Source organism: Nesoenas mayeri (assembly GCF_963082525.1).
Source record: "Nesoenas mayeri genome assembly, chromosome: 1".
NCBI lineage: Eukaryota > Metazoa > Chordata > Aves > Columbiformes > Columbidae > Nesoenas > Nesoenas mayeri.
The window spans coordinates 39,621,509-39,908,287 of record NC_137541.1 but is presented as its reverse complement, the minus strand read 5'-3'; the positions used below and the strand labels follow the sequence as shown (position 1 = coordinate 39,908,287).

The following is a 286,779-nucleotide window of genomic DNA, read 5'->3' as shown; positions in this document are numbered from 1 at the left end:
TCCATCCGTGTGACACTACAGGGAGACTAAGGGCGTTATCAGATACAGTACTTGAAAAAATTATCAACGACAGAAACAAGGAATGAAAGACAGAAAATAATACATAGGGGAGGGGAGGAGATCTTAGTGCTGAATTTTCAGGTTTATGAATCTATAAATCTAAGAGAGGAGGAAGCCCTTTCAGGCTTTCACTGTCTGCAACCTGTCTCTTGAGGCATTCTGTAGCATATTTTAATATCTCTGCTCAGCATGCCAAAACTAGGAAAAATCTGCCTTATCTTCCCTTTCCTATGGTTCCTGACAGCATCAAAAGAAGTAATATGACAAACAAGCATCAAGATAACAAAAACGTAAGTAGATGTTGTATCTCCTATATTATGTTGTCCCCTACGAGGGCTACTATCAAAGGCTGTTCACCAACATTGTATAATATTTCTCTCAGCTCCGACCAGAATTTCCCAGTTCAAACTTCAACCAATACAGCCCAAATTTAAATTTTAAGAACGCATGAACTAAAACTTTAGTTGTTTAAAAATGCAAATGTTTTCCATGCTAAGAAAGTGCTATCTATTAAAAATAAATGTTAAAAATCTGTATAATGCAAATAGTAAAAGCTATAGGTCAATGGTTATAGAAAAAGGGGAAAATGTAAGCATTTAGGAATAATGTAATTATTCTGTTATAGTACTCTCTTGTGCACTCACAAATAGGGGTGTACTGTGGGTGTTTAAATCTAGCAAACATTGCTCTGTGTCAGTCTGTCTAAGCCACTATTTGGTACAACTTGGTTTGACCAAAAGATTTCATGTGAAACTGGAATAGCAGGACCTATTGATGGTTGGTCTTAAAGCAGCTTAGCAGAAAGTGCATTGGGATCCCACAATCAGGAAAACAAAGGATTGCTCTACATCAGAACTGAGGTGCCTGTTGTGAACTTGAGAGAGAGCATCAGTAGGGGAATAACAAGTAATCAGTTTAATAGACTGTTGTTCAAACCGTGCGATACCATTGGGACTGAAATGTACAGACACCAATATTAGGAGAACAGGCACGCTGTAGAAACTGTAGATTAAATGCTCTGAAAAGCTGGTAGAGATCAATAGAGTGGTTACAGTAGATTTGTAACAGCTTGCTTTATGCTTCATCCCAGCTACAGATGTCTTGAGTAATTTAGAGACTGTTGGTGCTCGCACAAAACATAGAGGATATATAGGTAAAAGGAGAAATCAATTCTGTGGGGTTTAGGCATGATTCAAAGAAGTTCTCTATTTTCAGGTGGATCACCAGTTTTAGAAGAGGATGTCAGATGATATTCACTGTGAAATAATATGGGAATAAGGTGATTGCAGGCTAGTGTTAACTAAGTCAGTATGGCTCTGTGCCATGAAACGAGGAAAAATTACCCACTGGTAGCATATTTTTGGTTATTTTTGTGCAGCTTTTACATACATCAGATACTACAGAGGTCTAAAAACATCAAGGCTATTTATTCATGACTAAGTAATTCTACATCACATTTAAACTATAAAAAGAAAGCAGGGGAAACTTGTGAATAATTAATATTGCCAGGAGTTCATTTTGTTCAGATAATCTTCTAAAATGCTGTAAATTTCATTTGAGCTGAAGTAGCAGTAGGAAACTTCACTAAAGAAGCCAGTGTTTAATATCAGAAAATATCTACTCAGAATTTTTGGCTTGTTTTTCTAAAACGTAAGTGCCAGATATTGAATGCAAAGTTACAGGATGTGACTATTCAAGTTGACACACCATCCAAACCAACCAAAGTCACTGTGAACGGCATTTAGTCTGTCGCTGCGCCTTTCACCCTGACCCATCAGTCCTAAATATTTCTGCATTTTAGATGCAGTCAGTATAACATAAAGGATATCACATTGTCTAGTTTCACCAACAGAAAAACAGAAGTGCTGCAATTTTTGGACAGGGTGACAACCAATCTTGTGCGATGTGACAAACTCATTTCAAATAGACAGAAGATTACATCTGCTTTTATTGGTGAGGGTGTATGGTCTACTTGCTTCAGCTATTGCGGAGAGAAAGTATCTGAAGTCCCTGCTGGGGCTTCCTCTGCAATAACATCTGAGATTTATCTGCACAGCAAATGCAGGTGCAGGTCAGCAGGAGGCAACTCCATGGTTATGTCAGCTCTAGCGTATGGTCAACAGTTGGCAGGCGTGCTGTGTTTAGGCGTTACGAGGTCTTCAAACACAGCTTAATGTTTCCATACCATATGTACCGCAATGTCTAATCACCATGGGAGTGGAGTCTAGTGTTTCAGCACCATTTATTTGTTGGCTGATAAAAAAATCAGGTAACACTCGAAATGCTATATGTTGCTATTTTTTTTTTTCCTGCCAAGGCATAAAAACCCATTATAATCTGCAGCTTTTCTGCTTTTTATCTGCCAAGCTTGCTTTCTTCTTCTCACCAGACAGGGGCCGTAGCCTTCTCCCTCTTCTGGAAAACTTACACATTGTCAGACAAATAGTTTCAACTGATCTGTTTCTCAAATATTTGGAACACTGTGTAATTCCTAACAGAAGAAACTTCACAAGGGATTTTCTATGGGAGATTAAATCATTCTGATAGAAAAGAAATTCCTAACAGCTTGTGTTCTTTTCCTTTTTCATTTCAGTACTTCCATATTGCAATTTTAGCTTCAAACAGACTTGCATGGGAATCACCAGAATCTTTGGTATGATTATTTTTTTTCCACGCTAAATTCTGTTTACAGTTAACTGGGGAAAAATACTAATTATACCAAAACTAAGAAACTGAAGAATGAAGGCACCTCCAGTGTGTGATCCACAATGCCTTAAAGAGTGTCTCTCTCTCACTCATAGCCCCGTAACCTTTTCTTTTTAAAGCAAATTGATGCTGAAATGAAGATACACCAAAATAAGCTCTTCACAACACAGCAAAGGGAAGGGTTTTTTCCATTATGATTCCTATGACTGTGTGCAGTAATCTGAATATATCCAAATTTCCAAAGGGAATCATCCCTTCCTCTCAGCTCCAGCTACACACTTGGGCAGGAAGTTGTACTCATGCAACCCCAGTGGGGAACCTAATAACTTTTAGAAGGATTAATTTTGTTGTTGCTTTTGTTGTTCTGTGTGCGTTTGTGTTTTTGTGTGTTTCCAGTGTAACTCCCTTAATCTCATAGTTGAACCTCTCAGGAAAAGTGGGCAGGAATCTGTGCTGGGGAAGAGGAGAGAAGAGGGGAAACTGTGAGATCGCCTGCTTCAGCAACTGCCAACCATTGGATGCATTTAGGCACAGTACAAAATCACACCCTTTTACACAACTCTGGCAACGATGAGACACTTTAAAGTGTATGTAAATTTGAACTGCATTTACATCCCTTCCAAGATCATTTTACATTGCCAGGACTCTGTGAAAAACTATAGTGTAAATAAAAAGTAGACCAAATGCATGCGCTGTTGAATTCAGTTACCTGTAGCTTGCTTTGATCAACTATCTCTGTGGAAAATGTGCTGGATAAGGGCAATTTTATTTACTGAGGAGTCCCAGAAGACAGTGAATTTAAGCTTTTTTGATCAGTGGAGCCCTAAAGTTTGCATAGTTAAGTTGCAGTCTTCTGCACAGATAAAGTAAGCATAATAACAGTAGTCTTGCTTTTCTGAGCTCTCAGATCGTGCAGTTAGTATAAGAGATGTAGCTTGAAAATTTGGATGAAAGCCTGAGAACCATTTATCACAAATAAGTTAATATAGCTAATAAAAGTTGCATCAGCTTTCTTGAATGTTCTACAGCAGTTATAATATGGATGTGCAAGTCTTAGCATAAAAAAGCTCACTTAATGAGATTGAATGTGGTTACAAAGACATTCTCACTGGCAATAACATAAATAACGAAATATACTGAAATTATGCATGATAACTGGCTCCTTAGGAACTAGGCAAAAAATGTGGTTAGCTCACCCAGTAATCCCTGTGGGTGAAAGTTTTAACAGAGATAGAGCTTTTAGTTAAACAATCTTTGTAACGTATGGTTAAAAGCTGAAGTATAACACAAAGTGTGAAAACTTTGTTTGAATAACATGATTTTTCTTGTTCTTGGTTTTTAAATATTAGAAATTCCAGTTTAAACTCCCCTTGGAGCAATGAAGAGGACATTTTTTCCTTTTGTATGTTAGCTATATCTGTATTTTACCAATGTAAAAGGCTTTAACATCCTGTAATGTAGGTGTTATCATCTTCACTGGCATACAAGTCTTCTAACTTCCATGAAATAACCACATGTGGAGAAAACTCAAAGCACAGTCTCAGATTTTATTACAAATAAACAGTCTTGGCATTTTTAGACCGACCCACCAACAGTGATGCACAGCAAGGGTTAGCTGAAAATACTTCTATAAGATTCTATATGTCTTTAACCAAATCCCAAGAATAAAGGTAGATTTTCTCCACCATAAAAAGAATGATGTAGCCCTCTCCATCTGTTCTAGGGGGGGGTCTCAGTTTCTCTCTTTTGGACATGAAATATACCAATAGCCCTCCCTTATTTCCTCCTTTCCCTGAAAGAAGATTGGATGATTTTATGGTTGAGTCACTGCACTGGATACAGGCCTACATCATTATTTCTGTCACAGATTTCCTGTGTAGTCTTGGACAAATAATCTCCTTATTCCTCCGATGGTAAAAAGAGGCTAACACATCTCAAACTTGTAAGGATATTCTGAAGATCAGTTGATTAGTCTTTGTGAGATACTCTCATGTTAGAGAACAGATGCTTCAAAAAAGCCAGTAAATATATAGCAATCTTTGATTTCTGGTCTTCCACAGTTTTCTTTAAAAAAAGCTTTCCACTTAATAAATCCCAGCTGGATGACTGTTCTTTTTTACTCAGCAGCTCTCACGTTAGTTTTCTAAGGTGGAACCAATTTTCTTCCCTTCTCCTTTTTGGAGCTCTTTACCCTTTGCTGATTTAGTACAACATATCCTTTCCAAACATATTTATTTGCTGCTTTTTATCCTCACATTCCCAAGTGCCTTATAAATGCATGTATATAAAAAACTTCAAACAAAGAAATAAGACTGCTGCAGGGATAGTACAGAGCAGACAGATAAACAAGCTATTAAATAGTTAGCTATATGGTCCCTTCATGATCACATCAGAACACCTACCATGGGAGTTATGGGGGAAATACCATCTATTCTACAGAAACTGCAGGGAGGAGCTTTTAACTGTGTGTAACATAACAATCAGGACACTAAAATTAACCTCCTATTCTTTTAAGTGTCATTTGGGATAATTAACCTGTCCAAATAATAAGGTTATGGGGTTTATGACTCATCTGTAGTTGGTTACAAGGTCAGCATCTTCTATAGATGTTGGTGTAACAGAAACTCAGAGAAGTATCCTGCATAATAAATTGTCATGACCTGTTTCAACAAAGTTCTGCTTGAAGACTCCTGGCTGAGAACTAGCAAGGCATGGTCCTAATAGTCTAAGTGAAACATGGAGGTAAAAATATAAAAGTGGGTGCACATACAACCTATGTCAATGTAGGGAATGCTCTACACTGCTATACACCTCTCCGCCAAGACAGATTCTGCAATGAAGAAATCTATGAGGGTTGGCGAACCTTCTCTAGGAAAGACACTGTGATTCAGGACACTGTCTATATAGAAAGAAATATTAAAAGCTTTCACAGAGCATAACTTGAAGTAGCTAGCAAATTTTTCCTTCTATATTTTCCTCTATCATTTTCCTTCTATATTTTCTCACATTTGTTTTAGGAATAAATATTTCTCTCAGGAAATTGCAATCTTAAAATTTAGTTTTTCAAACCCTCCCTACTCTCCTGTTTTGCTCCATGTGTTATGGGGCACATGTCTGACAATAATGTTCCTTTTAAAGTAGTTACTAGAAGTGGAGGAGGCCACGCTGATCCTGGTTTGCTGGGTGTTCATTCATCTGTATAATTTTCACATAAATGAGCAAAACAACCCAGATCCTCATACTCACGTCTCCCCTGTTAGAAAAGGAAGCGTGTTTCAGACACTGGGGATATACACACAGAAGACAGCAGGTAAGAACAGGAAGGCTAAATTGAACTGTGAATCTGTCTGGCTTTGTCAGTTATCATAAAGAGTTATAAAATCTGTTAGTATTCAGCTCCAGCCACTGACAGTTGGCATTGCAGTTAATGGACTGAATGATGCCTCAGAGGCATTTTTCTACCCGATTAACTCCAGGAAATTTAACACCTGTGTAAAAAGTATCACCCCCTCCCCCCCCTGTAATTAAAAAAAAAAAAATCTCAGCAAAACATTTTTCCAAGGCAGCATCCATGTCACATAAAAATCAGCTTTCCCCAGCACCCAGGCAAAGAACAGCGGCCCAAGAAAGACAAGTTCTGGGGAGCGTTGCTGTGGAATCACCAGAGGCCTATTTTATAGATGACAGTGATGTATTTAGAGGGGAAGAGCTGATAGATACGTAACAGATTTATTTTTAATCATCATTCTATTCCACCAGCTTCAAAGTAACTAACAAATAGCAAACAGATGGTGTTAGCAGTCAAATACTCCAAATGAGGATGTTATCTCAGGAGCAGAGTTGTGGGACACAAACAACAGAAATGAAGGTCGTGATTTTATCTTTCATCTGTTCCCACTGGTTATAAATGCAGCAAGAACTTGGACTTAACCATGTCTTGCCAAGTCTCTACCATATTTCCAAATACAAGGGGCCATGGTAGTTTCTTGCCTGGTTTCCACTGACAGGAATCAAGCTTCTATTGCCACAAATGTACAAATTGCCACGATAGAGATGAAACTCCACAGTTGGAGCATTAAAGCTTTCTCTGGGTCTTCTCTTTCTGGGTTTCTCTGTTGGATCTTCAAAGAATGATGTGCAACTTAGAATACTTCAGGATAATTTGTACTGGAATATTGTGCAAAGAATGATGTGCAACTTAGAATACTTCAGGATAATTTGTACTGGAATATTGTGGTATCTTGGGGTAGAGTTCATTTAATTTTATATTGTAAAACTGCACTCTGAGATCCCAGTGAGACACCCGTTTTGGGTTGTGCCATGTACTCCCATTTAATACTGCCTTACATCTGTGGCATGTCCTCACACTTAGCACTGTCTGACATCATGGGTAATCCTGTTTAAATCAATCAAGTGCTACCTAATATGAATAAAAATATCACAATTTGACTCAGCATCACAGACAGGGGATTAAGCTAGTTGACTAAATTGGTCTCAGATATGGCTACCAATCAGCAGAAATGAAGCCCCCTAGAAAGTAAAATGCTGTGTAATTTGCAGGACTACATTTATTAATGGTGAATAAATGCATAATAATGCATATCTATAAAATTGTGTATATATTCCAGGGGAAAAACTCTTCAGCCCCTTAATGCTGCATTGGATGCCTGGCTGCTTATTTCTGCACAAAGATACTATTTTTAATCTAGTTAATTAGTATCTGGTTATCAATGTCTTACATCTATCAAGCATAAGAACTGTTTCCCCTAGGGAATTAAAATGCACAGTTTGGAAGCTGTTTTATACAAAAATATACCATCCACATTACTCAGGGTATGCGCATGATGACAGAGTGCTGAAAGATTTCAGAGCATTGAGGAAGCAATAGTCTTCAAGGTGAGGCAAACGTGCTTGCACTCTTTCCTTAATGTCAAAAATAAGGAAGGGCACTGGTATGACCTATATTGAAACTGGCAAACTGAAAAAAAAAAAAATCTATGAAATAATCAAGCAGCTACTCATTCCATAGAATTTACAGTAGAGAATACAAACCACGGCTTGGTCTGAATTCAGCCGCTGGGTAAATGAGATTTTCAGCAACTGAATTGCAGAGCAGCAGGAGGAAAGAGGAATAAAAAAAAAAATAAAAAAAAATTTAAAAAAAAGGAAGAAAATTCCAACTCGAAACATTTTATCTGTCCTTAGAGAAGCACTTTTAAAACAAATCGCAGTGAGTTATAGCTCTACACTGTATGACTCTGAGGACATATTCTCCAGCCAAAGCAACTAATTCTTTGTGCACTCAGGAGGGGAGGAATATGCTCCCAAATATTTTATGACATCTTATGAGGAAATGGAGGGCAGACTCATGCCTGTCTTATTCCCACCTGCCCACGATGATTTTTTCAGCGGGCTCTGTGAAGACCTGCTGTAATTTGTTTGCCACCTTCTTGAATACAAATAATTTCCTACAAATTGTGCGCTCTGCTTTCCAAAGAGGATTGGAAAGGATGTATTTTTTTTTTTTGTTTTAAAAACATTATTATATTACGGCAATATTCCACCATATTCTTGCCAAGTTTCTTATTAGCATCAGCAGCATCCACCACAATCCAACTCTCCCCTCTGCTCAGCAAGCTGCCTTCTCAGTGGATGATGAAACTTGGCATGGATAAAGAGTAAATCTTATTAGCGATGCCCACACGTGCTGTGCAAGGGCTTGTACGTGATCTATAGTCCTGGAGGAAGACATGCAAGCTGATTACAAAAAGAGATTTTGTAAAGGGTTCATCTCTATGGTTGCTCAGTCAGCACAGGCAAAGCTTGCACATCTCTTTTTTTAAACGGTTTGAGATAAAATCTGCTTTGGTCCATTCTGATTTCCATGCATAGCCCATAGGAATTTAGAAAAGCAGGGCTTTCCTTTTCCTGCTTTTTCATGCTTTGTAATACAATTATTTAGCATTCAGAAGGCACTTAACTGTTACAACTTGCTGTCTAATTAAATATCACTGTAAGATACTAACTCCCCTAAAAAGGTAACAGTTATTCAGGCATAGTACTGCACAATGATATCTGATATTTTGTACTTCTGTTCTAAAAATAGGGAACTGCTGTGATTTCTCACAATATAATAGCAGTGAGGAAACATTGACTTTTTAACAGTAATGCCATTAGGCAGTAATCTTCCTGATGTTAGGGGTCTAATTCATATTGATGGGAGCACTATTGTAAGGCAATGTAAAGAGGTTTCTAGGTGTCTGAACACTACTGGGTAGTTTCATTCCCAGTTTTGCCATCCTGTGCTGTGTTCCCCAGTTGCCTAATCTGCTTGCTTGTTAGAAGGCTCCTGAGCTCTGGCTGGAACAAAATCCAGAAGTTCTCCTTGTAAGAAAGTCTGAGGACACTTCAGATGTGATTGCAGAACATGCCAAGAGCAGCCTGTTCTAATGCATCCTGACAGTCCTTCCTGGAATGGCTCAGCATGCGTGAAACGCTGTCTACAATGAACTATAAAAACACAATGCTGGCAAACTAACTATCAGCCTTAACATTGTGTTGTTGTCTATCACAGAATCACAAAATGGCTGAGATTGGAAGCGGCCTCTGGAGACCATCTGGTCCAAACCTGTGCTCGAGAAAGGCCACCCAGAGCTGGTTACCCAGGACCATGTCCAGATGGCTTTTGAATATCTACAAGGTGGGAGACTCCACCACCTCTCTGGGCAACCTGGGCCAGTGCTTGCCCACCCTCACAGTAAAAAAGTGTTTTCTGATGTTCCGATGGATCCTCCTGTGTTTCAGTTTGTGTACGTCACCTCTGGTCCTGTCAGTTAAAGCAGATGGAATAGCCTGCAGTGAGTGTCATGTAGATGGAAGCTAATCCATGTATTTAGTCCCTGTTTCCAACTGAAGTGTGTAGCACAAGACTATCCATCACAAAATCTTTGGTTCATTTCAGGGAAAGATAAAAGTCTTGCAGCTTATGGTGAAATGTCCTCAGCACTGTCATCCACTCCTGGATGCAGGGTTTGGCATTGGACATGTCTTTAATTCCAAAGGTGTAAAGTCAACTTGACAAGTATTTTTCTTCCAAAATTTAGCTTTCAAGTCCACAAATCTCAGTGGCAAGTATTACACAAATCTTTAAAATTGGGCAGTAGCTACGATCTGCTGCTTTTAACTTTCTTTCAATCTTTGCTGAGCTGCTGTTCTTTAAATGGCTGCTACAGATCATTTATTGCTCTTCCCAACATTATCAATTATTGTTATTAATTTTTTTGTTTCTTCCAGCTTGAATGGTGAAAGAGAACAGCCATGTCATGATGATGCAGCACTAACTCTGGGAAACAGCCCTGGAAATGGGTATAAAGAAGGCCATGCCAGGCCAGTCTGGTAGGTGAGGAGGAAGAGGTGAGCATGGGCTGAGAGGGGAGGGCAGAGAAGGAAGGGCAGGGACAGCAGGAGTTCCCTGTGGTAGTGGTGCATGGGGCCGGGGGTGAATTAACTTTTCTTGCTTCTCCAGACACCATAAAGCATGTGACCAAACCACGGCACGCTGCTGTCCTCTTCCTCCTTGGCCATTAAGCTGGAGACCTGTCCACATGCTACAGGATAGATAAGATTGCTTCTATCTATAATCTGTCATGGCCTCATGGGAAGCTGAAAGGACCCACAGCCCTGCGCAAAGGCAGCTCCGCACGCTTTCTGCCTGGTTGGCCGAGGGCTGGGCCACACACAAGTTCCTGGCAGCATCCTGGGCACTACAGCCACCATGTCATAGCAGGCAGAGCGCTGGTGGTAGCCCAAATCACCGTGGAATTCATGACGTGGTGGGCCAGGGCAGGTATAAGGTATCTTCTGGCTGTCAGGGGATGGACAGCCTTGCTGTAAGGCTGGGAGAGCCCTTGGCAGGGAGGCAGGGGTTGCCCATGGTAACAATAGGCAGCTGTTCTGTTTGTTGATTCACCTGTCTGTTACAGCCTCAGCCTTGGTCAGGGACACAATGAGACTGTGGTACACTGCTGTCCTCTCCGTTCTTGGCCACTGAGCCAGAGAGCTGTCAACATTCTACAGGACAGATAAGATAGCCACTATCTACACTCTGTCATGGTCTCACAGGGAGCTGGAAGGTCCTCACAGCCCTGGGCAAAGGGACATCTGCACCCTTTCTACCTGGCTGGCTGAGTGCTGGGTCCCACATGAGCTCCCGGCCCAAATCACTGTGGGGTGGGTGACATGGTGGGCCCAGGACATGTGTATCCTTACTGTCAGGGAGAGACAGGATGGATGGTCGTGGTATGAAGCTGGGAGAGCCTTGGGCAGGGAGGCAGGGGCTGCCCATGGCAAGGGCAGCTGGATTTTCCAATTGTTGATTCACCTGTCTGTTACAACCTCAGTCTTGGTCAGGGACACAATGGGATCATGGTATGCTCCTGTCATCTCCCTCTTCTGCCCTCAAGCTGGAGGGTGACATGACTTCCTGCAAAGACATCTACCTAATGACTACAGAAACACATATAGTCCCTGTTTCTGCCCTTCATTGTCCCACAAGGAGCTGGATGGTGCCTACAGCCATTGAGAAAGAGCTCCACACCACCCACCTTCTCTATCTTAAACTTATCCCAAAATAAATTTTCTGATTCATGCACCCATTATCTGTTTTTTCCTCTCTTTTTTGGGAAATCTTCTGGGGCTTTTCCTTTTGCACAAGGATTGCATAAGGCTCAATTTCTTAGGAAGATGGCTAAAAAAAACTTCATAGCATATTAAGAGTCATATCTAAGATTAGTCTGCAAATGTGGATATGCAAACCAGTTTGCTGCTGTTTTTGAGTAATGTAGCAAATGCGTTTAATAAAGGAAAGACCAGGTCCTTCAGTAACATAAATGAACCCAACTGGCTCCCTGTGAGCTTGTGAGAATCCCTTTCACATCTAGACTTCAAGCCTCTGATGGGCTCTCTAGGATGCAAGAATTAACACATCTTAGGCTTAGCATCAGAAGAAACAGACCCTAAGTATTGCAGAAAAGATGAGGGACTCTGATTTATAGACACCGACAGTAACACTCTACAATAATTAATTTCATTGATAGGGCTGACATCAGTTTCTCTGCACCAGAGAAATGGAAGGAAAAGGTCCAAGTGAAACAGCAGAAGATGCTCTTATTATGAGCCTACAATACACAGACTGAAAACATTTTTGCCACCATCCTGATAGGACTGCTACTGTCACTAGAGCAGCTGAACCACTCCACTCTAGTAAAATAAGCTTTCTTACAACATGTGCAAGTGCAATGTACTGTGGAGTTGCATGTGGGAACCTGTGCTTCTAAGGATAAGGGACATACTGCATGGCAGCCAGCTGACCTACATTTACAGCTGAAAGTGTAAAACTGACCCACAGCTAACCTACAACACAGGAGTGCTGGTCAAATGGACCATGTCTTTTAAAATGATAAACTGAGCAGGAGAAGCAGCATGGGGACAGGTTTGTTTTACTTCCATATATAAGAAGCAAACCAGTTCAATACAGCACGATGAGCCACTGCTGGCAGGGAAACACGATTCAGAGCAACTCGTGTGTCCTCAATACGCTGTGCGGTAGGGACTAAAGCAAACTCTTTGTATGTGGAAGCAAACCCAGCTTGGGAGTGCTTCCAGCAGGGAGATGGAAATGTGGGCTGTGCTGGACAAACCAGGGGAGTACTGGGGCCTTGGTGCGGGCAGTAAAGCTGCGGCAAACCAGCGCTGCTGTGCCTTCGCTACCACCAAGCCCATGGTATCAGAGCTCACACAAGCAGCAACACACAGCCGAGCATGGATAATCATGAAAAAAAAGGGGATAAACAGTGCATTTGTAGGGTTGCTAGGCCATAAAGAGAGAAGAGGAAGATGAAGAGGCAGAAGCAAAACTTTCCCAGGCACAGTGGTGATAACTGTATCAGCATCAGGAGAGAATCTCACATGTGTGGGACCAGATTTTTAACCTCCACCAAATAAAGTAGCTCTGTTAAGATCAACACAATGCTGCTACATACTGTATGAGGATTTCCCTGTTGACACAAACTAGCTTTTAGAAAAACAGGCTTCTGTTTAGTTTGCTGAGTCCTGCACCAAATACACTGACTTTTTTTAAGCAGAGCCTTCCTTGGTACTCTGTGGATCTGTGTGGTCCTGTGACCACTGAAGAGCACACAAGCAATTACTGCTACAGTGGAAAAAGAAAGATGGAAAAGAGAAATTAAAAGTTACTACAACACAAAAATCCGTATCCTAAACCTGTCTATTAAAGACGAAGCACAACTGTTAATTGAACCACCTTGCCTATAGTTAAATGACATCACACTAAATTTTCATCCCCACAAGCAGGAGTGCCAGTTCTATATTTTGGAGTTTTATAAGATAAAACCAGAGGAAGGAAATAGCTTTGTGGTGCTCAATAAATGTATGCAAATAACCACAGCAGGAAACTATCATTAATGAAGTCCAGTTAGAAAGACAACTTCCCAGATTACTCAGTGTTACTTCTATTTTATTTTTGTTTTAGAAATCTAACTATCTTTTTTCAAAACTTCACACAGACAAGACTTTTCCTGCGACCAGCAGCTCCTTCCTCCCTTGCTTAAGACTATTATGTCTAATCTGGTGAGATGAAATACTGTCAAGGAATATGAAGTCCAAATCTCCATGAGGTAAGTCATTCAATATAGGAGTAGGTGTCTGAGGTTACTGTCAAAATGACATCATCCAGACCAAAAATTCCCCTGCTTCACCGTTCTCTGTTCAGCAATAGGAAAATGTACGTACTATCTTGGGAAAGACTACAAGAAGCAGGATAAGCTTTGGGTGATCTTTTCCTTCAGCAGCCTCTAGCTTCAAGTCCTGCAATAGCTTGAAGTAACTGACATAAAGGTTGTATGTAGAGCATCATGTTCATAGCCACAAAGGTATTTATCTGCTGAATTTGTTCACGTTTGAACTTCTTTTGGGTCTTGGCTCTCTCAAAACCCTGTGGTGCTGAGTATCACAATTACACGCTGTGGGGAAAGGTGTTGCTTTCGGTTTGTATTAAAGTTAATTTATTATAGCTTATAAATTCACTGGGTGCCCTTTAGCTCTTGCATTGCAAGAAATAACAAGTAGTCATTTCCTATTCAACTTTCTCTGCTCCACACATCTTTCATAATCTGCATATCCCCTGCTTTTTCTCCAAGCTAATAAAAGCATTTAGTACTTCCTCCTGTATAAAGCACTCTATACCTTAAATCACACTTGCTCTCTGTCTCTGAAATCTTTCTAGTTCTTTGCAACAGTTAAGGTTGAAAATGCATCAGGAATTTATACAGTTGTACAGTGATGCTTCCCATCTTATTCTATTATTTCTCAGTAACTCTTAACATTCCCTTTGCCTTTTTAATCTCTGTGCAACACTGAGCTGATGTTTTCATAGATCTGCACAAGACAATTGTAAGATGTCTTTCGGAAGCACTAATAACTAATTTAGAATCCATCACAGAATGGCAAAGAACACTGAGAAGATAAAGATACTTAGAGTCTTGAAAGGAGGAGGACTGTGACAATTCTTGCAGTTTCAGTTAGAAGCATTTCTTGTGAGTCACCTTCTTATATAGTCTTAGTTGCTGTAATGTGGACATTTCCTGCATTGAGTACCTTGAAAATGCCTTTGCTTTCTTGCTGGAACCTTCATAAGGAAGTGGCTTGGGAATCTCTCTATTGATCAGGGCCAGCCCTCAAGTTTTTCTCATATGAATCTAGCTTTCTCTTTCACCTTTGAGTTTTGTATAAATGCTGATATAGCACGCTGATAACTAACTGAAGATGTCCTCCAGGCCAAACTGGAATACTAGACCAGAAGAGATGGTTATTTTGCTGAAATAGCATTTACAGGCTCATAGTTATTTTAGTAGTAGTGGGCATCTTAGAACAGATGTGTGTGCTACCTAGATTTAGGGGGAACACAGACAGGTATGTGCAGAAACAGGAGCTTGGACTTTTTTGTTTTCACACCTGAAGAGGATGAAATAAGCCATAGTAGACAAATAGGAAGGCTTCAGTTAGGAGAATAGAAATAATACAAGGAAAGTTTTGAACAGGAGAGAAATGTAAACACTGACCAGGCAACTCCAAAGAGACTTTCGTCAGACACATACAAGTTTAAGCAAAACAAACTACAGTATTCAACTCAAACTGTTCATTGCTGCCAAAAGTATCAGTCTAAATGAAGGCAAAGGTACTTAATGGACTGCCGCGCACTCCACAGCTCTTGACAAATATTTTCCTCCTTGACAAGATCTTGGAAAGGGGAGCGGAACTGCAGGAAGATGTCCCTCTGAACATGGGAGACAGTGTTACTATTGATCTTCATTGTTTTCTTTCGTAGCTGGCTTTGCAGCTTTACTTTTGCATACTTAAAAAACTTTAAGAATCATTTTGCTGGCTACTATGAATTCATCAGTTCAGAAAGAAGCGTCAGAAGTTTTGAGTTTAAGATCTAGAGAGTTAAGCAACTACAAACATTCAGCAAAGGAAAAATTTAGACACTGAGCAAAGTATCAATTAAAAATGTATACTGTCCATCACTTTGTTACTACATCAGTTCTTTTGATTGGTATAGCTACAACTGCTCTGCACTAAAACAGATATTAAATACGATGTTATTTAGACCGCAAACATCATTAATTTACTTCCTTTAGCTGTTCATAAAAGTTGCAGTCTCCTTCAGCTTTTTTTCTTCCAGCTGATCTTGATAGAATCCAGGCATGGCTATTGGAATGGTATGTCTATCAAGTGGAGCCTGATTCTCATTTAGAAACAAAAAAGCAAGCCATTGTCTCAACTTGGAATTGAACCTAAACAAATAGATTGAGGCACTCAAGAATGGTCTGTCAGTTTTTCCAGTCATTTTTTATTTCGAAGTTCTCTATTTTCTTTTCAATGTGAAAAAAACCCACACAAATGCTGAAAGGATTTTCCGCCCCCCAGTAATTCATGGATGCTTACATGAATTAAACTACCAAGACTTTAAAGTTGTGCCAGCTCTTAGCAGTGTAAAAGGATTTGGAGTTCTGTGATATGTTTGTGCTTTGTTGTGAGAAAAAGGAACAAACATGTATGTGGGCTGTGTTTTTTTTCTGCCTGCTTTTCTTATTGTTGCTATAATTGTCTTAAAGAAAGATAAACAAAGACAAGAGAAGTATGAATGTCAGGGTCCTTCCTGAAGAGCTTTGTGTTCAAACTTTCATCCTGTGCATCATCAGGCAGCTGCCTTCAACTTCTCCATGTCTCTGTCTGTTAACCCACCCACATTGCAAACCTATAAGATCATGCACATTTATGTCACTCACAGTTACTGCTTCTAGTCATATGTCAATCACAGTTACTCGCTGTCTACCCCGGGTGGCTGTCAATCTGTTATCGGGGCAGAATCGCTTCAACCTGCTCTAAGAATGTCTGCCTTTCACCATGACTATAGTACAGAAATATCCTCTGCTAATAACAGGTGTTAGCAGTAGATGCAATTAAACTTGTCCTGACATACTCAAGTGTTACTCAGCATAGTTTTAACTGTATTTCTTCTCATCATCCCCCTTTAAGGAAGTTACTTTTAATCTAATAGAGAAAAAAACCTTAGTTCCCTGTTCTACAGCTTTCAACAGCACACTGATAAACCGAGCGTATTTAAACAACTGGTGTCTGCCGTATTTTGTGAGCCTTTTCTGTAAAGTGAGATAAGCATCTCAAATATTACATGCTTGGATACTAGTTTTGTGTGTTATCAGCCAGTATGCAAGCAGAGAAGCCTGTTATCAGTTTCTCATTTCTGCCTAAAAATAGTCAAACCAACCTCAAAGGGAAATCAACTTGAATTTTACCTTATGAAAATAGACATGAATTGACTGACTTCCCTGGGCAAAACCAACTAATTGCACATGAAGACCTGCTCTGCCATTTGGACATGGTGAAGAGATATAAGATCTCTCTCTACATGACCTTGGATATATTTCACTGACTCATGCCCAAGTTTCCATACCTAGGAAGGCATATCAGATATGCATTTCCTAATAAGGGCTATGTCTGAAGAGGCTAAATTCCCTTTCTTAAGTACTTGGGATGTTCTGAGTGTGGTTACACAGTGCCTTCTCTCTGTTCCAGATGTGTCTAGCCTTTTTATAGCCCATTACACAATAGTGCCGTGCAGCTCATTTAATTTAATCCTTAAGTGCTTCCTCACAAAGGATATGATAAAATACAAAGTATTAGAAGCACTATCAACAGAAGTAAAACTGTCAACTGGATAAAAGACAGCCCTTCTTAAAGCATATTTTTTCAATAACTGCTATGGAAATGCAGCACAAAGACTTTTTCTTTTTTAGAGCAAAGTTTGGTCTAAGCCTGAAAGTTGCCCTTTAGTAGACCGGGTCTACTAAATAGATTCTCTGCTTTGTTTTAAAGGTGATTAGATAAGCCTGTAAGCACTCATTGAAGGGTTCTGTGTTCTTGCTTTAACGACACAAACAAAGAGCAGCTCTAGCTGCAGTAGAAGCACTGATGATATTACTACCTGCAGCAGGGGAAATATTCTACTCTTCTCTAGCCCCTGGTGCAGAGGAGAGAAATAAACATTCAACTATTTTTGTTGCTAGATATCTGCCTCTAATCACCTGAATTTATCATGGTTACATATGCAATCATCAGCTGTCTTAAGCATTTAAAAAATATAATCACTTGGGCCAACAGGTTCATTACACACCAATAGTGGTCAAATAGGCTGTAATTTGTAACCACCTGGCCATTTTTCCTCCTCCTCCAGCTTAAAATGAATGAAAAAAAAATAATCATAATCGTGATCAGAGTGGCTCATATATGAACATTCACTCTAACATTTATCATTTCTGGTTTTCTTTTTTATCATGACTTGATAGCGCTCAGTGAAGATGAGCAGATCTCCTCCACTACCTCTTTATCATCATCTTGTTTTGCCAGGAGCTCTGCAGATGAATGGCCACCAGTGATTAAGAATGCTGTCAGTGATGCCTGGAGCAAAAGTATGATGTTTAAAGTGTGCACAGCTTGCACAAGGCATATATCTTGATTAATACAGGATTTTCAGCTTCCTGAAGTATATCAAAATAAGCCTGTTTTGAAAGTTATTGCTTAATGAAGTATTAGTACAGAAAGCAAAACTGGTCGTACTCCATATATTATGACATCTATTTAAAAGTACAGTCCAGTCTACCAGGAAGAAACAGTAGAAACAGATATTTCAGAAGAGGGTTAGTTTGATTCAGGCACCTATTCACAAGTCCAGATGTTAGCTCCTAGTTCTTGAAATTTTTACCCCGTGGTGTTAAAGTCCCACATTGGCCCTGTTGCATACAGATTATTAGCCTCTTTACTTGTTCATAGGCATCCTTTATCTCTACATCTTCCAGCTTCTCATGTTCAGAAGCATATCCTTACAAAACAGAGAACAATACAGTGGAGTGCTAAGCTGAGCCCCTAAAGACATTCAGTACAGCAAGAGAGGCATTTTCACGTGATACTGAAGAGTGGCTTAGGAAGCATGTATAGCAGGAGAACTTTTTTGGAAGCAGACAGGTGTAGGGAGAGACAAAGAAAGGGCAGAAAAATAGAGACAAGGATCAGAGCCCATTGACATGAAAAGGGATTTCAGGCCAGGAAGACTGAAAAGAAAATTCTTCGGTTTATTGAGAAAAAAGTTATTGTTAATATTTTTAAGATCCATTTTGCATATTTCTGGTGTAAGAGAAACAGTCTCTGAAACTGAATTTTCTGTATACGGATTTCTAACAGCTGACATGAGCTTAAAATATCTTTTTATGTAGGAGCAGTTCAGCTTCCCCCCAATATGTTCTGTGCTTTCCTTCTTTCTATTTCACTGAGACTAAAATCAGCTCATTTGAGGACAGTCCACCTCTTCCTCCTGCTGCCTCTTCTCCTGCCTCTCCAGTGAGAGTCCTCTATAACGTCACTGTTGATGTCATGAGCAGAGGTGTAAGACAGTAAATGTAAGGTTTAGGGTGAAAGAAGAATCTGCAGTGCGAACATGTCAACTATCAAGAAACCAAGAGACTATTTTAACAGCAATGCTTTTCTCCTTAGTGATGAAAACTGAGGAGGAGTCAGATGAAAGAAATCTCAGTAATAAGAAAGTGAATTTGGTTTCAAATTTTGTGTATTCAGTGAGATTTCAGTAACTCTCTGCATTCATAATGAAGACACGAAATTGGAGACATGAAATTGAAAACCTAGTCTATCTGTAAAGTTGGTTTTAGGTGGCATATAAGAAACGTATACAGAAGAAAGAATCCCGTTTAATTTTATTCCTTGCGTTTGACTATAAAAACAAAGGAGAATGTGTTACTATTAATTGTGCATATAAAGCAGGCCATAAATTTATTTCTAAAAAGCCTGTTAAAAAAAAACCTGGAGGTGGTGTTAATGTAACGACAATAAAGTTCACTTTTACTCCCGTTAATGCAATAGGTTACCACAAAAGCTGCTGCAATAAAAATCAATTAAAGAGCCAAAAGAATGGAAAAAGCTTAACTCTACATAGGACTGCATTCCCCTTGTATTTGTCCTGAAGAGAGAAATAGTCATTATATTGTACTAGAAAGCCTCAAATAAATTTGAGAGACTTATACTCCTATGAATATGGGGTCTGTCCCACAAACCTTGGAGTAATGGACACATAAATTTTAACACGGCCTTAGCAAACATCTGAAAGTGTAGTGAATTTAATGCAGGAAATTACCACTGTTTTCTGTATTGCTGCTTATCTCAGTAACTGTCAATTTGGCAGTATCATATACACATTCATTTTTTTTTAACTACATGTATGAAAAGCATAGAGTTTAGCCAGAGGAAGGAATTCAGCAGAAATAATCTAACAAAATAATAAAAAAGCAAAGCAGGAACAGCATCTACATTAATTATACTTCTCCTCATATCTCTCATACATCCCAAATTCTATTTGCTGCAATCACTTGGTATTAACTGAACAACCTATCATCAATCTCATATATTGCCAGTTATATTATCAGAATTTAGAGAGCAAACAGCTCTGTATCTAATTGCTAGATACATATTCACTCAGTAATAATCACAATTAAAGCTAGACGTTATCTTCTAAACTGTTTGTTACCACTTTTTGGAAGAGATTATGACCTGTACATTTGAACCTTGTAAAACACAACACATGAATACTTTTCATGCGCTTCAATGTGAAGCCAGCTCATTAGCTTAAGTAGATGATTGTGTTTAGAGGCAACTTAGCTGACTTATGAATATCCACACTTGGAATTGGAAAAGGTATTTCTGCCTTCCTGGCAGTAGGGAGAGATATATATATATGTATATACAAACACACAGACTTTTTTATTTTGTAATGTAAAGCTTACATTGCAGCAGGTTATTGTAAAGTAGGCTATTGATCTTGACTTCCTATCTGATTTTCAGCAAACCTTTTTTTCTATACATTTTGTTAATGTTTACCATTACATTAGGAGGGGGAGGACTGTAGGAAAAAGGCCAGTGATGAAGAAATGCATTTATTGAAATAATTGCTTGTACTGTGGTAGCACCTAGAGACTCCTATGAGGTCTTAATTTTGCTGTGAGCTGTGATTTAAAAAACAGTCTTTGAAGAGCTTAATTTTGTTTTGTGAGAAGGCATCAGGCAAATCATGAGTGGGGGAAGGGAGTTAATGATACAATTTTGATTAGCTTAATAAGCAGGAGAATTGTCTGTGGCTGCCTGAACTGTATTTGTCTAAGTTGCAGCTTACTGGCAAGTACTTAATTTCATTTCTAGGAAGAAGAGCACTATAAACTGCAAGACTACTTTTTCAGCCAGATTTTTCCTGCTGACAAAATGGTGCAAAACTAACAGTGGTCTCAGCTAGTCATTCTAGCCTTGCAAAAGCAGCCCCCAATGCTAGTCTAATTTGTGCTGTCTAGTAAATGCCATGCGTATTTCCTACTTACAAACTCAATTTCAGAGCTGCTCAGAACCTCAGCTATATCCCTTAAGAACAGAGGAAAGGTATAGTTCAATTTTTAATAAGAAGCAGCAACCTGAAATTGGTGCAAGCTTAGCTGTAGATAAAGCTACGGCAGTTAAACCACAGTTAAAACCCCAAAGAGAGAGTGACTGAGAATCAGGAGCACATCCAAAAACCTGCAGCATTTAATTGACTCTTGTGGTACACTGTAAGCAAGGTATGACTGCAGTCATATGAAACTTAAGAAATCTTCTTTTTGTTTTCTCAGTCTTCCTTTTCTTTGAAAACAAAACTGATTTTGTTGTTCATATTTCCCATGTTGAAGGCTTGGCTACCTGCGGTGCATTGCAGTAAAATTCAAAGCTAGACTCCTCAACAAAACAGAAGATGGGTTATAACCAACACTATCATATTTTCCCGTGGTAACTTTTGAAACAGATCTAGCAGCTTACTCTTGCTTTTCTCTGGTGCTTGGTACAGCTAAAAAGCACTCCAGAATGCAGGTTCCCTGGCCTTAATACTAGAAGAGCCGTAGCAGAGCGCTTGAATTTTACTTCCTTTTAAACTGCCCTGCAAAAAAATAGACCATGGCCACCAGAGTCAGCCCACAGGCACGGCACAGAGATGGTATTTTTGACTGATTATATCTAAAGAGAAGCCTTCTCTGTAATTTTTTGTTTTTAGAATCTTCAGTGATTGCTCTGTAAAAATAGCCCTGTTTGCCAGTAGGCATTTATTTGAAGGGAGGAGAGACTTAAAGCATGGGCCTTGGAACAGAGCTGCTGCGAGAAGCCATTCTCTCAGCTGCATTTATAGATGCAATTTTTTCCAGTACCATTACACTAAAGAAGCAATTCTATGTTTGAGTATCGGATTTCTACCCATGGCATGTGAGAGCAAGTCAGACCTGCAGCCTTTCCTGTAGTATTCTGCTCAGACTTAGCAGAGATGAATTGCGGTAGCCAGACCACTGGCCTGGTCTTCCACACTTTCTCCAAGAATAGACAAGTTTGATGCTTAAGTTTTGTTCTTTTCAAGGTAGGCAGTAAGATTTTTCTCATTTTTGAGATGTCTAGAGCAACTTGACTTCTCTCTGGCTTAAACCGCATTTGGCTATGGAAACTTGTAGTCTAAATAAACCTGCTGTCCTACCATTCTCCTTGGCCTGGTTATGCTCTGGTTTTCTATTATTTCAAAAGTTGTTAGAGATTTGTTAAAAGATTTGGTTTTATTGGGACAGTCTGTGAGACCTGAGCATGTAATTTTTACTTAATTCATTTTCCTAGTTCATGAGACATTAAGGATGCAGAAGTCTCTTAAAATGGTATCAAGTTCATTGTCCCTTGTCTAAGATGTACCAAAGCTTCTCACAGCTTTAGGAGCAAGAAAAAAGTTTGCGACACTCAGGCCCAGATAGCATGACATACTGCAGTAATGCAGCAATAACAGAACCGCATAAAGCAAAATTATATTACTTTTAGCTTCCCTATGTTCCCTCACTGGCATCCAGCCCATTTTTAAGCTATGTCAGAACAATTCCTATGGGTTACTTTTCCTTTATGTCAGAGGAGCAATTGAGCAATTAATTATTTTTTATTTCATTTTGGAAATGGAAAAAGGCAAGTAACAAATCCTTCAACTACATTGCAGACAGTTTTTGCAAGTAGAGTAGTAAAATCTATTTCTATTTGGATAAAACAGAATATATTTCTTCTGAGGTACAGCTATGAAAACAGAAAATAAGTGATATTTAAACATTAACTGCTCGACAGTGTAAGTGCAATGAGCTGCTCTGCAACGTGCATTATGAAGCATTCAGAATAATTTCCAGGTCCCTTTGAGAGACAGAACTGAGAATGACTTGTCTAAACAGCCAAACGCTTCTATCCTTAGTGTCGGGGCCAAAGGTGCATTTTCAGATCAGATCCACAGCGCTGTGCTTCTCTGAGAAAGACTCTCCTCAGATAACCCTTTTGGTAACCAGTTTGTCTTTTTTTTTTTTTAAAAAAAAAAAAAAAGAAAAAAGAAAAAAAAAAAGGCTAAAATGACTGTTGGGAAATATTTCACAGGCAAAGACTGAGCCAAGCCTTCAGTTTTGTATTAGCAGATCTGGTAAGTGTACGGATCTGGTCTGCAGAAAGCATTCATTTGGCTTGCTGACTTCCTGTGAGTGCTTGGGTGTCTGCATCAGAACACGATGCAGGGAGCCCTCAACTGCTGCCAGGTCAGGGCAAGTTCGCTGAGCCCAATATTGCGCCGTGCAGATGAGCTAGTTAGGAGGGCAATGTGGCACCATCACATCCACAGAAAGCTGTCTCAGGGCACCGAGGGAGCTCTGCCTCTTCTGGATCTGTGCTGGTTCACACAGCGTGGGGCGCGAGGAAGAAATTAGAACAGTAACTAAAACCCAAATGTAAGTACCACTGAGATTTATCTCTATAGTCTCTGTCCCTGCATTAATTAATTTTTGCTACATAAATGGCAGGCCATCAAAACAGGCCTGGCTCCTAAAATGTATTTGATGCTATAGATCATGCCAAGTCACCACTTCCTAAAGATCACAGAGGTTTTAGGTCATTGAACATGGGTAAAATCTGTTCTCCCCTCTTTCCCTGCCCCCCCAAGTAGCCGTGCATTAGAGTAGTGTGATCTATTTTCCCCAGTTGTTTCAGCATGCATGCAGAACAAAAGTACTTTCCTTTGTCTGATCCAAACCAAGTTTTTTCAGTTAAAAAAATATATATATTCAATCCAAACCCAAGTATTTTTAACTTGTTTAAAACATCTTTAACCAAAAATAAAGCAGAGGAAGTGAATGACTATGAACCTTACCAAACACATGTAAAGCATCAGTTTGCCAGAAAATGTGAGACAGTAATTTTTAATCTACTGTCAAATTGTGCCTATTTTTTTGAGAGAATGCTTTAACTATCTGCTTAAAGAAGATTGTGATGTAACTCTTTTATCACTATGAGCGTTGCTCACTTTGAATTAAATGCTTAAGTGTGCAAGACTGCAGCACAGCTGTCCCACTTCCTGGCAATTCGTCCCCTGTCTTTGGCTCAGTGAATATTTCAATTGTCCCATACAAAGCAGAAAAGCTACAACAGGAAGCTTCCAAAATGTGTTTGTGTGCTGATCTCATAGAGCCTCTCCCTTGCATCCAGGATTTCCTTGTGGGTAGGACAAGTAGGTTTAGATCTTGAGTGAAAAGGGATTTTTCATTTCTTGAATGACCCTGGGTGAAAATGGAAGAAACTAATTCCTTCAAATTCCCTCCCCAACAAATTCAAAGTTAATTCTCAAATTGTTTTGAAAAGACTAAATTACTGAACAAGAAGTCAGCAAACCTTTATCTCTGTACTAAGTAGACAAGAAATGTCACCAAAGAGGAAAAGTATCCAGGAACTAACATTTGCTGTATATACTGTTGGTAAGATTAATTTCATTACCTGTGGGAAAAACAGTAATTTATGCCAGCAGACATCCAGCTGTGTGTTCAAATAATATGAGCATCATAAAGAGTAAATTTTATTCCTAGTCACGGATAGGTAGGTTGTGACAGGCTTCTCTTGCCCATCACAATACCAGCCACACTTTGTGGTTGGTTTCAGCTAGGGCTCATCTCCCAGACAAAAAAAAATACGACCCTTTCTCACTCTTGTAGATCATGGTCAATTAGTTCTGTTTTATTTCAATATACAGGCATTCTGGGGGTTTTTTAGCACCTGTGGTATGTATACCACCCATCTCCAATGTTAACCACACTATTACAAAGACTATGTTTCTGTTTGGTTCAAAGAGGTGCAAACAAATTGATTTATCACTTATTACCTCAGGACTGGAGCCTCTTTATTATGTTTTCTTCTGCCCATTAGGCAGCCTTGCAAAGTCAAGTCACTGATTTGGGCCTGCAATTCAGGCAGAAGGCTTAGTTCAGCAGTCTAGAGAGCCTTGTCTTCCCTCCTTTTTATGAGTAAAGACAAATTGACAATAACTTCGACCTTTTAGTTAACACAAAACACGTTGCTAAAGACCTTAAGCTATATTACAGTGCAAGGAGTTTACATTTTTGTTTGTTGACATCAGGACAGGTGACTCTGGACTCTTGAGGAGTTTCCAGGAGTCTCTGCTGAAGCCTTGAAGTGTTGGTATCTGCCAGAACTACAAAGGCTGTTTGAGGGTGGCACCTGCCCTCAGGGCCCATGTGGGGAGCAATGCTGAAGCAGTAGGTGACGGCAATATAGCAGTTAGAGGGAAGGAGGCGACACTGGTGAAGTCCTTGCCCAGAGAAGGGAGGGCCCTGCGTGGGCGAGACGGCAGAGTGCTATTTACAAGCACTTTCACACTCCGCGCTTGCGACAAACCAACGAACCTATGTTTCTCACAAGCTGTGGATGTACTTGAAAATAGTATCTGAGGTTTCATGTGCAGCGGGAGGCCGACAGCGACTGCCCCGAAGCCCGCTGCAAGCACTCGCTGAGGCTCTGATAGCTCCCGTTCTGTTCACACTCCCGTTCGCTGCACAGCTCGCAGAGCAGCAGGTCTACCCAGCTCCTCCTGAAGCCTCCAGCTTCAGGGAAGACCTTTTCTAATGAGAGGAGCAAAAGATGCTTCTGTGGCAGGAGTTCTTGCATCGCTTTGAAACAACTTCATGTTATCCCTCAGCTATTTGCTTCTTGTTCCTGCAAGAGAATATTGCTTGCAGGACCATGCCTAAATATCTCCAGATCATTAGATTTTTTTTCCTGATACTACGAAATACGCCTTTCTCCAGCTTTGTTGTATACTTCACATTCTGTTAACAAGGGTATGCTCACTGCTATAAACACTTTTTTTTTTTCTTTCACTGCCTATGGTTGTTTTCAAATGCCTGTTTTTTCTGGCTTACATGCCTGCCTGTAACTGAAAACAAAGACACTTCAATCTGATAGCCCACTAATCTTCCACTGCAGTGCTGTCCACTGAGTCCCAGAGAGAAAACAGTACTTCTCACATCTTTTGTTTATGCTGAGTACAATTTGCCAAAATTAAACTCCTGCCAAACCATGGAATTTGTAAGAACCATCGTTGTTCTTCTAAAGGCAAGGGACAGTCCTGGCTTACTTTGGTTTTTTTTTTTTTTCCACAACATAAATAGCTTTGTATGTGGAATTTTTTGTGTGTGTGGACTGTGCTTTTTACATTCTCTCTGATACCTTTTCATACAGCATTTTGAATTTTCTAGAAAAGGAATGCCCAACATTTTCTTAACAATGAGACATTAGCTACATGATTACTTATTGCATATATAAAGAGTGTAACAGAACAGTTTCTGTTCCAGTGCTCCACAGATGTATGTTTAAACCTGTCTAGGTGTCTCTTTCAAACCACATAAAATCCACATCTCAAGTATATTGTCCATAAGCTGTCATATGGACTGCCAAACTTCTATTTGGCAAATTATTTTCCTTCTAACCATTAGTTTTGGTTCTCTAGTCACTGTCTTTTTCTTAGCCTTGAAACTTTGTTACTGCCTGATTTTTCATGAAGGACACCTGAAGACAGCAAGAAGTAGGTGAAAACATGGTTTGCCTTTTCAAACCATTTGCAACCTACCCTAAGATCTCCCAGACTATCCATCTTTGTACAAATGTAATACCTTTCTAATTTCTGTTACAGGGTTTCATAACCGAGTTTTACTGTTTGAGTTAACAGAAAACTATTCAATACACATAGTGCTTCAAACCCAGCTATTGTCAGAAAATAAAGTCTGTTCTGATTGCCTTCCTTTTTCTGGCATTCATTCCTTGCAGCAACAAAGCTCTGCTTAAATCCTTTCCAACTGTCTTCCATAATTCCAGAAGAAAAAAAAAAAATCATCTCAGATGAGCCTTTTAACTGTACTATTTTTCCATTTGAGATATTTTTAAATATCACTTAACTCCTAGTACTATTGTTGCTCAGCAATCATTTAACGTCTAATATAGGTCTGCTTCTTTGAGTCTCTGATTAGAATTGAACACCCTGAGCTGCTGCACAAGAAAAGCAACCTCATTGTTTCAGGTGGCTGGGCCAGAACTTCTTAACTCACTACAAAATCAGGGTCAGAGGACATCAGAAAGAATGGCAGAATGCCATGCCATTCCCCCAGCTGTCACCCAGGTTTTTAATTACCCAAGTCAAATGCACCACGTCCTAGTGCTTCCAGCTTTGTGTACTGATTAAAACACACCTTTTGCTCTTTTTGAGGAAATTTGCAGGAAAACAAAGCGAGCCGTAAATGCTTCAAAGTCCATCCCACCCAAATCCCATCCCTGGGTGCCTAAAACTAGGTGCCCATTTGTATAAAACCAGGAATAAACGGACACTGATTTTTGGAGAGGGGTCTACAGCCAGCTGCTCGCCCTGGCATGGTGTGCATGCCGCGCTCATCTCTGCAGTGCAGGTCTCAAGCTGCGTCCCAGTGGCGAGGCTACTACAGCTTCTACTGTCCTGCACAAAATCTGGTTCCTTGATGTCAAGATCAGAGCACACCCTGGCTCCCTCCCTGCTGGCCATACAAAGCAGCCGTTCACATTAGTTCCCACCCAAACACACAGCTGGCACAAGGGTCTGGGCACACGTAGCAGGGTTAAAAGCTATGTCATGGAGCCCACCTGCCCCAGCTTTGACAAAAGCGCTGAATTCAAGCACTGCCAGCACTCCTAAAAGCTCTCTATTGCCAATCCACAGAAGAATTTAGGACCCCACATTTAAAGCATTTCATTTAAAAAACCTTGATATTTTCACAGCAGGCCTGCTCCCCTGTGTGTATAAGGTGACAACCCCCACCTCCTTTGGGGGACAAAGTTCAGGAGGCTCCTGCAATGAAGCTGTAGTCAGCCCTTCACACACAATCTTCTTTTTCTTTGAGAAGGTTTACAGAGCTTCTGGAATGGCAGAACCTTGGCTGATGGCATATTTGCATGCTTAACTGTCTCTGGTGTTGTCCAATATCAAAGGAAATGTGTGTTTGTGGGGAAGGAAGAGGAGGAAGATGGAGGGGGAGAGAGGAAGGATATGAGTTCAGTGAAAGCAGGTGATAAACACAGCATTTCCTAGTATCAGATCAGTTGGAGAGTTTTGGGTGGGTAGGCCAGCACATACATTACGGTGATAAAGCACTAGCATGAGAACTAGAGCACAGTGAAGACTGAAAGCCACTCAGACCACAGGAGAGGAAAAGAATCTGCACCTACAACATTTCCCAGGTGGAGCTCTGCTTTACAGAGGTTATATTCATCAGCTTCACATCAGTTTCCAATGTGAGAAAGACTGAAGGCTTCAGCTAGGGTATACGCATCGTTATCTAGCTGGAAGACCTTTGGATGTGTGTTCTGCTGCAGCATGAGGGTTCCGAGTGAAAATGCCTACCCAAATATAAGATGCTTAAAGCTTTTTCAGAATGTATAGATTTGTACAGACATTTTGTGTATTTCCATTACTGGATGGATATTACTGCCTCATCTTTGTATAAGTGGCGCAAGAAAGGGGAAAAGAGAGAAGAATTAAAAACTCTCAAATGGGGCGTCTGGTAGGACACATGCAGGCATTGTCCAAGAACACAGAGTACCTACCTTTAAATCAGTTCATTAAGCAATTCAAATTTCCCACTGTATCAGCTGTTTAGTACCACAAGCAATTACTACACTGGCCCTTCTGTTACCTCTCAGCTCTATTTCTTTCAGCAACCTAATTATTGAAGGCAATATTTTGCACTTGCACATTCTCAAATCAAGAGGGTTTGTTTGTTTGTTTGTTTTAATTCTTTGTCATGCTTGCTGACCCTGATTTGTAATTTTTAATGCAATATGGCATTTTAGGCTACTGGAAAAATTGCTGATAGAGACAATCTCCAAAAAAACCCAAAAATCTAGCTTTCCCAAAAGCAGTGCATGAACAAGAGTGCAGTATATTGCCTACAATGAGAAGCTAAAGTACATAATCGGTCGAGAAGGAAACAGTAGTATAGAACTGTCTAAACTGCAGGTGCAGGGACTCACAAGCTTGTGCAGCCTAGAATTACATTGCAGCTATAAGAAGAAACTATGCTCTGGATCACTTGGAGGACTCTCCCACATAACAAATAAAACTCTTTCCTCATACCCCTCTTCTGTATACTACTAAGCGGGCCTTAATTTGAATGTAGCTATAAGTCACATAAATCTGTGGTTTGTACTTCAGTAGGCAGAGCATCCCATCAACACAACCAACCTGTACCACAGAAGTTGCAGTTTTGCTGTTGCAGTTGTGCATACAACAAAAGGGCATGCCCCCATGCTCAGAGTTGCCAATGTTAGGTCTGGAAAACTCCTTGTATTGGGATCTTCTACACATCAGTCATGATGAGCAGCATGTATCTGTTAGGGTAACTGTGTTGTCAGAAGTCTGCCGTGGAAAATCTGATCGATAAAAACTAGTAAGGGAGGGAGCAACGTTAACAGACTTCTCCTACCATTTAAAGAAAAGAAGGGAAAAATATTACCATATGCTATATGGCTCTTGGATTTTTGCAGATGGTACCTTCTGTTGCACAGTTGAAAGAAAAATGGATTTTACTCAGTTTTTACACAGGTTCTACAAAATCTGCGCACATCCCTTGTATGCCAAGCAGGTACATTTACTCGTCTTTTCAATTTACCACACTTCCTCTGCACACCTACCAGCTGTACGTTGTGTTTTATACTCTACCACAGTGAGACAGCATGATGCTGTGAGGCAGCTTCTGGATATGTGCACAGCTCTTTAGTCTTTTTATACAAGCAGATTTCAGTGACTTTTGCTTTGGGAGAGTTTTCCATACAGGCTGAAAATCTCTCTCTACCTTTCCTTCCCCACACTGATCTGAGTTTGCTAATGATCACATTTAAGACCATTTGGTGCCAGCAGCTAACTTTTAGGGCTGCTCAGTGAATATGCTGTATCAATGTGGGATGAGTGGGTGGAATGTTTTCTGCTGTTTTACTTTTTCTGGGAAAATAGAACTAATCTGGTGGTTTTAACAGTTGTGTTGTCACTGGTATGGCCACAGTGATAAAGAATAAATTGTTCAGTCTTGACAAGATTTTCATCAGCAACAGCAAGATTGCTCATTAGATTTCACAGCATACGCACTTCAACTACATTCCGTACATCTGTGGTACTGTCAACTGTTTAGGATATTTTATGTACATATATATACACACACACATTTTCTTTGACTTCAAGCTTTGATGCTTGTGCCTTAGTTTATAAACAAACAGGATCCTGAATTTTGGCATTTTACTTCATTGCTAACGCATAATCTTCAGTACTCTAACTGTGACCTAGCGCGTTGATGAGAGTCGCTCCATTAAGAACCACAATATCATTATCGGAATGACTTCTTTGCAAGAGTCTGCGTAAAATCAGTTTTGCTGGTTGATTTTAGCTCATTATTTGCAAAGTAAGATGGGCATTTGTTTTCATGCCAAATGTTTCTGTAAATCACCTGTATTAAAGCACTTATAATTTGAGTCAGCTTTAAGAGCAGCCAGATAACCAATGAAGTGGTTGTCTGTCACTCCACAGTGCATTATATTAATTAGCAAGAAAATGTATTTTTCATTTTTCAGTCGTAATGGTTCCGTTAAGCCTACAAGAAATATTTTGTATTAATTCTGGGTGTTTTGCCTCCAGACTTCTCTAAAGTCACATACATAATAGCAGGTAACATTCAGGGCTAATTGTGGATCGGCAAAGAAACATGCCATTTTACAAATGTTTTCAGTGAGGGCCTTGGAATTACCTTCTCAAAGGACAGAACAAACATGAGAGGCATAATATCTTCCTCTCATTTTCTAAGTCAGAACTTCGTATCGAAATATTGTCTCAAGAAGTTTGAAGGCTATTGTCTAGAGAAGCAGCAGAAAAGATTTTCTTCAGGAAATAATTAAAGCATATTCCTTGATCCCATGGGTGCAGACAAATCTTATAATGAATGTTTTCATGGGGTGGGGGGAATCTCAATGACTTTCACCTCCTGCGATTCAATTGACCTACTGTCTTTAAGGCAGTTACCAACACATAAGTGCCACTGAACTTTAAAATAGAGTTATTTTTCCTAAAGTTTCTGGACAGGTTCATTGCTTTCTCTCTCATATATATAAAACCAAACAAATATATATATATGTGTGTGTGTGTAGATATAATATATATATTGAATCAGCTGTCATCCCTGTTGTCTGACCAAGACTAATGGACTAACTCACTTTTTTTTTTTTTCTCCATAAGATCACAGGATGATGAATCATGAAGAGATGTGAGGTCTGTATTTAGAAGCTTGAGATTAATTTGCAGTAATTTGACCACTCCATCTCATTCCTAGAGCATCAATCATAAAGTCCCAAATAACTGGAATAATGCAAGTACTTATTCTGATTTTTCTCATACTGAGGTCTCTGCTGATTTAGATCCTTCGGAGATACATGAGGAAATCCTTTTTTTTTTCAGCAATTCAGGCACTACGTTAGAATACCAGAATGGTTCAACAGCTAATGAAATGTAAGGCAGTATGATTCATAAAGGACTTTTATCATATGGATACTAGATTTTCAGCCCTGTGGAAAGCATCTATTCTATTGCTGAATTGGGTCAAAAATTCATATTTTTTTGTCAGATGTCATTGGAAGTAAAGTTTTCCATAGTTTTGGTGGTCAGGAACTTTTAGCATCAAACCATCCGCTGATTCTTTCAAAAAGATTGTCTGAGACCATCTTAATCCCTTGTGAATGGATAAAGAGTTTTCCTTATTTTGGCAGTGCCATACTGACACTGGATTATAAAAATCAACTTCAACAGTTATAAAGTATTTTTTAAAAGGAAACAAGATACAAACCAAACATATTTTTCAGAAGTGATCTACCATTCATGTTTTATAGTTGTGTTTGATGTATTTATTACCATTCTTACTGAGCTACTGAGGGTTAAGACTGAATAGCTAAGAGATTCCTATCTACTAAACTATATTTACAATTTTCTCATGACAAAGAGACCCTCATTGTCCTCCTGGACATAAGCTTTGCACAGTGCTGTCCTGTCTCAAATATAATGAAGCCATCAGGGTCTTCCTGACTGTAACTCAGTTACAAGAAGAAAAGTCTCCATTCTCTGTAAACACAGACCATTTAGCAGTACAATAAGACACACTAATCAATGAGAATTTAGTTACCTTAAGTACAGCTGGTTTATAATTTTTTTTTAATCCAGTAATAAAAGAAAATCTCAGGGAGTGCTAAGTCATTCTCAGCTTCATCAGAATTCCCTGAAAATAGCCTTTCTGCTGTAGTGCCTTGTTTGAGAATGAACCAAGAGCGCTGGCATGATAAACTGCTCCTATTGCCTTCATGTCACCAGCACTTAATTTTGCCAAATTGATTTATCTTGAGAAACTGTAACAATTACCTGAACTCAATGTTTCCTGTATTGTTATGGATTGCCAGGGCAGGTTGGAAAGTGATGTGTCCCACTGTTGCATTATTTTTTCTTTTTTTTTAGTTTACTCTTTCATCAATATTACTACTTGCAGGCAACTTTTTGGAAACAGGGCTCTTCTTTAGATCATACAGCAATCTGAATACATTTCAAGCCTTCCTAGCTTTTCTGAATTGTACCGTAACTGACGAGACTTACATGATTTCCCTTTATTAAGCAAGGAGATGGCCTGCAAGTAATTTATCTAGCCAAGCTAGAAGATTCAGTGCCCTAAATTACTGAACATGTGGAGGTTTATTGCAATATCCTGTTCTGATGTCAGAGGGCAATACTCATTTATCTGCTTATTTTTAACAAAATTGCACAAAATTCTCTATTGATAGCACTGGAATTAGAACAAGCCCATAATATATGGCGGAATAATTATTAATTTTTGTCTCATTTAATATATTTCACTTTTTCCCCTTGGGGTCAGTGTCTCTGGCTAGCAGTCTGCCTTGTAGTTTTATTCCAGTCACACATTTCACATCACATAAACATCTAAGTGATCTTAACACACATCAGCAGAGCGTGGGTCCACTTAGTATAAGAAAAAGAAGTGCTCAACAGACACTGTGTGTGTAGGGGGAAGGGAGTGACATCAACATAACATAATACAATACCATATGGCTTATCAGCAGGTCAAGCTTTATCATCTGATCATCCCATTCATGATTCAAAAAGTTTTTTTTTTAATTACAGTGTGATCATATTAGTGAGGAAACGAGACTCCTCCAAGTTTAAGATCTTAGAATACAGAGCCCATTCTAAATATACAGAATAACAATAAAATTAAGATTATAGCCATGTAAACTCTCTATTCCTGATCAGTTAAAGTAGCTTAGCAGCTAACATTTCCAGATGACCCTCTCCCTATTTAAGTATATCAGAAGGACTATCCTATGAATTCAAGTGCCATATCTAATTTTCTTTGGCTAATCCAGCTCCGTACTACCAATATCGAAACTTTCATTTTGATTGTTGATATTCTAGCAATAGAAAATAAACTTAGATTTCGCAACATATTATGTGCAATTTGCTATAGTGATTGCAATTTGACATTCATCACATTTTCCCTTAAATTATTCTAGAGAACTACTGGATAGCAGTCTGTTCTTCCCTAGTTGTGCCATGGCACAGTTGGAGCAGTCACTCTCTGTAGGAATCTCAACCCTTCCTTCTTTATAAATACGAAGGTATTCAACAAGATCTTCAGCTAAGATTCTTGAAGAAATTAACCTTCTGTGGGATAAAGGTGCTCAAATAATCATGTAGCAGGTAAAAGATTTTGTAGTAGAAGGAGGTCACAAAAAAGTCCCTAAGGAATCTCCACTGGAACATGTCCTGTTCAACATATTCAGAAGTGATCTAGAAAAGGGACATGCCGTGTGATGACAAACCTTGCTGAGAAGCTTGAATTCATCAGATTATTAAAGACAAAGATTGACCACATGGAATTGCCAAAACACTGAACAGAAGTTTCATAAAAGGCAGAGGGGGTACGGTGTAGGTAAAGTACCACCCATGGGGAAAAACAGAAACTTTGCCTTCACTGTGATTAGTTTTGAGACAACAATCACCGCTTTGAAGCAAAGTCTGAGCATTGTAAGAGAACTGTGAAAATGCCAGTTCATTGCTCATCAGTGGCTAAAAAGCAAGGGGAGTGGCATGGCCAATTAGGAAAGGAATAGAGACCAAAGTGGATCATCGTTATGGAAACTGCATACATTTATGGTGTGCTCACATTTTGAACATTGCATCATGTTCTGGTTCCCCTCCCTGCCCCCATCCCCAGAATCATATAACAGAACTATGAAAGTTAGAGATGGGCATCGGACTCCTAAAACTCACAGGTAATATAGGGAGTGAGTAGGGAATTACTTGAATACAAAAGCAAAGAAACAAAGGTGAAACATAAGAAATAAGCAAAATAGTAGCCCTTTAAGTAAGGCATAGTTGAACCGTGGAACTCATTGCCAAAGGATGTTATGAACACCAGAAGTTTACCCAGATGCAACAAGTGACAGAACACATTAATGAGAAATAATCTATTCAGTATCACCATGTCTAAAAACACCACCTCTAGCTGAGAAAGTCCTTAAGCAGTCAGCAGGCTGGCTGGTCTCTCTGGTTTGTCAGTTCAGATGTTCTTGTGGCCCATATCCATTTGAAGAGCGTGTTGAAATGCATTTCGGTATTTCTACCGAGCCATTTACACTCCAACCAACAAGATTACAACATCCTCGCCTATCATCTCACATATATTCCTTTATTGTGACATTATTTTCATTTGCTGCCTTGCAGGTGTTGCTTCCTGCCTTTCAGAAGCATACTAAACTACTCACAAACAGGGGACTTAAACAGGAAAGGAGATAATGTTGCCTCAAACCCCACTTCCTGTGTCACCCTGAAACCTCCTTCCAAGAAACAGTTTGGTGTGAGGACTCCAAGAGACATCTAGCTTGATCTTTCATTGCCAGTCCCAAAAGATGTCACAAATTGCCATCAAAACTCAAATTCAGGTCTTCTTACACCCAGTAGCAATGCTTTTCTGAAGACCATCTACCTTCTACATTCAGTGCCTTTCAATCTTGAGGAAACACTGTAGTGAACAATACAACTCTGAAGCCAACACCTTCCTCTTGGGATAGCGTGCAGGCAGCAGTATCTCAATCCTTCTCCAAGGCCAGGTGAGTTTACACAGCCCATGCTATACGCATTCAGATTTCTTAATTCTCTCCACTCCCAGCCTGCTTCCTGATGCTTGCTGAATGAGAATTCCCCTATACATCAGCTAAGCACTTCAACTCTTCACAGTTTAGTGTGCATTATCAGCATCACCTTGTGTGCTGCAGGCAGTTCTAATCATCACCCCAGGTGAATACAGGACTGAATATACCAAGCTGCTTCAACAGAGTTCAGGTTGGCCAAGGTCTATGTAATCAGTGTAATTGAAATAATTATTCAACAGTAGGTCTTCTTAATAAAGGCTAAAATCTAATAACAAACTTGAATAACAATTGTCTTTAACAGAGCATTTAAAGATCAGCAACACATTTGTGTGAATTCACTGAAATGGTTTTAACTCTGGGCAGAGACTCTGGCTTACAAATCACAAAAATCAAAGCTCTCAGTTACTCATACAACATGAGCAGTCTCATCAGGGACACAGCAAGGTTTTCCTTGACCCAGTCCCCTCTGTCAGTCCCTTGGCCTTGAGGGAATTCAAGCATGACAGTTATTTCTAGACATTCAACAATAATTTTTAACATTTTCTAGGCAGGTCCATAGTCAGGTGTCCTTAGATCCACATGAAAACAAAGCTGCATTTTTTTGTTGTTGTTAGCTGAGCTGAAGAAGCGATTCTTGCTTTTTCCTTGCCACACCACAACATCATTTACTACTGGGGAATGGTGGTGGCATCCAGAGCGCCCGTGATGCTGGAGGAGATGTCACTCTGCCAGATAGATTTTTGTGTCCTGCACATAGCTGTTCTGTAGCACGCAGGGAATAATTTCAGAGCATCCTAGGGGGAGTGACCACTCTGAAGATGCTTGACAATGCACTTCATTCCAATAGAGACATTACTGACAACAAGAAAATACTAAGCATTTCCAGAACAAAAGAGAAGCCACTACTATGGAAGTACAGAGCAGAGAAGATTTTGTCTCAAATAGACTACTAAAAAAAAAGCATCCTGCGTGGCTACTGGTGCTTGGAAGTATACCATCAGAAAGCCCAATATTGCTTGTTGCAAAAAGCTGATACGCAACAGTTCAAATCCACACATCTCTAAACTATTTTTGGAATTAAGACATTGTTTTCTATTTAATTAAAATGTTAACATTATTCTCATAAGCATAATATAATTTAAAAACAATATAACATAAAAAAAGATCGCAGCTTATCTGAATTATCGTGTGAGTTGGACCTGTGCCGAGTTATGCAACGGTATCTCGCATCAGCATGTTTCCATGTGACGAGTAAATGGCAGATCGTTGCCCACAAGGACTCTTTGTCACGTCTCCTAGTGAAAAGAAGCCATAAAACTTTTCTAAAAGAGACATCAGTGCATTCCTACACAGATGGGGAATTATACCAGTTCCAGACACACTCCTGCATCCCAAAGATGGAATATACTGAATGGTAATAAATGGCTGCAGGGTTATTTCAAACCATCATAATTAATTAGCTCAGAGGCTGAACACATCCCCAGCTGGCCTTGGGAAGCAGAGGAGGAATATAAAGGTGGCATTCCCACTTGTGTAGTTAGTCCTCAGTGTAATCTTGTCATTGGGTTGCAAGGCAGAGCTCACAGGAACAGTGCAGGAAACAAAACTTGCAGGTGGAGAGGGAGGGAAAAGCAAACATAAATCTTGAAACTGGCAGCTGTTCTGCCTGTAAATTTGCACCTAGATATGCTACTATTTAGTGTGCTGTGGGCTAAGTGCTTTCTGGTACATAGATCAGGCCATCATCAAGCTTGGGACTGTGCCAAGGACAGTGTGGCACTCTGTGTGACATGTAGGACTGCATTGCACTCAGACTTTCTGAGGATGCTTTTGTCTGTAGGTGAATGGCTGTTCTGGGAAACAGAAACCAAATGCTTATTAAAATCCGTAGGCACTTTTGCTGACAGTATCTCCCATTTAACTCTCAGCCTCGTTCCCTACTCCAATGCCCTCAGGCTTCCCTTCTTAAGAGATGGATGTTTCATTGCTCTCCACTGACAGGCCCTCAATCCCACAGCTGTCACCAGTCAGTGGAGCAGCTCCACCTCTCTCAAATTGCATACTCCACCCTGCAGGTTACATAAATCTGTCTGAAGGAGCCTCTGAAGTACAGAACTAGTTCAAGCTTCATCCTTCCAGAAGAGGTGTTACATAGCTGGCTGCTATTTACTGCAGACTCTCATTTCCCCCCATTCCTTGGGATGGGGCCTGAAAGGTGCAACAGTGGCAACTGCTGTTACCAGTTTTTGCAATATAAAGTGATTGCTTTTGAAGAACAAGCCAACTCCATACATTTATTCTTCATGTCAAAACCTTGGCTTTAGTTTAGGCAAGTTTCTAGTCAATAATTTAAACACATTTCTTCCCTTGGATAGGGGAAAACAGAAGCAGAAGCAGCACATGAAGTAAATCAAAGAAATATCTTTTCATATTTGTAAAGCTTCAATTAAAACCTCGATTTTGTTTTTAAATATTCTTGTGAAGCAATGTTTCTCAGTATTTTCTTTTTGAGAACTAAATACTATTTTCCTGCTCTTCCTTTTGACTTCTTATTTGGTTAACTGGGTCTTGCCACAGTTTTCCTCTGTATGCTTTAAGCCAGTCAAATGAGGAAATGTGTGGCTTTTTTTTCCATCTTGGTCTGCAGAATTGAGTGATTCCATAACAATGTTATAGATACATGAACAGCACTTAGAGGGAAAGCTTATGGCTTTTAAAATATCATCTTAGTCTAAAATAAATACAGTTATGGTCAACCCCATACTGGCCATAGTACATGACAACAGCACTACCTGGAGATGTGAAGTTTTGGTACCCACCCCAAGATATAGTTGGATATGATTCCTTGCTCATTTTAAATTAAGCTTTTACAATTACCTTTGCTACAGTATACAAAGACCTCCCAGAAAAGCATCACGCAACCTCATTATTTCCTTATTTTTATTCCTACAACTCCTGCCCCCACTGTCTTCTATTTAAACCGGTCAAACATTTAAAATTCACTCATTTAAGCAGGAATCAGGTCAACAAGTATTTGCATCAGATACATGTTAGCATACCCATTAGCAAAAAACCGAGGCAAATAACTGCATTCTCATTTCAGAATTACTATTTCTAGCAGAGGTTTTGGTGGTTAAGACATTAACAGTTTTAGATGAAGAGTTGTTTACCTTTGTGCCATTTTCCACCACCTCTGTTTGTTGGTTCTTATATCAAGCCTGTACAGAAAGGGTTCAGCATACTTTTCCAGCTACCTGGTCTTCTTTCAAATACAGCTGCATTTAAAGTGGGGCCTTGAGGAGCTATTTTAATGTGTCTAATTTATTCTATCCTCATTGCTAATGAGGACTAGCAAATTAAACTTTCATTTTATGAAAATGTGGTATAATGTTGATTTCTGTTTCTCCCTTATGTGTGTTTTAGATTCAACCATCCCCATGGCATCAACTTCTTTCTACATCTTTGTCTCATCTCCTGATTCAGTTCTGCCACAAAAGGTTTTCATGCTTGCTTTCACCTCAGGGGTTCTCCTTTTCCATTTCAAAGAGCTCAAGGACAAGGTCCTAACCTCCAGTTCTTCTTGCTCCATGCCAGAAGAGGAAAACTAAGACTCCATCACTCCATCATCCTGAATCAACTTCCAAATAATTCAGGAGATACTGCTGAAAAAGCAAACAGTTTTGATAGCAGAAATCTCCACATTTCCAGTGGGAGTTGGAGGAAATTTCCTCTGCAGAACAGTACTTTAGTGCCCTGCTCAGCCTTCTGCTGGAGGCCCGTTCTTTATGGATACTACACTGAACACCATGGTCTTAGAGATGAAAAATGCAGTTCTGTGGCTCCAAGGTAATATAGGTATTGTGGTCCAGGAGCTACAAATTATTAAAATGCAGGTGGCAATCATGGTTAATGTCATTCAGCATCTGATCAGACTCTGGACAATGTCCTCCAAGCATTAAGGATACCTCTATTCACTTCTAATTCTCAGAATGACTATGCCAGTCTACTTTCCAACTTTGTGCCTTTGTTCTGTCATAATATGTCACACAGGTCACCAGATTTCAAGTAATTACAATCAGAAAAACAGAGCTGTTTAGTTCTCTTCCTGAAAATAAACTTCTCACATCTTGTCCTTCGCGCTTTGTTACTACTGAAGCTATTAGCATGTCCCCATTGTTCAAGAGTTTAAGAACTCACTGTGTGTACACGGCAAATATTTGTGCAGTCATATCTGCCTGGGTGTTACTTGGCTATCTGCACATTCATCTGTATTTTTATCTGTGAGTTGTCCCTGCATTTCCCAATAATCCGATCTTCTCATAAACAGAAAAATAAAGATGTCTTACCAGATAAGCATCAGGATAGCAGTAGGTAAATACATTAAGGGATAGTATGAAGGATGCCCATGGGCGGCTATAGGAAATAGCAGGCAAGAGGTGGAAGATTTAGGATCAAAAGCTAAAAAGGACCCAAGTGAAATATCTATGAATATGTTTATTGCATCGAGAGGGAAACCACTACCATAAACTTGGAAATATTCTGTGCAATACAAAACCTGATTTATAACAACTCTAAACAAGTCTCTGCTTCTGTAAGTGATAGACTTCTTAACGCATTATTTTACAATTTGTTTTTCATACCACAGACTAAATAGACTCTGAAGCACTGTGGTTTACAATCCACAGCCTCACCATCCTTTTACAGCAATCAGAAATTTTCCTCCTGGCAGCTTGCCAGCATATGTTCTGAATATCTTTATAAAATAACTGGCAGCTTCTTCCCTGACTACAAAACCAAAATGGAATAGATTAATTTTCCATTATCATCAGAGTGAACCTGTTGCAAGGGCAAAGGACTGATGCAGGAATGGTTGCTGACCTCTCCTAGGAATTGTACAGTATCCAGTGAACTGTGCAACCAATCCAAGCAGATTTTGCTACCCTACCACAGCACTGATAAACTAAATCAACTCGACAATAACTAAAATAGATGGTTTAACTTAATTCTGCCAGCACAGTTCAGATACAGACATGAAATTAACAATCCTGTGAACTATAGGAACAGCTCTGCCTTAAAGTTCTTGAGATGTTCTCACTCTTAGAATATCTCCCAAGGAGACACTGGTGACATGGTCTCTGTAGAATCTTAGCCAGAACTTAAGACATCTCCTCAGGCAGGTCCCTAAGCACACACAAATAACCTGACCTTCAGTGAAGCAGAATGTATACACTGGCACAATGATGTGCCGAACTGCCTAAAACCTTCTTTCCGTGACAGGGGGTTTGCAGCAGAGAAAGGAACTGAATCCTTCCAGCAAAGGGCATCACCAATATGATTCATTGAGGTTGGACAGAGCTGAATGGTTGACTCAGAGATCTCTAAAAATACCCATGCACTGAAGAAAACAGAGGTTGTAATTCATACATGACATCCTTCCTTTTAAGCTAATATTTAGCTGATCAACAATATATAGAGGAAACAAGGTCTTCTGTATACTGTCTAGCAGAGGCAGCACAGGACAGAAAGTCTGAACGCTTGATTTTTTTTGTGTGTGTTAACCTGGTCTGTGAAAAAATCTTCACAAATAAAAAGCTCTCCCTGCATTTTAACCACAACTCCAGTATACTTCACTTAACATAAAAGTCGTCCCTGCAATTCTACTGAAAGTACATTTCATTCCCTGTTGTGAGCTGTCATATAACATCGCTGAGAGACAACTGAATTTAACCCCAGAAATAGCGAAGTTTCAGCTATGGCTAAGGTACAATTTGTATCGTTATTTAAGCACTTTGGGATCTATTAGGAGAAGGGGTATTGATGTGTAACAAAGAACATTACAGAAACACGGGACCTTTCCAGAGAAGACCCTGCCTCCCACCCTCTCAAAATTTTGTACCAATTTCAATCCCAAAGTGTCCTTTCAGATAAACAACTTTTGTATTACATAAAGGTACCAGCTACACTCAGCACAAAACATAACTTGTCACAATGTTTTATATTATCAGTGGACCAATTAAACATTATTCCACACCAAATGAATGACTTTCCTTGCTAAAGGGTGTTCAGTATGCCAGGGCAGCTGCAGATTTTGCTCTGCCCCTTCCAAAAGAGCCAGGGATGTGGAACCGCAGTGCTTCCCTTGCACACGCAGTGCCATGGTGTCTGCAGCAGCTCTGGGGCCGAGCCGTGCCTCCAGGCTCTTCTGCTGGACATCTTCACCTCTGTGGCTGGAGGGATCTGCCCACACAGCACTGGCTGCTGCCTTGGAAGGCAAGACAGAGCCTTGAGGAGAAGGGGAGAGAGAGAGAGAACAACAAGGGGTTTGTAGATTTATATGCCAAATGAAGACAATCAGCTCATGGTGTCACGGGCACTGAAGAATACACATGATGATAGCAGAAGTTCATCAGCTGGAGAAGCTGAGAACAGGGAACAGGAGTGGATATGCCAATAATAGACTCAATGTGGCTGATTTCAAGTGGCAGATTAAACACTGTCTGATAAAGGACTAATGGGAGAATAAGTGACTGGTGAGATTTGTTTGGAAGGCAGCGCTCACAGAGAGAGGATGGATGGGCCCCAATCATCATGCTTCGGTGAAACAGACAACTGCTGTTAATCAGAAGCTGTCTGGCGCTGATGAATATGTTAAAATCTACTGTGGGCACATTGCCTTCCTCCTTCCTTCTACCCAGAGGAGCAGCTAGAAGGTTTCTGCTGTGGCTGTTGCTAGTGTCTAAAGCTTTTTGCATTTATAAGCTATGACCCCTGTGGAAGATTTGTCTGCCGAAAATTTGGCCTAGCCTCCCTCTAGCCATAAAGGTGCCAGAAATAAATCTAAGTAACCCCCATCGAAAGGGAAGGACATGGGGATGTGATGATGTATAAAAGATGAAGATGAAGAGCCAACAAGCATATTACTCTGGTGCTAACCTTTTCTCTTCTTTCTCTGTTAAAGTAATGAGCCAGTCATGGTTGTGGGCAAACAAACAAACAAGCAAAACACACAAAAACCCTGACCAACCAACAAACCCCCTGCCCCACACACACAAAAAAAACCAAAACCAAAAAACTCACCCCAGACAGCCTGTTCTTCTGCAGCACAGTTTTCCCTTTCTAATCTTAAACTATGGGCAAATATTTTTGTTCAATACTAATCTTTCTCCATGACCCAATTTCCACCTCCTCCACAATTTAGGGTATTTTGGCAGATGCCTGTAATTTTTATGAATTAAAGTAAATGTCAGAAGGAAATCTGCTCCTCCCATCGCTTTCAAAGAGCTAGAAATAAAACCCCATGTCTAAGGTTATAAAGCTCAATGCTCCATTTTGGAACATTGCTAGAACAAGTTCACTTAGCAGCTCCACATTAAAAAAGATTTACAGAAGAGCTTCTGAATTCCTTCAAACCAAATCAAAGGACAACACAAGCTATATCCCAATGTCATTTTTACAAATGCTTTTCCCATAACAGCTTCAGCCTGCACACTCATTGTAGCACCAGTTCCTTAATGTTTTATACTTTTTCAGATAGATTTGTAACTGTAGAAGTCTTGAAACAGAATTTTTAAAGTCAAGCTGGTTGCCAGCAGAACTAGCTGTATTGCATTGGTCCCAAACCTCAAGACTGGGTAAGGAAAAACACCTATTTGGTGGTTGGAGGTTCAAAGCTACAGAAACAGGTGCAACTTTGTACCTATTCTTAGGAGTCTGATGGGGTAGAGATGAACTCACTCTCACCAGCCTCACTTTTTTCTTTCTTTAGTTCCTCTTCCAAGCCAGTTCCAGCTCCATAAAATGCAAGGAAAATTACTTTCCCCAGCTGGACTAGAACCTTGTACTTTTTAGCCTCTTGTCCCTTTAAAGGCAGCAGTTTTGTCACTATGAATACTTTCTGGGATCCATAGCAGCCCTCTTCCAATGCCTGCAAATGATTCCTTGACCTTGGGTCCTTTTTGATATGAGGGAGGGGAAAAGACATGGCAATAGGGAAAAGAGGAAAAGCTAGAAGACAGAAATATTTCCCCAAACAGCATGATGGGATGAAATGGCACAGATGAACGCAAGGATTCCAGCCCTGCAACTGATTTGGAGGGTTCCCTTCCCTTCTGCCCCTTAGCATAGTAAACTTTATATGCAGCCCTTGATTTGAAGCTCCCAGAGGAGCTGACCACTTCGGGATCCCTCAAGACACTATAATGGGATAAATTGTTACAGCAATGAGATATTATCTTTGTTCTACATATCTGTAGCTTCTATATGCTTTCAAATAACAGAGACTATTTTTAAAAATAAAACATGTATTTTGAAATTCTCATTTAATAGTGTTGGACTACAACTTCTGAAAACAAAACAAAACAGTGAGCCCACAATACCGATTGAACATTTCTAGTCTCAAGATTAATTATGTTAATGGTCTAAGCAAAGTTAATCTCCTCTAACTCAGACAAATTAGTGTTTCCATGTGGCTCATTAATCCTTGCCTCTTCATCTGAAGAGGCCATGCTTCATAGGACCAGTGTATGCAAAAGAATAGCATGCCAGGAATAGCTCAGATTGGAAGTGCTGAGAACAGTAGAAATGTTGCCCGATTTTATCTAGACATCTAAGGTAGCATTTCATGCTCTGTTCACCTTTTGTTTGTTTTCCCCTGCTTTAAAGAAGCCCAGGTTATACCACCGAATACTGTGATTTGCTGCAATCCCACTGAGACTCGACTTCAAAATTTAAGAAACAGCCACATATCAAACACTTTGTCAGACGAAGTGTTCTTCTTCCACCTGGACAAAGGAGGAAGGAACCAAAGTGTCTGCAAATCTAATAACCTTGCCACTGACATTCATTCATTAATAAGACTTAAGAATCACCTTGCTGACAGACCTTTGCATATGGTTTGAGTAAAAGGGGACAACTGCAGAAACGTCTTCTGAACACTTTTAGTCTTCCTTCAGGAGCTGGGCTGTCCTGTCCCTGCCAGCTAACCCAGGTATAACTCCTTGAGAAAGGCGCAGCCCAGCACTGAGCTCAGATTCGCTTCCGAACAACCACTACCTGTGTTTTACTTGCTTACTCTGAGGATGTGCCTTGGTTATAATCCTCAGCTGCCTGTAACAATGCAAGCAATAAGCACAGACCAGTCAAGGTGCTGCTTTGCAGGGTGCCAAATTTACAGCATAATTAAGTTACACTTGTGATAATTTTCAGTACTTGTCTATGATCACACACAAAACCTGTGACAAATCAAGGAATTGACATGTTTGTTGTATTAGGCTTCAGGATCTAGGCTGGGTATCATCTCCCTTTCCTCATAATCCCTTCTGATTTAAAATGACTTTACTGCTCTCTCTCAAGGTGTTTGATCTCTGAGGCCTGAAACGCTCAGTGTAGGTGCCACCGTTCACAAATCAATTGCTACTGTCACATATGATATTGATTCCTGCAAAGCAGTCCCTAGGAACAACAGACACAAAAATGCCAATTTCAATTATTAAACAAAGCAGAAGATTTATTTGTGATTAGATGACAAGAGGAAGTTTACCACCAGCTACATTCTGGGGAAGGAAGAAAAAAAAAAGAAAGAAAGAAGAAATCAAATGTCTTCACTATGCAAAAGGTACAAAAAAACCTTAGAGATATCAGATATATCCAGCTGCATTATTTCTTCCACACTGTTGAAATAATTGCTATGTAACATATAAATATATATAAACACACACTGTTGTGCCACAGCGACATACCCCTATGAATGCAATTTAGGCTAATGAGAGAGAGAAATGTGACAGGGTGATTTTCCAGTGCATTCCCTTGAACTCCCTTGTGCTACACAAATTTTGATGAATTTTAACCGGATCCTTTTATGCCCTCAGTCATCACTGTGCCCAGGCACCTCATTGGCATCATTGAATTTAGCCTGACAAAATGCTCCCATGTGGGAAGTGTATCTTCATAGAAAACACAGGGAGATGAGTGGAGCTGAAATAATAGGACCAAGAACTGCAGGGAGGGGTGTTCGTCAGCAAAGGCAAAAACTATGTCTACATCTCCAAGCCCCTGACATCACCCCCTCTTGAAGGGCAACCCATACTAGGACAATCACATCATCTTCTATTCAGGGAAGGAAAGCTACTCAATTTCATGTCTTCTCTTCTGCTGGAAGGGCAGGTAGAAAAAGCAAGAGGAAAGCAGGTTAGATACACTTCAGCTCTTACTAAGAGATAGAGTACTCCAGGCAGCATCCACACAGGTTCTGATTCAGCTCAGAGCATGGCTGCAGGGGATGCTATGCAATCCAATGCTGTGTGAATGGCAACATCTGAGTCACAAGAGATGTAGAATGCAGTCTGCACATCCTCATAACTTCCATTCCTTGACACTCCCCCTAACTCCCTCACTCTCCAGTTTAACCAATATATTTCTGACTAGAAGATGATGCATACGAGCAAAAGAATATGGATTTCCTGCAATATGGCTTCCTTTCTGAAAATAACATTGCTTGTTTGGGCTAGCAACATCAACAAGGTATGCCTGTCAATAACACTTAGGAATAGACAATATTTTCATGCAATCACAGATCCTTGTGCTGACCCTTGAGCTGCATCATGAAGCTATTTCTGAGACTGTTAAAGCACAAGGAACATTTTCCTGAACCCATTTTACTGGAAAATTATGTGCAGAACATTACTTTGGAGATCTTGAGACCCCTGCATTTAGACTTCCATTTTTCCTTTTAAAACATCACTGATATTAATTCAGACTGAATCTTATGTGCAAAAGGGATGTGATTCGCAATTGGAATACGCCAGATGGTGTTCCCAGTGGCACCATAAAAAATATTCTCCCTACACAGCCATGGTGCAAAGGGCAGAACAAACCCTGGACTTCTTTTTAGAGTCACTACCCCAGGTCCAGGTAACTGCGTAACCAATCTTGGTTTTGGATGGGTAATTCCCACCTTTCTGTACCTCGAAGTGGCTTCAGTTAGAAAGGCTAAAGTGCATTTTGTTGCTATGTGTTTTGTTGGTGTTTATTCCACTGTATAAGAGTGTCATGTTCCCCGGTCAGCTGGTAACATTGCAAAGATGTACAGAGCAAGTTAAGAAGGGGAACACTCTTGCCAGAGGGGTCTCAGATCCACGGTTCCCAGAGTGTGGCAGACAAGCCCTCATGGACTTCAGATGGCTTTGATTCAGACCTTCTGCGTTAGGTGTGTCACAGGCCCAAGGTGTTTCCATCAAGCCCTGGGTCAGTTTTCAGCAATCTAACATCCCTGATGGGACACCATGTCATCTTTAACACTTACTCTGCATCACTTTCAAACTGAAGCTTGTAACTAGCTTTAATCATCAGAAAAGGCAAGTTGTATTTGCCTTTTTGGAACTACTCATACCTCAGACCACAAAGAACATTTAAAAACACCCTCATTGACTTCAGATCAGAACATCCAAGTCAAGCAAGTTAACAGAGAAGAGAGTAGGCTCCTTGATTTTGCAAGAGAAGCCCCAGCCTGAGCGAGTAGTTCTAGCCTCTGTGAGATGATAGGTGAATCCCATGAAGTGCATAAAATATGCATCAAAAGTTAAAGAAATTCCACAGCAGAAGATTCTTCAATAAGCACCTCATCTTGCCAGGATTGTTTTGGCATGCTGCAATCAGCAAGAGCACAGTCTGGGTCAGAAGGCCTTTTACATTTCTTGAATGTAAAATCAAACAGCTTGGCTAAGGGAATTTACAAACATCACTGGCTTCTTGGGCAGAACCCACCAGTCCCCTGTCAAAGGAGAAGGGCTCAGCCAGAACTCACCAAGTTCACAAGCAGTGCTAGGAGAGCACATAGCCAACTTGGACCCAAGTGGTTCAGCTGCTGCAATATAACATTAACAATCTGCAAGAGTGCAGTCCAACTGCCAGCTCTCTTTTAACTCAAGCAGCAAGGCTTCTGCAATTTGGGAACCTCAGTCCCTCTTCCATAGCCCAGAACCACCAGCCTATGGTGCACATTTTGGACAGGATCTTTAAGAGGGCTTTGTGGTGTTCAGGCTTTGGTCTGTAGAAATACAAGCAGGTGTGGATCACAGAAGTTAGGTAAGTGCTAGATGCTCTGCAAAACTCTACCTTTACAGTCTGCAGTGAGTGAGCACTGCAAAAGTTCAAAGAGGCCTTGCCAAATGCTTAAAAAACATTTCTTAATTTGATCTGAAGTTACACTTTATGTCAGCATAGCATCAAGGATTCCTGCAGAAACAGTTTCTAGGCCAAGCCACTTTTGAGATAGAGCCTGAGAAAGAAGGATTTGCAAAAAGCAAACAGTACAGCTGATACTAGAGTTTCACTCCAACAAAACAGCTTTAAACTGCCAGAAATGTGGTTTATTTGCCACACATCACACAAACAAACAATCAAGAAAATGGACTTTGTTATCAAGGGGATTTAGAAGGCTTCAAAATTGGATGCAAAGCTAGTTAAAATCATTATCACATAGACATTGCCAATTCTCCACGCTGTATGTACGTGTACACAAGTTGTGTGGTCACAGGCACTAACTCACTGAGGGGAAAGTATAAGAAAATATTCCACTTCTGCAGAAACGTTTACTTCAGAGGCACAATGTTCTCTCAACAAAGAGGGGTTATGCTACACATGATTAAGAGTCTCTCATTATACCAAAATTCAGATATCGCAGCTCTTATAAAAATTGGTCTCTGACAACACCCGAGTTATTTAATAGTACTTGGCATATTAGTAGCACACACAATATTAGCAAAAGTGTGAAAGTCATTGCTAAATAATCTGTGTAGCTTTATCAATGAGCAAACATTGCAGATGCATGGCAGCAAAAGCTTTTTACAACACGCTTCACATATGTGAGCGTGCATAATATTTCCAAATCTTCTTTCTCTGAGCTGTGTCATCTCCTTGTAAGATGGACCTGTCTAATATTGGTGGAAAAGCCTTTTGCTAAGGGAAAAGGCTCCCTTTCCGATAAGCTTTATTTTTAACAGGGTGAGCAATCCTCATTCGTAACACAGTCTGGGCTTGTCCCCATTTATACACGTTTTAACTGTTAGACAGAAAATAAACAGTATGTATTAAGGAGCTCCCACTTTCAAGGTCATATGGCTTCAAGCAAAGTCCATTAAGGAGCCACTTGCAAGGCTGAGTGAATCAGTATCCTTGCCTAAAGACCTGCACATTATCTGTTTGACATATATGCATTGGTAGGTTTAAGACATACATGATATAGAGGCAAAGTAGTCCACTCTTTGCTTTCTAATGTGACTGGGAAACGCTTCATTTAGCAAGACTTGAATCTATGTCCTTTAGCCTAAGGACAGTCTGAAGCCTGTGCCTGCCCTAGAAGATTAGGATTTATTTTCTGGAACAACATAGCAAATATCCTTAGTTTAGAGTCTTCCCATTGATGACCAGACTTGCTGTAGATCATAGCACTTCATATAGACTAAACTGATGTCTGCATTGGGAGCCTTGAAGAAGCACTAAGCAGCAAATCTACCCACCTGACCTAGAGCTAGCCACAAATTTTAAAAAGGTGAAGGGATGTGAAGAAGGATATCCTTCAGTGAAAGATGCAGCTTTTCAGCAAATAGGCTCATTTACTTAGTAATAACACTTCTTGGGTGAGTATTATGGGTTGGAGCTCAAACTGATACATTTGGATGTGGTGTTGTTGGGCCGAAGTTTTGAGTTGTTTCTTTTGCTTTTTTTTTTAAGACATTACAGGAAAGACTCAAAGCATTCTGCCATGGGTTAAGAGGTGCCCTAGATTGACTTTTGCAACCTGACAGTTGACTAAGCTACATCAAAAAATGAGTCATAATGTTTTCAAACGGAAGCTCTCAGTGGCTGTTTCATAGCACCAGCCATCTGACAGTGCGCTGCCCTTGCATCATCACAGGAGATATATTGGCCCATTATTGGCTTAGAGAGTGACCCACCAGAAGTTTATACCTGATCTGCCTGGGCAAGCCAGCCAATGCCCTTACACAGAAGATCAAAAGCCCTTGGAAATATTACTTTGCACACTGGAAAACACACTGATCCTATTGTGTGTGGTCAGCTGAGCTCACTCAGGGCTGGAATAAGGCAAGAAAGACACCACCATGATGACTGTGTGTGTGTCTGAGCCCACTCCTACCAAGCCAGACTGAGAGATCCACCACTGCGATCCCTTGTGCTACCAGTGAGGGGAAGCCTTTCCAGCTCAGGCCTCCAAACCATAAGAAAAGGCAGCACCTGCTCAAGTTCAGAGAATAAAACACTTCTGCACTCATGGGAAGCATCACCCACAGGGAGAATAATCTGCCCAGCAGGCAACAGAGCCTGTGCAGTGTCACCAGAGCAAGAGCAACAGTACATTCTCCTCTGTGTCCACCAGCCAAGCAGCACTGTGGCCCTTGCATTCAGGAGCTCCAGTCCCAGGTGGGTATTGATGCTAGACTGCAAGAAAGAGTCCTCTAAGTGAAATGAAAAATTCAGCTGCTTCTTTGCTTTGCCCTGCTGGTCTCCTCTCCCCCCTGCTCAGCAGTGTGGCAGGACACTCTGAAAGCCAGGTGCTTCTTGACAACCAGTGACATGATTTACATTTCCATGGCACATTTCACACTAATGGATGCCAAAGGACACTTCAAACTATCTTTTGTAGAGAAAGTCTTATACCCAAGTTATGATAAAACACTGCAGCACATTAATATCACACAATAGCCTCACGGCAAGTAGCAAAAATGACTATCAAAGGTAGCTATGAAGGGAATTTTGGTGGGGTGAATGCAGTTTCTCACATTGGTCCAGCCAGAACAGCAGAACCAATATCAGCCCTGTGCTTACAAAGGCACCTGTGGAGGTCTTAGTTTTGTATCTCAGAAGATAATGTGCACTGGAGCTAAAAATCATATAGAGAAACTGGAATTAGTAATAAATCAGAAAGAAATGAGTTCCACTTACTGGGTCAGCCCTTGCCATGACCTATCATAGCCTATGTCTTCTTGTCAGCACTCTCTCATCAGGCTCATAATGACTTATGATGAGATCCCAATGCAGCTCAAGGCAGCGTGACTGGATGCAGGGGGCTAATCCTCTGCCAGCGTACACTGACGAGATGCCACTGAAGCTGATGAAGCGGTATCAATTTACAGCAGCCGAGGATATGTCACATAAGGCAATCAGACTTTAAAAGAAATGTGATGGCAAGAGTCCTAAACATTTTCAAAACACTGCTGTCAGAACAAATCTCAGAGTACAAAGCCCTTCTTTGAGAAGTCAGAGACCCAGATGGGTTGCTGGTTTATTTTATCCTGCCTGGAACACTATGCTCCATCTCTCCTCCTTTCCAGTTATTATTATTCCTGTACCCTAAAACCCTACTGACAGAAGTCTCTGGTATCATGTCAGCCCCAAAGCTTGGCTTAAAACTGGCCAAATACTTTGCTAAGCTTTCTTTCCCCTCCTGCCTTGGTTTCTAAAACTGTAGCTTAAAACATTTATTTTTCATTCTGTCTATGAAACGGGCAGTTTCAAAAGAGACAGAAAAACAACCTGTAAAAGGCAATTAATAAAAATGCCAGCACTCCCAAAACTGTTCAGAACACTTCATTCAACAAGGCTTTGAGACAGAACAACAGCAAAGTTGCAAAATAGCATGTGACAAAGCAAAACCCAAGGAAATGCAAAACAATAACCTGCATTTCTTAGTATCTTTTATCCAAAGTGCTTTGCAGACATATATGCATATTACATAGGGATCATTCATCTAAATCTGAAATATAGCTGCTTTCCCATCAGAACTCTTATATAACAGCACCTAATAAAACTATATAGCAGAGTCAGAGAGAGGAAAATGAAGAGTAACCGTTCTAGCCGAATTACAGAACAAATGCCAAGTCAGCAGAATACTACTTTTCTCCAGGTGAAATTTAGTGGAACATTGAGAATTGCATTCAAACTGATGTGGAAGATGTTACAGCATCACTAATGACTAAGCTTTTGGGTTTACCTCTAAATGAAAACATAATACCCCCAGTAGCAAAATGCCTCTAACACAGTGTTAGAGAGGGCCCAGGTGCTATCCAGTGAGTCATCAACATCCATTTCTGAATCACCTGCATTTCCTCAAAGATCTCCCAGTTGACTATCAATCACTAAAGCCCACTGAAGATCAATATTTCTCATGAGCCAGTATGATCATAGCCCCAGCACAAAACCACTTCTAACACTTCTGTTAGGTCAGAAGCCCTTGGTGTGGTTTCTGAAAGAGGTCACTCAGGCCACAGGATGCACTTGGTTACTATAAAGACTGTGGTTAACAGCACAATGGAAATGAAACCCCTTATATACCACTGTGATTGCATGGAGCAGGGAGGGATTGTATTTCTGCTTGAGGATTGCACTATCTAGTTAAGATGCACAATCCCTCCAAGCCACTGGACCTTAGAGATTTGCACAGAAGTTGCTGGCAGGCCACCACACTCATCCAGGAACTACAATCTTAGTCATTACTATTAGCATAGAAACTCACTGTTGCACTCTGCAGCACAGAGCACATGTTACAGACAGGAGCTTTGCTGTTAGGTGGCTCTTCATTTTCCTCATTACCTGCGAGTGCCCAGCTCTCACTTGTTTGCATCATAACAAATCTCACATATTCAAATGACCAGCATTTTGTTTATAAAATGCTGGTGATGGATGCCTGGGGAAGTTAGCTCTGCTCAAAAGTCTTAATTCTTGTTGTTTGCTGTTTTGAGCCTCAAAGTGCGTGAAGTCATAATTGGTTCCTGCTCTAAAGCTTTCCTTTTCAACTAAAGGCTAGAGACATTAGTGTAACACCATCTTTTGCGATTGTGGAGCTTAAATCTATTCCACAGACCGAGGGTAATACCCTTTCAACAGGGATTTCCTTTATCTTACAATACACAGCGCTTCTCAATGGTCCACTGCAGCACTGGAACCAGTACTCCTCTTCTAGGCAGCACCACATGCCTCTTCATGCTTCCATCAGGCTTGGAAGGTGTAAGAAACACAGAACAGTAGAAATGTAAAGTGTAATTCACCCTTCCTCCCAACTAGAGGATGGCTAGTCAAACCAGTTTGTGTCCTTTTCCCAGAGAAAGTTGCACAAAAAATTTTTAGAGGTGAGAAGTGAATACTCATTGCTGATAAACTACTGCTGGCTCAGAGTGAGGTGCATCCCCTGCAGAATCAGTTTCGCTTTCTGCCACCTTTGTCTCTGTCCTCGCCTCCTCCAACCTCGCAGCACAATTACAAGAAGGCTGCAGGCATACTTGCCTCTTTTCTTTACACTGTCTGTTTCTCTTCCTCACTCACAGACATATCAATAGAGTGACTGTTTCCTATGGTTAAAATTATATCCCCAGACATTTTAGACCTGTAGCCAAAGCAGATTTGACTAGTCGGAATTCACCTTTGAAGAATAAATAAGAACATGGAGAGGTGTTCGAATCAAAGTTATCGCAATCAAAGGCTGGAAATCTCCAGCTATGTCTTGAGAGACTTGATCTGGAGATAAGAGAGCCTTTCCAATTTAAGGAAGAAAAAGAAGAGTATTGAGCAACTACTGTGTGACTCTTTCACTTCCAAGTCCTCCTATAACTTCTCATCTCCATGTAGCTTTTTTGTTTCTAAGAGCCATCTATTTCCAGGCCCTTTACTGTGGTATATCCTGAACACAGAACATACCTCCTCAAACCAGGGAGCTTACTGAGACAGACCCAAGTAAGTCAGTCAGTCAGCACCAGCTGATAAGGAATAATTCAATACAGTCTATTCTGCAGTCTCTGGCCCTGGGACACTAATCCAGAGGCTAATAAAGCAGTAATCCCTTGCTGATCTGCAGGCTCCATTTCCCCTGCTCAGCCCCACATCATTACTCCTGGTTATATCTGCTCCCACCACCCTCAATCTCCCTTCCCTCCCTGCTCCCCCGCCTTGTGCCATTCTCACCGGTTCAAGATTGTTATAGCCACCTTTCAGGACCCACCAAATGGAGGCATTCACACTCAGGTATTTCAGCTTTGCCTCCTGAATTATTGCTATCCCAAAGCATGGGGTATTTAATTTGCTTTTTGAGCTAGTGGGGTCAAGCTTGTCTCAGAAATGCTCCTGGTATCCCACATGGGAGCTGATTCTGATTCCCAGGGTGCTGCTGAGAGCTTCTATAGGGAAGACCATCACCTCTGAAAATGGTTTGCCCCTCACCTGCCCCAAGAGAGGAGACATACAAAGGAGCTGACAGAAGGTCTCAGTTATAACATGACCACCCCCATTTACCCTGCCAGCTGCTCATTCATCTAGGACGGGAAGCCGTAAGTCATGCCATGGATCAGACGACTCTCCAGTTCATTAAATCTCCCTGTAAGCATCACTGGCAGCCACAAGTAAGGAGGGAGCAGGGGAAGGAGACATGCAGCTCTCTGGCGAAGTGTGGGACTGCTGTCCCAGGCCAAGCCCTTCTCCGGTTTGGTCTCCTTGTGGCCGCTACCAGATGCTACAGAGAAGGTAAATGATGCAGAAGCATTGATCTTCTGTGTTAGTTTGATCATGCTCCTAATAAATAGAAATTAACTAAGGAACTGAAGAATAAGTTTTAGCATATTATCAGTACTCATTATTGTTTTTTTCTGAAACCTCTGGATTTTCTTACTCATCTCTCATTTTCTCACTCATGCCCAGCCTGAATGAATCTTACAGAGATTCTGGTTTTTATGCTGGGGCAGGGAGTTAGTTTTACAGGGTGCTTTCACCTAGCAATGATCTGGAGCTTAGTTCCAAGCTTTCCATCTTTCAATTTAATCAGATGTCCTTTAAATAAGGTGCTGTATTTTAGGCACCCCTGAGAGGCCGATACAGGGAGAGCTGAAGTAGTTTCTTTTCCACCTTTGAAAAAGCACCTTTGGCTCACCACTAGCGTTCACCCAAAGACACAAGAAAAAAAGAGCCTTAAGCAGATATAGGAAAAGAGAGATCAAATGCTCCCAAAACCTATCAACTTGTAAGCACATTTTTTTTTTTGCTTTCAGCAGGTGTCTCACAGTGTTAAATACTTCTACTAGCAGTGAGTGTAAGAGTTGCAGGGTATGTTACCAGGTAGGCTGTCAAACAGTTGTGAGCTCTCCCTTAATTTAGGGGATAAGAAAGGCTCCTCACCTTCCACATGGATTTAACTTTACTCCTATTCTTAAAAACAAATCAGCACTTAAAGAGGTCTGTGTGCTCTAAATCACAAATAGATTCAGGAAACACAATAGAGCCACACTGGTCCCTCTGTTTGGTAAAGTGCTATTTAAAGAGAACTAAAAACCTGACTACGGTCCTTACTTTCCACCTGTCCCTCCTGCATCCCTTTCATCCTCCCCACTCTCCAAATGCCAAAGAAAATGGATGCACTATGAAGATCAACAGGTTGGGGTGTTTATGCTACTTCTTCCCTGATGGCTAAGAAGGAATACAAACACGAAAGCACGCACACAAGCCATAAGCAACAGGACTCTCTTAAAGACGTGCAAGACATCTCTCATGCCACATCCGCAGTAGCTATGTATGAAAATGACTAACAATAAAACCCCGTGTCTACAAGGCCTCCAACCCTCAGCGAGGCTTTTCAGAACTGTCCATTAGAGGTCACTAGCATCCAATCACAGCAGGAGTCCAGCCCCTGCAGATGAAGTCCCAGGCACCAGAACCTCCAGCCGAAAAAAATTTTACCTCCAGTCAAAGACGCGAACCAAACAGAAAACACACACCCTTCTTCATCCTGTTATGCCTGAGAAGAAAACCTTAGTGGGAAAGATGGAGCTTAGGAAAGCAGGTGCATATACCTTTGCCACAGGTTTGAATGAGGGAACCTGGGGAGCCCACCAGCTGCATGGGCGAGCGAATGTTGCATTGTAGTGGTCCAGCACTCTTGGCAGCAAGCTTGGAGAAGTCATGATTTCTTAGACAAAGATTTAGGCAGGCAAGCTATGCCCTTGGTATTAAAACTGCCAGGCCATTCAGCATTTGATTTCAGCTGCCAAGAGAGAAGCTGCAGAAGAGAATGGAGCTGCCGGCCAGGGTGTGGGAGCTGGACACTGCTCCCTTCAGAGAGCCACGTCCCTGCTGGGCCCATCCACTCGCCCCCATCCCTCCCCTACAGGAGGGAGCATTCCCACCACAGCCTGTGTGTGACACCAGCAGAGAGTAACTGTGCTGTGACACTGCGACACAACCCAGCAGTGTCTGCCCATCCTCATTGAGGACCCACTGCAGCTCTCAACCAAAGCCTGTCCCCCTGCCACCCCAGGAGGGTAAGAACACAACACATCCCAGCTGGCCCAGAGCTGAGTCTAGGAGGAAACCTGGTGACCTGGCTCAACCTGGGAGCACAGGTATCTGATGGAAAGAAACATCACATCTCATGGCTTTTGAGAAAAACAAAAATGGGAATTTCCCCCCGTCCCCCTATTTGCTGTGTTCTATGTCTGGTAACCTGCCTACAAACACCACAGTTACATTGGATACCAAAGCAGGTGGGCAATTCATCAGCCAGCTGCATCCCTCCCACACACCACCATTTCCTTCTGTCCTGCAATGAGGAGAATTTACCACCTCTCTCATTTCCTTGCCAAACACACAGGATCCTTGCAAGTCCATCCACAGAGCTCTTGGCTGCCTGTTGTCTCTCAAGATGACATGCCTGTATTTTATGGCATTCTTGTGGACAGGACACAAGGTCTGCGATGGAGCTGCACTGCTCCATCAATGTATGAAGATGTAAAAGTCAGACTGTGGTGCCTTCTGACCCCATTGCCCACTCCTCCCTCTGAGAGACCAAAGCTGGGACGGCAGCCCCTCTACATGCCCACCTTGCATCCATCCAGCTACTCCTACTCCCGTACTAGTTCCTGTCCTTAAGAACCTGATTAACTCAGTTAAGATTATGGTCACAAGAACAGAATAGATTTGCTGCATCCTTGTCTATATGCTCTTTATGAAGCCTCAGCAGCGCACGGAGGCGGCAGCGAGCTGGAGAGCGGGGAAGGATATTTGAGTGCTGACTGGGCTGTCCTCTTGATGAAGGACAATGACAAGCCAGGATTCATCATCTGCAGCTGCTCCCTTTTAACTGCTTATGATTAATATTTGCAGAAGGGAAGGGTGGGGAAATAATGAAATTATCTGTTATTTTTTGCAGCAGGTTTTCTTCCAGAGAAGAGGTCAGTCTGGCCACCCAGGCTGCCTCCAGCCTTCTCTTTATACCCAGCTGGCAGAGGCACTGTGAGTTTGTATATACACACACATCTCACCTGCCTCAGTACTGACCTGCAGAAGGGTAAGGGAGGGGATCAGAGAAGTCAAAGGCTGATGAGTACACTGCTCAGTACTGTATTGATTTTTCTGACTTGGCACTAGCAGATCCAAACTGAAGCCCAAAGCTGTTAAACAGACCACTGCTGAATCTCAGCCTGGTGTTTATGGCTTGGTGTGCTGCTGACCTGGGCTGGACCCACAGCATACCTGAGCTTGAGATGTTTAATGCCTTCCCTCTAAGGATTGCTACCATCCCACACTTCACTACTACCAGGCAATCTGCTGCATTAACCAGACTCTGTGGGGGTCATGCAATAAATCTGCCTTTACTTTGCATTTAACTTAATCCCAGGCACTGGCTGCAAGAGGAACCACAGCTGGCAAACCTCAGATCATAGACGAGATACATCACAGCTGAAGCAGAACTCAGCTAGAAGAGATTCTCAGGAAAAAAAACCCATTTCTTTTTCCACCTTGCTTCTTTACCCAACTCAGGAAAGGGAGGCAAAAATGTGAGAGCGCTTTTTCTGCTCCTTCTCTTCTGTCTGAGCAGCACATCCCCTCGTACATATCTTTATTCTTTCTTGCTTTTTCAGGTTTTGCACACAGAAGCATGTTCTTGATCTCCAGGCTGCATTTTGCCAACATTTTGAAACAGTCCTCAAGGGGATAGCTGGGCAGCCTGCTCTGCTGAGCCCTGTGCTTTAACAGCTGAGTTTACTCTGTTGAGCAGTCCCATGTGGGCAGCGGGGAGCAGGCTGCAGCTTTGTTCTGCCCTCAGCACCTGCCAGGATATTTGGGGTTTGGAAGTAAGACAGACTCCTGCTGGAGGAGCAGGTGAAGAAGCTGCTCTGTTATTTCAGTGCTCCCCAGCTTCTGAGATAGAAAATCCTTAGCCCCAAGGATATCTTCTCTCCCATTAGAGGGTGGCAACAATTCTCCAACAGGCTGAAATAAAGCTCCTTCAAGATCCCACCCTTACTTTACAACTGACAAGCAACTACCCCTGCTCTCTAGTCACCACTGGGCATCACCCATGAGGTTTTTCCACCTTCTCCCCCAGCTGTGGAACCCTCTGTGAGCACAGGCATTTTGTGCAGCCACAGATGGATGCTGATGTTTTGTGGCGGATACACTCGACCAGCCCCCACGGTTGTGGGTAGGAGGGTGGTGGAGCATAAAGATGACCCTTTCTCAGAGGCTCAGTGGCTTGAAAGAGTTCTCCTCAAGGGGGCAGAGAGCAGTACAAGCACAGGCTTGTCCCTGTCAGCCAGCTCATTCATCTTACCCCTGTCCAAGTGGGTGGGAAAGCGCTGTCTGCTTGCATTAAAGCGGTTGCACTGTTGATAAGCTGCAAGCAGGCAACGACTTCACTGGGGAAAAACACAAAGCATGGCAGGGCAGGAGAGACTCTTTTAAAGCACTTTTGTCTTTTGATAATCGCAGTAATAAGACCTCTAGTGGAAAATCTATACCTAATGAAAAGTTTAACAAGTCCAAGGAGATATTCAAGGCTACTGAGACCAATTGGTAAGAGCCTGAAACTTACTCACCAGCCTTCAATATGTTAATTCACAGTGCACCTGAGAGAAGAACATGGCCCAAAGCTCCACAGAGTTACAAAAGCATTACTACCGACAAGATCAGGTGAAAATTTCTGAAGCTGGTGGTGGTAGCAGCCACTGTTCTTTCAGGAGGAAAAGGAGAAAGAAACAGCTCAGCTATTTTGGAATAGGCAACTGCAAAAAAAAAAAAAAAAAACAACCTGGCCAAATCAGCCTTGCAATCACCATGACTGGTTAGCCTGAGTTTCCATGGAAAGCATTTCTACCAGTGGCTTAAAGCAAATGGTGAGGGCAGTTTTGATGGAAGGGTGCAGAGAAAGGCAGAGACAGTGGGACAGAAGCCAGGGAAGCACCTCCTGCAAAACACAGAGAAAACTAAAGGAGAGCTTCAGTGCAGAACACAGGCTAGGAGAGACACTTGGACTTTTGGGCAGCTGTGTTCATGGGAACAGGACCTTGTGTATGTTCCTTTACAATAAAAAGTGCTGCACCAAGGATGGGCTTTGCTCCATTATCACTTATCAATTTGTGCACTCCAGAGCTAGCCACTAAGTTCCAGAGGTGGCACCAGCTGCTGGAAGGATTTTGGGAGATGCTGCCTCTCCTCCTGCAGCAAGCACCATGAAACAAACCTCAGCAAGGGAGAAGGTTGGCAACATAACTTGGGTACAAGGGAGATAGAGCTGCCCCTCATGCTCAGCATCTCCAGCTCCAACTCTATGTCTTGCTTGAGGCCATTGGCACAGGGGTGCACGCAGGTTCCTCTTCCATGCTACTAAAAAACATTCTTAGTGCAGCAACCCCTTGGTCTGGTCACACACACGTACTGCTGTGGAAAACACCTCACTACCACTGCTTGTACACCCATGCCTGACCTGCTCAGAAAATACCATAGCCAGTGCAAGAGTGGTTTTCAGTCCCAATAACAGCAGAAGCCAGATGTAGCACCAGGAAAGGAGTCTGCCAGACCCCTCCCGCCCCCCACCGCACAGGCATATGCATAAACTTACCTTTCGCTCCTTCACTAACTGTTTTATCACCATAGCAACTGTAATCCTAGGTCATGCAGCTAGAAAATAAAAAAAATACAGCGTAAATGAAGATACACACTATCGCCAAACACAGCCTCAGTGGCAGAATCTAATTTTCATTAGAGACATAACAGTGATTTTGCATAATTATACATATATTAATGCCCAACATGCCCATCTTCAGTTAAAATTCATGAATTCAGTCCTAAATAAAAAGCATTGCTCATTGCATGTTATTTTTTTTTTTAAATGAGAAAATGTTTCTAAAAGCTCGAGTCACACTTGCACAGCTTTTTCTTAATCCGAAGATTAACAGGAAAAGCAAAACATAAAGATTAAGTCAGCTCTCAAGTAGAAACATGGTATAAAACATAACAAGAAACTTTGCTACTTCTACAGTATGAGGAGTGAGAGTGAGCAATAAAAAAATTGGCCAGATCCTGGAGCATACCTGGAATTGAGACCTAAAGGGAAGCATCTCACAGCTTTTCCCCTTGGCATGTGTGGTGAAAGCGACTCAGCAGCATTATACTGAGAAGAAACGAACTGCTGCAAGTGACCGAGCACAGGTTTGGCTGGCATCAGAATTTACTACATAGCTTGAGGTCAGTACTTACAAGAAGAGGTTTCTTTACTCTGATGGCACAGATATGAGACTGCAGCACCAAAAGACAGCCCCAGCCAAAAAAGCCTTATGAGGCAAAGAAACCCTTCTTCTCTGTCCTTCCTTTTTTATTTGCTCCTACCACCTTCATGTGCCTTCTTTACCCACTAAATGCAAACGACCTGAACCTGGTACCCTATTCCCCTTTTCATTACCAAGTTTCCAGGTGAGCCTTGTCTGAGTGATGAGGAGCCCTTCCTGCTGGTTACACCTTACCTTCTCTGGTCCTGCATGTGGGACAATGCCTGGAGGGCAGTTATCGTCACTTCAGGCAGCAGGGACCTGGGTATGTAGTGGCTTTGGGACCTCACAGCAAGCTCTTGGGTTGCAAGCATGCATACAGCTTTAAGGATGTTTGCAAACCCCTGACCTGGTGCATGCTGGACTTGATATTAAAATAAATGTGGCTTCTTTAGGATGTGCTGCCTCTTTAATTGTATCAATATCTTAGCCAGGGAGTAAAGGGAAAAGCTACTACCTAGGTTTGTCTCCATGGAGTCTTATTTAATTCCTCACTTATGGACAAGGCAAGGAGGATTGTGACAAAGGGGAGAGGAGGACTGGTCCTGAGGAAAAGATTTGGGGCTAGAGAAGGAGCGGAGGATGGAAAAAGAGAGAGAGGGCAAAATGAATAGAAAGGAAGAAGAAGAGATGGAGAGAGGTCTGTTGTAACAACAATGGCAATCCCTACTGGCTGTCAATCTCCAGCTCCTCTCCTCTCTGTGCTGTCATTAGTACACAGCGGGATGAAAAGAGGGGTAAGCCAGTGAGGGGTAAGAAACTCCCTTTGCACCATCTCTGGAGGAGGGAGAGGTAACCCACCCCCTCTGTGTCTGAGCCCCTGGCCAGGGTGTTGCTCATCCTCCCCTCTGTATCAGAGAGCCCTGGCTGACACAGACCTTCAGCAGGTGCACAGGGTCCAAATGTGGCCCCTTCACACCACTCCTTGAGAACCTCCTGCCCACGTGCCTCAGCCCTGGAAGTCCACTTGTTCATGAGGAAAAGAGAAATAGCAGCTCACTTCTGGTGCTGATGGCCACAAACATATATATATATATATGTATGTTGGGTTTTTTTTTAATGAACATAAACCTCTGGCTCACTTTGTTCTCCCTTCTCAAGTGGTGGCCCAGACAGAAAAGTTGCTTTTTAGAGATGCCAGATAGGGCCTGACAGAGGGTCCTACTGGGCAGGAGCTGGGAGGAAAGTGGACAAAAAGCAAGCAAGCTCTTCCAGAACTGTGCTGTATAGCTGACCTATGTACAGAAAGCAAAGCAGACCTGCCCAGACTATGCACACCAGCGAGGTGCAGGGTGTTGCATGCGCTGTTTGCCCAGGATTGCCCACTGCCTGAGAATGCGACCCAGTCTTCTGCCTGAACAGAGCGCAATGGCATTGCTAAAACCTTCAGAAAAACAGGGAAAGTGTTCAAATGCCTCTGAGATAATATTTACTGGTGGTCACAGGACGGGTATCGAGATGTAGTGGCTCCACATGGGAGGAAAGCCATTAGTCCTAGTGTTAGCTTTCCTAAGCTGTAAAGAAGGTTCAAGTCTTCTCTGAACTCGTAGAGGGAACAAAACCAGTTGCTCCTCTGATTTTTGTGTTCTCTGCAGTTACCACTTCTGACTGCCACAAAAAGTGAGTGGAACACAAAAAAGGGGAAATTAGACATACTTCAGATGGAGGAATGGGGAGGCCCCAAGTAAGACAGTTATGAGATGTGGCCATCAGCACTAGAATTGCAGCAGGTGAGGTGAAACTATCCTGGCACAGACCTGTGTGGATCCCATGTCCCACATGCACTTGGGCACCTCACGCTGAAGTCTTTTCCTTCTGTCCCTTCACAAATGAGTGCCCAGAGCACCTATGTTGAAGTAAGCTTGAGTTTGTGTTCACAGCCCCCTCTGGTCCACAGCTCTATGGGAGCAGTCAGAAAAGGAGTGTGAGTTTTCCTCCTGCCTTCCAGTACTTGTGATGTGGGATGGGCTGTGAGGAGGCATGGGGCTCTTCCTGGGGGTGAGGTGGGGTGGGACCCTGAAGTGACTGTGGAGGTCCCTGAAGGGAGCATCCATTTGTCCCCCTGCAAGAGCATGTAGCCGAAGTGATGCTGAAAGCTGGGGATGGGACTGGGAAAACTGGCTCAGCATAGACACTTGTCTCAGGCAAGGGGCATTAACATGGTGATGGTTTAAAAAAAGTGAGTCCTCACTCTGAGGGAGCCGAATGGCTCAGGGAGTGTAAGGACCTGCACAAGCAGCCCCCATGTCAGACAGAAGGGACTTGTGACTGACCTCCCTCCACCATGTCTCCCATGGAGGCAAATAAATGTGCTCAGTAGAGAAAGGGACAAAAGAAGGAGAGGCGTGTGTAGGAAGGAATTAGGATGAACTCAAGCAGGAGCTGAAATTATGACTGACAAAGCTTGTCTCCGCCCCAGAAATGTCATCACCCCTCCCTCCCTCCACTTCCCTCCCACTGCCTCCTGCAGTTTTGGTATGGGCTGTCTCCCCCTTGGTGTTTCTTGTCCTGCAGACTCAACTACACACAGACATCCCTCGACATGAGGCACAAGGAAGGGGGAGCCCTTGGCCCCCTTTCCTCACTCCATCTCTTGTGGGGGGAGTTGCCCAAGTCACCTACTGGGCTCCTACAGTGCTGGGGCAGTGGCAGGGAGAGTTGTGGCTCTGCTGGGGACCCCAGCAGGATGGTCCCTTCCCTGCAAACATGGGCATTGAGCTGCACCGAGGGAAAGCAAAGCAGCAAGGATTGAAGTGACACAGCCCCTGTTCCCCTTTGGAGGAACATTTAAGTCTGCTGGAGAGGCAGAGGGGATCTGTGAGCATATCCAGCAGCACAAGCTTTATGATTTAAGCAAACAGTGTAAATGCTTAAGTACTTCCACGCTAATGTCTTTCCTAGCGCTTTCACAAATGGACTCTCCTGCCCACCTGTGCAGAGCAGCCTCAGCTGCAGTCTCATAGTGGGGACCCACGTAATTACTTCCTTCTGCCTACAGGCACGCCTGGAAATTGGATCTGTGTGGTATGGCACCAGGTCCTCTCCCTCTGCCCTGCCTCCCCATCAGAGGGGACAGGCCAGTGATGCTCAGCCTGCTCTTAATCTGCTGGGGAACTCTGTGGTGCATGGGCCTTGGAGGGTGGCATGGAGGGGTAGGAACATGAAGCAGGGGGCAGGGGATTTGTTTCAATATTTTGCTGAAGTTGTACAGCAATTCCTGACCAGGACAGAGAAGCAGAAGACACAGCAAACCTGCAGTCCCCAGTCCAGTGCTGGGCTGGAGCCAATACACCAGTATACTGGAGTATGGGCTCTTCTGCCCCTCATGGGTCCAGATTTGCTCTCACGTGTTCCCACAGCAACAATGAAGCAATCACATTCCTCCTTCTCTGCTGCGCACGCCGATTAAAATCACACTCGTCGCAAGCGCCTTAACTTCAGCACCCAGCCCTTTAATTGCTGCAATGAAGGATATGAATGCAGGCGATTCTGAGGCCAGCAAAGCAGAAAATTAGCACTTAGCATGAAAATGATACCACTGCATCATCACCAGGGCAGAGCAAAATACACAACCTGCCCGGCTGCCTCTTTCCCTCCCTACCTGCACTCTCAGACCCATTGGGTGCTGCAACAGCTTCCTGCATCCATGGGCCCTGCCCCCATGGGGCTGCCATCAGGGACCCCCAGCAGGCAGGAGGGCTGTGAGCTGACATCTGCTTTCTGCCTCTGGACTTCTGATTAAGCAGATTTATACGCTCGCTTCTGAGATAATCCTCCTTCAAATGTCAAAAGTGCCACATTAGCCGCTGCATTGATTCCTGCAGTATTTACAGAGCAGAAAAATGCAGCAGCAGTGAGCATGAGGCTGGAGGGAAGAAACATACAACCTTGGGGTGTCCCCCTGGGTGCATCATCCATGTCTCAAGTCAGGAGTCAGATCTTCACCTCCTCCAGACTCTTAACTAGCTTTCTCCATTATTAATGCAAATTCCCTCAGGCCTTTTCACCTCTTTGTTACCTAGGCTGTATTTTTGCCTGGTTGGACACAAATAAACATTAAAATGCTGTGTCCACCCAACTGCAAAAGGAAAGGCTGTTTACCAGTCAGGATGGAGACGGCACTCCAAGCCCTAGTGGATACCACCAAATCAGGGCACTGGAGTTAGCTGGGATGGAGGCGATGGCTCTGCTTCTGTGTTGGTCACCAAGCAGTGGTATGGATGAGCCATAGAGGGATCACTCTGGAGCAGGATCCAGAGCCCCAGGCTTGACTCCAGTCACAGAACCAGCAGCTGCACAGGCACTCCTGCTTTGTTGTGAGATTTTGGGCCATTCAACCGTGCCCACATCAGAGGCGACCAGGACTGAGAGCAAAATCCAAGTTACAGGTCAGCCTTCAAACAGGCTCCAGGATTTTGGGGCATGGGACAGGGGCTCCCAGTTCCTGCTGGCTGTCAGAACTGCCTCAGTTTCATGTCCAAACCCAGGTAGTAGCAACATTCAGGTGGATGATAAATAACCCTCCAAAATCCTGAGAAGCACAGGGGTGCGTCTGCCACACTTACCCTCCCCAGGCAGGGCTCCGCATGCTGGTGGATTCTGTGACACAGAGCGCTGATGTTTCCCTGGCCTCCCTTGTGTGGGGTCCGTGCCCAAAACGCAGAGTATTTAAACATTTTTTGGCATGGACTTGTGACCTCCCCGGGTTCCTGATGGAATCGCTGATGCTGAGGTGGCCACCCAGCCTGTGCCACAGCTCGAGTCCAGGTCTGCAGACCAACCAGCGATTCACCAGTGCAAGGAGGGTCCTAGTGGTCCCCCACAGTGCAAGTACGTGCACATACACACATGGTGGCTCCAGTGGCCCTAGGTCCCTGCAACCCTGACTATGCAGGCTGCTACAGCTCCCCACCAGCCCTGCTGCTCCTGTTTTCCTGCCCCACAGCTGCTGTCCCCACAAGCAGCAGCCGTGGGCATGCCGTGATGGCTGACATGGGTTGCAGCTGCGAGCAGAGACCTCTGCAATTCATTGCAGACAGTGATGGAAGCGCTGCCCGGGCACTGCCTGATCAGTGCTACAGGGACTACTGGTGAGCATCGTCCTGCGTCAGCAGTTTGGGCTGTTTATTGCTTTAATATACACTTGAAAAACAAAGACCAGTGGGAGATCTGGTTATAAAACAGAGCCACACTGAAACAACTACATGCCTACGCCCACAGACACACACACACACGCACACAAAGCAGCAGTGACTACAGAAGCATAGGAATAAATATTGAGCAGACACCAAGGGATTTTCAGAGTAGCCTCTCTGGTTTTGTTTTGTTGTTTTTTTTTTTTTTATTCAATGCCATGTTTTTTGTTTTTGCTGCTTTTTTTTTTGTCTTCCTGATTCATTTCCTGGGCCTGGGCTTACTATAACAGCACAAAGTAATCAGTAGCCAATGATGATTAACAGCCTCTCACATGTTATTAACTCTACATTCAATGAAAGGTTGTTTTTAAAGACTGTGGCAAGAAATACAAATGTATGGGGAGGGTGCGGTTGTATGTACGTAGAGGGAATATACACACAAAAGCAGATCTTCTATCCACACCACCCCATTCACATTGCAATCAACTCTTTCCTAGAAATATCTATTCTTATCTAGGATGTGTGTAGTATTTCTGTGTGTAGATCGTATCTTGAAAAAAAACCTTCATCTGGCTCAGATAAGGAGGTGGGAGAAGAAGTGCGTAAATGGGAACATAAATTAACTGTGTGAAGTTGCAACTGAAAGGAAAAATGGGGTCATCTCTTTCCGTTATCATTCCAGCGATTATTAGATGCAGCTAAAGGTGACAGTGGTAGTTTTAGAGGAAAGCTCACCTGGTACTTCAAGTCCAAAGCTGAGATAGCACAAAAGCAAAGCTTATACCAAGGACTTGCAGGATAATAAAAATGCCTGCCTGTGTGTGGACCACGTACCTTGGGTTATTGCATGGTGCTTCTCCTGTGTGTGGGTGGGTAGCTCTCTCCTAAGAAGGCACTTTGCAATTTAAGAGAAAAAGCTTGGATTAAAGACATTTCACTGAAAAAATATTTTCTCTTTGGATTGTCATCCACATGGCCCGTGGTATCGGTCACGGTTTGTTTTGAAGCAGCATCTTAGCCCACATGGGTGTTTCTGACCAAAGGCAGGGCAGCCACCCCGCCTGCTTGTGCTGGGTGGTTGCCAGCCCCCTTTTAGGAGATGCTCTGCCAGGCTCTGTGAAGGGATGGTGCTATTCCCTTAGCAGCAGTCCTAAGAAAGGTAAGAAAATAAAGAAAGTGGTGGCAGCAGGGCAATGACAGTCATCGAATCCCACGGCACCATGTTCAGCACAAACTGGTAACTTACAGTGCAGAAATTTCAGCCAGGATGAAAAAAAACTGGAGGAAAGGGAGGGGAAGAGCTATGGGAGGAGCTGCTGTCGTTTTGCACAGTGCACTCTGTGCACCCACCCTGCCCTGGCAACATGAAACAACAAAAAAACCCAAGCCACAGCTCCTTTCAAAGTTTTCAAAAATAATACAGACAACTAAAACAGCATTAACCAGAGAAGCTAAAGTGCTCTTGTCTCCAGGAAAACGTCCTTGGAAAAACAGTGCCTCTCCCACTCCATCATTCTGCTCCATGGACCATGAGACAAAGAGAGAGCTGTATCTGCCGACTTCAGTGACTACAGACAAAACGAAGGAAAAATATCTGTATTCCTCTGTGCTCAGCAGCACTGCGCAGCAAAGGAGGAGCGGGAGCGGGAGCCTGCTGTGGCTTACATGGCAACAGCCCAACTGCTAATGGGAGCGATGTGGTGAGGTGCCGAGTCCTCCCTGCTCCTACTAATGTCACGAACATGAAAGATGCTCAGCAGCTCTGCTGATACTCAAAGCGATGCTGAGGACTTACCCAGCCATAAGGTCCATCTGTGCAATCCCATCGCCAGCATAAAGGGAAGGGCAGAGCCCTTATTACTGTGATGGCTGTTGGAGCAAAAGCACAGGCACGCTGCAAAGCAGAGGCTGGGATGCCAGTTTTGGTGGGGGTAAGAGCTCTCTACTTGTAAATTGAGCACATCTGCTCTAGAAGTGGCCAGGAGGCATAAATATTGAATATCACATTGCCAGCTCCCGCTCAAGGTGTGACAGGATCTTAGCAGAAATCAACAGGGGGCTTGGAAATGTGCAGAAGGAAAAAGTCCTAAAGAAGAAACATATATGTCTAAATGAGATGGAAGAAATGGATGAGAATTCAAAGACACTGAGACGCTGAGTTCCTACTGGAAGCCAGTCTGTAGCAAAGAACAAAAAATGACATGGAAAAAAAATGAGAAAGCAGATGTCATAAAATAAAGAATTTGTGACAACCAGGGAAGGGAATATTTGGGAAGCCAGATCACATGCAGATAAACTGAATTAGGTTACACAGATCCAAGGGCCTGACTTTGCGAAGTGTACTACATGTTTCGCACAGCTAGTCAGAAACTCAACAGTTTTATTTTCCTCCTCTCTGTGAAATTCTTGTGATGAGAAAAAGCAAACAAAAGCCACTTACCTCCACGTCTTCCAGGACAAATTTTGAGTTTTTAGTCACGTCGGCTAAAATCAAATCTCTGCTCCTGAGCTGCTGCTACAAAGCCTTTTGCTTTCGTTGCACAACAGCTGGGCAAGGCACATGTCCTGCGGTGCTTTGAGGCCACCTCACTGCCTGGGGACACATCTCCAGTGCTCTGAGGTGGTCAAGGGGCCTGGTGTCTCGAGGAGACAGTCACCGGCTGCCACCGAGGGCATGCCACCTCTCTGTTGCCCTGCGTGGGCATTTCAGTCACAAGGGAGACATTTTAGCAGGAATAATTTTGTTCTCAGCCAAGAGGAAAAGTAGAAAATTCCTTGAAGGCATCTAAGGCTTCTGCTTGAAGTTTCTTTTGTCTGAAAAATTATTTCCTGCTCAATGACACTTTCAATTTCCACCCCCCGCAGGCCTGCTCAACTTGTATTAATTTCACAGAAAGCTGGTGGTGGTCAGTCCTTCACAGGACCTAATCTCATAAAAACAAACAAACAGAAAACCCAGAATCCCAAATGGAAAACACTGACTTAACATGAAAGAAAACAGCGGTCAAGCTGGCAATTGCTTCCCATATGTCTAATTTCATAAGGAAGCTTTTGGTAGTAGTAAGGAAAACAGATGAAGAGAAGCCACGAGAAGTAGTAAACCTAGCCGTAGACTTTGTTCATTTGGCAGTGCCGAGACAGGGTCTCTGGGCTCAGGAGAAATGTCAAATATGGGTGTGTTTTTCATGTGCAAGAGAAGGTAGAAAGCACTCGGGACAGGCTCTGCTCTGCAGCTGCAGTAAACCACACTGGGTGGGCCCAGAGGCCAAGGTGAGAGGCAAAGATGTACAGGGAGGGCTTGGAAAGAAAAAAAACAACCAACTAAAAAAAAAATTGAAAAGAGTTGGAGGAACCAGCTGGCGAGCCAAGATCATCATATAATCATAGAATAATTTGGGTTGGAAGGGACCTTCAAAGCTTATCTCGTCCAGCCCCCTGCAATGAGCAGGGACATCTTCAAATAGATCAGGTTGCTCAGAGCCCCATCCAGCCCGGCCTTGAATGTCCCCAAGGTGCAGCCATCTACCACCTCTCTGGGCAACCTGTGCCAGTGTTTTACTACCCTCATTGTAAAAAAATTATTCCTCATGTCTAACCTGAATTTTCCCTCCTTTAGTTTAAAACCATGACCCCTTGTCCTATTCTAACAGGTTCTGCTAAAAAGTCTGTCCCCATCTTTCTTATAGGCCCCTTTCAAGTACTGAAAGGCCACGATAATGGCCTCAGGCCGCAATAATGTCTCCAAGATGAAAAGAGCTCAGTACACCTAGCTCGGTGGAGCAGCAGCTGGAGCAAGACACGGTAGCAGTGTGTGAGTACATGGAGGATCTCAGCATTGAGCAGGGAGAGGGACCGCTTTCGGTGGGAGACGCGGGGGAGAGCCGGGCACAAGGGTCATGTGGCAGCGCAACATAATAGAGCAGTCTCGGGTTGATGATGGCAAGGAGCCTCCTGGCAGGAGCTGCCTGCGATATAGCCCCCGTGGGAAGTGGGGACTATGGGAGGCTGAAAAGATGCCTGGGCAAATCCTGGCTGCCCTCAGGTGTTGTCTGGGAGGTGGGTGGGTGATGACAGAGGTTCTTCTGGGTGCCAACAGACCAGTGTAGCTGGGAAAGGCAGCTCTTGCCAGGAGAAACCACATAGCCTGGCCCACCGCAGAAATCCCCAGCAAAAACATGAGGTGTTTGCTGGGCTTCAGTATTCTGCTTCCTTTTTGGGAAGGATGGATGTTTCCTCCTTCTTCTTTAAACAGTTAGTAAATAATTAAAAGAGAGAGACAAAATATTCTCTAAAGATAACCCAGTCTTCTGTTTCCATGGCAACCTCCTTCCTAAGCCAGAAGCCTTTTGCTCGAGTCATACAGCGGAGGGTGAAAGTCCTTTTGCAGGGAGGCAGGAGCGGTGGCATGACCCCGCTGGGAGAAGAAGGGGAGACCTTTTGCAGAGCAAGAGGACTAACATGAACCCCAAATCACAACAGAAACAAAGGTTTTCCTTGCAAGTCAGTTCCAGGGACAACCAAGAAGCAGCTGAGAGAACATCCATCCTAGAGGCTCTAAGTCACCCCGTGAGGTCACCACTGCCATCTTCCCCAGCATCTTTTGACAGTTTTCCCCTCTCAACTGTCCTAAGTGTAGGCCATACTTCTATCATAACAGAATATTGGGGTAGTCTCTAGCACTTGCACTGCTATCTGACCTTTCGCCCTTCCGTCAGCCAAAATGTTTCACAGCCCACATGACCACCAGGATGAAGAGAGCTCGAAGTCCCACCTCCAAGTCTCCTTATGGCCACCTTCCAGGAAATACCCTGTGCATCAAGTTGTCTGGGATTTGGGTAGGTTTTAATGGTTCGGGTTTTTTTGGTAAGCCCTACCTCTGCCTTCAAAGTAGCTCCGGGTTTTAGTCTAAGCCTTGTGCAGCCCAAATTTCTTGTTCAGCCTTTTGGGGACTGACTGCCCTCCTTCCCTGAGGATGTGAAACCATGTGTCATGTCTCTCCTCTCTGGCCACGGGAGCGCAGACAGGGACAACTCACCCGAAGAACAACCAGTGCAAAAAAAAAAGCATTTACAGACCCTTATTATTGCTTTAATAAATTTGGATTAACATCCTTTCTGCAAGGACAGGGACCTGGGCTCTTCTGTCCTCTTCCTGCAGGCCTGACCTCCCTGCAGTCAGCATGCATGCCTGCAACACAGCAAACATTCCTTCCAGCAAATAAATCAAGTCCGTGCAGTAATTATCCTTTTCCTGGCTGTTGGTCCCTTTTGACGTGCTTGTTGTTTACAGCCCTGGCTCATAAGATGCAGCAGCTGCTTAAAAATCACACAGGTCACAATAAAATTGGAACATCTGTTTTGTAATGCCCACTTCACAAGACTTCAAATGCCAGCTGGAAGAACACTGGGAGGGCTGCAGGGACCCTCTTATCTGATGGAAAAATGGAACAGGAATCCCCAAGGGAGCCCTGCTCCTTGTCTGAGTAGTGCATCAGCCTCCAAACTCCTCTGTCTCTGTTGGGCTTCTATCCTCTCTGCACTGCCCTGTGTTCTCTGACACACCTTGGTGGGGCTTTCCTGGGGCAGTAGGTGACATCCCAAATTCTTTGTGCCCCTGGCTGGCTGGCCTTCCTGCCCGGCTGCAAACCTGGGAAGGGTATGAAACTTTGACGCTGCTGCAGGAGGAGGTCCAGGACGCAGACACGTGCAGTCACACCGCTGGAAAGGCGTCAGGCGATGCAGCCTCCTGACGCCTTGCTGCAACCATGCTGGAAGAGGATCACATCTGCCAAGTCAAATCCTGTATCCTGAGGCAAGTCATGGTTTGAGGAGTCAGTCTGCCCTCGCTCTCCCGGGGTGAATGCACAATCCCCTGCAAGGCAGGGGCGAGGAGAGCTGCAGTTCTTCTCCCTCTCCCCCATCCCTCCAGCTGGTAAGCCAGTTAGCCCAGACACAAAGCACATAAACACCCTTACATTTCTGTGCATGCGCGCACACATACACACACACATATTCCCTGCTCTCCATGTTGCAACCGAGCAGGACTCTGGCCCCAGCTACACTGATACAAATCAGGAAAATGCCAGAGGATGAAGGTGATGCTGGAGGCAGAGGCACCACTGAGCCAAGGATGCTCTTGTAGCGTCTTCCCACCAGGATTTGGAGTAGGGTTAGCCCTCAGCCAGGAGGCCACTGTGTTTTGTGTTGTTGAAGCCCCTTTTGCTTTTATTTGACTCTTTAAAAATTCTAGGTTTTGTCTTCATTTAAGATATATAGCTATAGATACAAAAATAACAGATAGGTTTCTCTACAGATGATTTTTGCACCTTTGGGCTTCTAAAATAAAATATCACATTTACTGCAAATGAAAGGGGGAAAAGTTCAATTTCCTCTCCTTTTTTTACCTCCCCCTCCCCTTCCCACCTGCCTCTCCCACTGTAAATTTCCCTGTCTCTTGTAATTTATTTTTTTTTCCCTTAGCAGTTTTCTCTCTTTGGAAAATGAAAAAGACAAAGACAACAAAACAACAAAAATACACCATGTAGCCTCTATCCTCTCCTCCCATGAGCATGCCCACTGCGTTCACACATTCTTTTCAAAGCAAAGCTTTTCACCTCAAAACATTTCCCATGCTCCATGGCTATTTGCTTTTCCCTGCTGCTGGGGCCAGATTTTCACCTGCTGTAAATCAGCATGAATCCACCTCAAGCCAGAGCTCCGCTGTTTTACACCAACACAAGTGCACAATCGCATTTTGCCAATTTATGCTCGACCTGAAGGTCTGGTCCGCAATTTTTAATGTTTGAAATGGAAGCATGAACAATAAGGAAGTTCCCAGAAACAGGCAAGGCAAACCCCAGATGATCTTCCCTTGCTGCTCACCCTGCTTTTCTCTTCTCTTCGCCCCCACCCTCCTTGTTTGGTGTAGCACCTCCTTCAGCCCCCATTTGCTTGTTCCGCTTTAGCACTTTCTGAAATTCATAATCTCTTGGTAAAAAAAATAAATAAATCGATCTCTCTATATATGTATATGTATATAACTAAACAGCTGCCACGCAGCAGTCACCTGGCTGGAGGGTCCCGTCCCTGCCAGCCCCACGGCCTTTTCTTGTCACTATAGTCTCTGCGGTGATGGTCCAGGTCGTGCCCTCAGGCAGGACTGTTCCTGTATTGCTTGCACTCTCCCATGCCTCTGAGGTACGGTACCAGAGTATTTATTCTATATATATATATTTATGTATATATATATATAAATATTTATAAATTTTTGTTTGCCTCGTTCTTTTTCTTGCAAATCCTTTGGAATTGCTGCTGTGGAGAAGCTAGTGAAACACGCTCCCCGTGCCAGTGGCATTATGCTCCCTCCCTGCACCCTATGGACCCTCATCTGTTCCTCTTGCTGACTCCATCACCCAGCTCCAGCTTGGATGGGAGCGGGGAGCTGTGGTCCCCTGTCCCCAGTCTGCCAGGGCTGTCCGGTTCCTCTCCTTCCCTGGGTAAGCGGGTGTCCTTGCAGAAGTCCGTCACCCACGAAGGCATGGAGAGGAAGCCCCGGGGATCAACAGTGTAGAAGGGCTTGGCATGGTGGGCGGTAGGGCGGCGGGGTGAGGGGCTGGCGTGGAGGCTGCTGGTGCTGCTGCACTTCTTCACCAGTGTCAGCCCCGGTGGTGGGGGCGAGAAGAGGGAGGTCAGCGAGAGGCTGCTGAGGGTCTCCGAGGGCTCGCTGTTGTTGCCGCCCCCCCGCAGGCTGCTGCCCACCCCCTCCTCGTCCGAGGGGTCCATGGAGTCGTGGTGGGTGCAGCCGGGACTGGTGCTCCCGCCACTGCTGTGGCTGCGCTGGTGCCGACGGATGCTCTGCAGGCTGAAGAGCCCCCGGCCCCGCAGGCTCCGGCAGCGGGAGGCAGGGGAGAGCGGGGCTGCCAGGGGTCTTTGGGTGCCGGCAGCTGGCACGGGGCACAGAGCCACCGGGAGGTCCAGGGTGCACTGGGGAGAGTCGCTGAGGTTCAGGCTGTCCTCCAGCGTGGTCTGCAGGCTGCCCGCCGAGCTGCTGCTCCGGCTGTCCAGCGAGGTATCGCTCTCAGGGGCCTGGGGAGCAGGAATGTGAAAACACAGTTCTCAGGAAAGAGGTGGGCAGGGAGCAACAGACTTTGCCCTTTTATTTATTTATTTATTAAAGATTTTATTACTTTGGGGTGTGCAAATAAACCACAATTACAGAAAAAGGGGGAAAACTCCAATTCTTCCCTCACTCTGCTGAGGGGGGTGCAGCTATAAACTGCTACAAAGCACCAGCCATGAAGCTTGCTCCCTTCTGGGAGAGGAGGAAAGGTTTCAATATTTTGAGTTCTGATTTCATTCTGCTCCACAATGAGTCTTCCCCTCCCACATGAGATGCTCCACCAAAAGGAAGGAGTGCTGTCCCTGCCCACTGGGCTACAGGAGGCAGCAGACCTGAGGTTCCCTGTGGGTCCCCACTCTTGGCTTCCCTGGGAACCTGCCACACAGGCTGTGGACACATCAAAACCATTAGCTGGCCAGAAATCAAGGGACTTCTGTACTTAGACCTCAGGCTCTGTACATAGACCTCCTCTAACTGAAAAAACAGCAATGTTTCCAGAGAGAAAAGGGGCCTCATAGTTCTTCTGACCAGGACTCATTGAAATGACAGTATTTAGGGTAGAAAAGTGGAGTCCTCTTCCAGCAGGAATGGGAAACAGCCTTAATTTCCTTGTATCAAGGTTTGTTAATTTAAGCTGTATTTCCTAGGAAACTGGTCTGCACTGAGATCATCACTGGGACAAAGCCCTGGGAATGATGCGTGCAGGACTGGAAGCAGTCTCCTGAACCATAGCTATTCAGTACAAGCTCCATTACACAATCAGAAGTTTACTGATTTCTCCTCTACAACAGTTCCGTACTTTTACCCCAGTGGTATGCCAGCTCCAGAGCTCTTTCTCTTCATGTCTAAGCTTATACCACAAGTTTCAACACCCTAACAACTCAGCGGCCTCAGCTAGAGGCTAAATTTCTCCCTGGTGAATTTATACACATTTGTATCGTGCCAAGAGTGTCTGTCACATAGAACTAGATAACATGATTTTATTTTTGTTTTTTAGTTTGTCTGGAATAGAGTGTCCCTGTACTCCTCAAATAGGAATTGTTCGTGGAGTATCTTCTAAGAACAACAACAAGGATCCCTATTGGACTTTCATCTCTGCCTCCTCTGCTCTTCAGAGACACTTGATCTCCCCTCAACCCTTCTATTCTTCTCTTTCATTAGTGAGAAACAGCTGCCTTTTCAGAAAGAGACAGCACCTGCCTGGGATGTAAGAGCTAAGTGGGCAGGAGAAAACAGCGAGCTCAGGGACGTGGTGTGTGGATGTGCCAGGAAGGGCTGTGGAGGAGGTGGGTGAGGAGAAGCGTGTTCCAACAAGCAGGTGCATGATCCAGAGTCACGGCACTAAGAAGAGCCGAGGTGGCTGTGTGGCAGCTGTCTCCCTGGCTCACACTGTGGCTGCTGTGCATGCAGGTGTCTGCAGGGAACCCGGGCATGAGCTAAAAGGTGATGTGATTTTGTCTTCATGTGGGGCTAGCTGCAGCAGAATAATATTTGATATCATGGAGTGAGAGTGATACAACACCCCTTTGCTATACAACCCTCTCTCCTCCCCATCCCTCCTGCACTCTGCAGTCCACTGTGCTCCTCCCTGGCCACAAGCGGATCTCTCCTTCCTCCGCCCTCCCCCGTGCTCAGCTCGCTCTGGGTGTGATGTGAAGATCAGGCTTTCCTCGCAGAAGGAAGTGGAGGTCCTCACCTGATGAAGAAGTGAACAGTTCACACTCGGCGATCTCAGTGATGCCCATGAGCCTTGCAGAGAGATCTTAGGAAGGTTGCGTGGACATGAGACTTTCTCAGGCCCTGTCTGGGTGGCAGAGACGGCTGGGTGGAAAAATTCTGCTGGTACAGGTAACAGAGGGCAAGATGCACCTGGAGAGAAGGGGCTGGGAAGGACTGACAAAGCACCAAAAGAAATGGGGAGGAGAAGAGAAACAGAAAAAAAAAAGTTGAAGAGTCCTCCAATTTGATTTGGTGCCTTTGCTGCTGTTACACCACGGGTCCTGCAAGTCCAGTGTGTGGAGGATATTTAGTAACATGTACTCCTGATCAACAAGCCTCAACCTAGTGTTCAAACCATGGGTCTCACTTTCTACACAAGGACCGAAACCTGCAACAGACTTGGAAGATCTGACACAGCTCAGAGCCAGAAAGCAACAGCCCAGCTTGCCTCTCTTGTTGCTGCTCTCACAGAGGAATGCTGAGCTTCTTCAAGTCATGTATCACCGCCAGAGGACTTCCATCCCAGATCTTGCAATGCACAGGGTGAAGGGAGATTAAAAAAATTGTGGTTTGGGAAACCTGGGGACCACGGGAGGACAGAGCGTGCTCAAGAGTAGAACTGGAGCACTTCCACGAAGGGCAGACCTGTATTACGTGTTCCTTGAACCTGCACCTGAGGAGCCTGGCCAGGGGACAGCAACATTTTACCATGCTGTGTGGGCACAGGTCATCCAGCTGGCACGGCAGGGGAGTCTGTCCCCACACGTGTCTGACTGTGAGTGGGTGAACTGCTGTAAATGGGAATCAGCTCTTTCACAACACTTCACATAGGCAAGTCTGAAGGAAGATATAAGATCTAGCAGCAAAAGAAGGAACTGCTTCTCATCCCATTCCTGAAGACTGACAAACTGAAAGTGAATTCTTGGGGAGTGTAACCCCACATCACATTAACTCCACTCCTGGCAGGGGGCAGGCAGGAGAAAGGCAGATGAGCTGAACCAACCCACACTTTCAGCAGACCTAGAGAATGACACACTTACCTTTGGTACTTTCATGCTTTAGCCAAGACTGGACTGAGTTGAAAGGAGTTTTCTCCATTTCACACAGGTAACTGTCCGGGTTTCTTGAGTCATCCTCACTGGATATTGGGAGTAGGCATTCCCCTAGATCACCTGCTCCATTGGAGTCAGGGCTGTCCTGGTGATCCTGCTGGAAAAAAATAAGTGAGGACAAAACCTCGTGAGATTTAATGACAGATGAGAGAGAAGACTTGTCAAAGCCTCAAGAAGGGCTCATTCTGAAGATACCTTCATGCTAGCTAAGAGATGCTCAGGTTTCCAGCCAAAATCCCCTAGATTTAGGCTCATTCAGAGGAAGTTACTGACAATAGTGAACTTTCAAAAACACACATCCCTTTTTCCTCCTCAAATCCTTCTCCATGACACGTCTCTACAGAGCAGCTCTTGAAAAGTGACCAGAATCTATATTCCTCAGCAGGGCTGATGAATTCTGGATGAACACAGAGCACTTCAAACGAGTAGGGGTGGGAATACAGTGCACAGTCCAACATGCCCATGACCACCTGGGGCTAACCTTGATCTCCTTAGGACTCAGCTGTGAAGTGCTGCGATTGTCTGACTCATCTCCCAGAAGTATGGAAGAGGACTTGTCTGAGTTGAGGGATAATGCTTCCATTTCAGCCAGCTGGACCTGCAGGAAGGGAAAGAAGCTGTCACAGGTCATACTTGGCATCTACCTTTCAAGCAGTCACACAGTTTATGATGGATAAGTAAGAGCCTGTAGACCCAAGATCAATTTTAGGTTATATTCCTTGGATACATCAGGTACTGCCTAACCCAAACCTGGGCTGGACAGGAGAATCCACTTTTAATGAAGGTTGAATATATGATCTACAAGCAGCCCACCATCAGTCCATGCTCCTCTAGTGCCAGAATTTGAAGAAGGAGTCCTGAATCTGTCCCAGCAACACAGCTAGCACAAGCCCCTGCAAGTAAAGCCAAGCGGGGAGAGGGCTCCCTCAGGCCAGTGACAAGGCAGTCTGTCCTGCTGAGGGATGAGGAGTGGACCCCTTTTTCTGAAGGCCTCATGGGCAGCCCTGCTTAAACGTCAAGATGCTTTCATTCCAGGGATAGTCATGCCTCTTGCAGTGCATGCCAGTATCATGCTTTTCATATTCTCTTACCTTCAATCACTGAAACCCTGTTTCCCTTCAGCTTCCCTGTGTCTTCCCTCTCCTCTCACCTCTAACCCACCCAAGACCCCAGCTAACAGTATCTCCCACCCTGTTCCCCATCCCTAAACTCAGCCCTCCCACTCACTCATACCTGTGCTCTCCTGCTTTCTGAAGACAAGCCTGTCCACTGCATCTTTCTCATCCTTGAGCCTCAGCTCCACTCCAGCCCCATGCCTGACCTTGCTTCATCTTTCGATCTGTTTCATTTTTGGCCTCTCTCCCATCCTCTTTCCTCCAAGCTTTCTATTCCCCTCTGCCTGACATCTCTTTCCCGCAATGCCTGAAAAACATCTGCTTTTTCTAGTAGTCTAAACAGCTGCTCTGTCCCTCCTGTGCTTTCCATCACCGGTCTCTAGAGTCCCACCAGCTCCTGACTCAAGAGCTATATTCTGTGTTGTCTCAGTCAGAACAGCTTGCTTCCTGGCCATTTATTTTGTCCTTCCCTGTGTTTGCGTTTGCAGGAGGCAGGTACAGCTTTTGAGCTATTAATATAAGAGTAGGTAGAACATTTTGAGAGATGACTCCTTCGAGCTGGGAGTTTGGTGGCTTGTGCCAGTGCCAGAGGCTGGAAGAGGTCTCCATCTGAGGGACAATGCACTTCGAACAAACAGGATGGAAAACCAGAGGGCACAAATGACATCCTTATCTGGGATATTATTCTGACACAGGGACACAGTGCTGTTCAACCATGAAAAGAGCCCAAAACCAACAACTGCTAGTCAGGGCACAGACGGACCAGAGAGCCCACAATTAAGTTCTGTCAAGTACGCTACACAGCCACCAGTCAGCAACTACCTGTGTAGAGAAACAGCCTCCGTTCGGTCCCACTTAACACATGTACTCATCTGTTACTCGCCTAAGTGCTTGTTACACCAGAACAGCTTTACAGCTGTGCTTGCAGAGACCTGAGCGTGAAATGTGATAACATCTGCGACTACCTCCTCCGTCCATAAAAAAGGGCTTCAACACAAGTCAGAATAGTCTGTTCTTCACTGAACTGCTCACTCACAAATTCCGGCCACTCTGGGATCTACACAAAAAATATAGATCAACAAAGTCATGAATAGATAAACTTCATGAGTGGCAACACAGTTCACCGCTGCTCACTGGCAAACTCCTGCCACTGGCTAAACACACTATCAGCCACCAAAATGCAGATGTCTGTCAACCAGCCCAGGAGTGAAAGGAAAGAGATGACAAGAGAAGAGGTTAGAGCATGAAAAAAATATGGTTTGTTCTTATAGCTTCCCTTACTACTGAATATTTAAAATCTTCTGACTAAAGATGAGGAATTAAAAAAAAATGGCAGTGAAGGGAGAAGGGGCTGTCCACTAAGAGCACAATCCATGAAAACTGCATCAACCTGAACCACACACACGTAGAATATATCTAGTTGCAGAAAAAAACGTATCTTTAAAAACAGGGCTGTGATTAGAAAAATCCTTAATTGTACAAATAATTGGTTTAAAAATAAGAGGAAAGACGCTGAGCACTTCTACTCAATGCAACAAAAAGCTTAATTAATTAATTAATTACTTTGAGCATATGTTTAAGTGTTGTGTCTGTCCACTGTACTCAGCACCTTGACAGATTAAACTACAAATGAAATGGGAATTAACATTATTGGCTAATATGTGATTTTTTTGTCAGAAGGGCTGAGTTAAGGGTGATTCACCAGGCAGCAAGCATACTATTTTGTTTGAAAGCGGATGTATTGAATAGGACTAGATTTAAAAAAACCCAACAAACTGATTTGCCTATATAACTTGCTGTCATTTGGTTCTCAGATAGCACAATTCTGTCTGTGTGTACAATGCACATTCAGATACGTTGATGTACGAGAGTACCCTGTAATTTAATGACAATGTGCATTGCTGGTGTGAGTGCTGGGACAAGCTGTGACTGCATGTAGTGATTTCCTGTTGGACTTTCCTCAATGTTTTGTATACTATGAAATATGGATATGAATCAACCACAACTTAAAATCCTGACTGTAGTTTTGATTTATATGATCAGAAATAAAATACCTACATTTTACTGCTGAAGTTATTCTTGCAGATATAATTTCTTTTCAATTCCACATTTCAAATGTATTGAAATATCAATTTTGAAAAATAATGTATGGCTCTATAACAGCCATCAGAAAATATGATCTAAGAATAATTCATTGGCTGTGATTATTCTGTTAAACTCTTTGCTGTGGGTTGCAATTGAAGACTTTGCTGCCTAGTTACCTTGCTGGGAAGGTAAGAAAATCTGTTGGTTTTGTCTTCATTCCTAGGCTGGATACTGAAGGCTATCTGGAAGGTTTTCAAATGCAGCAAACTAGCTGCAAATTACTTAATTTCGGGGTAATCATTCTGGAATGCCTTAGAAGACCTGATTTGCTGAGAAGGGTGAGCACCAACTGCTGAGTATAAGGACTTATGTAAAGCAGTGGAAGCTGTGGTTAACTGAAAACTAGTTATTTTCTGCATTAATGCAACATCCATTTGTGAAGTGTTGCAACACTGATAAACTACAGCAAAGTTTGCATCGTGATACTTACAAAGGGAAGCTATGCATACAAGCAGATAACTGAAAGGCTTGAAAAAATTACAGCATCAGAACTAGGCATCCAAAGCCAAACAAAATATTGTTTTCTCTAACATGGATTGAGTAACCTGCCAATGAGAGCTCTCTTTCCAAGCTGCCTGGTTTCTTTATAAGCAATAGCAACATATCAAGTTAGTTACGGGGAAAATGAAGATTACCACTGCTGTACTGATTTACTGTCAGATGAGCCACGCTACTGTCACAAGTCTGACCATAATCATAGCACTTACATACAATAAAATTATTTCAGAAACAAACTTAATTCTCCTACTTACCTAACTTCTCCCAGACTACTTTGCTCCTGAAGTTTTGCAACCTGAAAAGACTAATCGCTTAGGAAGTAGTTTTCCAAAGCATCTGCTAACTTCAGAACAAGTCTAAGCCATTTAGCGTCCTGCTCTTAGTAACAACCCGTTTGTCAGCTAACAGGTTCTACAGTAGAAAAGAGACTCTCAAACTTTCTCAGTGGGCCCATTTTTATTTAGGTTTTGCTCAAACTAATTAACTGTTTTCACCACAAACCAATCCTTGCTCACAGATGGTGACTCTATTCAACAAGGCATTTAAGCATGTGCTTAATTCATCGACCTCAACAGGGAATTAGCAAGCACATACTTAAAATGAAGATGATACACATGCTTATATTTCCCACTGAATTGCCCAAGTGCTGTCATTGAAGTGAGATCCTTTGAGTCCTCTGTACAACATGAGCTTGAACCTCTGCTTTTCTTGCAGAATTGAACACAACAAGAGCTGCCAGGATGCCTTCACAGTCATTTCTATACAGCTCATTCAGGCCCTCCTGACCTATGTCCTGGCACATCTCACCTTTCCACCACCTCAGACATTCCCCCGTGGCTAAGGAGGGCAGGCCTGTACCAGAGGCAGCATCAGCAATTCGTGACAGATGACAAACACAGGTCAACAAGCTCTCTGTCTACACAATCTACAGCCAGGAGCACACATCGGATGACCTGCGGGCATGTGGGTGTAGGTGTGCGGGTCCTGGGGGGAGAGTCCCCTCACGCATCCTCGTACGCAGGTTACCTCTTGCTTGTCATGGTTACACTTCTCGCACATGGCCGGCGAGGAGTAATGATGGAAGACGGAGCCCGATAGGTTATCGATGATCATTAACTCCCCGTCGAAGGAGTCCTTAATAATTAAAGAGACACTGTCCAGCCATAAGTTCTCCTAGGGGACAAGAAAGGGGGGAGGATGGGAGAGATCATTTTAAGAATGCTGAGTTTTTGCTTCAAAGCTTCATGTGAGTTTGGGGCTGGGTTCTCCACCCTGACTCATCTGGAGCAGCACCTTGTTCTGCAGGTACCTGCACAGGGTCACTGGGGGAGCATTTGCTCCTTAGGGTGTGTAAAGGTGCCAGATCTCAATGCAAAAAAAAAAAAGGAAGGAGGAACTGTCTTTACTCACTGTCAGTGCACCACAGCACTACTCACACCTCCCTTCCAGCTCTGCTGGAGCGCCTCACTCTTGATCTGCCATTTCCCCTGCTCTCTTCTCCTGAGCTCCCTCTCAGATTTGCTCCTAACAAACCTTTAGCCCATCTGCTCCACCTCTCCTCTGCTGGCCCCCAGGTTCCTACCACATGATGACAATGAACAGAACCCACTGCTGCACAGCCTTGTTCCCAAAATGACGCTACCAACTGAAAGTCTCCTGCTGAACACAAACCTCTCACCCTAAGGTGGAGGCATCTGTCTGCTACTGCTGAACCCTCAGTCATCTAGGCTGCCCAGCTTCTCCCCACAGCTCCTTGCTGCAGTCTTGTTGGTAAGCTCAAAGGTGTACTCACCTGTGCTGGAGAGTAACATCTCATGCATAGGCGCCCTTCAGGATCTGTCCTCCCACCTCCGCCTTCTGTTCCTGTTCCTTTTCCCTGTCTTGAATTTGCAGATCCTGACTTGCGGGAGCACAGCCCATGTGCAAATTCCAGCTCAATCTCAGCATCCATCTCTGCATCCTCCTGAGCCTCCTTGTTACTGTCATCGAGATGTTTCATGAGCACAGCTACCACCACATTGATGAGGACAAACTGGGCTGTGAGCACAAAGCTGACAAAGTACAGTGGGGAGATGAACTGCAGGTTGCTGAGGCAGCTTCGGTCATCGTGGCTGCAGTCACGCAAGGTATCCTTGAGGGGAAGTTGGGTTTGAGAGGGAACGGTGGAAGGAAGGAAGGAAGGACTAACGTAAGAATACAAGCTTGGCTGCTCTTTCTGTCAAAAAACACTGACACCAATGGAAAGAGCAAGGCAAATATTTCTATCACCCCATACCCTCTGTGATCATAAGGTCCTCAAAGAATCTGGATGCTATCTGATCATATGCTCTCTGCTGCAGAGCAAATATGTCGAAAGGTGTACAGAGGAAACTACTTCCAGATCATCATATGTTTCGGCCACTGTAACCCCACACATGTGAGCAAGAACAAAATAAGCAGTCTGGTACTGCCTTCTCCCATCCAGACTCAAAAGCACCATATGTGTTCAAAGACCTTTCATCTCTCCACATCCTTTGAAGGAAGAAAGTATTTAGTTTGGATTGCCCTGGTAGCTCTGCAGATGGGTGCCATATCCAATGCACCTACATTCAGGTTTGCTAAGAGGTCTTACAACAGTGGATGTTCCCTCTTAGACTAGACAGTCTTCTTGTCCCTCCCTAGGAAAATTTGAATTTTTCTCAGATGTCTGTAGGACTAGATGAGCCCAGAATTTGAGTTACCATGGCGGAGAGGGAGATTTCTGACCTGAGGAGGTACGTTATCTAGCAACCCAGCTTCTGTGCCCATTCCCTTTTCTAGTCCAAGCACTGCAGAACAGATCACACATAGAAATTTCTCCTTCCCCACCATAAGGACATCCACACCCCTGAGGCCCAGTTACCTTCATGATCCCATTCCAGTTGTCGCCTGTGGACACCTGGAAGAGTGTGAGGAAGGCCATCCCGAAGTTCTCAAAGGTGGCATGGCGGCTCATGCCCTCACAGGGGTTCTCATCATTGCATACTGAAAGGAAGGGGATCGCGGCTATCAGCAGAGGACACATTAATGGCCCTGAGGTCAACAGCAGGTACCGGAGAAGGGGATTTCAGGCTTCTCACAGCCTGGAGACCTCAAGTAATGGCATCAGCACCCTGCCCAACAGTTGGCTATTGCCCAGCAATACTGAAAAAACACTGATGTCCCAGCCCTGGGATATAAGGCAGTGTAACTCAGTTGTTCAGGGGTATCCTCCCAACCTGTCATTGTGCTGCCTTTCTTCTTTATCAATATTCCATGACAAGAGATGCAAATAAACTTTCCCTGAATTTTTCGTGTAATCTTGAAGGCAATATCAACATAGGCAGTGCAGAAAAAGCAAAAGTTTAATAATTAAAGAGAAACCAGATGCTGCTTTTATTTTGTTAGGCTGTTAGGACAATAACAACTTAGTGGGAAATTCCTCTTACATCAGTTATGCATAAGGGAGAACGAAGGCCATCAAGTACTTCAATCCCTTTATTAAATTAGTACTGATTCTGAGAAACCTCAGCTTCCCAGCAGATCTGTAGCTCACACTGGAGCATGGTCTGCTTGAGACTTACCCAGTTTTCCAAAGAGCTCCACTCCTAGAGCAGCGTAGATGAAAAAGAGTAGCATGAAAAGGAGTCCAAGGTTTCCCACCTGAAAGCAAAGGGCATGGTCAGCAGACCCCAAAGCCTATTTCATCTGTACAGGCAAGTGTTTCTGTCTTTCAAAGCCTGAAGAGAACAGCAGCAAATTGCCAGTGTACAAATGCAACCAATCAACTGCTCAACACTAGGGAAACCACCAGTGGTGGCATCAGTTGCAACTGGACTTGAAGGGTGCTCTTTTCCCAGTTGCCTCCACTCCAGCACAAGCTCTAGCCAGGCCTGACTAAATTGTGCAGTTTCTGGGCCAGCTGAAGACAAGCACATCGGAGCAGGGGCACACAAGGTGAAGTCAGTTTGGCTGGGTGAAAGACAAGCTATGGATTACAGCATACAGACATGTCCTGCAGTGCTACATGTGCCACCAAACTGCCTAAATCTCTTGAAATTATGCTCATGTGAGGAGTGCAACAGCAGTGCTCCAAAGACAGGGACACAGGTACACCAGCTCCTGCCATGAGTCAGGCAGAGCATGGCGGGGCAAAGCACCAGCTTCACGTGGAGGTTACAACAGGGCTCGATGAAGGAATAGGCAGGCGGAAGGGAAGAAGGATAAGGAGGCACTTTGGAAATGTGTGGAGAGGAGGAGAAGAAGAGAGAAAAAGAGACTATGAAGGCACCAAGAGAGGAAGCAGAGCTTCCTTTGCATCTTATGAATAACAGGTCAAAGCCTGATCTCTGGGCCTCCGGCAGCTACTGTTTGGAAAACCCCCATTGCAAAGATTGCTACTTCATAAAGGCAGCAGTGCCACCAGTAATAGAGGTGCTGCTCCCAAGTCATCTCTCTCCCAAATCCCTGCTTGCCTCTGAATCTCCTGCCTCCCAGCATGTGGGGCAGTCGGGTTACATGTGAGGAGCAGGAGGATGTTTTGGAAGAGGCAAGATGAACAGTAATAGAATCGCCAGTAACAGTTAGCTCACTGTTGGTGGAGCAAGAGAAGTGGTATATGGGTGTTTTTGAAAAACTGAAAAGTGTCTGGTCTAAATGCATGTGGTCACTGGGCCCTTGCTAGGATCATCCATTTCAGGAGTCTAATTTAGTTATTGCAACTGCTATGCCATCCAAATTCAGGAGAGAAATAATATGATTCAGTCCACCCACTCCCCTGAGCAGCCAGACCCTGGCTCCCTGGGTGCTCAGTGGAAGGAATTATTTCTGATGACTAAATTGGATACCATAGTAAATGCTGCAAACACACACTTCTGGGTCTGTGTCTACAGGGCATTAAGAAAAAGAAGTTAATAAAACCTAGCTAAGGGCAACATTTCCAAAGGGCTCTTCAAAATTGAAGCTCTATTCGCTCTTAAGAATTGTTGCAGTGTAACAAAGACAGGAAGGGAATTGAAACAGGACAAGTGGAGACGCCTTCTATGCCATTAGCAAGCCAAAATCCCTGATGTGAGTCTGTGCTCTAGGAACAAAAAGAGAAAGGTCGAAAGGAGGAAAAAGTGCAATGGAAAGGACAGCTTATTTTAAACTGCTTCTTTTGGCAAAGTCAATAAATCTTGAAGAATAATATTAGAGATAATTCAATTGTCCCCCAAAGACCCAGAATATAAAATATGGAGACTAAATTCAATCTTTTAGCAGTGAAACTGGGAGATTTTAGCCCTGCTTTAAGTGCAGATTTTTACACAACTTTAACTATGGAGTGATTTTTGATCCATCTGTTATATAACTTTATTAAATGAAGCCAACCTGTTACAGAAGGAAGCAAAAGACAGTCAATAGGAAGCGGATTGATCATAGGCTTTGATGCTGGAAAGATTAAGCACTGCTTGTTACCACTTTCCAGGGAATACTTAGAAGACAGACCTTTAGACATCTGCTTGTGAGGGTTCTGTGGCAGATATTAATGACCCCCAAAAGACCCAACCTATCATCTTGGTTAGCAAAGAAGCTGTACAGGAGACAGAAAAGTCAGAATTTATAAAGTATGGAAGAATATATTAATACTTGTGGTTTGTGGCTATGATCAGAGCAGGGCTCAGAGGCTTTAACTGAGATCCCAACTGTGCTTTTTGCCACTCTGAGCAAAACATTTCACTGCCTGATGACTCAGTTTCTCCATCTACATGACAGGGATATGAACATTTCCTCCTCTCTTATTAAGTCTCTATATTTTGGGGACAGAAGTTGACTCGCACCATTTAAGTGCAAATACACTGCAGAGTCCCCTTCCAAGAGCTTCTATACACTATTTCAGCCAGCTCTTAAGATCTATGTGCATTTATCTGGGTTACAGAATAAACATGCCACAGACATGCAGATGCTGGATCTGGAGACCTGCTTCATTCCAGTTCCTTGCCTGAGAAAAATCAGCTGTCGTGGCTCCTGGAACAGGAAAGAGCAAGGTGCAAAGAAGCTGTACTGAGCCAGCCTGGGACAGCAGAGACACAACTAATAAACGTTACTGGCCCAAAGCTGCCTGCTATAGGCATATGCTTCATTTCCTGCTCCTTCCATTGTCCAGTGTATCTCAGCCCTCAGCTACCCTGGATAATAATATTATTATATATTCTACATATGAATTGTACAATTATTATTATTAGACAAAACCACAAATTATTATTGTTTAATAAAAAACATGGGGCATCAGGCAGAGCTCAGGATCCATAAAAGATCAGTGTTTCCCCCTTGCTTCTGTGCCATGAGATTTCTCTAATTCAGATTGACATTTATTGTCACCAACATCAGAACTAAACTCCTTGGGTAACTACTCATGCTGTTTTCAGATTGATTCTCAGCTCTGCATCACTCACCAAGACTGGCACATTAGCTGATAAATCAACTGACAAATGCCCATGCATTTTGATATCAAGCAATAGAGCTGCCTGCTTAGGGCCTGTCACAGCAGTGGTTTGATGTATGATCAGTAGAGCCACTTGGTGCCATTACTCCTTGCTTAACAATTCTCTCTCTCGAGGATCCAAAAGTTAGGGGACCAGTCTCCCTGGCTGCTCATCCATCACAGAGGATCCTCGCAGTGGGCTCAAAGCCTGTGTAAAGCACCGTGTCAGCATCTCATTCGGGAACAGCTGCCGCTCACAGCTCATGAAATCCTTCTGTCTAGCTGTCTTGCAGTAGACACTTCACTGCCGGCTGCGTGAGCCACAACAGAGTGCGTCACTGCTTCTCATGCACGAGAGGCTCAGAGACACAAAGGGGTCCAGGAGGAGAAAGAAGAAAAGAAAGTAGGAAGACGGGGGCACTAGCTAAGAAAAGGAGTGACAGGAGGGCAAATGAGAGGGGGGTAAAAAGGGGCACAGGCAGGGAACGGTGAGAAGGGCAGAGATGCAAAGACCTCCTTTCCTCCTGAAATGGCTGCTAGTTACTCTTCTTGTCTTATAGAGATGGGAGGAGGAGCTGAGGACTAGCTGCAAGCAGTCAGAGACTAGCTAGAGGTGATGGGAAGAAGTTTGTCCTCATCCAGAAATCAAGCCGTGTTTCATTCACCCACAGGAGAACAGAGGTGAGCTGTACCCCTGTGACTGACAAGATAACCCGGACAACATCTGTCTGAGGAGACCTCTGCCCCCATGAATGACATGAAAACTCAGACTCCATCTTCAGGCAGTTGCCTGCACAACACAGTAGACACCACTTCGAAGACTCTACAGGAATTAGCCCTTTGGAAAAAGGGTGCAGAAAAGACAAGTCGTTGGGGAAGCTGGTTTGTTTTACCTGTGGCAGGGCTTGAACAACTGTATCCAGCAGTGCTCGCATTCCTGTGGCCATCTTCAGTAGCTTCAGGACTGCCACATCAAACACAAAAGAAGTATCACTCAGACTGAGCTCAGAAAGCCCACCCTTTGTGTGAGTGATTAATGCCAGTATTGCAAGACAGATGTCCTGTCTTCCCTTGCCCTAGAAAAACTGGATTTTCCCCCTTGACCCCCTCTTCCCTTTTCCTATTTCTTTTGACTGTACAACCCCAGTGTTCCTTCTCTTCCAGTCCATCTCTTTCTTACTGAATATTCTGTTTCTGTCACCCATGACTATTGAGCTTCTTCTGCTTCATCCAGACAGTCTGGCCAAGAGCCCCCCTTTCTCCCAACAATGTGTATCACAATTCTCCCTCTGGTTTGATTTTTCATTCCATCACTTTCTCTTCCTCCAGCCACCATCCGTTAAGGCAGCTTAGAACATCTTGGACACCACCAGAAAGATTCAGTCCCCTCCCTCTGCCCACTTCAACCTGCTTGTGAGCCCTTTCTCTAAACACCACTGCCATACTTCTCCCATAAAAGAATATCAGGGAAAAGTTCAGTACTCATATGATCTGCTTACCGTCCTGGTCCTTCACCCCCTGCTAAAACCACTGCATCTAAAGGCTAAAGGAAGCCAGAAAGCCTTAGTCTCTAGGCTGTCCTTTGTCACATCTCCTGCCTCCCTCCTAGGGCCAGAGACAGGGCAAGCCCACGACTCCACAGCCTCTGCTCAATGAGTCATGGCACCAAGTCCCACTCTACGGCCACCTACAACAGCCCTGCCTCTGGCCAGTGTCTCTCTCACCCCGGGCGATACGCAGCACCCTCATGATCCGAATGATAGTGGGGTTAATTGGGAGAGCAGCATTGATTTCAATCTCTTCCAGCGTGATGCCCATGACAGACAGCAGCACAATGGCCAGATCTAGCTGGTTCCACCTTAAGAAGAAAAATTGAAGAGAATAAAGGACGATGGACTTTTTCCATTTCCCTGAAAAAGAAAGTGAATTGTCTCTACTTCAACCTAAATATTGCTTTATCTATGAGTCCAAGGCCCCATTCTGAGTCAGCCTATATGGCCTTTTGCAGACAAACAGAGATTCACTTTGCATACACCCTGAGCAGCCAGAGGCAAGCCAGCCTGATCTGAAAGCATGGAGCTGTGTTACTATGGTGCTATGCTTTGACTAATAGGCTCAGCTTTTTGTGGCCTGACTACCTAGAATCAGCTTCGTTATACACATTCCGCTTCAGCATGCTCCCAGTTTGCCTCAAGGCCAGGAAAAAATGGCTCTTTCTAACCTCACCTCCTCTGCTTTCTAGCCTAATCAGCAGGTACCAAGGCAATTTTTAGACAACTCTTACTATTACCTATGCATTGTGGCTCACACGGGCTGAGGCTAGATCCATGCTGTGCAGAACCGGGAGGCAGTCAGGGAACACTGCTACCACCTCACACTCCAGAGAGGGATCCATACTCAAAACCTCCACCCCAAACCCAGTTGTCCCATAGCCGCAGTTGACATAACCCTCTGTTTACCTGTCTTTGAAGAATCGCCGCAGACCAAATGCCACCAGCTTGAGAACAGCCTCCAACACAAAGACAGTGGTGAACAGGTAGTTGCAATATTTGAGGGCGGTCTCCAGGGACTGCCAGCAGAAAGAGAGGGTAAAGAATTGAGATAAAAACAACAACGAGCACATAACCTGTGGGGGAATTCTCCTGAGTGCCAGGAATTCGCTGGGAGGTGGGGAAGCTGCCCCATGCCTCCTACCTACTTGAAGGTGGAGGCTGCCTACTAAGGGCAACCACCAGCTGGCCCCTCTGCCCCACGTTGTTCTCAGGACTGATTATTGCTCCTTTCTGCTGTACTGTTCAATGTAATGGGGGGCAGGAGGCTATTGCAAGGAGAATCCACCCAGTACCATCAGCCTCCTCTTTTGCCAGTAGCCTATGCCACCTGGATACCACCATGTTAATGGCACTAGCATAGCTATCCATGAGGAGGGAGACACGAAGGTTACTCCAGTTGTGGATATATGTCGTCTCTGCTGGGAGGAAACCCCTCTGTGCCTTGATGTGGGGCAGGCACATGTCATATCTCTTAGCTGTTGGGCTTCTGGTTCTTTTATGTGCTGCCCCTTCTCCATCATCAAGGATGAGTGTGAGCAGTAGGCAGCATTTGGTGGCACTTTATACTGGAAGGGTTCAAAGTGCTTTGGCAAGATTCTTTAGCAGAGCCTGACAGCAGGCTAACATGGCTGGACCTGCATTCCAGGGGAAGGAGCTCAGGAGTAAGGAAGAAGAGTAACTTATTCAGGAGCAAAGGCCCGACGTGGGGATGGCAACAGATAAAGGTTAAGAGTTTCTGCAGAGTAAAACTGGGCACCACCAAGGGCAAGATAAAAACCAGGCAGTTGGGCAAGATGGGCAAGAAATTGAGGAACCTGGCAGTGGATTTGAATGAGGACAGATAGGTTCAGTTCCTGATCAAAGCCTGAGCTACCTTGTACAGCATCTGCTCGGACACCAGTGCTGTCACCTAAACCAAGGGTATCCTAAACAGGAAACTGAAATGCCACCAGGCAAATGTTGTGATGAATGCTTTGTCTACATATGGAGGCAGAAAGTTCCTTTGATACGTGCAACATACTTCTTTTTTTCCCATCAAACGCACCTAGGACTTTGCCAGGAACACTAAGAGGTAGATGGTCTTCCCCAAAGTATACATTTATTTGGCCTTCAAGGCCCTTTACCAGGAATGACCCCCTGCAGCTGCGAAAGGCTCTGCTCAGTGCTTTGGCCCTGCAGCTTCTCTGTTGGACACACAACTAGCCACCCTAGTCCTTTCAGCTCAGGCCATGCAGCCGCAGAACTGGACTGACATTTGGAAATATAAAGCAAAGCCTGAAGCTCCCAGAACAGTGCTGCTTCTACCATTCCTCCTGTTAGGATCCAGAGGAACAGACAAAGCAGACCAGGCAGTTAAATTTGGGCGATCCACATATTCACTAATATAAAGCACAGAGATTTAATTGTACCTTGCTTTCTGGAGGCCTGACTCCTGCTTAGGTGCCTTCTCTTTATTGATTTTAATGGATAACAACTGTCTGAGTACATCTGTCTGGATACATAGGAAACTTTTCACATAATTTTGCCTACTACATTAACTATTGCAACACTTCATATTTTTTAGAGACACTCAAGTGTCCTGCCTATGCTGGTGGCCCATGGTCACCAGAGAGCTGTAGCAAAATATCATAATGACTAGAGGCAGGGCTTATCTCCATGATCTCACTCACCACAGGTTGGTTGTAGTGCTCCAAGGACATAGTGACCACGTTGAGGCAGATGATGAAAGTGATGAAGATGTCCAGATAGTGGCTGGTGCAGACCGAATGAATAAGGAGGCGTATGGGGCAGTAGGTAGCATAGTACGGCAAACGCTGCGCCTCTTCAGTGGAAAGAGGGAGATGGGCAGAGTTAGGAAGAAATTGAAAGAAAGAGAGAAATGGGTAAGAAACGCTGGGGAGGGAGCAGGCACAAGAGTGGTGTGGTGATACATGTTGAAAAAAAAAGGGAATGAAGGTGGGGGAAGAAAGAACAGAAAAGGATAGGTAAAAAACAGGGGACATAAGAAGGACAGGGAAAAGGAAAAAGAGGAAAGTAGAAGTGAGGAAAAGAATAAATAGAAAAAAGACAAGGAAAGGAATGCTAGAAAGAAAATCTGTTAGTCCATGTTTGTGGGAATGGTGCTAAATCAGCATTTCATGCCTCAACAAATTAAGATCACAAATGATAAAAGGGAGCAGATGGTTCCGGGAGAGGCCGCAGGGTGTCACAGGAGAGAGGGGGAAAACTGGAGCAGAGGAAGGGAAAGCATGCCCACAGGCTGTGAATGGAAGAAAACCATCAGCCTGGGGTAGCCGGGATGATTTCCAGGGGCAAGTATGCTTTTTCAGTTTTTGTCTAAAGGTAATACAGAAGAGGACAGAAACACCAGGAAGAGGATCTGGGACCCCAAGGAGTGACACTGCAACACCAATAGAAGGAGCCAGAAAAAAAAAAAAACACAGGGGTCTTCCTTTTTTTTTTTTTTTTTTCTTTCCCCTCCCTCTTCTTTATATTTGGGTTTAAACACAAAGGATGGTCTGTCCAGGTCTTCCCCCAAACATCAGCTGGGTTGTAGGAATCCCAGGTGGGATCATCCCAAGCCCAGGAGGTGTACCAATTTGTACACGTCCTGTATCAACAGTGAACGCCAGCAGGTGCTATGGGGTGTTTTTGGTACATGTTATCTCCAGAGGGGCAGGGTGCTAAAACCCCATCAGCTTCCCCACAGTCCCAGCAGACCTCGTCAGCCACCCCTCTCCCCCAAACCACCCCAGTGAGTTGCATAGCGACACAGCAGTGGCGCGGGGAGGAAGGCTGAGAGCGCGGCCACAAGCGATGCATTTCGGAGACCAGTCCATTGGGAAAGAAAAAGAAGAGGAGAAGGTTTTTCTCAGAAAACCTTGGCCTACGAACCGACCAAACACTTAGGCTGTGCCTTACTCCTTCGCTTCTTCTCCAGGCGGCGCAGGCGCTTCTCCTCCCGCCGGCGCGCCTCCTCAGCCTCCTGGTGCTGCCGACACTTGTGGAAGTTCTCCACCACCACCCCCACGAACATGTTGAGCACAAAGAAGCTGACGATGAGGAGGAAGGAGATGAAGTAGAGAAGCATCCAGGGGTTGTTGTTGGTCACCGGCTGGAGGTAGGGATAGAACAGAAGCAGTGGATCAGTTGGATGGGCAGCAGTATGGAAATGATGGGGGTGGAACCTGCCCTAGTGATTGGCTGCAGGGAAGGTAGAGGGGGGTTATGGAAATCAGGGGAGTGGGCTGGGAAGAGCTGGGGCTACAGACAAGGCAGTTGGTGGTTGGCAGATTGGATTTCGGTGTCACCTGGTGATTGATGGAGCAGATGGGAGTCAAGGTCTAGCACCTGCTTGCACAGAGTTGCCCACAATTCAGGCAGAACCCCAGCACGTGGTAAAATGGGTGGTCCAGGCACCAGGAACACCTTTGGCTCAAGGGCAAGTAGAGACCACATCTAGATGCCACCAAAATGGCAATGAGACTGGAATAGAAATGTTATTCAGGGCTGGAGAGAGAGGAGACCTTAACTTTGACTGGGTCTCCTGACAAAGAGCCAACAAAGCCAACAGTGGTGCACCTTGTGCAGAGGTTCAGATGCAAATGGAGCATCCTCCCTGAGATTCAAGTCTGTGGTACAGCAGCCCCTGGCAAGTACCTACACTGGACACTATCAAGGTCATTTTTTTGTGGTAGAGGAATAGGGACACAGTGGGCAACAGCATGATAGTCCCTGCTTCACAGGGTATTAAAATAATCATCTGTGGGCCACAACGGAGTCATCCTGCCCAAAAAGGCACATCGTGCTGTTGCTGCATCATTACAAATAGATAAAGACCTGCTGTGAGACCCAAACTGAGCAAGGGGTGAGAATTATGACAGACACCCACTGCACAGCCACAGCTGCACCCCCCTGCATGGACCAAGCATGACTCTTGACTCCCTGAAACTAGGTGGGCAAAGGATTCAGAAGGGCACTGGAAGGGACTCTTCGTTTGAGGGAGGTGTCTGAAGCAGGACATTTAAACATGCTTCTGCCTTACTAGCCTGAGGAAAGTGATAAATGTCCTTTCACAAGGGAATCTTCATACCTGCTGGTCAACAGCCACAGCATCCAGTCCATTATACATGATATTGACCCAGCCATCCTTGGAAGCCAGAACAAAGAGGGACATCAGAGCCTGCAACATACAAAGCAAAGCAGATGTGGAGCAGGTGCATCTGGCAGTCTGGGAAAAAAAACAAATAATGGGTTTATGCTCTAAAACACACAACATCGAAATACTCTTCCTGCCTGTGTCTCTACACGCATCAAAACCTGCTCCTTCCCCCGTGGGGGAATGGGAAGGAGGGCAGCAAGCCATGTGCAGCCAGATCCACCAGAGGAAAGAGGTTGTGAAGAACATCTGCTTCACAGCAGGAGAAAAAAGAAAAACAAACTCTCTGCTGCCACCTCTTTTCCTTCCCCCATCAACCTGTAAGGATCATCCTGATACCAACCCACTAGTGACACATCTTCTGCAGTGATACCCATGCCAAACAACCACCCCTCCTAGCCCAGGGACCAGGCTTTCCAGGCATTGCATCTGTGCCCTGGGAGGGGTACGTATAGGAGGACACAAACCCCATGCTGGGTTCCCATCAGAGACAGGGCACACTCACTTGTCCCAGGTTATCGAAGTTATACTTGTGGTGCACCCACTTGTAGTTGGCAGCCATGCAGTCAGACCGGTTGGTGATGTTCCTGATGTCAACTCCCAGGCAGTGGTAGAACTTGCCCTTGAAGAGCTGCAGAAAGGGAATGAACCCATCAGCCCCTTTCCCTGCAGGGTTCCCCATGGTCCCTGGGATATGCAGAAGCTCCCAAGATAGGGGGTGGGCTGCAGGGCTGCAAGCCAGGTGGAGCATGACAGGTAGAGAGGACCACCAATGTGATGTAGAGCACAGGCTCAAACGTTGCTAAAGAGCCAGGGCTACCCTTGTAAACCCACACCTGGCTTTGCAGCCTGCTCAACTGTCCCAGGCCAGCGGTGACCGTAAGCCCTTACCATATGACAGCCTATAGGGCTGCCTTTTTGGGTGCAATTAGAGCCACCGACCCAAAAGGAAAAAAAAAAAGATCTATTCAAACCCCAAGAGTAATCTCCCCTCCCTGCTTCCCAGTTACTGAGAGAGCTGATGGGAAAAGATCTCATCTGAGAGTAAAGAACCAGAAAAAACATCCCCTGCTTCTCAGATGCTTTTTTTCGCAAAGCTGCACTGCATGGCTTTAGCTCTTCTGCCCAGGGCTCCTCTCCCCATATGGAAGGGACTGGTTTGTGCATTTGTACAGATGCATCAGAGCAGACTAAGTATAGCACATTCCCCGAGATGGAAGTAACGCCCACATCCTTGCTCCTCTGCAATGCAACAGCCGAAAATAAAGAGGATTAAATAAAAAAATAAAAGAAGGTTGTGGGTGGATTTAGGACTCAGAGTGAGGAGGAGAAACAGAGCTGACTGGAGGCAGGGTTCATGCAAGCAGGCACTGAGCTGCTTGCTCTTGTGGTGTGCCATGGATGTGTCCAGCAAGCCCTGTGCTATGCCAGCCTTTGGTTCTCCCTGTAACACTGACCCAAACCCTGATCAAGCTCCTGCCAGGTGCAAGTGTTAATTCCCGTCTTGCACATCCATTGACATCTGCATTCACTGAGCACCTCGCTGTCTTTGCCAAAGGTTGCAGGGACATTATGGTGCGAGACAGCTCATGGAAGAGGGCGGCTGCAGAAGGTTTCCTGGCTTGCCTGTCCCTCCCGCTCTGCTCAGCTCTCTGTGCCTGTACCTGGGGGTACAGATGCCCACAGTAGGGCTTGAGGCATGGGGGCTGTTTGATGGGCAGTAACAACTCTACCTGCACACCCAGGATGCCAAAGATGATGAAGAAAGCACAACAGATGAGGACAATATTTCCTATGGGCTTGAGGGAAGAAATGAGTGTCTCCACCACCAGCTTCAGGCCAGGAGCTCGGCTGATGACTCTGGAAGGGAAGGAAGGGGAGGGGTGACAGAGGAACAGGGCAGGGATGTTTGCCCTAAGCTAAGCATTTTCAGCAGCAGTGGACATCCACTCGCCCTGTGCAGTGACCCATCAGTGGGGATCACTTCCCTACAACCAAAACGCCTCTTCTCTCCCACGGGTTGGCTGTCTGATGAGGTATATCCAGGGCCAGAGCCGTATGGCTAAAGGGAACCTCCCTGTGGCTCATGGCTTGTCAGACCACACTTTGCCTGGCACAGCATGATCTGACTCTGGGACCCTTCCACGGGGAGGTGGTGGGAAGGGGGAGACAAGCAGGGCTCAGTGGGGCTCTGACCGGAGGGGACGTAAGGTGCGCAGCAGCCGGAGAACCCGCAACACCCCCAGGATTTTGGCACCACCAGCAGAGGCCACTGAGACCACGATGTCAATAAGAGACACGAAGACCAAGAAGCCATCCAAGATGTTCCAGCTGCTGCGGAGGTAAGCCTGATCCCCAAAATACAGGCCTAGAGAGACCACCTGCAAAAGAGGGGAGAAGAGAGGGGGTTAAATGGCTCCTCTCCATATTGCCTGGTAGAGGGCAGCTGTGGTGAGAGCGCAAGGATGGGGGACAATTATCAACTCCATGTGACACTGGCATATCATCTCATCATCTTTTCCTTTTACCTGGAAGTCTATGATGGAAAATGTCTTTGGGGAAAGTGGTGGCACGTAACTCCAGAAATAACATGGCCATTGTGTCTTCTCACCATTCCTCTGCCTCCCTGAGCAACAGCACTGTAGGGACCAAACAGAAAGCCTTTCCCTGCCATACTACAGACCTAGGGCAAGTCTCCCAGTCCAGACATCACCTGGGAAGTAAATCAGGCACTAAATCCCATACTTTGGCTCCTAAGAGAGTGGTTCTATTCTCAGCAATTCTCAATACCAGCAGGTGCTACAGACATCAGTGGCCTTAGGGAGAGCAAATCATGGCCATAATTTGGGTATGAATTTTAGGGGGTTGAAATTCAGGCAGCCATCTCTGAGACTGTCTTCACCCAGTTTTGGAACTCTTTCCCAATCACAAGATTTTCCTATTGTCATAAAGTACTCAGCTATTAAATAACTATCTCAACTAAGAGCACATTATTCATATTGCTGTTGTTTCCCCCATTCTTCGTCTAGGAGGAACGAAATGGACATTTGACATTATTACAAAATCCATACCTGGAGGCCAGCTATTCCTGCCAGATGTTAAGATCCCTTTGGATTTAAAGCCTTGGATAAACAACCCCCCACAAGCATGACAAGAGGAGACTCAATCCTAGGCAGTATCTGCCTTTACCAAGGTAGGGGGAAGGAGTGGCACAACAAAAAGAGGGAGAGATTTTAGAAGGGTGATAAGCAAACATGAAGCATGTTGTTCCTGACAATGGAAAAGGCTCTGAGCTGTTCATCTCCACAGTAACTTACCTTCAGTGTCATTTCAGCTACAAAAATTGCTGTGAAAATGTAGTTGGACACAGTGAGAAAGATTCTCTCCTAGGAAAAAAAAAAAAAAAATAGTAAAAGGCCTTAAATGTATATTGACTTCTTGACCTGAAAGCTGGGGAAACAAGAGAAGTGCCTTTGGCAAAGGTCAGTGCTGGGCAGCTTTTAGCTCCCACACCTTGGCTCAGCCCTGGGCCACAGCTGGGCCAGGATCCTCTGCAACTCTGCAAGAGCACAGTGGATGGGATTTGCCTTGCATTCTGCAAACCTGCTTTCAGGGTGCTTTCTACCCTGTTCTGCCCATGCTGCTCAGTCCTGACCTGCTGTGCTGACCTGGGACTCCTTTCCAAAGTGTTACTGAGCACCAAGCACTAGATTGTGTGTAAGTGCAATAGAGCCTGGAGGTTAGCTAAGGCAGACATGCAGATAAAGCCATTTCACTTGCCAGCTTGAGCCATCTCCAAGACAGCTCAAAAGCACCATGCGTGAGTGATTATATGCCATTTCTACAGAATGGAAGTTACTTCTATCTTTTAGTTCCCAGTCACTGTCCCTTTTGCCCATCATTTCTTAACTGCAGGTGCCTGGGGGACTCTCTTGCTCTTCAAGAGGGAAGGAATTAGGATCACTATTATAAAGCAGGTTGCCCCATTGTAAGACCCTGCAGGGGAAGCACACTCTGTGTGACTTACTAATACTTGGGCATTTGAATAGACGAGTGGAAGTTTGTGTTTGGTGCTCAAGTTCTTCCAGAGGACATACCAGTGTCAGGAGCACATACGAACCTCTGTCAGAGGTTGTGCCAAAAAGCAAATGGGAGGAAATGGTGCTCACCGTGCTTCTGTGTTCAATCTGTGGTCTCTCTAGAGCAATGGTGATGCAGTTCAGGAAGATGAAGGCCAGCACAACATAGTCAAAGAGTTTGTGAGCAATGACGGTTTGGCAGAGGAGGCGGAACCTGCAAGAGAGTTCAGTAGGTATCCGTGCCTTGGGCAGAGCAAGGTTAAGAAGTATGAGCACAGAGAATTAAGAGGTCTGGCCAAAACTGTGCCAGCAGCTTTCCTATCACTGATACTGGTGTCTCTTGCCATGGCAATATCCCAGGGTGGCCCACGGTCATGCAGGGAGCCTGGAGCAGAGCAATGTTAGAACAAGGAGCTACTGACTAGCACTGCAACAGAACCTGTCCCATTTTCTCAACCTTCTCGTGGCAAAAAACACACAAACCTGTTTTGTGGAGAGAAGAGATATATGGACCAGTCTTCCCGTAACTCACACCAGTCTGGTTTATAAACTTCCATCATCTTCCGGATGCGAAAGCACAGGCTCTGTAGGGATGGAGCAGAAGCAAATGCCACTGGTTACCTTCCCACTTGCCTGTGAGAGACACTCTTCCTGTCACATCTGACCCCAAAACGCCACTACCTGAAGTTCCTCAGGTGCACTACCTGCCTTTCTTTAAGCCTCTGAAAGAGGAAATGGACTCAAAGAGCAACAAGCCACTGTAAAGGAGGTAGGAGTTGCTTTGCTACAGCCTGTTTGAATCTTGGCATCTTGTTTCCTCCCCAGATCATTACAAATAAAACTGCTGGTCACCTTTCTAGAGTAAGATGTTGTCCATGATGCCTTCTCAGAGCTGTTGGAGTGGTTTTGTTACATAAGGACAGAGTTTTCTCACTACCTCAGCTAAACGAGAGGCCAGGACAGGAAGGCCTTCTGTTGGCACTTGGGCTCAGAGGTGATTTAATTTCATACAGCATGTATGTCAGTTCACATTTCTATGGACCCTCTGTCTACTTTTTCCACCCTTTGATCTGCTCACAGGCGGAACCTGCAAAAGAGTTCAGTAGGTATCCGTGCCTTGGGCAGAGCAAGGTTAAGTATGAGCACAGAGAATTAAGAGGTCTGGCCAAAACTGTGCCAGCAGCTTTCCTATCACTGATACTGGTGTCCCTTGCCATGACAATATCCCAGGGTGGCCCACGGTCATGGAGGGAGCCTGGAGCAGAGCAATGTTAGAACAAGGAGCTACTGACTAGCACTGCAACAGAACCTGCATTGCAGTCTCCCAGCCTGGCACTGCAAAACTCACTTGCCTTGTCTCTCATGCCTATGCCTCCTGCTCTGATCTGCTGATGTTCCTCTTGCAAAGCTCTCACTGCTCACACAACCTGACCTTCCCCAGCCTGGAGAAATCGCAGGCTGCACTGCTCCAAAATAACAGCCCCTGAATGACTGTGCACGTGCCTCACATCTGCTTTCCACCAACCATCCACCTGTACAACTGCCTTGCAGGCAGCCTGACAATGTGGTTGGAGCTTGTCTGGGCCTAGAAGGTCCCATCTGTGTTCAATGTTGTCCTTCAGTTGTACTTAAAGCACCTTTGCAAGCTCTCCCATCCACGTGGCAGGGAGACTGAAACTTCAGGATGGATTTGGGGTTTCTCACAGCACTGCAGTATAACCCCACATTCCTTCCAACAAGTACTCACATAATCTATCTCTTCATCATCCTCTCCCCGTTCCTTGCGGTTGTCCATCTTTGGGAAGATCTCCTTGGCAATACTGGGCATTTTGCCATTGCAGTCTTGATGCTCACCGGCCCCAGACGCTGCTCCCAGCTTACGAGACACTCTGTGGCCAGACGGGACCGAGGCCAACTCCAGCAGGTCACAGGAGCCTTTGTTGTCCAGGGAGAGCGTCCGGCGGTGATGCAACACCCTTCCTGTCCCATCCGGCTCCCCATCCGCTGTCCCAGTCCCGTGCCTTTCTCCAGACAGGAGGGATTCGTGCTCGGCAGAGGGAGGTTTGTGCTTTAGGCTGTGTCCCCGGGCCAGGCTGTTCCAGCTGGAGCGGCGGCTGCTCCAGGGCCCACTGCGGCCCCAGGCACCGTAGTGGGAACTGCGGGAGCTGGACTGTAAGAGAGCGGGACAGGGACTCAGGGCACAAGGAGGGAGGATGCGATCCAATTTCAGATCACAGGTTTCTCCCTTAGCCAGGAAGTTGTCATTTTTTTTCAGCCATTGAGGAAGTTGCACGGTGGGAATTTAGCAGCAATCTCTGTAAATCTGACAATAAACTGATAATGAGTTAGCAATGGTGTTGGCTGCCATTACTTTATAGCACCATCTGTGTGCAAGGTACTTACAGGGAAGGTAAATAATAAAGCCAAAGGCCAGGTGCCTGATGTTATTTACACCATCACAGAGCAAGAATAAAGCTCTCCAACAATCTGATTGGCAGCTTTTTATGCTACCCTGGGGTAAAAGATAACACAAGGTGCAGGGTGATGGATAACCTGACACACAATCTTTGAGTACAGTCTTAGTAAAAGGAAGAAATGAGAGAAACAGGCTTGTTGGTTACAGTCTAGTCTAACCACATCAGCAACTTATCATGTAGTATGTGGCTGCCAGCTCTCCCTGTTCAGAAATTTCAGGGGCATGAACCCTTTGAGCACCAATTCACCCCCCGCAAGCTGTGTGTGTCAGTGGATAGAAACCCCAGCAGCTGATGTTACAAGGTGGACAGGTCTGACATGAGTTGGCTGGAGAGCCAGTAGTGCTTGAATAAGTGCTAAGGGGCCGCAGAACCTGCTATGGGGAGCTCCAAGTCAAGATTTCTCTATCGTTACAAAATCTTCCAGAAAACCCATCTGTTACGGAACTCTGGCATCAAGAAGATTCCTATGCTCTTAACTCGCTCCAGGCATTATTTTGTGTCCTGTGCTCTAGGAAAACAAGGAAAGAGCAAGGGGACAAAACATGGTTCACTCTAAGAGGGACACTCTGTCTCCTTGGTGTCCCTACTCTCTCACGAGAAGCTGAATCCCACACTCGATTAAACTGGAAATAGACGTGAATAATCTGGAAATTTAGATAAATGACCTGGCTTCCTAAAGACAGGCAATGCGCTTGTCTTAGAAGCCTACAGCAGCAGTTCAATCCTCCACAGCAATCCCCACATGGTGGCAGATAGACAACAGAGTTCCTGGACTTCAAAAGAAGGGGACAACACACATGTCTGCTCACTCACTCACTCACCAACGACCGCTGGTCACAGGTCATTCTCCCCAGGGACATCACGCTGCTCTTCCGGGAACCAACAGCAACACGGATCTGGTCAGGCTGCAGGGAGTTGCGCGAAGAGTTTGTGACGCCCCCAGCAGCCACTGGTGGGGTGGAGGGCAAGGATGGGTCCAAGTGTCCATTAGGTGTCACAGGAATTGCGCAGAGCTTGGGATCTGATACAGGAAGAAGAAGAAAGAGAAAAGAGGAAGGTGGGTTCCTCACTATCCAGTGACTGTTGCAATGTCTAAGTTATTTAAGCATGTTAGCAGCAGCTAACAGAATATTAGCTGTTTAGAATCATAGATTCATTTAAGTTGGAAGAGTCCCTTATTATCATCGAGTTCAACCATAACCTAAATCTACCACTAAGCCATGTCCCTAAGAACCTCATCTATGCGCCTTTTAAACACCTCCAGGGATGGGTACTCAGCCACTTCCCTAGGCAGCCTGTTCCACTGCTTGACAACCCTCTCCGTGAAGAACTTGTTCCTAATATCCAATCTGGACCTTCCTTGGTGCAACCTGAGGCCATTTCCTCTCGTCCTGTCACTTGCTACTTGGGAGAAGAGACCAACCCCCTTCATGCTACAACCTCCTTTCAGGTAGTTGTAGACAGCAATAAGGCCTCCCCTCAGCCTCCTTTTCTCCAGGCTGAACAGCCTCAGTTCCCTCAGCCTCTCCTCATCAGAATTGTGCTCCAGACCCCTCACCAGCTTCATTGCCCTTCTCTGCACTCCCTCTAGTACCTTGATGTCTTTCCTATAGTTAGGGGCCCAGAACTGAACACAGTATTGGAGGTGTAAATCAACACCTATTCCTTCTGATTGAGGGTGCTGTGACAAAAGCAGTGCAAGCTGGGGAGACTTCGAAGTGTCCTCCTCAGTGCCCAAAAATGAGGGCAGCTCTCCTTGGGGCCAGACAGGTGAGCAGAACAAGGAGCCAAACCCTGGCAGCAAGAGGAGGAGAGTGTGCTTCTGTGTGCCAGGAACAAACACCTGCATTTTCAAGTCCAACGAAATACCACCAGCTGTGGTATTTAAAGCAGTTAGCCTGAGACACTGATGAAGATGTGGGGAAACCTGCAGCCACCCATGTATTGGAGTCACCTTTAAATTCCTGCAATCATACTCTTCATCCCAGCCTATCCTACTACACTGGGCCTTTTCAAATGACTGATCATTGACCTAGAAGATCCAGAGCACCTTTGAGGGCTATATTAGATGCTGTGGATGACCACCAGCATCTGTCAAGATGGATGGAGTACTGGATTTTAATGCCTGAAATGAATGGAACAATCAGGGTTTTTTGACCTATCGCATAATGAAGGTCACATATCTTCTCTTGCATGCAGCCTCACAGCCATGAGTACACCAACAGGCTCCATAGCCTCTTCTCCATCTGCCTTCCAAGGGGTCTGGCTGCCTGCATTCAAGGTAAACTCTGATATGGTGCAGTCCTGTAGCCCAGGATCAGACTGCTTTGAAAACAGCTGAGTTGCAAGAAAGAGCTGCGGCAAGCCAACACTGGAGCCATTGCTCCTTGCTGTGAGAGCTGCATTTAAACTCGGACCTGTAGTCTGTGTCTGGGTTACTCTGTGAGTATTCTTGTGCCTGTGCGTGCACCTTGCTGATCCTTATCTTGTGCTGACTGGACTTCTGTGCTTGGCCTCAGACCTGCCTCACCACCGTGGACTTGCCTGGCCATCATTGAACCATTGGCTGACCCTGGCTCATGAGAGCAGACCTGCTCTGCTTGGCTTGTGCAAGTGCTGTGCTTTTGTTGGTGTTGTCCCTGCCCTCCCGCCTGGCTGTCCCTTCCTCTCAGCTTTTCAGTTCACCATCCATTGTGGAGCAAGCTACTCCTGCTGCTCCCTGCCACCAAGTCCTGTCTGAAGTATAATACCTCTTGTAGAAAGACTTGCAGTCTTCAAGGAAAGACTTTGAGGGGTGAAGAGCTTACCCGGCAGTTTGTAGGCAGACTGTTGCAAGAGTTAAATATCTTACCTTAAAAATATGTGGCTTTTTTCAGTCTGAATTTGTCTAGCTTTGGCTTCCAACCTTTACAGTCTCATTATGCTTTTTTTCTGCTCAATTAAAGAGCCATCTACCATCAGAAATCTCTCCTTATGGTCAGCACTTACAGAGTGTGTGTTCAAGTCACTTCTCTGGTTTCTCTAAGCTTCATTAGCCTCTCACTATGAGGCAAGACTTCCAGATTTGTCCGAACACATTTTAATGTGTTGGTATCCCCTATCCAAATGCAGATCCCAGATTTGGACAAGGTGTTCCTGAAATGGAGCCTCTGAAACTGAGCAGAGCAGTCTCACTTCTCACTCCTAGTTGCCTTTCTGTAGGTCATTCAATAACTGCTCCCCTTAGCTATCACATTCTTCAGGATGCTGATGCAACTCTGCTTTTTCCACAGATAACACCACAAACTAGCATGAAGTTTAAATGAAAACCAGTAAGTTCTTGGAGATGGGAGTGCATTTTCTGGAGAATCTGCTTTTAGATTTCTCACTAAACAGCAATAAGAGATAAGCAAATGAGGTTGTTTGAGCTATTGTACCTGAGCCTTCTTGGACATCTTGGAACTGATCTAACTCCTCCATGTTTGACGAACTCTGATCTTCATCTGAGTATGACCGATTAGCATCACCCTGGAACACAAAAATTTAGAAGTTGGGAACCCATAAAAAGACAATTTGTTATTGTCTTTCGTTGCTGGAACAACTGTAAAATCCTCCTTGGCAGCCAGGCATCACTGTGATCACTGGAGTTAGCCTTGTGTCACCTGGGATTGCTGACATACTGAGTTCTTGCTTTCGGAGGGGCAAAGGACTCACCCTATTAGGGTAGGGTCTGTTGCACAGGATGGAAATCAGGAAATCCCTTCCAGAGGGCTTGTCTCTTTCCTTGCAAGGATTATCACTGCTGGTTTTTGGTTTGGGTTTGTTTGTTTGTTCATTAAGAAGCGCACCCTGAACTTGACAAGGGAAATGACAGATGTGTGATACTTTGGGAGTGCTCCATCCCAGTAACCTCAAAAGTCCACTTTTTAGCACCTCTATTCCTCCTCTTGATGAGGCCTCAGTGGCAACTCACCTCAGCCTGGAACCCCTCCACGAGAATGGCCACCAGCAGATTGAAGAGCACATAATTGCCGAATGTCATGAGAGCCACAAAGTAGAGGGATGCCCAAGGCGAGGTGGAGGCCATGCCATTATAGAGCACAACATTCCAGTCCTCCTGGGTTAGGATCTGCAACCAGAAGAAGAGGCCACATAAACATGAAGGAATAAAATAAAGGTGATTCTCAGAAAAGAACAGTGAAAAGATACCTATCAGGACCACATCAGGCCTCTTAACTTCCCCACAACCCACTGTCACTGTCCAGTTGTGGGACTGTCCTGGTAATGTTAGCTGAGCAAGAAGAAACAAGAGCAACCATAAGGGCAGTCATGTGCTGAGGTGATGGCAGTAAAGATGCGAGTTGCCACAACAGGAGTGACTTTTGCAAACTGTCTCTTGGGAAGGAAGGAGTGCCCCTGTCTGAGATACACCAGTTGTTTAGTTACAACACAAAATCGTTCTTCCTCCAAACATCACATGCCAGAGCCTTTTGTGTGGCCTTTTGTGCTGTCAGGAGTGTATGCAATGCTCTGCCATGAGAAAAAGCATCTCCTGATCCTCTTCACATTGTCCTGGCCCACCCACAGAGAGCAAAGTTGGCTCACCTGGAAGACGGTGACAATGGCCCACAGCAGCGAGTCAAAATTCTTCCGGTCAGGAACTGTATCTCCTGTGTCTGTCCTGAGGCTGAACTTGCAACCAAAGATGTGCATTCCCAAGATGCTGTTTGGACAAGAAGTGGAGATGGTGTTAAGTATAAATAACTCTGCCACTACAATGAGCTCATCAGAGTCGTTCTCTTTTCCTCCCAACAATCCAACTTAACACCATAGGACAGAGGGGTAGAAAAACACAGCCAGACCACTAGGACCCTTTGCTTTCCATCTGTACTGCCTCAGGGCCCATGTATTCCCTCCAACCTGTCCTTCAGATCTACTCTTTCCATCATTCTTGTTTGCTCTCATTTTTCATTGCCCTACCACTGCATCTGCAGGATGCACTTACAGACTTTCTTGGTTGCTTCCTGCCACCCTTCTGCCAGAGTCCGCCCTCAGACTGAACTGTTCCTGCAGCCAGTCTTGACTATCAAGAGGCTTCACCTATTCTGCAATGGGACATTATGCTCAACATTCACATTTGGTGGCAGTATTTCTCCACCCTGTCCAGGCCAAATCTTCAGCTGCTTAACCCAGTTTAGGGCAGCAGTAACCCCAGTCCTTATGAACAAATAAACATTTGTCAGTGCTGCTTGAGCCTAGAGCAATCGGCAAGACAAGTCATGCAATCGTGCTCTGAAGTTGCTGTCCATGTCAGCCATGCAGTGCCCCTGTCAGAGCAACTAACAGCCTCCTCACCTGAATATAAAGATGAAAAGCATGAGAAGCATGCAGAAGGTGGCTACATTGTCCATCGTCTTCATCAGTACCACAAGCTGGCGGCGCAGCGCGGGCATGAAACGCACCAGCTTGAGCACCCGCAGGAGACGGAAAGTCCTCAGCACAGAGAGGCCCCCATCCGACTGGCCGATGATCTCCCAGATGCTAAATCCCAGAGACGCACAGGGAGTACAAGGGTCAAAATGAAAGACAAGTGAACAAACAGAAGAGAAAGAGGAATAGCAATGCTAATCCAAGTTTTCACCTCTGCATTGGCAGCAAGTATAAAGGGGTCAGAGAGAAAATCTGTTTCGGCAAGATATAATTAGAATTATATATTATAGGCTTATACTTATGTGTAGAAAGCTGCATTTCTACCTTAAGAATGCTAACATGGCACTGCATGTTGCAAGAATGAGGAAAGAATTGCAGCATTAAATTCCAGCAGGACAAGTTTTTCTATCACCCAGTTAACTTTTGTAGTATCTTTAATTTGTGCAGTTTTAAAATATTTCACAGCTGATATTTGTTATGGGCTTACAAGGCAACTGCAATTGCCTCCATTCTGCAGAAGAGAGAACTGAGGGTCAGAAATTCTGTGCAGCTTGCCTAGGGTCACCGAGTGTTGGGAAAAGACATTTTGGTCCCCCAGTCCTTGGCCTTATGCATCATCTCAGCTCCTCCCAGTATGGCTGCTAAATCCTTTTTTAAAAGGCACATGAAAATGTGCAGGCTCTGTGGTACTCTTGCCTATGTATATTTCAGTTGCTCCCCACGGCCCTTGTCACCTGATGATGACGATGATACTGTCAAAGATGTTGTAGGGGTTGCGGAGGTAATCAAAGAGGCCAAAAGCAGCAAGTTTCAGGATCATCTCCAGGGCAAACATGCTTGTAAAGACAACATTGCTGATCTCCAAGATATTGGTCAATTCCTCTGGCTGGGGAGAAGGCAAATTCAGAGAGTCAGAACTGAAAGATCCCTGAAATTATGGGAAATAAAGTGCCATCATTCATAGAGGACAGGCTTTGCAGGGAGCTGCGAAGCTCCCATGGGTGAGATTAGAGTGGAACTGGATAGAGCCACTGCCATTCCTGTTCCTTTGCACATTTACTGACTTCATCATTGCTTATGTCCCAAACAAAGTATTTTACTAGAGGTGGTCAGGAGCCCCACAGCCATTCATGCAGCCAAGGCTGACTAAGTGTCTTCTACATCCCCCCTCCATGCCCTGGTACCCTGGTTAAAGGCTGTTTGACTTTGTGCAAAGAATTTGAGTATTTTTTGAAGCAGGGCAAAAGTGTGTGATCTGTAGTCAACCTCTTTCTTCAAGGATTTTTTCCTCTGAGGTTTCCACAGGTAGCTGGCACAATTTTTGCTTTAATTCTGAAAACATGTGAATGATAGGAAAACAGTTCCCCATCATGCTCTAAAGCTCACTGCACTTCTCTGCCCCATTCCCCTCTATTTTTTCCCTTCCTCATTTTTCTCTCCCCTGCTCCCCACCAAATCCTTGGTATGCATTAGTTTTCTGGTCTTGCTCCAGCAGTCTTTTGTCATGCCTCTGTCCTCAGAGTGGTCTCAGTAATTGCCCAAGAGAATATCAGACTGGATGAACGAGACAACAGTGAGGAGGGGGCATAGTGCTAACAGCTATCTCTATAGAAGAGAAAGAGCAGGACAAGGTGAGGAAGAGAGAAAACTGGACAGCAAGAGGACAAAGGCAAATGTAGAAGGTGAAAACCTCCAGGGATGACACAAAATTACTGTGTTGAAAGGAAAGAAAAATAAAAACCGGCAACCTGACCCTGCTTCAGGCATTTATTTTCAGTTAAATCTCTGACACATCTTTCAGCCCCTGTGATATAGCCTTCTCCAGCAAAGACCAATGTGTTTGTGCATATGAGGAAACCTGTTTTAATGATTTCATCAGTGGAACAAGTCTGAGCAAATTAAATTACTCCTTGTTTTGTTTTCTGAATTAATGACTTTTTCTTCAGTGTGTGCAGCCTTGGAGACTTCTCTGACAAGGTCAGGAAAGGGTCTAGACCATTGCCTCAGGAATGATGAAACGTTGCTTCAGAGGGAGACAGAGGCTGCGTTGATGTCATTGATGAGGGATGCCAGGATCTTGCCATCCCCTGTGAAATAGAGGCATTCCCTGCACTGGATTTGGGACGGACTCATCTCTCAAAGGACTTCTCGCCCAGGGACTCCGACTGCACCAGGCCAAACAGCAAGGGCTGAGGTCTTGAACAAGTCAGATGCCTGAGGGACAACACATGCACAACCTGTTCATGTTTGCACATACTCAGACACACACACACACATAGCCCAGGGAGATTACCAGGGCAATGGCAAGGTAAATAACATTCCCAAAGTGAGAGAAAAACTTCTTCCCAGTATTATGAGTTGCATTTGGGGCCAGACTAGACAACCTATGGCCTTCAGACCACATGAGACTGCTAGGGCAATTTACTTGGCATTAGCATGCTTTTGGCCATCACCCTCAAGCAGCAACAGGTGGTGGGAACCTGCTCCAGATGAAGGTGTGCCACCTGCCCAAGTGGAAGGACAAGGCATGGCAGCTCCAAAGGACTTGTTCAGGGCTCCTCTGGCCCAAAGTGCCATGTTTACCTTGGGGCAGGTATGTCACACCTCAGACAAGGTTACATATTTGATGCTTAACCTTTTGCAGCACCACTGAGCCCCAGCTCCAAGCCTTCAAGGTGAGTGTGACCCAGGCTCTGTGGTAGCGGGCTGTACTGTTCTCATTATTTGGATAACCATGGCAAAAAGGTGGCTGAAGACTCCCCTCTTCCATCACATTAGTCTGAGCTATGCCTGGCCACCAGGACACTCTCTTAAGCATCACATAAAATGGGTAGGAACAAGAAAACTGTAAAAGTTTGTTGTCTGGGACAAGAGAGGACAAGTACTCCTGGCACTGCAGAAGCAAAAGTGAGTCCCTGCAGGTCAGAGCCAATATTTTTATCCATGAACTCAGTATTAATGCCCACTAGGAAGGGGAGGCATGGTCTTTTCCTGAGGACTGCAAAATTGCTCTTTTTCTGAAGGGCAGACTTTGTGCCGTCTGAGCCTGCTACTTTTTCAGCTGGTGAAAGTAGAAGTGAGGAAGGAATGCAGTTCTGGGTCCAATTCTCCCTCTGAAGCTGGGGGCTGCTTTAACGCCTGCTCTGGGATCTCCAGGTGCCCAGATCCTCCCAGGTGAGTAAATAGGCTGGAAACTGCTCCTCACATCTGTGGTTTTCCACACTCTTTGCTAATTTCTTGCACTCCTCATTGCAGTTTTTTATTGAAATACTCCATGTCTTTAAAAATCAAAAAAGAGGAGATGGCTCGATTTCCATCCATAATTACATTTGAATAACAAAACCACCCTGAAAATGCGGAGGAAAGGAGGGGAGATGAGAGCAAAGAGAGAGAAAGAACAAGCAAGTGTACATGGGAAGGGAGAGCTGAAGATCACTTCACAGAGAGCCGGGCAGTAATGACACTTGCCAGGAACATGAGGCCCATATGCTAAACAGAGATGCCACTTTCAGCCTGAAATAAATGATTATGTCAGTGAGAATGAGCAATGTAAAAAAGCGACAGGCTATGATGGTGGATTATCCTCCTCTCTGCTGTCCACACGTTCTCTCTTCTGCTGTCGTAGGGAGCAATTGATGTTTGAAAAGCCATGCTAGCATCTCGCTTGTGGAAAAGGTCACCTGTTCCCCCGTCTCTCCTTCCCTCCCTGACATCTGTTTCTCTACTCAAGCCTCCACCTGTTAATCTTTTTCTAATGGGCCATCAATCAGTCCCAGCAAAGCATGGTTCCTAGAGAGAAGGGCAAGAAAGGCTGAACAGAGAAAGGAAGGAGGGATAAACAGAGAGAAAGGCAGAGAAAGAGGAATCAAAAAGCAAAGCTGAAAAAAACACCGTAAAATCAATTCACCAGCACCCACAAGAAGTAGAGAAGGAGAGATTTTTAAAAATGCAGTAGGAAAGAAGAAAAAAAGAGGAGTCAGCTGGAGAGGCAGACCCACTGGCTAAAGGCAGATCCTGCACTGCAGACACTTCTGGAGATACAGACAACTCAGAGCGCAAACAAAGAGCCAACAGCTGGGAGCTGAGGCTGCAAGGTGGGGATGCCCACACACCCCTGGCAGCGTGGCCATGAGTGACAGCGGACAAGGCCAGTGGCTGGGACATGGCTGGTGTGGGGGACTCTCTCTGGCCAGAGAAGTGTGAACTTGATGAAGGGGGCAAGTGAACAGGGAAAAACTGGTTCTCCCTTTTTTTCCCTATTGACACACAGGGTCCCCAACACAATGGATGTGTCACCTCACAGTTGTGAGAGCTCCCCAGGCTCCCACAGAGCACTCAGGCATTTATCACCAAAAGCATTAGCAAGAATTCCTACTCCCAGGCCACCCAGATTTAGCTAAAAACTGTAAATTGACGTGTCCACAAAGAAAGGCCTGAATTCAAGGCTATTTTTGTTCAAGCAAAACCAGAGAACACCAGAAATCTCCCCACAAGAAAAGTCTGTTCAGATTGCCAAGACAGGACAGATCCATTACCACCAGACTTCAACAAAACTGTGGGAGCTGAGTATTGGGGTGAGGAGGGTGACTTGAAGGGGAGAGAGATCCCAAAGGGCAGACTGAGCCCAGAGCCTTTGTTTTAACCAGCCTGGTTCACCTGCTCTGGGTATGGATCTCTTTCCAAACCCATGAAACTACCTAATTCAGATCTTCATAGCAGTAAGTCCTTCATCTCTACCAGTGTAGATCAGATACTGAGAGTGAAGCGTATGATCCAGGTCTACTTCAGGGCTCATGCACAGTGATCAGAAACTAGACCCAGGGCAACAGAGGGCAGCTGCTCAGCTTTTTGCTCCTTTTCAGTGCCTTACTAGCTAACATTGGAATTCTTATCTCAGATTAGGCTGAAAACATAATTAGTCCAATATCTGACAGCAGCTAGAAACCCCTGCATTATAAGAAAGGTTAAAAATATGCAGATCACCATGAAGCCCCTGCAGGAGCAGTTACTCCTACCCAGAAGTAAATTGGCAACTGTCTAGAAACTAATTAATGAGATCTATGCAGGTCAGGCCTACCAAACCATACCTGCACATCACTGCCTCCGAGAACATGAAAGAGAAATATTCCACACAGATGTCTCTTCAGCCTGCCCACTTTTACTCACCATTTCAAAGTCCCTTGACAATAATCAGAAGAGTAACAGAAATCGACCATACCAACTAGCTTTTACTTACTCTAATCACCACCCCATAACCAATGCAGGATTTCGTGATGTTTTGTTATACCCTAGTTTTGCAAGACTGAAGTGATGTGGTTTCATCTACCACCCCAGGGAGACTGTTCCATCATTTACTAAATGTCAGTCTGATGAGCTGGCTTGGACGTTTGCTGAATATTTCTGACAAACAGCAAATAGTAAAAAGAGAAGCAATAAATGTAAAATATGAACTTGTGGATGCAATAAATGCTGGTATAAAGGGAAATCACGCAGGCTAAAATATATAAAGGTACTGATCCACAGGGTGCGTCTAGCTAGGAAACAACGGATTGTCTCCTGATCCACACAAGACAAACCTCATAAAGGACTGATCTGATGTATGAAGGAACACCGTAAGTAGATACTGAAGAAGATGAACCAATTTACTCAGCAATTGTTTCACTAGCTACTAATGGCAAACAAGCTTGAGTCCAACAGGCCATTTAAGAAGCATGAGAAAGGCAGCCTGGAACATTCAGCTGGGACCAGCCTTTCATCCTCATGCTGAATAAGGGAGAAAAGCGAGCAGCACCAGATCCTCTGTGAATATTAAAGAAAAAGTAAGCCTCTTTAAAGGATCCTCCTGGACAGCTACAAGCATCTGATATCTTGATTTTCTAGACTGAATTTTAAAAATAGGCACTTCCAAGTAGATGCAATTCTGAAGGACTGCAAAAACTATTTCAAGCACGACAAAGCTTAAAATGATGGATTTTGGCTTGTGCAATGTTCCAGCAATATCTGAAGGCCTAATACTGAGGATATTACATGGTATAATGCACACTGATGGATTTGAATAAACTTATCTATTTACAAGTGATAACTTGAGATAAGCTTAAGGATTAAAAATGACTCATAGAAGCGCAGTTTGTCCCGAAATGAGTTGATTTCCCTCATAAAAAATGTATAAGGAGATGGGAAGCTGCACTGGTGACACAAACAGGACAGGACAAGGGACTGGATGGATAAAATAAACAAAGCCAAATTCCAAGGTGAGTTGGGTCTGAGTAAAGTGGTTTGAGTTGCTGAGGTTAAGTCTCCTGACAGAAAAATACCATGAATTTTAAACCCCTGAATTGCAACAAACAGATAATTTTTTTTTCTTCTGTGTGTTGGTCAAGGTTCAGGAATCGAAGACTTGCACATGGATTCTGTCCTCCAGGTTGCTGTGCTCCTGAACCTGAACCTTGTGCCTGGCTCTTGCAGTCTCTCTCAGCTCTTAACCTGGTGGCTGGTGGGTGCTTTGGTCAGTGGGGCAGTTCACCTGCAAACAAGTGGAGCAGCAAGGAGCTGACAGACATGCCATGAGCTGCTCCCAGGACTGCTCAAACCTGTGACACCTTCACACATCCTCTTGTCCAGCCAGATATGTCTTCAGAGCGTGGCTGGGGTTGTTATCTCCCATGCAACAGAAAAATAAAAGGTTGATAGGTCTCTATATGCATTAGCTCTCAGCCAGGAGACATTCAAATGATGAAGCAGCTGAAGCAACAGAAGCTACTTCAGTCATAGAATGGCATCACCCTGCAAATCACAGATCTCTATGGGCAGAGGGGTTTTACTGGATATCGTTCCGTGAAAATTTGTGTTTCTGGGATGATGAAGCACCAGTCTGAGATGTACTGATAGCATGGCTTGAGGAAAACTGAAAGAGAGCAAATGCCTGTGTGCTTTTGAGTTAACTACTGACTAAAAATGACCTGGAATTCATGGTATGGTCTGAATATTTTAATCTTCTTGTGCCAGAAAAACAGGATTCAGTATACCCATTTTAAATAAACAGGCTGCACCACATTTTTCAATTATGATGAATTTGGCTGACATCTCTTTCTAGTAGAAACAGCAGGCAGGGTCATAAGCTTTTCCTAGCTACTTACAGATAAAACGTGATAGCATAACTTTAAGAATGTGTCATTAATAACCTGCTACTAGAAACCCCAAGGCTGTAGGCAGATCCCGCTCTGCTGTGGGCTGTGCAAACACGGCAGAGGCGGCCTAGAAGGCCTTAAATCTGCACACACAATAGCCAGGACATGAGACTGTATTCTCTACCCCTAGCTCAAATGTTCTGTTAAACTCTTAATTCATGCTGTCTCCAATAAACCAAAATGAACAATGGCTCTCCCTGCTTGCTGCTCACATCTTTAAAACATCAGTGGGCAGTTTTCATATTGTCCTGGGTTTCAACCCTTAGTCATCTCTCTGCTACGTGATAAATACATCGTTCTCTTTTATCTATTTTCATGAGTCAACCCCTCCAGCCTCTTCTTCATTCTCCTCTCCTCTGAGCTCCTGCCGGTATTTTTCTGGTATGGAAGCATCCAGTGCAGTTTTGCATTCTGGGATCAAATTAAGGTTTCCCATCCTTGTATCAGAAACTAGCTGGGCTTTGAAAAATGGCCTACTGCTTGGTACGTGGGTGGGATCCAGATATCTGGGGTTTCAAATACTGGCTCTGACACTCGGTTGCCTCAAACATGGAATTTAAGATACTCTGGGTCTCAAGATACCTCTGTCCTGACACAGCACAGGACAAATCTGAGTGCCTTGCTTGAACCAGACTCACTGCCTGTCTCTGCTACCTTAGACTGTGTTCAGGACTAGACTTCACCTTGGCTCCAAAGCTTCCATGCAGTCAACATCTCAGTAGTGGAGCGATATCTTATTTTTGTGATCTGGGCAGACACATGGAGCAGAATCATGGTCACATTCAGACTGGGGACATAGATCTGAGACACTGGTGTACAGCACGGACTCCTTTAACGCAAAGTGCAGCAGAGCTACCAGCCAGCACTGCAGATGCAAGGCCATGGGTGTGCTTAACACCCTCTGAAGCAGGCTCTGCACATTACAAAGTAGACACAGCCTCTGTTTCCCAGCTATAAAATGAGAGCACAAAATCCTTCTCCTTCTCCATCTCACAAGCCTGTCATTAGGATGAAGTACACTGCTGACTCAGAACTGCCTGCAAACTACTGGCGTGAAAGTGAAACCTGTGCCCACACCTGCTGTCTATGTCTGACCTATCACTTCCTGCTGTCAGGGCAAAGGAAAGGCTCAAGCCATCTGAGCCCCCAAAGTGACTGAGGGTGGGAGGTAATGCCTTTCCCAGCCTTCATATATAGACAGACTGTGCTCAGGCATCTCTTAATTAAGCTGGAAAGGCTAGCAAGCTGATGGATTTGAATTGAGATGCTGGTGAAGTGCCTGTGACATCCCCGGAGGGCACATTAAATTAACCAAATAGACTAAGGATTCAGTAAGCTAATGAAGAGAGAAACAAGAGAGAGAGATGAGGAAGATGGAAGAAAGAAGGGTGAAGGAGAGAGAAGCAGATGGAAAGAGAAGACAGAGTAAAGAAGAAAAGCAGAGGGATAAAAGTGTAAAGGGAGGAGGAAAAAAGAAGGATTGAAAGGAGGTGAGAGGAAAATACATGGAGACAGTGAAACTGATTAAGTGCAGGGATAGGAAGAAAAGACCCTGCAAGATCCGGAGGCTTTCTCCAAAGCTGTGCTGCGACCATCTGTGCTGTGGCCTGGGGTCCAGATTGCTCAGTCTCTGTCTCTACCAAATCGTGTCAGCTGCTTAGCAAGGCCATAACCTTGAGCAAGACTCACCAGTTCCCATTGTCCACCCTGTGCCCTGAGATGCCTTACCTGCTCATGGTGCTCGATGCCCATGCTGATAGTGTTCACCAGGATTGCGATCATGATCCCACGGTTGAAGTACTTGCTGTCCACAATCCCTCGAAGCTTGACCCTCACTTCTCTCCACATGTCGCTGCAGAGCTTCAGCCATCCATCTTCTTCTACCTCCTCCTCCTCCTTCTCCAGCGCTGAGACACCCTGGTCCTCTCTGCTGCCCTCTCCCTCCTCTTCGCTGGCTCCTCCATCCTCCTGGTCTGAGTCAGCGCTATCCAGGACAGAGAGCCTTCGGGATGCTTCGTGCTCCCCCCTATGGCATCGGGGGCAGTTGGTGGGATCAGAGGTTGCTGTCATAGCAATGGGCTGAACCAAGCCCTGAGAAGGGCAGTCAAGAGAGTTGTGCTGCTGGCAAAGCCCTGGGGAGATAAATAATCACACTTAAAGGAGAAGGCTTTGAAAAAGACATCGAAACTGGGCACCTGTTTGGCTTTTGGTCATTTAGAGAGGGTAACTGGGCTTTTTAGCTGTAAAGATGATTAAACACTGACACATCATCTCAAGGGCAGCAATAAAAGCCATTGCTGTTGGAGGCTTTACACTGACTGTGTCACCAAAAGGCACGGTACTGTTCAGCTGCCAGTGATTGGGCTCAATGGGGGTTCACGTCCATCAGAGGAAGAACTGTTTTGTATGATGCAGGAATCACAGCTTGAGACTCAGTAGCTTGTGTTAAGTAGGAACTGAGGGAAAAACGATCACGAGGGCTGCTTTTGGTCTGAACTGCTACAAGTGGGGTCCAAGAACCCACATGCTGAGCTGAACTCTCTAAATTAGGGAAGCTACATTAGCAAAGCATCTCAGGAAGCCAGAAAAGATAGTGCAAGAATACTTCTTCCCGATAGTCTGTGTGCTCTGAATCAGAACAGACCCCCTGATTTCAGCGAGAAAACTAAGTTCATGTTCCTCAATCCTCCAGCTGGGCCTGAAAGATCAAATGGACACTGGGGGAATTAAGCAATTAATTCATTAACACAGTGCATGAAGCCTGCTTTTTTCCCAGCAAGTAAAGAAAATGAAAGACTGCATATGTAAGACCAGCTGAAGAAAAATCTGCCTTTTTGCTTGTTAATGGGAACATAACTCAGGAAAGGCATGGTCAGACAGTTAACACTAGCTCTGTAAAGCCATTTTTACAGCACTTTTCAGGCCAGGAATCCAATTTAAATGGTATCTCATGTCTAATTTTACACAGCAGCATGTGGCCTCATCAAGAGAAATTGTCTCCATTGCCCTTACATATCAAACTGACTTCTTCAGTATTGTTCCCTTGGTTCAGGAGACATCCTACTGCAATTCTACTCCCTTTGCCTCTCTTGAGGTCCCACAGCAACTCAGTTTTGGAGAAGAGCTCTGAGGGACCTGCTGTGTCACCAAGTCAAATCCTTAGCCCTCCTCCATCATGTCCCCTCGGGTACTTCTCTCTCCCAAACTCCTATACCAGAGCCTCTGAACAAACCTCAGCCAGTGCTTTTAATGTTAACCCATTATGGTCTCTGGGTTTCAGACCTAGGTTTCCCATGTTTCCTTCTGGTGACCCCTGTTTCATTCCCACTCTTGCTGGTCATCCCCACCTGGCTGGCAGCCACCGGCCTATGTTCAATGGCCAATGTTAATTCTAATGCTGTGTTTTGTAGGCACAGGCCCTTCAGCAAGCTGGCACATGGAGATGCTCCCAGTTAGTCTCACATTTCCACTATGAGCCTTTCCAGCTTCACCCACACAATCCTTACTGTAGTGCCTCTGTTTTTTCCTGTTCATGCCTAGCTTGGCATCACTCGGCTCCACGTGGCCCTGGCGCCGGCTCTGTATGCTGTTGTACAGCCCGAGGGTGCGGCGTTTGGCTTTGCGCACGATGTGGCAGATGTATTGGAAGATCTCCTCATAGCAGTCTCCTGGCTCCATGTAGCTGGCGACAGTGCTGGAGGAGAGGTACCGGGCCCTCTGCTCCTGCATCAGCTGGTGCTCTCGCTGCTTGGTCTCAGAGAACTGCGTGGCGATGACCACCAGGCACAGGTTAATCATGAAGAAGGAGCCCACCTAGTAGCAAAGAAGAAGCAGGAACAATCAGTGTCAGCATGAGGAAGAACATGTGGGAGGGGGAATGAAAAAGAAGAATCAAAGAATAGTTTGGGTTGGAAGGGACCTTCAAAGATCATCCAGCCCAAGCCCCCTGCAATGAGCAGGGACATCTTCAACTAGATCAGGTTGCTCAGAGCCCCATCGAGCCCGGCCTTGAATGTCTCCAGGGATGGGGCATCTACCACCTCTCTGGGCAACCTGCTACAGTATTTTACCAGGGAAAGTGACAGGAGGCAGACAGAGGAATGGGAACCAATCTGTGTAGGGAGGTGAGATTTCAGAGCAAGCCAGGCCTGGATCAGCTTTGTTTTGAGAACTCGTTCAATGTCATTTCCATGCAGAATTTAGAGTTCTGAACTGAAATTCAGGAAACACAAGCCCTACTTTTAGCTCTTTTGGCAGGCTTTGGACCTTTAGTATGTCATTTAGAAGCTGCTTGCAAAGGTTTTGATGAAAAACGGACTTTTTCTTTCCATCTCCTTTGTGTTGAGCAGAAGGTGGGAGACAGACGACTAGTTTGGTAGTTTGGTTGTTTTCTCCTCTGCTTGCTTTTTTGTACTGTCATTTATGGTTTTCAGCTCTTGGAGGACATGTCTGCATTCTCAGAGCATTTTATTTATTTCTACCATTTACACCTAAATTCACCATAGAGGGAGATGGCACTTTGCTGAAAGGAATGGGCTCTTGAAATCAAAGCGGAGTTTACAAAAACTAATTACTTTGAGCAGGACACTAAACAGTCTGGTAAAACAGTGCTTTCCTGCTCATTTTCTGTTCTTCTGATTCTTCTGATACTAGACATATTATCTTAGCTCTTATTTTACTTGTCCTCTAGTCTAGGTAGGATTTCCATTTTGAATACAAAAACAACCATACCTCACTCCCCCAATTTCTTAGAAACAAAACAAAACAAAACACTTCTCCATATGGAAGCCAAAAAGTCTACCAGGCTTATTTTACACCTTTGTATGTTCCCTTTAAGCCTCCTTTGCCTCAGTTTTCCTATCTGTAAAACAGAGCAAATATTTCTTGGTGCTGAGAGATCTGGAGGTAAAAATCTCACTCTCAGTGTCAAATATTATGGAATTACAGATGAATCTCCACTAGGAGATCTACTCATTACACTTAGAATAAAACCTGGGTTTCAATGTGATGAGAATTTCTTACATTAAAGTGCTGATAACTACATTCAAAATCCTTCTCAAAAGCTATGATGCCTGGATTGGCGCCTACTCCCCGTAGAGCTGTAAGTGGTGATCCAGCCTTGATAAAACGCAGTCTCTGATCTCTGAAGAAGGACCACACATCTGCTCTGTTCTGAAAAGGACCTTGCAGGGCAGCCCCAGGGAGCAGAGGAAGCACCAGCTCAAGATTTCTGCCTCCCCTGCACCAGGGAGCATCTCTGCTAAGGGATGTCCTCGTACCATCTTCCTCCTGTACAAAACCACACGGGACTCAATCTCACTTCCCTGTCTCTTCTTTCCAAGCAAACAGCTCTGACACAGAGCTGGATCCAGTCCTGCCTTTATCTTCACACATGTGTCCTCCACATAGCCCTTCCAGCAAGCAAAGGTGGTGATAACCTGACCCTAACCCTCGTGTGTGGAAAAGGCAGAGGTTCTTTCAGCAAGTACCCCAGCTTGTTCTACCTATCCAAGCAGCCTTCCCCTTCGTTCACACCCTTGCCACTCCTCCACCAGCATGACCCCTTGGTTGTCTCTTTCTCTTACACACAGGTGCCCAACAGCTCTGTCTGGAGGCTCATTACAGTGGCTCTCAGTACTTCAAAGGAGAGATGTCTCTACTAGCATCTGAATAAGCCTTTGAAACATGAAGCCCTTCCCAAACAGATTCCACATAAGGACAATAAACCATTGCAAAATAAAGGGTTTATATTTTTTTTGTACTCCTCCTCTCAGCACCCTTCAAAGCTGCTCTAATTCTGTTTCCCTTCATCACTGAACCCTTCTCTTCCCTCTCCTCCTGCTCATATTTCATTCTATTTTCCCTTTAGCTTCCGCGTGTGGCCTTGAAAATTAAAACGATGTCCTGTATGGATTCTTTCACCTTCCCCTATGGTTTTCCCTAGTCCATGATATCTTGCATGTTTTTACTGATGAAAGTATGACTGGGAATCCAAACTCTTCTCTGATGCACTCTCCTGCCCTCCTCCCCCTCAGCGCCACACGACACTTGCACAATCTTGCCCATTCTGCTAGCTCTCTCAGCTTGCCCTGAGTGAGGCAGGGTTGGGAGCTGGATGCCAGCTGTGCACTCGTTTTTGGAATGCTAATTGTGACACTGCCCAATACACTTTGCAACTTTCAACAACTCCACAAACAACAAGCGATTAAGACTTGCAACACCTTCTCTCTAGGCTACATACAGAGGAGCTGGGGGCAACAAGCTGCCCTCAGCAGCCTGTAAGCCTGGGGTTGGATCTGGAGTGGGGTTGAGGTTTCACATCACCAAGCCCTGTCCTTACAGGCACTATTTGCTGTGATCTCCCACCAAATGACCAAAAAGGGGAGGAGTGAGAGGAGTGGATATGACAACTAATCCCCAATCCTTAAACCCCTTAGCTAGGAACATCAAACACAAAACAAATGAGCTTGTTTAATCCTTAAGACGACAGGCAAGTGCATAAACTCAAAGGCTCTGCCACGCTTGACAGTGCCTCCCAGACAGCAGGACAGGAAGGGTCCCAGATGGCTTGTAATTGAGTGATCCATCTCAGCCAGCTGAGCGAGGAGACCAAAAGTGTCTGTTGTGGAGTCAAAGCAAGCGTCCAGTAGAGGCAGAAAGAGACTATTGATTCTGAACCCCAACACAGAAGTCCCATCCAGCCCTGAGGCTAAGCTGTACTCTAGTTAAGCAGATACTGGCCTTGTCCAGCCCAAGGTTCGATTCCTGTCTCTGCGATATCTAATAAAATCTGACTAGTGCTGGAGATGCTGACTTGCTTGCCCATTATTTTTATTGCTTATGCCTGGATATCCAGCTTGTCTTCTGCAGCCCACATATGTAAGCACAGAGCACTTCAAGGAGGCCACTGAGTGCTGCAAGGTGGATACCAGCCTAGGAGTTCAGAAGAGCTTTCTCTAGTCCAGAAGCCACACCAGTGGCCAAGTAGCTGGAGAGGTGACAAAGAAATTACTGGACTTCAAGCAGGAAGACCTGAATGAAACACCGACTCAAGAGGTGAAAGCAGTCCTTTCTTCACATCACCTCCCTGATCTCCAGCAGAGGGGGAAGCTATTTACAATTTGATGAATACATAAAATGCTTTTACCGGGTCGTTCTGCAAGGCTACCCTAAATCTGAGTCCCAACCATGCTGGGAATATATCCAGGTGGTGGAGCCTTCTTCCTGCCAGATGAGCAGTAGCAGGTAATGCCCTTGTGTAGGTGTTTGAAGATATCTCTGTGAGAGAAGGAGTCATGGATGAAAGCACAGCTCTAAAGAAGAGGCTGCAGAGATCCAGTCCCAGAAGAGAAAGTTTGAGCCTAGGCAAGGACTTAGATGGAAAAGCAAAAAGTCAGGGCTTGAACTCGACTTTCAGAGCAACCCTGCTTAGAAACCTAGGCATTTCAAGCATGGAGAAGGAGGGAAGAATAAAGGCTTCAAGGACTTTGCTTCATGGGACTTGAAGAGGGATCATTATTTCTGTAAGAAGACTCAGAGGGAAAATGAAAACAAGTGAAAGCAAGTTCACACTGTGGTGTAGCTGTGTGCTGCAAAAGATGCATTAGACATGCAAAGAAGGTAACAGAAAGGCTAAATGCTTTCTTGGTGTAACTCCACCAAAGGTAAAGGAAATGCCCCATCTAGCATATGGCTCCTCTGTTCTGAGCAGTCCCCAGAGTAAGCTGAGGTTCATGTGCTCCTGTGTTTCATGGAAATAAACCTACAGGGCACCTGCAAATGAGGAGGGAGTGTCTAGAAATGTCAATGACACTCCACAGTAAAATCTCACATAGAGTGTTTAATTGAGGGTTTTCAGCGCCTGCAAATTCAGAGACAAAGTTTGAATCGCTGGAAATCCACATGAGGTGAGCCAGCACTAGAAGGATGCTCCTGCCTAGAAATGAAAAATAAGCTGACAGGCAGAATTTATGTAGTTTGGAGCAGGGGGTGAGGGGCAATTTTTGGAACTGGCCTGCAGGAGGCAGGCACGATCACCCCAGTGGTAAAATATTGTCTCTGCACAGTCCTTCCCAGCTCTGGGAGAGATTATGTCTGAGACAAGAAGTAAATTCTGTGCTGAATTGTACATTGCACAAATCTAGGGATCCTGGCCGTGCTGCTCAAAATGAAAATTCATGGTGGCAGATCCGAACAAACTTTATGGGAAATAATTGTTTCCTGAACTTAAAAAGAAAAAAAAAAACAGTGGATGTTCAGTTTGCCTTTGGGAACAGAGCTGGGGGGAATTCCACACCCACCCTGTGCAACCACACCTCTGCACTGTCTCCCCTTGGGGCTCTCCAGCCTCAAAGTAAAAGCAGCATTCTTCAAGGTGTATTTCACCTCTGCTGTCCTGGCTCATGCTTCAGCCCACAGGGAGTAGGTCATCTTGCTGGTTTTTTTCTCCCCTTGTCTTTCCATTGTGATGGTAGAAGGCCAGAAGGGAGGGAGAAATCAAGGACACCATGAAGCTTTTTCATAAATTCTCTGACCTGAATGGACTAGTAGATTTTTTTTTTATGCCATTCCCCATACGTACAGGCTGCAGAATTTATCCCAGAAACTGGATTAAGGTTTGTTTGCTCTCAAGTCACTGCATGTCAATTTGAATTTAAACGAGATCCTGTGTCGGGTGATTTTATTAATGTTATTGGGTGACTGTTTCTAGAGATCTTATTTCTAAGAGGGCATGGGCACATAGGACAAGTCGTAGATCAAGAGCAGAGTCTAAGTCACGTCCATTTAGCAACCCATCCAAATGCATGGAGGCCTTGAAAATACACACTGAGGTCCTTACTTGCAAAGTGACTTAGAACTAAATTGCAGCCACCATGTATGGATTTTATACTTCCCATATCCATCTTGTGCCTTTCCCTTCCACTCTCGACTTCAGTCCCCATGTAGGAAAACTGCAAGAGTCTTCATAAAAACAAAATCCTTCCTTGTTAGAAACAGAATATTCCCTCCAAGAAAATGCATTTACGTGTGGCAGTAAGTTCTCAAGACAGACGCATTTCCCTCTTTCCATCCCCGCTACCAGTGATCTCACACAGAGAGTTTATGTTGGACCACTGACACTTTCAGAGCAGCAGCTCCTTTTTGTTCGTGTTGAAGAACTAATTCAGCATGATAGAACTTGAAACCAACAAAATCTGAACCCAAGACCCTGATTCTGAAAAATCCAGGTGCTTCCAAAAGCCATTAAACATGGCTCAAGAATGACTCTAGAGCTTAAAATGTACAGAGACCAAGTAGGAGGGCAGATGCAGAAATGGTTTTCTGTGGTTTTGGGGCTACTGCTTTGGGAAATTTACTTTGAGAGAAGATCTCTGGATGAGAACATTATCCTACACTAGGTATATATCTCTCTAGGAATCAATCCTGAGCATACTTTTTGAGTGAAAGAAAATAACTTTGCTGACAACTATGTGATCCTGCCACTCTCAGTGAAAATCAACTTGCTGGGTTCCTGAGATTCCTAGAAGAAATCCAGGTAAAGTAGTTTGCTTCCCTGATATCTGTGTTGAACTAACACCTGTTTTTTGTAGGCTCTTAGCTTGCAATGCTGTCAGTCACCAAGTCTTATACTTACGATTATCAGCAAAATAAAGTAGATAAAATTGTAGAAGGAATGGGCATCCATCACATAGTACATGATCTCTACCCACCCTTCCAGTGTGATCACCTGCAAAGACAAACAACAACAAGAGAAACAAGAGGGCAGTAATCTTCCAGAGTTCATTCCTCGGTGTATACAGGCAGATACTGGCAGGGCTGTTGAAACCCAAGAAAGGTGAGAAACAACAGTTTATTTCAAGGAGGCCAAATTTCCACTCCAGGAAATCAGCATGGTACTGCTTGGTGACACTGGCATACTGTCAAAGCCTGTGAGATCATACTAGCCCACAGCAGGACTATTTCATTAAAATAGTTCATTTCCCTGGATCGCAGCAGGGGAAAACCCGCAGCAGGTTTCTGTGCTGCTTGGACTGGACACTGCGCACAGCCGGCAGAAAAGAAAAAAGGTATGGGTTTAGCTCCCATCTGCAATGCGTGCTGGGAATAAAAAAAATTACAAATAATAATAATAAAAAAAGAAAGGCTCTTTTGCTATCGTTAAGAGTATAGATCATTTCAGCAAGGGCCTGGAACAGCTCTATGTCCCTCCCCACCTTCAGGAACAACCTCCACGGTGGGAACTCTTTCTCTCTTGCCAGAGTAGTTACAAGGCCCTTTTCTCTCTGTAGCTGCATCACGCCCTGCAGAAACCAGCATGGGATCACAAAAACATTCAATTGGAAAAAAAGGAAAACAGCTTCAGCTTAGCCTTGTTAGGAGGCTAACTCGGCCTTACCTGAAATATCACGATCCAGGCATACCCGATATTGTCAAAGTTGATGGCACCCTTGTGCGGGTTGGCATTGCCTGTACGGCACACATTGTAGTACTGGTTCCAGTTGACACACATGCCACTGATGTTGAACTCTTGCCGGACTGAGTTGTAGTAATAATAATCATCCTTGTCCAAACAACATTCATGGCCCCGCTCCTTCAGTGGGGGTATCTCATGGCAGCCCATAATTCCATTGTCTCCTGACAGTGAGCAGATAAAGGGCATCTCATCATCTTCCTCAGGCTGGTAATAAGGGGGCAGGACAATGTCACCTTGTCTGCAAGAGTAGAAAACCATAGTCATAAAGTTCCTGTAACAGACAGTTTCCCATCAGCAAAACTGGTGGAGCTGGGAGCACCCATCCTGACACAGGGACTGCACTGGGTAAGGGATTTCCAGGTTTATTGCCTCAGGAGAAGAGAAGACACGGCTCCTGGAAAACAGGAAATTTCCAGGGTGAATCTCTAGTTTTCAGAGCTTTGCCTGTCATCATATCGCCCCAAGCCAAATTACACAATCTGCTTGCAAGGAGACAAAGAAAAGATGGAATGCAGAGATTTCCATTCTGATCACTCTCTCCATTAGCATCAGAGCTAAATCAGATGCAGTGATATTAAGGAAGTTCATCAGGCTTTACTGTGATGTGCTCATGTATGTAACCATTGATGGACATGTTTTATAACACTTGGCAGTGAACCTTCTGTACTTCTAAGACAAAAAAAAATCCAGTTCATATATAATTAAGGTTGCACAGCTAAGCCTTAAAATCAGGAAATGCAAAGCTGAAATTGACTTAACCTTAAACTTGACTCCTCCTTGACAGCTGGCATTATGGGTGCAATGTTTCATGACAAGTTCATGTGCTTTTTTCCAAATAATGCAAGTACCTTCCAAATGCATAAATAATTAAAATCATCTATGCTTGCCTCACTGGAGATGAGCTAATGATTAGGAAAATGAAAGGTGGAGAATTTAAAATTTTCAATCAGACTTTATCTGGTGCATTCACCGCAGTGCTACAATACACAACTTTCACTTGGCATGAATGCAGACTTTTTTGCAAAGAGTTATTGGAACAGAACAGGTGTTGATAAAAAAAGACAAGATAGAAAGTGTCTGATTCTAAACTAAGTGGGACTAAACCACAAAGATCTGTCGTAACACATTCACATCACTGGTGAACTGTGTGTCTGCAGAATTCATTTCTCTAGTTATGGTCAGCCGAAGGTTTTCTAGTATCTGCCCCTTTGTAGACTGTGGCCTCAATTCACTTCTCAGTTACGTCAACACTGCGTGGATCTAATTACACTCATTAAAGTAGCACTACTCCTGATTTACATAAAGGACAATCATCCTAAACATCTGTTTTTCCCCAAGGAATATATAAACACAGTAAATGGCTGCTTTAAGCAGCTCCTGCTCTCCAGTCCCACTGCCATTCTGCAGACTGTATTTTCACACTTCTTTTTTTTTCCAATTTGAGATAACCTAAAGCTTCAGAATTGTTTAATCAGTCTAAATTGATCTACAGCTTTAGATTTTTTAAGCAGTCTAAACTGATAGGATGCCTAGGATCAGTATACAGTTTTAAGAAGATGTTTTAAAGCCTGAGATCTGCTACAGCCAGAAAATCAACAGGAGGAGCTGCGCCCTGGAACTGGTGCTCTGCTCCACAGGAGGATAATAGGAGAATTCATGACAGGCAGGAGCTTTTCCACCCCACTGCCTCCAGGGAGGAGAGAGACGTGGTCTGCAGGCTCCCCCCGACTTCCCTAAAATAAACCTCAGATACCTGTAATAAACCCTTCTGTGGCTCCAGGCTGTCTTTGCCAGAACTGTGCCCACGTTTCCTCATGGGGTTTTTTTGTCCCATTCAAGCAGCCATTCTTTGCTTTCAGGCGCTTTTGCTTCTACTAACCCATCTATGGGATGCCTCTCCAAATAGCCCTCCATCCCTGCCCCACGGCAGATCCCACATGCAATTCTATTCCTGAAGTTTCCTGATAATTGCCCAATACGCCTCCAAAGCCTCTGGAGGTAATGCACTGCTGTCCAAACAGTGACCTCAGCTCCACCTCGGAGGTGCTGAAGATGTCCCTGGAATGATCAGGCAGTGCTATGGCTTTCTGTAAGACTCCTCTGGTTGTTGTTTTGTGAAGAGGAAGCAAGTTCAGGAGAAAGACAGCATGGATAGTGTTTTCAGAGCTTCAACTCCTTCTGAGAGTTGGAGCAGCATTTTGAATCCCTGGGCACAGCTGGAGGAGACAGCTAAGTTAACCTGTGCCATGGCCAAATCCAAATGAGCCCAGGCATCTGTGGAGCATGAAGACAGACTAAAACCAAGCTGCCTTTGTCCTCTTCTCCCTTTCCACTACAAGGCACGGCCAGCACTCTGCACGCTGTCACCCTACAGCCATTTGAAGTAAGTGAAACATAGAAAACCAGGCAGCAGAAGACAAGAGAGCAGGGAAAGATAAATGTCCCTGGAAGAAAGGAGGAGACATCGTCTCACAGGCACTCACATTGTGAAGTTCTCCTCCATGAAGCAGCGGTTGCGGAGCAGCCCAGCCCACAGCTGCACCCCGATGATGCCGAAGATGAAGAAGACAAAGAAGCAGAGAAGAAGAACATTCCCCAGCATGGGCAAGGTGTCCAGGAGCAAGTTCACAAGGATGCGCATGCCTGCAGGAGGAGAAGAGAACCAGAAGGAGCAAGTGTGGGATGGAGGGAAAGAGAAAGAGAGAGGGAAAAAAAGAAGGGAAGGAGAAGGAAAGGAAAATTTAGGACACACACACACGCACACAAAAAAAAGTGCCACATAAAGATAGAAGTAGAGGGTCAGAAATTAATTACTGCCTGAAGCAAGCTAGATTTATAATTGTTGCTCTTTCTTGTCCTGACCTCTACTGAAAGGCAGCCAGCAGAGCTGCTGTGATGCCGTGATCTCTTAACCCTAGGTCTTCATCTGCAGGAGTGAGAAGAAATGGGAAGGAGACTATTGGTACCATCAGCTATCTGACTGACATCACTTCTTCCCCCTTCCCTGCAGAAGGGCAATGGAGTGACAACTCCATCCCAAAAGTGCACGGCAGATCAACAGCCCCATCCTCAGACAGCTCAGACTGAAGGTCATCCCAGTTCAACAGCTGCATGCTGCAACCTGTAAGAATTGCACCAACTGACCAAGGCCAGCCTGCCTAGTGGGATGAACCTCTCCAGCACACATAAACTGGCATACATTAGTTTTCTCAAGATCGGTATGATGATATCAGTATCATCAGGGGACAATCATGGAGACCACACTCTCCGCTCTTGGCTAGTCCTCCCTCGCCAACAGGGCTGGACCACACAAATAGCAGGCACAGCCCAAAATGCTGTTGGCACAGTACCTCTGGACAGTGCAAAAATGTTTTCAAACACCTTTAAAAAAAAATTTTAATTACCTAATGAAATACTTCTGTGGTTTTATTTCTCTGCCAGCTCTTCAGCTCACACAGCCACAAGTGGGGGTAAAGACAGGCTTGTTTCTCTATGGAGCTAATGAATTTCTGTGCTCTCTAGGGATGGCAATAATCTAGAAACCCTTCTGAGCATCACTGTAGCACTTTTACCCCCGTGCACACCTCTTGCAGTTGTCTCTCCTCACCTCCACAAAGGCCCTTCTCCTTGGGGGGCCCAGGGAGTTCCTTCACTGAAGATGTTCCATGTAGGCCAGCAAATAATTAGCTAATTAGGTATTTATAACCAGTTCATTACTTCAGATGGCAGTGGAAGGGGGAAGAGGAGGGGAAGATAAGATTAGGATTCTCTGACAGCCCTTTGAGGCACAAGTTAATCCCTCTTGTGTGCCCAGCGTCAAGTAATTAGCCACACGATGCTGCGCTTTACGCTCTATCTCTATTCCCTGAGCTGCTCACACCGTGGAGAGGGGAGGGAAGTGCAGGCGTGGGGAGAGGGAGAAGAGTGCCTGGTGTGGGACATCAGACTGGTTTAGCTCAGGACGGAATGTTTTGGGGAGAGACAGGAATGGGAGAGAGAGAACTGGTATTTGCAGGTAGGTGATGTGTAGGAAGAAGGTGCTTCATGATGGCTACATGTGATAATGAAGGACAAAGAATGATGGCATTAGCTCTAAGGCCAGGCTGTTGAGCAGCAGCTACGCCCTGCTTCCCTGACTCCACAGCTGTATCACTAGTCGCCAGTTTTCAGCTGTATCACTAGTCGCCAGTTTTCAGACAGAACATCAGTAACTCAGCAGTGCAGGGACGCAGTTGCAGCCACTCACTGGGGATCACGGACATGCCACGAGTCACCGATAGCTTCCTGCTCTGTCACGGCATCAATCCCAACAGCAGAGCCACAGTGCTCTGCTCCTGTCGCTGTGACCTGCCAGGTCCCAGAGCAACACTCTGCACAACACTCCAGCTTTAAGGCCATGCATCCTCGCTGCAGAGCAGCGTGTTCCTGGCATTAATGCTGCTTCACAGCACCAGCTCGGCACTTCCCATAAACTGCCCTGGTCAGTACAGCAGGGAGAACCTAGGGACACGGGAAGCTGTGCCAGCAATGCTGCAAGAGGGGGTGATGTTTTTCAGATCAATTGATCTGCCAAAACATTACCTCCATCTCAGAGCAGAGGTAACGGGAAGAATGAGACTGCCCTTACACTGAAATGCAGAACAGACAGAACACACATTCCCACCAGAATTCTTACAGACAACACACTTGTTGGGTCAGAATTTGCAAAAATTGATTTTGTCCATGTTCCAAGAGAAGACAAGTGATTTGCAAAACTTGCCTGCCTTTTCCTTGGAAACATGCTACCTGCCTATACGTTCTCCATCCTGGCTCTCAGAGGGGCTATGATAGTACAGGACTGTGCTACCAACAGCTTCAGGATCACAGCAATTGCACTCATGCTAGGCCCTCCGGGGTATCAGGGCCCGTAACCCAAGAACTGTCAAGTGGCCCCATGCTGGGCAGGTAGCCACAGCACTTGGTGTCTTTTCCACATCACAAAGAATTTCAGCATTGGTGGGTTCCATTTCTAAGTCCAAATGAATCCCAATTTTTATTTTTTAAAAATCTCTCAGTTGAACAGAGACATCCTTCTTTACCCATTGATGCTGATTGTGGATATGAGATTGGCTCTTCCAAAAACAACAACGTTGAAGGAATACCCATCCAAACATGAATTGCAATTCACCTGTGGGCCAACCATCTCTAAAAGAAAACCATCACTTTACTTTGTGCAAAGCCTCTTCTGCTTCCTGCCCTAAACTGCAAAGCAACTGCTCTGGGAACGCATTTCTCTACAGTTTTACACCAAAGGGACATCCTCTGCTGAGTCTACCCAGTTCATGGAGATAGTTCAACCACTACTTCCACGTGAATGAAAGGCATAGTGTAAATGCAAGCTCAGTACCTTTGTCCTCTCCATTATCAGCCTCCCCTGCTGTCTGTGCTGTGCTGCCTGCAATAGTCATGCCAGAGTTCTGAGCCCCATCCTCCGCTATGGCATTTAGGCAGTGACTCTCCTGCACCTCTGCCAGCCCCCAGGGGCACTTTGTGGGGAAAGCCCCTGCAGCTTCCCCGTCTCCTCCTGAGCTGGCAGTCATGTGGGTCTGCTCGTGGCTGGGGCTTTGCAGTCCCCTAGACCCAGGAAGGGACAGGCTGGTCCAGCAGCCACACAAGGGCACCTGCTACAGGTCTCCAAAGAAGGACGGTCACTGCCAAGTGTCTGAACACTTTCATGGGCAGGAGGGGATGAGCCCTGTTCAGGCACTGTAACTCACAGAGCAGTGTGTTACAGAGTCCACACTGGGACCAGGTTCTGCAAGCACTCATGAGGTTTTTGGGGAAGAGGGAGAAAGGCTGAAAAGCCTAAGGATGGAGGGTGATGATTTACTGCAGACCTCGGTGTCTGAGATAACAACATCTCTAAAGCAGCTACAGGGCAATGGAAATGGGCAGAAGGCATATATGTCAGTGCGGCTTCGGGAGCATCCTGCCCTGGAGAACTGGGATGCCTCTCTTTTCCAAGGGGCTTTTACCAGACAAGTCCCCATCCACAGCAACACAGATACATCTTACATTATAACTTTTGGAAGGTGCTGGAAAGCCTATTCTTTGGCAAAGTCCCGCTGCTGCCTCCTTCCTACCTTCCACTGCCTCTTTCTGCTCCTCTGCCCCTTTACTGTTCTTGCTGTGCCTACATCTCCTCTCTGCCTCTTCACTGCTCCATAGCGTACCTGCACACGTCTCCCGGTCACCCTCCCCACCGCTGCCTTTCCCCACATCCCTCTTTGTCCTTTACCACTGGCAGAGCGCAAGCCATGCTGGCTCACAGCAAGGAGGGAATATGAAAAGGACAATGACCTTTACTGAAGCAGCCTTTGGAAAAAAAAAAAAAGGAGACATTTCCTGAGAAGAGAAAGGAAGAGAGGCTGGGCAGACTGGAGGAAAAGCAGGGAGAGGGAGCATTGATGAAGCAACATTCAGCAACCAAACAGGCTCCCAGGGCATCAAATATGAAAAGGTTTTGCTCTTCGAGAAAAAGAAAAGCTAGAAACATGAAATATTCATGAGCGCCAGGTGCAGGCTCTGAAACACCTTTTCTCTTCCCCGCTCACCCTCAACAAGACCAGAAGAAAGGAGGAAATGAAATGGCACCAACTGTGGGCATCCAAGGAAGGATCCTCACAAAATGATGTTCAGATAATACTTCCCTGCTGCTCACCCACACTCTTAGGCAAGGGGTGGGGAGGGGTGCTGGATTAGATCTTGCTGGCAGGGCTGCTCCTGGTGAGATACCCTGCAGGAGCAAAGCCATGTGCACAACAGAAATGCACTCACTGCTCCAACACAGCAGAGGACATCAGGGGTATAATATGTCACAGGGATGAGAAGCGGTGGGAGGTGAGAGGAGCACGGGGGAGTGAGCTGTCAGGGGGCAGCAGAGGGCTGAGCAAAGCCAAAAGACGAAGCAGAGTCACTGAACTTCCTCCTGCGTTCAGGCAGAGCAAATCCTCTGCCTCCCCTGGCAGCATCCAGAGGCCCTTCCTGACAAACTGCAGATGTGACAGTGACCTTGGTTCCCTCCCAGACACTCGCCATCATCCCTGATTAGCCTGGCCGTCACAGCTAAGCAGACTCACCCAGCAGAGCGTGGTAGTGGCGGTGAGCAGCCGGGGCAGGGCTGAGAAGGAGGTGAGCTCCAGGGAACAAGAAACATCCCGTGGTGCAGGTGTGCCCAGCAGCTTACTACCACCTCCCTCCCCTTGCTCGGCATCACTCTGCCGCTTCGCCTTTTCTCTGCCTGCCTTTTTCTGAGAGTGAGGACCAACAGCTGAGCTGATTCACTCCCTGGCACTAATCACCCTGTGACCTCAACAGGAGACTGGCTCAGGAAAGGGTGAGAAACCCTGTTCTTTCTGGTTTCTTCTATCTCACCCACCTCTAGGGCTTTCAAATCCTACCCAGCTCTACAACGAGGGACAGAGCTAATGTGTGCAGAACCACAAGGAGATAACGGTTTGAGGCAATTTTTCCCTTGCTTAGAGTAAACTAGGTGAAAAAGAACATAATTCTCAGCACCCATCTTATCTGAATCATGGGCCAAACCACCAATTGTCATTTTAAATGGAGCAAAAGCAAATCTCTTCCCCATCCGCATTAGTGACTGCGGCTGGCAGGACATTTTGCAGAGTACAGAGACTCAAGCATCGTTCTGTCCGTCAGCCAGGCCGCTTGTCCAAGCGTGCCTTCTTTCCTTCCTCCCCTGCCCCAGGACACATGGCAGTTCACCCAGCTAACGCAGGGTTGGCAGGATTTTCCTGTGCACGTTTCTTCACAGGAATTTTCAGAACCGAGGAACCATTCCAGCAGATAGATGGTATTTGTGCAGAGAGCACATAGGGATAGCTGCACCTTTTTTTCATTGGATTTTTGTTTGTTTGTTTGGTTGGTTTTTTTGTTTGTTTGTTTTGGGTTTTTTTATGGCCATGTAGTTAAAATAATCTCAGTTTGCATGCGCAGTACAAGCTGGTGCTCCAACTCGTGGCCCTTCTCGCTGATCTCTTGCTGATCTGAGGCTTAGCTGTCATTTCACACATTGCATCATTTGCATTAGCTAAAATGTGGGAGCCAAACTAACGCAAAGATAAACCAATCAGCTGTGTGTGCAATAGCAAGTGCACTGCCAAGTTCATCGTTATTATAACCTACAGCTTCCCTCACCACCCAGATCGTTTTTGCTTTGCTGTATTCCTCCCAACTGAGGCCTCTCCTGCAAACACACATGTAAGCGAGAGGAGCCCGGCTCGAACAGCCGCAAAGCCAGCCTCACATTGCAGACCATCACCCACTGCTTTGCACCAGTGCAAGAGAGAGCACATCCAGATGGCTGTCCTGACCCAGAAAAAAATGAACCCCACGTAAAAACAGGTCCAGTTGACAGTATGAGGTAGTGAGAGAACTTAATCCAGCTCCGCTGCTAAGGAAAAGGTGCCCTAGACATAAATGAGAAACACTGGGCTCATTCGGAGGCAAACGAAGTCTTCCCATTGATCCCTCTGTCAGGTTTACAGTGTGTTTGTAGGGTATGTTTAGGGGCCGGAGGTGTTGCACTTGCGGGCTGTCAGCATGATCTATAGTTTAGGAGTGCCATCAAGTTCCTCACAAACACCCCACTCTTGTCTTGCTGACAAGCAAAGCTTTCAAGCATCTCTGACTGGCTCAGATGCCTCATCCCACTCAGCCTGATGAAGACCTAACCTCCAATTATCCAAACCTTTGTCACTCCTCAGCCTGACCACAGAAAATATCAAAGCATGACATTTCCAGCACTTATAAAACTTCAGCCGGTACAAAAAGCCGTTGTTCATTTTCTCAGTAGCACAGGTACATCAAGCCTTGCCTTGGTGCAGTGACTCCCATTAGGATACTCAGTCAAGTTCAAATACTGAGTGTCCTCAGACCTTATGTTCAAAGTACTCCTCAGCTTAAGCCTGAAGTAGCCAAAAGAGAGACTAAAGCTGCAGGAAAAAAAAAATCTGTTGGTCAGAGCTTCACCCTGCTGGGACAACAGAGCCCTCCAGAGTAGTTTTTAAGAGAAAGAGCTCTCTCAAGCTTGCTCCAAGGCTGTAGGAACAATTTCTTCAGGAGCCAGGGACTAGCACAGACCTCACTGCTTTTCACTTCAAGAACAAGCTGTTCACCTTAGATGGATCAGGTCAGGGCAACACGGGCCTTAAAAAGGAAGAAGAGGAAAAAAAATGCACCACTTACAACACCCCCCAACACACACTGAGTGAAAACAACCAACGAAAACCTGAGACATGCTGTTTTCCTTGGAGGGGAAGATGAGAAAATAAACACATGGGCATTGCACAGCCACGATGCTCAGCACGCCACTGAAGCGCGCTCAGGTGGCAGGGCCAGGGCTGATTCTTGATATTCTGAATGCCTCAGAGCTTTTCTTCCTACTTGCTCAACAAATATCACAAGCACATCAAGGAAATAGGCCCCATCTAGTGAGACTCAGCAAACAAAAGTGTCGGCAGCCTTGAAAATTATAATTCCCTTTAGTATGGTATACAGCAACAAGTCCCATGGAGCCCTGGCCTGGCTCACACCACAATAGTTATTGTCACATTTCTTTGCTGAATACCTGCAGTAAATCCTATGGATAAACAGGCCCAGCTTCCAGGGCGGGGTAGTAAAGAGCTCTTCATAAAATAATTTTTAAAGATAATATCAAGATGTCAAAACAAAACTAAACAAACAAAAAACATACACAAACAAAAAAATTACAAAAACCAACCAAACAAAACAAAATTAAAAAAAAAAACCCACACCTTTGGAGAACACTGTGGCAAATATACACTAAGGTCATGGAAAATTATCTTCTCACCAGATCATAATGCCATAAAATGAAAAATGTACTGTGGCTTGAAGGGTCAGACTATAGTTGCGCCTTCCAAGCCTTTTACAGAAGACAGGTGGTCTAAACTGCAGTTCCAAGCTCTATTCTCATATTTCACAGCTTTCTCCAAGATGAACAAGACCTAGTACACAAAATAGTTCCTCCCTGCTGAGCTGGAGCCTCACCAGCCTTACAGAGAAACCAGAAACCAGAGCCATGCCAGGTGGAGCTGCCAGGTGCTTTGAAGAAGCAAGCCCAGAGGTGCAGACTCCTAGCTACAGACCTGACCCCAGAGCTACAGTGGCCTCAACAAGAAGGACAAAATCCTGAGCATTTCTCTTGACACCTAAATGCTGACCCCTCTGGAATAAAAGAGGCCTCAGCCCAGGCTTTGCTGTGGTCCAGATAGAAGGAGTCACCTCAGCCCTGCAATGGGCTGCATCCTACGGGGATGCTGTGTGCCCACCTAAGGCCCATAGATGATATCAACAAAAAGCTCATCTTCCACAGGCGCTCACATTCAGTGTGTGCCACTGTAGCACAGTTGGCAGCCACCTAATCTATGACATGAGCAGAAACAGACAGAGGCAAAGGTCTCCGACAGGAGCCCCTTCTTCACTCTCTCACCCCATTAACCCCTTGCGAGCTTTGGGCTCCGAAGTAACATTGTCTTGGAGAGTGATGGCAGGTATCTGATTATTTCTTAGAGAGGCGTCTCTCTGGGGGATTGCTGCTGTTTTGTTCTTTTTTCTAATACTGAACATCTAATAAGCAACACCTACTACCACCTGCTACTGTTGTTCATTCACTGATCACCTCATTTTTTCCCCATTTATCACTGTAACGATGACTGCACTCACTTGCAGTGAAAACTCTATTAAAAACACACAGCACCAGCTTTTCTTTCTGAATTGCAGGAGTCGCCCAACATCAGGGACAAAAGGTAACTCCAGTGCCATGGCTGCAAGCCACTTGCCTCCGTTCTATAAATATCCTTAAGTTCTTTACACATCTCTAGTGCTGTGTAAGTAGGACAGAATAATGCAAAATATTATGTAAAACAGTAATGCAACTTCTGGTTCAGATTTAAGGGAGCTAATTTCCTCTTGCTGTCACTAGCATGAATCATGTTTCTTTCTACTGCAGGCAGTGACATGACATTAGGTGAAATGTGTGTGAATAGGAGAATCAGGCCCAAAATACACGATCAAGAAATTTAAGGTTATGGTTGTAAATTGCCCTGCCCACACACATGAAGTGTAATTTGCATTAGTGTAATATGACATTATCTTTCACGCCATAATACACTGTCATTATTGCTCACATTTCCATGGTATCCATTGCTTGATAGGTCCCACGGGACAGATTTTGCAAAACAGCTCAGCTCCCATTTAGGCTGCAAAATACATTGCTGAGATTTTGAGAGCGCTGTGTACACTGGAGGCTCAGCTTGTTTGAACAGGCAGCAGAATTGTCACAATGGGAGCTGTGTGGCACCGAGCATTTTTTAAATTCTGGCTGTGCAGGTTCCCCTAGAGGAGAGGGAGAAATAAAGATTCCAGGGAAGGTCTCTTTACGACTGTTTATTGGTTTGGGGAGTGTGTTTGTTTGTTGGTTTTGTTGTTTGTTTGTGGGGTGGGTTTTTTTTTCCAGACTTGTTTTACTTCCACTAACACAAACTCCGCAGTGCTGTTGCTAACTCTTGTGATTTTTATCGGGAGTCTTGGGATACACGGCATAAACCTTCAGGTGTCGAATCTTGCTATAACATGACAATCTCAGATCACAGGAAAAACAACAACAAATAAATTCCTCTATTCCTCAGCACTACAGGCAAAAACCAAGGTCTACAAGGTCTGAGTCACAGGTCTAAATGTCTGAAAGCCACAGGAAAAATAAAAATAATTTGTGTTTTCTTTCTCCTTTTCCAAACCTCATGGTTTTAAAACCATCTGACAACTTGCACGCACACAATTTGTAACTTTTGAATCCTTGTTTATAATAACAGTGAAATCAAGCAGACTGCTTCAGAGAGGGAAGAATTACTTTCTCTCATGATCTGTGACAGAAAAAAAATAAGACTAAACAATGTATGGTACAAAACAAGCACTGCCAGGTCTACATTTCCTGCACTTCAGTGTTCCCCAGGTCCCTGCCACGACACTACACTAACACAGGGTTATAATTTTGGTTAGGTTTTGTTTTGACTTCTTTTCTCCCAAATTTACTTTGATTACCCTTTTAAACATGTAGCAACATACTGCACACTGTGGAATGCACATGAAAAAACAGCACAGAGATCAGACAACAAGCAAATAAAATTGGAGCCTGTCTTCAGGGACTGACGACTTCCTCCAGCACTACAAGATGTGGGTCTGTTACAGCCCGCTCAGTTTGTTAAAAAGCCCCAGAGAAGCATTAATTTGCAAACCCATTCAGCATATTTGAGAGTCAGTAGACTCGCTTTGTACTAGTCTTTGCTCTTGTTTCAGTTTGGTTTTCCTCCCCATCTCTCCCCGCCCTCCACCTCCGCTTTCTCCACATTATCCTACGCACAGAGGTGCATCACGCCCTTGCATGCCATACCCTGCAAACCCTGCCGCTTGCCTGATGTGCTTTTCTCCTTCAAACCCTGCTCCTTCTCTGCCCTCATGTCTATTGATCCTCACGCTGCTCTGCTCCCCCTCACTCTGTTTCACATAATCATAGATTATGGTTGGAAGAGACTCTCAAGGTCCAACCATTAACCTAATTCTGGCACTAAGCCATGTCCCTAAGAACCTCATCTACATGTCTTTTAAACACCTCCAGGGATGGTGACTCCACCACTTCCCTGGGCAGCCTGTCCCAATGCCTGACGATCCTTCTGTGAAGAAATTTTTTCCTAATATCCAATCTAAACCTTCCCTGGTGCAACTTGAGGCCATTTCCTCTCATCCTATCCCGTCCTATAATTTCCCTGTAACCTGAACACACCTGTCTGATTTAGGGCTCAACTGCCTTAATAAAGAGCTGCACATACAGGAAAGTGCAGCTCCAGGTTAGATTTCCATCTCTGATCTGCTCCTTCATGCAAGGAAAAGAATCCTTTAATGGCCTGCTCAGGCATGAAGTGCACTGCTCTCTCCAGTGCTTTGCTCCACTTGGGTAGGCGATGGGGCTGGGAAGGGAGGACACACACTGAACTTGACCCCTTCAGTCAAGTCCATCCTCTGTCAGCTTTTCTCCGTCCTTTCACTGCCCACCTGCCTGCGAGCAGAGCCCACAGAAAGCTGGCAGCTTCATCTCTGAATGTGTTTGAGTCACACACAGCCTGACCAGGGAATGAAAATGGCTTTTTAAACCTCTTACATTTTGTGTATGGAACATCACTCTTGTCCCTCTACTAACCTGCTCAGGGCTGTGGCTGTGTGTGGATATATCTGTGTATGTACACATTTGCACGTGGTTGTAAGTACGGTTTGTGTGCCACTGAGGTGTGATAATAAATATTTACAGAGCAGCTTATAAAAAGAACTGCAGATGGGGCAAGTTTAAATATTTGGAAAACACAACCATATCTGCGTTTCAGTTATTGCTTCACAAATAAAGCCACGAGAGGAAAAAATGTACTTCCAAAAGAGTCCAATGGAAGAGTACATTTTTGAAAGGGAATCAATGCTGGAAGAGAACAAGCAAGCGACAATCCTGTTTCAGAAAGACTCAGGCATTCAAAGCAAAGACCCCATGCGGGGTCTTAGAGGAGGAATCTCACAATCCCTTTGCATTTCCAACTGCAGGACTGTGTCTGTCAAATGTACTTGCTTTTTGTCTGATCTAGCTGTAAATGAGACTGTTTTACAGACTAATATATCTCAGCCAGAAGCTAATTTCACACAGGCTCATCAGTGAAATTAGTTCTTCAAAAGCATATTTAGAGAAGTAAATGTCCATCGCTTTTCCCCAGTGCCAAGTGTGGTGTTCATAGCCAGACCACTCTGTCTTAGGCACTGTTACAGCACCAAACACAGGTAGCCTGGTGTGGAGTACAGGTTTAAGGCAGACAAATACAAAATATCTGCTTTTCCCATTCCAAGGTTCAGACTGTTTTATTATTGATGGTTGTGTTCAGTGAGCTGAATGCAGGGCTAAGAGTTAGGAGATATCAGTTGTATCCCCAGGTCTGCTGGTGACACTCATTGGGCCTCACTCACCTGGTCTGAAACATGAGTGTTGTGACAGTTATTGAAACACCATTTAGCAAAAAGAAAAGAAGGACAAGAGGAGAGGAAAGCTTTGTTATACTAGAATGGCGTGGTTGAGGGCTTTTTTTCTTTTTAAACTTCTTTGTCATGAAAAAGTATAGGAAAAAAAAATATCAAAAAGCCAAACAAACCACCTAAAATTAGGCAGAATAAAACCACATTAAAATGCATGGGAAATATTTATTCTTGTTCTGACTGAGAAAAAAACACATTTAGAAAAAGCAGAACTTCCCACAAATCTGAAATTCTACACCCTGCACAGCTAGTAATAAGAATATAACATTATGTTTCCAGTGCCTATACCTCTACACAAGTATTACTGCATTTACACACCAAGTATTAGCACATGTATACACTTTCTATTCAATAAAGTTGCTATGCAACCCTCTGCAACAGAGTCCTTCCCTTCCGTACAGTGTGCTCAGCTGAAGTAATCTGTTTCCAAATGATGAATCAGTTACTAAATTGTAAGTGGAAACTGGAAGACATCAAACACAACGCAAGGACTCTACTTTGCATAAGACCAATGCAACAAGAAAGAGTAAACTGAAGAAACATTTTTTTCTCCAATGTCAAAAACCTCATAATAACAGAAGCAAAAGAAATTCAAATTATCAGAATTTACCACAGACTCCCTGCTCAAAATCTGGCAGAAATAAAACAAAACCAGCCTCCCCCCCCAAACCTTGTGCCTTGCTGTAAGAAGGGATGAAAGAGCAAGCAGAAACAGTAACGTTTCACCTAGCAACCTGCCACACAATCACAAAAGGATATTAACAACGAATGGATGTGGAATTTCACCCCAGGCTCAGGACACAGACATGCCCAGAGCAGAAAGCAGCTACCTCTGACAGAGACCTGGAGGGTATTTTTTTTCCCTCTTTAGACTTGTTTGGGGCTTATCGCATCAGCTCACTACCACAGAACTGAATCACATGGTAATAGGACCAGAAGAATATCTAATTTTTTTGTTTCATACGTTTTCAAACTAAACCCTGGGGCTGTTGTTAGAAATGCAAGAGATAAGCAGGAATACTATGACGGTGTGATATTTATTACCAAACTAGGGTGCCTCATGTTTTCCCTAGTACACTTCAAAGATGACACGTGAACAGAGGAATGATCAGACAGGGCAGAGCCACGGACTTCTTGATCCAGAAGTGAAAACCAAAAATGCTCAGTAGCACATCCCGCTGAGAATTACAAGAAATGCAATCAATTGCAGATAACAAGTAGCTAAAGATCTGCTCTAACTCTGAAGCAAGGAGGTTTGAAATCCAGAACTGTCTCCATGTGAGCTCTCATCCCTTGAGTAATCCCATTTTATTTACTCACACAGTGCCTCTTACTTGATCTGGGGCTCTAAGGACTTCCCACAGCAGTGAGTTTTACAGCCTAATTACCAGCTGGGTGAAGAGCTTCTACCTTAATGGACATTTACCACCTTTTGGTTACAATGGATATCCTTTTCTTCTTCTGTCACGATTCAGGTCAGAGAATCTATGCATCCTTTACACTATATACACTTTACACTATATACACTATACACACGAATAGCATTTCTTAGTTCCTTGTGGAGTATTGTTTCAAAGCCTCACAAAGTCTCACTCTAAGGAAGGGCTTTCAGTAACACGTTAAGAATGAGCACAAGCAAGCAGAATTTAGACGTATCCAATTTGGTATTTAAACTTCAGCATTGCCCACCTGCCAAGAATACAAAATAATTTTATTTCATTTATTTAACTGGTGATATTTTTTCCTCTACCATGTTGCTACTGTTTCCTTAGAGTCAATTCTGAATTTCTCCCCTCCTAATCTTCTAGCAGAGCTTTTTTTTTTTTTTCCTTTTTTTTTTTTTCTTCATGTAGTACGAAATTTCTCTCAAATTTCTTCAGAAATTTCTCACTTCAGTACGTAGACTTTTCAAGCAGTGGCTGATTGTTAGAGCGTTACTGTTCTTTGGTCATTAAATAATCTAACCGCACAGACCACTTCAGCACTCTTTTCCTCATGCAGTAATCACTCAGGTTCCTAATCACTTTGTCCATTCTCCTGATAATAAACTGACATTATTCAGTCCCCAAGGCCAGACTCCTCTGTGAAAATCAGTCCCTACCTGGGTGCCCACGTGGAAGCCTTTGAAATGGCCACCAGTGAATGCTGGGCCACATTGTCCTACCGCAGCCTTTTGAACATCATCAACTATCTGCCTTTGGGCTTAACCCCCCTGTTCCTTCCCAAGTACCTCACAATCCCACCAAGACCTCAGTCTTCCTCTGCCTCCCACTGTCTTTTTTCCCCTTTCTTTGGTAGCACCTGCAACACCTACAGTTTTGTACCATCAGTACTTGTCACTAATAGGCTTTCCTCTTGCTTCAGCTCAGTAATGAAGAACTTTAAAAAGACATTAAAAAAAGATTTGTGGCCAAAGGTCCCATTAATTATGTTTGCTGTGCCCCACTAAGCACCTTCTTCCAACGCAGCTCATTCCCATTTATCACAATCCTTTGTTTACAGCCTTTTTGCCAGTTTTCAACTCTCAAGCCAGTGCTTCCTCTCCCGTGGAATCCGATTTCTTTTTATTATTTTTTTTTGATTAATGGCAGGATGTCTTTCTTCCAAAGTGTTCTCTGCGCATAACCACAGATTTATGTGATAAAGATACATAAAGGTTTAACCACAGAGTGGAAATTAAAACAGCATCAATTTCACACAGGTGGAGTTTTATACCGATAAAAGGAGCAGACAGACAGCTTCACAGCTGGGACAGTCACGGGAAATTCAAGGGCCTGTGCTCTGTAAAGGTCAGGTGAGATGATCAGAAGTGTCCCTGGTGCCTCTGCATGGATGGAGCAGGTCCCTGGTGGGCCAGTTCTGATACTGCTCACACTGCTCCTCCCAGGACAGCTCCTACTGAGGTGGGGGGGAAACTCCAGCTATTCCAGCCAATAAATAGGAATAAAACAAGGTCTTGAGCTTTTGTCAGTCAGGCTTTGCTCCTGACTGCCAGTGTACAGCAATTAACATGGTAGACATCTGCAGGAGACAACTGGATGTTGTTCAAGATGTTCCCACCTGCTAACAAAGTTAAGTCTATCCTGATGACAGGGATCAGCCCTAAAAGGGTCTTCAAGTACAGACTCACGGGGCTCCTAATGAAGCAGGGAAGAAAGCAGGCTGAATAACATGAGGATGGTGCTGCCCTCGCACAGCTGGTTATTCACCTCCCAGGAGAGGTCAGCCTGCCATGCATGACCTGCAGGCCACCCGGTCGCAGAAGAGATGCCCCCCTCACTGCTGTGTGTGCCCACAGACAGGACTGTAGGGGGCTCCCAGCCCTCCCCGCCCTGGAAAAGGAGCAGAGAGAAGGAGGGAGGCTGGGGGAGTTGTCCTGCTGATAGTTGGTAGCCAAAAGGTTGTGCTCAGCTCCCATCTTTATCACCCCATGACAGACCTGTTATATGCCTGGGTGTGAGCTCAGTGCCCAAATCAGCTGTTCCTCTCCCTGGTGCCCTCCTGCCATGTTGGGCACACAGAACTGTGCCTTAGTTCCTCCATCACACCCTTCAGCACCCTCTCCTCCTGGCTATTGCCCAGATACAAAAATGCACCCAGAAAGAGGGACAAGAGCCCTTTCTAGTAGGGCTTTGCATGGAGCCAGCGACCCTGAAATCCACCTCCACAGCATGTTCAATAAATAGGTGGCATCACAAAAGTGACTTTGGCACAAGGCAAAACATGTGATGCAGACCAGAAGGTCAACTGCACAAACTTCCTCAGATCTGGAAAATAAAAAGGAGCATCTGAGCTCAAGAAAAGGATTAGAAGAGCTCTGGCAAGGTCTTCGCCACTGCAGACAGCCTGATTAGGGAGATTACGGGGAAGAGCAAAGAGACTTCCTGCCAGTCTGCAAGACAGACAAACTTGCGGAAGAAATGCCTGAAGTCTCGCAGGGCTGCATGTGGCAGCTGCTGCCTTTGCACAGGGGGAGCCAGGAACATCAGAGTGACAGAGCAGACCGAGTTCTATGCTTTCGGAACCCCCTGACCCCAACAGCATCCAACCAGTCCACTTCCATGTGGCCAGATAAAACCACTGGGAATCCCGAGCCACTTCCATCAATGTTTTCTGCAGTTAAATGATGGCAACACCTGCTTACACACTCCAAGGCTGCAGAGAGAACAACACTGACTTGAGAAAAACAGTTTTTTAAAAAGAGGCAGAGGAAGAAAGGAAGAGGGAAGAAACAGTTCAGCACCAATAAGAGCTGTAAAGCACAGCAAAGAGGCCAGTCTTGTCCCCATCCTTTGGGAAGGAAGAAAACGAGGGTTGTGGCAGAGCCACCAGAACGGAGCATGTGGCGGCAGCGTGTGTGCGTGGCACATGTCCCAAGGCTGCAGCCCCTCTCTGGTTTGCATGCAGACCTGCGCTGGGGACGGTGACTCAGACACGAGCGGTGCCTGCGAGCAGCAGTTCGGCTGCTGACACCTCCAGGCTCGCGTGCAGCCCCAGCAGCCCTGGGCCCAGCGGCGTGCAGCCCGGCTCATACAGACACGCCAGCTCACAGCAGGGACAGTCAGCACAAAAGAGAGAGTACAAAGCACAGGGTGAGAAGGAGAGAAAAAACTAGCTGGTGCCACACACCCCTGAGCAGTAATAGGCTGAAAAATTTTCAGATGAGAGGCTCTGGAAGAGTATGTGAAAGCCTAAGCAAACATATTCTCCCTGCTTCCCCCAGCTTGCCCCTCTCCAGACCACACACACATCCCTTTTTGAGGTTGCAGATGTTATCAAACCTGTGACGTCCTTCAGTAAGAGCAAGAAAAAAACATTTACTGCACATTGTTCAGCTTCAGAGCCATCAGCATGGCCCTGCAAGAAGGATGACCATGGCAGATAGGCTGCGAGACTGTAGTTTTCCTGCCTATCCAACAACACTTATTAGACCCATGATGAGGAAAAGCCTGCACACATCATGCAGTAACTTGGACTCAGTTTGCACCTGAACCCAGCCTGGAAAAACCCAACACCACACAACATTACTGACCATGTACTCCCCATGAGCCAAGTAGAGTGGGCATGAGAGGGAATCAGGACTTACTAGGCACACGGTTGATAGCTTTCAGGGGTCTCAGGACACGGACAGTACGGATTGCAGACAAGTTAATGTTCTGAAGATCCAGGGAGTATTCCACCATCCTGCAGAAAGGGAGAGGAAAAAAAAAAAGGGTCAAAACAATGCAAAATTTTGGCTTGAGTCACAGAGCTGTTGTTTCTCCATTGAAGTATTTCTGGAACTCGAGAGGACTGAGTCTTTGGGAGCCCTCAGAGCAAAGCTGAAGCCTCCTGAGCCCTGCAGGATCAGAGCACACAGCTTCTCATGTGGAAAATGTAGCCTGTTCATGGGACAGCGGCAAAGTAAGGAGTGGTGAGAGCACGTGCCATGAGGATGCAGGCCAGGAGCTGCACCCCAACAGGAGAGGAAGGGGCTGCAAGAAGATGCCCCAACAAGGAGTGTGTTCTCCTGGCTGAGGGCACACGCGCAGGGTGGACATTTCCCACGAGGCCAGGAGGAGGGGTGTTGCGCAGCCAGTTTTGCCGACCGTTACCTGCAGTGCAGCGGGGTGCTCCCCGTGCTCCCCTCATCTCACAGGGTAGAATGAGGTTCCTAGAGGCAGCTTCAGCTAGCTTGTTTTACCTCACATCGAAGCAAACTCTCTACCTTAAGTGGTAACTGCTTCAGCTAGGTGGGAAGGCTTCTCCCATAGCTGTGAATCACTCCTTTCTGACAACAACCAAAAGGGGAAAAGCCTAATTTTAGGATATATGCTAGACCTTAGCTTTCCTAACCCAGCAGCATGCTCCCTAAATAACCTCGAAGTGCAAATCACTATGACTAACACATTGGCTTTGCTACAAGAGCAGCAGATGTAGGTGAAAAAAAGTGACCTGGCTCAGTATCCCTTCCCTTCTCCCAGTATGGCAAAATGTCCAGTAACCTGCCTGCCTCTTGGAAAGCATGACAAGAAACTATTAATAGATTATACTAACCATTTACCCCGGCCAGCAATTTCTACCCGAGGATCTCAAAGTATTTTGCATGTTTTAGTGAACACAGGTGCATATGGCCTCCAGGAAGATATGGGTTGTTGTCACCAGCTTCCCTGGTATGACCCTGATGTGCAGAGGAGACCAAGAGGGTGACAAAGTTGGCAGGTGAAACACTAGCAGAGTCAGGGGAGCGACCAGGGGACAGAGCTTTTAGTTACTGCACTCTTTCTCAAACCCAAACATTATAATTTATATAGAAAGACTCACAAACCAATAGTCCAGTAACCTAAAATCCACTCAAATCCCCCTGCCCAGGAACCACCGAGGAGGGGATCAGAGAGTGTAGCAAGACATTACGAGGGAAATGGGGTACAACCAGTCCATAAGAAGTATCAGGGAGAAGACTTCAGTGAAACTTGAGTGAAACAAACTGATCCTTCTATCGATCGCCCTCTTCACTTAAAAGGACCTTGAAGAGCAAATGTCTAGTTATATGTCTATGCCTTTCACAAAGGAGACTTGTCAGAGTGATAGATTTTCAAACACAATGGGGTAAACCTGTCGAAGTGTTGTGATTATTCTCTTTCATGCTCTCTTTCTCTCCCTCATTCCTTTCACACTGTTCTCTCATGTACTTTTAGGGTAATTGCATGAAATAATTCTTCCTCTGAAATGCAGCAGCATTCATTTACCTCCCTGGAGCTGTCAGTTCCACATACGCTGAGTGCAGAAGGAGAGAAGAGGAATTTCATGCGGATAATAAAAATAGTCACACCCGCAAAACAAAACAAAAAAACACAAAAATACACACACATAAAAAAAAAACCCACAAAAAAACCCCAAAACAAAACAACAAAAAAAAACAAACAAAACCAACAAAACAAACAAAACCAAAACAACCAACACACACACACAAAAAACCCACCACCACACACACAAAAAAACCCCTGACCCCAAACCAAGCAGCAATACTTAGATAGTCTATAGATACAGAAAGCATTAGTGACAGACAGAGCTTAGGATCCAGAGTCAGGTGAAACTGGTAAGTGGGTATGAAAGGAGGAAGAATGCACATGGATATAAACGCAGAGACATGACTACAGGGCATCTCACAAAGGACCTGCATGGCGCAAATGAACACAGTACCAAGGACTTTGAGTAAGCACTGATCAACCTTAGTCCAAACACATAAAGTAAGATTGCGTCATCAGCGTGTTGTTGCTCCAGAATTAGGCAGACCTGCTGAAACTTTGGAACTACTGTTACGGGTAAAGCACCATATGGACATGGCTGCATTGCTCCCAGGATGTGGGCTAACATCGCTTCACAGCTCAAAGGCTTGACACGTAGAGGCAGCTTCATAACCAAAGAAGTCCCTGCACTGCAGCCTGTTACAGGGAGTAGGGAGATGCACAAATATGTAAAGTTCTCCAAGCTTGGTAAAGTCTCTCAGAACTTCCTTTCCTCTTCTAAAAAGACATGAGCCCTTGAGCACTAGGTTGAGGTCAGACCTCCGAAGGCAAAAAAAAGTATTTTTGAGCAATAGCAGAACAACCTGAAGCACACTCTACTAGATGCCATATAAGTAAATAACCCAAAAATATGTTTCATTTCAAAAACTGGTCTTTTCTGAACTGCAAGTGGCCAAATGAGAAGTCCTGAAGAACACTGTGACCCCCATAGAAACTAAGCACATAGGAGAACAGCACAGAACTAGGGCCAAGAAGAAATCAGTGGGAAGAGGTGACATCTTTTATTAGATTTAGGCACATAGAACTCATTTGAAAACACAACCTCCATTTACAAGCCATCTGAGTCTTGTTCTCTTGCAGCTACAAGCACATTGGTGGTATTACAGTGGGAGTCACCTTAGCCAGGTGCACGCTGCTGCCCTCTCCTAGGTGGAATGAGCTTTCCACCTACATGGCACATCCACACGTCACTAGTAAAGTAATAATCAAGTAGAGAGCACGGGTCATTTTGGAACAAGATGAATGTCACCTTAGCTGGAACTGTGCAGTTCCTAAAGCCGGCAAACCAGCCTTCTGCTCAGTTGCTGCAGATTCGTTGTGTTCACATTCCAGTTTAGCTAGGAAAAAACTGCCAAACAGTCAATCGCTCTGACACTGAGAACAACCGGCTGTTCTCAAGGAGTGGTCAGAGAAGGGCAACTGTAAAATTTTTCAGAGAGCAACTTTAACAAAAACAAGCTCTGCCCTAGCAGGCCCCAGGGCTTCTGCTCGCTTAGCAGATCCCTTCTGCCGATGGTTCTTCCTGAGGCCTCCTGGTCTTGGCTGTAATTACAGAGACACATCCAAGATGCTTAAATCCCTGTGGATGAGTTATGCCTATTGTAGTCACATAAATCATACCCAAAACACCTTCAACACAATTCCAATGCAATTTTGCATTAGAGATGCTTGTTCTCTCTTTTTCATGCGTAGAGATGGCTTCAGCATCAGCTTATGTTCACACTTTGCAGAAGGGTAGCATGCCCATACAGTCATGGACAGCAGGTGACTAGGGTGAAACAAAACTCCACTGATTAACAGTAAAAAAAACCGAACACTTTCTTTGTAGGTAAAACCAATGAATCCAAAAGTTGCCTCCTCTCCCTAAAGAAAGGAGTTCTCTAAGCAACTTCACTGGAGTCTCTGGACATCTGCAGCATTTCAAGGATTGCCAGCTCAGACGGTTTTGCTCTTATCTTTCTCCAGCCAGCCCTGCTTCCCACTGCCTGGAAACCCTATACACATAACCCTCTAAGTTTGGGCCGTACCTCAGGTGGAGCTGGTGATAGGTTGACAAAGGGGCATGTCACAAAAAGCAATCAGACTGAAACCAGCAGCACATTTATGTCAGGAGGTTCGCATTTCTGCCATCCTTGTCTCAAGATCTTGTAATGGTGGATTAGGTGCACGGTGCTTATTTGGACACTCAGACAGGCACCTGATCTTCAGTGCTTGGATCCTTATTGCACCAGCAACCTGAGGAACAAGGTGTTTGCTCAGTGCTCATAAACCAAGAGCACGGCAATGCTAAAGCTCATACAAAACAGTTGCCTGCTCAAACTCCAGGAGCTTTCCAGGTTCCTTGTCCTTGCTTTGTAGCAGCTCAGTGCCATGAGCAAGGGTAGCTCCCATCACCTGATCACCTTCCATTTAGTTCTCTTTCTTGGCTGCTTGAAGCAGGTTTTGTTTGTAAAAGCCTTAGTTTCTTTAAGGTGCAGGGACAGGCAGACAAAGCTCAGAATGTGAGGAAAAAAGCCTCTGCTGGTTATGCGCTGTCCTTTCCCCTTATCGTGATGGGACGGGGGGGAACACATCTCTCCCAAGAGAAATGTCACCTCATTTCTGGCACCACTAAAGTATTTTGCGGCCTCTGGCGTGGGTAGATGAGTGCAGGGGCAGGTTAGGAAGCTGGAACTATGCTAAATCGGAGAGAAACTCCTGATCTGTGATGGAATTTGAGCACTGAGCTGTCAAGATAATTGAATTTATACAGTAATTCTTCTTCCCTCGCTAGAGATTTTCTTCTTCAAAACTTTCCACATGAAATTCTTCTGGAAAGAGAAGGGATTGACACATGCACTGTCCCTGCACCATACAGCTCAAGGCTGATGCATGGTGAGAATGCTGACATGGTGGAAAATGGGACAGGGGCACCTGGGTTCATCACCATGGGGTTCATCCTGAAGAATCAGGGGGGATGCGGACTGACCAGCAGGACGGAGGAATAAAAACTATTTACAATAGACATAGCAAGAATATGAAAACCATTAAGAAGTTCAGAAAATTCAGACTTTACCTTGCTGTATCTGTGACCCAAGATAATGTACTTGTGCTGTGCCTGGCTAGCAGCTTCCTTCCAGTTAGATTAGATAAAATCCATGATTAAAACAGTTCAAACATTACCATTTACCTCTTCATATTTACATGTCCTTAGGCCTTTATTAAATGCCTCTTAACTTTCCTAATCTTAGCTCTTGAACTTCTATTTGCTGAAAATTAGCAGACAAAAATAATATTTAAAGTGTATTCTGAAAGCATTAATGAAAAATACCAACACAGTACTTTTCTTATGACACAAAGCCAACATGTTTTTGTCAAATTCAAAAGCTGTCTAATTCACCTTCTCTGATAGGGGTTTCCAATTGAAATCTAGTTAACTCCAGTCTAATCAATTAACACTTCTTTGTCAAATAAATTTGGGGTTTGCACTGAAGCCAGAAACTTCATGGCTGGAACTTCCTAGCTGTAATTTCAGGCTTGTTGTTAGTGTGAAAAATGAAGATTTTCCTGCCTGTGGATTTTTATTTGGTCCTTGCATCTATGAGCACCTGGAGTGACTGAGGCAGAAGAGGTTTCTTTCTACTCCAAATTTCTTCAGCTTCCCAGCTATACCAGAGGTCTAAGCCTGATGTGTACCTATAGCATGACTAGATGTGATTTAACCAATGTCTTCTGTGTACAAGAATATGTCCTTCTGTCCTCAGCTCCCCGATATGGCCATAAAATTCCACAAACTGGCATTTCTACCACTTCAAAGATCCAGAATAGGGGAGTCATTAGGAAAATATGTTCTTCCCATTTGAGTTTTTAACTCAGATATTGGCAACACAAGTTGAAGCTGATGTCTCTCCATTTGCCAAGGTGTCCCCTAATATGTGAGCTGTGTGGAAGGGAAGGATCCCGCAGCTCAAATCTCCCACCTGCAGTTTTGTGAGGTGGTGGTGGGACACTGATTTACCCTTAAATTTTCCCAACTCTGTAGTACACACCAGGATGAAAGGAAAGTCTCACTGCTTCTGCTCTGGCTTCAAAGACTGCAGCTGCAATGCAAAGGAGTAAAGCTGGTCCTCTCACTAGGCAACGTGCTCCAATGGTCCCATATCTCCTCTCTTATATTCATGAGCTGTTCTGATGAAAGGAAGTTAAAAAGCCTTTGCATTTCTAGGTCCACCCAGTCTGACCCTCTGTGCTCAGAGATGTAGCAGTGGGCAGGGGACATGGAGAACAGGGCTGGCCAGGCTCCCTCCAGAGGCTCTCTTAGCTGAATCTGTGGTGTGCAAAAAAGAGAAGGTAACCAGCAAAATCCATTTATTGGTACCCACAACTGCCTGGAGAGTGGAGATCATCAGTGTTGGAGTAATGGCAAAGAGGCAGGAAGAAGAGCACATAGCTGAACAGCTAGAGCATGGGGCATGTATGGCATTCAAGATACCTCCTGTCAGGCCTGGTGAGGCTGGATGTGCCCTAGCTTGTACACAAAGTGAGCTGTAAGCAGGCAGGCATCAGTATAGGGAGAATACATCTCTCACAAATCCATCTGGAGATGTCAGAATCAGAGCCAGGAGGTTCTGACAAGCCCTGCCCAGATGCCGGGCAAGAGAACAGGGCTACCGCTTCCGCCCCCAGTCTGCAGCTACAGAGTGCACACCAGGGGAGAGAAAAAACACACAGCGTATGCAAACAGGCTGCTTGCCAGCCCCAGGACTGCAGGGTGCTCAGGCAGGACCTATTTTTTAAGATTTCTGCACCACACCAGCCCTTTTGCTCTATGGCTGAAGCCCCTGCCCATCCCCATTTCACTGATAAAGGTTGTTCCTTCTTGCAGCTGTGAGCAAACCACATACTTACGTACCAACAAAGGTCCCCAGGGCTATAGTAGAAGTTAACAACTCTTTCTAGGTGTCCCCTTTTCCCTGCTCAGAGAGTTGTGTTGAGGCTCATGCTCCCATTTGCTCACAGCTGCAAGAAGGAACCACCTTTACCTGTGCAATGGGGATGGGCAGGGGCTCCAGCCAGCACAGGGCACCGGTCCCCATGCGGTGTGCTGAGCACATGCAGCCCCCCAGGCTGCATCAGGGCTGCGGTCACCTACAGACTCTCCTTAAAAATGGTGTCTCCATGGATGCTCTGGCTCTCAACTGGCAGGTTATTTGGACCTGATCCTGCTATCAGCTCGCTTGATAGACATTTGAAGAGCAAGACGTACAGGCACTTGCACATATTTTGCAGAGTTCCGTGCCTCCAGGGCCAGGCTTCAAAATGAGCCGAACTCCTTTCAACACCTACCATAGAAAAGATGGAATAACATCATACGGGATGTGGCCAGACGTTACACAGTCGGCCTCTAAATTGCTCTGCAAACCACAGTGTACTCAGCTAAATAGTCCTGCTTATCTCTTTTAGAGCTCATCACACTGCAAAAAGACAACTCTCTGCTGACATAAAAGCTAAAAGACAGAAATAAAGAAAAAAAAGAACCCTTGCTAGTAAAACAAGGACCACAAAAATTACATCCTTTTTTCCCTTTTATTAAAAAAACCCCAAACAATTAAAGAGGCTATAATTCTGTTAGTAAAAATACATTTCTTCAGGGAGTGACAGATCAATTACTAATTACACAGTCAGATCCACAGCTATGATGCTTAATATTCTTTAAAAATTACCTGCAACTGTCGTGCCCCACTTGCAACCAACACAATTTTTTATATATATATTTTTTTTAATTGCTCTGCAAGCAAAAGCTGCTGAAAGCTTCCAGAGCCTGTGAGACTGGTCCCTTGCTGCCTGCCATGTCATTATTTCACACCCCTGAACACTCAGATTTCTCTCCATACTGTGTACTAAGAGAAAACGCCAGACTTTCTTAATAGTTTTGGAGACATGATACGAAAAGACATAAGCAGGTTTTCACACTGTGATAAGAAAGCCAGAGGGACTCGCCAGCCTCAGATGAGTGAAGACAAGCGACGGGGCCTCACTTTTGAATCAGGAGTCTGAACGCAGGCTCTGGACTCTGTATTTCAACCCTTAAGGGAAAGTGGCGGGCGGTGGGGAGGAAGGCAAGGTGTCTGCATTCTGCATTTTGGTCCTGCAAGTCTGTTGATGTCATCCTTTTGTTTTTTTAATAAAGCTAAAGTTTCACATGTTAGGAAATGAGCTTGTAGGGAGGCAGAAAAATCAGAGGCAGTAATTGAGAACTACACATGACACATGCAGGGTACCACTGTCTCCTTGTTTTGATTCTTCTCTGGTGTGATTCACTTCATTTTGATGACTCCTTTCATTTCAATATGTTCCACATCTATGGATAGTTTTACTAGGAGAAAGTAAATTAAATAATTAGTATCATTAAGGAGGAAAAAGTGAATGTGTGTTCAGAGGGGAGGGCTGTGGTTCTGATATTTCTGCCTTTCCTTAAGACGCTATTTAGCCTCCTGCTTGTTGGTTTCCATCTTTATCTGATCACTGCTTGAAACACCTAATTGCGGTATTTATTACAATTTTCTTCAACTTGCCATAATTTTATAGAAACTTTCTTTCAGCATCAAAGATTAGCTAACTAGGATTTTCTGAGCATTCTGCTGTTTACACTGCAGCTAATAAGTATTTAATGGTCTGAGATTTTAAAGTCATAACTATGCAAATTCTGGCCAGGTCCCTGAAGGACCATAGTTAATTAAAAGCAAAGAGAAAGTGGAAGACTGGAAACACACTTCCCTGTCTTGAGAGATTAAGGCCAACTGGAGTGTTTTAGGATAGAAGGCACCTTCCCAGCGTGGAAGAGCATCATGCGGTGCCGATTTTGCTTCCTGGAAGCAGGCGCGCATTTGAGGCAGGGGGCTGGTACCTCTCATTCTTTAGAGAGCTGCCAGCTCCCTTCCCTGGGCTGAAAGTTCCTGGAGGACAAATTTGGGGCCGTAAGCATGAACAGGTGGCTTTCCAGTAAGGAGAGAGTCAGCATTCAGAGGTACATGCACCGACACACAGACAAGAACAGAGTAAGAAAAGCTTGGAGGGATGGATGGAGGGATGGATGGAGGGATGGATGGAGGGATGGATGGAGGGATGGATGGAGGGATGGATGGAGGGATGGATGGAGGGATGGATGGAGGGATGGATGGAGGGATGGATGGAGGGATGGATGGAGGGATGGATGGATTCAGGCAGCAGCACCACCACAAGTTTATGGAAGAAATAGCTTAGGAATTAGGGGAACAGAAATCAAGGACAGTTGATAACTACTAGCGAGACAAGGCACAAATACTACTATTAATAATAATCTCAGTTCTCAGAGAGTAATATTTTCCAGGTTTCCAGTGTGGAAGCTGCATAAAGCACTCCTGAAAAAGCAGCTAGCCAAAACGCACAAGGAGCAAGAAGAAATGTTCTGCTCAAGCTAAGGGGCTACCAGGTGCACGAAGATGCCAGAAGACCCTCTCCAAAGGCTGCATAACTACCCCAAAAGGAAAGGATGCTTTGGAAAAGAAATGAAGATTTCGGCACAGCAATTGGGTTCTAGGTAATTTCTGAAGAAGATGGACAAGAAATATTCAGCTGAGCTCCTTGGTGGCCCATCCTGGCCAACAAGCAAAGGAGATGATAGAGGAATCTGGTAAGAAACTGCTGGCTTGGCCAGCCACATAGGGCAGGAGACTTGCAGATCACTGGGCTACCCCTGGAGAAGGAGAAACTTTAACCAGTATTTCATTAGACGAAGAATTAGCTTTTAGGGAACTGATAGACCAGTCAGGAGATTGTTAAATGAAAGACCAAAGGGAAAAAGTGATGAAATTAGGAAAAAAGTTAATTCTTACAGAGCCCCTATATCAAGAACAAAACTAATCAAGGCACTAAAAGATGTAAAGAGGAGAAAAATGGTATCGTCTATTCACCAGTGCCAGGGGCCTGAGTAATAAAAATAATAGAAATTGTTCATTTTACAAGCATGAACAGCCTAAATGGCATTAAGAAAGCCTGGTGGGAAGATCTGCATGAAAGGAATATTAAAATCAATGATTATAACCTTGCTAGGGAGACTCAAGTGGACAGAAAGGGAGGGGGAGCAGCACATTGGCAAAAATGGCATTTTCTAGTATGGAATCAATGACAATTTGGAAATGAACACTTACAGATTAATTTTCTGCCTTATAGAGAATTCCTCCTGGCTAGAGGAATAGGCTGACAGCAGTCTCACAAAATTCAACAGACAAATAGAAGGTCCTGCACCTGGGCTGGACAGACCCACTGCCTCAGTACTGGTTGGGTAATGGCTCTGCTGAAAACGACCTGTGGACCCTGAGGGACAGCAAGTGACACACAGTCCATGCCAGAAAGGCCAATGGCACACCAAGCTGCACCAACAGGAGTGTAACCCTTAGATGAAGGAAGGGATTAATCCCCTTCAGTTTGCATGGTTAGGCCACTATAACAAATTCAGGTTTGAGCCCCCAGTACACAAAAGACATTGATAAATTGGAGTAAGTTCAGTGGAGAGCCACCAGGATGCTCAGTGGCCTGAAGCACTTACCCTGTGAGGAGAGGCTGAGGGATGGGGGCTTGTTCAACCTGGAGAGGAGGTGATTTTGGTGAGACCTAGCAGCAGCTCCTTGGTACCTACAAAGAGGTCACTAAGAAGCTGGAGCCAGGTTCTTTACAGAGGTGCAAAGCAGAACAAGACTCAACAGGCATAAATCCAAGCTGGAAAGGAGGTCCAGACTTGCTACAGTGGGGCTGGGGTCCAGCGAGGTGGTGTAGTCTCCATCTGAGGAGGTTTTCAAGACCTGACTGGACAACTCTGAGGAGCCTGAGTTTGAGTGAAAGAATTAGACTGGAAACTTCACAAGGTCCCTTCCAATCCGAAATATCCTGTGATCCTACGAATGAGATTAGGTATGTCCACATCATATTGGAAAACAGGCCAGCTAGCTCCCTTGTTATTGGTCTGTAATTCACAGCAGAAAATCCTTCCCCTTATCCATCTGAAAGAGTTGAATTTGGGCCACGTGTGTTGAGAACACCTAAATCTTCTTACAGTTTCCCCGTATTTACAACTTGACACAAGGACTACTTGATTACATGTATTATGTACAAATCAACTAAGGTCTTCAACAGTACTAGACGTACCTGGTGGATTAGAGAGGCCACATTCATGAAGCTGAAAACACAGAGAAACAGCCATGCACCGAACCAGTCAGGATAAAGCCTTTAATTAATGAACTGGGGATTACAATCAAGTGGTGTTTAGGAATATTTATCAGGTATCCAAGAATCTTTAATAGAAACAAGAAAGCTGAATGCGCTAAAAAGACAGTACAACATAAATGAAAGCAAAAGCAGCAATGTAATAGCAAGAGAGGGGTAGTTGATACCAATGAATATAAATGAGGAGATGGAAATTCTAGAAAATCTGTAAGAGAATTGAACAAGCACATAAAATGGTACAAGTTAATCACTGGAACAGAAAACAGAATTGTCACGAACAGTGTAAAAAGGCAGAAAACTTCAATTAAAAAAAGTTCTATGGGGAAGGTCAGATGATGTATGTCTACCATAGATGATAATGAGCTAGTTTCAGCTTCAGCTGTGATCAAGTATTTTAGCCTGTGCCTACCAAAACAGGGATATTCTAAGACAAGCAGGCCTGGACAATTTATGTCCAAGAGTTTTAAAAGAGATGGCCAGAAAAGATCTGGACCGGTACTGATGACTTGTTATTAGTCTCAGAAAACTGGGAAAGCATCCAAGGGTCAGAGAAATTCTGATGTTGTGCCAGTGCTTTAGAAACTCTGATCCGAGGAGGCTGACTGGACTGATGGTGATCACAGTACAGTAATGAAATAGCCAATATGCGGCTTTGATAGATTACAGATTAAAGGTGGATAATAAAATTAACCATAATCAACACAGGTTTAGGAAAAAATACACATCATCAAACTAATGTGCTATAATTTCTTATGAGATTACAAGTCTGGCTCACACAAGTAATTATACTGATATGGCTGGAATGATGTGAAAACATCATGACATACATTAGCTAGATAAAAACTGGCTAAGTAATAAACTTCATGTGCAATAGTATGGGGACTCATTCGTGAGCAGATGTACTTCTCTGTCATGCATAATTCTTGCCATTCTGTTCTATATTTATTTATTACAACCTGGGAGAAAAATTTAAAAAAAACCCAAAAAACAAAACACTGATAGATTTTGCAGTTGAAGCATATTTTGGGGAGAACAGAAAATGAAATGAAGAGGACAAGTCAGCAGTATAGAACAGGATGAACTGCTTCAGAAATGCAAATAATATATATTCCAGTATGAGCAAATGTAACAGCAAATATCCAGGAACAAAGTTTGTTGGTTCCTACTAACAGGAAGAGATTTTGTGTCTTCAGAAGAGGAGACAGAGGAGAGAAAGAAAAGAAAATAATAAAACCACCACGCTCGGAGCCAATGGAGAAAGCAGCTGAATGAATTGATAGGGAGATACAGTGATTGATTAGCTGGGTTACTGCAACCCTTGGCTGGAGGAACAGGGAAATTTCAGGCTGGAATAGAGAATGTATTACCACAGAAGGCATTAAAGCAACTATGCATGGTAGTGTCTTGTTCTGATGTCCACCATTTTTAAAAGCTGTTAAAAAAAACCAAACAAACACTGCAAGTGCATCCTAAAATACCAAAATATAAAAAGTCATGCCATTCCTCTCATCAAAGGCAAGGTTAGGATGGGATTTATCACAGTTTATGATATCTACACAGCAAGGGCCAGCATGATGATCAATGAAGACAAAGATAGGGCATTCTCTTAAAGACACCAGCCTCTCCTCAGCCACAAGAATCCAAGCTGCAAGCAATTAAGGAAAAGTTTTGGACATCTTCTGGGCACACACTTGTCATCACAATCATCCCCATGGCCATGTAGTGAAGCCCTCTCCCCCTTAACCTACACACCTATCTACACAAGTCAACTGCACATCAGAACATGTGGTGGGGATGCCACAGAAGAGGGCAGAGACAGACACAATTCCCACCACAGATTGTTAATTGCAGCACTTGGCTCAAGAGAGGCAGAACAAACACACCCTCAGTGGAATTAACATCCACAAGGCCAGGCAAGTTGCATGAATTCAGTCCTCGCAGGGGGACTCTCAGGACAGAGTAATGGAAAGGGATGCCTCCCTTCCCAGAGGGACAGTGGCATCATCTCCAACCGCACGTGAACACAACTGCTTCACAGAGTAGAATGAACAGGAAAAATTGCTCTCTCTTCTTTTGCCAGAGAAATGCCTGACTTTAAAAGCTGTTGAGCACTAGCCCAGAAATGTGACTTTTCTCCTAAATTCATGCATGTAGAGACACTGGCCTGAATTTCCGACTTGATTAATGTTCACATTCTCAGCTTTCAAAACTTAGTAGGCTCTCAACTTTAGGAAGCTGCCCTTCGAAGTTCTATCAAATGGAGTTCTCCAAAGGCACGCATTGCCACGGGAAACAAATGACAACAGACAAAACCTAATCACAAATTCAGGGGAAGAGGGAGACCCGCCAGGACAGCTGGTGATGACCGCAGTCTGCTTGAAATGTCTGGGAACCTGCAACCTCCTGTTGCCATCGAGTAGTTGGGAACTGGAGCACTGGCAAACTGAATCTGCAACACTGGTTGCTTATGCACACAAGGGCATCGGCACTTTTCCACCCAAATTATGTTGTTCGGGTTTAGGAGCTCTGAGGGAAACAAAGGAGAGCATTGACTTAGGACTATTGTTTGGGGTTTTTTTCTAATCCTTTCTGAAAAAAACATGTTGAAGATGGTTGGCGGAGGGCGTGTGCAAGAGGGGAGAAAGTTCTGGTGATGTCAGCTCCTATCACCATGGAAACTGAACATTTTTAGTGACAATGGAGTCTTCCTCCTTGAGCTGCTGGGTTGCGTGGGGAGCAGGGGCAAGCAGGGCAGGGGCACACAAGGGAATTCAGCTAACTAAAACTATAGCTTCTGGCTTTCCAAGGAAGCAAGGAGAAAACTACAAATGAATGCCTGAATACATAGTTCACATAACCAAAACACCATCTGGGGCAATATCATAGTCATTACCCTCATCGAGAAAACATGCTGTCATGCAGCTAGCTAGCCAGATGGGGCTATCTCAGTGGCCCAGGAATACCTGACAAAATGGTCTTTTGCCTGTACTTTGTTTTTCCATGCTATAGTTTATTCCAGCCTTCGCTGCCTCATTGGTGTTTATTTGGGAAGGGAGAAGTGAAGAGAAGGGGCTGGGGAGTACAGTCCGTATTCTTGAAGCTGAGAGAAGCAGCATGTCCTTCTAGGCAGTGCATTACTTCCCAACACCATGGACTTGTTCTTGAGAGCCAAATTTATGGCCTTCCTTTCAGGCAATTGGAGTCCAGGACCATGAAAAGAAGAAGGCCCTTAGAGAAAACTGATTAGCCTCTGATCAATATCTAACTCACTGGCATGGAAAAAAACATGCAACACCTAATGCAGGTTGTCTTCTCTTAGTCAGAAGACTAAGGCAGCATCTGGACCCATAGCAAGCTGAATCCAGATGTGGGACTAGTCAGGGTAAAACTTGGGGCTTAAATATGAGGTTAAATAAAAGCCTACAGTCTGTATGTAAGGGCAAGTTCGAGTTTAGATTTAATTTAAAACAGTGCAGACAATTTTAATGCATTTCAAAGAATAATGAATTAATAACCACAAGCTTTTATAACTCAAAATACATTATATAGTCATTAGTTCTATATAACTAAATGGAAAAACCTTTCTTTAGCAGAAGTCCTTTGAGAGAAGATATTCTAATGAGATTGCTATCACTTCAGCCTGACACCTCATGAGGACGGTTGTATAGAAATCAGGAAACAAATTTCTTTCAGTTTTGGACCTGAAATGAAAAATCCTTCAAACTGATTATTTTATATCTAAGGAGTTGATTCTAAGACTCCTTGGCATTGAAAGGAGTTCAGACATGAGCTTTTTTCCTAGTATTGCTATCAATACACAAAAGACTCTCCTTGAATTTCTGCCAGCAATGGCAACAGAGGGAAACACATAAACGGGGTTTACTCATCTCTCACCTAGGCAGCATGGATTTCACTTGTTTCCTGCAGGGAGTAGGCACTTGAGCTTACCCTCTTTTATTTAGCTTTGCCCCTCTGATTTCTTCATTTCTTCAGTTACACCACTCACATATCATGCTTGCAGGGACACCAGGCAGAGCAAGATCTCCCAGCTCCCAAGCCTTTTATCCCCTAAGCCAGCAATCGTGTGCCCACCTGGAGCAGAGCCTTCCTCCCAGCCTATCGCAACACATCACCCACACAGAGGGGCACCATGAGCCCCAAGGTCCCTCTTGCAAACACACCTGTTCTTCCCTTTCCTCCTCAAAGGCTTCTGTGGTCTGTTCTTGCTTCACATGCATCCAGTCACTGGCAATTTTGCCAGCAGTTAAGAATATGCAATGATCTGACTTTTCTCACCACCATGCACCAGGTGCTTTAACTTAGCCTTTCCAGATGAATCCACAGTCTCTGTGCTGGGCCATTTTAAATCAGATGCTCATCAGAGCAGGCTCAGTCACAAGAAAGGTCTTCCCATCTCACACATGGTGTGTTAATTCAGAAAAAGGTACATTTTTCATCTATCTGCCTGTCCTCCTTTCATGCACAAACTGGCTGAGAATGAGCCTTCAAACTTCTACACCTGAACTGAATCTGAAAATTCTCTGCTCCCCACAAAAGCAAACAATTATATGCCCATCCAGAGGGAATAACTTTCAAGTCTTGCTGTAGAAGAACTGTATCAAAAGCAAATATAAAGATGGTGCTGCTCCGTACCACAAGAGAAAACTCTACAAAGTGAGCTCAAACTCACTGCTGCCTCAGTCCGTAATACCTGCACTGCCAGGTGACAGCAAATGCAGGTAATTCCTTGCTGAGAGAAAGAAGAAAAAAAAGGGATTTCTCTCTGAAAAAACATTTACTTGTTTGCTGTGAGAATAGCAATATTACATTTAATTGAAAATGGACAAATTCCAAAAAAGCATATGCCCACTGGTATCAGAGATGGACATTTTGCTGTGATTCAATAGGCAAATCCTGGTAGGCTTTCCACTTCATACATGCAGAGGAGAAATCAGAGCTTCACCATAGCAACTTTGTTGTAAAAAACAGCCAAATGTCAACTTGTCCCAATAGTACTGTGGGTAAGGCCAGTGCCATACAAAGAAAAAAAGCCCAGAGTAACAAAAATGACATTCTTACCTTTGAAATGCTGCTGCTGGAAACAGAGAAGCTGGCTTGGTTCTGGTAAAGGTTACACCTCTTCCACTTAGACATTTTAAAAACAAGTTTCTGGTCTAGCTCTTCAGCTGGTACAAATCAACACCCTCTACTGAAGTCATGTGAGACAGATGGCTGCACATCAGCTGGGGAGCTAAGATACCTAGTCTACTGTGGCTGCTAATCCCAGTGTATCTGATTCCAGTTCAGCAGATGTACTGGAGTAGCACCAGAGTGATAACATTCACCTCAGTTACACCATCTCTGTTCTGTGCAAAACTCTAGCAAACGCAGAACAAATAAACTCAGAAAACTATTGACCTACCCAGCCATAACAATGAAGAAATCCAGGCGGTTCCAGGTATCTCCGAGGTAACACTTCTTGCCAAAGATCCCCAGGGCCACCATCTTTAAGACCATTTCCATGGCAAAGAAGATGAAGATGAAATCATCAAATACCTGCCAAACAGAAACCCAAGAGCACGTTTGATAAGCATTCTCAGCCTTGGACTTTAAAATACAGAACATGAAATAAATCCAAATCTCCATACTTATGAAAAATAGTTAGACGTGGGACTGGAAAAGCTTCTTGCATACAGCCCTGGCATCACAGCTTCCTGATGCTCGAATAAGCAAGGGGCTTTCATAGTTTGTGGTGGGTTTTTTGTTGTTGTTTGTTAATTGATGTAGACTCAGAGGCTGCTTACATGGACTTGAAAGGAGATGTTGGCTCAGCACCAGCAGGTCAACACCTAGCCAGGGAAACACCATCCTCCCAAGGTCTCCCAGGAAGGATTCCTCATCACCTCACTGCAAATGGCTCAGCTGAGGACACAGTACAGCTTCACACACAGCTTGGACAGCACACACCAATCACAGATGGAGGCTTCAGATATCTGAAAGCTGCAGCCTCAGCAGCACTACAGATGACAACCTTTGCTGGTGCTTTCTCTTTGGGGTAGCAGCAAGCACGGCTTGCACAACCATAGGCTGGATGCACCCATGGCCTTTGAGCAGCCTGAATGCCACAGCAGTACCCTTGCTCCTCTGCAGAGTACTGGATGTACTGGGAGTTGCTATTCTTTCCTACCTGGATGCTCTAATCTTACTTATTTCTCCCTAGCTTATCTCTGAGCTGTGTACCTTGTAGCTGTCTATATCAGGAAACCCCTGCTGCTTCTGCATAGGATCCGGAAGGTTAGTAACTGTTGTGTATCACATGGTCACAAGTGGACTTCATTTATTATCTCTCTTTTGCCCCATTCCCTTCCTCAAAGCAAGCTCTTGCCATTTTACAATAGGATCACTTACTACCAGGGACATTCTTGCCAACCCACCTGGGAAGATGTTGCCCACAGGCTGAAGGAAAGCATGCGTGAAAATTTGTGACTTGGACTGAGGCACCATCACAACAGAAAGGAAGTCGACTTACCTGCAAGATTTTACACCGGTCGGAAAGGCAGTCCATATCCTCACATGGCTGGTACATCCCCAGGGTAACGCAGTTTAACAAAATCACCATCATGCTGACACACTCAAACCAGGTGGAAAAGAGTCAAGGAAAACTTCTGTGAAAGCATCATGGCTGAGATAAGCTTGCGCTAGGCTTAAGGTGACAAAACAGGAAGATTAAGGGAAATAACTGCTGGTAGGCTGATTTATTACACTCCTAAGTTTTTCCCTTTCACTTCCTCACTACTCCACTCCTTAATTAAGCCAAAACTCTTTTGAAAGTAGAAGTACCACAAAAGCCTAACCATACACAAGTCAAACTGTTGTTAAACATATGTTAAACTCCTCTCCTTTTGGTTTGCTGAGTCTCATCCCTTGTTGGTTTATTGAACCTTCCAAATACACGGAAGAGACTTTCCATGGTGGCCTATACTCAGACATAGAGATCTCCATGATCTAGGGATCTAAATCAAAATGGACAGCCAGATCTCTGTGGAAGCCTAATGATTATCACTCTTCTGGGAAGGGGGTACAACACAAGGCTAGAAGTCTCCCTCTTCTCTTCTAAGAGAGGAACTTGGAGATAAAGAGTTGCCATATTGGAACAGGTCAATGGTCCATCTAATCTGTTATTCTGCTTCCAGCTGTGACCAATGCTGGATAAAACTCTACCACATGCCTAATTAAGTTATTCAGTAACCATGGGGGGAAAGTCGCGTTTCTGACCCCAGCTGGTGATGTGTTTATGCCCTAAAGCATGAGGATTGATAGCCCTTATAATTGTTTTCCCAGCTACACTGGTGTCCCTGCAGATGCTTTGCTTATTCATTTAAATCCTATTGTTGATAATCTTACTAAAATATCTGCTTCAATAATAGTTGTCAGCCATGAGCTACATTGGCTAATTATATTTTATATTAAAAATTGTTTCCTCCTATTTATTTTTAATTTGTTGCCTTTTAATTTCATCAAGCACCACTTCATTTACATATTACAGAAAAGGATAAAAATGGTGTATTTGCATGACCTTCTCTTTGCATTCCACACCCTGTACCTGCCTTGTCTTCATCATCCCTCTCCTCCTGAAGGAGTCTTAAGACCTGATACACACTTATCCAAGAACTCATTTACAGTATTTTAGTTCTAAAAGTGGACATGTTTCTAGAATATCTTTCCAGTGGTCATTCGCACTACAAAGCAGAGACGTAGATCTAATGAGAGTGGACCTCCAGCCTCTGGGAGAACCATCATTCCTGGGTATTTTAACATACTTCACAAACATATCTGCTCAGTTCTCATTTTCAGATATTTTAAAAATATTTTCAAATAACAGAGCCCAGGAATTATCCATTTAAAATGCAACCTCCTGAGTGCAGCCATTTTCAGTCCCTGCAGAAGTGAATCCAAAACAGTGGCCTGTATCTCTGGTCACTTCTGAAAGACACTCAACATCTACGGCTCATTCTGAGCAACTCTTCCGTTCTCCTTCTCTGTCAGTGATTCATGACTAACCCTCACAATCTGATCTAGAAGAATATTAATTCTTTCTCTTCTCCCCCACCTGGTTTTCAGTAAGCTACCTTCAGTTGCAAAAATCAGACAAGAGCAGGGCACCGGCTCTGCTGTGCCAATCATGCCATGAGGTGATTTCAAGAATGTGTTACCACTACCCCTCACTAAGTTAATCCCAAGTGCTGTGCCAAGTAACACACATGGAGCCCACCCTCAACATAGGCTTCAAAACCAGAGGCCTTTTCTGAAAGAAATACACCAAAAGGGCACAAATAAAACATTTGCCCTCAGAGGTCTGCACAACACAACTCCAAAATTCCACCTTTCAGTCTCTTAGACGTGTCTTTAATTATCTGATCCAAAGCCTGGGAAAACAATTGGAGAGGTTCTCATTAGCTCACATAGGCTTTTGGGGTAAGACTGCTATTCTCTTCTGGACTTTCCAAGATCTGTTTGGCTAATCTTTCACAGAGTTACAGAAATGCAGAATGGCTGAGGTTGGAGGAGGCCTCTGGAGGTCATCTGGCCCAAGCCTTCTGCTCGAGGTAGCATCAACTACGGCTGATTGCTCAGGGTCACGTCCAGTTGGGTTTTGAATATCTCCGAGGATGGAGGTACCAGACTCTGTATGGGCAACCTGTTCCAGCATTTGACTATCTACACAGTGAAAAAGTGTTTTCTTATGTTTAAATGGGATATCTCATGTTTCAGGCTGTGCCCATTGCTTCTTACCCTGTCACTGGGCATCACTGAGCAGTCTGCCTCCTTTGCCTCTCCCATCAGGTATTTACACACATGGATGAGATCCCTCTGAGCCTTCTCTTCTCCAGGTTGAGCACTCCCAGCCCTCTCAGCCTCTCCATTTTGCAGCAAGTGCTTTGACAGCTACTGGAAAGGCAGCAGCAGTGAAGGCCTGACAGAGAGATCAGTGCTGAATGATGCTCTTCGAGAGGCCAAAAGAGTTTTGATGTGTTCTGAGCCAAACAACTGCAAAAGTCACTGCATAAGGGAGTCAGGAAAGGTATGGACAAAGCCAGTGCTTAGATTAGCCCTGGATAAAATTAATATGCAAAAATTGAAAAATGGAAATTGTTTTAAAAGTGAGGGTTTTTTCTTCAGTATTCAGAAAAGCATGACACAAGAGACCCAGAGGCAGGGAGCACTACTCTCCAAATCAGGGGGTTATTGTATACGCTTTTGTGCACATGCTTCAGCAGCAGCAATATGTGGGCAGTCAGGATGCTCCCGTGGCTCCCTTCACTCCTCTCACTCTCCTTGCAGTGGCCCCTCAGCCCACACAGACCATTGCAGGGTGCCTTTGGGTAGCCACTGAGACCCCAAAGCACAAGACCTGGTCAGCTGTGGCAAGCACTCCCAAAAAACATTGCAATTTGGGCCAGATGTGCAAGGCCATGATCTCCTTGCTCAAAAAGCTGTGGTCAGCTGCATATGGTTTCTCCTCCTGTTTTGCTTTGTTTTATTTCTTGGATATGAGCTCTCAAAGTTTGCCAGCTTTGTCCAGGCTTCCCAAGGATGCTGTTGAATCGTTGGCTGCTCCCATGCTATTAAAGTGACATTAGGAAAAGCTTTCCTCTTGCCACCCCACGGTTTTCCTTTCAGAGCAGGTGGCAACCCTGAAAAGGCACATCCAACCCGCGGCGGAGAGGAAGAAAGTGCGAGGAGAAAACTGGAGCATCTCCTACCCTGAGACAGGAGGGGTTGCTGGCTGCTTGGGTCGGTGGAGGGGGTAATTAGAAGTACCTGCTGCCTTCAATGTGTCACCGCTGTCAACCACAGTAACTGCCTCTCATCACCACGGCAACAGCCTGCAGCCAGGTTTATCATCTTTCTTTCGGTGATGCCTCCCCGCATCCTTCACCCCCTCCTTTTCCCCATGCCTGAGCTTGTAATTAATTTCAGCTACTAACAAAGCCAGTCTTCACAATCTGCATCCTTCAGTCTGAAGTTTCATTACTAATTAACTTATTTTGAAGTTCAAATCTCCTAATTACAAGCAAGCCCACACACATGCTCTCTGCCCCTGTCCCGGCCGTTCCTCACTGCTGCTGTCCCTTCCCACAGCCCCACTGCCAACACCTTTCCCAGCAAAGTCTGTGCCTCTGACAGGTTTGGAAACTGAAAGGAAAGCCAGACATTTTTGACCAGGCTCAGCTCCTCTCTTTTGGCTATTCACAAGATGCTTCAGAGAAAGGAACCCGAAAACCCACAGCAATCCACTGTGTAATAACTTGCCCCCAAAGCGAGGTTTTTCACTAACAGTGACAGTTCACAGTTGATTCAAGCCCTTAGGGATAAAGGGGTCACAGCACTCTTTTGATAAAGGAAAAACAGCAAAGGAGAAATGTTTCCTGACTCCTTTAACTATGGGCCATTCTCATTATCCACATAACTGTTTCGTCCTTGTAGAAGCCCTATGAAGCTCTTGGCTTCAGCACTATCCTATGGCATCAAGATCCTTATCTAGCTTAATTATATTTTTCCTGGTTCTATAGCTGGTGCCTGCCTCTGACAGCAACACTTTGCTTTGCTTATGAGTCACCCCCTTGTCCCTCCACATCCCAAAAAGGGCCCATCCATATGTTGCCTGAAGGCAGCCACCACATATCAACTGACCCCTCGCCATGTCTTTGAATGGACAGGGCAATTCTGGGATGGAGAGAGGCTCAGGGAGGACATGTGTCACCAGAACACACCAGGGGAAAACCATCATCCACCCCAAACCATCTGGGATGGAGCCAGCACTGAAAGCCACAAGTTACAGGACAGTTAAGGAAACGTGCAGGTGATCCTGGGAGCTACATGTGGTGTGGTAGCGCTTTATAACATCACTATGGATAATGCCAGATAATGTTAGAAAAGAGTGATGGGACACAGGCAAAGCTTTTGGGCTCAATGCCTTAATGAGAAATTGCAGATGCAAGGTACACTGTATTGGAGCTGTAAATAGCTTGCACCTGGAAAACTGGGTACCACTTAATGTTCTTGGCATCAGTCTCAATCTCTGCTTTTTATAATTGACAAAAATTCAACAGAGCAACACAAAACAATACTTCGGGGTTCCCTCTCCTTTTCCTCCTTCATCATCAACTGAAGGGTAAGAGTACACCAGGCACAAAGAGCTCCCCAGCAGCTGATGCTCCTAACAGCACAGAAAATAGATAAGCTTTACAAGCATGACAATCCCTCAATCTTTTCGGTTGCTATCTTCAAACTACTTCTAGGGTGTATCTTGTGCCTATTCAGGTCTTGAGTATCTCACAGAATCATTTTGGTTGAAAACGACCTTTAAAATCATGAGTCCAACTGTTAACCTAGTACTGTCAAGTCCACCTCTAAACCATGTCCCTAAATACCTCATTTACACGTCTTTTAAACACCTCCAGGTGTGACTCAACCTCTTGCCTGGGCAGCCTGTTCCAGTGCTTGACAACCCCTTCCATGAAGAATTTTTTCCTAATATCCAATCTAAACCTCCCCTGGCACAACTTGAGGCCATTTCCTCTTGCCCTGTCACTTGTTACATAGGAGACGAGACCAACATCCACCATGCTACAGCCTCCTTTCAGGTAGTTGTAGACAGCAATCAGGTCTCCCCTCAGCCTCCTTTTCTCCAGGCTAAACAGCCCCAGGTCTCTCAGCCATTCCTCATAAGATTTTTTTCTCTAGACTCTTAATCAGCTTCAATCCCTTTCTCCGAACTCTCTCCAGCATCTCAATGTCTTTCTTGTAGTGAGGGCCCAAAACTGAACACCGTATTTGAGGTGGGGGCCTCACTAGTGCTGAGTACAGAGAGACAATCACTTCCCTAGTCCTGCTGACCACAGTATTTCTGATACATGCTAGGATGCTGTTAGCCTTTTCTGCCACCTGGGCACACTGATGGCTCATATGTTCAGCCGGCTGTTGATCAACAACCTCCAGGTCCTTTCCCGCCGGGCAGCTTTCCAGCCACTCTTCCCCGAGACTGTAGCATTGCATGCGGTTGTTGTGTCCCAAGAACAGGAACCAGCACTTGGCCTTGTTCAACCTCATACAATTTGGCCTCAGACCTGTTTAACCTGCAGCAGAAACGCTTTGGCTACAGAGCACTTGGAGCAAGGAGAAAAAGCCAGCCCTGTGGTGTTGCTGGTCATGGCAGCATCTGTCCCTGCCCCAAAACAGAGAGAAGAACCTCCTGCAGTATAGACATTCAGTGAGTGAACTGGAAACATGGAGCCCCATGCAATGCACCCCAAACACCAGCTACCCATGCACACAACTCCTTGTAGCCTCCCACCTCTGAGCCAGGGCCAGGCAGGCAAAGCTGTGCCTGCCCTGTAAGGGAGACATCACGTTCGCACCATCGCTCCTCTCCACCTCCCTCGCATCCGACCAGCTAAACGGCTGCACCCTGTGATTTCAGTTTGCAGTGATGGCATTTTCTTTCCTTCCTTTCAAAATAAGCTAAGGACAGTGCTGTGTTCCTCCCCCACTTTGTGACCCTTCCGCAAGAAGCTGGTAGGATGCTGTAACTGCAATAGGACAGATAATATTTCATTTATAATGGAAGGAGTGATTTGTGTTGCAAAGGTTAGAGAAACAAATAGCTCCAGGGAAAAAAGTGCTTACTTTCTCTCGCTCATTGCTGCTGGCTTTTGCAGAAGCCCTCACAGGTGAATCTCATTGTTTCCCCCCCTCCCAATTTTTTCTAATCACTCACTTTTTTCCCCCCCTCCTTTTCCTATGCTGATGCATAGGAGTTTCATGGTCTTTTTCTACAAAATGAGCTGACAGAAGCAACTGGATTCTACCTCTTCAGCCTCAATCTGCTAAGCTAACCCACTAGAAGTTGAATGTAATACCTGACATTCACTCAAAGGAAAATACATCTCAAAATGTGTTTGTGTTCAAATAGAGCAAAACAATCAAAACATTTCTCAGAACAAAAAGCTTTAAAAATCCCATTTTGGAAAGGCTGAAACATTTCTTCATCTTTTTCAGTGCAAAGAAAGGTTTCAACACTACAGAAAAAAAAGGTTGTGTTTTTTTGACCTGATTTAGAACTCTTTCCCCACCCCCTCCCACCACCAAACCTCTGAGTCAATTTTAAATTAAATACCAATAACCAGATTGCAATTCTGGGATTTCATGGTGGCCAAGCCATAGAGGACAAGTTGTGAAGCCTTTTTACAAGCCCTCAAGGTCAACATGTTCTAAGTCTTCACATGTCATGTAATCTCTTGTACGTGTTTGCTTTCATCACATTTATATATTCTTCTCACAGAAGTGAAGCACCTGAACTTTAGACATCTGACATTTGTGTCGCTAAGGTCTTCAAGTCTTCCACAATATTGATGCCAAGGAAAGGGCTGCAATGCTGCCAAACACAGCAGGACAGTTACCTTGATTTGAGAGGCACTAGGGAAGACTTACACAACTTGTGATGGTGTTACTGGGAGGCAGGACAACAAACTACAGAAGAGAGAGGCAGTAGAGATTTTTAAATACTTGGCAATACTTCCATGTTTCTTCCCTTTGGAAGGGACTGTCCATCAAGAATAGATTTATTAGAAAAAGACTCAGTCGTGTCCATTTTAAATCAGATAAACACCAAAAAAGCACTGTAGGTCAGCCCTTCTGATCAGGATTTCCTGATCTAACTTCCCAGGACTGCTCAAAAAGTGGGTCCTGTACCAGGCCCCACAGGCTCTGGGCTGCATGGTTCAAATTCAGATTTAGCTTAGAAACTAATGAGAACTAAGTTGTACCTCATATACCATATCATATCTCCCAGCAGAAATAAATGAGAATTGAAGACTGCTTTTGGAAAGCTGGATTTTGGCTTGTTTGGGTTTTTTGTTGTCGGGTTGTTTTGGTTTTGTTGTGTTGGGGTTTTTTGTTTGTTTTCATTACAGAAACAAAATGAAGCAAATACCTCATTTCTTAAAACTCCTTCCATAATGATTTATTCAGACCTGTTAATTGCATCCATTAAACTCACAAGTCCAACAAAACCAAAACTAATAGAAAGAAATTTAACCTGTCAGGAGAAACGTGCAATGGAGATTAAAAGTCTGAGAAAGAATCTGAAGAGCAAATAGACCGAGGTACTAATGCAATGAGACAAGTCTCCAGATATTCCAGTAACACAAGGCCAACAAGAGTACACTGACGTAACGCAGGGCCTCCGCAGGCCACAGAAAGCCCCTAACCAAATGGGAGGTTGCAGAGAGAAAGCAAGGCTTCTTCACCATGCTCTTCACAAGAGTGACCGTGGGAGAGAGCCTGTCAGTCCTAAAGCCACCATGAGTTATGCCAAGAACTCTGACTGGCTGTCACACCACCTGGATAGCTACACATTGGTCTTCCTAAGCAACCTGGTCTTTTCTTAAAAAAAAAAAAAAAGATGCGTAGATCCCACTGCTAATTATTTAAATATCTCACAAATATCATGTATCTTCATCAATGCTGCTAGACAGCCCTACTGCTAATGATTACCTCCTGCCTGCAGCAGCTGGGCCCCAGAGCTTCTGTATTGATAATGACCCACCTCCAAATTGCATCTAGCTTTCAGGGTGCAACACAGCATCTGTTTAACAGCGTGTAACATTCCTACAAAGCTGTTTACTATGGGAAGCATTAAAAAAAATATATAGCATCTAGAAAAAATGAAACAACCAAGAATCTTTTTTTTTTAGGTCAGAAGAAAGTAATTACCCGAATTTAAAGTTAAGCAGAGTATTAGAGGTAACGACTGTTCCTGGAGAAAGAGCTTTTTAATATCCTCAGATGGCTGGGACTGTGGCTGAATGCCTTACTTGCCAGCAAAGCAATACTCCACCATGCTGTGGGATCGGTTCAGGGCTGACTTGACGAATCACACCTCCTGCTGACTCCCAAATGGTGCCTCCCACAGCATTCTGGCTCTGCCTTGGAGATCACCATCCAAAACCTGACCTGGCTTCACATTAGGAGCTTCAACAAGGTCACAGCATGAGGTGATGGGACTGCAGCTTGGAACACTATTATGCTATAAGATAGTTGAAAATTTTGCCTCAAAAGCTCCTAGTTGAAGTGGCAGGTTCAGCAGCTGCTTCTTGCTGCAGCTGTAGGGGTAAAAGACATCAGGGAAACACCAACAGAGGAAACCCCAAAAGGCAAAACTGGGATCCAAACAGTAAAGCTCCTGCTGCTTATTGAGTTTTCACTTCGCAGAGGCAATTTCCTACTGACATCAGTGGCAAAATAGGGATCTTAGAAGAGTTAGTCTTTGGTTTTGAATTCAGTTGGACCTCTGCTCTAGAGAAGACATGAACTTGGCAATCCAAGGCAGGAAGGTATTTGCAGCCCAGGAGTGATTTCAATTAGCAATGTGCTCCAGAGTAACAAAAGCTGAATTTGAACTGGGCAGCTGAATGCTCTGATACAGGGCCTCCATCATGCATGACCCTAGGAAATGAGAACACCAGAGAGGCTGGTGGAATCACCATTCTCAAATCAGAGCATGAACCGCACTGGGGTTCTTTGTTAGCATTTTATCTGATTTCCTCTGGATGTGGTCAAGTTTACTTGGTGGAAATGTCATTCCAAAGTGTAAAAATACAAAGTGATTTGTAAGATAAAACAAAATCTCTCCAACTGCTCCCTCTGCTTCTGTACTTCATGGCCCTGCTTTCCAGAAACACCATCCCAGATTGTCTAAGGTTTCCCCAGCACCTTTCAAACTGCTGTACTATACTTGCCATCTTTGGCAGTATGCAGTCCCTTCTTTGGCCTTCGTGTCATGACAGGTTTGAATGGGGTCCTTATCTTGGTGGGTGCAACAGACAATACCCACCAGATAAATGTAGCACCATAACAGCAATGTCTGTGTGACTAAAATTCAAGGAAGGGAGAAGAGAAGAAAAGAACAAGTGACAATGGATTTGGGAGAACAGGTGAAGTGAAGTGAAGTGAAGTGAAGTGAAGTGAAGTGAAGTGAAGTGAAGTGAAGTGAAGTGAAGTGAAGTGAAGTGAAGTGAAGTGAAGTGAAGTGAAGTGAAGTGAAGTGAAGTGAAGTGAAGTGAAAAAATGGAAGGCACTGCTTCTTCCCCTCCCTACTGCTCCTAATGTTTTCTGGTTTGCTTTTTTCTTTTGCCCTGATTTCTCTCTCTCTTTTGCTTTCCAGAGTCCTTCTTCCCCCACCATAACTGAAGGATGGCTTAAATGTTTGGAATGAAACAGCATAAAGAGGAGAATAAATGTTTCTTCAGGAATCAGAAACAAAGGGACTAAAGCAAAGTGTGGTTGACTCCTCCATTTCCAGCACAAACTTTCACCTTCCCAATAAACGGATGTCTTCTCATCTTCCTACCTGATGCTGTGTGGGTTTTGTCCCCTTATTGTGGGCTTTAGGTTCAGTGGGCCTTGGGAAATGGTCTGTGGGGCACAAATATCTCAATGAACATCCTGAAATGGGCACTGCTCCCCAGCTGCCTGTCACTGCTCAGGCTTGGAGGGCTGGCGGACACCTCCATAGGACTACAGCACAGACATGCGGAAGACAGACAGACGTGGGTCCTGGGTGTTGTTTTTGAGGGTTGTTTTACTCCTGTAATACTTTACAGCAAATACAAAGGGATAGTGGAAACATCTACCTTTAAATAAAGCTGTTTCCCTGGAGAGGAAAACAGGTACAAGAAAACCCACCAGCACTGAAGATCTAAAACACACTCACTGTCTTCCTCTTCCTGCTCCTTTTTCTTGCACTGATCTCTTGTTCATCACTCACTTTCTAGTCCATCCTAGATTTCAGATGTTACAGATCTCTTTTCCACTCTTTGCAGCTTCCCACCCATCACTAGCAAAGGTCACACGAGTCCAAGCTGAGCTCACAGGGACACATGACTCAAATGTGTCTGAAGGGAGTTCAGAGCACCTTTGATAAAAGGCCATCTCACCTTGCCGGAATGTAGAGACGATGATGAAAGGATAAAGGATGGATTTATGGACCTTCTCACAATTTAAAAGGAGTATGTGTCCTGTGCGGGGGCGCTGCTCTCTGCAGATGCCAGGGCAGTATCCTGTATTCCAGCACATTCCTTGATGAAGGATGTGGAATTGAGCACCTTTTTCTTCCAGACAGCCCATTTCCCAGGCTAACTGATCCCTACACTGATCTTAAAGGGTACTCTGACTCTAGTAGCAGTCCTGAATTAGAGAGGCAGAAAGATGGGATAAAGCTTTGCCTTTCTCCCTTCTCCCAGCTAGGTGACGTTTTCAGTAGATACAACATCACTAAATCTTGTGCTTGGTGCTTAGCTTAGTAGGCTTTTCTGTTGAGTGCTTCAGTACAGAAAAGAAAGTCATGCGGTGACAAAGCTTTGCAGCAAAGTAAATAAAGATTAATTCAGAAGTGCTGAGAGTGCTCGGTAAGGTCACTCAGAAAAAATTGCATACAGTCTAAGCAAAATGCAGGGCAATAACAAAAAGAGCTCCTGTTGTTTGTTTCATTATCGGCTGTAATTAAATAAAACTCATTATTTTCAGAGTTTCAAGATACCACCAGCCCCTACTTTGAATACACATTTTTCCCCTTACTGTTGTTTTTATTTTTTTGAAGGCCTGTAGCTGGATGCATCCCAGGCCCCTTTGCTCAGGTTCCCAGAGGATGTGCTGGAAGAACCTGCACCGATGGCCTGCAGGACACCAGGACACATGCCTGGAGGAAGGACTGATTAGAAATGACTGAGCCAATCTGTCTCAGCAGATAACTGGAGGCCAGGAGCTCCAGCCAGAGCAGGCTCGCAACAGCTGCTGGAACCTCCTAGAGGACTGAAATTGGCTATGGATGGCCCCCTGAAAAAGAGGGTCCTGATGTGTACACGTGACAGAGGTACCTGCGAGGGGCAGGAGAGATGCTCATTATTTAAGCTTCTCACCTGAGAAGGAGAAGGGACTCTGTGGTGGATAAGCAGATGTGCCAGCGCTCTCCTTGTACATCTGCTCTCCTTCTCTTCCCTCCTCTTACATCTTGCAAAGAGCACTCAGTAAAAATGAGATTATTTAAACCATTTAGTGCTTCCCTCAAAGTACTACATAAACTACTAATTTCCACAACTACCTTTAAGAGGTATATAAACACTTTGCCTCTGTTACTGATAAGAAACCAAGCAGGAGAAGAGCAGCTTTTCCCAAAGTGGCCCCTGCTTTGGATTCTCCAGTGCATGACATTGTTCAAGCCTGGTTTTCAATAGCGTATAATACTTGTCATTTCTAATGCAGCAACAAGAATTGTGAAGCTCCAAGCCCCCAAGCAGCTGGCTCCACCACCTCAAATCAGATGGCAAAAGACCAGAGTCCCCTTTGAAAAAATGTTAGCCGGAGATCACACAGTAAGTCACTGCCTGAGACTGCATTAAAATTCAGGTGTTCCTGACACCCAGTACGTATTCAGTAAACCCCTCAGCTCTCTGGCTCAGTGACAGGTTGCACCACGCCAGGGAAAGGAGCCAACATGACTCATGCTCAATCTCCACGATGCTGACAGTATTGAATGCTGTTTTAAGGGGGTTAAATGTTGTGAATGTGCTAAGCATTATCAATATTAAAATATTATTATTTATGAGGTGGCTCCACGTGTCCTAGATGACACTAGCCGAGATCAAATTTAAATTACGCAAAATGTTACATAAACATGCGGTAAAACATGCTGCCTGCTCCAAAGAGTTTTTAATCTAACTGAACAGGACAGGCTAACGATGCATTACAATCTCTGCTTTGCACACAAGAAGCCAGAGCAGAAAAATGAGTGGATTTACCCAAGGGCAGATAGGAGACATGGGGCACAGCTGGGAATGGAGCAAGAATCTCCCAATTTGTTCTCTAGAATCTCTGACCCAAGATCATTCTCTATCTGAGCAACAACTGCATTTGATGACAGTGCCCATAGGGAGAATAGCTCTCCCATAAATCTTCCCTGAGAACAACAGAAAAAGAGTCTCCAAGTTCCACTTTAAAGAGACAAGTAACGTACTGCATATAGATTACTGTAAATGTAGGGCTCCCTACACCCATTCAGAGAGGTGTCTGGTTGTTCACACACACAAGCTGGAGCCAGAAGACCTATGCTCCCTACCTCTGTCTTCCAGTGATACCTTCGTTGGGATCTCAAGATAAAATTCAGCCCATACTTATGACAGAGTAACATTAAGTCCAGTCTAATACCCACACATCTTTCTTTTTTTTCCCATCTGCCAAAGAATTTGCCATCTTCCAAGAGTGTTACAGGTTCCTTCGATAAAAGCGTGCTGTGTAATCACAAGTTATTGATACATTTGACTGCAGAACAACCAGCTCCAAAAAAAGGTTGTTCCTACACAGCAAGTTGCTAATAGCACAGTCTAAAGTCTCCATCATCATTATGGCATAGTTCAGCTGCCTCTTTGATGTCTGTCTTCCCACTGTATTCATCACCTCTCTTCAGATTTAGGACTAGTAGTACATTGCTATTACCACATTTGTATTCCTGTGACCTATTTGCTTTCATATAGATTCAACTTCACACTCTATTTATTCTGGAGTTTTTGACAGCCTCTGGAAATATATGCCTCTTCCTCTTATTTACAGCCTAACTTATTTTTCCCTGTACAGTTTCCAGTCAGAAACTATGGATGTGCATTAATCTTATTTCATTTTGGACATACCAGTTACCTCCTAGCTCATTGCCCCATCCTTTCCAGCCATGCCAGGTATTTCCCTTTCTCTTTTCAGAGTCTTTATTACGAGCCTATTAGTTTTCATTTTTAACAGCTATCCCCAATTCCATGTGACTCCACAGGAGATGCTCCTTTATTGGATTACTCTTCACTGTCTCATGGCCATCCATCTTCCATCATGTTAATTGCTGAGCACCAAAGGATAATTTGCATTTCTATTGTCCCATGCAGGTTTCATTGCCTTCTGCACTAGTTAGCTACCCTCAGATTCCGCCCTCCTCTCCACAATACATACACTGCCCATTTAGCTACCTAATATCCAGCAGCCTACTTCCCCTTTTGCTTATAGCAATAAAGTGACTTTACCATAAAGATGAAATGAAGATGATAATTTAGCTGTGTCATAGCAAATATAAAGTATTGATGAGCAGAGTACAATACCCTGACATCTGCCCCTGCCCCAGAGGACAGGGCTTCGATGGGGTCATGGCAGCCTGCAAAGGTCCAATGCAGTGAAGACTGCATCATGTTGTAGACATTTGACCTCTGAAACACCCTGTAAAAATAGATAGCCAAGTCAAAAAGAGATACCAAGTTATCGATAACCTGCCCAGCTTAGCAAAACAAAACATCGGCAATGGTGGGCACCACTGACCAGACCAGATTCATTCTTCGTGGATAGGACAGCTGCTTCATGCCCAGTGCAGCCCTGCTAAGGGGTCCATCAGGAGCAGCAGCTTCATGTGCTGCTCTCCAAGAAAACATTGCAGCTACTGCTAGACCTGCAGTTGGCAGACCCAACACCTTCTGCAAATTCTACCCCTTAAATGCAGTGTATCCTTTTCCAAATAGATTTAGCAGTGACTTCAAGCTCACATCTTCTCTGCACAATCTTTTCTTTCACCTGAGAATGATTCTTCCTGTCCAGATACAATCAGACATGGAGCCAGCACTGTACTAGAAAAGACTAGCATAGAAGCTTTGCTTTAGGCTTTCTTGCTAATAATCTACCATTATACTTCAAGGCTTCTTTCCTATAGATACTTATATGACTGATAATAAGATACACCATGACCACAAGCCCTTTCACAGCTGTCTCTAATGTGCTCACATACCTTGTGGGATTTGACACCCTTGTACCCGGTAGGAAAATTATCTCACAGGTTTCATGGCCACCACACATCCAGTCATCTGCATGGCAGACAATAGAATTATCTCTTTTCCCCATAACCTTGTTCGCACATCACATCCACTCAGTTTACGCAGCCAATGTAGCGACTATCAAACCCAAACCAGAAGCTGTCTGTGCTTCTGCACAAGATTACATCTCTCAAACACAGAATGCCACCTGGCTGGGAAAGCAATATGGAAGCAAACAGACTGCCAAGTGCATCCTTATCATCACCATCAGCAAGGTGCTACTGAGCTTGATAGGAGCGCTGGAGAAGAAAATTGGGAGGTGGACGGAAAGAGTCCCTTCCTCTAGTCACATGCCCAATACTCTACTGCCAACATACATGTGCTTCTCCAAGCTGAAGTAGACAACAGCTCTTGGCCTGTCCCACTTCAGCTTACCTGTGGCAACTCAGCGATGACAAGACTCAACAAGGAATGTGAGAAAAATACAGAAAATAATAGTTTTCCTGGAGAATCACAAGGCAGAGAGAGGCCTGAGAAGCCATTTATCTGACCTATGACTCAAGCACCTACTCATTTTGCTGCCAGGATGGGTGTTGCTTCACATACCCATTCCCATGGGACATCATGCTATGCAGGAAGGATGTCTGTTTTGGCCTGAGTTGGGTAAGGGACCAAAATATTTTCCCTCAGGTAGCTGCACTCACCACTTATCAGGAAGGAAAAGAAGGGATGGTCCTGCCATAGCACCTCTTTGGAAGATGAGAAAACCCCTCTGCACCACCAATTTTCTGGAAAAGAAGTTGCCACATATGTTCCTACTGTAGGAGGCTGAAGCAGGAGGCTTCTGCACCTCCACGGTGTGTCTGTAAAGCACAGCCTCCTCTTAGGCATGCTTTCAGCACCCACTTAGCTTCGCTACATTTAAAGAGCTTTCACATTATTTACGACAGCAAGTGGAAGGCAAAGAAAAACTAGAGCTCAGGTCAGGATAGTAAAGACAGACTTGGCATGCCTGAAGGAGCCAGCCGCTGAGGACTCACAGTGAATCTCGAAAAATGAGTGTGAAATTGCTCCCGTCACTTTCCCGGAAAGAACAGCCTGTCCCTAAAGCCAGCTCTGCTCCCAGCCCCTCCCACCATCAGGAAGGATGACAAATCACCAGCCAACAGCCAGGTGGCTGAGGTCCTGTGGCCCCCCGGGGTGAGGGACCCTTGCCAGGCAGCGGCTGGGGGCCAGGTCTGGTGTCAGCCACATGCTCAAACCCCTGCACACTGCACCAGGCTGATAAGAACACTTTTTTCTGCTCCTCTCCTTCATTCTGCACCATTCCCACCCACCTGCCACTAAGACTGGGGAGGAGGGTGTAGAGGAAAATCACAAATTCGCACCAGTATTTTGTGCACATTGACCCTTATTAGAATTTTTCTTGTTTAAATCCAGCTTCATTTCTCCAGCGTAATTAGTTCTAGTGACCCTTCAAATATACTTCTCAGCCTCACAGAGCCATAAATTTCCAAGTGACAACCATCATGCCAGGCTGCACTGTCATGTACAAAGCTCTTTGCTCGTCCTGTCTATCTCTTCATGCTTTCAGACCATTTCTGTGAAGCCTACACAGACACATGCCTGATCCTTTCCTCCCCCATTAGCAGTCACACTTCGCTCACACTCCTCCTTTCAGCTTCCTGGATGCTGCCTTACAGGGTTTTGTTTGAAGGTGTATAAAAAAGAAATGATAGACTTAAGTTGGCCCTGTTATAGGCTGCTGCATGACAGCTTTTCAAAGGAAGTATGCCTGTGTATGGGTAACACATACAAGGATATAGGTCACATACACAGGGCAATCATCAGCAGATATAGGTCTTTCATTGGGAAGGCACATACATTCAGGTGTTTTGATGGTTTGTCTAGTGTTCTATTTCTTTGCTTGGCATGCTCAGGAATTTTGATGACACATCTGATGCACATGTTATTTTTATTAGAAATGGCCAAAGTCCTCTATTTTAAGCCAGTCATGCCTATTTGGAAACTTAAGCTTTCTCTTGGAAAGGCCTTTTCTCCACATGTTTGAGAATTCCCCTACTTTTTCGAATTAACTCTAATTTAAAAGAAGCAGAGCAAGAAAAGAGATCATGATTGCCTGTTCTCACTGTACTAAAACCCTGTGCTCTGCAGAAGAAACTGCTGTGATCCTTTGGCACCTTCCCCTGTAACTACCACCATCAAGTCCTAAAGTGAACCTATTGAAGTCAACAGACACCCCACAGGCTGCACAGACAAGGTCCTGAGTAAAGCAACCACCTTTCAGCCCATAGTACAGAGAAAAAGAACTTGTCCAGAGAAAAACCTTGACAATTTGAGGTGCGGCTCGACAACAATTTCCAACTCCCCTTTCCAGAGCCCATCAAATCTTGGCCACCACACCTTTAATCTTAATAGCGTATAAATTTGGGGATTTGTGTTTAATGTGTTGTATAATACATAAAGAGGGAGCATTGTGGACATAGATACATATGCTTGTCTCAGGGAAGAGTGGAACTAAATTATTCCCTTTTCACCCAGTCACTGTGACCACTCTGGATCAGTTTCTTTGCTTCTTGTTTCTCACCCCAGAACACTTTCCGCACAGACAGTTCCAGCAGCCAGCTCCTGACACACAGCACGAGACTGGGATAAAGCAATCAGGGCAGAGAAGAGCAGGAACACACGAAACACATGTCAGCCCCGGGGAACACAGCCAGTTTCCCATGCAATCTGAGGAGAGAACCACCCTTCCATAGGCAGGAGCCTCCCACTTTCCAGCAGTACTTCCGCTTCCCTTCTAGTTGGGAAATGGCTCAAAACAGTGAAGTAAAAAAAGCAGTTTAGCATTGGAGAAGCTATCATGGGTGATCTTTTAGAAACAGAAGTGGTTCTTTCTTTCCAGCCCCAGTAGAGTGAGACTGATGGCACATTATGCACCTGACCCTGGCAAGGACAGAAAAATAGCTGCAGGAAAACGAATCTGAATTCCCTGAGCCCTTCATAATGCAGCTGCTTTTAATGTGCTTTGGAGCATGTGGTGGTGTGATGGAAAGACTTTATTAGCACAGAACCTGCATAACTCAATTGTAAGTTTTAATCCATTCCAAATCATGTCAGTAAAGCCTGTCTGCCTAATCCCCATTCTACAGCTGAAATAGCAGCGGATGGTGGCTCAGCCTGAGGAAACGTAAACTGGGACAACTCCAGTGCTTACCACTCAATGGCTTCACAGAAGGGTCCTGTACTTGTACCTGGGCAGGAACATCCTGCAACTCCATCAGTGGAATTCTCAACCAATTTATGTATCTCCATGGACAGTCCTGTAAGCCTCTACAGCACAGGGCAGGCACACATCCTGCTTAGCCCTGTGTGCTTGGGGGGAACCTCCAGCAGATGCATAAACTGGAGAGCAAAAGATGGCAACTGCTTCAGACCTCATAGCAGGTCTGGGATAAAAATCTCATAGCCATGTAAACAGGGCACCTTAGGAATGTTTAAATAGAAGTAGAAAAACACCCACCACAGACTATCTAGTAGGGAAGCCAGTTGGCAAGCATGAAAGACTTTTCTGAACTAACATGGAAGATAGCAAGGCACAGGAATTTTATCAGTTAACACAGAAAAAAAACCTGGATGGATTTGGTCCTTGTGACAGCATGATGAAGTGAGAAGCTAAAAATCCAGGACGGGGCTTGCAAGACCAAATTCAATCACTCAGCTCTGTCACTCCTGATTTCAGATAAAAACTTCCACCTCTTCCTATAGCAGCACCTCCAGACTGCCCAGCCCTATGGCCAGGCTGCTGTAACATTTAGTTGTGGTTATAGGTTCAAGCCTAGGAAAAAGCTCTCTGTGCTGTCAGGTTCTGTTTGCTGGTGTCCTGTGGGTGGGATCTCTGTTCAAACATTTCTGCTCTCTTTCTTAGCCATGAGCTTACTCTGTTTCTAGACTACACAATTATATTATGAAGAGTCATTTATGAAGGTTCTCAGCAGCTGTATAATTTATTTGATGATCAAATCTAGATTTAAAAAAAAATGCAGATCGCTATCATGTTTCTGGATGTGTAGGGAAGGAAGAATTGTTTGTTTTTCACTGACCCTTCGAAACAAATGTTTTCCTGCCTGGATTAGAAAACATGCCACGTCTGAGTAAAATTTAACTCAAATCTCCTATCTGTTTTCTGTTGCTCTTCAAACAGGGAATTTCAGAGATTGCTTCACTGATGAGAAAAAAATGGATTTGGTTTATTTCAGGAGCAGAGGCTGTGCCTTGATTCTCTCTGATATATGAAACATCCCTTGATTGTGCAAATGCATCCTGATGGTGTCTTTGTGTTCCTGTCACTCCTGATTTATGGAGGCCTCTTCTCCACTCAGAATAAGAATTTGCATTTCAATTTCCATTACTTGTACCTCCCCACACAGTGCTCCAGCCCTGGAAGGGAGCTCGTGCTCTGCTCCCCCTCAGCTGCCCCACATCACACCAGCATTGGGGAGGACATGGAAGCAGGGGCGGCACAGGCGCTGCTCTACAGGAACAAGGTCACACTGCTACGATCTCCAGTGAGATATGTTTGTTTATGCCCAGCAAGGACCCTTGACATGTTTGGTTCCATTTCTCATCCCTTCCTCCATGCTGTGATGGGGAAGGCAGCAGGGCTTGTGTCCTGCCTGGTTCCAAACACCAGCTCTCACTTGGTCACCTGTTCTCCAAGAAACAGCAGCCAACAAAAGAAGAACTTGGATATGCTCAGGCTTGTCTCTGCAGGTGACTCATCCCCCTGCCTTCTCCATTCTTGCAGGGGTGACAGGAGAATGAGCAGCAAGCCCTCCCTGGAGGACTCCTCTCTGCCTTGTCCGAATAGGGACAACCCTGCAGGAAACAACACGAGCTTGCAAGCAGACTCCTATCCAAAAATCACCTGGAACATAGTAAATGTCTTGGTGACAGGGGTTGAATGGGGGTCCAAAAGTTGCTCTCCCTCCTAGGTTTCATCCTTAGCTCTCCGTCAAACCCCAGTGGCCACAATAAGTTCCCGTGTCAGCCCAGGCTCTGCATTCCCAGCCACACGCTGCCTTTTCTCGTTTGTGCAGTCTGGATGGGCTGTCACAGGCAGCATGAACCCTCCGAGCCTGCACAAGGGGTGGGCCTGGAGCCAGCAACGTGTGGGAAACCACAGGGGCTGAATTGGAGACCCCACTGTCCACCTCACAGCTAAACGTGTGCTTTGATGGATGTAGTTTGTGTTTACCTGTGAGACATTACAAGCCTGGAAAGAAAAATTAAAAAAATAGAAAAAGATAGCTTCAGAAATGGAGGAGGAGTTGCCAGGACACATCAAGCTTTAAAGATGTGAGTCGCAGAAACACATTAAGGTTCCTTCTTCAGAGCTGTCAGCCCTGCAGCCGTTATCAAAACTAAACTCTGGTTTAAAAAAAAAAAAGTGAGCGAAACAAACTGAACCTTATAGATTTTGTTTGGACATTAAGGCCATGGATTCCTAACAGGCTGCTGGAAGTCAAATATCGTGTCATATGCCATGAACCTGCATGCTCTTAATTTGCAATGGCCTGAAACAATATATTCAAAAATACATTTTGCTTTGCCTTGTTTGAAGTACATTCTTTTGACCTAAGGGTTTTGACTATTACCCATTACCATGTTGACTTTCACGTTATCATACAAAACCAAAAGGAAATAGCTGATTAAAACACGCAAATCATTTCCAGGAGGCAGAGGGGTGACAATAAATTTATGCTGATTTCACTGAATCGGCAATTCCCAACTGAAACCAACTTCAAGGCAAAGTTCTCCAGAAGCACCAGCAGGAACTTGCATGCTGTCCCCAGTGTGCACCTGAAACACTACGCATGTAGTGACACATTCAAACACCCAACTTTGGCCCCTTTTTCTCCACTGAGTTTCATTTTTTTGGCTTTCAGATGTCCGTACAGAGTGTTGAAAGCCCTTGCGTTAGGCAGAATCTACCCTATTTATCCACTTCCCAGTTGGCTGCAGAGGAGTTTCCATCAGTGGGTCTGAACTCAGAAATGCTGACACATTATCTGCCCCATGAAGAATGGTTTAACCAGATTAATCTGTGGGAGTTCCCATCACCCTCTTCCCTGCAGAGCCCTGCAGCAAAGGACCAGCAAAAATCTCGCAGTCCACAACATGTGCCACCCCCTCCTTACTGAAGGTCCTTTCTCACCTGTCTGACCCCAACTTGCTTAATTTCATTACAGCAGATAAAAACATAAACCAGTTAGCTGGCAAATCTAAGCCCAGAAATCGTATTCCCTCAGCAACTCACAGCATCAGGGAAGACCGAAGCAGGAAAGATCGATCAAGTCACATCTTACACAGACTCTTAAATAAGGGAGGAAGGTTCAACATTAACATTTTTACTACTGGCTCTTTTTTTCTTTTACTCCCCCCCTCCTCACCCCTTCAAGCCTGGCTTTAAACATCTCAAAATAGGCTGATTTTAGAGTGGACTAAAAATCCTGGCAATAAATGATGACTAATACACTATGAATGACAGAAACTTGGTGGAGCACTAAAAAGCAAATGGGATATTATAATACCTTGTTGCAAGTTATATAGAAAAGTGAGTCCAAGCCAAAAGGCTGAAGGAATAATGCCGTCTTTTAAATACCTCTGTGGAGTTAACTCAGAAACCTTAAAGCTCTTGAGTGGCAAAGCTCTAAGTGCAGAAGATCATACCATCAACTCTGCATGAATTCACAACCCTGGGAGTTGTAACACATTTATAAGATCATGCTGAACATTTATCCTTAGGGATCCAGATAAAGACAACTGGGTATGCAGTTTTGAAAGAAACTGTAGCACAATTTAAATAAAACGAACATGGGGAAATTCACCTGTAAGGTGGCGCAAAAAACACAACGCCTCCTGAGTGCTTGTAAGCAATTGCTTCTTGGAACAGCCAATTCAAGCATCCAAAAGCAAAAGCAGCTATTCCCAACTTCATTTTCAGTAACACACAGGAACTAATTCAAGAATTGACAACATCCGAGCCCTTAAGTAATAGGGTTCACAATGTAATTAAGTACAATGTCCTAGGAGAACACAGTGAATGGAGAGATACACAAGTGACACTAGATTTTAGGGAAGTGTTTAGAGCACAACGAGTCATTCAGAAGGACATTAGTTCAGAGTAAAGGAAGCAAGTGCTATACAGATGGTTTGAATAATACATAAGTGATGTGGGAAGAGAGCTCTTGATGGGGTCACAGAGGATACAGGTTATTTTGGGTAGGTTCAAAACAGCCTCTCAAGACCAGAGAGAACTCTTTGGTACTAGAGTGAGACTTAACCAAGCAAGGCAGATGGCCAATACAATGATAAGTGTGTCAGTTAAAACAGAGTGATCATCTTAGAAAACCAGCATTAAAGATGCACCAGGTCATCTTGCAGGATTTCAAGCCGCAACAGCCAGTGGCCGGGGGCTGGGGTCTCTGCGCCCAGCTCAGCACTCCTTGGCCAAGCACATCATCATCAGCCAAGGCGTCCAGCTGCAGAAGGACTGGAAGGAGGAAGCACACAGATATGAGGCATGCCCGGTCACCTCAGGTTGCAATAGATTTTGCAGAATCTGAGGAGGTTCAGAGAAAGGCAACAGAAGTGACGTACAGCCTGGAAACAGTGTCCTCTGCAAGGAGAGGGGGAAACTTTGGGCCGATTTCTGGTCCTTTTTACAAAGGAAATCCTCTTCCCCACAAGTACCAATTACATTAACAATACCCTTGATTCCTCGCAGGACTGTCACTACAGTATATTATTTTTTGAGATTTTTGATCTGCTATTGCGTAAGGTCCTACATCAGCTCTAGAGCGCACAGAAATATTTCACAACCTCTGACATGTGAGTACATTTTTGGCAGCTCAATCTGGACTTAACAGCACAGTAGCTCATGATTGCAGGGTGCTGGATAAGGTAACACCAGCCTTTTGGTCTTGAGCTCCTCTAAACAGGAAAAATTATAGAAGAGTGTAAAATAACAAAAACAGTAAGTGGGGAACTTCTGAGACATTAGAAGATGAAAAATCCAAACCTTGCAGATGGGAGATTCTGCTCCTTCCCCACATTTAAATGTATGATTAAACAGCACTAACGCACTGCCATGGGAAGGCAGCAAGACCAGGATTCCCACATCGTTCAATAGAGGACCAAACAATCCATAGAAAAATAAAATCATACCCAGAGTTACCACCACTAGAGAGACTCAAAGCATCAGTACTTACACCAGTTTCTAACCCATACGCACAAGGTTTAATCTACTCCTGCCTGCAACTAGGTCTGGACATCCTCTTGCGAGATGCTCCCTGCTGTGGTTAATCACTGGCAATTATATACTGGACCAGCCCCAGCTCAGCCATTCCTATTTCATCTGAGCTGGGTGACATTTATAATCAAGGCAATCACATTTACTGCTTGATTTTTTGAAGTGCTTAAGCATATAGAGGTCAAAGCCAGACAACTAACAGGTCTCCAGAGCAAGTAAGGGCAGCTGTGAGTCACAGCAGATGAAGTGGGCATCAGCATTAACTTTTCTGATGCTCAGGTGGGTTTTTTCCCCTTCCAAGATCAGTTTTCTCTCATTTTGAGTCAGACTTTCACAGATCAGGCCAAGCAAAGACTACTTAACACCCTGTTTTCAATTTATAAAAATAATTGTTTGTATTAGTGCAGCTGCTATGATTCATGCTAGTTAATACCACAGAAGGTAGAGACACCTTTCAGACAGCTGTCACCTTCCACACCAGTCACTGTCACAGAGAGAAGCCAGACCAAAATTCAGACTTAGCCCAGCATTAGAAGTGCCAAACATCCTTATCCTCACATCAGCTTCTCTAAGATAAACAGGGAGAGGAACGTTTGCTTAACTCAGTGTCCATGGAAAATGCAGCTACAAGATTGTCTTGCAGCGGGATGCTGCAGTGACACAAGCCAGTTTCGAGATAAGTAGAATGCTTTGCCAGCTTTTTTCTTTTTTTTGCAATGTTTTATCTAGCTCAGCCTGAGTGCCAAATGCCCAAACCTTCTCTGAGCTCCAAGCTTCTTTTCAGTCACAGCACTTGACCATCTTTTCTTTATGGATTGCCAGCCAGTCTGAACACTGCTCCCGATTCCTAATGAATTTGCTACTCATTTCCTTATCATTGAAAAAGCGTATGTATGCAGGATCACAGCTTACACACATGTATTGTGAGTGGCTAGAGCACATGTCACTTCCTTTCAATGCAAGATTGGCCTAAATCTCAATGATGTCACTCATTGCCTGCTGCTGCTTTTCACTGCTCCCAGGATACCATTTATGCCTTCTCACATCTCCCAGGGTATTCCTCATCTCTCATTCCTTTTGCACCACTTCCCACTCCTTCTACCCCCAATCCCCCAGCTCCTCTGCTCCACTGTCGCCATTCTGAATTTCTCCTCTGTTGCTCTCCTGCCACCTTGCTAGATGTCACTACTTATACTCCCTGCACACTCCCACCTTTGCCCTGACATAATCTCACTTCACAGCCCTCCCTCTCCACAGGAAAGCAGGGAGGGGGGAAACTGGCACCTCTCATTTTTATCTACAGCATAAACCCAGCCTGTTTTTAGATCAGGCTGTGGCAGAGCCAAGCACTGGAGCTGCCTGGGATAGCTAATGATCTCATCTTCTGCAAACCACGAGCTTTCCTCTTGGCTCCTTCTCTTTGACCTTAGCACAGCCTTAAATATTGAGCTGCTGCATCCTCCAGGAATTCAGCGTTGACATCTCTTGCTCCTGCCTGGCTTCTCATTTGCAATACAGCTGCTCTCCCTCTTTCTGCAGGTAACTCCTTTTCTGTAGTGCTCTTACCTGCTGTGGCCTTCTGATCCTCCTTTTTAAAACAAAACCATAAGTGGTCCCTCCTGGACTGCAGCAATACCTGGAAACAGCTGCCATCATGGGCAGGTGTGCTCCCAGCCTTTATCTCTCCTGACAACGGTACCCAGTAAAGTCTAAGACACTTTTAAGACTTGTGGGTTTTGGCTGCCCTATCCAAGGTAGTGACAGGGCTTCCATTCTGGCTGACTGGTAATTACCATATTCCTTCTTAATTTTGTGCTTGAGCTGATGCTTCTCTTCCCAGAAATACGCAAGTCGGCAGCGAAAGAGGCACACGCAGCGGCCAGGTCTCTTCTCTGGGCTCTGACTAGAAGGATCCTAGCAACACAGTTTCTCGTGCATTTGAGCAGAGTTGCAAGTGTCACAAGCCACGGGGCATTCTTCAGCTTAGCAACTTCACAGGCACAAAGCTCTTTTGAATAGTCAAATATTTTGTCCATTTCCTCCTCCATAAGCCTCCGGCATTTGTACAGTCTTAAAGCAAATCTTCTCCATCCCTGGGACAGAAATTTTTCCTACTGTTGTAAATTCCTTCCAGGCTCCCCCTTGACTTGTTGCTAAGTCAAACAACCCATAATTGGCACTTTTAATCTTCCCTGTTGAAAAAAAACTCAATCCTTCCAGATCCTTCAGCATTTCTCTTGTTTTCGCTTTCACTGCTTTTCTTGTTTTGCTCTTCCCAGAAACCCCTCGAAGCTCAGAGTACTCAATGTGTAACAACCCCAATCCCACAGAACAACAGAGTACTACACGCCAGGTCTACAGTATGATGTCTTGCTGTACACCTTAACAAGATACTCTTTAAAGGAGGGACCATCTTCTCCTTTATTTATAGAGGGTCTATCACAACCAGTTCCTTATCCTCCTACATAAAAGCAAGAGAAAGATGCCCTGAATTGCGGAATTTATGAAGCTTTTATAATTTGTGTATTATTCCTCCAAAAGTCACCTTTTCAGGAACAGGTCTCTGCCCCAGTGCACCTGAGGGCTCCCCATCCCACTTCAGGGAGAAAGAGTTGCAGAGGCTGTCACACAAACACAAGACATCATTAGTTCTGCTGCTCACAAAGCTAGTCTCTTCAACCTTTCTGGGTTTTCTCATCTTCCTTACACCTTGCAGCACATCTCAGGTCAACTTCACCTGCAACTCTATGAATTCTGCATTACACCACAACATTTTACTTCCTCCCTATGTTCCCAAAATCTTCAGCAGTTTACCACCTCCGCAGCATGGGTCCATTCCTTGTTCTCACCAGTGCACGCTCCTCAGTGCAGCATGTCCCACCAACACAGCAAGTGTCAGCAGTGTTGGCCATCTGGCATGGCAGACTGACTGGCCAGGCAGCCACTGTCTTTAAGTGGCTGGTGGACAAAGCAGAATACTTGAGGACTCTGCTCTGCCCATTGTCCCTTTAGTAAGGACATGAGTAGGACCCACTCTCCTCCACCTTCCCACCTCAGGTTATGATACTGAAATGGGCCAACAGGTTCTTACAGGAGGACAATCACCTTCACTTCATTTCCTTAGGAAACAGAGCTAAAAATAACAGCACAGTAACAGCATTAACAGCACAGCTCAACACTGCAGTGAACTTTTCTTCTGATACATTGATTTGTAACTTCATATCTAATTTACTTACCTTTATTGCCTGTAGGCCTCTCTAAATGTGTGCTGCACATCTGAACAGCTTTCAGAGATGCACAGATGGGAAATGTTATTTAGTAGATGAGCCTTATTAATCATCCTTAAAGTTTCCCTCAGTCTCCCTTCCACCAAAACCTTCATCCATACTTTCATTTCCTCTTATCCTGACCCATTTCCCTATTTTGCCTCAAGTCCCACTTCACTCAAATATGTCCCAAATATCACTCCCTTACTGTTCACATTGCATGAGAAAAAGCTATCATCTTTCTTGGGCTTGAATAGCCTCATTAATCTCCAATTCATTTAAAATAAACTAGTTTAACATTTTCCCTTTTAAAAATTTCTGCTCTGCTCTCTTTTCCATCCATTCTGCACTACAGCTGAAGATTGAGGGGCCAGGAGCAGAAGCAGGTCAGGAACAAACCAATATGTTAAGAGACAAGAAGTTGCTACTCCCAAATATTACACCAATGACTCTAAATGACTTGCAATATGGGGCAGCTCCATCACTTAAAAATTCAGTGACATCAACCAAATTGGGGAGTTAACAGGCCATTGTATTTGGAAAGCATCTCAGGAGCCAACCGAGAGACTTCTAGACAAGAGTTTAAGTTAAGCCCAAGCAAATGGGCTGAAATAATGTTTAAAAGCAGAGTATCTAAACATCTGGAAGAACTTGCTGTGACAAACTCCATGGTGTCACTTTGGTTTGGTTGGGGTTTTGTGGTTTTTTGTTTGTTTGTTTCTTGGTTTGTGGGTTTCAGGTTTTTGTTGGGGTTTTTTGTTTGTTTTTGGGGTGGCTTTTGTTGGGGTTTTTGGTTGGGTTTTGTTTGTTTGTATGTTTTTGTTTTATACACACTGAAGAAAACCATGTCTTATCCCCCCCCAAATATTTTAAACATGACAAGCTAGTGAATGAAGCTGGTCAATTTTTATACCTCGGCAGGATCAAAATTCTTACTATTTTGTGTGGATAGAGATTCATTTCTAGGCTGTGTCACATGTTTCTTAAACACACTTGTTATCTGTAAATGAGAACACCCAGTGAGTGACAAAATTGCAGATAACACCAAGTTATTTGAGCCAAGTCCAGAAAAAAAAAACAGAGAACCACCTATGTGAGACCTAGGCAAACAGACGATGTGATAATAAGTTATATTCAATGTCAGTAAATGCAAATATCACCTCTAAAGAGGGAAAACCCATACATTATTCACACATCTTTCAGATTTATGAAATAACTGTCTTATCAAAGAAAAGAACCGAGACGGCAAGAGGAACAGATGAATGCTGAGCTCGGCTTACTGTGCAGCTGTGGCAAAAAACCAAACACGATGTCAGAACGCAGGAGGAGCAGGATGAAGCGACAAAAAGACTGTGCTGAGCCCTCTATAAATCAGGGGTGGGATCACACACAGATTATTATACGCAGTGCTTGTCACCATCTCAAAGGAAAAGAAAACAGAGGTGGGGATGGTGGGTAAAATAGCCATGACCATGACCACACTACGGATTTTAGGAGGACATATACTTAAAGCCCTTGTAGATGGAATGCCATTCTGGCCTAAGGTCATTCCCCATGTCCCTACCTTCTCCACTGTATTTCAGGCAAAACAGCCACCTGGGTTTCTGCACATATCACTCCCTACCAAGGTGTTTCAGTTGTTTCAGGACTGGCCCACAAGAATCAGTCTTGCATTGAATTTAACTCCTATGAATATTAAAGCTCATAGCTGGAAAACATCTCTCGTTTTTTCAGTGGCTGATTTCCCCTTCACTCCACTGTTGCTATTATTGAATTCCCTACTTCTGTTATGTAAAGTAATTTATGCTATTGTGTTCAGAGAATACAGCTAGCACAGTAGATAGCACACAAAATAAGATGATATTGTATCACTTATCTGAAAATCTGTGCCTACAGCAGAGGAGAAAGAAGGAGAGAGGCCGCCTGCAGAAACAGCAGGTGTGGAGTCTGCAAAGGTACCTGGACCAGAGCAGCAAGGTGAGCACTGACTTCTGGCATGGCATATGCCACTCAATATCAAGCAGCCCAGGGGAGATGCCACATGTGTATCATAGATCCTTGATCCCCACCATCCCAGGAGATGCTCACCAAGGAACAGAGCAGACACCTGCAGCAAAAGGTGTCCTCCATCCCTCTCTTCTTATGTGGGAGAAACAGCTTGCAGCAGCGCGGGCTTCTGGCAGCTCTTGGGGTTGCCAGCTACTGGATCCTGCTTTGTGTTTCTGAAAGAGAAGCTGCAGCAGAAATGATAAAACTCTCCTCCATTTGGACGAAGAAAAGAATTTTGTAGCACATGGGTTTGCTCTGCCTAATTAAAAGCGTGAGGCCATGCAAGGAAAGCAGTGCTTTAATCACTGAAAATAGCTGGAATTAAAATTAATCACGAGCATTTAGCATGCCACAGATAAAGATGTTTGAAAGTGTTTCTGCCAGGGGCCTGTGGGCTGCCTTTATGCAGCTACAGGAGAAAAGGTACAGAGTCTCTCGCTGATGCAGCATCACGTAAATCTGTTTGCCCGTACACTCCGTCACCCTCCTCGGGGGCTTAAGAGCCCTACCAGGAGGGGAAAGAGAGTACCAGGCTCCACTCCTCAAGCAGCAAAGCCCAGCTCCCACCTTGACACAAAGTCACCTCACTCCTGGGTCAATGGAGTCTCTCCAGACCGTGTGTCAACAGGCCAAAGAGCAGGAAATCCCCAAAGGCAGAACGAACCTCAGCACCCGGCCCCTTCTCTCAGTTTCCTGCTGCAGCTCATTACTCCCTGCAGTCATGGCTCTGCCTCCAAGATCACCTTCTCTTTACATTCAGCTGTGGTGCACTGGGGTTCTCTGGTCTGGAAGGTGCTGCCAAAATAGCTCCAATAACAGTAACCCACCACCAGCTCAGCCAACCTTAAGACTGTAGAGCAAAGTCCATTCACATCCCTGAAGTACTTGTTGGGTTTTTGCTTTGCAGCATGGGGATGGACAAACTCCAAGTTTCTAAATCAACCAACTGCATCAGGCAGCTGCCACAGCCAGGAGCCACCATGTCCCTCATGTTGCTGAGGGAGGGTGGCCAGTTCACCCCAATCTGCCTTCTACCCCAGCCTGAAGCACCAGCTTACCCAGCAGCTCTGGCATCTACCAAGCCCTGCTCTGACAGACTCAAAATAGGAAATTCACTTGAAGCTCATGAACACTCATAGAGTTCATGACCCACCAGTGGGCCAAGCTAATTCATTAGTGGGGCCTTTCCTTTTAATCTGCCACAACATTAAGTCTTTGGCTCCACTGGAGATTCCCCCCAAATGTGGACAGAGCACAGCTTCAGTAAGTCCCATCTCCAAGCTCTGGAGCAAGGTTCTTATTCATTTCAGGTTATATCAGGACAGTATACTCTCTTTCCAGATTCCTAGGAATTTCCTACATTTCTATTTTCTAGTATCTTCCTACAGACCCTAATCATGAATGATTTATAACCAAATTCAAAAGAAAGGGGACACAGCTTGCAATTCTGAATGGCTTCTCTCTACAAATTGTCTGTTACTGCTCTTGCTGACTTTCTACCGTATTTCTGAATACTCAATCTGCCTAGTAAATGTCCTGTAATTCTTTAATATCGTATTTCAGGCACTTACATACAGCAAAGATGTACAAGTGAATAATTCTAGCCCATAATCACAGAGTCATATAAAGCCAACACTGGAAGTAAAACAGCTTTTGAACATCTACCAAAGGTTATATTTTCATGAACCCACAGCTCAGCAGTCATGCCAGGCCATACAAGTGAGGACACTTGCTTGGATGAGGAAAAGCTTCCATTGTGTGAATGGCAAAGGTCTTTCATGCTGCACTGGGATACAGAATTTAAAGTCTGCAGGATTGCTTCAGCAGCACTTTTGCAGGCGCATTTTTTGCCCTTGAACACCCTCAGAGAGGCCTAAGACTGCTGGAGGTCTGCAACCATTTAAGCTGACCTCCTGCGCGACCGACAGACAACATGACCGTCACCTTGCAGACCTAAATGAGATTTCAGTATTTTAGTGGTACCTGGTGGCACATGTTCAGTCATATGAATATCTGGCCACAGAAACTGAAAGTGCTTGTTTCCAATGGGTCTGATTTAATGCTACTAAATGACAGATGCCAAAACGTCACTATTTCCAACTGAATCATTATGAGAAGTTATTTCTGTTGGCTTTTCCCTAAAAGAGGCAAGCTTGTCCTCACCCAAGCAGCAAATCCCTTTGCAATAGCTTCCATTCACTATCAAATCCTCTCCTTTGGCAGATGACAAGATCAGCAGCTCCACCTTACCTTCAGAGCCCTTACCACCCCAAAGGAGACTGCCTCTCCTATATCTCAAATTTGCAGAAAAGACACTGAGCCATGTCCCTTCCATTTAGGACCAAAATGGGCAACAATCAATTGTCAATGAGGGTGATCCCCACTCAGATGCCACAACTGGCCAAATCAGACAGCATGTTTTAAATGAGAGAAAGGTTCGGGAATCCACACTCCGCACCAGCAGCAAGGGCACCTAAGAGCAAATAGGGCTGTATTCACAGGACTGTAACTAATAGGTTAAGGAAAGTGATTACTTCCCTTCATACAGTACTTGCTAGACCATATATGGATCCTTGCCTCAGCTTTAGATCTGTCACTACAAGAAAGATGTTGACAAACTGGATCAGGTTCAGTGAAGGGTCACAAAGACGCTCAGGGGCTGAAACACCTGCCCTTCAAGGAGAGGCTGAGGGGCCAGGGCGTGTTTAGCCTGGAGAGAAGATTTGAGAAACCTAATAGCGCCCCATCGCGTACATGTAAGGAGATGGAACCAGGCTCTCTACTGCAGTACACGGCAGGAAAACAAGAAACAATAGTCTTTAAACAAAACAGGGGAGCAAAAGAGTTTTCCCTATGAATATAGTGAAGCTATAGCAGACATTACCCAGAGGAGTGGTGCAGATTCCATCCTTTGAGGTTTTCAAAACCCAGCTAGACAAAGTCCTCAGCAGCCTGGCCCAAGTTCAATGCTAAGCTTGCTTTGAGCAGGAGGTTGGACTCCTGAGGGACCTTCCTGAGGTCCCTTCCAGTCTGAAGGATTGATTTTTTTATTATTTATTTTTCCCCTCAAAACTACAGTTCCCCTTTCCTCGGTATCTAATCCCATCGAGGCATTCAAGTACAGTGGACATCTCAGTAACTGAATAAAATCGGATGCCTTTGAAAAACTAAACCTGTTCCTTAATCACACACACACACAAAATCAATACAGATATCTGAGGGAATCTTCCCTCCATTCATCCTTCACACAGGCAATGTCCCTCTGCCCTCCACACAGAGCATCCTTTCCTAAGGGGAGATGCTCCATTTGCTGTTTCTCTCTCTGTTATTACGTTACAGCTCTACCACTACCCTTACTCTAGGTTTTGGCAGCCTTGTTCTCTTGCCAGAGAAGGAAGAAGTTTCTCTGCTGTGACATAAAGAGATATCACTTTTGTATTCCTTGTCGTTTTCCCCAGATGCACATCACTCTCCCAGTCTCCAAGGGAATGTGCATATTCACACAAAGTTGGAAGTGAATATGCCTGGATCAGCCCCCAGACCGGGCATGCATACACAGCCTTGTGCTAACACACCCACCCACTCAAAGATTAACTAAATTTTGACCTGATTGCATCCAATTAACCTGAATTTCTCACTTTCTTGCAAAGCAGTTTCATTCGCAAGCCCGTTGGCCTTTACCTTGTGGCTATATTATAAGTATGATGCCCTAGAAAAATAGAACAGGAGAGGAAAGCAATGGTATGGAAGAAGAAAAGCAGTATAAGACAACAACAACAAAAAAGAAAAAGACAAGGGAGCAGGAAATTATCAGGGGTACTATTTTCCTACCCAATATAATTTTGCTAAAACCACCATTTAGTTGTTTCATGCCTCCCCTCTATCTACCTGTAAATTCAGCGATGGGACACGTCAGGAAAGCGCCTCCTGTTCTGCAGACACCTGCTGAAACAAGGCACTTGTGCACAGGCTTCAGGCTACTCCACATGCCAGGGGAGACTCTGCAATCCCAGAGATGAGAACAATGCAATGAGAGGAATATAAAGCAACAGAGAGCATTAATGGGAGGAAAGAGGTAGAAGCAGCAGGAAGATGTGCAAACAGAACAAAAGAGAAAGGGAGGGGAGGCGGGGAGGAAAATGAAGAAGAGAAATTAAAGCTCAGACATGGAAGCAAAAAAAGAGTACAGGTAAGGCTGGTGAAAAGAGTGAGGGGTGCAGCAGATGGAAGTTATATTGAAATCTGTTTGGACCAACAGAGAAAGACTTCAGTCCAGAGGTTAAAAAAAAAAAACCCAGAACACTAATTAGAAGATATACAGGTACAGTGAACACAGACTGAGTTCCTGCAGCCCACCGCTCCCCAGACGGAGCCACCGGTCTCATCCACTGCAGGGGCAACTCTGGCACAGCAGATCCAGCCTCAGCTGATGGCCCAGTCTGCTTCCATTACATAGTTATGGTGACATTGCAAAGAGAATGGGGGCAGATAGAGATGGAAAGAGAGAAAACTAGATATGGAATTAAATGAGATCAGGTGCATTTGTCAAACAAAGCATGAGAAAGAAATAGGGACTTATTTTTGGATAGTGCTTCTGAAGTGAGCAACCCTGCCCCCTCCTGCCTGGTCCTGTAGCCCACCTCGCTCCCTCGGTTCACTGCTCTATTTTGGGTTTAATTATACACCGCGCACAGGGACTACAACACACCAAGATCTTCTCTGGTGCAGAATTTCAACTTTTCTGTTTTGCTTTTTCCCCTTTTCATTTCACACACAGACTTATTAAAATCATTCCTTTGTTTAGCAGACGAACAGGAACACCATTTGTTTTTTCACCCCTTCAATCAGACTCATTCTCTGCACCCTGGTGCCGAGGCAGCCCTGCCAATTATGAGCAAAGGTTTTACAGGGCCACTTTTTCCTCCTTTCAAAAGAAGGAGACAGCCTGAAAGGGGAAAAATGCAAACAGCCGCAAAGTAAAATATGAGGTGCAGAAAGAGAGGAAGGGGGAGAAGATACACTTATTTTTTTCTCTAAAAAAGCAAAGGACCTCATCCAGATACAGGAAACTATTTTCACTCTTCTGTCCCCTTTGAGCAGGTCCCCCTTAAATAGCCCTGTATGCCACCTGGCGAGACCAGGTGGTCACAGTTGATGCAACGGCAAGGTGTGCCAGGTCTGGGGCACATCCTTGGCCACTGAGGTGGGAATTGACAGCAGGGAGAGACCTGCAACCAGTAACAGACCAGCTGTAAGGACTGGGCAGAGGTGACGTGGGGCTGGAGGAGCCCCTGCCCCATAGGAGAGCATTTGGCTACCAATACCCTTCCTGTAGCCCTGGGCTGCCACCCTGCTCTCAAAGGAGCCCCTGCAACATGTACAGTCCCTGTTTGAGGACCCTGACCCAAGGCAGGCAGACCACCAGTTTTGGGGACAACACAGAATAAAGACTATGTGCAGACTAAAACAAAACAGCTCCTCTTAGGCTACAGGTTATAAGTGCCAGAAGCCCACACATGGTTTAAAAGGAAGCTGCCACCACCATAAAAAGTTGTGCTGGTGGTACCCAGGATAGACTGGCTGTTTCTAGACATTTCACTTCACAAAGCAAAGCCTCCCTCTGCCCAGCCACACAGCTCTGAAGTGTTCCTCTGCTGCCTGAGAGCATGCAATTAGCACTACTAATTGCTTGCACAATTGCAGTGCTTACATGCCCTGGCCTGATCAGGACCCATATGCCAGGTGCTGCGCAGGCAAAGCAAAATGAGAGAGCAAGACAATTTCTTCCCTCCACCACAGACCCCCAAGGGAACCACAGCAGCCATATGAAATTAGGGTAAAGGGGGGTGTCTCTTCTGTAGCCTCTAAGGGCAGTCAAAGTGATTCCTCCTTATAGCAGTGTCCCAGCACAGCAGGCATGCAGAGCTTATAGATGAAGGGGAGGATGACAGAAGACAAGCAACGAGCCTCTTCCGTGCAGATTTACTGGTGTGGGACCTTCCTTCTTTATTCTTCATCAATGGAAAGATGAATCGGTAGATGCATATGACAGACTTAGAGCTCAAATATGTCAGACTGAGGAAGTATGGTTCTTTAGTGAAAAGATTAGGCTCATACATGGAATACAAAAGAACCAAGCAAGTCACAGACTCATGTGGGAAGCTGATTTAACCTTAACCCAAGCCGGAGAGATTTTTTTGAATTCTGTGAAATGCAAATTTAGGCTTGAGACAGCAGATGCAGCTATTCCTGGTGAAATCATTAAAAAAATTAAAATAAATAAATAAAATCCCAGAGCTGAAAGATGCAGAAAACTAAAGCAACACACACACAGATCTTCAGACCAGAAGTACAAAGGGTTGACTCCCCACCCTGTCTCAGCCAAGAAAGATCCTCTAGTGTCTCCACTGCAGCTACAACAAGCCTTACACAAACAGGAAAATAACAGCCAGAAAACACTCATCATTTGGTCAATTATGTCATCAGCACTTACACACAATAAGTGCTTTTTCAAAGTTATATTGCAGATACAGACAAAGCCTCTTGCATGCCTGGGCAGCATCAGGGCAATGATCCATGTCTTTTGGTACCTGCAGTGACCACAGAACAAACTGCTTCAGGTTTGCAGCTACAGCTGAATAGAGATAGAGCTCTATCTTTTTATACCAGGCGCTGGTGCTCTAGACAGTGTTAATCCTAGAAAATAAATAGCATAGCTAAGGAAAACACACAGAAATCTAAGGCAAGGCACGTTGCTTATTTGGGACTTGAAGTACAAGGGCAAACAACTATTATGAGCTTGTTCACCCCCCCAAAAAAACAACACATACACCCCCCAGCAGCCTAGTGACAACTTCCCATACTGTACATGCAAATTAACGTACTGTAGCTAAAAGCCCACGGCACTGCAATGCCAAGCACGAGATCGGCTGCATCTTCTGGTGCAGCATGGCTGTCTCCAAGGCTCTGCAGAGGAACACAGGACTCCTCTGTTGAGCCTCCCTCCCATCTTGAGCTGCATTAAGTTGGAGAGTAATCACTGCTGAGTCGTTGGGATGGGACAGGAAAACAACCCCCAAGCAGGAGGAAGAGGAGGCAGAAGCAGCCTTCAGGCTGGAGGTCAGCTACCAGATGCATTTCAGAAGGCAGAGCACCAGGGAAAAGGAGTCTTTCAAAATATATTTTTTAAAAATTTCATCTCCATTGTGGTCAAAGACTCCTCTTCCAAGCTGCATGGGCTGCCAAGGGGTGAGAACTTCCCTCCACTGGCAGGACTTAACATCAGTGCAGACAAGTGGCAGACTGCTGAGGCATAAGCAGGAGCTCTGCGAGGAGCAGGGTCTCCTCTACATGCATGTGTCCCAAGGCTGAACAGCCACATGGAGTCCCTGATGTCTGATAAGGGGGAGTGCACACAGCAAGATCTCTGCTGCAGAGGCCATTGTACCTTATTATTTGAGTCTATGTGGCTGCCTCCTTGCAACAGCTTTGCTTTGAGACCTGTCAAAAGCGAATGAAGTAGGCATCAAGGGGTTCAAGTGATGAATGGTCCAGACACCTGCAGTCTTTCCTTAAGAAAATGGAGCTAAAAATTCATTTATCCTAATGCAGAAACCATGACAGTATAGAAAGATTGGAGAGTTGTAGAAAAAGTAAAGCTTGCTATAAAGTCAGTCTGACTGGACAGTCATTGAAAGGCCCCGTTAACTATGGCCATACAGCGATTCATGGGATTTACATAAAGCCATATAAACACCGCCTGAGAAAACACAGTGCTGAAGAGAAATCCAAGTTCCCAAAAGACACAGGAGATTATACATGCACATACACACAAGCATTTTGGAAAAAAAAAAATAAAAACATAAAAGCGTAAATTGGTAACAATGTGCACATTGTTCAGATGTCACCTAAGAAATCTGTATCAGGTTTTAAATCTTCTCTTCAGGTCTCATAAAGAGTAACCACTTAGATCATTACAGATTTACAAAATAGTGCATTTTCATTTTTAAATAATGCATGTCTAATTAAGGTAAGCCATTAACGGAACAATTAGAGAACGGGCCCTAATTCTCCTGTGCCATTATGCTTTCACAAAGTTCTGCCATGAATAACATGACATAAGTGGTGAAGAGCACCCTACAGACAAGGTTTGCTGTGAATATACATGCATTAGCTAGTAAATGTATTAAAAGCATGATTATAGTAGGCAAAAGCATCTGTCCTCCACAGGTGAGATTCCCGAGATGAAGCAGCTTTCAGCAAACCAACAACACATCTCAGAACCACAACACAGGTTTCCCAAGAGAAGTTTCCTGCTTATTTTTAAGATCACTCAACTCTACTGTTTGAGATAAGAGTCATAGACTTTAAAATATTCTGCCACAATAAGAACTCATGAGCTTTGGCTTATCATCCTTCACTTATCCATTTATCTTCAAGCTACATAATGGCAAAATTCTCTGGTACCAAGAGATGCTGGACTTCCAGTTGCAGGCAGGAGGATTTGGGGGAAGAAACTGGATCGACATTCACGTGTCACTCTAAATGCAGAGAACGTTGGCATGCTTTGGTGTGTGCTTCTGTGCTGTAATATTCACACACTGACATTTAAGTCTTGCACTGTGTTCAACTCAAGTAACCCACATATAAAACCCATAAGCTATGGGCTGATCACGACTGTGCTCATCCATGCAAAAACAAAGCAAAGAAATGCATCTTCCACGTGATGAATTTGTGTGCCACATATGCACGTATACACAAAAGCAATCATATCTCGTGGTCGCATGTGCACAGAAAACTAATATGAATGGACATATTTAGATGCAAAGCTTTACAGCATACATCTCATATCTGCCAGACAGTAAAGATCCGGCACTACCTTGATCCAGAAAACAATATAGACATTTGTTAGTATTCGCTCTGCGGGGCAAACACTTCACCTCTGCAGAGAAATCACAACTCACCTTCATTTCAGGAGCCCAGCTAAGGACGGCCTCGCAGGCACATAAGTGCCTCGCAGGCACAAAATTCGGGCAGATACCACAGAGGTGGATTCCTCACCCATGTCCACCCAGGAGCCAAGCAACAGCTGAGACCTGGGTCATCCCTCTTTTATGGGAAATTTGACTTGCAGTGAATGAAGGTGGCTTAAACAAAACTGAAAAAATAAAACCTATGGAGGAAATAGCCTAAGAACCTAAGTGGATTTACAAAGATTTTTGTGAAAAAGCTGGAACAAAAATATTACAAATCTACTATTAAGTAGTAAAACCACTTGAGGAAAATGCTGGAACATGGCTTGCCTCCAGCAGCTGTTTTGAGAGGTCTAGAAAGGTATTGAAACAGTGAAATGCACTGATCAAAAAGCCAACTTTATACTGTAATTTAAATAAGTCAGCTGCCCCCCAAAAAACAAACAAACAAAACAAACAGAATGCATTTTGCCTTTTGCCCCCTCAAGAGCAGCAGCCAGTTGCATTTGGATTACGAGCTCCACGCAAACCTAATAGAAACCACATCCAGGTGTTTTGCTGTCTTGGTTTCAAACAGTTATTATATATGAGAGAGAGATATTTAACTGGCTGATAACCTTTTAAAAGGTTATATGCCCTTTAGCTTGGTTTATTTTATGCCTACCTTTTAATACAGAATGATAAATACCCTGATATAAAATTACAGTCTCATAAATATCAAGCAGATGGCTGCAGGCTTCTCTTAAGAGTGTGCTTTGGAGCAGCACCTAGACTACAATATACAATGCTGAAGCTGAAAAGATAATGGAGCTTGTTTCACCTGCAGTTCAATAAATCCACTTTGCACTTCTAAAAATGACTATGTTGCAGTGCAAAGGGGGTAGCAAATATTGCCCTTTATTTCCAGGTGGAATACAAACTGAGAGAAGAACTGAGCACACCTAGAGCCACATCAGCATTGCTTCAGAGCAACGTCCCTGAACACACAGGTCACACAGGACCAACTTCTCCCATGGGCAGAGGGAGAACGCAGGGGTTACTCTGGGCAGGTTCTCCACACTTCCACAGCGATACTTGGGCTTGCAGTTCCCATGCAAGTGTTCCAACTGGTGATCTCAGCCTTCATCAGAAAACTTGCTACCTGAAAGCAAGTTTCCTCTCCATGCAATTTCAGTGAAAAGTCTTGAAAACCAGCACCCTTGTAGCAAACGAACAAGAATTGCACTTGCATTCTCCCAAGCACAAGGCGGTTTTTAAGGCAGCCATCCCCTGCATGCAGCAACATGAGCGCATTAAACTTTTTTTCAGAATGGGCAGCACTTGCTTTAGCATGTTTCCAGTGCTTTGAGAACCTGCCCTGGCCTTGTTCTCACTCAGCTTTAAGAAGTTCCACACAAAAGCAATGTCTGCACAGCCTCTGGCAAACAATGCATGCACCACATTTGTGCTCTGAACCAGTAGAAAGCTGTGACCACGTCAGCACAGCACCGAGCCCAGCACAACTCACTGTGTCCTCCACATAATTCACTGCTTTATTTCAGTGCCAGAAGTAACCGCATGGCTTTGATTTTGCTCATAGCAGGCCAGTTACGAGTACAGGTGTGCAGAGTTTGTGTTTACCTCCTAGTGATGGCTCAGACAGCCTTAGCAAAGCAGCTGTCTCCCCACACCCAGATGTGCAGCATTTCAAGTCAAACGACAAAGAGATAGCTCATTTCGCATAAGCTGCAATTAGCAGTTTCACCAAGATGGCTTGCAGCAGTAGCAAACTGGGATGGCATTGGCCATTGAGGGAATAAGTCGGTGAGGAGAATGTTCTGTTAAATGGAGCAAGACAGATTGCTCTAGCAACACCTAGAAAGAAAATATCCTTGCTCAAACGTATGGCAGTCAGTCTTGTATTGGAAAAATGCAGGAAACAAAGTGATTTAATTCTGCAATGGGGAGAAGAGCCCAAACAGCAGACCAGCTCAATTGCTGAAAATAGAAACACAGGAGTCCAATTCTCAACTAGGAAATTTTAGAACTTCACTAAAACACACTCATTTCATCATTTTACCTCCTCATCAAGATGCACACAGAGAACCAGACGTCCCATTGGACAGCAAAGATGTTTCTCTAAAAAGAAACTAAAATTGACAACAAAGAGCTACATCTCTGTTGGATCCTAGAAACACACCAGTGGAAGGATTAGATTTCCTATCACATATGCCAACAAGTAGACAAACAAGGACTTTTTTCCCCACAAGACATCAGTTATCCAAATCCAAGCAAACACCAGACCTGAAAATACATCTGGGAGAGAGCCAAAATAAACCAAAATTTTACTGTGACATATAAAACCATCATTTAGACAATCAACCAGTATGGCTGACATCAAACAATGACAGCTGGAAGTCAAAAAGTAAAGCTACTAGCCCTGCAACAGCAATGCAATTACACACTGCAGAGTGCACCAGGTCAGAAAAATGTTTCCTCACCTCCCCAGAGAAAAATCTGTACTTTTTGGCATCAAATCAAAATATTTATTACAGTAAAAACAGTGAACTGTTTGGATTACAAAATGCTGTTCTGTGGGGCTGCTCGCCACTCACTCAGCCTTCAAAGTTCTCTCTCTGCACTGGGCTCCCTGTTCATACCCCTTTTGTAAAGCAGGGCAGCAATTCTGGCAACCAGGAGCAGCAAATCACAGCAGTCAGGAAGCTATAATACATCGTAAGAAAACATGTCCAGCTAATGTCGCACTCTGCAGCTGACCTGCTCTGTTATAATGAGCCAAAACATTATCCAGAACCTGGATACTTGGGGCTTAGAGCAAGCATCACAGGCCCTGCGGCGTTATGCTTTTTGCCCCAAATAATCCTTTTCTGTGAAAATGAGACATTTTTCCATGGCAAAGCTTCCATGAAATTGAAAAAACAACTTTCTGTTGAAAGACTGATGTGATGAGAAGCTCTCTGGAGGAGATCAAAATACAAAGGTACAAAAGAATAAATAACTAATATTTACCTGAAACACCCAAGAGAAAGCAGAAAGACATTCAAACAGGAAGACAGACCAAAATGGAGTTCCCTCAGATGAACTATATTTCCCATACAGGAATATTCTCAACTTTCCCAAATATTTCCTATATTGGAAAAGCAGGGCCCATACTTCCCTGCTTCCAAAACTGGCAGAGATTTCACACAAGTGTTTAGTTCCAAAACAAATAATTGATGGATGCTCCCAGCAGGTGCCAAGGGAAGATCCCACTGATCAGCTGTCCCTGAGGAGGCTGCAGCTCCCAGCCCCATTCACCGAGAGCTACACAGCCAAAGGTCTCACTCCACTGCAAGCTGAAGGAACAGACGCCACGCATCACCTGGAACAAAACATCAGCACAATCCCAATGGGGTGTGAAGCATGACGACCTGTGTTCCAACCCCCACACCACCCTCAGTTCTTGCTCCCCATGGACATGCTTTTACTACCACGAGAAGGGCATCTTGGGAAGACCTTCCAGCTTGGAGTGTAGGGTAAGCCACCTACTCCAGAAGTCTGAACCAAAGGTATTTGGATTTCCCTACTCTATAATTTCAGTGGTAAAATAAATCCAACTAGGAAGCTTCCCATATGGTCACACTCCTGTGCCAGCAGAACTAGCCCACCCAGCACATCCTATTGTCTCCTGAGAACACGGTGCAATTGCACCATCTGGCAACCCATTGCAGTGGTGGCCCTCAGGGACTTTCTTCCAGGGGGCTGCTGCTGTCACCACAGGGTCAGAAGAGAGCTGAGCACAGAAAGCATGTCTTGAGGCTCTGATCTCTGGGCAAAATAACTCACTTTTAACAAGTTGCCTTCAATTCTGCTGTTTCATTACATGCTACAGACCCAAAATCCCAAGTCCAGCTTGAGGGATGTCACCTCTTTTCTACATCTGAAGGCTCCCCATTTTGAACACAGGAAGTGCTACACTCTGCAGGCTCTGAAAAATACTGGTCACAGGTACCTCTAATTAGGTTTCCAAAACTGCTGGATGCTTCTGATTTCAATCTGTGCCCACTGCAATCCCCTCTGTATAAGCAGGGAGCCAAGAGCAGCCCTTTCCTCCCAGGGGTGTTGTAAAGATAAATTAATGTTTGTGAAGCACTTGGGTTCTATAATGACGAGCACTCAGATACTACCGTGATAAAAAAAAAAAAGAAAAGACTATGAGGAAATCAATAATCCCGTCTTCAGAGCAGGACTTAAACAGTGTGTTGTCAATAAGGCCTAGAGCTACACATTGAACAAACACAGGAAAACAAAGTGTAATCTGACTGCTCATTAAGTGAGCACCATCCTTCAAGCACCTGACAGAGGTAGGAGACATGGGAAAAGATATAGTCTGAGAACACATAAGAAAAGGCACTGGCCAACTGAATTCTGCACTTTTGAATGGAGGAGCAACTGGGTTTGCAACAGCTCCTTCTGTTTCCATCCTCCCCTTTGTCCCGTCTTCTTCAATTACACAAGGCCTTAATTAGCCATCACAATAGGTGGTGGAGTGCCATTATTCTTATTTTCAGATGAGCAAGAAGTACAGAGGAGTCCAGCAACACACTTTAGGAAGTAAGGGGAAAATTTCCATAACTTCAGCTTCAAACTTTCACCACAGGACAGCTCATCCACTAGCCAGGTCCTTGACTGAAAGACCACACTTGTGTGTAGAAAAGCTATAATGATGATGCTTTCTGCATCCTGATTTAGGCAAAAAGGGAGAAATGCTGAAACATGAATACTGACATATTCTAACAATATTCATATGAGAATGAACAGCTGAGCACTTATAATTGTTTTCTTACTGTGTAAAATGATCCTCACAGCATTTTAAGTGACATTTCCAGACAAAACTGAGTCCATAGGTCCAATGCCTAATTCCAGTGGAGCCATAATTTAGCACTGCAACTCTTGCCTGAGCTGAAAGGGCAAACCTGGAAGGGCTTGGTCCCCAGGAAGAAGAGTCCAGGTCCTGCTTGGCTGCAATTGTTTCAGGGTTATTTTTTATATCATGAATAAAATAAGGAGAGGGAAAAATATAAATTAAAAAAGGAGAAAATGAGAAAGGATGCTTCCCTTGACCCCAGGGTTAAGGAGCAAGTGCTACCAATAGTGCTAAAGTTGAGCAAGGCCGTATGTGCTATGAGATAGCTATTCACCAAGGAGAGCAGTAAATTAGAGGGAAAGTGCCAAGAACAGACACCATGCCTTGGATTAATGACAAGAAACAACATCTTTATGTAATAAGATCCAGTGCATCTAGCACCGTAAACTGCAAGGAAAAATTGAAACATGTACAAAAAGCTGAAACATTTCCAATTTTTCTCGCCTTTTTTTCAAGCCTTGAGCACACCGGGACACCTCTTGCTGCCAAGTCAAAGAACAGAGAGGATCCGGGGAGTGAAGGCAGAGAAAAGGCAGTGGCAGGAATTGCTCAGGAGTCAGACGGAGCTCCCCACGTCCCTGTGCCTGAGGAGCAGACACACGTTCACATGCACACGTTGCCCCACTGACAGGCCCGTCACCTGCTGGGAACTAGAACCAGGGAACAAAGTACCCAACTGCTGGCACTCAAAGTGCCATTCTCGTCCCCAATGAGAGCACCATATGAGCACAAGGTGCCATTACCAATGTGCACAGAGAGCTGGTGCAATAGGGATATTAGCAATCCATAAGAGCAGAGCTGCCTTCCATGAAGCAGAAGGAAGACAGCCAAACGAAACACATTCAGCACAGGTAATGGCTCACACACACACAGCCTGATTCAGATTCCCTTCATGTCCCTTTAGCCAGCAGGCAGGGAGCCCATGGGAAGGTAGGGTTAAGCTTAAGCTTAAGCAGGCCCCATTTCTAGTTCATTGATGGGAGACAGGAACCTACACAGGCCATCTAGCCCACCTGCCTTGGACATCAGCATCTAGACAGCTCACTTAGAGAAGAGACTTGTCTTTTAGACAGCTCGTCTCCAGATCTCAGCCCCCAATGACAGGCCTGTCTGAATTTGAGAAATCAACTCTCAGCCAAATAAACCCACTCCTGGTGAGCAGGCTCTCCCTGAAGCAACTTGAGTCTATCAGCACAGCACTCACCTGAGCTCAACAGCCACTGTGATGCCAAGGTGCTGAGGACACCCACACTATTGCGGCTACAGGTGCTCCACAAAGAATTTGCAGCTGAGCACACCACCTTTCCTATACAAGCAGGTCTTAGAATCATAGAACTGTAGAACAGCTTGGGTTGGAAAGGACTTTCAAAGGTCATCTGGTCCAACCCCCTGCAATGAGCAGGGGCATCTTCAACTAGATCAGGTTGCTCAGAGCGCCGTCCAGCCTGGCCTTGAATGTTTCCAGGGATGGGGCATCTACCACCTCTCTGGGCAACCTGGAACAGTGTTTCTCCACCCTCATTAGAAAAAATTTCTTCCTCATGTCCAGCCTGAATCACCTTTCTTTTAGTTTAAAACCATTACCCCTCATCCTATCATAACAGGACCCGCTAAAAGGTCTGCCCCATCTTTGTTATCAGCCCCTTTTTTAAGTACTGAAAGGCCACAATAAGGTATGCCTGGAACCTTCTCTTCTCCAGGCTGAACAACCCCAGCTCTTTCAGCCTGTTCCAGCCCTCTGATCATTTCTGTGGCCTCCTCTGGCCCCTCTCCAACAGGTCCATGTCTTTCCTGTACAGAGGGTTCCAGAGCTGGACACAGGACTCCAGGTGGGATCTCACCAGAGTGGAGCAGAGTGGCAGAATCACCTCCCTCAACCTGCTAGCCACGCTCCTTTTGATTCAGCCTAAGATACGATTTGCTTTCTGGGCTGCAAGTGCACATTGCCAGCTCATGTTCAGTCTTTCATCCACTGGTACCCTCAAGTCAGTATCTGCAGCACTTCTCTCATCTTGTTAGCAGCTGTCCTGGTGATGCCCATGCAGAAGGAGTCTTGCAGCTCTCTGTGGGCTGCAGGCATCTGAGGCTCTCTGCCTCTCAGGCGAGGCTGGCTGCTCAGACAGGCCACTGCTGCTGAAGGTGGATGGAAAAAGCATCCTGCAGAGCAGCACCATCAGCTGCCCTCCTGCCAGCTTCACATTCTTCTGGCCAGTTCCCTGTCACTCCACTTTGGAAATATGCATCTGTCCCCAGGCCCTGGCTAGCTTTAACACCTGCTTATTCCAGGCTGCCTTAATTCTTGCTGTCATCATCAAGCCCTCTTTCCATTTGACACTGTTTCCCTGTCCCTTGGCTACCACTCAAACTGTTCTTGTGGACCAAGACCTGGAGGAGAGGAGATACCTGAGGGGAGCCAGTGCAGGAGTGAGAATCTCCCCACTGCAACATCTCTAAGGCATCACATGTCACATTATGGGCAGCTGCTGACCCCCATAAACTCCCTCCTTGCATTAATGTAGAGCAGAGGCTTTCATGGCTGGTTTGTCTATGCCAAAGGTCAGAGCTGACTTGAGTTACACAGAGAGCTTGAAGGGGTCAGTTCCCAACGCAGAAGACACCAGATCTCCAGCTCCCCAGCACACTGCAGCTGCACTCTGTATACACTGCATCCCTTCATCCCTTTACCGTATCCACCACACAGTGTTTCCTCACCACTGCTCCAGGGAAAAGCAGAAATGTCAACTGAGGTTGTAATGTATCAGTGAGGAGTGGGAGAAAAAAAACCAAAACACACACACACACCACACTGCAACAAACAAAACAGGTAAAGGAGTCACTGAGAACAGTTAGACAAAGGAGAGAGCACCCTGGGGAGGTGATGTGAAGAGATTAGAGAGATAGGAGCCAACCTACTTAATAAGGTAAGAGCTATCAAGGTAATAAAAGATTAGATAAAGACCAAGGTGCCTACAACATAAAAGAGATTAAGAAAGTGACTTGGGGAGAGGGCAAATACATGTATACACTACCACAAGACAGACACTTCCAGGCAACATTGCATGTACACCTGAGCACCCTGCCTACAAGCCTCCCCCTCTGAGGAACACAGTATTCATCCTTGCTCCTCTTCTAATCAGGGCTCTCTCACACTGTCTCACTTGCCTTCTGCCCAGACAAGAATAACACAGCAGGGAAAGCTAAAAATTCAACAATGCCCCGCCTGACTGCCCATCAGGCTGTACCACCCACTGACAAGTGAACCATCTCCCAAACTCCCTCTGGGTTTATATCATCCTCTGCCCCACTGAACAGTCATTTTCACCCTCTGAAATTTAGCCCAGAGAGGATAATTTTTGCAAGCTGTCATTTAAGCAACCTTTTAGTCAATTTGGATGCTTTATCAATTTGAATAAATCTCTTCCTTCAACATCTGTCCTGCCCCCACCATAAATTCCCTCCAAAGACTGTTAACGTCAGCTGTATTCATACATGTTTTCATTTTCCTTTTCTACCTGTTTAGGTACACAGGCTGCTTCTGTTAAGAAGATAGAGTAAGTTCATTGATGATCCACTCCTCCAAAGCCTTGGTCATCTTTGTCTCCATTAGCATTAGGTTGTGTTACTGTCATTGTGACATCCTTGAGCAAGCACCAGCTCCCAGAGGTTGAAAGCAGATTCTACCCAGGCAAACAAACAGCATGTTCCCATCCCTTTCATTAAGAAGTTATTAAGTAACCACTCCTGCATGACCCTCTGTCCTTTATAAGGTTGTTTCTTGGATGCTCATCAAAACCTGCGTTCATTCACCCCTACCCCTCCCCTCTAGGTCAACATCCTTCAGACCACTTCGTTCTTGTACTATCTCATTACACGTAGTCCCAGAAATAAAGCATGGGTCTAGAAAATTGATTAGCAGATCTTAAAACCACAAACTGTGCTGAGTCTAAATAAACAGGCACAAGAACACCACTCAAAGCTAACCCCATGGTAAAAGAGAGAGCTTGGGTTGACAGGGTAGGATGAGCAGTTTGTAGAAAATAACAGATAACTAATTCTGGGTATGATTTGACAAGAAAACACAGAGCTAAAAAGTGTTTCTCTCACATAGATGTCCAGCAAACCGCAGAAACAACAGATCCCTTTGAAACACCTGCATTGCTTGCTCATAGATGCTGGCGTTATGACTAAATCAGAACTTCTCAGCCTGGGGGAGCTGGAGCTGTTGTGAAAGTATAGAAAACACAGCAGATCTGGTGTAAAGCCACAAGAGGGGCACACAAGAGTAATGCAACAGGTTGGGGCCTTTGTGCAATGCAAGAAAAACTCCTGTCCAGCACCAGCGCTTTCCTATAGCAGCCTCGTGCTGTTGAATTGCCTGTGCACTTGGTTGCTGTGCTACAGGTTTGTCCTCAAATGAACTTCAAGACATGGCTAAGCCTCCAGCTAGTCAGTAAGTTGGTCAAGATCATCCTTTGTAACCAGAGGCTGTATTGCAGCCTAGAAGTAAAAGGTCACTGCAACTGAATTTTTAGACTAAAGGCTCATATATGTTCGAAGAGGGAAGATGAACATAAAGCAAGCCATGAAGTAGAATCCAGTGCAGCCAGAGTAGTCAAACAGGCTGAAATGTCCAACCAAGACAGGTAATCTCCTCTCTGAAAGCAGCTCATCTCCATGTTGCATCTGTTTACTCAGCAAAGTCAGAGCCCACATTTACCTCTCTCCTCAGGGTTGGGGTGTGGGCGGCTCTTGGATCTCCTGGATCTGTTTTCAGCAGGAGGAATGGAGGATGGGACTCCACAGAGCCTGGGCAGGGACACTTACCCTGCGTGTTCATACTCCCTCCACTTGACATGCTTCTTCAGTGCTCTAGTCAGCAGGTAAAGATGAGGTGGGCACCACCGGATGCTAAGATGGGAGTCTCCAACCCCACCCCATAGCAACTCATCACAAGCAAGAAATCCCCACCAAGAGGTGCTGAGTAGCCTAGAGCAGCTCCTGTTCCCTCCAGAGCTGGAGGTCTGGTGTCCCCCTGACTGGGAACACACATCAAAAGGGCAAGTAACTCAGACACAAAGGAGTGGAAAAATGGTAATAATAATTAAGCAGGAAGGATGTTTACTGAAGCAAGTGACCTAAAGTGTTTACAAACTCTCAGAAAGCTTACACAAGTGAGGGAGCAGTCAGAGGAATATAACAAAAAGCAAATAAATGAGCATCTCAAGTTGGACCAAATGTCTGTCCAGCCTGGGCTGCAACACAGCTGCCCAGGGAAGTGTGTAAAAACAGTATTAGGAGACACAACACTTCCCTTAGGCACTCTTCCAGCTGCCAACTGCTCTCAGCTCACGGGCTTCCTGAGCCAAATCAGGTTTTCTTTATTTTTCACTCCCGCTTCGTGGATTCCTCCTAATGAGGGAGGAATGGGAACAGCCAAGGAGAATAACAATGCTTGAGCAAAGCTAAGGTAATACTTGATATAAATCTTGATATAGGATAATAGAGAGACAACATCAACATACAGGTTTCCCATACATAATCTACTCAGATGTGAACTGCCATACTGCTCTCTCAAATGCTGATGCATGTCTCATATCTTTGGAAGAAACGCTGCTGACTTGTACTGCTGATGTTTTATCAATAGCCTTCACCAGACCTTTCAGTACCTGGGATCTTATTACAAAAATGATAGGGGGAAAAACCCAAAAGATTTTCTGAACATTTTCTGGCAGTGATTACCAAAGGGTGGAGAAAAAACAGCTCAGGCTTATTGGAAGCCATCAATCCTAGGGAAGGATGCTAGTTCGTTATGAAAGCCTGTTACTTTGTCATCTGAGATAACATTTACTTTTTGTTCACTCCTTCACTTTTATTAACTCATGCTGGTACAGTCCTGTAGCACATTTTGCCTTAAATACAGTAATATTTGTCTACTGAACTGTGTCTTGTGATGTTTACAGATGCCAGACAGAACAATCAAGAAAAGCTATAGACCAACGACCCAGGCTCACTTGCTTTGTGAACCGTGTCGAATGCACTTCATATTCTTTCTTTCTACCCCCACCTCTAAAAAAACCAAACCAACCAACCAACCCACACCACCATGTACTTGCTAACCTGTCACCTGCAGGCCTCATCTGAATCAGCAGGAAGAACTGACAATTTCACCCTCTCAGAAAAGATCAAGTATGGTTTGTGGGTGGGGGGAGGCAGCAAACAGCAGCCAGGACATACCATGCACAGAAAGATCACAAAAGCAAGATGCAGCACCCATCACCACTAAATGAGGTCTCCAGAGCTGAAAGATTCAGAATCAAGTCTGGATTGTTTTCCACAATTGTTTTCCTAAAGGTGTTGAGGGTTTGTTTGTGGGTTTTTGGGTTTTGTTTGGTTTTTTTGTTTGTTCGGTTGGTTTTGGTTTGTGTGGTGGTGTTTGGTGGTTTTTTTTTTTAACTTAACCAAAGCCTGATCCAAATTACTAAGTGAATTTAAGACTGGATTTTTGGGTGTGGGAGGAACATAGTCATTCATTGTATTTGTTAAATTAATGGGCATGATTTCCCCCCACCCTTTCTAGATTTAGCTCTCAAACTAGGTCATGGTGATTACACATATCTAGTCTGAACGCAACACCTCTCTGCTGCTGACACGGAGGGAAGGTAAGAAGGAGAAGCAAAGAGTGATGGTATTGCACATGACTGCAGTACGCATGGGTCCAAAAAATCTCATGAGCAATAGAAGTTGAGCTTCCTCGTTTCCCCTGGGCTCTGAGATCACTTGGATCCCCAGGCACTCAGTGACATCCATTATATCAAGAGCTTTGCCTCTGGCCGCCAAGGTGAAATAAAGTTAGAAAAATCCATGTGGGTACTTTTACAAGCAGATTCTGCGCCTGCATCACCTCAACTGAGCTCAAGGCTTCACTGAACTGGGCATGGTTCAAGTCATCGCACTTGCTCCCAAAAGCAGATAGTCAGAGGGACCAGACACCAGGTGGGGAGGAAGGAAAGTGCTTGAGGAGGTGACTCCCCACCTGGTGTCCCCAGCTACAGCAAAGAGAGAGCGCAGGAGAAGATACTTTTGTGCCCAAAGGGGATAGAGCTATACCCAACCCCAGCAGTAGGAAAAGGAGAACGAGTCTGAAGTTTGTTACTGTCTGATGGATGCTGTCGGTTTGGGGAATGGGGGAAACAGGAAGAAAGTAAGAAAGAGTAAAACAAAAGCAAACTAAAGCCTCCAAGGATGACGAAACTTATCCTTGTGCCCAGCATAATTAAACATCGTGTCACCTCTATACAAGAGAAAGAGATAAGAGATTTAAAGAAGAGAGCTGCATGTTGTCAGAATACATTTTTTTTAAGCTTCTCATTTTCAGTCAAATTTTTCTTGTCTTCTCCCTGCCCAGCATCTCACCACCACTGAAAGGCTAGTTTGTTGGAGCATCTTAAATATTTCATGCAGCCTTCAGACTTGCAATCCTTCTCTCCCCATCTGCTTCAGCCTGGCCCTGCCGAAATCTCAGCAAGCCTATGGCCCTTGGCAGACTGCCTAGGCAAGGGCCCCTTTAACCCTCCTTCTTCTCAATCCACCTCTCTATCTTCTTCTTTCCTGCCCTATTAAACCTCCCATTTTTCCTTCTCTCCACTCTGTCTCCAGAGAAATCAAGTCCCAAACTGGATTTCTTCTTCCCTGTATCCACATTTCTTCCTCTCAACTCCCTTTTCTTCAGCCTCTTCATTCACTCTTCTGTTAATTTTCTGTTTTATTTTTATTCTTAATAAGACATTGCCTCAGGTCAGGATTAATAACCACACTTCAGACACCCATTAATCCATCAGTAATCAAGCATGGGCACAAGGAGCCTGGCAGCCTGCTGTGCAGAAGGGAGACCCCTCGGAAAAGCTGCACAGGGGCCTGGGGACCCTGCAGAGCTGGGGGGATAGCGATGATCAAAGGGGAGGGCAGCCTGGGGCAAGAGGGTGGCAGGGCTCTCTGAGGGGGCTCCACTGGGGCAAGTCACCTGTAGAAAGACTTGAGCCCTGGTTTTCCCCAAATGAAGAGTATTTGCACTGAGCCCTGCAAGCACAAAAGGAAAAGGTTTCTTCTTACTGAAAGCGCCTCTGGGTAAAACAGGAGTATTTCTGGCCATCATGGAAAGGGGACATGACAAGGGACAGGGAACCTCTCCATAGAGAAGCTACAGCTGCCTAAAGTAATGAGAGACTCAGCATGCTGCACGCTGAGAAACGGGGTCTTCTCCACTTCGGAGCTGCTCCCTCCTGGAGCCCTTGTGGCAGCTTCATTCCACTGAAGGGATCCCACGTCACCTGAACTGTTCATGAACCACAGGGCGGTCACCCCCATGTAGACAAACAGAAGCAGCTTCTCCCTCTCACTTTATCTCCATTGGTCACTTCACTACTTCCTTAGAGATTATTCCCTATTAGATACTGATGGAATAGTGGCTCGACTGTCGCCTCATCAAACAAGTGGAGACAACAGAGGAAGTGATTTTGCAAATGGAGATGGAAGACAATTGTAGGCACAGATGAATACGGGGCTTTCTGGCTGCGCAGGGACTCCTGTACCAGAGCAGCTCTTAGAGACAAAAAGACCACAGCAGGTAGTGGGGAGAGAGATCAGGCCACAACCAGAGGACTGAGGTGAGCAAGATGTTGAGGGATGAGAGGTGAGACCAGTGGGATCTGATGGGGCTGGTTTCCAGCACCCTGCAATAGGAAAAAGCAGGGCTTACCCAGCTGAGGGGCTGAACCAGGGCCAGTAGAAGCACCAGCAGGTAGGAGGTTCAGAAACGGATGGGTCACAAGGCAGCAGGAGGTGGACACTGACAAGTTTATAGAGAGCCACAGAACTACACAAGACAAACAGGGTTGAAGTATCATCTTGTGTCCTTTCCTTGCTCCTAATCTCTCTAGGTCACATTCCCTGTATCTTGTAGTCAAGGACCTTTTGAAATCTTCATTACAGAACCCACTGTCTTCCTCTTCAGTCACTACTGAGTACGTTAATTAACACCAGGCCTCCACCAACCCAGTTCTCCTCGTGTTTACCTTGGTAGGAGTACTGCTATTAGTTCAGCTGCCTCCAGTTCTGCACCCACACTCGTGGCTTCCCAGAAAGGTTCCTTCTCCCTCTCTTTGTTGTTTGTGCAGAACCTGTGGCAGGTGCTCTCCTCGGCTCCCACAGCATGGGAAAGCAACACATTTGCCCAGAGTGGTAGGCACTGGGGAGGCTGTTTTAGCCAGCCTGTGGGAGGGAGCAAGTCATAAAGACACCCAGACAGTGGAGGGTGCAGGGGCCAAGGAGAGAACGCTACAGCAGGAAACAGAGTGCCTTCACTCTGCATTGTTTTTAATCTTCTCACTATTCTTCTTTGTCTGAATGGAATTAGAGAAGTGACAAGGGAGCTTCACTGCCAGGCACACTCCATGGCAACACATCAAGTTCAAAGACATGCCAGCTCCTAGGAGCACTAACACACTGCCTCATCTTATTCCCCAGGTCCCCTTTTCTGTACTTTCTCCATTCTACAGTCCACCTGGCCATGCCAGGAGGTCCTCCTGGTTGTGGTCCAGTGGTTGTCCCTCAGATGGACGGATACACAGAGGACCAGTGAAGCACCCGAAGTGGGAAGCTCCACAACACTTGGGCTTACTGTTGCCTCTTCTCTTGGACCTTCCCCCTCTTTCCCTCCAGCAACACTCACCACAGGAGCATCCCCAGAGCGAGATGCCACCAGTTCACAGGCAGCAGCTGAGCACAGGCTCCTCTGCGAGCTCAGCCCCCTGCCTGCAGAGGAGAAGGCAGAAGATGTTCTGCTTTGTCTCCTCTTCCCACTGGGCTTTCATGAAAGCAGAGAAATTACAACTCAACAGCTGCCTCCCTGTCTTGGGGATGGAGTGGGAGGTACAAGCATTTGGGGAAAAGAAGAGCTAATCTGCACAAAGCGCAAACCAAGCGAAGCTGAAACTCAAACCCAATTTTCCAACTCAGATTTCATGTTGTTTCATGCCTGGTTCAAACAGAAGCATGAAAACAGCACAGACACAAGGGCTGCCCTTTATGGTACATTCAGCCTGACCAAAAGAAGAAAGGTGGCCAAAGTCTTGCAAGAGCTTGTTCCCTCTTGTAAGATTTATACCACAGTTTGAGAAATCCAAGAGGCCCTGAACTGAGGTTAACAAGCAGAGCTCTCTGGAAGTCAACAGAGCAGTGCCAATTCATTAGCCACAGCAGATATGGCACATAGATGTCTGTGCTGAGCCCAGCATCTCTGGAGGCTCACCCCATCTCACTTGCAGCCAGCAGGCAGGGGCAGCCCCATGCCCACCTCTGCCAAAACAGGATCTTGCCATCACCAGCCCACAAGCCATTTCCCAGGCATAAATTCCAGTCCCTGTAGCACATCTCACTTTCCAACCAAACCACCACTCACAGCTCTCACTGGCTGCCTGGATATGCCTGGGTGGTGCCCAGGAAGGGCTGGGAGGGCTCCACTCCCACCATCAACACACGGTTCCTTGCACTAGTGGTTTATACTGGGATCCCAACACACCTGAGTCACATTTGGGAGCCCATAGTTTTAACTGTCTGATGCACTTCAGTCACTACCCTACCCATCAGTGGCCTCCAGCTGGCCCAAAATCCAGCAGCCCACTAAATCTCCTCCACCACAATCCATTCTCTCCTCATAGCTTCACAGTCTTCCTGCACCTTGAACAGTAACACCAAGTTTAAATCCTCACACTCCAATCAAAAGCTTTTAGGTACTCTCAAGATTTTAAACACCAGTGGAAGGGCTTCCCATTTCCCTGTATCCCTCTAGCATCACTGAGCCAGATGCACTGAGGAAGTTATAGCAAGTCTCTCCTAGGGATAACTGCAGAGGAACCTGCTGGTAGGTCAAATATTTACCTAAGCCTCATCAATGCAAATGTCTTCTAATCCCTCTGTATCTTTCAGGGATGGCAAGAGAATGGTGAGTACGCCCCTGATTTATACAGATGCATATAAATTAGGGTAATAAAGAACTAATTTAGATGATTTATTATGTAGTTATTGTATCACTATTAGTCAAATATTTATTGTGTGTGTATTATCAAAATAGATATTTAATAATATAAAAGCAATATATTCATTGCAGCAACAGTTCCTATACTTTCTTCTGTCCAGTTCTCAGTGCATTCTGATGGTTTGACTGCTGCTTGCACATGATTTTGCTGGGAGCCACACTGACTCCCTGAGTTATCTCCCAGCCTGCATCTCAGTGTGCGCAAGTTGAAGCAGGGCAGGTGGGAGAAAGATTGAGACATAACAATCTCATCACAGTGCATTTGAGGCCTTCATGCAATTTCCAAACACAAGCATGCAACCAAGTGCCTGAGGGCACCAAGCACAAGCAACACAGTTGGTGGCGAAGGGGTGCAGAGGTAAGCCTATAAATACAAATCTTCACTGCTGTGGGGGGGAAGCAGCAGGGTCTCAGATGAGGTCACTCAGTGGGATGAAATAATCCCAGGTGTAACTATTAAGTCCAGAAAGTAAATACTTTGCATCAGATTCTCTATTGGGAACTTCTCTTTGTGTTCCTGAAGAGCTGCCTGAGACCCAAGGAAATGTTAATCATCAGAAAGGAGTAATCCTGCGTCCAGCGGGGAAAGGTGTCACAGCGATGGATGAGGAAATCCTTCATGCGTGCAAACAAGAATGGGAAATGCCATAGGTACAAGACAAAGTCTCAAGTGCGTGACACTAATCTGCTTAATTACACTCAAGCAGTACCCAGAGAAGTCAAGTGGCTGGGGAAGGAAATAATATCTTTTGTGCTCTCCTGCTAGAGCTGTCTAACCTGACACCTTTGCTTCTGCTGATGGGACCACAGGCATCCTCTGTCCTGTGGGGAATGTCCCAGGTCATTCAGCCACTCATCCCCTGACCTCTGCACAGTGGCTCACATCTCTATTTCAAGTGATACCCAGCACCTTCTTTTCCCGCTGCAATGCCCTCAGTGACAGCTTCCCCCAGGGCTATGCTCTTCTGTCCTTTGGAAACTCTGCCCAGAAACACCTCAACAGCACCATGCCTGTGCCCACACACACCAGCAGTGAGAACACAGTGGCTGCTACCACAGCCAAATAAGCTTTGGGCACTTGTATTGCCCAGAAACTTAGTAACATATCTGCCAGGTTGAGCGCAAGAAGCGGGGTGGGCCAAGTGCCACAGGCAATCTTTTGAAATGTAAAGCTGGAAGAAAGACTCAGCTATCCCAACATGACAAAACAGAGACTGTCAGTGCATTTAACTACTCTTCCAGAGACACCTGATATTTATCTCCACTATGTTTGTCTCAGCAAAGGGGAGATGTTGGCACAGGCACTAGATTCAGGGGCCTGCAGCAGTTCTTCTCCTCCACCTCCTTCCCCTGCCTCTCCCTCTGATGTTGCAGGGGGAAGGACAAGCTTGCCCCATGCACAGGGTTCAGCCTGTCTCCCTGTCTATGGGGAAAAAGAAAATAAAGGGACACGATTCACCATAGCACAAGGACAAGGGGACACAGGCCACATTCAAATGGGGCAGAGCGGAAGAAGAGTCAAAACAGAAGCACAGATCAGGCCCATGCAAACAAAGATATTGTCCAGTGCAGCAATGACAGATTCTCTTCTGTCCCTAAAACACAGCCATGCAATCATGGCCTGACACATCCAAAATGATCACAGCCCTGGAACATATGACTTCTCCTAAGGGTACAAATTCGACAACACCCAACTCTGAAGTCCTAGCTCAGTTCCCACCTCAGGAACATGGGTGACAAGAGTCAGGAGTTTCCCTGATGGTCTGAGTAGCCTCAAAGCTGCCACCTTCCTCCTCTTCACAGCAGAAGGTCCAGGTACACACTTAATGCTACTTCTGTATCTCCAGAGCACGCTGAAAAGTCCCCTGGAGCAGGATATTGCAGAGCAGACCTCCCCAGCCTGTTCTCCCCTCCTTGCAGCCCCAAAGGATGTTCTTCCATGGGAAGTTTCCCTTCACCCAGGGAAGGAAGTGTATTTTGCCTTCTGCAGTCTACCTATGATCTGGATTCATGTCTCACACCCAACTAGAGAATCCCTGATGTGACAGCTCAGGGAAATCAAATGAAGTGCCAATTCTATTTCATTTTTCAGTCAAATAACCCCCATATGGGAGAAAACACAGTTTCCCCAGACATCTGCCACACATTCCAGAAAAATGCATTACCCGCATGCCACTAAGTGTGAAATAGATTTTTAAAAGTTAAAAAGCTATTGGATATTTAAAGGCTGTGTGACATATCACAATATGCTGGAAATGCATTTTAAAGAAATAACAGCACCTCAAAGATACTGTGGAGGGATGCAATTAATTCTGTGCTTTGAAAAAAATAGTCCTGGGTTATGGTGGAAGGTTTTTTTTTTTAAAGTACCTACCTTAATAGTTAATTATTGCATTGTAGAGGAAACTTAAAGCTTCAGTGAGAGCTGAACTACATGGTAAAAGGCTGTATGCAGCTACACTGATAACACTAATTTTAATTAATGCTAACCCAAGTTCTTCTCCCTTCCAACACCCAGTCTCATTTGCTTAGAGTTTCATTTGACTGGCAGCTCGAGCTGAAACTTCCATAGCAGGTACGACTAATATTTTTGTGTGTGTGTGTGAAAAACTAAGTTGAATTTCAGCAGTTGGGAAAAAAAAAAAAAAAAGTAGTAAAGTTGTTTTGGCTGTGCAGAAGCATTCAAGAGGTATTTTTGACTAGAACTTGTTGCTGGACGTTCCGAAACGCTGCTTTCTCACTGGGAAGTGGGGTAGCCTGAAAACTCTTTTGCTCATCCTGTAACAACCCATCCAAACAGACATAGATTAGCAGCTGCCATGGGGAGGGAAAGGGGGGAGAAAAATCGTGCTTTGATTATGCTCAAGAAAAACTATGTTGATATGACTCAATTCAAGAAATTAAGACAGAACTAAGGATGACTGTGGAACCTCAGTTTCTCCCTCTTCGCACCACCTTTACAGCACAGTCTTTCACCACACACTTATACTTGTTTTTCCACAGAATTCCCACATCCATGGGATGAGATGGCATTCTGTGAAGACAGCAATGTGACACCTATTTAGCCAATGGGTCTTACAGAAGGTTGCTGACAGCAGGGGAACAGAAATAAGCAGAACTGCAGCAGGCAGGCTCTGCAGCAAGGAGATCACTTTGCCCCATCAACCCCACATGTGATGTTCCCATCCCACCACTACTCAATGCAGCATGAGCCCTTCAGCCCTGCCAGCACACACTTGGGCTTGCTGGCCCAGCCTTGGCCTCCTCAGCCATCATCTTCCCATCCAGATCCTCACCTCCTCGGCCCATCCAGCCCCCTCTCCAGGTTGCTCACTCAATGTCATCGCTCCCCAGTCCTTCCCCTCTGGCAGGCAGATATCTGGTGGATGAGCTTCCCACCTCAACTCCCTGCTGCCTGCCTGGCCCTCTGGACTTACTTTCATAGAACCATGGAATAGTTGGGGTTGGAAGGGACCTCCAAAGATCATCTAGTTCAAAAGCCCATTTTAGAACCATAGAATCATTTTGATTGGAAGAGCCCCTCAAGATCATCAAGTCCAACCATAATCTAACTCTAGCACTAAACCTGAGAACCTCATCTATACGTCTTTTAAACACCTCCAGGGATGGTGACTCAACCACTTCCCCTTCTGGCGTTCTCAGTCCTCCATTCCAGTATCCTTCCCAAGCTATTTCCTTGGTCTCTGTCTCCCAGACCTCAAATTAAAATTTCATTAAGGGATAAAGAGAATGTTACAATAGGAAAAGTTGAGCAGCTTTAGAAAATGATGTTACCACCTCTTGTAACAATGAAACCTGTGTCTTCCATTTCTTTGGTTCAGTTTGTGTGCATGGCCCTTGTATGAACCACGTGTGACTCAAGAGATCCCACTCGGCAGGTGATGAAGGAAAAATATTACTTAGCACCCAGCAAGGAAGAAACTATGTACTATCAGGAGGTCGCCCATGTAGGGAAAGACAACAGGGTCAGCCTACAAGAAATAGAAACTAGGAGGCTGTAGTATGGGACGAACTAAATGTTACAAGGAAACAGTGAGAAGATTGGTGCTTCCAAAGGCTTTTCACATATAAAACAAGCGGGCTACCATCCAGGGCCCCTTCCCATCACTCAAGCCACATTTCCAAAGAGGGGTCCAGATAGGAAGATGAGCAGTTGCCAACACAGAGGCTGCTAAACAGGGAGTCAACAAGCACAGAGAAAAGAGGAGCAAACTCCAAAGGAGGGAAGGATCCTACTTCATCAAGGAAACAGATCAGGAGGGAGCCATGGGGAAAGAAAAAAGCAAGCCAAAATATTGCCTTGAGGAAGAAAAATAACATCCTTCATCAAGAAATATCACAGTTGGCCAGCAGCACAGAACATCAGGCGGCACCACAAAAGCAATATATTATTACTGTTGCACTTCTATGAACGTGTCTTTTTTAATATATTTCACTTATGACACAAACAGTTTCAAGGCCTGGCCTGAATCTCACACACAGACAAAGCAGAACCTGCCAGATTCAACCATAAAACTAAGAGACTTACTCAAAGGAAAAATTACATCATGAGCTGATAAATATGTGAACAAAAACAATGACATTAAAATTGTAATAAATGGCAAAGCATACTTTTCTCAAATATGTTTTAGCTTAATTATTTATAACAATTCTTGTTAGCAATGCCCATTAGCTGGCTGGTAAACGATCTGTAGTACATTTTGTAGAAAATAAGGACACTGTATTCATAGGGGGACTCATTGCGGCACTAGAGTGATGAGTTTTTGGCTGAAAAGCAAGATGCAGGATAAAGGTAAATGTAGGAAGCATCCTTTTGGGGTGTGTGAATGATGGGGCAAGGCAGACTTGCCAAGTACACCTTCATGCTATTTCAGTGTGCTCCCAAATAATAAGCAGGGCTGGAAAGCAGGCAGAGATTTTGGATCAGTGGTTTGAGAGACTATCAACCTCCACATGGAAGAAAATATTTCTCTGCCCTCAAATACTGAGCTCCTGCCTCTTCCATGCCACTAAACAGAACAGCTGCTCTTTGCTGCAAACTGCCTGTTTCAATAGGGAGGTTAATATTTTACCATGTGTTTTCTTTCTATTCCTTCCCTCCTTCTTGGCTGTTGAGGCAAATCTCATGATAGCATTAACAAGCACTGGATTCAGCAGCTTTCTCCTGGATGAATTTGTACTGATGTTAGCCCTTTTCATCCATGACTCCTTAAGAACCGAAATCCCACAAGAGGCACATTTGGTTCACTCCGCCTCCCAAGACATCCAGTTACTTCAAGCTACAAGCAACCTGAAAGCCCTTGTGGTATTCCAGCATTTATGTTACTCCAGGGAGGCAGTGATAAACAAAACCAAGTTATTAAAGTAAAGATGAAACGGCTCTCACAGAGGCTTGAGGGTCAGGAACAAGGCTGAGAAAGCAAGGTTGGTTCAACTTTTGTAAAGCAAACCCTTGGGCACTTTGCTCAGCTTCCAAGCTAGGACACAGGACCAGGAGACCAAGGCTACACATCTCCCAACCAGCACGCTGAGCATACATCCATCTGCATCTGCCTACAAAAGCCATCCCTGGCAAGCAGGGATCAGCAGGGAGCTGACTACCTCCTAGAGGGGACCAGGACTAGCTGCTCCCACAGCAAATCCCACCTGAGCTGGTCCAGGGGATGCCCAACTGCTAGCACCCCGTCCCACAGGAGCAGGGCCCTTTCCCCCCTCCCAAGGTGGCTGCACCCCTTGTACTCTGCCATGCGTCACAGTCCTACTGCAACCAGAGCAGCACTCCTGCACACTGACAGCTTGGGATGGGGGTGTCAGGGATGCCACTTGCATGTCAGAGGGCACAGGGGAACAGATGCTGACCTGGGTGGGGAATAATGCTCTCGATGGGGATGGAAGCACCCTGTGAGGGTGAGGAAGATGAAGAGTCAACAATCCCATCCCACAATGGCACAGCCACCAAGCTTGGGTCACCACTTCAGATACCACCACAACTCCATCCATCCAGCCTTGCCTCTCTCCAAGATCACCTAACATCCCATCACCCTCACTCCTCACCTCGATTCTTCACTGTCCTCTTTCCTGCCCTCCCATAGCTCTGTACTGTCCCTCCACTGGAGGTACATATACAGACAGGGGAAACTCCATCTTTTCACAAGTTCTACACATCTCTGCAGAGCCCTGGCTTTTTGCCTTCTTCTAATTACACCAATGAGCTATGCCCCCTGCTTAAACCCCACCTTCAAACCTTCCCTTTAGCTTCGGACCATTCCACCCCAGGAAGCCTGTTGTCCACAAGAGTGGCCAAGAAAGAGCCAGCTCAAGGGCAGCAGCAATCAATGGAGACAGGCTGCTGGCAGCAAAACCCAGGAACGACAGCGAGGGAATTAAAAAAAAAAAACTGAGAGGGAAAAATGACAGACTGCCACAGATGGAGAAAGGAGAGGGGAGAGACAGGGTGGCTAGTCACAGGAGGGGCTGCTGGAGGAGTTGCGGGGACTCAGCAGCTCCAAGTCACACTCAGGGAGGGGGAGCAACGGCAGCTTTTATAGATTCCAGCACAGTAGGCGATGATGAGGGGAAGCCAGGGGAGAGAAAACTAAAGAAAGAAAGGATAAGCAAAGAGTGTGGTTTTGCATCATTAGCAGAGACAGATTTCCCTTTCCTCCTGGATGAGTTGCTGCGCGCAAGTGTAAATGGCACCATTGTCCCAGGGGACAGATGGTCACCTACATCACAGCTCTCTTCATCCCCCATCCCATCCCAGGGAGCTGCTCCCCTACCTTCATCTGCACTGATGCAACAGGCGGGGAGAAAGCTGGAGAAAAGGGAGGCAGGGACAGTCATCCTTCATGCAGGAAGGTCAGGCACTCAAACTCCAGCCCCCAGACCAGCCAACCCATCCAAACACCAGGCCTTCAAGAAGGAAGGTTACACCACCATTACACCACCTCCTTACTCACTTCACTGACCTTTGATGGCAGTCAATAAAGATCAAGCACTCATGCTGATTCCTTCAGACCTATTGGCCGCATTTGATACCATTGATTACAAGGATTTGTTGAGATGCCTGCCAAGCTCAGCAGGGATTTGCAGCGTAGAGCCAGAGTAGCTGTTCCCAACCTAGATAAACTCCACTTATCACTCTCCATCAGCTTCTGTCTTACATCTTCATAATCACACTTCATATACTCTTTTACAAGTCGACCTGCACTTTTATCTGCCTTCCTTGCTCATCTCAGCCCCCTTCCCTAGCTGCTGGTCACTACTCTGCTGTCCTCTCCAGCCAGAAAAAAAAATCCCCCTTGTCTAGCCCGCCCTGTCCTCCAAAGCTTTTCCTGAAGTGACACTTGCCCATTTCAGCAGGGGAGCCCAGAGCACCCCTCCAGGGAGGGGAGGCAGGGAGGGCAGCAGAGCCAGCAGCATCCCCTCCCTCTGGAGCAATGTGCTGGACAAGAGGCAGCACAGTGAAAACCCATGGCCCAAGGAGCAACAGCAACCAAGAGCAGGGCAAGCCCAACCCACCAACCAGACTCAGCCCTTTTAACAGCCTGGTGACACTTTCTACCACTGCTCAGCCCCCCTCCCACTGTCCCTATCAAGAAGAGGCTGCAAACCCCATTTCAGAGCAGCACACTCAAGACAGGACCTCCTTTGCCCTGCGCCGTGGCAGGCAGTGAAGGACAGGAGAGGTGGTGGCACGGAGATGTGAGGGACTCAAGAAAGGGGCTGGCCAAGGTCTGCTGGGCCAACCAGAACCAGTGGGCAAAGCAAGCGCAGGACAGAAGTGGGTGCAAGCTTGTGCCTGGTCCATCTTACAACAGGCTACAGCCTTCCTACACCTCCATTTTCCAAATACAGCATCTCTCTAGGACTCTAAAGATCTTCCTAGATCAGAGGCTGACAGTTTGGCAGACTCTTTGCTCCTGTTCTCTCCATAGGTCTGAAACGTGCCAAGTTTTTCCACATGGTCTTTCCTCTGAACCATCCTGGGACCAGCTGCAGGCCATTTGCTGCAGAAGAGCTGCAACTCTGTTAACCATTCCTCACCTGAAGCAGCTCCTGTCAAGTATTGCACTCACAACACAGCAAATTCAGCTGTCTGTAGGCTCTTCCCCATCATTTGGGGTGGGAATAGTGTCAAGTCCTCAAATAGGCAGCTGGTCAATTTGTTAGTGGTTAATTGCATTATCTAATTCACATTGTTATGACAGAACATGCAATTAGAGGTCTGGTCAGAGTATTTTATAGGTCTTAAACTCAAATGAATATTTTTATTGCCCTTTCTATTTCTCCAAGAGCCCCTTCCAGCTCTCTCACATGCCCTGCTCCAGCATTCACAAAGGCTAAAAAAGGCAAACTGACCATTTTTCAGAGATTAAATGCTTCTCATCTTCAAGGCAAAAATATATTGCGGTGAATAAACACAATATGCTGCAGAAGGGTTTTTCAGTGCTTGTTTCAGTTCAGGAACGCATTTTGCAGTGGGATGGAGAGGTCTCACAAAGCAGGCACTGGGCAGAGCCCATCATCCCTCTCCTCTGGCCTTGACATGAGCAGGTACACCCCAGGCTGGCACATGCCACGCTGTCTGCACTGGTTAACACTGCACTGTGTGACAAGACCAGACCAAGCTTCCCAACATAGCCTGAAGAGCAACAGCTGGTGCAAGTAGCTCTGTTTTCACTAGGTATTAGCAGAACAACACTGATTTACACCAGACCAGGATGCTACTTTCATCTTCTGCTCTCTCCCACCTGCTTCTACACACCTTCCATACTCATCGACCAGAACATATTGAGATACCTCATAAAAAGCTGTTGCAGCAAGTGTCCTAGCCCCACTTTCCTGAAGCACCAGGGCACAGAGCATTAGCAGGTCATTTATTGCTTTTGGCACATATTGGGGAAAGAGGAAAGCACAACATACACACATTAAAAAAATACCCCTCTCCTAAACCACAGTTTCCTCTCAATACTTTGCAGTTAGCCCTTGCTCCAACCATAGGAATCTATTCTTCAGTAATAGGGAAAATGCTCAGAGCTTTACATGAAGACAGCAGAGATCCACTAAGAATTTTTTTAGCCTCATTTCTGATTTTGTTAGACCCTATGGACATTACAACTTCAGATAGAGCTCTGATTTTCTTCATGCTGTTGTTCTGCTTCATTTCCAAAACTGTGGTCTTTGACTTCTCACTATTAAAAAAAAAACAACCTCCAGACAATAAGCCAGAGGGATGGGAGGCAGCGAGATATCCTGTCTCAGCATTTGTGCTTAGATATACAGGGCCAGCTTGCAAGCCAGCCAAATTTAGACCTCATCCCTTTACATCTGCCCACTTGCCTGGAATTGCGTACATCTCGCACACACACAGCTCAGCCAGTTTCTTACAGATCACAAGCATGCAAATCCCCTTCAAACATATCCATCCCTTGTGTGCTACTAATGACAATGCATGAGTTGAAATTCCATTTACACCACATCTGACTGTGCAAATGTTCCCTCTAAACTTCTCATCATAAGCTTGCACATCCAATGATCCACACTAATGACATTCCCTTGTCACTAGTTTTGCAGAGGCAGGATCCTTCCCAGCTACTTGTGCAAGTCCTGAGCACTATTATGCTCCCCCTGCCACCTGCCTCTGCCTCCCAGCCACTACCAGAAAACAGGGTTTTATCCCAGGAAAGAAGCTAGAATTTACAGAACTACTTTTTCCCAATCCACAGTCCAGGCACACGGTGTGCCTTTCCCTCCACCCACAAAACTACAAGTGCCCTATATTTCATTATGGAAGCAATAAAATGATCACACTGCACCATTCTCAAACCCAAACCTACTCCCCTCCATTCCCCTTTGCCTCCAACCATAGCACCTGGGGAACCAAATAGCACAGCTATCCTAAAGGCAGCCCAGGATGCCAGAAAGAAAGCCCTGCAGCCCATTATTCAGAAACACCCCCTTTAGGAAAGGAGAAAAAATAGGCACCGCTAGAGAGCAACTTTGCCCTCTGAAGGAGCGGATTGAGTTAAGCACACCAAATTCCCTGCTACAGACAGCAGTCTGACAAATATCTATGGAGATAGCCTGGATCCCTAGTTCTCAGACAGGTAGAGTTAGATGAGGTAAAGTCCAGCGATCTTCCCATCAAAAAATTAACAGGGAAATGAAGGGTCAGTTCACAAGCATAGGAAACACAGCTTTTAAAGCTCATATTGTTAACACAGAAGGGGAGAAGAGTAGTTGAGTATAGATTGGCCCAGTGTATGCATTGCCTTCAAATATTAATCAAGTTTATGGACAATTGGCTTATTAAAAGTCACCCTTATTTGCTAATAGCAAATTCCATTCCACAAGTAGGTATCTTGGCAGAGCAGCAGAAAACCAAGCAGGATCTAAAGCAGGCTTGCCTCTTTTTAAAGCTTGAAAAGCATTTGGCACATACCCAAGGGAACACCAATTCCACCGACACCACATGTCTGCTGGAGACCTCTGGATCAGCTCGCTTTCCCATGCAACAGGAGCAACTGTAAAGTTGATTTAGCACAGTGGTTAGATAACCTCTTACAAAAAAATAATTGTGTACTTGTCGGATCTTGGGTGTACAGATACATCCTGTTGGCTGGAAGGAGGTCTACAGAGCAGTGTAATCAACAGATACCAATTGATTCCTAAGGGCACAGTGGCAACATCTGCCTGATTACCTAGAATGAAAGCTATCACAAGTCCTCAAATAAGTACCAGGCTCTTCACTGGTCTTCCAAGCTAGATTGACAAAGACAGACAGGAGAGATCTGTCTTTAAAGTGAAGAAGCAGGAATAACATATACATTTTAGTGTTTCCCAGGCATGCACATAAAAACTGATACTGCTGACCCCAAGAACAGAAAGTCATGATCCCTAGGTCCCGAAGAATCATGAATGCTGCTTAAAATTCATAAGCCGCTGAATTTTTGATGTATTATTATACCTTCTGGTCAGATTTCCAAGCTTTTCTCTACCTCCTAGAGAGGTGTGAATCTTTTTTATATACACACAAACAAATGTACACATGTAAAAAGAAAAGTAAACCTTATCAGAGGATTACAGGAGCTCAGCCCTTAAGACAGACATCAACTGCTACAAGACATGCAATAAATTTGCAGCTGGTATTGGCTTATTAGTTAACTACATTCAGTTGTTATGAAGGCTTCATCCAGGGTTTAACAGTACAAGGCAGCAGCTTAATGCAGACACAAGTACAACATACTACAGAATCTGCACATAAAATTTCACTCACACAAAAACAAATTGCCCAAACTGGTATTTTGACCAGAGTGTAATATATAACACACCTATTCACCCAAAGCTTATTAACAAGTGAAAGATTTTTCCGCCCCTTTGGCCACGTGTGTCATTTGAAAAGCAGTGGTTTCGGCAGCACAGGGTCCCCATGCACCGTGGCATCACCTACTCAGTGTCACCAAGAGAAGGACCTATCACCAGTCCACACACACATCATTTTCTTTGCTCCTCCAGCATTTGATTCTCCACTCTGCTTCCAGGGGGCAGTGCCAGCATAAAACACTACTATTGCCATCAACAACCATCCTACACTCAGTTGTCTGGTATATAAATGAAATCTGTGGCAGTGGGCAGGAAGGAAGGCGTAGAATAAATCTGTAGGTTTTCCCAGTTGCCCATCAATATGTCCAAGGCCAGTGCTGTTTCCTTGGGCACCAAGCACACAGCCCAAGCTGACACAGCTGCCAGCACAAATTACAGGAAAGGTACCCCCAGAAGTGTGATAGGGCTTTCGGGGACAGGTACGATGACAAAGCCCCTACCTCAGAGGATCCTTAAAGCTAATGAGCTACAAGGCAGCTCCTCAGGACACAAGCAGTCATACCAGCTTCAAGAAGTCACCCTGCTTGATACACTATAAAGCACAGCTCCTAGTACTAAAAATTAAGTGTGGATATAAGCTTCTGCACAACTGGGACCTGACCCGCTGCTCCTACACCACTGAAATCGAGTGGAAACACAAACCTTTACTGCCTGAGAGCAAAACAAAAGCCTAAATAGCCAACATACTTCACAAATGAGGGAAGGGGGCTGATATATAACAAAGAGCAAGAAAATGATGGAGTGGTGAACTTCAGAGTCTCTCTCGTTACTGCTACAGTTTTAGCATTGATTTTTTTAACGGCACAGTTCACTCTTCCTCTCACTGTCATGTCAATATTATAGATATGACAGCAAAGGGAGGTCTGGGCCTCCTAGAAAGAGCTTCTTTTAAAGAAGGGCTCAAAGGACAAACCAAATCTATTGCATTTGACCCTAGGGATGGATGAAGTGTAAAGTCTGCAGAATCTCAAGGAGTCAAACAGCAATGCAGACATCCAGGCATCTCTCTCGTAATCTTCTCATGATTTGCAAAGTGCATCAGGATCCATTTGCAAGGTGTCATGTGGCATGCCCTTTATTTAGACCCAAACACTTTATAAATTCATAAGATGAATGCTACGCAGCTGTTTTGGGAACATGTTTTCACACTTTTCACCCTATTTCCCCTCTGAGCTTGACTTGAAACCCTATTTGACATAGAGTTTTGGTTTCATAAAAGGAGAAAACAAAAGAAAAAACAAATCTTACGGCCTCTCTCATAACCACACCTCAAATACTGACTGCGTCAATATCATAGTTGCAACAGCCCTGTGGTCTGCAACTCGGAGCAGCCAGCCTTCTGCCTGTTCATCACAGCAGAAAACGACCCAAACAAACGGTTTGTCGGGTTGTTCACATTCTGCATCGCTCCGGACTCCTTTCCGACCAGCACGGTTACCAGAAGCCACGCCAGGCACCAGGTGTGCACTGCACTGCGCACCCAGCTGGTTACACAGCGGTTACCTTTACCTAACAAGGTTAATCAGGTCAATTCAAGCATTCATTTGCACTGTATGTAAATCCACCCCAGAAACATGTAATCGCTTAACTCAAAGCATCAGGCTCCTTTTCACCACAGAGCACAATGGCAAAAAGCAAAGTAAATACTCCCTTGGGGGACAAACACCAGAAGTTTCACATGGAACACAGTCCCTATCTTAAAGAGGGAGTTAGGGTCTACAGTTTCTGCAATAACAGCATTACACATTTATTCACTAATATGCATCCTGAAGTGATTTTAAAGCAGGGATATATGTGGTGCTTTCTCCTCTTACTGCACTGCAGCAAAGGAATATGGCAGCTGTTTAATAGCACATAACAAAATTGCAGGACTGCTCATGGAAAGAGAAATAATCTTCAGGGGAGGGGGATTTAAGTAGGCAGAATGCAATTACCTAAATTGAAATTTGGTGGTTAATGACCTCATGCTTACCAAAATTGCTACGTAGTCCTTAACGATCAGAGCTTCCATTTTAAGTCTCATTGACAGTACTTCCATAAAAATGATCATAGAGCTCTGGCCTAGTAGAAAGTCAATGAGAAGATTAACAGGCTTTTAATTAATGCCCCATCTTTTTTTGCTGAATCTTCAGGAGAGGTCAGGTATTGCCCTGTGACAGTGACTCAACCTTGCTCTGCTTAGCACAGCACACTGGAGACTCAACAGCCCACTGTAGTAGGGATTAAAATCTTCAGACAGGGAAAAAGCAGGCAAGCATATCAATTCCTAGAAGACACAATGTGACTTTCATAGAAGCACCCCTTACAAAGGGGCTCATTCCCAGCCAGGGATGAGACCACAGCGAGTGATCTGCCAGGCCATGGAACTGTACCATTTCTAGAGTGCTATCAAAAGAAAAATTGATGCCAAGAACCTGCAAGAAACCTTTAGGGTGCAGAAACAATCCCTCACTTGAAAAAAAAATAATTATGGGGACAACTGCATGATCCATTCAAAAGGAGAACCACATGGGGAATAAAAGGAGGAGATAACTCTCTCCACTCAGTCTCTGCTTTTCAACAAGTCTCCTAACTTCACACAGCTGAGCTAAAATCACAGGTCTGAAACAACCCCTTCTAAAGGTATGCAGCAGCCCCACCATTACCCTTCACCCCATGTCATACAGAGACAGGTATAATATCATCAGCAGGTGACTGCATGAGGCTTTTTCCTTCCTTCTATAGTTTCTACTATGAAAAAGTCATTTTCAGAGTCAAATACCAGGCACAGTTAAAACAAAGGTAACATTTATACATTAAGATGGGCATATAGTACCAAACTCTTATGTCATTCAACACAGTTTCAACACCTCAAAGCAAACTCCTCGCCATGTACTGAACTGGAAGGACTGTTTTGACTGACTTTCAAGCCAGAAATAGGAACAGGCACTCCTCTTCTTCCCCCATTCAAGAGCAAATCTTAATCCCAAACCCAGGCTATTACTCTTCCCTCATTTTCTGAATGCAGCCTTTGCATTGAGACTCTAATCTTTCATGCTTTACTCTGAGGCCACCACATGCTGGGACAGGATTCCCAGGACAGAATAACTGGTGCGGACACAGAATGATTGAGAAGTTATGCATAATTCAATACGAAGTTTTAAAATTTTAAGGAGCAGCTAAACCTCCAACAAATTCTCAGTCATAACCTGTTCTTTAGCATTTTAAGAGCTTGTGGACAAGAGCTCAGAGCTGAAACCCAAACCTTTTCCTACACTGGAAATAGAAGCAAATCTCCAAATTCATCAGCCATCCAAGGCCACCTCAAGACTTTATCCAGGGTTTAGCTCCTGAAGCTGAAAAGGCTCTTAGGAACATTTTGTGAGTCCCTCCTGTGTGCCCAGACACTCAGATTTAATCTAGAGGCCTATGCATCAAAACCATTATAAGCATCCTTACAGCTAATACCCACCAAACTAGGAACTAAGAAACTTCCATGGAGAAAGTGCCCCTACTTGAGATTTCTGGCCAGAAAAAGGTTCAAGTAAAACTTCAGACCAACCTCTCTGATGATTCATTACCTTCTCCACTTCCTCCCCCTCTGAACAGTCCCAGAGTACAAAGAGTAACAAGTGGACTCCACCTGTTTTTCATATTGCATCAGGCTCAACACCCACAGAGGCTGTTGCGTCCCAGCAGCCTCAGTGCTCACCAGTTGTGCAGGTGGTCATCATTTGTACTGGTGGGTTGCAGAGGCCTCCTTGCAATCAAGGCAACAACTGTGAACTGTGACACACATGGGTGAGTGTTGATCTCCCGTGCAAAGAAAACATGTGCTCACATCTTGGAGGTCTCCCGCAGGGTGTATGAGGCTCGGCATCAAAATCTGAACAGATTTTCCCATCTGTTTCTGCCCAAGCATCACGGCAAGGCATTGGCAGGACAGCGACATGTGCCTCTTAGAAAGGCAAGGGGTCACCTAGGTATCCTCTGCGTTCAAGGTCCAGGAGTGGTGGTTCCCTCATCAAGGGCAAGATGAGCTCTAACTGAAGCCTGTATGCTCAGAGAGAGGAAACACCTCTGCTATTTGTGGCAGCCTGACAACAAGCTCCGGGGCTGGCAACTCGTGCTCTGTCCCAGGGAAGAGGCAAAAAGGGAGCCGGGAATGGGAAGAACAGGACTTTGTAAAATACCTCTCCTCGTTCCTCCCCTCTGCCTCTCCCAGGCCCCTATGACTGGGGCTGTCAGCAGCTCTCTGAAGTTCCCCCTTTCATAATCAGCTCCTTTTGATCACATACTAAAGCATCTGAGGTTCTGTCTAAACATAAGCAAGGAACAAAGTGCTTTGTTAAATACGTAAGAAACTTCACGCCTTACCTGCCAGGTGCCTCGGGAGGGCAGGAAGAGGGGATGGATGGGGTCGAAGGGAGCAAGAGGCGGGAAGGGGCAGCTCGGAAAGGATATGGGTTGCACACCATCTTGATGCACCAGCTCCGCGGGCTGGTGGTTTGCTTCAAACAGAAGAAGACAACCGGGGCCAAGTCAGGGTAAGGGACATCAGGGTCTGGCGGGGAGGTGACTTCCTCATCCTCACCCAGCTCAGGGGAGGATGGTGGCTGCTCCGGTGGCGTTTGCTGCTCTGAGACCCCCAGATCCACGGGCTCCAGTGGGCAGACGGCAGAGGTGTGAGGGGGCTGTGGGCCCACGGGCCAGGTGGAGGGAGGCTGGGGGACGTATTCTGCCATGCCAGCCAGAAGCAAGAACCCCTGGAGAGGAGGAGAGAAAGAGAAAGAGAAAGAGAAAGAGAAATTAAACCCATGTGAGGAATGAGCAGCAAGAGCACAGCAGGCCCATGCTCTCCCAATGAGTTCGGAGCAGGGGCGAGCTGCAGGACTGGTGGTTCTGACAATGATAAACCTTGGTCATACTTTCTGCTGAAGCAATTTTAAGCAAAACTCTCTGGTTTAGCCCCAGAGGTGCGGCATGGCTGTTTCTCTATGCCAGCAGTGGGGGCAGGACAGCTTCTGCCAATATTTATCTTTTCTGCCAGTCCCTTTCTTCACCAAGATTCTTCTGGCTAGTCCTCTCCATCACAATTTCAATTATCCCTGTAGCTCCTGAGACACCCTGGTGTGGTGTTGCACCATCTCTGGTGATGGTGCCAGCTCTTCTAGAGCCACCCTGAGCACCTTAACAAAGCACTGTGGTTTGAAGAAGTATGGTCACATCCTGACAAAACTCAGCCACCCTGTCTTTTCAGTCCTGCACATGGTCCTGCCAACCCCTGGTTCAGCTCTGTTGCCCTCTCCCACTCAGGCACATGCTGGGTTGGCCTTGTATCACACCACCTGTTGGGCAGGCTCCTTCACACCAACACTGTCAAACCCAAACAGAACAGTAAGTCATTCAAACAGGGAGCTGTAATGAAAACTAGAAGTGGGATTAACTAGTAAGCACCCTTTACTGGATCTTGTGGAGCTCTCCTTTGCCATGGCAGTGGAAGCACCATGAAGACATGTTGCAAGTTATTCAACTAAGCAGAATGGTCCAGGTGGACGTAAGAAGAGCAGAACAGGTCTTACGCTTGGTGGCACCCGAGTACTGCAGAGCACCGTGCTTTTGCTAAAGAACATCACTTTGCTGGCTGGGTGCACTTAACAGCAGCCTTGTTCTGGGAAAACACAAAGCCAAATGTTGTCCATTAAAGAGCACAGTGGAAGTGCCTTTTTAAAGTGAGTAGAATGAAACAAACCCTAAAGCCTGGTTTTGGAAGGGTGTTACAGCGACACTCTAAGGAAAGAGAGTTTGCCCAAGGACTGCCCGATGGTGTCATGATGGACACTTTCTTCCTTTCACCATGTTGACAAGTCTGGAGTGCTCATGCTACCAGTATAAAAGCAACACAAGAGCCCTCAGACACACCACAATACAAAAAGGGCCGATCAGCAGCAGGAAAGAATGTGTCCACGTCAAGGTCCATGGCACAGACCTCATCTCCTCATGTCCTGGCCGTAGGTTATCCACCCAGGCACTCAGCTCAACCCCCTTCACTTTGGGAGTATGCACCCACGTGCATCTCTGCTGACACTGCCCTACCCTGGCATGTTCTACCCTTGACTGCTGGATCCACGATCTCCAGTGCTCTCTGCACTCATCTCCCAGGTCTGGACAACCTTACCACCTTGGGCTGCAGACCCCCCTTATCCCTGGTTAAGACCCTGCAAGCTCTGCCCATCCACCTTGTTCTCTCAGCCCCCTGCTTCCAGCACGCACTTTGATCCAAAGCTTTGCTTGTTCTTTGAGGCTTGGTATTTGTCAGAACAAAGAGCAGCAAGCGCAGAGGTTTAGAAAGCAGACACAGCATCCCTTAGGGGACAGCACGGAGACTCTTCGAATTCATTACCCCAAAGGCCTGCAGCTATTGGAAAGAAACAGGTATTATGTCTCCAGACTGGCTTTGGTACAGTGTTTGTAATTTTTTAACCCCTGTGACAAAAGTGGCAGCACATCCTTCTCACCATCCAGCACCTCGGTTTTCACTTTCACCAGGTTTTTAACCCTACACACCCATGCAACTCCTTGTACCACCTTTTCCATTCCCTGTTCCCACCAGGTCCCCATTGCCTGCTTTGAGCTGGCTCCCTTGCAGGCTATCTATTAGCAGGTGGTGACTGAGCCCAGTTTCTTTCCCGTTAACAACATGGAGGAGAAAGGTTAGCAGGGACAGCCAGAAGGAATGACTTATTTCAGTGCTCAGAGCATCCAGGCAGATGACAATTCCAAACTGCAATGTAGAGAGCTCCATAATTAACCATACAACTGAGCAAAGGAATGGGTGAAACAACCTCAACAGCATTTCCCTTCTTTCCCTCCAAGAAAACATTCAGAGCCTCCTCTGCAGTGCACCACTGATAGATGCAGGTGGGACTTTGGGATGCAGCTCTGCCCATGTCAAACACACATGCACAAACCAGATCAGGGCAGCATCACAGGCAGTTTATTGCTCTGATTTGTGCAGCCCAGAGTGACTCATTAAAGGTCCTATGGACACAGAGCCAGGTGAATCCCTTTGGGAGTACCGAAGTCAGTCCTTGACTGAGAGCTGCCCCACTGGAGATGTAATACCCCCTTCCTGAGATTAAATCCTGCTCTGCCATCCAAACCAGCCCCAAGGCTGTGATCACAGCATATCTCCTACATTCAGCAGGATTGATATGCTGTGTAAACAGAGGGAGAGGGGAAACCCAAGCTCTTTACGCAGACTCAGTCCTCCTGTCTCAACTTCAAAGGGGAAAGGAGTGGTTTTCCTGACAGCGGCAGATCCAAGGTCCTCACCACTACCAGCTCAGATGTGCAGGTTGGAATCAGATATTTCTACTATTTTGGCCAAGCTGCAACTCATGCAATGCTGATATTTTCTATGGGATTGCAATTCCCATGCTGTAGCACTGTTGTGTAACTTGGCTGGAGTGAGCCTGCTACAGTATTTCAACCCAGGAAAGTCCCTGTTTAAATGAACATAACCAAGAGGAATGAGTTTGGCATATGCACACAGCTGCATACACAGAAAAATGAGCATCAATGGAGAGGGTTCCTACTCAGATAAAAGACAGTAATAGTAAGACCAGGCAGGATTATAAGGCTGCAGAATTTGCCTTTGGGATGCTTCTAACCTCCTGTTTGTGCAAGCGCTGCTTACTGTGAGGAAGGCAATACAAGAGGACAGTTAAATGGTTATGGGGCAGCCAGATGCCTGTTCCTTCCACTCAACCTTTTGCTCAGGCCAGCCTATCCCCAGCTGGCAGTGCCAGGCCAGCAAAAATCAAATCCTCCCCATCCTGAATTCTTTCCTTGCCAACTGCCCCTCAAATGCACAAAACCAGGCCCCTGTAGGAGGAGCGATGCTACACTCACTCTCTTCCCTCCCAGAAGAAGAGAAGGTATTTGTGGGCTGGCAGCTCCTCCTGCTTCTCTCCCTGCACAGCCTGCACCAGAGCCTTTCCTGGAGCCAGGTCTCGAGTCTGCGCTCCTCCTCCCATGTCTGTCCCCAAGGGCCATTTAAAACGACCGCCATCCCAAGATGAGCCCCTGCTGGTCCTGCATCTGGCACACACACCTGCCCCAGGCACGTGTGCTGGCAGGGAGCTCACGGACTTGGCAGGCACGGGAGAAGCTGCCAGGCTCTGGCTCAGCCCTTCCCAGCTCCAGAGAAAGCACCTGGTCCTGCCAGACTCTGTTGGGGAAGAAGGGAGAAGGATGCTCTGAAACAGCAAAGAAAGCGATGGACTTAATGAGCAGGGGAGATTATTTAGGAGAAAAAAGAGGAGATGTCAGAATTCAAGGGAAGTGCTTCAGACTGGGGGTGTCTGTCCTCAAAGCCCAATGTCACCTCCTGGCATGAGCTTGTCAGAGAGGTCTCTGCTGAGACCAGGGCTGCAACTGCCATCCCAGGGCTGTTAATGCCACGACCTGCCAGGCACTCACAGTTGCAATGCTCATGCCAGCCTTTCTGAAAACATCAAGGGTGCAGACAGGATAGGGGAGACTGTTGCATCTTGCCACTGAAAGAGCCTTTTGCAGCCAGACAGGAGAGGTAAATATCAGAGAGAGGTTCCCTGAGCACTATCCCACACCACAGCATAAAAAGGGTACAAAGCTACCGGAGAGTGTCCAGAGGAGGGCCGTGAAGTTGGTGAAGGGTTTGGAGAAGAAAGGTTTGTTCAGCCTGGAGGAGACTGAGGGGGGACCTCATCGTGGTCTACAGCTTCCTCACAAGGGGAGGAGAAGGGGCAGGTGCTGATCTCTTCTCCCTGGTGACCAGTCACAGAACTCGAGGAAACGGCAGGAAGATGTGCCAGGGCAGGTTTAGGATGGACATTAGGAAAAGGTTCTTCACCCAGAGGATGCTGGAGCACTGGAACAGGCTCCCCAGGGGTCAGTCACAGCCCCAAGCCTGACAGTGTTCAAGAAGAGACTGGACAATGCCCTCAGACACGTGGTGTGAACTTTGGGGTTGTCCTATTCAGGGACAGGAGTTGGACTCAATGATCCTTGTGAGTCCCTTCCAACTCAGGACACTGAGTTGGAATCTATGATCCCAGTGCTGGAGGTGATTCACACAGAGCCCAGAGGGATGTCTGCCCTTCTGTGCAGGAGCATCCATGGTGTTGACCTTCCCCACCACCAACCTTAACCCCATATGCCTCACCAGCCCACTCTACCCCAGCGCCATCCCTCCCTGCAACACTGCTCACGCAGACAACATCGAGAGGCCCACAGCGGAGATGAAGGTGCGGATTACATATTCTTTAAGAGCAGCCTTACTTCTATACAGCACCTCCCATCCTGAGGGGACAGAAGTCCTTTACAGACCATTCACCACCATCATTCACCTGTTACTCAGAAGCACCAGGAAGCGCAGCCGGCACTCTGTCCTGCTAACACTCCGCGACAACCTTGCAGACAAGGAACAAAAATGACAACCTCCAGCTGGCGTCGCAGGGGAGGGCAAGACAGCCCTGTCAATCGGAGCAGTACCTGCAGCCCACGTATTTATCATCTTTTCAGTACTTATCAGTACTTGCTTTTCAGTATTTATCATCCTTTCAGTACTTAAAAGTGGCCTATAAGAAGGATGGGGACAGACGTTTTAGCAGGGCCTGTTATGATAGAACACGGGGTAATGGTTTTAAACTAAAGGAGGAAAGATTCAGACTGGACATGAGGAAGAAATTTTTTACAATGGGGGTCATAAAACACTGTCCCAGGTTGCCCCGAGAGGTGGTAGATGCCCCAACCCTGGAAACATTCAAGGCCAGGCTGGATGGGGCTCTGAGCAACCTGATCTAGTTGAAGATGTCCCTGCTCATTGCAGGGGGTTGGACTAGATGACCTCTGAATGTCCCTTCCAACCCAAACTATTCTATGATTCTACAATCTCCAAATGTCCATCCGAACACTGATGAGCCTCTTGCAGGACGACTCTTGCAGCTGGTTTCACACAAAGCTGGACTTATTTAAGGACATCTCTGAATGCATGTGGGTGACCCTGTTTGGTAGCTGCCTCCCAGGGTGGTCTGTTGTATGTGGTTGTGAGCCCGCGTTTGTTTGTTGCTATAAATGGCAAGTGCTGGTTATGTGTTATCTTTGATGCATGCGTCTGGCTGTGGGGATGTGTTAGTCATACAGGTTTCACATTTTGAGCATTTGCAGTGGTACAATATAATTACTGGTACATGGCTCCCTCTGTGTTTATGTTTATCTGGCATTGCCGTGTTTCCCTGCCTGTTCATGTGAGGCAGTGCCTGTTCTCACATGCCTGTATGTGCGTGGAAGTGTATGAGTATCAGTAAGGAACAGGGTCACTTTTATTAGCAGCTAATTTGAAAGAGAAGCTTTTACATCTCCATCATCTCGGCACCTCCTAATGTGATGGGACATGGCAGAACCCAGCAGAAAGCATTTCAAATGGCACCCAAATTCATCACTCACATGTGTCAATGTGCCAACGTGCCCCTGAAACACGCCATCCGTGGCCTGCACTAGAGCCAGGGTCTACTGGCTGCCCTGCCTGGTCAAATGCCCACAACCTGTTGCCTTTCAGCTGCACACTGAGTGATTGCTGTGCCTGATGTCTGCACATGTTATTAACCTCAGATTTGCTCAGGACCTTGACAGCCTTCCCATTTCCACTATGGTGATTTTGGATCCCTCATCCTGCTTGGGACAGAGAGCAGAAGAAACTCCCCCATCCCACTGAGCAGGGGAAGGGGCAGCGTGGTCAGCACAGGACAAAAAAAGATAAGCAAACTGTCTGTGTGAATCCTCAGCAATAATCTGCCTTCAAGCCATAGTGCAGGCAGCACTCTGCAGCTGTAGGAAGAGCAAGCCCAGATCTCCTGGACTCCCCCACCCCTTCATCATAGCCCATGTCCACCATACGGCTTTCCCTTCACACAACTGGGACAGCCCCATCCTGGCAATCGCTCTGGTCCCCAGCCCTGGCACAGCAAAGAAGGGATATGCTTACGCTGCTAAGAAGCCTTTGGCCAAGCCTGAAGGAGATGTTGTGGAGACCAGTAAAGATGTTGCTGGAGAGATGAGGAAAAGGTAAACGATGAGAGAAGAAAAGGCACAGGAACAACATGGTCGCTTTGGATTGAGGAGGTACAGAGGCAAAGGAAGTTTCCTGGTAGAAAATCATTACCTGGCCTTAATGATGTGGGGTATTTGAGACCCAGAGGTTAGTGCTACTGAAGACCTCAGCCTCATCTCATTGCTCCCCAGAGAATACATGCTTGCTTTCAACAAAACATTTTCATTTTTCTTGTCTCAAATAAACAGGCACCCAAAAATCTCCTTTTTGGCGTAACTCCCCACTCTAACAGATCCATCTATGGGGAGGTTCTGCTCCAGAGACAGTCTTTTCCCTTCTGAACCTGCCACCTTGCTCCCTCTGACTCACTTTGGTCCATACTCCTCACAGTGATGCCTCCTGCTCGGGCACACAGGCACCTTTCATGTGAGTGGATTCCTGTCATGTCCTCTCGCTTAAAGCACCCCTTGGCCAAGCTACACATCTTTAGCACTTAATCCTTGCTCGTAAATTAATCTCCCTTGCTTCGCAGTCATTCCGTGCAGATTGGTGCTGAATGCTTTGCCCATAATGATGTGCCAAGTGCTGCTTTCCCTCCCCGGCCAGCCGCAGAGCTGGGCTCCCATACTGGTGTCTGTTGCTGGCCCTGTCACGCTGCTAGCCCATGTCTGATATGCCATCTACCGTCACACCTTGGTCTCATGGCGTTTGCTGTCCCGTCCCCATCCCTCACCAGGTCTTCACATCGCCTGTTTCAGATTACATTGCCCTCAGATGCATTATCTGGCATTTTTTCTAAGATGAATCTCATTATATTATTTTCTGCCCATCTTTTTGACCTCAATAGTTCCCTTTGAGTTATTTTTCTGCATCCCCACTGGCAGGCAAAAACCTATTTCATCATCATCCAGGAAAGTCAGTAACATGCTATTTACTCCCTCCTCCAGATCAGCAAGGAAGATGTCAGCTAAGATGGGTCTGATGAGGATGATGAAGAGGAAGATAGCAGTCTCATAGGCTTGCAGCAACAGTGGCTTTGTGGCTGTCCTCACACTCTCAGCCCTTGAGCCAGAATATGCGGTGCTTGCAGGAGATGCAAAATGTGCACATATCTCAAATGTGCCCCCTGGAGAAGCCCAAACTGGGGGAACGGAGCTGTAGCTCCCGCACACCACGAGGGCAGATGGTGCCCAGTGCTGCAGCTGTCAGTGTTACACCTGCGCTGAGAATGGGTGGAAAAGGGCAGTCTGGGGCTGTGGCCACACTGGTCACTCCCAGGGTAAGCCAGCAGCGAGAAGCTCTGCCCTTTCACACCATCCTTCCTGGACCAACCTATCTGCCCCTTTTGTCCCAGTTCCAGCACCTAATCTGACCCAGTGTCCCTTCAGGACCTGTTGCAGTGAACAGGTGTAGAAAAACAGCAGCATACAAGGAGCAGGGAGACCCTTGAGACCCCCTGCCCCCCGTCACAGCACAGCACTGGATGCAACCTCCCACCCCTGCACAAGGGTCCTCACCCACCTCCAGACTTTGTCCCAACCCACATCACCGTTCACACCTGGAGAGATTTCCCAGGGTAGAAAGGGAGGTGGGGAGAAGCGAGAAAGGAAGGGGCACATCTAAAGGGAACAAAATGCTAAGGGATTTGGAGTGTATAAAGAGTTACATCTTACACCTCTCCCCTCCCTGTAAATTACTACCCACTCCCCTCCAGTCACCTGCCTCTGAAAGAGATAATCTGCATAAACCCAGATGCACGTTTGGAGCAAACAAACTCTGGCAAAAACAAAAACAAGAAGGGAGCTGAAGCTATGTGGAGTGTGATGATGCCCCAGGCTCTGCCTCTAGAAAGGAAAGGGGATATGGGAGAGAAATGTAGCTATGAAGAGGGGAATCATCTAGAAGCAGAGAGAAGACAACACTGGTAGCTTTTCTGCCATGGCCTATGGGCTGTTCAATCTCAGGTCAGTAGATAGACTAGGACCTTGTGATGGCTCCTGCATCCCATATGATTTGACTACTAATGCTGCTACTCATTTATATAAGGCTGAAAAGTCCCCTTCTCTGCCTGCTGCCACCAGGAAAAAAGAAAAATCAAAGCTTCAATGGTTGCTTGAATAGAAATCACTGAAAAGCAGCGGAGACACCAATGCAAGCATATCTGACCACAGACCCCTGTAGTCCAAGTCCAGTCCCTCCCCATAGCACACAACCTTGCAAGAAAACTCAGTCCAAAACAGTCCATAAATATTCACTCCACCCCCTATCTTCCACCACCTCCCTGGCAAACTTAAAGTAGCTTTGAAGGCCAAATAGGAAAAAAAAAAAATGCCCAAGGAAGATGAGCAATTGAGGGCATCATCACTGCTGAAAGTCCCTGCTCTGGGAGGATGCAAGGTGATGATGGGCACACACACACACACACACACACACTGCACACACAGGCACTGCAGCTGCAGAGACAGGCTCCCATCCAACCTTGCCAGCCTGACCTGTGGGAACACCCATTCCTCACCTACGCCCTGCAAAGTGATTTAATCGAGTCTGTCAGCAAGATACGCTAACCCAACACCCGAGAAATGTTCAATACCACTAACCTCACCTGCGCTCTCTGTACAGCGCTGTTTTTCCAGCCACGGCTAAACTCTGACACTTCAGAGAAAGGAAATAAAAACCTTCCCATGCTGCCACCAGTGATGACACCACACAAATACTTTCACAGCAGTAAAAGCCCCAGCACTTGCCCCTTCACCAGCTACCAACAGAGCAGGTCAGCAGCTCCTCTCCATCTTGTTCAACCACACAGCCATAACCCCAAGCTCCAGTGGTTCACATGGAAATGCACCTTGCCAGCCCTCCCCAGGACACCCACATCAAGCTTTACGTCAAGGCACGATGAAGTAAGATGTGGTGCCTGCACTGCAGATGATGGTGATGTCAGAAGCAGAGACCAGCTGCCTTTTTTTTTTCAATATATGCACACACTTGATAAGAGAGGAACGAACTTTCCTTTCGGAGGCACCCCTCCAATCCTGCCTCGCTCACATGGAGATGGGGCTGCTGTACTGCACTCTGTGAAACAGGCTACTGCAGAAAACACCAACAAGCAGCTTTTCACACCAAGAGCCCCCGGCACGTCCACTCACTCACTGGCATTGACCTGCAAAGGCCTTGATGACTGAGCCTGGCTTAGCCAAGAGATCACATCCCTCCTGTGCCACCACGGCAGCACACATCTCCTGTCCAAGGCAAGCAACAAGGCATTTTCTGAGATCTCATTGCAATTAGTTCCTGATACACTGGGCTGATTGCTCTTCAGAGCACACCGCAGTGCTTCAAACACGGTGGCCTGACAAGTACCAGCAAAGCGAGGAGTTTATTACCAAGTTAGTGGGTTGATTTATGCAGTCTGAGTTATGATTAGAGTGCTTAAATGAATTTTGTATCAGTATAAGACATTTTTCAAAGCGCTACGCAATTTCTAAGAGCTTCAAGGTATGCATTTCAGACACAGATGAATAAACTAAACAAGTTGACTATATTAGGTCATTATAAACAACTATGCAACTCTACATAACTGGGAAGAAACTTTTACTTTCCAATAACAGGCTGGGGTTTCGTAGATTTTGAATACTCTTAAAAACAACCCTACATTATCCCATATTCTAGATTTTAAAAATTACAGCTAAGAAATGGTGCTACCTGATCTTGGAGATCCACCTGCAGTGCTTGATTTCTGAGCCCATCTATGGACCCAGCAGTTTTAGCACAGCTCTGCAAGTGCAGCTGTTCACATGCTTGCTTGAATTTGCAGAATTAGGACTTTGATTTAATAAAAGATCAAATTTATTGTAAATCAGTACCCAGCTCCTTTAAAGATTCCTAACACTGTGTGTGCATTTCACAAGTTTCCAGCTGTAGATACTTGTTCTCTTTGAGGAAAATGAATAAAAATTCATTTCAACATTTTCTTCCTTCAGGAAAAAAAGCTGACCAAGCATACAGCTTCTTTGCAGCAGCGCCTGGAATTGCAGGCTCTTCCCAAAATTAAAGGTGGCCAGGGTTTAGCCTAAGCCACCCTGGTCTGGAGTATCTTCCTGGTGTACCTTGCTGTGGATGGGACAGGGCTGGGCTGTGACACTAAGTAGGGCTGTAGGATGGAACAGAATCACAATGGGCATGGATGTATGGGTTCACCAAAATCAGATCAGGTAGCAGCAATTTACCCAGGCGTGAAGCGGGCTGGTGGAAGGAAGGATGGAAGGACAGAAGGATGGAAGGAAGGGAAGGACAGGGGGAAGGAATGAGGGAGGGAGTCAAGGACTAGAGGAGACACTGGAGCTGCAGCCTAGGGCACAGGTGTATCACCAGCACTTTGAGGATGCCCAGGGCTGGACTTAGTGGGGAAGGTGTTGCTTTTGGTGGGGACAAGGGTGGGAACACAGGAAAGCTCACCCAGCATCACGGGTGCACTCTGATAGACCCTAAGCAGACCAACCAGTCTCCTTATACCCCAACAGAGGCCACTGTGCCTACTCACAAACACCCACAGGTGAGCAGTGAGCTCCTCATCAATCAGCATCCCTCTTCCATTATGCTTCCCCTCACTCCCTGTGACTGTGGCTGCGCTGGCCCTGCTCCAGCCAGGTCCGCTGCCTGAAAATGCTCTTGAGGCAGCAACAAGGGGAGATTTTGTGTGAGAAAACATGAGACAGGTTGGTATAACCCCCCTTTATGACAGCCACTGTCTGATCCAGGCTTCGTAAGGCAAACCCTTCAGATGTGGCAGATCAAAGCTCCTTCCTTGTCCCCCTGACTCCCCTCTGAGATATTCACCACCAGATCTCCTGGCAAGGCACGTGTGCATCTGTTGGTGCATCGAGGTGGCCGGTGCTCACACACATGCTTTCCAGTGAGATCTGCATGTAAACTGCTTTTCCCCACCTTCCTGTCACAGTCAGGGCCAAGGCTTCCCCGGGTGGTGCTGCACCCTGGCCCAGCCAGCTGGGTGCAAACACCCTGCCCGTGGGCAGGGAACCAGCACGACACCCCGATGCCGTCCCTGCTTGGCTCTAGCTCCCCTGCGGTGAGGATCATGGCACTAGACCCTCACCGACCAGGCGTGCACCGCTGCTGTTCTGAGAAAGCTCCCATTCAATACCAACACCATGAAACTACTATGTTATTTAATGGAGAGAGATATAAATGCTCTCAGTCCAGCAGCATAAGCCCTTGCAGGAAGCCTGAGGATGCGCCGCTGCCCAGACCTGAGGGATGGGGCAGAGCCACCTGGGGGAGAGATGCTCGGAAAGTGTCCTTAGCATATAAAGGCGGAGGGGGGCAGAAACAGGGCTCTTGAATTCCCTTCCCAGTGGTTTGAATTAAAAGTTTCCTTACAAGTAGGGTGTTGAGAAGATAATGAGCTTGCGGATTTCCTTCCATCAATTGAGAAGTTTATGGGTTGGAATGAAAACATTGAAGGGAGAGGGGTGCAGGGGGCCAGCAGACTCCTTCCTTCTTCTGAGATAATAAATCCTCAATCGCCAGCCCAAATTTAAGGCCAAGAGCTCCGCAATAGCACAGAGAAACAACTGACAATTAACACGGCAGCCTTCCAGGCAACAGAGATACAGAACCACTAGCAACCCCCAGATCAATGACAAAAACGCTTCCTATTAGCAAAGAGAAAATACAGAGCAAGTTCTGCTTTTTGATGTTTACCCTTTTTCTTTGCAATAATTTGCAGGGAAATGATGCATCTTAGTTTTTTCTTTCTGTTTTGTTTTGTGGGTTTTTTTTCAAGCCCTTGGTACTTTTCACACAGCTGCTGTTACCAAGAAGCAAAAGGTATCCGTCAAGAGTGTTATGAAAACCAGTATTGGCAGAAAATATGCCGGATAATTGCCAGTCAACAATTTCTAACGTTATTTCTGGTTCTCTTCTTTTTTTAAATTCTTCTATTTCTCTCCCCCCAACTCCAGCCAACAGCTTCCAGTGATGTACAGAAGATGATGCATTTGCTATATTAAAGTACATCCTATTCCCTGTCCCTTTTCAGACACTTTAGATGTTGCACACGCAATTGAAATGCAATAATAATCATAAACAAGACAATTTATGAAACCTACATCCAAGACCCAACTCTTGCTTTGCAAAAAAAGAAAAAAAAAGAAAAAAAAAAAGCCAAACCCAAGAAGCCCCTAAACAGTGAGATGGTTTTAAGAAAAGTTATATATATATATACAAGTCTCAGACAGTTACCTCTCCAGGGAGGAGATTTTGTAACCCTTCCTCTTTTCCACCACCCTTCCCCATCATAACAGTACAAACTAACCAGGGCTAAATTTGAAAATCCTGGGATTATTCATACTACTTCTATCATTTATAGTCATGTATAAAGAGCTGCTGAATATGTGTGAGAAATACATTCCCTGCTGCAATTGCTCATGGATGTGAACTGCTGGACACACAGTCATCCCCTTTCCACCACCACCCCTGACCAAAACACACACCAAAATCAATTATTGCTACTTGTTGGGTAAACAGAGGCAGGGTCACATATATGGGCACCGCACACAGACATATGCGTACAGCTGGACATGCACAGAGAAATAACTTTCCTCTCTGGAAAGACAGAATTATTAACGTTACAGACATGTCTGCCCTCAGCCTTTACTTCTGCCAGCGAGGAAACAGGTCCGAAACAAAACAGGAATGATGCAGGTACACGGGTGGGCGCAAGTTTTCTATTAAAAGGACAGTAAAAACAAGCGAAATGAGACAGACATAAGGTTAGCCAGGTGTGCATGCGTCTCACCTACCTTTGCATGGAAAAGAAATCTCCAAGGGAGAAGTGTCCAAGTCAGAGAGGCAAAATAAAATAATAACGAAGACTCTTTGAAAAAATTCACCCACCAACAAAAAATTGTTTAAAAAGCCCCCCCACCCCCCCCCTCACACACAGGCACTCTCACACGCAGACACACACCTCAGCACCCGGGGGTGGGGGGAAAATAGGAGAAAAAAGGATGAGGATCAGCTGAGTGACGGGGAGCAAAGAACCTGCAGGCGAGAAGCGGGGAGTTGTGTTAGATCCGTGACTGCAAGGACTGAGCGTGTGCAGGAGGGAGATGGTTTAAAAGGAGAATACATGGTAAGAAATTGTGGCTGCTCAGGCTGGAGTCTGAAGCTCTGGAGTCAAGAGCAAAAGAAAAGAGAGGGGGAAAGGACCTCTCCCTTCGCAGGAGAGTCTGGGGGGCTTTGTCTGTGTGCGTGTGTTTTTTCCAGGCGGGTGGTGTTAAGAAGTGACAGGAGCTTCCTTCCAAAAAGACCAGAAGGTCAAAATAATTGCAGGGAGGTGATGGAGGTGTGGGTAGGGGCAAGTTTAGCTATTCCATGGTGGGAAAGCGAGGAGGAAGGGCTGGTGTGTGGCTTCTGTCTGTCTGTCCCTTTCTATCTGTGTCTTATGGTATGTTCACCAACGGCTTATGGAGCGAACGGCACAGCGAGAGAGAGAGAGAGAATAACTGTACAGGCAGAGAAGGAGAGAGAAATGCCGTCCTTACAGTGACACCAAATGTCTTTAGGGGAAACCTGCAATTAGAGGTGCATAAGGCAGGAATTTTAGCAGCACAAGAGGAAAGGAAGAAATCACCTCACACATTGTTGCACACCCACATCCACAGTGGGGTCTCAGGACAGACAATTTCCCCTCACTTTTCTGATGGACACTGGCTTTGGCATGCTTGCTTGCCCTGAACTTGTGAGCATGTGTCCCTCCACAGGTTGCAGGTTAGAGAATTACCCCTTGGGAAGAGAAAAAAAAACAAAAACAACCTAACAAGCCCCCCAAAAAGTCCCTCCCTCAAAACCAGTCCCTCCTCTCCCCACATCCTACTCCCAATCTGTTAGGAGAACTCAGGGCGTGGGAACAACTCACTGCAAATTAGTTTCCTACTGCGTTCCATGAAGCCGTGAGGAAATGAGAGGGATGGCTAAAACACAGGGATCCCACCGTCTGGGGTCTAGAGCAGAGAAGAGCCACCCGAGCCCTCCCTGATGGAGGGCCAGCCCAGCTGTCTCCTCCACTGGTTCCATCCCTTGGCTAAGCACCCTGACCACACACTGGCAGAGGTCCCCTTCGTCCTTGGAGCATCAACCTTCAGTTTTCCAGCTGAGGATCCCTGAGCTGACTATGGGAAAGAGACACTATGAGAAGCCATCATAGTCGTCAAGGTTATTCATGGGGTTTGCCTTTTCAGACCAATAAAACCCTGTATTTTAGGAGAGATGGAGACAATTCTTGCTTCTGCCACAGGCACATATTGTAAATAAGCAGCTCAAAAAACATCCAGCTCACAGGTGAAGAGTGGTACAACATGCCCTGCAGCCCCGAAACTCCTCCACTACCTCACAGGGTTACACAAAGCCTTCTCCAGCCCTTCCTCACCAAGACGATGTCTGCACCAGCTGTCGCAGACTTTTCATTCAGGGCTAGAATAGCCGGGGTCAGGGTAATTAACTCATCTGACCTAAAAATGGCTGGGAAGCCAAGCACTTTAATTGTATTGTGAAACAGGCCCTCAGTTGTTAGCTCTCCATGGGAAGACAATGGAGCAAGCCTACCTTCCAGTAAAGCCGGAGCACCTCTGGTTTGACCTCAAGGTAGCTCAGGTGTGTTCACCATCTATGGTGAAAAACACCCGGTACACATCCTTTCTTTGGCTCCTCATCTCCACATGGCTTTGGGCAGAAGCCAGGGAGCCTCTAGCCTTTTCCATCATTGTAAGCCAAGCTCCCCAAAGCCCGAGCGAGTTGGGTAGTACTGCCGCAGTCTCTTGTGAGGCCCTTGAAAGTCTTTGGAGTAAAGGTGACTGCCACTGTCCACTTTTAGCGTAATACTGTTGAGGTTTATCAAGTGTCTTATCTTGTTTCCTCTCCTGAAAGACAAACTCAGCCCCCAGAGGACCCCCAGGGTACACCAGGAGTGCTTAAAAAAAGAAGAGGAGCAGAGTCACGTTACAGATGACAAGAATGTTGTAAGCATCAAAAGTTACCTGATTAACAACCCTCATGAAAAACAGCCCTCCTGGGACAAGTCAAGACTTTCTTTTTTCATAGCTTCTGACCAGGGCTGCAGTTGCTTGGTAAACCCATGCATCTTCCATAAGCTGAAAAGATACTTTACCCCAGGAAAAATATTTGTGCTGGCTGGACCTCTCCCTGTCAGTGGTCAGAGCCTGTTTGTACTGAAGGACAGCAACCTTGGGTACCAAAGATGGCTGTGGTTACCCTGAGGTTTCCCCATCCCACATGGGCTGATGGAGAAGGGAGACAGTAAGTGTCCATCCACATGAGGAAGCTCCCAAAAGTGCAGCAGAATGGACATGACTTTGCAACACACCAACTCCAACTTCTTAGTGCAACGGGGATGTGGCGCTGGGCATGTCTCCAGACTCACAGCAGAGTTTGGTGTGAAACCAGAGCCACGTAATCATCCCAAAAGTCAGCTGAGGAAGATGCTTGGGCAGATCTCTAGACAATCGCTCTGAATTCTCTGGTGCCAGGCTGCTAGTGACCCACCAAGATAGCTCCTACCTCAACCAGTTCTTGGCAGCTCCGTAAGAGATGTTTCTCTTCTGAATTGCAACACGTGCTGGAATCATAAATGGACATCACAGCCACTAGTGAGCTAATAAAATATCTCCTTCTCTCTCCCAGAGAAGGGAGGCAGTTGAAGGGCAAAGAAAGGGAAGAGCCCTCTTCTGCCAGGTGCTGGGCACCCACTGGTGAGCAGGAGTCCTGGAGAAGTGGGATCTTCTGACAGAGTTCAGCCAGACCTTTCTTAGTCCTCTCCCTGGACCATCCCTCCTTCCCTAAACACACACACACCACAGAGCAAATATGCAAGCAACCATAGATGCCGGCACTTCCGTATACATGCACCTACGCATGTCTTCCCCATTCCTACATACACCGGAGGGGCTGGATGACCTTCTAGTCCCCTCATGCCAGCACGTCCATCCTGTGCTGCCGAGGTTAATCCCCTTGGATTCCTCTTCATCAGCCATGAGACACTCACCACCCCCTCTCCTCATAAAACGCATCTGCTATTCCTTCCTGAGAAGAAGGGCTTCATTTCTGTCCCCGAAATGATGAATCTGAGCATTATATGATTTCAGATGCCTGCAATTCACCAACAAGCCCCTTCAGGGGGAACAGGGAAAAAATGCAATTGAATTTATTCATGCATGAATATGAAATGAGAAAAAGAGAATGAGGAGGAGGGCAGGAGAGAGAGAGGGTGAGACAGGAGGGAGAAACAGGGCAGCAAGGAGAGGTGGAAGAAATGAAATGGTAAAGAAGACGAAGAGTGCACACAGAGGGGCACAGGACAGATGCACATAAACACCCAGGATAATCTGTGGGTCACCACTGGTGTCCACATCCCACGATCATGTCTGTTTGCCTTCCAGTGCACCAACCCTCCACAGGGATTACATGACATTTGAATTCTCACTCAGACAGACCCTCCAAATTAATAAAAGCATGCAACAGGCTTGGAAGGAGAGAAGAGGGAAAGGGGCCAGGTGGGGAAATGGAGCCATACCATTCATCCCTTCAGAGATTTTGAGCTGGTGAAAAGAGCGAGCCCAGGGCAGCTCACACTCCAGAGCAGAGCTCCGTCATCCCCACAGCCCTCCCCAGATCACACACACCAGGGAGGCTTTCCATGGGCTTGCTGGTATGTACACCGCGGGCATGCCCCACAGAGGCAATCCCAGCGCTGTCATTAAGGCTTGGGCTGGGAAGCCACTGCCCTCCCTGAGCAGACCCTCCCCTCCAGGGGCCTGAAGGGAAGGGTCTGAAACGGCTCCTTGTCTTGCAGCTCAGAGTAGCCACAGGGTTCCGTCTTCAACCTCCACAGTTCTTTCAAAGAGTTTTGTCATCTGCCCTAAGTGATAACGTGTGGGTTCTCTTGGGGGCAACCTGGGGATGGGTCACACCAGAGGTGAGCATAGCACAAGCTGGTTCTACAGATGCATTCAGAGCATTTCCAAGGGTTCCTCCCTGTCCTGCAGTTTTTGAGAGGAACAGGAAAGTCTGTGTTGTTCCTGTCACCACCTGAGCCAGCAGCACTGTGGGGACAGTATGTTATTCACTGCAACTACTTCAGAGAGGGGACGTGGCGAGAGGGAACCAGTGGGAAAGGGCAAGCCGTATCAAAGCAGAGGAGCTGCAGGGACAGCTCCGGTAGATGCAGCCCTCTCCTCTGCAGGCTTGCAGGTGGCTGCAAGCTGAGCCCACTAGGCAGCAGCTTTAATCCAGAATTAAATCCAGAACTGGATTTAAAGACATCCTCTAGCCAAGTCTCACAGGCATCATCCCCTCTCCTGACAGGCTGACCCAGCCCCGGTCCCTCTTGTCAGCCCTGATGGCTGATCCTGCTCTCCTGCACAGTCCACGGGAACCAAACATTGCCTACCACTGTGAATCCTGCTGCCGTTGCCTCCAGGAACAGCTGTGCAGCCCAGCCCACCTCTGGCTTGACTGTACAGCACATAGACCCCTCGGAGCTGTGTCCATGGTGTGCCCAGATCAGTCACAGTCACAGGTCGGCTGAGCTCATCCCCAGGCAGGCAGCAAAGGAGAGGAGCAGCCAGACACAAAGCAGGCTTTGTCACAGTGCTCCCAGGCAGGGCATCAGGTCCAGCATCTGTTGCCGTTGCAGGTTTATGTTTGGTGCTTCCAGGAGATGGTGCTCAGCTTTTCCCACACCCTTCAAAATAGAAAGAGAAAAATAAAATGAGAGAGAGAGAGAGAGTAAGCTCTGACGTGAACCTAACTTTAGATCCAAGGGCTGATGACTCACTCCACTGGGGGAGAAGTGGCTGAGCTGGCTGTAGGTTTCTGTTTATATACCTCGCTGAGCTAAATATATAGACTGAGAAGTTCTTCTGTTCTAGCCCAACAACTTCAATCTGCATTTTATCCCTCTCAATCTTTATGTTCCCTTCCCTTCTAAGTCTCTCCCTCTTTTCCCCCAGCATTGCCTTCCTAATCCCCTTTACGCTTGCTTTGTTGTAGGAAATTGAAGAAACACATGTCGCCCCACCTTCCACTCTCTCCGGTGTTGATGGTTTGACTGACAGGGGATTTCTGGGAAATGATTCAGTGTTGTGGCTCTTCAGTACAGCTCCTCACATGGATCTGCCAATGCATTTCAGAGCTGGCCCGGCATTCCCTGCCACGGTGGTGGCAATCAGATCCACAGCACCCCTGGTCACACAGCTTTTGGGATGGACATTGGTTCTGTCCCAGGGGGCCCTTGTCCTGTTGCTCCAGCTCCAAGCTCTCCTCTGGTGCCCACCCACACACCCTGGGGCTGGCAGATCACGTCCCTGCTTTCTCCAGCACAGTACCCCCAGGGCACAATGCCACTTTGCCAACATGCCTCTGGCCCCAGCTGTGGAACCTGGGCATCAGGGGACTGCTGAGGAAGAGATGCTGGCCACCAGCAGCTATTCTCCACTTCTATGACCAGATGAAGGATTTTGTCATCAGCAAAAGGCATCTGGATGAGACCACCACAAATCTTTACACCTGTGATGTGCCAGAGCAGGGGGCTTACATGGCGGGCACCCCACAGCTCCCCCCTCACACCTGCACCCATACCTTGTATATTTATGGGATGATGGTGCCATGGTCGATCTCCCATGACCATCACCTATAAGACATGGGCTGCAACCTGCCCATCAGCTGCACAGGGGGTCCAGGGACCCACAGAGAGGGGTCCCACACATCCTCTCCTCCTCTCTGCTGGGTTCTGCCAGCACTCGCCACCAACTGATCAATACAGCACCATCTTACATGTTGGAAAATAAGTCCCTCAAACAGGGAGTGCAGCAGCACACGATGCTGCAGGGAAGCAACATCCACATGCATGAACCTGCCTGGGATTCTCTTTTACATGGCCAGAGTCAGGTAGCAGAGCTGAAACAGATGGTTAAGCACACAAGGACCACTTTGGGTTGTATTGAATGTCACTGTGAATCTGTAGCATCTGCAAGCTGTGATAGCCCCTCACATCACCCCTCCTCAACCAGAACAGGTTGAGACAAATGGAGAAGGGGATGGTAAAAGAGAACAATTCAGAAAGATGCAAGAGGGAAAATATAAATTTATCCCTCCAGCAGAGGAGAGAAACAAAGAGAGTTCAAGAGAAAAAGTAATCTCTGCCTCAAAAGGACAGCTCCAAGCTGTGGGAGACAAAGACCATTTATGAAAAGGTGGTGTGTTACGAAAAACAACAGTGGAGAAGAAAAGCGTAATGAGAGGGTGTGAATTTGAGGGAGCTGGTCTCCAAGGGATGGAATTCAATTTAACCCAACAGCTCAGTCTAAGAAAGGAAGATCAACATTGCAGTTTGCTGAGCAACTGCTAGGAAGAGGAGCATTGTCTCCAAAAGCCCTGGATGAATCTTCTCTAGATGTGGGTCTGCAGGATCCAACAGTGAAACTTGGCTCTGAGCTTCCCCAAGGCATCTCTTGGGTTGGGACACAGGCTGCCTCTAAGGGACTGTCTCATAGAGTTAAGAGGGTGGTACCTATTTGTCATCTTGCTCAAAACCTTCTCGTATCTGCTCCTGCCTTCTCTGCCTCAAAGTATCAGAGAGCTGGTTTCCCAGCTGGTGGGCAAGCACTGAAGCTAAGCCATCCTAACCTGTTTCACCCCACTCATCATCCAAAGGACAACCACAGAGAGCCTGGGTACAGCAGCCTGATCATCCTCTGTGTAAGAAGAACTAGTGCTTCATTTGGAAAGAGCATGATTAAGCTAACCTCAAATGTATAAGTGTTCACAAAATGCCTTTTACAGAAGGACAGGCTCTGTCTAGGCTGAGGTCAACAGCTCCCAGGAGATGCATCACTCTCTCAGCACAGCTGTGCACCCTGGCTCTGCCAGGCAGCCCCTGACAGAGGGAGGCCAGAGCAGAGGCAGAGCAGGCAAGATGCATCCTCCGATCAGCAGTAACTCCTGGGAGCAGAGAAGAGGGCAACAAAGGTGAAAGAGCACCCAAGGGCTGGACTGGGGTCTCCTCTCAGGCATGGGCCATGCACTTGGGTCACAACCCCAGGCAGCACTACAGGCTCAGGGAAGAGTGGCTGGAAAGCCTCCTGCAGTAAAAGGATCTGGGAGTGCTGACTGACAGCCAGCTGAATATGAGCCAGCAGTGTGCCTAGGTGGCCAAAAAGGCCAACAGCATCCTGGCTTGTATCAGAAATAGTGTGGCCAGCAGGACTAGGGAAGTGATTGTGCCACTGTACTCAGCATTGGTGAGGCCCCGCCTTGAATACTGTGTTCAGTTGTGGGTCCCTCATCTTAAGAAGGACACTGAAGTGCTGGAGAGAGTGCAGAGGAGGCAACAAAGCTGGCAAGGGGTCTGGAGCACAAGTCTGATGAGGAGCAGCTGAGGGAACTGGGGCTGTTTAGCCTGGAGAAAAGGAGGCTGAGGGGAGACCTTATCGCTGTCTACAACTACCTGAAAGGAGGCTGTAGCATGGAGGGTGTTGGTCTCCTCTCCCAAGTAGCAAGTGACAGGACAAGAGGAAATGGCCTCAAGTTGCGCCACGGGAGGTTTAGATTGGATATTAGGAAAAAATTCTTCACGGAAAGCGTTATCAGGCATTGGGACAGGCTGCCCAGCGAAGTGGTGGAGTCACCATCCCTGGAGGTGTTTAAAAGGCATTTAGATGAGGTTCTTAGGGCCATGGTTTAGTGCTAGAGTTAGGTTATGGCTGGACTCAATGATCCTGAGGGTTTCTTCCAACCAAAATGATTCTACGATTCTACATTCATGGCCCCTTAAAAAAGACAAGAGAGTAAAGCTTCACCTCAAACAACAGCCAGTCCTTCTCGTCACTCAGCCATCACTGTGGCCTTACCTCTTTGAGGCTCTGTGCCATGTTCTGCACAGCTGGTTTATCCCAGTTGGCCCTGACGCATGGTCTGGCCTGGCTTTGGACCCAGGGGAGCCTCCAAGGAGAACCAGACAGGCACCTGCAGCCAGCTGAGTGGCAGAGAGCAGAAATGGCTGGAAAAGCAAGAGGACGGCTTGGGCTAGTAAGAAAAATGGCAACAGTGTGTTAAAACCAAAATAACAACAAAGGCAATCTCTGGTGCCACCTCGTGATGGGTTTGTACAATGTAGCCTGGGCCAAGAAGTCCTGGGTCCAAGGGTGGCTGCCTTCCAGAGAGCAAGAGTAGAAGTGGAAAAGGAATGAGATGGGAGTCCATATGCAGTAAGAGCTACAAAAAGATGAGACACATGCACATTTGCTACGCCTCAGGAAAGACACAACTTACGCTTAGACACTGCTTTTGCTGAGAACAGCACAAGCCCAGGGAAGGCAGTAGATAACTCCCAGCACAAAAGACAGAGGACACCTAAAATACTGAGAGATCCAACCCTTTCCCATCATAGTGTGCCCTGAGTCAAAGAAGCTTGTGGAGTAAAGGCACAATACAATATAGGAATAAAAAGAGGACATGTTTTTTATTCTGGGACTCACCACTGTAGGACAGGGTAGATGAGACAATGCCTTCTCCTAAATTAAAAACAAAACTGGCACAACATGAAAGGTTTTATTTCATCCAATGACCCTAATTCTAGGCTCCAGAGCAAGATGAACAACATCAAATCCCCAGGACATAAGCTGAGAGGGACCTGCTCCATTGTGGTGATAATCTCCGCAACATTATCTTCTTTCAGTTCTATCTGAAGCAGACTACATACCCATTTTCCCCTCATCAGTGGCAATATGCCCTTCCATGTACCGGATGATACCAGGGAGGAACTTTCTAGGTCTAGAGGCAGCTGATGTATTTTCTTTTTGGTTGCTGAGGTACAAAACACGGCATCTCCTCCAGCATTGTTCAGCTGTAGAGATGTTATATAAGCACTTGATGAAGGGAACAGATCTAATTAGCTCTCGTCTTAGAGGCGAGGAAACTGAGGCCCAGAGAAAGAAGGTGATCCAGCCCAAATCCCCCTGCAGATGGGGTGGGAAGCCAGGTTTGCCCAGCCCCAGCTCAACACCCACACCCTGGGTCATCATGTACCAGCACCCAGCTGGGGATCCTCTGGATATCAAATCTCATCAAATAGAACCCAAATCTGACACATCAAGGTGTGCACTGCCATGGGGAGGAGGAGGGAGGTGTTTCTCACCAAACTTTCCATCACACAGCTGTATTTTTCACTGGGATGGATGGTTTAATTTTCTGCAGAGGTGGAGTATGGGCAGAAAGGAAGATCTTGGATTATATCAACTGATCCAATGTGGCATCCTCTGTGTTTCTAACTCTTTCCAAGTCCCACAGTCCTCCTGGGTATATTTTCTAAATAAGAAGGAAAATAGAAGAGACAGAAAGATATAACTTTGGAGACTAAATTTCAGCTACAGCAGCGCCTGAGGGAGAATTAAAGAAAAAAGCAAACAAACAAACAAACAAAAAGATTAAAAAATTCAGAGAACAGTTTATCAGATGCAAGGTTAGGAAGGGACAGGTGTTACGGTTAATAATAAGCCAGTTTGCTGTTCTGCTCCCAGGCTACAGACCAATCTCCCTCTCCCCTCCCCCAGCTCCTCAATCGCCCCCATCCTGCCTCCCGCCCCCCGTCGCTCACTCTTTCTGCTCCATCACTTCGTGTCAGGCTGGGAATTTGATGCACGGCGCCTGCCTCTTCCCACGGCTCCACACCACGGACCCAGTGGTGTCAGCACAGGCACACCTGCACCCCAGGAGCACTCGTTCCTGCCAGACACCCCGCTGCAGGGTGGGAAGGGGGTGCGTGGAGCACACCAAACCTGCAGGGGAAAGAGTTGCCACGGTACAGCCAGAGCTGAAGGGGACACATGGAGACACCATGCTCAGCCACACCATTTTGTCCTGCTGATAGAGCTACACTGCTGGCAGTATCCAGGGAGCATCTGCAGGGTGCTGGAGGGTGCCTTATGCATCCCCAAGGGCTGCTCAGGAGGCCTGGGCAAGGAGAGCAGGGGTTATTCCCAGCCTGCATCGCAAGCAGGCTCCGTGTCACCCCATCCCAGCCCCTCTGTCGTACAGGTTTTGAGAGGAAAAGCCATCTCATTTCCCCACCCTGCCTGCAGCCTGCTGGGACACGTGGAGTAAGACCCAGCAATGTGCAGTGCAGGCAGGCACTGGTGGGTTGGACAGCAAGGAAACAACTCCAGCTTTTACAACTGGGAGATGAAGAGGAGGAAGAGACCAATATGCAACCTGTCGGAGAGGGTCCAGAGGAGGCCACCAAGATGATCTGAGGAACAGAACACCTCTTCCGTGAGGACAGGCTGAGAGAGTTGGGATTGTTCAGCCTGGAGAAGAGAAGGCTCTGGGGAGATCCTATTGCAGCCTTTCAGTACTTAAAAGGGGCCAATAACAAAGATGGGGACAGACATTTTAGCATGGCCTGTTATGACAGGACAAGGGGACATGGTTTTAAACTAAAGGAGGGGAGATTCAGGCCGGACACGAGGAAGAATTTTTTTACAGTCAGGGTGGTGAAACACTGTCCCAGGTTGCCCAGAGAGGTGGTAGATGCCCCATCCCTGGAAACTTTCAAGGCCAGGCTGGACGGGGCTCTGAGCAACCTGATCTAGTTGAAGATGTCCCTGCTCATTGCAGGGGGATTGGACTAGACGACCTTTGAAGGTCCCTTCCAACCTAAACTATTCTATGATTCTATAAACAGCTCCACACAACAACACACCAAGAAGAAACCCATAAAATACTCTGTCCGTGGGAGGGCAGAAAAGACACGTGGCTTCTTGTCACCATCAGTACTCCAGAGCCACCATTTCAAAGAGGAACTGCCTTGAGGTCAACTGGGGAGCAGGGTTCAGGCAACTGCCCCAGCTTGGCCGCAAGCATTTCAGAAGTGTGCCCTCGCATCTGCAAATCAGGCCAGTGCAATGCCAACCTCCCTGGGTAAAAGGCTGTCGCACAAAGCTCCTGGGACAAGGCTGCTTGTCTAAGGTGCATGGCTACTAAGTGGGCTGCCTGCCAAGTGAACCAGGGGTGCTCCAAGCCAAACACAGATCAGTCAGATGGGACAGAGCCACCATTTGCTGGGAAGATGCTGCAGCACAGCAGGCACAACCCTCGTTTCCTGTCCCTTCCAGCTGCACTGCTGGCACCAGCCCAAATGACTCCCCACACCCTCCCTACTGGCCTCAGCAGGAGCATGAAAAGTAGCCAGGCAGAAAGCCCAGCTGCTGTGAAAGCCACCAGGGCCAGGAGGCCTGTGTGTGTGTCTGCAAATGCCCTCTAGCGCTCGCACATCTGCCTGCTCACGCGTTAACACCCAAAACAAGGACAGCCTGTGCCCAGACATCTGCATCTTCACAGCGACGGGCCACGCGCGTACATCTCCAGTGGCAGGATGTCTCTGAGGCAAACACATCCAGAGACAGGCAGGACTGTCTGCTCGAGGAAAAGCATCAGGCAGGGATGAAGCTGCCTGTATTTTCCTCCCAGCTCAGGCACGGGCAGGCTGGGCAGCCCTGTGTGAGTCACCTCCCCCCTCCGCACAGAAAGGGTAACATCTCCATCTTTTTGCTGAAGTGTGTTGGAGCCCAAGGCTGAAGAGCAGCCCGTAGGAGCCAAGTGCTTAATATGTCTTAAGCACACGCTCTGTGTTGCTGCGTGCGTCATTGCATATGAGTTGAAATTTCAGCAGAGAGGGGAACAAGAACACAGGGGAGAGGGGACAGGTGCCATTTCAGCAGGAGCAGGAGAGGTGAAGAGGTGCGGGAAGGCAGCTCCCAAAACACGGGTGGCAGCAAGGGCTCTTGCAGCCACTGCAGTGAGGTCACAAGGAAGCAAAGCAGCAGGAGGAAAAGCAAGCATGAAAGGAAACATTTTTAAAGGAGAGAGGGTGAATGGAAGCTACAGCAGCCAGGAGGAGAGAAGATCAATTCTGAGGAGACTTCAGCCAAGGTGGAGCTGAGGCAGGGATACACCAAAGCAATGTCTCAGCTGTCGCAGAAGGCAGATAGGCAGAGCCTGCTGCCCCAAGTACTGGAGTCCTCTGTTCAGCCCTGTGGGCCACAGCATATGAAAGACAAAGACCTGCTGGAGAGAGTCTAGAGGAGGCCACAAAGATTATCAGGGGCTGGAGCAGTTTCCCTATGCAGACAGACTGGAAGAGCGGGGGTTGTTTAGCCTAGAGATGAGGAGGCTCCGGGCAGACCTTATAGCAGTCTTCCAGTACCTAAAGGAGACCTAAAAAAAGATGGGGAGGGATTCTTTATCAGGGAGGGTAGTGATAGGAGGAGGGGTACTGGTTTAAAACTGAAAGAGGGTAGATTTAGGTTAGATATTAAGAAGAAATTATTTACTGTGAGGGTGGTGAGACACCAGAACAGGTTACCCAGAGACATTGTGGATGTTCCATCCCTGGAAGTGTTCAAGGCCAGGCTGGATGAGGCTTTGAGCAACCTCATCTAGTAGAAGTGTCCTTTCCCATGGCAGAAGAGTTGGAGTAGATGATCTTTAAGGTCCCTTCTAACCTAAACCATTTTATGATTCTGTAAGTGGGCAGAAAGAGGATCCGAAGGTTAAAAGTGAAGACAGGTCACAGGTATTGGAAGCAAACAAGAAGTCAGAGAAGAATGAGTTTCTGCTAACTCATATGACAGGCAAGCTTCCCAATCTTCTAGCTGCAGGGGATAAAAACAGGGGAAAGGCGAGAATGGCAGAATCTCGGTAAATCATTTTCAGGCACTGTTTTGCATCCTGGAAGAAACAAAATCACAACCCCTCAGGTGTGTTGGCTGAGGGGACCTGAAGGCTGGTTTCAAAGGCAGCCGCCCAGGGAAAGCTCATCTGCTTGCTGACAGCAAAACTCCCCAAGCAGCAGAGCTGGTTTCCACTACTGAGATGGTTTTCCAAGCAGCATGGGTGCTATGTGGAACAAATTGAAAGGTTCTCCGCCCCTCAGATCAACACTACAGAGCCTTTCCAAAGGAGACACACACACACACACACAAAATCAGTTTTCCTTTAGACACCTTTTTGGCTCAGATCTAAGCCAAGATTCAGCTAGAATTAATTGCCTTAGCGAACAGCAATGCACTCCAATCCAATTCTTGTGAGGAAAATCTGATGAATGACTTCAGTTGTCTAGAAAAATGACATGCAGTCAAAGCCATATTTGAGGACTGAAGGATAGTGTGCGTCTCTGTACGGATGTATGGTTCCAGGGGTGATGGGGAGGTTTTCTTCCATCAGTCTGAGAGTGATGGGGGAGGAGAGCACAGCACTCCTTCAAATAGTTAGGAGAATCATGCCACCATGATCAGAGATGCAGAAAGCAGGACCTACCAGGAAGGTACTGGGCAAAATGAAGCTGTTTAGGCTACAGAAGATTGAGAAGGGGCACAGTAACAGCCTTCAAATACATCCAAGTTTGCTACAAAAGGAGGAGAGTTCTCGACTCTTAGCGCCTACAGTGGACAGAAGAAGCAACAACAGGACATTTAGTGGTAAGCAGAGCAAGGTGTACAATGCACAGACTGCTCGAGGGTGTGGGGGAATGTCCTGTACTTCAGGCCTTCAAAATCAGGTCAACCAAAACCTCTGGGGAATGATGCATGTATCGATCATCCTGAGATGGATATGAAGTCAGTGACATCCCAAGGACCCTGCCAGGCCTGTCTTCTGTGATTGTCTAATCCCAAATGCCTGTGGCCACCACCGCAATCAAGTGTTGCTATTGTGGTGCTTTTTGGGGAGAAACAGCAGCTGTCTCTCCCCTGGCCATTCCTTCCCCAGCAATGCCCATTTATTTTGTCTTCCCGAGAGTCTCACAGAGCCCAGCATGTGTTTGCAACACGTTGTGAATAATAACACTCTTATATCTCCAGCAAAATAAAAAGTGGGTCAGCTAAGGCACATGTCTGTGTACATCAGGGGCAGCCAATGCATCTGCCAATGAACCCTACAGTGCCACAAAATCCAACCCACCAAGTACACAGGGGTTATAAGGCAAGGTATTTCCATGGGAGGAAGAGGGGAGAGTTCAGATAAAACTGGCAAAACACAAACATTTTGGGGACATTTCATAGGTGAAAGCATGAATAAAACAGGACCTGAGAGAGGGTTCTAACAAATCGCTCACACTAATGTCCTGGCCGCTGGGAGAGAGGGAGTGAATGCACAATCACCCCAGCTCCACAAGCTGCCTCCAGTGCCTCCAACCTGCCTGCATGCATATCAGAAAGGGCTGAATGCAAATAAGGCAAGAGACACATACTTACCTGCTGTAGTCTGCAGAAGGGTGGCTGAGAAGTGACATTCAAGAGGAAAAAGTGAGCCAAAAGCTCTGGCAAAGAGCAGAGACAAGATGAAAGCACAACATGTTGCAAAACAGAGACTCTTAACTGTGGGGAGTTTAGAAAGAAAGGAGAGCCCTGTCTCACGAGCTGGAGCAGGTTCCACAGCTGGTAGGAAGGTCTCAGGCCACCGAACCCATAGGCTCTCAACTGGCTGTAGCACATGTATATGGATGCCAAAGCAACCACACCGCATTTAAGAAAAGCCAAGCTTGGGATGCTGGCCAAGAGACCAAGATGAGGCATGTTGATCTGTCTCTCCCCAGCGAGCAGGACCTGAAGTCACCACACGTGCACTTGTGTCCACATCTCTCTCTGCTGGGCCAAAATCCAGACTGAAATCAGACCCTCTGTCACAGACAAAGCTGTTTGCCACAGCAAGGCAGCCAAAAGGGAGAGAAAAGAAAAGCCTCATCAGTGGGACACACAGGCAGGAGCTGCCCAGCTGTTTCATCTGGCCATTTCTCTTGACATATTTCACAAAGGCCCAGTGACCAGCAGCAGGTTCCCTGAAAATGCTGTCCTATGTCATCTCAGCATGGACTCATGTCCTGCCCATTAAGGTACAGCCCCCAGAAGATAGATACCTGTCTGATGTTACCCAACACCCCTCAATCATCCCCCATCACCTCAGTGTAACAGGCCAGTCCCTCCTGAGGAGTGGATGGGAGACAGGAGAGAGCAGTTGCCAATTTCAACGTGCCCAGCAATAATCAGGCTGGCAAGGATGCGCAGAGCACAAAATCAGGCAGCAGAAGTACACAGGCAGGGAGCTGGAAATAATTACCATGATACTGTAACCAGAAGACACGAGGCCAAGCTATTTACCATACTAATTACTGTTTATCCCTGTTTATGGCTCCACATGGCAGTGGGACTGGTGGCCTGATTTGAGGCGTAACTGCTTAAAGGAACAAGCTCTGGGTGTGAGAACTATATGCCAGGTGGAGGGAAAGCCTCTGCTGAGCTGAGGACAGGGATGGACAAGCCACACATCCTTCTTTTCCTCTGCTGAGAGCTGGAGTTGGTGAAGGGAAGGCCCAGCTGGCTCTCCTGGAGCACAGTTATGGGGAAGTGCCCAGAGCCTGCTACGTGCCATTTATCTGCTAATGCATCTCCATGTCTTCATCTCCCTCAGGTCTTTTTCTCCTACGCTATTTCTCTTGGATGCCACGACCAGATTAAAGATTTCCCCACAGTGTTCCTTAATGTTCCTCCTTATAAAGTGCATCTGTTCCAACAAAATAAGATTTTTTCCTACATTAAAGCAGAGTTACTTTTCTGAGGCCATTTTCCCACATCCTTCCTCCCTCAACACCTTTTTCTTTTGTTTTTTATTTCCGTACAGATTCAGAGTAGAGACATGGGAAAAAGGGAGGCATCTGCCACAGACTGCCCAGTTGCCACCAGCAAAGGTGAGCATTAGGATGAAGATTCAGGAGCTCATAGCAGGAGTCCCTGCTCCAAACCCTGGCCCACCGCTCCCTTCTGCGCAATCTCCTGCTGGGGCGTTCTGCCCAGCAGAGGCCAGGCAGCCTGTGCTGCCTCTCCTTACCGCCACAAAGCTGCCTTGACAGCAGCCAGATGTATCTGAAATTCTTTCCTAACCTTTTCTTTTTTTACCTTTTCTTTTTTTTTTTTTTTTTTCTTTTTTTTTAATACTGTAGGCTATGCCCTGGGTGCCATCCCACACTTGCCAGTGGAAGACAGAAGCAGTAACCATGGACAGAAACTTATTATGTCACGGGGATATATGTCTCTGGAAGTGCTGCTGAATCAGAGCATCCAGGCACAGGACACTGTTGACCTCTCCAAAGTCTGAGTCCATCACCCCTTTGTGCAGGGCTGATTCACTCTTCCCTCACACTGCTTGTCACTCCCCAGTCTCCCCTCCAGAAGCCATGCAGCTGGTGGACCTTGTCTCTGCTCTCTGCACCTTATTCTTCACCCCAGGAATTAAAACAGCATCTACTTCTCACAAAGCTCTCTCCCAAAACAGAACCAGAAAGCTCTGTTGGCCCCAGACTGTCCCTGTACCCTCCCTCCGTGCCATATTATCAGATGCTCTCGTGGAGCTGGGCATGTCCTATTTGCTTCCATCACGACTGTGATATCTGAAAACCCCTGGGAGACAATGGCTTTCCAGTCTGGAGGATTTGCCTCCCCCACTGCATCAGATGTGTCAGAGCAGCATTTCATTTACCTTTTCCAGTGATTTTTATCTGTCTGGTTATTAATGAGGAAGTTTAACCCACTCGTGGGCAAATCCCTGAAAGTCAAACAGGTCACAGTGAGGGGGAACCAGTCTGTAAGGGAAACAATCATAAAATGAGACAGACTCCAAGCAGTGTCTGACCCTTCAGCAGATGAAGAATGACTCCCCCTTGGCTGCTCCTGTCCCCTACAAAGGCCCATGGGCACCCTGCCTGCCACCGGCACGGGGGACTGAGCACCAGCCACATCGCTCTCCCCAGCTCTCCCAGTATCAAGCACCCTGCACCGCTGAAATGAGAAGCCAAACCAGCTATGGCCACCACAAAACAATTTCTAAACACATCCATGACTAAGTCATCACTGCCTATCTGGGAAAGACATTTAATATCCTTCAGATAAAAATGTACTCATAAAATCCATTTGAGTCTGTTCCTCTGATAACCTGCTCCTCTCCTCAGTCTTCCTCCTCCAGGATGACACCTGTGTTTGCCCAGCACCCAGACTTTCACACCTCTCATGTATTGCCCCCACCATCACACAGAAAGATGCCACCACACAGCCTTCATAACCCTGACACCTGGGAAAGTATCATCATGAAAGTAAAATAATTTTCTTGAGGGGGAAAAAAACCACCATACCAAGACCTCATTCTCACTCTTCTCTCCCTTCAAAGGCAGCTGCTCTAAGCTGTCCAAATGTCAGTGTTTCTAAACTTCCCATCCACCATGCCCTCATCACTGTGACAGACACAGTCATCACTCTCTACAACTACCTGAAAGGAGGTTGTAGCATGGAGGGTGTTGGTCTCTTCTTCCAAGTAGCAAGCAATAGGATGAGAGGAAATGGCCTCAAGTTGCACCAGGGAAGGTTTAAATTGGATATTGGGAAAAATATCTTAATGGAAAGGGTTGTCAGGCATTGGAACAGGCTGCCCAGGGAAGTGGTGGAGTCACCATCCCTGGAGGTGCTTAAAAAAAAAACCAAACATGCAAATGAGGTTTTTAGGGATATGGTTAGGTTAATGGTTGGACTCAATGATCTTGAGAGTCTCTTCTAATCAAAATGATTCTATGATTCTACTATATACCCATAGTGCTTCCTCTACACCACTGCTCTCAGCCCTTCTAACTGCTGCTGCCACACTGCTAGACAATATCACAAGCGCATCTGCATTTACGTTTTGGCTACAGGTGGGTGGCACCCATAGCTGCTCACACAGTTTTTATGCTGAGGCTGGACCTACCCTGCTCTCATACAACTGCATGTTGTACAACTCCGTTCCCACCAGTCTGTACGTAACTTATACTGACATGGTGCCACTGTTTGCCCCATGGACCATATAGGAAACTCATGTGCCCCTATGTTGACAGGTCAAGCAGTACAGACTCACACCTTGGCTTGCAGGATGCAAGGGACAAGAAGATTCGCACCGCCTCGTTGCTGCAACAGAGGCAAGTTCCCCAAAAATGTCATTTGTTCCTAACGCCTGTGCGCATCTTGCAGCCTCAGCACAGTTGGCTTAATAGTCAATCTCAGCTGGGAGGCAGTTTAGGGAGGATAGGGAGACAGAAAGAGAGGAGTGAAGGGGAAGGCAAGCAAAAGGAAAACAAAGCAAGGTGAACAGGAACCCACAGAATAGAAAATAATACTGCCAGGCAGAGCAGCAGCTGAATTGGCTATGACAGGCAGACCCTCTCTGCACCTGGGATTCAAACATAAGCTTATTTTCCTGGTTTCTTCGAGAGACAATGAGTCCTGACTACCCGTCAGCATGCACCCAGGAGATGTCACCGGCAGAAAAGGGGCCCCAGGTGCTCCCAGCCCGCATGGCTGACACAGGTATGATGGCTGAGGTCACAGGTTGCATTTCCCAGAGACGAGCAGTGAAGAACAGAAGGGGAAAAAAGAAAAACTGAGCAACAGCAGAAACCAGAGACCTGAAGCAACACTCTTGCCAGGACTCCTGGAGTTTCCAGAGGATGCAGGACGGCTTTGCTGCCTGCACAGCTCCTGTCCTGCTCATATGAGGGGCAGGGGAGAAGCCGAACTGTGCGTGCCTTCAGGCAGACACGCTTCTCCTCCAAGTCCCAGCAGACACACAACTGAAGACATTCACTGTCTTTCCTCAGCTTGCTGAGGGGCTGTGAATGTCATACTCCCAGAGAAGTTAAGGTCAAGCAGTGCCAGTCTCCTAACAAGTGAGCTACACCCTCAGCATTCCATCAGAACAAGGGTATCCAAACCAGCTGTCCATGTTCGACCATGAGGGACCCACGGTCCATCGCCTGAAGGTCAATTTTACCCTTTAGCACAGCCCCCCCTCCCCAGGACTGACAGCTGGTGGGCAACCCCAAAGTTGAGGGTCCACCAGTTAATATTTTTAGCTTCCCTTCTTGGGAAGGAGCAGAGCAGGTCACCCCACATCTCCCAGGGAGGCATCCAGCCAGGAACCTGCCCCTGTGTCCTCCTGCATGTCCAGGCAAATGTGTCACCTGTGACTTGCCTCCTCCTCCTCAAACCACCTGCACACCTCTCCCCGCTGCAACAGGCCAAGTAGCTGCTGCCAATTAAAAGCTGCTGTTTTCACTAACTTTTAATATGAAAAAAGTAATTGAAATTTAATTTAGTCAATGACCGAGCAACAGGGGAGGGTGTGTGAAAATGAGCTGGCACTGACTCAGGTTCCAGCAAGGAAGGACTTGAATGGAGAGCTGTGTGAGGGCACCAGGAGGATGCCTGGGGCAGCTGAGGGGGACCTGGACAGGAGGTTTCAAATCAGGGGCTCTCAAATCACCAGACCTCCCAAACAGATTCCTCTCCCACCCCAGCCCCAGCATTACACGTAAAACCTCCAGGCACCCTCCTTCAGTTATCCAGATACCCCAGTGAAAACCTCCTTTCCCATTCCTGCAGCCTGCAAGGGGCAGGACACCTTTCTCCTGCCCTCTTATCCTCTGCCACCAGCCACCAGGGCTGCTGCAACCTCAGCCCCGTCAGATTTGGCATTGACCAGCTCATCAGCACAAGCTGCTGGCAGAGAGAAAGGGACAGAAGCAGAGGAGTCTTGGGGACCTACACACAAGACAGGGCTCGTGAGTCATCCCCTCGGCAAGCACGATCCCATGGCCCCCGCTGGCTACAGCCACACTCTGGGAAGATGCTGAATAATCGATGAAAGGGTTGGGTTTGGGTTTTTTTTTTTTCAGATCTGCTGAAAATGGCAAGGGAAACACCACTGACAGCTTAAAAAAAATAAAAGAGAGAGAAAGATCACAATCTCATCACCACAGCCAGTCTTACATCTTTACATCTTTCCCAAGGATGTGTTGGAACAGCCAAGGGTGTGAGAGGAAAGCTGCCTGGGGGGATCTGTTTCTGGCAGGCTGGGGGGAGGACATGGGAACAGCCATGGGAGGGAGCATGTGTTGCCAGCCCCACCAGACCAAATAGGTGCAGGTGCACAGGCAGCCTGGGTTTGCAGGCAAAGGAATAGATAGAATGCCATGCTGGGGGAAAGCATCACCTGGGTCCGACATCTCTGCAAGAGAAATCAGCATCTCTGCTGTGATTGCTGCTGGAGGACCTCATTTGGGAAAGGTGAGCCCTGATATGAGATTTTGCAATGCCAACCTGTGGGGCAAGGACAAAGCTCGCTGGCTGTTTTCACACAGTGTGACATGAATCAATGCAGAAGTATGAAGTGACAAGGGACTGTGTGGGGTCAGCTAGTCTGTCTGCTCTTGCCCCATTCAATAAGACAGACGCCACCTTTTGCTGATGTTAGCAGAGCAGGACTTTACTCCTTAGCTTGGAAAGCCCCTTCATGACAGCAGACACAGAGTTAAATCTTGACGGTCGGTAAAACCTCAGTCCAGTAAGAGAGGAAACCTCTGTTGCATGCCAGTGTGATGCACAGAAGATGTGGCACAAGCTCTCTGTCCCAAAGCAGAGGGCTTGGGCTGGGGTGGTGAGGTGGAGGGAAGGGCAGGAGCCGGCAATTGCAGGCAGGGATGTGGGGCACAGGCTCTGAACCACCCTGATGATTATTTTTTTCTTTATGTAGAGTTGGAGTTTCCCTTGCTCCAACTTGTCTCTGCTGCCTGTTGTCCTTGGTGCACACCTCTTAGAAGAGTCCAGCTCCATTTTCTCTACAACAACACCCCCCATTTACTTAGTGGAAAACAGTAGACAGTTCCCCATTAAATTTCTCCCCTCCAGGCTAGACAAAGTCAGTGCCATCAGCATCTTCTCAAACGTTATGTGCTCCAACTCCCTGATCATCTTCATAGCCCTCCACTAAACTTACTCCAGTTTGCCACTGTCTGTCTTGTACTGAGGGGGGGCAATGACTGACTCTGCCTCCCCTTGTTTGGGACCTCCCTAGGCTGAACTAAAGCCTGATCTGAATGGTTCCTCTTTTCCTTATTTCACTATTAAACTCATGGTAAACAGCCTCCAGACTACTCAAGTCAATGATATCCAACAGAAACCATAGTTTGGACCACCAGGTTCAGAAGGCTGTATCTAGATTTTGCTATCAGTAAATCATATTCCCGGTCCAGAGGAAAAAACAAGCCCCTGGCAACACCAGGATGATGAATCAGATGATTTTGTGAACTTCTTAATATGGGTGGGGAACCAGAAAACAGACTCAGTCCTGTCTTCCCTGACCAGCTGTCAGTGTGGTTTGGGAATTAGCTCATCATGCTTTATTTATCATCAAAATTTTCAGTTGACAGCCAAAAGAGAGAGGCACATTCTTCCCCTGTTAACTGTACTCAGCCATATTGCCAATCTCTTTCAGTATCTGTTTACACCCAGCATCCTAAAAGCCCTCCATTTGATTCTTAATCAGGAGGGACACAAGCTCCAGGAGCTGCACCTGGTAAAGGGAGGAGGAAGACATAGAGTCACATCATCTTGCCACGCAAAACAAACAGAGAAAGAAGCAGAATCCCAAGAAGGTGGTATGGGGGAAAACACTATTCCCTCTGTGCCAAGGATGACTGACCAGGGGAACTCACTGCTGCAGGACATTGCGAAGACAAACAGCTTGACTGGGTGTTCACCTGGAGGTGAGGGGTTTTAAAAGCACTGATGGCACTTAGATCTTCCAGTAAGTGTGGCAGCATTTAAGGGCTTCCAGGTGAAAGTCTGTGAGGTCATTAGGGACATGTCCTTCCTCCATGCCAGCCAGCCACTTCACAGCAGGCATGGCATAGGGGGTAAAATGGGAAAGATTCACTTCCTTCTGAAAGACCTGTGCACTCGCTCTTACATTTTGCTGAGAGTCATCCAGCGACCTGCACACATGGTGGTTCACTCTTTTGGAACAGCTCAGAGGAGAACTTCAGTGATGCCCCAAATTCAGTTCACTAGTGGGAAAGTGCCACAATTACCAGGGAAGGGCACTGTGATTTCGGTTACCTGGAGGTATTTGAGAGGGATTCAGAGAGAGAGATGCACGGTCCCACCTATTCCAATTCCACACCCTCAAGCTCCAGTTGCCATGGCAATGGTACTGACAATTTCAATGCATAAACCCAAATTTGCATTTTAATGGAACATAATTAGAATGCTGAGATAAACGATTCTTCCTCGCTAAAAGGTAACACGAATGCCACATCTCACAAATATGCTCTTCCAGCAAGTACTGCTCATACACGCACACACACAGAGCCTATACATCACTGGGCTGTGAGAGCTGGGAACTTGCTTTCAGTTGCTTCATGCCTAACTGGGAAGTTTTATGACCGTAGCACAAAGCCATAATTTCCAGATTAAAACAATAGATTTATCAGACGTCTGCTGCAAACTGACCACATCGTCTCCTGGCCGCCATTCTGCCACGCAATCCTTCACCTCCCAGGTCCAAACAGGGCCAGGCCCCATCCCTGGAGACATTCAAGGCCAGGCTGGACAGGGTTCCGAGCAACCTGATCTAGTTGAAGATGTCCCTGCTCATTGCAGGGGGTTGGACTAGATGAGCTTTGAAGGTCCCTTCCAACCCAAACTGTTCTTTGATTCTACTGTTATATATCTGCTGTCCCAACATTGAACCCAGAAATGTTCTGTATGCTGGCAGCTCCCAGGGGCTTAGCAGCAGGGATGAATTCCCAAAGACAAAGAAAAACCTGTCCCGATCCAACTGGCCTAATATTTATTTTCCTTTTTTTTTTTTTTGTGGCTAGATTTGTAGCAAGATGTGCTCTCGCTTGGTTACCAGCAACATGCCCAAGAGTTTATTCTCCAGCTCTTGGATCAGGAAAGGAGTACTGTGTTAGCACCTGTCCCACACTTTCAGCAGAGAGGCTGAGTAGTTACAAGAGGGCAGAAGGAGATTTTAAAAAGGACTTTAAAAGGACTTTAAAAAGGACTTTAAAAAGACTTCTTTCTTAACTTCAGCAACAGGCGGGTAGGGGGAATGGAGCAGGGAGAACCCATTCTGCAGCAAATAAGAAAGCAGAAAATGAATTTTTCCTGCCCTTGATACAAACTAAATTCAAAGCAGGCAGCTGGCATGAGCGAACAGAAAACAGAAGAGAGAAAGGGGAAAAAAAAACCAAATTAAAAAACAAAAAAGGAGATAAAGGGAGAAAAGGAGAAAAGGAAACAAGTGAATCATAAAAGCTGCAAACTGCCCGGAAATTTCATTTGGGTTTTCTCAACTGGCAAGAAATATGATGCCTACTTGGGAGGGGGCAATGGCATCTGGGAGAGGCTGAGAGCAGCCGCAGCCCAGACCAGCTTCCCCAAGCCGTGCTGAACCCTGCTGGACTTGCCAGCCCTCTGGGGACTGCAGGCAGCTCTGTGAAGAAGAAGAGAGCAAGGGATCACCTCAACCCACCTGCCCCATCCCACCTGCCTGGAATGAGGAAGCAAAGCTACGAGTTCTGCTGAGCAGCACTGACAGGGCATCACCGACACTATCCACCAGTGCATCAATTAAACAACATACACGTTGCTCCCCAGGACCTCTGTGGCCTGGATTTGCATCTTTATTCCTGCAGAGAGCTTTCCAAGGGGTCCCCTTCAAGTGCTGCAGCTTCCTGTCATCCCTGGTTAAAACCAGCAATGCCCACTCTGTTAGATCTGGGCAATTAGGCACCAGAGAGTTCAGGCAACCTCCTGCTCCTTCCCCACCATCACACTCAGCTGTGAGCCCAGAGGTCAGCGGAAACACAGCGGTGAGAAGGTCCACATCCCACCACTCGAGCCACCTGGTCTCAGCACAGCTTTGTGTCCAACAGGTGCCAGGGCAGACCTCTTATGGCTACTGCTTGTGGAGGGGAGACCCTGGATACTCCTCCAGGAAGGTCTTTAGGTCCCACTCCTCTGGGCTGCATAAAGAAGACCAAGCCTTCCCCTCGCCACTCCCACTGCCCCAGCTGGCAACCCCATTTAATCTCTCTGCCCTCCTTCATTTGCCAGAATCAAATATGAATTGGGCTGCGCTGTGATGGAGCGAATATTAATACACCTTGGCATGCGATCAAATGGAGCTGGATCCAGCCTCCTGCCCAGCATGCGGCTGGAAGACCACAGCAAGATGAGCCCGGTGGAGGAGTCTCTGCGGCTCCCCACTGCTTCAGCCATCCCCCAAGACTGCATGTCCTGGGGGTTCACATCTGATCTCCTTCACATCCTCTTTAGTGCTGATGCATACGTGTGTGTAAATGCACATACCCAGGTCGCACACAAACACAAAGCTGGTGAGGGGTCTGGAGCACAAGTCCTGTGAGGAGCAGCTGAGGGAACTGGGGCTGTTCAGCCTGGAGAAAAGGAGGCTGAGGGGAGACCTTATTGCTGTCTACAACTACCTGAAAGGAGGTTGTAGCATGGAGGGTGTTGGTCTCTTCTCCCAAGTAGCAAGTGATAGGACAAGAGGAAATGGCCTCAAGTTGTGCCTGGCGAGGTTTAGATTGGGTATTAGGAAAAATTTCTTCCCAGAAAGGGTTGTCAGGCATTGGAACAGGCTGCCCAGGGAAGTGGCTGAGTCACCATCTCTGGAGGTGTTTAAAAAAACCATGTAAATGAGGTTCTTAGGGACATGGTTTAGAGCTGGGCTTGACAGTGCTAGGTTAATGGTTGGACTCGATCTTAAAGGTATTTTCCAAACAAAACAACTCTATGGTCTGTCTAGAGCCATCCAAACCCCATTGTTGGGGAAACAGGCTCTACAAAATTGAATGCTGAGGAGCTCACAGATGGTACATTCCCTGGCACTCTTTCCATACATGTGAATACAGCCAGGTAGAAAGTCATATGGATGCTAACACATATATAGGGTATGCTCTTATATCAATGTAAATCACGGTGTATCCAGTAAGACAGGAGGCTATATATCTATGCACAACCGAATCAAAACACTTTCCAGAAGTTCATGGCTTTCCACATTACACTTATTCCCATCTTAACTTCAAAATAAAATCACATAATTCTCCTAAAGCTCACCTATGCCACACATACGGTGGTTCACAAGGCATTTATTACCCAGTTCCTCTCCCTTAAGATACAGCTTACAGGTTCTGCACAGTAGCGACCTCTCAGAGGATGGAGACACAATCACAAGGTCCAGTTCACAACACAAAGTTTTAGGAACAAACAATGGAGAGGAAGATAAGAAAGAAGAAAAGAGCTGGCCTTACAATTTAGAGAGACTCAAGTGCCAGGAGTCAAGATCAAGAGATAAAAGTTCAGGCTGAGCTGTTATCCTCCCAGAAACTGGTGATCCTGGTTGGAAAAGCACAGGCCAGAAGAAGGTAGTGACACAGTGACTTACTGCACAGAGGTGTGCTGTGGCCAGCGCAGGGAGGTGGTGCAAGGCACGTATGGATGGGTGATGCCAGATGGGGACAGTGAACAGTGATCCAGGGCTGAACACTTGCAAGGGACTTATTGCCAAACTAACACCTTGACTGGCAGGAGATGAGCACTACTGAGGTGCAAGTCATGGTGGCCAATGCACGCTAAAGCCCTGATGAGCACCAGATACAGGCTGGGGTGTTCAAAGGAGGTGGTACAGAGTTGCACCCCAACACACTCCTGCAACTCGCTGGTTCTGTGCCCAAAATTTGCCAGGGTTGGGTAAGACATACAGCAACCCAACACTTGTCCCTCAAACCTCTTCCACACCCTCCCCCTGCTCCTGGCAGGGCCTCCCTAAAGCTCAGCACCCATCTCCCCTGCCTGCCGTGCTTGTGGCGGGTGAAATCCAGCCTCACAGTGACATCTAGTGAGAAGAGCCCTTGTGGCACCACACACCCGCACCAGAAATGGCAGCCTGGCCTCCTCTGACTTCGGAAGAAAGAGGCAGAGCAGGAGATGTGGACCGGGAGGAGAAGGCAGCCTGGCCCAGGGGGACTCATGTGGGGAGCAGATGGGTGCCTGGTATCCAGTGCCTGCAGGGCTGCCCCCAAATCCTGGGAAAGCAGAGGTCCCCCAAGCACATGCCGGTGGATTTTCAGTGTTTTCTAAAATAGTGTTTTCTACACCCTGCTGAGGGGAGCTGGACAGAACAGGAGAGAAAGGAAGGTAAGAGAGAGCCAGCTGTATAATTTAGAAAGACTCAACTGCTGGGAGTCAAGAACAAATGGTAAAAGGTCAGGTTGAACTGTCATGCTCCCACAGCCTCAGAAACTGTGGATCCTGGTTGCAGTAACAAGGGCTACAAAGAGAGACAGCAGACAAGGAAACAGGGAATAAGACGAGGAAAGACAAAATACCACTATTACAGAGAGAGAGCAAAGAAAGGACAGAAAAAAAATAAACTGAGGGGAAAGAATGACAACAGCAGAGTGAAGGGAGAGAGGTCTGGCACCATGCTGATAAATGCAGCACGCCAGCCACAGGACAGAGCATCTCCTGGATCTGGCCGTGTGGTTCTGAGCAACCGTGAAACAAAATCCCACAAATTAGGAAACCACAAGGTGTGCACTCTGACAATAAGCATCCAGCCCTCCTGCTGCTTGCAGCAAAATTGACGATGCTGCCTTATTCTCAATTCCCACACCAGAAACAAGTGGGGAGGGGATCAGCTGAGCTGACCCGCTCCTTTCCGATATGTGCTGGTGGCTGTCCCCTGTCCTGCAACACCTTTACAATCCCGTCTTTCCTCCACTCTCCCCTGCTTTCCCTACTGTCTCCAAATTGCTCCCTCCTAAGTCTGCAGGGACTGGGGCGGGGGGAACAGGAAGGGACAGGAAACATCTTTAGCCACCAAACCAGAGGACTTGACAAACCTTTAGCTACGGGAAGATCAGACCGGTGTGTTGTGGTTTAACCCCAGCCAGCAACTACACACTCATACACTCTCTCCCGGTGGGATGGAAGATAGAACCAGAAGAGTAAAAGTGAGAGAACTCATGGGTTGAGATAAAGACAGTTTAATAGGTAAAGCAAAAGCCACACACACAAGCAAAGCAACACAAGGAATTCATTCACCACTTCCCATGGGCAGGCAGGTGTTCAGCCATCTCCAGGAATGCAGGGCTCCGTCACGCGTAATGGTGACTTGGGAAGACAAAATGCCGTAAATCCAAACGTCCTCCCTTCCTTTCTCTTCCCCCAGCTTCATATGCTGAGCATGACATTACACGGTATGGAACATCCCTTTGGTCAGTTGGGGTCAGCTGTTCCAGCCGTGTCCCCTTCCAGCTTCTTGTGCACCTCCGGCCTACTTGCTGGTGGGGTGGTGTGAGAAGCAGCAAAGGCCTTGACTTGCTCAGCAGTCACTAAAACATCCCTGTGTTACCAGCACTGTTTCCAGCACAAATCCAAAACGCAGCCCCATATAAGCTACGGCAAAGGAAATTAACTCTCTCCCATCCAACACCGGCACACGGTGTCAGCACAGGATGGCGCAGGCAGGAGCTGCAGCAGCAGCAAACGCTGCCCCAGCTCCACCAGCTCCACTCTGCACCAAGCAGCAGAGACATCCACTAACAACCCTGCCTCAGGCAGCAAAAGCCCACGACAGTCCCAGCCCATCTCCTGTCTGTCTCCAAGCTCTTAATGGTTGGTGACAAGCATAACTAGCTAAACTTTGCTGCATACAGAGCCAGCTCTGGGGCTTGAAAACATTTTAAGGCCCTGGAGCAGAGAGGCTGGGAACAAAACGCAGAGCCTTCCACCTCTTTGTCACTACTCTGAAAGCAGCCACATTCAACAACTGACATTCCCCAATTTCAAATCAGCACGGCATGAGGATACTTAACCACTCAGCTCTAATATAGCTTCTTCTCTGTATACTTCCAAGCTCTTTGCATGAGAAATCGTTATTTCCATTGTAATCAGGATAAAATACAACATTCCTATGAGAAATTACTTTTTTTTCATCAAAAGCCACAATATTTCCAGCACTGAGAAACACTACTGCCTTTTTACAAATCCTTCTAGTTAAAGAGTGTTAGAATCTTGTCTCAAAATCCCTGTTTCAATTTTGTCCATTTTCTATCCATTCAGCAGGGGAATATTTTTAGGGGTGAATTTCTGAGATTCTGTCATGGAATATCTATAGTTCTGACTAAAACACAAAAGAAAGCTAAGAAGAACCAACCAAACAATGTAAAGAAGGAATAAAGAGCAAGCTGAAAGCCAAAGATGAAACAAAAGAAGGCAGCCAAGTGCCAAGCCAGGGAGGTCAAGCTGCAGTTGAAAAGACCAAGTCTAGCAAAGGAAAAAGAAAACCACAAAAGGAAAAAGAAAACCCCAAAAGGAAAAAGAAAAGATGGGCTGAAATGCAGGAAGAAAAAAATTTAAAAAAAAAATAAATAAATAAACTGAAGCCAACAGGTAACAGTCCAGCTGCTTGAAGCTGATTTGAAAAGAAAACAAAGCTCCTGGTAGGTTTGGAGGGTCAGATGCTGGTAACTGAGGTGTAAGTCTCATCAAGCCCATCAATAACTTCCAAAGTAACAAGTGAAAATATACTGGAGAATTCTTCAAGTGCTTCCACCAAACAGCTTGTAACTCCTGGAAGTTGTGCTGATCCAGCACTGCCAGTGACACAAAATCACAAAAATTAACAAGAAGCAAGATATGGGCCTAAAGCTCTTAAATTTTTCAGTAATCCCCAGTGTGTACATACAGCAGTAGGTGTTGTCCATGCTTTACTCACCTTCCTACAACGCATTTCATTCAGCCTGACAATATATAAAGCAAACTTATACTCACTCCAGTCCCTCTATCAGTCTTGCCTTTGCCTCCTTCCTGTGTCCACCATCTGTTAGACCCGTTCTCCAGCATTTAGCAGCTCGTGATCCGCACTCTGTTCACTCAGGCTCATCCCTGCTCCACCAAAGGATCTTCATCCTCTTTTTAGGTTTTTAGGGAAAAGGAAAAGCAACTACAGCAGCATATCTTTTGGCCTCCTAGAGTGGAGGAAACAGTGGCAGTCAGCTCTGCCACTTTCTCCCAGAGCTGATGCTGCAGGAATGATGTAGGTAGTGAAGACCCAGGAACCATCTCCATGGCCCAGGGAAAAGCCTGTCACTCTGAGCCCTGGGATCCTTGTACTATTAATACATCACGCCTCTCCTGACATTGAAGGATAGTGCTGGGAAAGAGAGAAGGAAATTGTTCCCCTCCAACTGCAGACCTGTTTGCCTGTTCCTCTCTAGGAGGCGTCCACAAGCTGCAGATGCCCTTCTGAAGAGATTTGTCCCTTCAGGCCAAGACAGAAAGTATGAGGGCACTGGAAGTTCAGGCGTTCTTGCAAGTCTGGATACAAAACTCCATTATTTCTGATCACAAAAACCTCGTGACACCAACTCTGTTTCATATGCAAAGTATTTCTTGTGAAGTGCTTTCTTCAAATATTCTAAGCTCTGAAGAAGGACCTGTTGTTTTGGTTTTGTTTTTCCAAATATAACAATTACATTCTTAAAATTATTACCTCTCTCTACAAAGCAGGTTCTTACAGTTTCACCAAAGCTACTGATGCTCACTCTCCTCCCATCTGGAGCCAAAAAACAGCAGGCAGAGAACAAGGGGATACATTTTGGGCTGAGCCTCTACATTGTCAGTCCGAAGATTTAGTTTGAGCATCCATCCTGTCTCAGCTATTTTGCGAGTTGCTTAATCTTTGTGCCTCCTTATCTCATTTGTACGGGAGGACAATAACTCTTGTCTTGTTCAGGGGCAGAGTTCATTTCTTACTACAGCATCTAGTGTGGTAGGAAGCCAATTTAATCTTAACCTGTGCCAACATTATCTGCAGAAGTGGTGCGAGGCAGAGCCAGCTTCTTGGTGACCTGGAACAGGCTGAAAAGTGCACGGATGAGGTAGGTATCTCCACTGGATTTAAAAAATAAATCAGAATAAAAGACTTTCTGTCAGTCTAAAGTAACTAGACACTTATCCATGCAAGTGTATGCATCAAAGCATTGTTCAGCCCTCGTTTGAATTCAGTAGGCCAGAAAGTCAAATTGCTTTTCAGAGGCAGGTCACACAGTTAAGGGACAAAGGTTCCTGGGTACCTGAGGTACAGGGCAGGCAGTGATCCACGGCTCTTTGTAGGAACAGTGACCACAACACAAATTATTTCAAGTTGGCAAACACAGCTAAATATTAATGTCAGCAGCTTTGAATACTGCTGTTCAAGAGAAAATACAGAATACGGGATGTGGCGAAACTGGACAGCTGTCTAAAGAAAAGCACATTCCATAATCTTCCTGTGAAGAAATATGCAGAGGTGAAAATCTGTTATAAATCATCTTGAAAATTGCGCTGATTCATTTTGGAAGAGAAAATACAGATATATATGTGTGCCAGTGTGCACAATACCAAGTGTTCAAATAACAGGATCCCATTTCCCAAAATCATAAGACTGTTTTTTAAAAAGCCATCAACTAGATGAGTGCTGCTGATTGTTATATTTTAATTCTGATCTTGCCCTCAGCTTCTGTTTTCTTACATTCTTCACATTATTCCTTCAGAGTGAGACTCCTGTGCAACCCCCTGAATCAAGAAGATGGAACATACATGAAGAGCAAACAAACTGCTATCATGAACTGTGACAGACAGCGATATGATTAACCATGAATATCATTAATGTCTTTGTTAGCATGTACTACAGAATAATAAGGTGAAATAGGCCATATGTACTATAATCTCAGACACCTCCCAAAGTCTGGACTAATAGGGAGAATAGCTGCTCCAAGATGAACCAGAAACTTTATAAAAATATTCAGAGAAAATTTCCATTTTTCAATGCCATAAGAAATAAAGCAGAAAGTGAACTGATAATATTCACATATGGAAGTTACTTAAACTGATCTGTATGCCGGGTTATTTGTAATTGAAAAGCCAGCTAGCTCATGGGTATCCACTGAGGCATGAGATTTAAAGAAAGCTATAAAACATGAACGTTAGTGGCAGAAAGCTTTCAAAGATATATTAACTCTCAGAAACAAAGACATTCTCCATCCGAAATGCAGCGCCTGTGGTTTTTGCCATCCAAAGTCAGATTATTCAGGCTCTAAGACAGCAATTTATTTGGATGTTATACATTTAAATGAACACCACTTGACATTCATTCTGTCCCCAAAGTGCTTCAAAGAGCTAACTGCACTGATTTTTGAGGGATTACAAAGTGACGAAGTTTCCTTGGATGAAATTTTAATTTGAGCAGAGGCCTTAAAACAATACAATGAGATACTGATTTTTTTTTTTTTTTTACTGACATAGACAAAAAGTCTCCTAACATTAAAATATTAATAGCGCATATTAGTCTGGAAAAAGCTATTTATAGGGTCTGCTCAACTGCTTTCAACAGTGATTCAGGTAAAAGAAAGCGGTATTTAAATGTGTATATCATGACAAAATAAGGAACATCCTCACTGTGAGAGTAATAAAGCCACAGAAGCTCCTGCAAAGAGAAATACAGCATTTTATATGCTGTGCTCAACATAAAGCAGATTTATCAAAGACAGGTTAGTCAACTTACTTTAAGGTAAACAGAAGATATTTTACGGTTTATGATATGTAAAAGAGGAGATTATGTGATCCGAATGCCTAAATTCTAGATATATACAGGTTTAAAGGAACGTATAACACACAGGCACAATGCAGTTCTTATTATGAGATGATCACGCATTCCTAATATGTCAATAAACCAATCTTGTTTAGCACCGCAGGGAAAATATGTAAGCATAGTTCACTACTAAAATCAAAGAACAAGGGAAAACTCTGCACCCGGGTCTGCAGGAGGGTGACAGATATTAGTCGTGCCACAGCCACTCGGACAGAGAGACAACAGACACTAATATCACTGTGTCTGCCAAGAGCAAGCACAGCTGGAGCCAGAATGCCATTAAGAGAAACATTAATGACCTGTAAGCCTTAACTTATTGAACTATTGGGTATACTGCTTCTTATAGAACTTGGTTAGAAATTGCTAATATAGAATTCGCTTAGCATAAGTAAGTTTGCATAGTGTAACTTCTGCAAGCTGTGAACCTTTGAAACTTTCTGCTTCGTGAAGTAAAAAAAGGCCTGAGAATCTTCAAGCTAGATGATCAGGGGAGCAGCATCCCCAGAGATAAGGAACAGAACAGAACTACACCTAACAGAAGACAAAAGAAAAGGATGCTTCAGCTATCACCAAGAATGTATTTTCTTCAGCTGCAGGTGCAAAATAGCAACTGAAGGTCAGAGCTTTAATTGACAGCCTGCCTGATTAAAATCAAGAGATTTAATGAAAAACAGGGAGACCCCAGACTCTAATTCTGCAACTGGCCCGGAGTGACGCATGGGGGGTGGGGCCTTGGATTGTCCAAGTTCTTTACTGCTGAGGGTCCCCCTTCAGGAGGCACCATCTCGAGCTGCTCTACACTGTACCTTGCAAATAAATTATTTATTTTAGAAGAATTTCTAGAATCCATGCATGAGTTGCTGCTACAGGAAACCTGGGGAAAAGGAACTTGTCTAACAATGCCTTGAGAAAGGCTGCCAGATCCTCTTAGAAAGAGCTGAAGAAATCTAATGTATTAATAATAGCTACATGATTTCACAAAGAGTTAAGAAACCCATGGCCCATGCTGGACCATGATCTTTGACAACAGATCCAAACCTGGGGACCGCGTCCTACCACAAAGCGCACACTCACTTAACTTTGTGCATCAACAAGCTCCAAGAGCCTGAGCAGACCCTGCGGCAGGAGACTGTGAATGCACTTATAGAAAGAGCCTTGCCTTCCCTCCTCAGCACAGTGACCCCTGTGTGCTTGTTAAGTTTTATTCTGCAGGTAATTGCTGACTAAAATCATAGCAAGTCTGCACTCAGCCTTGCTGGTCAAAGGAAGCATTGCCTGTGTTACGGGTTCTTGCTACTGAAGGCATTTAATAAGAAGGGAGTCAGATTTTCTGAGAGACCTACATAACTGAGAGCTTTATTAATTGGCCCAGCAAAAATCAAAATAGAATAGTATCAGTAGTGGTCTGCTTTTGAGGTAGAAAGGGCATTTATTTTCCATCAATAGGACAATGAATCAGTGCTGCCTGTACCAAACTAATTTGTTAAACATGTTTTATAGTACTGGTAACGAAGATGTTTTTGCGTTAGATGCCTTCATAAGGCACTTATGAGGTTGCACCGTTTTGACAGCAAGCATGTGTAACACTTCATTAGGTGTTCCTAATAAAGTTAAATGACACAAATACAGTGTTTAACCAGTAGAATAAGCTGTCTTCAATACACTATGCAATATGTAACCACGAGCAGCTTACAAAGAACCTGTAAATTGTATTTTAGGAGCTAAAAGAGAGCATTTGACTGATGATGTATTTTTGGAAACACTTTCCCCATGGTAAGATCATTGGCAGCTATCATTTATCTCACTCTGACCAAGAGAAAGATAATCTGAGTATACAAGTAATAACAAATCTTCTGCTGACTAGAATGCTCTCTAGCGCTATCTTCAATTTGAGCCATAGGCTATTAACTCATTGTTTGTTCGGTTTCTGCTTTGCAAAACTACAATAACCTCATTGTAACTTCATCAGCTTTCACACAAGTGAGGGACAAACCTGGCAGGGAACTAAGAGCTGAGCGAGCTCTGTCTTCCACTAGATAGTAACAGAAAACAAGAAAATGGAGAAGTGCTCTGCATTACACACCTGGTGGCTGTCCCTCCGAGTCAATCAAAAAACTAGTTCAGATTACTGTAAAAGGAAAATTGAGAAGCGACACACTGAACAAGTAGTAAATGGTTAACGTTCCCCAGCCCTGAAGCCAAGAATGAGCACTGAGTAGATCCTGTCCAGACAAATGTATTAGCACCATCATACCAGCAGACACAGGGAGGGATTCAGAAGTGAATGAACAATAAGACAGGCATGGAGGTGACATCTGCAGAGGCTGGAGAACAATTTCCAGAGAATGAATGCCTTTTAATGAACCGAGGTTTAACTGTTATCAGACTCCATTAGAGATCATTACTATGAGAAGCAATGAAAGCCGCTCGTTATCGCTTTCTCCCTGCAGGACATGTCTGAGGGACTACAAACCTCTCTCCGTCTTCTCCAGTATTACCTGCTACTGCCAGCACTGGCTATAATTGAATAAGCTCCATTCAGACGATAACTAAATTTAGCAGTTATTAGCATCATCTCTAGAGGGACAAAACAGGAGAAGAAAGCTTTAAATAAATAGCCTAAATTAACACTGAATAATAGATGTGATCCATGGCAGAGTGAACCTCTGAGCCTGAGGAGTCTAGCACAGCGTTAAACCTGGAGTTTGGGGCCTTACCGAGACAAAACATGACATGGCTGCTGCTGTCCCCTTTGCTGCTGGCCTGTCACTATCCCTGTGAAGACCCTGGGGAGCCCGGGCCCCACTGCAGATGGAACTCAGCAAGCCTGCTGGGGCACACACTGCCGAGGCAGGAGAGTGGGGCGATAAGTAAGGGCCACCAGCAACAGCCGGGCGCACCCGCTGTGGGCGATGCGAGCTCAGTCCGAGCCTCGGATGGTCCCACGCAACACGGCGCCACAGCATGGCGCACCGCCCTTCCCGCCCAAACCCCGCCGCAGCGCCCTCTGCGCATGCGCGCCAGACCGCGCACGGCGCCGGAAGTGTGGCGCTGCAGAGACGGAAGCGGCTTCACGCTCGGGCGGAAGTGTGGCCAGGAGGCGGAAGTGGGCTGCCGGTGGGGTGAGCGCGAACATGTCGGCCTCGCTGCTGCGGCGGGGACTGGAGCTGCTGGAGGCGCCGGGTGGGCCCGCGGGGACCGGGGGCGTGGGGAGGGTGATTCCTAGCGTGCGGTCCGAGTAACCCCGTCCCTCTTCGCGCTGCAGGCCAGGGAAAGGCCCCGCCGGGACTGCGGCAGGAGCGGGCCGGCCCCATGGCTGCGGGCGCTGCGAGGCGGAGGAAAGCGGCGGCGGAGCCCCGGAGGAACAAAGCCACGGTCAAGGGCAGACTCGTGAAGTCGGCGATAGGTGAGTCCCGGCCGGACTGCAGGGGGGCGGGAAGCAGCTTTGCCGCCCTGCGCAGCCCTCGCAGCGGGTTCCCTTGTGCTGCCCCGCAGCCGCCCGCCCCGGGCGCTTGTAGCCGCCCCTCCCCGTGTGGTTCTCCTGGGTGCCTGGTCAGTGCACCCTGGTCAGTGCACCTGGTCAGTGGTCTTAAACGCGGCCTGGTCTGTGGAAGCACACCCATCCCTGGGCTGTAGCAGTGTCTCTTTCTCCCGGGGCCTTCCTGATCGATCCTTGTGCGCTGCTGATGTGTTTTGTCCCACTCTGCTCCGACCTAGAGGAGTATCATAAGAAGAAAGCCGTGAACCACCTGAGTGAAAACCTACAGTACATGCTGAAGAGACGACTTGTTGCAAACAAAGCCATCACAGAACAAGTAAGATGGTCACTTCTTTCTCTGGGGGTCTGCCTCCACTGAGGAACACGGGTGAATGGGAATCAGCCCCAGATGTTCCAGCCGAGGTCCTGTGTGAAGGAGTCAGGTTATCTTTCTTTCTGCCCTGGCAAAACAACTTATTAAGCTTTAAACTATCTTGAAATGTTGTCCCCTATGACGTGCTTTTATACTAGTTAAAATGCGCTGACAGCTATTAGCTTTTCTTAATTACCAAATGTATTTCATAGCTTCAGCTGGTGAAGAAGCCCTGGTTCAGACCTTCTCCCCACTGTCAATCAAATTGGCTTTCTCTGTAGCTGGAGGCTGTTTAGCAAAGAGCTAGATGTGCTGCCAGCTCATGTAATAGACATTTTGTAGCATCCTGAGTGATGTTTCTCATAACCTGAGAATTTAACCAGTGGTCTTCTCCAAAAGGTGGATGGTGCATGCTAAGATTTGAAGAGAATAGCTGACACTGCTAGAATATTGGACTATTTTTATGAGATATAGGCTGTTAACTTACATAAACAAAAAAAGTGGTTTAGGCCAGTATTGCTCATGCTGGACATTGTGAGAGGAGGTAATGATGTATTAGAAAGTACTGAGGAAATTCCACCAACTTGTTGGTTTTTCAGGCTATCTCATGGAGAGACAGGATAAAAGAAGGTCACAGTTTCAGAAAGGTCTTAATTGAACTCAGTGTTTCTATCTGTGTGACAGTTACCAGAGAGTAGTTTTCATATTTGACTCCAAATACTGAGTTGGTGTTTGCTGTTGTCCCAGTCATCTGCTTTGGTTAATGTCAGTGACTGCCTCTCACTTTTCTTTGGAGGCATTCCACGATATCACAGGGTACTAGTAGAACAGCAGGGATGCTGCAGGTGAGCTTGGAAATCACCATTTTGTGGTTTGGTCTGGATAACAATGGCTGTTGTTTTTTCCTTTTTTGTTGTCTGAAGGTTCTTGCACAGAACAGAGGCAGGAAGTCCAAAGATCAGCCTCCAAAGAAGGTGGCAAAGAAGAAGCCTCAGGGCACCGTCTTTACTGAGGAAGATTTCCGTAAATTTGAGAGAGAATACTTTGGGAGACCATAAACAACGTGACAGCAATTCTCACAGATCCAGTCTTTCTGCAGCTGAGTGCTCAACACGCAGGACTGACCATTTCCTCGGCATGTCCGAGACAGGACACAGGACACTTGTGTCTGTCAGCCAGAGCTTTAATGTCACACTTGCAGAGCAGCTCTGCATCTGTGCCGAACTTGTTACTGGCCAGCTCGTGCCATGGAGGTTCTCTTGGCTCTGAGATGTGTTGTCTTTATAATTATCTCCCTCCAGCCAGTATGTCTTGCATTCTTAATGCAGAAGGGTGAACCAAGCCAAATATAAATCTTGTTCCCCTTCCTCAGGATGTAAGGCTTCTGCTACCTGTGTCATTTGGCAGGGAGCTTTAAAGTACTGTATCTGAATGGAGAACCGTTTCAGGCCACCAGATCATCAGAAGGGAAGGATGCTTTGAAAGACTGTTAAACCGGAGTAGCCCTGCAGTTTTAATTTTTGTTACTGCCTCTGTTGGGTTTTCAGTCATTTTGTATATGTTATTTGATTAAATAATTGTTGCAGGCACTGCCTGGTTTTGCCTTTGTAATAGTCATTATAATGACAGGCTACAACTGATGAAGATAAATGGTGTCACTGTTCTGATCCAAGCATTCCTCTCCTTAGGATGACTCAGTTGTGTGATTTACCTCTCTGATTCATATTGACACATGTGTTAAATCTCCCTGACGTGCTCAGGCCTTCAAAGAGTGCAGGCTGGAACAGAGATGACTCCTGTCTTGCCTGCTCACGGTCTCTCCAAGGAAGAACTCTTGCATGGATAAAGTTGTCCTTTGGATTTTTAGACCTGAGCCTTTCACTGCGGTTCAGGAGGGCACCGCTGCTGGCTGCTGCGGAGGGGTTGTGACCAGGTGTCAGTCTCCGCATGAAGTTAAAATCTTCTGAGGCAGAGGTTGTGGTGCTGGGTTGAGGAAAAGTTTTTTCTACCAGCAGTTCAATTCTCTGCTGCAACAAATAGAAGGCCCAGCAGGTGGGAGTGTTGTTACAGACACTCTTCCTTGCTAAGCCACTGTAAATATGCTCCTGGAGAGCTCCTGCCACTGCTGTTTCCTGCCCGTTGCCGAAGAAGATGGGAAGTGTGTTCCCTTTGGAAAAGAAGAGGTAAGGACAGGGGCTAATGGCAAGCTTTGCTTAGACTCAGGAGCTGATTACAAGTGGCTTGCCTAACCTGCGCAGCAGCTGGGTTAGATGTCAGCACTGGAGGGAATTTGGTAACCTTTCCCTGCCCTTTGACTGTAATTGTCAGTGGTGTCCTCATTAGGCTGTTCCTCCTCTGCTGCATTCTTTCCCTCTTGTCTGCACGAGAGGGAGGGTCACCCAGATGTACAAGGTCCAGATAGGGGAAATAGCGAATATGTATTTTCTGGAAATTGTGTAATAGCATGTGGGAGGGGATTTCTTGCAACAGGACCAAGTTCAACTATCTGCAGCCAAAAGTGGTAAATATAGAACAGTTCAAAGACCAGTTCCCTTCTTTTTCAGCTTGTTTGTTGCTACTGAAGTTAAAAAAGATGTTTAAAAAAGAGAATGACTGCTTCTTAAAAGAATGGAAACAGTACTATTTGAAAAAGTAGTTGAGCCAAATGCGTGTGCAGCGTGTGTCTTAAGACATCCGCACCCTGTGCCTGCTGCAGTGTGTGCGAGCTGGTTGAACACACACAGCTCTTGTGGAGGTGTCACGAAGACTATCAACAGCGTGAAAAAGCTGGCAGTGCCACAGCTTGACTTGAAAGCAGGAAATTGCTGGGGTGTTACTTTGTGTCAGGCCCTCAGTGTTTGGTAGTTCCTTTGACCTTACAGAGGTCCTCGGCGTCACCCCCTGCGCCTCCTCTACCAATTCCTCCTACACGCTGTTTGCAGGAGGAGAGCAAAACCATCCTTTGTTGCTCCGGAAAGGAGCACTCGGGAGATGTGGTTCCCTCTTTCTGTACAAACCCCAGCTTGTTCGCTTGCGAATGTAAGCACATAGAAAAGCTGTTCTTACAAAGTTAACAAAGAAATTAAAAGTGAGGCCTAGAGCAGTTTTCCCCTAGGATAACACGCCACTCCCCCTGGTCTGTGGAGTTTTCAAGTTGGATGGCAGTAATAAAGATTACAGGCTGGAAGGCTGTTAGGACCAACACAAGTAATCAGCATACTTCTTGTGGCTACATTGTTATATTGTTAAAGAGGGTAAAGGTACCTGACTGACTGGATTTTGCCATGTGAAATAAAACTTCATTGTACAGTCAACAGTTTCCTTAATTACATTAAGCTTGAGCTTGTGGGAGGAAACCAAGCAGAAATGAATGGGTGGCTCCAGATAAATCACCTTCTGCTGGGGTGAAGATCTGATGTGTTCTAGCCTTGATTTTCCACCTCTGGTGGAGCTGGAGCTCCTAGAAAGAACAGCAGTGCCACCTGCATACTGGGGAGATAAGGACAGGAGTTGGTTGGCCCCTGAGGTTAATGTGTTCAAGCTAGAGGGGAGAATGGGTACCAGCTTGTTACATGTGCCCGATGATAAGCTAGAGCTAAGCACCTTCCCATCCTCCCAACTGTCTCTATTAGGGTCTAGTTGTTCCTAGAGCATACCAGCTCCTCAGCAGTGCTGGAACCCCAAGAGTTGCCTGTCTTAGAGCAACTTGTGCCATCTCTGTTCCTCACAGCCAGACTTTGCCACCCCACAAAGGAGAGAAGAGGGGCTCGGGGAAGGAGCAGCTGCTGTAGCTGCTTTTCCCATTTGGCCTCCGACCCCTGGTTCCCACGCCGGACACCGCAGCCCTCAGACTTGCTGGGTGGAACTTCTGTCCCACGCAGCCGTGAACAGCGGTGCGGGGAGGCATCTTGAGGGCTGCGTGCTGGCTGAGCTCATCGGGCTGCTGGCGCCCTGCCCAGCTCTGCGACACCAGCTGAGTGTCCTGCAGCAGAGAACAGAGGTGGCAGAGCTGGGGAAGGAGGAGGGGGTGCCCTTTTACAGTGCATCCCCACCCCCGGGCAGCAGCAAGTGGGAATGGGAGCTGGCAGCAGCAGCTTTAATATAAATGCAAATAAAAGACCTGGAGTGCTATTTATGCAGTAGAACCTTTCCAGGGACATGGTTTAGAGGAGGAAGAGCAAACCCCATACGGTCAGTGTTGAGTTAGCTTTTTGTGAATAAGATTCATCAAGCCAGTTAATGCCCTATTGATTCCTCTGTTATGTGGATGGAAAGCAAATAGGAATATTTGCTTGGACAGGTACAAGCCAATGCAAACCGATGCAGCCTCTGCTGTGTCAGCAAGTCTTCTTTAGTGTAGAAAGCAACACCAGCTAATATCAGTGTTACATGGGGGGGAGGGACTGAAAGTGTAAACCAAGAAAATGCAGTTGCTCAGGACACTAACCAATTTTTTACCTGTGAAATGCAATAGCTGTAACAAACCTGGCTGTGAAGGAACAAAGACAGACTGTAGAACTTGCTCAGGCAAATATGACTTAATATGCTGAAAAAAGCTGTGGGGAAATACCGGGGGGAGGGTCCTAAAAACCTTTGGGAACCTCAGCTTCTCATTTCTTTTTCAGGACTGATTCCCATTTCAGTCTTGCTGATGATCAGCACAGCATCAGCACTGACAACCCTGATGGGCTCCCAAATGCCTCAGGTAAGGGATTGGTTATTGTAGAAAGGTTGCACAGCAGCAGTGCCCTGAATAACTCACAAATGAAAAGTTACAGCAAAAGGAAGTTTCTCATTTTGAGACAAGGAGACCCATCAATTCAATTAAAAATGAGAAGCGTAAAAGAAGACAGGCTGCCTAATGCCTGCTCAAAATATGGAACTCCAGCCAAGCCAGGCTGAAGGGTTAGTAGGTTTGAGACAGATTAAAGGTTTGCATGTCTATCCATAGTTACATTAAATAGGATTAACAGTGCCAACCACTAACTGGTGGGGGCAGGAGACATAAAAAGCATGAAGGTTGCTCTGCAGCTGTCTACAGGCTTACAGGCAGCTTTTTCTGAACAAATCAGCTGTTGGCAGGGCTAACCAGTAATCCGGCCAAGCTGGCCTGTCCTGAGCTGAACCATTTGTGTGCCAACAAGTCCATTTATTTCCTTTAACAGGAGGCAAAGACCACATCTCTTTCTCTGACTGTCCCTGTGCTGCAATGGAGATGCAGAGGAGTTCCAGAACAAGGAAATTCTCTGCCCTATATAAATTAAGCTGACATGTCTGCTGCACTTGGAACTTGCTCCCTGCCATTTTTTTGAAGGGTGCATATGTGTAAAAGGGAGGAAAAGAGCTGAAGGAGAAATGAGAGGGAGCTAGCCATTATTTGGAGAACATGCACCTAGGTAATAGGGAAATTGGAGCTTGTGGGTAGAGCTGGCTTCATTCGGTGGCTTGTGACACTGCATGAGTACACTGAAAATAATGCAGGGACAGCATACCTGGGATACCTGAGGAACCAAAACAGCATTGCCTAGGTTGGGGGACCAGGCTCCTCTGCTAGAGCTCACAAGCCCCAGCTAAACAACCTGAAGCGTTTCAATGGGAAAATCAGGAGAAATGAGCTTTTCTGGCCCAGCAAAGGTTATTCATGGTAAGACTCCAAGACTGTCCTTGCACTGGAAATGAAGTGTAACCGGAGTATATGTGCTGGGCTGCATGGCAAGGCTGTGAATACATCAGGAGGACAGAGGAAGGGAGGTTGTCTCCAGAAGCTACTTGAACTGTATTAAGAAAAAAATAGTATACACAACATGGAAATTATGCATATAGGAAGGACAATATAGATCCTGTCATTTTTGAAGGCCTAACCCTATGGAAAAATAAAGAAAACATGTGATTCTAAACAAAAATGTGTAATTTCCCACACCAAAAAAAAAAGGCTTTCTGAATTAGAAACAGGCTTAGTACGTGGAGAAGAAGGGGGGGCTACACAACGGTGAGGGTTGAGAAAGCAAGGGACATCTCAAAACAGAGAAAGTATATGGATATGCCAAGAACAAAAGCTGAACCATACCTTTAAAAAAAGGTGAGGCAATGCTTGAGGTTGTAGGAAATGCAGGCAAGTCAAGGAGTATATTTTTTTCAAGAGGCACATGACTCCTCTCTGGAGAAAATGTGGCTTTGGGGCTGGGGGAAAAGGGGCTGTGACCAGACTGCCACTGTGTGAAATTGTTTCAATCAGAATAATCCACATTTTCATTCTACCAGTCCAGCTCAGCAGTGCCGAGGGAGCATTCATCTCCCAAAGGACAGCCTGTCCTTGCAGCTATTTCTGGGCTTTCTGCCAGGGTAAAAGCTATTTGGAAGATTTTATCGTCATTCTTCCTCCATTTTCCAAAGCTGCAGCTGGGGATTTATTTTTGTAAGCGTGCTGCAAAGGTGCATCTGTTTCTCTGTGCAGGCATGTGGAGAAGTGGTCAGTGGGGACGGTTTCCTCTTCTTGTTTGCAAAGAGAAGTGCAAGTGCCTGGGTCTCTCTAGAGGCAGGGCGAAGAGGAAGGTGGTTATAAATATCGTGATAACAGCAGAAACAAGCTCGTGATAAGAGGCTGTATGTTGTCAGAGCAGCTTTGTGAGCAGTGAACCGCCAGGGGTTGTTTGGTTATATATGAGAATATCAGACTCATATTTACCGTGTAGCACAAAGTCAGCTCAGGAATCGGCAGCCGGAGGGTCATCCACACTGTGCATGTGAAGTCCACTTCACTGCCCCTAATTCAGAGGAAAAATAGCTGAGACAGAAATCCCTTCAGCCATGCCAACTTCAGATTGAAACAGCATTTATATAACGTACATTGGGGAAATTCTGCCCTTTCCAAGTATGTAGAAGAACTGAGCTGCTCCTGGGGTAGGTAAAGTCTGTATTTCACGCACTACAATCTATTTCTGGACATGGTATCGCACTGTATGCAAGGACTCAATTGAAGCACATTTATTCTGAGAGGCTGTGAGAAAAAGAAGACAGCTCCTGCAGTTTGCAAAATGTAGAATCAGTCACCAGGCAGGAGGCTCTCAGACCTTTTTTTCTCCTGTGGGCTGGGGTTTGTAACGTGACTGTGTCCTTGGTGTTCTTGCAGCAGGCTGAACAAGCTGCTGGGCTGCAGAGCCAAGTGGTGTGACACCAGCTGTGCCTAACACAAGCTGGGAGGAAAAGGCTAAATGACAAACGCAGCGGAAGAGTCATCTCTAATCTCTAGCCAGTGTAAAATCTTAACGAAGTTACTAAGTATGGAAACACGGTGTCATTTCAGCAGACGTTGCATAAGGCTGCCATATTGGCAAGCTCAGAGCCTCAGCAAACAGTACCGATGCCACCGGCTCCCTAAGAGCGAGTGTCTGGTTCTCCTGCAAGGAGTCCTATAAAACACACACCTGGACACGGGGCAGAGAGTGAAGCAGGATGGGTGTGTCATGCATTCCTTGTCTCCTTTCCTAGCTCTGATCTTCAGTTCCTGGAGTGAGTGTAATTTGGTTAACTGGAGCTACATACTCTCCAGAGGGCTGTAGAAACTAGAACCATGTATTTACTGGCCAGCACAGACGCTGCCTCATCTGCCTGCAGAGCATGAACTCAAAAAAAGTCATTTTAGTTAGGGGTGGCTCACATACAGCCCTGCCATGGGGTGGTGGACAAAGGTACTGACATCTTTCCAGGCTTTGGGTGAGCTGAGCAAGGGCTGCAAAAACATACCCACTACCCTCACAACACAGGCTGCTGGCAGGCTTAAGCAGAAGTTGCAATGGCTCTAAGGGAAGTAGGAGTTGCAAGGCTGGAAAGGGGGATCAGCCTGGGGAGGAGAGGCTTGCCCTGCACAGACAAGCCACTTGCTCATACACTCATACAGGTCACCCTGTTTTCTGTGGCTCAGCTGAGATCAAGCACATCAACAGTCACCTCAGGTGCAGATTTGACCCATCAAGGGCAAGATTGTCCTGCTCATTGGGCTTTCCCACCTCTAGTTAGCCCCGTCCCCAGCCTTGCAGGTCCAGCTGATCCAAAAGAAACGTATTAGGTTGCTTTACCTCACAAAATAGAACAGTCCCCCATCCCCACATGCAGTGATCGATAAGCTTTGGAGAGCAAAGCAGCACTTGAAGCAGGACTGTGATGTGCTGCCAGCCTGCAGTGCTCCCCACTTACACAGCACATGTCAGAACACTTGTCTGGGAAGTGAGAGGTGAAGCAGGTGCTTCCATGAAGACAAGAAGTCCAGGCTGAGGCTACTGAAACAACAGGGAACTCACTGCCTTATGAAACCCAAGGTGAGGGTCCTAGTTACCCATTTTCAATGGGGCATGAGCCCTAACTCCTGAGAGGGAGTCTTTTTACTGTAAGTGAAATAGCATCCGTGTCACCCAGGTCCCAGCTGTAAGCACAGGCAGGTCAAGTCACCACCAAGGGCCTAATCTGCTCAGCCTTCTCTGCCAGCAACTGGCTGGCTGCTGCCAGCAGCCACCTCCTCCATCTGCTGCTGGAGGAGACCCCAGGCAGCAGGTCCCAGAGCACATGGCTGTTGTCCCATGTCACACACCAGCTAATGGCCTGGACAACAAATAGGGTTGGAGGACTGCAGCCCTAGCTTGAGGACACAAGGAGCTTGTGTGTCAGAAACACAGACCCTTCTCCCCCACCCCACACAAGGCTGCAATCAGACAAATGACTTTCTGTTTTAGGTACCATTAGAGGCCTTTTTGCTCCCTGCTCTGGTGCTGGCTGGAGCCCAGCTCTGGCCAAGGCCAGTCCTGAAGCCACCACACTACATGTGAGCACCAGCCAGACTGGGATGTGCAGGTACCTGAGCTGGGCAGCTTACTGGGATATGTCAGTGCAAGTGAGAAGGAATCTTAACTCCTTGGATATGCATGTCCACGTGCCAAAGCCGGCTCCAGCAGGCCAAGCAGGTATTAGGTACTGCTGAATCTGGGTATCGGTGGCCAAAAAAAAAATAAAATTAAAAATGGAATGTCCCAAATCCTGAAGCTTCTATTAGCAGAGTGTGGCAATGCTGGATGTGGAACTTTACTGACAGAACCTCACAGAGCTAGAACCAGCCTCAAAAAATTTCATTGCATTGAGTGCTTAGACTGTAAACTTACTCTGTAATAGAAGGGCACTAATTAAAATCTACAGGCAGAAACCACCCTGCTACACAGGCTCCTGCTTGTCATCTTTGCATCCAAGTTCTCTTCAGTGTGTAATAGACACCATCACGGTAGGGTGGTGTTTTGTTTTTTCCCCATTGCATCTTTTCTGTTGCCACACTCTGGCACCAAAGCTAACTTGCCTACCGCGGCCCCGCTGAGCAATGCAAACCCCAGGAGCCAGGCTGCAGCTGTCAACAGCCCCCACCCGTGTCCCCAGCACACACACGCTGCTGCAGTCCACTCACCAGCCCCAGCGCTGCCTCACAGTGGAGCTGATGTGGCTTTACAGACCTATTCATCTGTTCCCTTGGCAGATTTAAATTTATGTTTACACCTTCCAATTGGACACTACTCTGGCTGTCAGAAGCCCCCAAGTCTTTCACACATGAACATCTTCTGTCCTTCAGAGCACTAGGAGTAACCCCACTCATCTGACCCAGTTGACTTACCAGAGTGTGAGAGCTGCCCCTACTCCCCCCACCATCTTGGGTCAGGAAACACACCTCCTGCCCATGTTTTGGACATATTTGGGGAACCACGTGGAAATGAGAAACCAGAGGAACCAGTTCAACACCGCCATGACTCACTCTGGAGTATCTCC

At 45.5% G+C, this 286,779-nt stretch overlaps 2 protein-coding genes across 2 annotated transcripts; one reads left to right on the top strand and one right to left on the bottom strand.

Annotated features, from left to right (window-relative positions):
* Positions 1–72,171: 72,171 nt before the first annotated feature.
* CACNA1I (calcium voltage-gated channel subunit alpha1 I) lies at positions 72,172–228,113 on the bottom strand (the record flags this gene model as incomplete). The annotated part of the gene is made up of 36 exons (XM_080353845.1): positions 72,172–72,873; positions 74,604–74,800; positions 75,667–75,835; positions 76,220–76,336; positions 80,523–80,669; positions 81,289–81,627; positions 82,378–82,499; positions 83,078–83,156; positions 86,850–86,920; positions 87,681–87,814; positions 88,416–88,525; positions 90,179–90,330; positions 91,431–91,623; positions 92,602–92,691; positions 93,173–93,298; positions 94,401–94,527; positions 94,864–95,048; positions 95,985–96,053; positions 96,837–96,960; positions 97,230–97,330; positions 98,494–98,916; positions 100,045–100,244; positions 102,640–102,730; positions 103,176–103,331; positions 103,808–103,925; positions 104,558–104,743; positions 105,367–105,518; positions 113,548–113,951; positions 115,326–115,632; positions 121,454–121,546; positions 122,216–122,531; positions 124,777–124,936; positions 141,525–141,622; positions 157,889–158,022; positions 158,996–159,107; positions 227,833–228,113. The coding sequence occupies 36 exons, from the start codon at positions 228,111–228,113 to the stop codon at positions 72,172–72,174; spliced, it is 6,585 nt and encodes a 2,194-aa protein (XP_080209971.1).
* Positions 228,114–276,224: 48,111 nt separating this feature from the next.
* Positions 276,225–278,570, top strand: RPS19BP1 (ribosomal protein S19 binding protein 1). Its single transcript, XM_080363270.1, has 4 exons — positions 276,225–276,313; positions 276,396–276,536; positions 276,848–276,945; positions 277,905–278,570. Exons 1-4 carry the CDS (start codon positions 276,265–276,267, stop codon positions 278,037–278,039), a joined length of 423 nt encoding a protein of 140 aa, XP_080219396.1. The 5' UTR covers positions 276,225–276,264; the 3' UTR covers positions 278,040–278,570.
* Positions 278,571–286,779: the final 8,209 nt, after the last annotated feature.

Coding starts and splice junctions, on each gene's coding strand:
- RPS19BP1 (XM_080363270.1), top strand. CDS start 276,265: ATGTCGGCCTCGCTGCTGCGGCGGGGACTGGAGCTGCTGGAGGCGCCG. Junction 276,314..276,395: donor GGAGCTGCTGGAGGCGCCGG/GTGGGCCCGCGG, acceptor TTCGCGCTGCAG/GCCAGGGAAAGGCCCCGCCG. Junction 276,537..276,847: donor ACTCGTGAAGTCGGCGATAG/GTGAGTCCCGGC, acceptor GCTCCGACCTAG/AGGAGTATCATAAGAAGAAA.